The 288,358-nt window shown below is 45.0% G+C and overlaps 5 protein-coding genes and 1 long non-coding RNA gene across 14 annotated transcripts; 3 read left to right on the top strand and 3 right to left on the bottom strand.

Moving 5' to 3' along the window:
* The first annotated feature begins 469 nt into the window (after positions 1–469).
* On the top strand, positions 470–13,650 carry Slc25a51 (solute carrier family 25 member 51). Of its 5 annotated transcripts, none has more exons than XM_021160357.3 (3): positions 470–660; positions 4,663–4,771; positions 9,300–13,650. In XM_021160357.3, the coding sequence occupies exons 2-3, from the start codon at positions 4,715–4,717 to the stop codon at positions 10,236–10,238; spliced, it is 996 nt and encodes a 331-aa protein (XP_021016016.1). In that variant the 5' UTR covers positions 470–660; positions 4,663–4,714; the 3' UTR covers positions 10,239–13,650. The 5 variants fall into 5 exon arrangements, with proteins under 5 accessions (XP_021016016.1, XP_021016017.1, XP_085695448.1 ...); XM_085839322.1 differs by lacking the exon at positions 470–660 and adding an exon at positions 677–768; XM_029476693.2 differs by lacking the exon at positions 470–660 and adding an exon at positions 826–1,079.
* An 11,769-nt stretch (positions 13,651–25,419) lies between these two features.
* Dcaf10 (DDB1 and CUL4 associated factor 10) lies at positions 25,420–62,534 on the bottom strand. 2 transcript variants are annotated; one of them, XM_021159888.3, is made up of 7 exons: positions 61,819–62,530; positions 56,617–56,730; positions 43,643–43,840; positions 32,034–32,236; positions 30,314–30,424; positions 30,026–30,171; positions 25,420–29,203 (listed from the first exon to the last, which is right to left on the bottom strand). In XM_021159888.3, the coding sequence occupies exons 1-7, from the start codon at positions 62,370–62,372 to the stop codon at positions 28,835–28,837; spliced, it is 1,695 nt and encodes a 564-aa protein (XP_021015547.1). In that variant the 5' UTR covers positions 62,373–62,530; the 3' UTR covers positions 25,420–28,834. The 2 variants fall into 2 exon arrangements, with proteins under 2 accessions (XP_021015547.1, XP_085695450.1); XM_085839324.1 differs by lacking the exon at positions 43,643–43,840 and having other exon boundaries at positions 61,819–62,534.
* A 22,444-nt stretch (positions 62,535–84,978) lies between these two features.
* On the top strand, positions 84,979–89,034 carry Exosc3 (exosome component 3). Its single transcript, XM_021160760.3, has 4 exons — positions 84,979–85,344; positions 85,910–86,059; positions 87,829–87,980; positions 88,626–89,034. Exons 1-4 carry the CDS (start codon positions 85,009–85,011, stop codon positions 88,825–88,827), a joined length of 840 nt encoding a protein of 279 aa, XP_021016419.2. The 5' UTR covers positions 84,979–85,008; the 3' UTR covers positions 88,828–89,034.
* A 147-nt stretch (positions 89,035–89,181) lies between these two features.
* Trmt10b (tRNA methyltransferase 10B) lies at positions 89,182–106,701 on the bottom strand. Of its 3 annotated transcripts, none has more exons than XM_021160689.3 (9): positions 106,641–106,701; positions 103,484–103,694; positions 102,720–102,834; positions 99,704–99,828; positions 98,199–98,351; positions 96,281–96,359; positions 95,685–95,752; positions 91,175–91,298; positions 89,182–90,571 (listed from the first exon to the last, which is right to left on the bottom strand). In XM_021160689.3, the coding sequence occupies exons 2-9, from the start codon at positions 103,664–103,666 to the stop codon at positions 90,465–90,467; spliced, it is 954 nt and encodes a 317-aa protein (XP_021016348.1). In that variant the 5' UTR covers positions 103,667–103,694; positions 106,641–106,701; the 3' UTR covers positions 89,182–90,464. The 3 variants fall into 3 exon arrangements, with proteins under 3 accessions (XP_021016348.1, XP_021016346.1, XP_021016347.1); XM_021160687.3 differs by having other exon boundaries at positions 103,463–103,694; XM_021160688.3 differs by lacking the exon at positions 106,641–106,701 and adding an exon at positions 106,381–106,630 and having other exon boundaries at positions 103,463–103,694.
* Positions 106,702–111,370: 4,669 nt separating this feature from the next.
* On the bottom strand, positions 111,371–216,195 carry Frmpd1 (FERM and PDZ domain containing 1). 2 transcript variants are annotated; one of them, XM_085839325.1, is made up of 16 exons: positions 216,115–216,195; positions 170,747–170,851; positions 151,777–151,934; positions 150,911–151,013; positions 145,991–146,036; positions 138,495–138,602; positions 133,401–133,496; positions 128,525–128,650; positions 127,082–127,201; positions 125,909–126,045; positions 124,016–124,142; positions 123,770–123,865; positions 122,737–122,919; positions 121,820–121,967; positions 117,248–118,063; positions 111,371–113,758 (listed from the first exon to the last, which is right to left on the bottom strand). In XM_085839325.1, the coding sequence occupies exons 2-16, from the start codon at positions 170,845–170,847 to the stop codon at positions 111,468–111,470; spliced, it is 4,656 nt and encodes a 1,551-aa protein (XP_085695451.1). In that variant the 5' UTR covers positions 170,848–170,851; positions 216,115–216,195; the 3' UTR covers positions 111,371–111,467. The 2 variants fall into 2 exon arrangements, with proteins under 2 accessions (XP_085695451.1, XP_021016005.1); XM_021160346.2 differs by lacking the exon at positions 216,115–216,195 and adding an exon at positions 215,595–215,674.
* Positions 152,164–166,316, top strand: LOC110292775 (uncharacterized). The gene is made up of 3 exons (XR_002377744.3): positions 152,164–152,303; positions 160,466–160,555; positions 166,094–166,316. It is a non-coding gene; the product is annotated as an uncharacterized LOC110292775 (long non-coding RNA).
* Positions 216,196–288,358: the final 72,163 nt, after the last annotated feature.

The following is a 288,358-nucleotide window of genomic DNA, read 5'->3' on the forward strand; positions in this document are numbered from 1 at the left end:
ACTGACATTTGTCGCCCGTGGTTCTGCAAATCAGAACCATTGTTCGAATGTCACAACACGGAGGCACCCACTCACGGAAGAGACGAATAACTTGCCAAAAGTCACTCAAGGGGTGTCACGGCTATAATTCTGACCTGGCTCTCCTAACTCACAGCAGAGTGCTCCTTCCAAGACTCCACAAACTGTGTGTGCATCTAAGGAAAAAGAAGCTAGCTGTATGACCTCATGTACAACTCAGGTGTCCTGTGAAGTGCGGTGACAAAGAGCTCTCCACCAAGCTTTGAGATCGCCTCCTCAGAAGCTTTCGCGCCTTCACGCACGCGCTATCTACAGCCCTGGATCTCAACAGACTACACGCTAAATGACGCGCTTGCTGTTTTGTGGAACAACGAGGCCACCGTATAACCTCAGCTTAAGTCGGGGGCGGGGGGGAACTAGCGGCACCCCCACAGCCTGGCAAAAGGTGAGACAAGAGTCAGTACCGGACCGGACACAGTACAAGGCAGCTATAGCGCTACCCAGACCCTGAGCGAGGCGGGGCCCTGGTCACGTGGTTCGACGACGCCCCGCCCCGCCCCTGCCTGTGTCGGACCTGTCTGCGCCTGCGCGGGCGCGGGCTCGCTCGCCAGCCGTCCTGCGGGCGTGCGCCCCGGGCCGTGGGTGAGTCCTGGGTGGGGTGCGGTGGGGAGCGGAGGCCGGTGTGCTGCCCTAGCTTCGGGCCAGAGAGAAGGGAGGCTTGAAGCAGGGGCGCGGGCTGCCGAGCTCCAGGTCCTGCGCTCTCCACGCGTCCGGGCCCCGGTGGCTGCGGCCCGGCTCCGGCCGAGGGCCCTGTGGTGCTGCGGCGCGCTCCGGCAGGGAGGCGCCCACAGCTCGGGAGCTGCAGGCCCCGGGGAATCGCGGTGGCCCGTGGTCCCCTTTGTCTGCGCCCCGCGGGATCGCGGCGGCCCGTGGTATCCCGTGGTGCTGGCCATTCCGCCCAGAGACTCTCCGTCCTCCCCGAGTGGGCAGATGGAAGCCTGGAGAATGCCCGTTTCGAGGCACCATGTTTCATCGCGCAGGAACGAGTCTAAGGCGGGCGGGTGGGTGGAGGGGCGTCAATTGTTCCCTTCTGTGTGTGGATTGTTGTAGCTAGCTTAGGTAGAGGATGGCAGCGCCTCGGCCATGTTTACGACTTTTAGCTTAACCTTTAGTCTTGGCCCCTACAGGCTGCCCAGCTGGTCCTAGTGCCCACCTTCTAGTTGTCAGTTTTCACCTGTAGTCTATTGAGCAGAAGAATGAATTGTGTGTGGAGTTATCTACCAAAATGGACCTCCGGCGCCTTTGCTTTGAAAAGATTTGAAGACTCGGGTCCAGGGCACATGAGAAACCAGAGTCGTCACCCTTAGCGTTTCTTAGGGCGACATGACACTTCTGACAAGAATTGACTCTAGTCTCCTTTGTCAGAAGGAAGCTAAGATAGTGGGTTTTTTTGTCACAGCTGTTGCTTTGCATTTGCAGTGGTAAAATCCTGCTGTAACTAGCACTTGAACCCTGCCTGACCCTGGTTTTGTATGCTGACTCAGACCTGCTGACTAGTGGGAATTCACGTCTTTTAAGAATTACAGTCACCCTTTGCCCTGTTTTTGGTCAAAGACCTTTGTACTAAGGTCATATCTGGCTTTTGCATATCCCTGTGGGCTGAAAGTTACATTGAGTATTTAGAATTTACACTGTTGCTTACATCACAGAAGTTTGACCCTTATTGGATCAAGGTGGATTTTGCTCCCTTGTGTTAGGTTCGGTGCCTTACAGCAAACTAGAGCGGTCGTGGTAAATACATTGTATAGTAAGTTGCAAAAGATTATCATTTGAAGGTATTTAAATAGGAACCAGTTTATCAGAGTTAGTGATCTGAGTGTAGTTATAAAACATGCCATGTTTTAAAGTTGATATATATATATTTTGGGGGGGGGGTGTTGGGGGGCTCTAATGTGCCAAGGTGTTTGAGTGGAGGTCAGAGGACAACTTTTCAGAATTTTTCTTCCACCTCTCGATTGAGCTGATTGGCAGTAAGCTCCTTAATTGATGAGCCTTCTAAACTCTTATCAGAACACTGCACACTGTCTTTCCTTCTTGTTGCTGCATTAAGAAACTTGTTACAGGCTGCAGAGATGGCTCAGCTGTTAAAGGCTAAGCTCATAACAAAAAAAAAAAGAGAAAGACGCTAGTCACACCACCCTGGTGGGCAAGGGTGCAGCTGACCGGAATGCTTTAAGTTTGACATCTGGGAGGTTTGCAAAACATTACATTTTAGCTAAGCATAGTGGTGCACACCTTTAGTCCCAGCACTCTAGGGGGCAGAGGCAGGTGGGTCTCTTGAGTTCAAGGCCAGCCTGGTCTACACATCAAGTTCCAGGAGAGTAGCCAGGGCTACACAGAGAAACCCTGTCTCAAAAAAGGTACTTTTGGTTTTTTTTTCTGTATAAGACCCTTAATACCTAATAATGTAAGTGGTCAAAAATATTTCTAAAATTTCTTATGGTAGTTTGTAGAGGGGTCTGTAAATAACTGACTACCTGGGCTATTTTCTGTTTGCTGACCAACAAGGCCCATTATTTCAGCCGTAACAGATTGGATGGAGCAACTTTAATTTGCAAAATGTTAAGGAGCAGAAGAACTAGTTGGGTAGAAGGGAAAAGCAAGGGTGGCCTTTGTTTGTAGCGTTGGGGATTGGACACAAGCAGGGAAGCAGTCTTGCTGAGCAGGGTGCTTGCGAAAGGGCCCCAGTGACTTGAGTTTGTTCAGAACCACAGCTGTAAGTGGCTGTTAGATGCTGACTTTAGCTGGGTGTGCAGCCCATCCTCTGCCATCCAGGCCAGCCATAGCTAGATGATGAGACCCTGAGAATAGGTGATCTCTGTGGAGAGCTGAATAGTCTTTGAATTTGGAAATAGTTGGACTAGTGTGTGATTGTGTACATTTTTTTGTGAGGTTTTGGGGTAGGGAAAGGGAGGTAGAGCAGGTCTTTCTATGTAGTCCTGGCTGTCCTAGAACTCAATATGTAGACCAGGAGGATGTTCTTAAACTCAAGAGATCCTTCTGCCTCAGTGCTGAGTTAGAAGACCTGGGCAGCCATACTGGGGATTTTTGTTGATTTTAACATTAACTATGACAGTAAAAAAAAAAAAAAAAAAAAAAAAAGAACAAGATGTTACATAGTATCAGGCATTTCTGCCAAGGTTTTAGTTTTTAAAATCTTATTTAATGTAAGTTGGTAAACATTAATCTTCGCCGGGCGTGGTGGCGCACGCCTTTAATCCCAGCACTTGGGAGGCAGAGGCAGGCGGATTTCTGAGTTCGAGGCCAGCCTGGTCTACAAAGTGAGTTCCAGGACAGCCAGGACTATACAGAGAAACCCTGTCTCGAAAAACCAAAAAAAAAAAAAAAAAAAAATTAATCTTCTATTGTTAGGTGTAGTACTAATAAGAGTTCTTAGCTGGGTATGGCGGCACACCTTTAATCCCAGCACTTGGGAGGCACAGGCAGGTGGATCTCTGAGTTCCAGGATAGCCAGGGCTACACAGACAAACCCAGTCTCAAAACAACACAAAAAAATTAATTAATTAAAAAAATAAAACAAAAAACAAACCATTTTTTAGACAGGCCTGATAGTACCTATAATTATAGCATTTAGAGGCTGAGGCAGGAGACTTACGAGTTTATGGTCAGTCTGGGCCAAACTAAAGCAAGGCCTGGTCTCAAACTAACAAAAGTTTTTACCTCATGCCTGTCAGCTGGAGCAGTAGAAAGCATGGCTGTTGAAGGCTGGACAGTTAATCATTACCAGGCTCAGTATCTGGCAGAGCTCAGAGCCTGTGGAGCATCAATCGCCGTGTTCTTACAAGCCTCTAAGAAACGGAAAGGCTGCCGAGGACCTCAGGGGGTGGGAGGAGGGGGAAGAGCCAGAGGGCCCAACTGATGCACAGCACTGCCTCAGGCTGCTCACAACCCACACAGACACAGTTAACAAATAAAAAAAGATACTCTACAGAGGCTTGCAACCACATTAGAGCTTGTTGAGATTTTCTAGGGAATGGGAAGTAAGCGGGTAAGGGTGTGGGCAGTCATTGAAGAACTGGCACTCTGTTGGGCCTAGAGGGACATTAGACAGCTGGTACAGTGCTCAAGAGAAAGGGGCACATACATAGATGTGTCTGTTTTTAATGCTTTGTGTTATGTGTGTGAGTACACTGTAGCTGTCCTCAGACACACCAGAAGAGCGCATGGGATCCCATAATAGGTAGTTGTGAGCTACCTTGTGGTTGCTGGGAACTCAGCTCCTCTGGAAGAGCAGTCAGTGCTTTAATCTCTGAGCCATCTCTCTGGCCCCCACAAACATATCTGTTATTTATTTATTTATTTTTGGTTTTTCAAGACAGGGTTTCTCTGTGTAGCCCTGGCTGTCCTGGAACTTACTTTGTAGACCAGGCTGGCCTTGAACTCAGAAATCCACCTGCCTCTGCCTCCCGAGTGCTGGGATTAAAGGGTGCGCCACCACGCCTGGCTCAAACTTTTTTTTTTTTTTTTTTTCGAGACAGGGTTTCTCTGTATAGCCCTGGCTGTCCTGGAAAACAAAACTATAAGAATATAGAAATTAAACCCAACTTTTTTTTTTTTTTAAAGGAAATGCAGTTATCAAAACTGGCTTCAGAAGAGAGAAGGCTAACAATGGAAAATGCTGGGAAAGTTCCCAGAAAGCTGTCATCCTCAGTGCCAGGCTCAGATGTCACAGGTAAAGTCTTGTAAACTTTAAAGGAACAGATAATGCAGAAGCCTGGCTGTGGGGGCGCACGCCTTAAATCCCAGCATGCCGGAGGCAGAGGCAGGGGGAGTTCTGAGTTCGAGGCCAGCCTGGTCTACAGAGCGAGTTCCAGGACAGCCAGGGCTACACAGAGAAACCCTGTCTCGAAAAACCAAAATAAAGGACCAAATAGCATTGGCAGTATTGATGTTGCTCCACAGCATATAGAAAGAGACGCACAGATTTGCTCTTCTAAAGCCAGTTGAACAGACAATGGAACTTGATGTGAAAATCAGAAACTGGGGTCTCAGGAATAGTGGTGGGGGTGGACCATAGAATGCCACCAATGGAGGTGGGAAGGGTGGCTCAGTGGCTGGGCCCTGGCTTGTCGCGCACCAAAAGCCAAATGTTACTCAGATGAAACCAAGGTGCCACCCCCTGCTCTAAGGCCAGCCGGGTGGGCATTGACTTATGCCACTCGCGGTGCTGTGCCTGTCTCTGCTGTGCACGGAGAGTGACATCAGCCCTGTTTGACTCTCTTGTGCAGAAGTAAAGCGTTCAGTAGGAACTGCACCTTAAATAATTTTCACTGGCTAGTGACAAAAGGGACACTGTACTCTTTTGATGCGACGCAGCAGTGAGCCAAACCTTCTGTTAGCCACACAGTCACAGAGGTAAGCAGCCAGTGCCAGTGTCTTAACTCTCTCAGGGACACAGGCAGTCAGTGAATGAGATTACCATGCATGAAGCCCTGTGTTCAGTCCGCAGTACCAAACATAAATATGTGCATTTCTCACATGATATTTTTACACATAATGGATTTATCAGGCTGCCACCTAAAGGGCAGCACTTCCGAGGAGAACGGTAAGGATTCAGTCTCATTGAGCACCTCTGTACTCCACCCCACTCTCAAGGGCACTCTGTTCCCTCAGTGAACCGGCCAGCCTCTGAGATAGGGAACTTCCCTGTCTTCTAAACAACACAGCTCTGACTTGCCGAAGCTCACAGGTCCATGTGTGATAGAGCTGGGATATTCCTTCAGGTGACTCGTAGGTTCAAAGGCTCCTGTGTGTTCCTCAGCCTTGGGTTCCAGTATCTCTGACATTTCATAGCTACCTGAGAACACTTGACCAAAGTTTAAGATAAGTTCCAATTGTAGGTGCAGGAAGGGGAGCTAGAAATCAAGTTCCTGCTAGGGCAGGAGACTGAAGAATTCCCCTAAGCTGGTGTAGAGGGAAACTGGTTGTGGGTGCTGTATCCTGTTACAGATCTGCTGTTTCTGATTCTTCTCTGGGCCTGGGTTCTGCCTTCTTCCCTCTCTGCAACATTTTTTTGTCCTGACTGTAGCAGTGTTTAGCAGCCTAGTGTGGTAATGTAGGAAAATCATGAAGAATTTAACAGACTTTTGTTTTTGTTCAAATCGAAGACCTAGAGAGTTTGTCTGACCTGTTTTATTTACCATTTAAGCAATGTGGCTTAAATTGATAACTTCCCACCCATTGGGTGGTGCTGCTGTGAGCATGTCTAGTGGTGACTTTGGCTGTGTGCCCACATTTGACACCATTTGATATCATCGACAGTGGATTCGTTTACAGGGAGCACCTTGCTTCCCAGAGCACTGTACTATCTTATAGTCCTGCCAGTGCTTAGGCCTCCAGTCACGTCCCACCGATGCTTGTGTTTTGTGGTTGTTGGATCCTTGTTGCTTTTTCAAAAATATATTTGCATGTGTGTGTGTGTGTGTGTGCATGTGTGCTAGTGTGCCGTGGAGGTCAGAGGACCACTTTCTAGGACGCTGCCCATGTTTCTGAGGCATGCATCTGCTCTTCAGTGTTTCAGCATTGCTACTCCAGGCAGCGTGAACTCGTACAGCAAGGGTTCTCACCCTGTGGTTCTCCGTATCTTGGGGGTAGAACAGCCTTTTCATGGGGATCAAAAAGCACATGTCCTGCATATCAGATATTTACATTATAGTTCATAACAACACAGTTACAGTAAGGAAGTAGCAACAATAATGTTATGGTTGGAGGTCAGCACACATGAGGCGCTGTGTTAAGGGTTGCAGCAGAGGAAGGCTGAGAGCCACTGCTCCAGCAGGTTCCTCGGTCCCTGCCCGACAGCTCTTTATGTGGGTGCCAGGCACCGAGTTGGGGTCTTCAGGCTTGCAGGCAAAAGGTTCCCTGCTAAGACATCGCCCTGGCTCCTGGTTTATTTGTTGGTGTGTGTGTGGTGTGTGTGTGTGGTGTGTGTGTGTGTGTGTGTGTAGGTGTTTCATTGTTGATTTTGATATTAGATATTCAAATGGGTAGAAAGTGGTAATTTTGATTTGTATTTCTCATGATTTATAAAGTTGATCACCTTTCTTGTGCCTGTTGACCATTTTGTACAGTCCTTATTTTGACACATTCATTCAAGTCCTTTGCTCATTTTTAAATTGGGTTATTTACTATTTTGCTGCCGAGTTGTTAAATGTCTCTCACTATAGAAGAATTAGTCCATTTAAAAATACAAGGGCCTTGAGTTATAGCTCCATAGCTAAGAGGGCTTGTTGCCCTTTCAGAGAGCAGTTCCCAGCACCTGTACTGTCCACAACCACCTGTGCTGCCAGTTGCAGGGATGCTCCAACACCCTCACCCTCTCCTAGCCTGCACACGCCCCTGCCAGCAAGGGTGTGCAGCTGCACATACTGCACATAGGGAAACAACAAGATAGAGCACGTCCAAGCATCCTTTTAGTCCCAGCACTCAATCCCAGCAGTACACTAGGGAGGCAGAGGCAGGAGGATCTCTGTTAGTTTCAGGCCAACCTGGTCTACAGAGTGAGTTCTAGGACAGCCAGGGCTATACAGAGAAAAACTATTTTGTAAAACAAAACAAACAAACAGAATCACTTTATAGAAACTAAAAATCACTGGATGGTAATTGTGCACACCTTTAATCCCTGCAATGGAAGGCAAAGGCACGAGGATCTCTGTTGAGTTCAAGGCCACCCTGGTTTAGAGTGATTTCCAGGACAGCCAAGGCTACATTGAGCCTCTTAAAACAAACAAACAAACAAACAAACTAATTAATTAATTAATTAAAAAAAAAACAACTAAAAATCAAGCTGGGCAGAGGTGGCACATGTCTTTAATCCCAGCAATGGAAGGCAGAGGCCTGTGGATTTCTGAGTTCTGGGCCAGCCTGGACTACAGAGCAAGTTCCAGGGCAACATGGGCTACACAGAGAAACCTTGTCACAAAAAAACAAAAACACTTAAAAATCTAAAATATATTCAGATTACTCTTTTGTCCCTAAATAAAAGGTGGTTTATAGGGTGATCCTTGGGATGTTAGGATTGCTGGTGTATGTCTTAGGAGGACTTTGTCCTGTTTTTGTTTTGTTTTGAGATAGGGTTTCACTTGAAGCCCTAGCTGGCCAGGAGCTTGGCTGTGTAAACTGCAGGGTGACCTTTTAACTTTTTACATCTCCACTTCCCCAGCGCTGGGCTTCTGAGCCTGGTAGCTCCTGGGAGAACTGAGTCTTGTTTCAGTTAGATGATGGTTGGATGATGGCGCTCTCTGGTTCTGTAGAAGAACCAGTATTTAGAAACTGGGCCGGTGATCTTAGTGGCCCCTGTTTCAGTACTTTATAAATTCCTTTAAGAGGGACTGGAGAGATGGCTCAGTGGTCACTGCTCTTCCAGAGTTCCTGAGTTCAATTCCCAGCAACCACATGATGGCTCACAACCTTCTGTAATGAGATCTGATGTCGTCTTCTGGTGTGTCTGAAGACAGCTACAGTGTACTGTCTTTAAAGAAATAAATTTCTTTAAAGAAATAAATTCCTTTAAAATAAATAAATAAAATAAATAAATAAATAAATAAATAAATAAATTCCTTTAAGAATTATTGTGAACCTCAAAAAGCTTTCATTTACATGGATTGATATTCAAGTTTTAGGATTAAAACAAGTTTGAAATAGTAATTACTGTCAACAAAGCAGCGATGGACCTATGGCCTGTTAATATCACATTTTATGAAAAATAACCTGCATATTCTGTGCCTCCCATGTGCTTTCTAACTTTCCATACTTCCTTCCTGTCAGGCTAACACATAGATGGAGCGTCTGTTTCTTCAGTCTGTTGTAAACGTTTGAGTGAAAGTGATTGCAGAAGGGGAAGACCCAGGGTTCCTCTAGGACAACCAGTGATCTAAAGCTAGACATTGAACATTGTGAGTTGAAGGCTATCCTGGGCGATATAGATGTGTGTGTGTGTGTGTGTGTGTGTGTGTGTATGTGTGTATGCAAATATGTATGTATAGCAAGCCTATCATAAAACAAGAATGGCAACAACAAAACCCCACAGAAAACAAACTGCTGACCTGTATGTAGGAACAGCACACTGACGGAATCACGTTAATAGAGTGTTACTAATCCAGTTTTAAAGGGAAAATGCAGAGTGTGGGAACTGGAGAGGGGACTGGGCAGAGTTCCTGAGTTGCGCTCTCTCTAACACCTTGGCCGTTCATTACCTACAGGTTAAAGAAACTCTTCCCCAGAGAGGAAAGGCCGGAAGCACCATGATGGACTCCGAAGCGCATGAGAAGAGGCCCCCAATGCTGACCTCTTCGAACCAGGACTTGTCACCTCACATTGCGGGCGTGGGGGACATGAAGCATTACTTGTGTGGCTACTGCGCAGCCTTCAACAACGTGGCGATCACTTACCCGGTTCAGAAGATCCTCTTCCGGCAGCAGCTGTACGGCATCAAGACCCGGGATGCAGTCCTGCAGCTGAGGAAGGATGGGTTCCGCAACTTGTACCGCGGAATCCTGCCCCCGCTGATGCAGAAGACGACCACGCTGGCACTTATGTTTGGTCTGTATGAGGACCTGTCGCGCCTGCTCCACAAGCACGTGAGCAGCGCTCCCGAGTTTGCCACCCGAAGCTTGGCTGCGCTGCTGGCCGGGACAACGGAAGCCATTCTCACTCCATTCGAAAGGGTTCAGACGTTGCTTCAGGACCACAGACATCACGATAAGTTCACAAACACTTACCAGGCCTTCAAGGCGCTCAGATGCCACGGGATCGCAGAGTATTACCGAGGCATGGTGCCCATCCTTTTCCGAAATGGGTTTGGCAATGTCCTTTTTTTTGGCCTTCGAGGGCCCATTAAGGAGCGCCTGCCTACTGCCACTACATACAGCGCCCACCTGGTCAATGACTTTATCTGTGGAGGTGTACTCGGGGCCATGCTGGGCTTCTTAAGCTTCCCCATTAACGTTGTCAAAGCTCGAATACAGTCTCAGATTGGCGGGCCATTCCAGTCTCTCCCCATGGTGTTCAAGACTATCTGGATAGAGCGGGACAGGAAGCTGATCAATCTCTTCAGAGGTGCACATCTGAATTACCACCGCTCTCTCATCTCCTGGGGAATAATCAATGCCACTTACGAGTTTTTGTTAAAGATTGTATGATGAAGTCATTACGGGAGATGTTACTCTCATCTAACTAGACCTGAGGAAAATGCAATTTGGCTTTGATCCTAATTGGCTTAAGTACAGTTTGGTGTCCAAGACCAAGCCATAACTTGCAGACAGAGCATTGACAAGGACAGAGTCCAGGTCTCAGTGGGCAGGTGTCAGGGTTCGGGTGTGGTCATTACTCCAGAGCTTTAGGCTGTTGCCCGGGACCAGCCTGCACCCGATGAATCCCCTTCAGGGCAGCTGGCCGCTGGGAGAGTTCTTTTCCTCTGGGGCTGTGGCCTCCGCAGCCAGAGCACGTGCTCCGCCCCCAGCCGGGGCTTCTCAGGCTGTCTCACCTCATTCACTTTGTCTCTGCTCTTAAGAGGGTCATCGTCATTAGAGCCCAGCTCTGCACGGAGGACTGGAGCAGAGGTGCCACTCGGTGCCATGTAGCTCCATGATGAATGGTTGGGGTTAGCTTTGAAATAAGTGCTGTTGCGATAGCCGCGATCCAAACTTTCTGTTCACATTTGATAGAATTGAGCAGCTAACGAAAGCTTCCATTTTGCTGTTTGGCTTTGAACACTTTGTTTAATTCGGAGTCTGACTTTAAGCCCTTCCAGAATGTCCTTGTGCTGTTTTTACTGAATTCATTGCCAAAAGATAGGGTGCCCTAGTTAAATTCCGTTGTGTGCTTCATCATGGTAAGCTGGTCACTGCAGGCTCTGCTATTCTGCTTGCTTCTTTGTGCTACTGCTGTCGACAGCCAACCAGTGAGGACACTGTCCCTTGTGAATAGTAACTGTCATGTCTGTCCTGCTCTCTGGTACTGGACTTTAACAAATAAACACTTCCATAAAGTTTTATTTGGGGAGTTTTAATACAAGCCCAGGTCTTCTTTTTTTCGGTTTCTCAGTGCTACAGAGTGAGCTGAGAGTGGAGGATGCTTCCTTCCCCTCTGGCCTCCGTCTCTTTCTCTGGGAAGACAGATTTCAGGGTTCTGGTACTCAGGAGCCCGGATGCCACTGTGCAGCTTAGGAATGTCTGCTCTAAGTAGCAGCACTGACTTCTGGTCAGGTAGGATCCAACTGGCAGGAACCAGGCCAAGGAGTCACATAGTTATTTTCTGGGTAAATGCTGTAACGGAAATACCATCAGTCTAGGAAGTAGCTTAGAATTTTCAGGAAGCTGTCTGTGACCACCACTGGTCAGCTTGCTTTCCAGGAGTCGACATAAGCAAGTCAGTTTCTTTGTTTTTTGTTTTTTTAAATGGTGCTAGGGATTGAACCCAGGGCCTTGCACATCCTAGGCAAATGCTATCCCACTACACTCCAGCCTTCCCAGTTTTGGTTTTACTTGGTTTTATTTTATTTTGAGACAGATTCTCAACATGTAGCCCAGGCTGGTCTCGGACTCACCTGGCTCTGCCTTCTGAGTGTTGGGATTAAAGGCATGAGCTGCTGTACCTGGCATCCCCAGTCCTTAAGGATAGGTTTCTTCCTTCCTTCCTTCCTTCCTTCCTTCCTTCCTTCCTTCCTTCCTTCCCTCCTTCCCTCCTTCCCTCCTTCCCTCCCTCCCTCCCTGCCTCCCTCCCTCCCTCCCCGCCCTCCTTCCTTCCTTCCTTCCTTCCTTCCTTCCTTCCTTCCCTCCTTCCCTCCTTCCCTCCTTCCCTCCTTCCCTCCTTCCCTCCTTCCCTCCCTCCCCGCCCTCCTTCCTTCCTTCCTTCCTTCCTTCCTTCCTTCCTTCCTTCCTTTTCCAGAGCTGAGGACCTAACCCAGGGCCTTGCACTTGCTAGGCAAGAGCTCTACCACTGAGCTCAAGTCCCCAACCCCCAAAGATAGGTTTCTTACAGTTTTTCATTGGGTAATTGCATACAGGTGTGTGTGTGTGTGTGTGTGTGTGTGTGTGTACACCTATGTACCTATAAACTGAAATCAGACCCTCAGCTGCAGTTGGAGAGAAGGTGTCTGCGGAAGGTAATCCAAAGCAGCTCTTTAACTACACTGAAGCTGGCTACATAAAGCTACCATCATCCGGCTGTAACAGTTGGGAGCCTGGTAAGCATTGGGGTGGCAGTAACCTCCGCCAAACCCAGTGGCTTTGGAGCGACACTGGTGGAAGTGCAGTGCGGACATTAAGGGGCAAATGTGAGGACTCGGCAGACAAGAATTTGTCCGAGATACACCTGACTACTACTGCCTTCAGTTACAATTTGAAGGTAAGAAGTCTCAGAAGCGAGAGATGGCACCTTGGGTCCTGACCCCTGTGTCCACGTGCAGCATAGCCCAGATGCAGCACAGGGAGGGGTGTTAACCAGGGAGTATACTTTAATTTTTGTTTGTTTGTTTTTCAAGGCAGGATTTCTCTGTGTAGCCCTGGCTGTCCTGGAACTCACTATTGTAGACCAGGCTGGCCTTGAACTCAGAAATCCGCCTGCCTCTGCCTCCCAAGTGCTGGGATTAAAGGCGTGCGCTACCACTGCCCGGCCCGGGATTATACTTGGCCTTGTTTTCTTTACACTCCGTGCAGGTGGCGCTGGTGGCATAAGTGTCGGCTGTAAAGCGCTCCTGTGAGGGTCACCAGGCTGTTAAGGGCAAGGCTCTGGCTTTGCTGACTTAATTATGTGACATTTTAAAGCAAGATTAAACTTCCTAATGCTTTTTAACTTTTAAACACTTTGTCACCCTTAGAGCTCTTAAAGACTGGATTGCAGTATATTACAGAGGTGGCTCTGTCTCTGATAAATTTAAGTTTGACAAAAATAAAATCAGAGCTTGTAATCCACTTTGAACTTTTATGTCAGAATGTAGTTAATAGTCTTAACTAGTGCGGTGATATTTTTTTAAAGGCAAAAAAGACTAAAGAACTCTGAAAAGCTTTAAAGTGGCCTTTGTGTTACATGTGTGGCACGGGTGACTCATGAGTGCAGGACACGAGTGTCCCGTGTGTCCTGTCTGATGCCACCAGAAACCTACGAGTTTTGCGTTTAACACACCAGTGCTGTAAACCCTCAGGACTGGAGCAGAGTCAACACAGCCTTTGCATTGAGGCAAATTGGGGTTTTGCTTCTTTTGTGGTTAGAGACAGATGTTTGTGCCTATCAACGTTTACCTGTGGTTGGTCATATAATCACTTGCTATATATTGTGACCCTGTGCAATGAAGCAGAATTGTACATACATAGCTATATTTGAGTACCTGAAATTCCTAAGCTCAATGACAATATAGATAAACTTGTAAGGTTTAGAGGGCTGGCCTCGTGTAAGTGGTTAATAGAGAGTGAACCCTGGTTTGAGGGTGGTGAGAGCTGGGTGGATGTGGTCACAGCTGGGCCAGACTGTTGCCAGGAAAGCATTCATGCTTGGGTTCCCTATGTCAAATGTATTTTTTCTCCTATATAAATAAATGCATATCAAAAACTTGAATATGTGCTCTCTAGATTTAAAGATTTTTTACTTTTTTATGCTCTTTGTATAAATTTAATGCTCTTTGCTTGCCTAATTGCTGAGGAGGTGGGTCTGCATATATTTCCTCTTTTCGTTATTAAAAGTAGCTAAACACAAAGCTTCGGTTGCTCTTTGGAGTTGTGGCTGTGAGTTTGAGTAATGTTAAACTTTGGGGATGTTGGTATAGAACTTGTGTATTGTGGTTGGGTAGTCTCTTACCATTAGCAGTCGTGTGTGTGTGTGTGTGTGTGTGTGTGTGCGCGTGTGTGTGCGTGTGCGTGCGCGTGCGGTAGATTAGCCCACCAGTCTTTCTGGTACATTTAGTGTACTGGCCCAGCAATCCTGAAGACTCAACAAGGGCAACAGATCTAACCTTTACTGCAAAGCACTTGTTTCTTTTTTCTTTTTTTAAAAGATTTATTTATTTATTTATTATATGTAAGTACACTGTAGCTGTCTTCAGACACACCAGAAGAGGGCATCGGATCCCATTACAGATAGTGGTGAGCCACCACGTGGTTGGTGGGACTTGAACTCAGGACCTCTGGAAGAGCAGTCAGTGTTCTTACCCGCTGAGCCACCTCTCCAGCCCAGCACTTGTTTCTTAAGAGCTTCCTTCACTGTAGTGCACTGCCTCATAGCACACTGTGATTCAGTTTGTCAGTCATTTCTCTTTGCTGGCTCCCGTCTAGTCATGCTTCCTGGGGTGACTGGTCCGTATAGTTGTCCCTTTTCACTTCTTTGGTCTCCACTGAGGAACTGCTGCCGTCAGATATTGGCCTGTAGGCATGTCTGTCTATAGGGATGGTTCCTTTCCACTCTTTGAAACGGGCCTGAAAATCACTGTGTAGACCTTGTTTCCTTGGAACTCACAGATCTACTCGCCTTTACCTTTAAGAACAGGGACATTTTCTTGACTGCTAATTGCTCTAGGAGGAAAGGGCGGTGCCAAGTCGGCCTAGGCTATATAAGGGAGCCCATTTTCCACTTGGGGTTCCAGGATTGGGCTCCTACCCTGGAGGTCCTCCGTGGTGGACTGTAAGGTGAAGTAAGCCCTTCCCTCAGGTTGTTCAGTGCTGTATAACAGCAACCAGGAAGCAAGCATCAAATTTTAAGTTACTCCCATTTCAAGAAAAAAATAGAGGTCCTGTAAGGGATGGCTAGGCGAGGCAGGAGGCCCAATTCTAGCATTTCACTTTATGATTTTGTTTAGGAAAATTTCATATACCTGCCTAGTATTGTAAGATTGTCTTTTTAGAGCAAAGCATTTGAGCACTAAGAGTGGCCCTTAATACAGAACATTAATCGCCTTCTAACAAATCCTAAAGGGAATCAGAACCTCTTTCTATTGAATGCTGCTTCTGAGGCAGAATTAAGCTGTGTGCATCCTTGGCAGGGGTGACAGGGAGTGGATCTTAAACACGCATCCGTGTTCAGTAGGTGCGTTTAGAGCACATTAGTATCGCAGGTAAACAAGTGCCACTAGGCCACTTCCATGGCTGGCAGCCTCCACGGGCTTCAATGGGTTTTTGTTAAGTTTCTTTTAGGATTAAAAAGATATAATTTGGGCTGGACAGATGGCTCAGCAGTTAAGAGCACTGACTGCTCTTCCAAAGGTCCTAAATTCAAATCCCAGGAACCACATGGTGGCTCACAACCATCCATAATGAGATCTGATGCCCTCTTCTGGTGCGTCTGAGGACAGCTACAGTGTACTTACATATAATAAATAAATCTAGAAAAAAAAGTTATGATTTACCGTGGAACTAAACATGTGCCAGATAAAAGGAGGGGATCTTGAGAATGGGGAGTTTGAAGTGGAGCCTTGCTAGGTGAGCAGCCGATGTTCAAGGGACAGGAAAACGTAATTAGGATCATAAAAACCTCTGTTTCACTTGACCTGGATATGCCAGCCATTTTTCCTTTTTTCTAGGTTGACGTCTGACTTGGCAACATTGTCAAACTGCTCAGCACACTCTTGAGCCAGCAGTGCTCTTATGAAATGAGGATGCTGTCTCGAAGCATGAGGGCTGCACCCTTGAGCCATCCGTAGATCAGGAACTTAGGGGACAGGCTGTGTAAAAGGCCATTGGACCTACTAAGCTTCCCCCTGCCACAAGAGGCAGAATCTCATCCAAGATGTCTTTATCATAGTCCCCTCCTTCCTTCCTTCCTTCCTTCCTTCCTTCCTTCCTTCCTTCCTTCCTTCCTTCCTTTTTCTTTCTTTCTCTCTCTCTTTCTTTCTTTCTTTCTTTTCTTTTCTTTTCTTTTCTTTTCTTTTTCTTTTCTTTCTTTCTTTCTTTCTTTCTTTTTTTCTTTCTTTCTTTCTTTCTTTCTTTCTTTCTTTCTTTCTTTCTTTCTTTCTTCTTTCTCTTTTTTAAACATAAGTACACTGTAGCTGACTTCAGACACACCAGAAGAGAGCATCAGATCTCATTACAGGTGACTGAACCACCATGTGGTTGCTGGGATTTGAACTCAGGAATTTGGAAGAGCAGTCAATGTTCTTACCCGCTGAGCCATCTCGCCAGCCCAGTTCCTGTTTCAAAGGTGTTAATTGCTTAGGAATTTCTTCTAAAAATCAGAGATTTACATAATACACGGCCTCACTTAAACATGATTAGACTTAATATTTTATGTTACTCCCCTCAAAAGTCAAATATTTAACAGATTTACTTAAGCTCACAATCACATAACTGAAAAGTACAAGCAAAATTTTACGTCTAGCCGTGATGAATGACGAAAAGAGGAAATACATGAGAGCCGAGCCACCCCACCCACTCAGATCTATTGAGGGAACTCTGTGACCGGAGATTGGCGGCAGGGGCTGAGAAGGAGTCTGAGTACTTTATTTAAGGAGTCCGGGTTCACAGGCACATATATTTGTCTAAGCTAATGTGTAGTTAATATTTGTTATAGTTAATAGTTGTATTTCATATGTAAATTTTATTTTTAAATCGCACTAGTTGTATTGAGTTGTAGAAGGACAGGCAGCTCAGACTGTATCTAAATCAAGAGGGACGATGAATATCGGGTGACAGAAGCAGTTAACTGTTGGCAGAGAATCTTGGTTAGTGGATGGTCACTGTAGAAGCCTTTCAGCTTTACTGTGAGCATTTCAATAACAAAATGTTAGAATATGTCATTTACTTCCAAGTAGCGAATATCTGTAGTAGATCGGGAGAACATGCAGTTCTTCTGGCGTGCTGGCAAGACACCCGTGAGGTTAGAGGGGCATCAGGAATGCTAAGAGGAAAGGATCACTGGCCTAGAAACTTCTCCAGGAATGGCAAGCCAAGGTGCACACCCTCCACCAGAGCCCGGAGGGCTCCCCTAAGATTGTGACAGTTTTTCTAATTTTGTATGTTTGGTGTTGGGGATCAAATTTAGGATTCCTGCATGCAAGTCAGGGACTTTACCAGCTGCTTCTCAGTGGTGCTCTTTCTTTTTTTTTTTTAAGATTTATTTATTTATTATATGTAAGTACACTGTAGCTGTCTTCAGACACTCCAGAAGAGGGAGTCAGATCTTGTTACGGATGGTTGTGAGCCACCATGTGGTTGCTGGGATTTGAACTCCTGACCTTCGGAAGAGCAGTCGGGTGCTGGTGAGCCATCTCACCAGCTCAGTGGTGCTCTTTCAATTCATTCTTTCTTTAAGCTGCCACAATATGAGTGTCTGCCCACCCTGACCAGCAGGCACTAGAGGAAGAACCATGGTTTTCCTGTCAGGAACTGTAAGTTTTAAGAAATGCTAGGAACTCCTTCAATGAAATACATTTGTTTGTTTTGTTTTGCATTTTTAGGTTTATGGATGTTTGCCTGTGCATGCATGCATGCATGCATGCATACATGCAATGCCCACAGAGGCCAGAAGTGGGCATCAGACCCCCTCCTGGAACTGGCATTATATAGACGTGTGAGCCGCCACATGGAGTTGGGAATTGAATTCTGATCCTCTGGGAAAAGTCAGCCTTCTTAACTGCTGGGCTCGCTCTCTAGCTCCCCAATGCTATGTAAGAAAAGTGATTTGGGGCTGGGAGTAGTAGTTCATGGCCCACTGGGGGACAGACGCTGGAAGATGGCTACAAGTTGAAGACCAGTCTTTTGGTGGCTAGTTCAGGCCAGCCAGGACTACAGAACATGTCCATGTCCTGTCTCATAAAACAAAAACCACCCACCCAAGGAACAATGTATCAATGATTCATAAGAGCTGATATTTTGTATCTTTTCCTTTTTTCCCCCTTTGTTACTTAGTATTTAATGTTTCAAGCATATGCTGTTCACAGTGAGATTTGGATCGTTAACATTTTACTCTAACAAAACTAATTTTTATTGAGAGCTTATAGTTAATGTAAATACAGCAATTTATCATACTCAAAGTGTAAATGGCTTCCAAGGAAATGTTAAAGATATTAAACCAAAGCCAAGATTTCTCCGATTTAACATCTACATTACTGAGCAGTTACGCTGAGATCATCTTTCTAGGAACAGGGTTGGTACTGTATGGCTTTTCTAAGTTAAGATGAGGGCTGCTAGCCAGGCAGTGGTGGCGCATGCCTTTAATCCCAGCACTCGGGGGGTGGGGGGGGAGGGGGGGCAAAGGCAGGCAGATTTTTGAGTTCAAGACCAGCCTGATCTACAGAGTGAGTTCCAGGACAGCTAGGGCTATACAGAGAAACCCTGTCTCGAAAAAACAAAAAACAAACAAACAAACAAACAAACAAAAACCAAACCAAAGAGGAAGAGGATTTCTCGGATTTCTCAAACTGTGGTCCTTCAGCAGCAGCAGCAAACTGGGTAGAAAAGAAGGATGGGATTTTTAGACAAAGCAAAGGCAGATCATCAAGCTGTGGGCTAACACCCGTAGCCTACTGTGCATTAGAGCCCTCTCCTGTGGGAGGGACATGGAGAGAAGGCCGCTAGTTTACCTCAGTATTCAGAAGGATCAGAATTTTCCAGTGTGGGGGATGGGCCAAGAGTATGAAGCCTCTTCAAAGAGAGAATTACATGGATGAGAACGAAGTCAGATCGACACATCTCTAACAGACTTCTACTCCTGAGCGAGAGCAAGGAGTTGTTTGGGGGCCTGTGTAAGCGTCCCATTACTGAACAAAATAAACTGTGGAGAGGGAGCCATTGAGATGGTCAGCAGGTAACGGTGTTGATGCCCAAAGCCTGATGACTAGGGCTCATGTCCAGAAGAGGACTGTCACAACTGGCCCCTTCCCACACATGGCACAGCACACTCCCTACCCAACACAGTAAAGATCTGTAATAAAATACCTAGATTTTAAAGGGTGGGAGGGTTGGTTTGGTTCCGTTCGGGAGGTTCCAGTTCACAGTCTGGTGACTTTGATTTTTGGGACCTATGGAGCAGAATATCTGTGCTGTTGTGTCACATGGCAGAGCAGAATGCTTAGTGTGTGGCAGCCAGGAAGCCAAGTAGGGAAGGGGCCTGGGTCCCTGACTTGCCTTTGAAGCCACTCTCCAGATGCACCCCCACCCCCACCCCAGTAGGCTTAAAGGTTCTATCACCTCCCAAATGTGCCCCGGGTTAGGGAACATCACACACACACACACTGCCACAGGGCCAAGTGCTGCTGAGTGTTTTGAGCATTCTACAGGACTTGGAAGTCAAGGATGAGAACTTGTTTGGACCTAGGTGTGGTGGTGCTCACTTGTAATTCCAGTTCTCAGGAGGTTGAGGCAGAAGGATCACAAGTTTGAAGCCAACCTGTGCTACACAGAGATCATCTCAAACAAAAATTAAAAATGTGACGAGTGTGTGTAGGCACACACACACATATGCACATGGTTGGGAGCTAGAAGTCAATTTTGGGTATTGTTTAAGCTATCCACCTTATTTTTGAGGGTCTCTCACTGGGATCTGGGAGCTCCACGTTTAGGCTAGACTGGCTGGCCAGTGAGCCCCAGGGATCTGCCTGTCTTTTCAGGTCTGGGATTCACAAGCACAGACCAGCATACACGGAATTTTATGTGAATGCTGGAGATGAAACTCAGGTCCTCATGCTTGCATGGCAAGCCCTTTATCCACTGAGCCATCTCCCCAGCTCCAAAGCTGATGCTGCAGCTAAAAATGACCCAAGATATAAATACTACTGTGGAGTCTCTCTGTGTCCCCCACGCTCACCAAGAAACACTGCCGCCGAGTTGGAGTTCATACTCTCCATGTTAGCAACTACTGACTTCCCTTTGCCCTTGAATAACAACACCATGGCTGTTTTGTTTTGTTTTGAGCTCTGAGATGAGTCTCTGGGATGCAGAAATCAAGTACACATAGTGTCTCACAAATAAAGGAACACGGACATCTGGTCGGAGGGAACCCAGAAGTTACTAGTTTTAAAAGCAGAAACAGCTGTTCAATCTAAGTAGAAAAAGGAACGAAAGTGCTTTTCCAGGGGAAAGCACTTGACCAATTCTGAAAACATTGCTGAGCCTAAACAAATAGTCTGATCATCTTTCCACATTTTTGTCCTGATACTGGAAAAATTTTACTTAATTATATAGCAAAGCTGCAATGACGTTCTGTTACTGTATGAAAAACTGTAACAATGTTTTATGCAGATTGAACCCAGTGAACAGTACAGCCATTAGCTCATGAAGGCAGGAGATCTAAATCTAACTCACTAAAGATGTGACTTTGAGCCAGGCGTGGTGGCACTCGCCTTTACTCCCAGCACTTGGGAGGCAGAGGCAGGTGGATTTCTGAGTTCAAGGCCAGCCTGGGTTACAGAGTGAGTTCCAGGACAGCCAGCCAGGGCTACACAGAGAAACAAAAAACAAAACAAAAAGTTGTGACTTAGGTAAATGAAGCTTTAGGTAAGTGTGAAAGATATCGGTACCTGCTGCATAAGGATTGAGTATTGAGCCTAGTACATGATACCATGCTAACACTCAGCACACAGCAAGAATAATGATCTCCCACACATGCTGGTCATGATTATCAAAAATCTGTACCAAAGTGAGAACATACTATGTCACTGATCTGCAATTGCAGGGGGAGAGACAGTGCCCTAGAGAATACAAGGCATTCTCCCTGGAGTCCCTGAAGGGATCCAGCCCGCTGATGCCCTGCCTTTTACATAGGAACCCATTTTGGACCTGGACCTGTAATCGCATCTCTGTACTGCTTTAAACCACTGTCTTAGCCAGGGTTTCTATTCCTGCACAAACATCATGACCAAGAAACAAGTTGGGGAGGAAAGGGTTTACTCTGCTTACACTTCCATACTGCTGTTCATCACCAAGGAAGACAGGACTGGAACTCAAGCAGGTCAGGAAGCAGGAGCTGATGCAGAGGCCATGGAGGGATGTTCTTTACTGGCTTGCCTCCCCTGGCTTGCTCAGCCTGCTCTCTTATAGAACCCAAGACTACCAGCCCAGAGATGGTCCCACCCACAAGGGGCCTTTCCCCTTGATCACTAATTGAGAAAATGCCTTACAGCTGGATCTCATGGAGGCATTTCCTCAACTGAGGCTCCTTTCTCTGTGATAACTCCAGTTTTGTCAAGCTGACACACAACTAGCCAGTACAACCGCTAAGATCACGAGAGTATGCTACAGCACTAATAGGAAGCTAACATGTATCATTAATATTCATTGGATTAATATGCATTAGAATGCAGAATTCTTGCCTTTTTTCCCCCCTAACACTCTGACTGGCCTTCAACTTGTGATCGTCTTGCCTCAACCTCTCAAGGCTGGGATTGGAGGCGTGCACCACTGTGCCCAGCTAAAAGGTCCTATTTTTAAGTATCGTCAGCATGTCAGCAAGAGAGATAATGTGAACAGTAGAGCTACATTTGTTAAATCAGTTCATCTAGTGTGGCAAAATATTCTGAACTGAATGAAATCCATTCATTTTTAGTTGTGAGATGAGGTCACACAAGCTGGCCCCAGACTCCTAATGCCAAGGCTCAAGTGGTCTTTGCATCTCTGGGTACTTGGAAGTGCAGGCCCGGGCCACCGGTCAAATTATTCTCTTACCTCTAGGACAGGAAGAAATTTAGAACCTTGACTTTAAATCTTACATTTATTTGTCTGCATGTTTTTAAGTGATAGTAGATTAATATAACTGGTAAATAATCAAAATGTGGAGCCAGCACTGTACTGGTGGTAAATGCCTTTAATCTCAGTACTTAGAGAGTACTCAGAGGCAGGGGAACTTTTATGAGTTTGAGGTCAATCTGGTCAACATGGTGAGTTCCAGGCCGGTAAGATCTGCATTGTGAGACCCTTTCTCTCTCTCTCTCTCTCTCTCTCTCTCTCTCTCTCTCTCCCTCCCTCCCTCTCTCTCTTTAAAGATTTATTTATTATTATATGTAAGTACACTGTAGCTGTCTTCAGATACACCAGAAGAGGGAGTCAGATTTCATTACAGATGGTTGTGAGCCACCATGTGGTTGCTGGGAATTGAACTCAGGACCTTCAGAAGAGCAGTGCTCTTACCGGCTGAGCCATCTCTCCAGCTCCTGAGACCCTTTCTCAAACAAACAAACAAACAAATATGAAAAAAACACATTAACATAATTTGGCATGAATTAATAATTTCTGGAAGTTGTATGATCAGGAAAGTACCAAGTTATTCTCCTATTCCTTTATGCTCCAATCCTGGTCCAAAAATGCATACCCATGTGGTAAAATCAAACTATTTCAAGCCACTATAATGAAATGTTGATATTCTATCAATATTTCAAACATGTTATCACACACAAAAGTGTGTCAAATGTTTATAAGTAGCATTTATTTCTTAAATTACATTATGAGGTATATCTGTACCAAAACGCATTTCTAAAGGTTTAATAAAACCTGAAAATTTGTCGGGTGGTGGTGGCACATGCCTTCAATCCCAGCACTTGTGAGGCAGAGGCAGGCAGATTTCTGATTTCTGAGTTTGAGGCCAGCCTGGTCTAAAAAGTGAGTTCCAGGACAGCCAAGGCTACACAGAGAAACCCTGTCTCAAAAAGCCAAAAAAAAAAAAAAAACACCTGAAAATTTTATGTCGGTGTGTATAGTTGTCATATGTAATTCTGTTTGTCTACTCAAAGGCTGAAAACAATTCAATAGGAAAGAGAAAAGCCAATTACATTTTCAGAAAGCTTCTCTATTCTGAAATGAACATTTCACATACCAAAAACCTTCTGGAAGTAGCTTTAATTATAGGTTATGAACTAAGGTACAAACCGTGCACTCTGTAGCTGCCTTTGAATGGCTATCTTTACTTACAGATGGGTGACGATGTGTAACTCATGGTTACCTGGATGCTAAGAGCCACTTATATGTGAGCTCAGAGCCCCGTGAAAATGTAGAGCTGTGTTCGCAAGAGGGCATGATGCAAGTATCGAGCCTCGGTAACTCCACAGCCCAGGAACACCAGTCCCGACTTGATGTTTATTTCATATGTTTCTATAGAAACTTTAGCTTTACCTCTGTGCCCTAAGTACCTAAACTAGACCAGGCATACAGTAGGGATTCAAATCCATGTTCAATGAAAAGTGGGGTCCTAATTTAGTTTTCGAAACCACTAAGGAATACCCAGATGATGTTAGCCTGGTAATTATTTAAAAAAAAAAAAAAAAAAGTCAAAACAAGCCAAGGCCTAATCATTTTCCATTACATTCTGGATTCGTGTAAACTTGAGGCCACACGTAGTGAAGGTTTATTTAATTCATTCAACAGATATTTATTGAACAACTACTCTGTCAGATACTATCCCAGGCACCGTGGATACAATAATAAAGATAGCCCTGCCCTCAAGGAGCGCACAGTCTAGCAGAAGACCCAATAGCACCTTAGAACCTGCTAAGAGAGTGTTCTGGCTGACAGCATATTAACTAGAATATTCCAAGCTTGCCAAAAATACAAACCTAAAGTTTGGTGCCCCCCAATCCTCCCCCCACCCCCCAAAAAGAAGCAGAGTTCAGAAATGAAGGATGCAGCCAAATTTAAAAGAAAATTCAAATATCTATTCTTTGTATAGGGGAAAATACAGATTGGGACCAGATCTAAATCCTGAATGTTACTTTATTATTCTTAGGGGTAAGCGTCACTTACAGTGACATTTATATATACATACATTCAAAAGATGTCTGCATGAGATGTGCTCCTTGGGACTTCCTTTTTTTAATTAATTATGTATGAGTATACTGTACTGGTCCTCAGACACACCAGGAGCGGGCATTGGATCCCATTACAGATGGTTGTGAGTCACTATGTGGTTGCTGGGAATTGAACTCAGGACCTCTGGAAGAGCAGCCAGTGCTCTTAACCACTGGGACTTTTGATTAAACCTCTCTCAGGTTATTTACAACTCAAGACAGCAGCACACAGGCAAACTGGAGACTTTCCTCTTGGTGCTGATTTCCATTACCATTCGGAGGGGTGCAGTTCTCAGGATATTCACAGTCTCGAGTTCTCCAGAGGATGTACACATAGTGCAGCCTTACTCTACAGTGTCACTAAACTGACTTTAACATGGTAATCAAGAGTACATTTTAATGGTTATTCAGTGCCATCTCCCAGAGTCTTCGGCCTACCTGGATTTTCCTTTTCCTTCCTTTCTCTTCTGCACGCTTCTTTGTTGTTAAAAGCACGAAGGCCTGCCTCCCTGCAGAGGCAGAGCCCTTGTCATCACCACACTCCACTCCAGCAGCAGCAGTGCATGCTCATACTCCCTCCCCTTACTTGGTTAGAGTAGCCCCACCTTTAACTGGGAGCTTTGGTCCAGTTATTTTGTAGGCACCGACCAGAACTGGTCAGTTCATGTCACAGCCCAGAACTTGGAGACAGCACAGAAGAAAGTGGGAGCCTGTTAGAAACAGGCTCGCTGATAGAATGCATCACTCTGCAGACATCAAACACTTTTTAAAGCTAATACTGAGGGAAATAATTCCATCGTTGAGGGAATCACTTACTAGGGGACATTCCTGGAATCTGTTATAGCCCTTTGTGTTCTATGAGATGTTTTACTGTTTGCGTGGACCAGACCGTACTGGCCATTTGCAATAAAACATCATGAATATAACTTCATGATGAAGTGAATTAGGCTGAGCATGTTGTTTAAAAAGGCAGGGAGGTAGACTACCATCCCTAAGGAGACTTGCATCAAAAAAATAACTGAAAATTTAAAATTTTGGCACTTAAAAAGATATGCATTAGTTATCTAAACAGAAGTCATATATACGGATTCCTTCACGACCAACAGAAGGTGTTACTGAGTGGACCAAGACCACTGGTCACAGAATAAAGATGATTGTCATCAGGAAGTTATCAGGCCATGTCTCCTGCTTTCATAAAAGCCAAATGAAAGCCAGGTATGGTGGTACATGCCTTTAATCGCAGCATCTGGTAGGCAGAGGCAAGGGAAACTGAGTCGTGGGCCAGCCTGGGTAACAAAGTGAGTTCTAAGATAGCCAAGGCTATACAGAGAAATCTTGTCTCAAAAAATAAATAAAAATAAAAGCCAAGTGTAACAGACTCGTATGGACACTGCTGCATACTCCAGTATGAGAAACACCCGCCTTCTAAAAGATTCTTGATGTATTTCTTTATTCTCACCTTCTAGAGGGCACAGCCTTAAAAATGTGATTTGGTCCTCGATGCAGGAGTAGAGAATATGAAATTTATATTTTCCTTGTGTTGTTTTCTAAAATTTTTTGCTATGCTGCCTTCTTAGGAATACAATGGGGAGAAAAAACAAAATATACATATGTTTTGGGTTCTGAGGAAAAAAAAGACTTTTTTTTTTTTTTTTTTTAAATAAGCAGGGTCTTACTGTATAACTCTGGCTAGCCCAGAACCTTACTATGTAGACCCGCTGACCTCAAACTCACAGAAGATCCTCCTGCCTCTGCATCCCCACTTCTGGAATTAAAAGCGTATGTTCCCCTGGCCCCCGAACTGTGGTCACATTTTTTTTTAAAGTAGAAGTTTCTTACTTTAGCTCTTTATTTCATGATTGAAAATAAGCAACTACTGTATATTTGATACATCTGTAAGTCATCCAACATAGCATTCCCATTAATAGACTCTTCCAAAGGAAGCTTTACCAACAGTAATAACTTCATTATCAATTAAAATATATTTATACCAATTATAATAAAAATGGCTAAATAAAAACAGTAAAAAAACCTAACAGAGTTTTAGATTATTAAAGTGAGACCCTAAGGCCAGGCTGTGGTGGCACATGTCTTTAATCCCAACACTTGGAAGGCAGAGGCAGGTGGACATCTGTGAATTTGAAGGCAACCTGGTCTATACAAAGTAACCCTGTCTCAAAAAGCCAAAATCAAAAACAAAAAGGGACCTTAAGATATGTAACTTTTCCCAATAGATCAGGTTTTCTGAGACCGATCAATTCCTTGGTTAGTACTGTCTGATTTTATCTTGATCCTGACTGCTCTTCAGAGAGGGCAACGGATCCCTGCTCAGTTTGCTGGCTCTTGTCACTTCTCATCTGTGTGGCTTTGCTTCTTACAAGGCTGACTATCCACTTTTTCGCCACCATGGGGACTCATCTGCATAGTTTTTGTTAGAAATGGCCTGAGTTTATGCTCTCCAGTCTCATGGAAACATCAGTGCTTGAAATGTTCTTTTATGCAGTACTCAAGGGAATGAGGCCAACTGTGTGATAAAACTTTGCAGAAGATAGCAAACACATGGACTAGCAGACCAGTGTAACTCCTCCTCCATGAACTAAGGGGCAAAACGCAGAGGAGTCAGTGCAGTCTCAGCAATAAAATTGACAGCAAACCTCCGTCTGAATCCAGTGCTGCCACCTCTGCCATCTGTGGCTGCAGGCAAGTCACTTCATTTTTTAACACTCTGCTACTTTCAACATAATTTGACGCTCATTCCACCTACCTTACAATAAGGGTCTTTGTAGGGGCCCGTGGTAGATTAAAGCAGACACATTCCTCAACACAGAGTAGGTATTCAGCGACAGTGATTCGAAGGTCCCTGGCTTGCGTTAGGTGACACGTGGGTATAACATCTGACACAGAACTCTTTACAGACTGATGTCCTTTATGGAGTCTTCTTTTGAGTGTCGACTTGATCCTTATAGAACGTTTTTCACTGTGAAGGTATTAATTGCTATACTTTCCTCCCAAACTATTTTCTTTGGGGGGGAAAAAAAAAGACCCAAAAAGCAACCTTTTTCCAAAGCTACGGCAAGCAAGCCCATGATTTCCATTGTGCTTGGTTGTATTTTTCAATGACTACAACATTTCCAGCTTTTCCAGCATCTGTGATGAGAAGTGTTGACTCTTCGAGACTGTCACAGAGTTAGCACTGTTCTCAGTGAGACACAAGCTCTTCCGGATGTGTGAGCGGCTGTGTGATGGGTACAGAGAGAACTGCTGTGTTTACTCACACTTGGGCTGCTAATTTCTCAAGTACTAAAATACTTCTTTCCTATGGATAAAGCTCTCAGCATCTACTCCCATGTCCTCCTTTTCCAATCCTATCATCGTATTTACAATAATAAAGACAAGATGTCCACGATCACTGGTGTTTTTAAAAGCCCTGAGCAAGGAATTGACTTTGTATGACCACAGGCAAATCATGTGACTTCTTTCATTTGTCCAACAATGAATTGGATATCACTTCAAGTTATTTTCTACTCTAAAATTGCTACTATTGATTATTATTACTATTTAAATAGATGAAACATCTTGTGAGAATTATGTTAAGCACCAAATGGATAAAGAAGTATCGACTGCATTTCAAGTTGTGTTTTAAACTGTGGCCTAGAGGCCACCTGGATGCTGATTTGAGGTTCCGTTTACATAGAGTTCTGTTCTTTCCCTGCCTAAGTCAGCCTTAAGGTCCAGCCTGGATTCTTGCACTTTTTACCAGTCCTTCAGGGTACATTGTACTGCATCCCAATATTAAAGAAGCACTGGCCTAAAGGGCATGTGACCAAAGAGAACAAGGCTACTGCTGCATGGCTTAAATTATTCCAGCTTCTAACATATCTCGACACAGTATCAATCAATCAATCAGTCGGTCAATCAACAAACCAACCAACCAATGTAGCAGAGCCTGGCAGGACATCGCCCATTCAAGACTGGAGCAGCCTGGGCTTACACGTTGTCTCCCAGACTTTCCATAGCCAAACACAGGACAGCAGTGTTAGTCAGGTCACTGACTCTAGGTTTATGACAGCAGCTTAAAGAGGACTCTAGCTCCCTTCTGAGAACTGATCCCTGGTTGAAGGAACAAACACAATAAAATCTTTACTTGATTTCTATCCCACCTCATTACTATAAGCACATCATCTGTGTGATTAAAAGACTCACAGCCAATCTAAGTCACATTAATCTCCTCACTCGTTGGCCGGATACTGCGCCGACCTCCTGAATAAATAAGTCTTCTGTACAATGGAAATGACCAGGCTTATGACTCTTCCTTTCCCCTCCAATGCTGCTGACCGGAAGAGAATACCAAGTAAAGACACATGCTGGAGATCTTAAATTCATACAAGTAAAATAAATTACAAAGAGAGGTTAGAATATTTTTCTAGAATTTCACAACAAAATCCCACATGAGATATAAAGGTGTCATTTTAGCAGGACACTTTAAAAAGCTATCTTGTTGCAAGAGTTTCTGAAAGTCATGAGAATGCTATTACTGTGCTCAATATCTGACAGCAACTTTAAAGGCCAAGTATACTGATAAATGAAGATGAACTTTTTCAATCACCAGTGTGCCAACATCCAACTTCTGAGTTTTATTTAATACTAGTGCCATGGGTTTTCTCATCCCAACCAAGGCTCCTGCCAAATGTCCATAAAATTCATACCAAAATCAAAAAAGAGGACGGAGGCAGAGAGGAATGGTGGAGACAGGGATGAGGAGAACAAGAACCACATGCACAATGACCAGGAAACCCAAGCTCAGCGGCACAGACAGGAGCAAAGGAGTGCTGACAGAACAGGGTGAGTGGTTGACATGGAGATGCCCAGATGACGCTGGAAGGCCAAGTACTCAGGTCACACATATATATGTCCACTGACCCATAAGAACCAAGATCTTGATCCAAACTTATAAGATCTTCTAAAAAAGAAAATACTTCACCTAAATTGAAGTAATTTATAAGCCAAACACCAGAAGAGTTCCTCATTTGATGTAAGTTGTGCCTAAAACTTTGGCTGATACAAAGAGACCCGTCCACTAAGGCACCCTGAGGCGATCTGACAGTGTGTGGGAGAGAACTTTGTTGTCAGAACCACGTCATTATGAGAGTACAGAGAACGAATCACCCGCAGGGGACTGGCTTCCTTGGGTAAACAGTCAACAAGCTCACTGCACTGTTTGTCAAATCCCAACAAGCGAATCCCGTAACCGTGTGGGGAAGAAATCATTCGTCCATCAGGGCTGAAGCAAAGTTCTTTGATGTAGCCCCTGCCCACATTTGCTTCCTCAATGTAATGAGTCAACCGCAGGGAACAGCGAGGGGAGACAGGCCGCACTGGAGCTCCTTCCTGGAATTCATAGACACAGGTCCACTGGAGGAGAAAGGAGACAGAGTGAGGCTATAGCTTCCCATATAGTCAGTCCTGCAGGGGTAGTCCTTAGTTCTAAGCTCAACTGAGAGCCAAATGCACAGGAATGTAGCAGCACATCCTTTACTTGAGTACTATCCCTCTCTTAACTAACAAAACGTGTGCGCTTCATGCTTCGTCTTCATAAAGTAAGGCTACTGTGGACTATGAGGCTTTAAGACCTCTTGTTCCTGAGGCTAGCTATGACTACTAACATACAATCCAGGCCCTGGAGTATTATCTGCCCTCTGCACGTCAAAGGCCCTTCTCCCTTCCTTCAGTCTGCAGAGCCAGTGAGCTCCTTGCAGAGTCCTGCCTAGCACAGTGGTGACCCCTCAGGTTGTTTAACTCTTCCCCCAGGCATCAGTTCAGCCCCTTCCCTTCTCATTTTCCCCTGGCTTTTAAGGAGACAGTGGTGAGAACTGTCTTACTAAACGCCAAACCCCACCTTAGGTCAGCTCAGCTGGACAGCTAGCTCAGTGGAATGCTTACTACGGTTTTGTTGGTTTTCTTGGGTGATGGGCAAGAATGAAGCAGCTAGGCATACTATTAGCTGATGATGGTCTTTAGGGTACTTCCCAGGTCACAATACCAAGGCAAGAGAGGAAAAACAGACTGCAAAGGATAAAGCAGCAGCTGAAGGTACAGGAAGGAGTTGAGAAGCAGGGCTTTGGGTAGAATGCCCTGAGGGCGGGGACTGAGCCTGGTTACCAGCCTAAGGTCTGAACATGGACATCAGCAATTGTCCAGCGAGCCCTGCTGAATGTAAAGCCCTGTGGCCTGTACCTCCTGATCATCAGTGTTGCTTGAGCACCGAAGAAGGGTGGCCCAGCCCTTAGGATGCAGCTGTAAGGAAGTGATACAGTTTCCCCGATCTCTCTCACCAGGAACTTCAGGGGTTAACACTTCAAGACTATTTCGTGGTGAAACTCCTGAGATACAAAAAAAATGAAAGATTTCGGATTTCTGTTATCCAAGGACTAAGGAAGATGTTTTTATGGATTAAAACTAAACCAAAGAAAGCTATTTGGTAGAACTTACTGCTGTAAGACTGTAAACCCAGCTTTAACCTACCTTCTCGTTGAGAGGCTCGTGACATGTGTTTCTCAGTTGAATTTGAATCATTGTGATGACAAGGTGAACCAGAAACTCTAGAACCAGAAGAACTTGATGTAGTGGTCAAATCTTGAAAAGAAAATTGAAAAATAAACATAACACTTGTATCATCTTTTAATTTTTTAATTTTCTACTTAAACTTTTAAAACTTCTAAAGTGTACAGACAAAATCTCCATGTAAACTGGACTACAATGGAGATGAAGATAGGACAGCTCTTGGCTCTGTTTCTGGTCTACATTATTTTTGTTTGTTTGTTTTTTGAGACAGGGTTTCTATGTGTAGCCCTGGCTGTCCTGGAACTCACTCTGTAGACCAGGCTGGCCTCGAACTCAGAAATCCACCTGCCTCTGCCTCCCAAGTGCTGGGATTAAAGGTGTGCGCCACAACTGCCTGGCCCGTCTACATTCTTGTTAAAATCTTTCATAGTAAAGTCTTATGTGAAATAAGAGAAAAAAACAAATAAACACACAGATGCCTCTGCCTTTCTCTCACTTCTAAAATAGAAGGGAAAATTGAAGTCTGAGGAAAATGAGTATAGACACCCGAGTGTGCTGGGTTATTCACAGAGTCCACTTCACCCTGCATTTCTAGCAGCTATGCACTTCCATGGAAGTCTTTGGCAGCCTAACTTACACAGGGACCCTGGAAACCTGACCCCCTGTGACATCAGTTACAACTTGAGTCATCCTTAGGAGACAGAAGAGCTTTTTGGCTTTTTAGTCAAAAAATTAACAACTTGAGGGCTGTTATCCACACACTTCTGGTCCCAGCACTCAGGAGGCAGAGGAAGGAGGTAGATCTCTGAGTTGAGGTCAGTTTGGTCTACAGAATGAGTTCCAGGACAGTCAGGACTATACAGAGAATCCCTGTCTCAGAGGTGCTGCTGGGGGTGGGGGTGGGAGTAATCCCCCAAAAAACCAACCAACCAAAACCCCCAAACCAAACCTATAATTATTTATTTGTTGCATGAGTAGGGAGGTTAGAAGATGCGGAAGTTGGACGGTGTGGGATCCAGGGATGGAACTCAGGTTGTCACACTTGGTGCCAAGTGCCTTAATCCACTGAGCCATTACTTCAGCACCAAAAAGAATGTTCAGGAGTAGCCTGTGCACACAGGAGAAAGAATCTAACCACTTGAAGTTATTTTTTAACCAAAGGTCTTTTTTTCACTTTGGGTTCTTGTTTATAAACAATACTAATAATAAATATGTTTCTAGGCCAGTCTCTTCATTCCCAGATGCAATATGATGCCTATCAGCTAATATTAACATAGCTCCAACTTCACTTGCATTTAATGAAATCAGCAATGAAAAAACAAGGCTCCAGCAAGAGGATGCTCCAAGAAGGCATCAGCTTGTGAGTGGACATCGGAAGTTCAGTACTCTTGAAGTGACTAGAATGTAATACCCTAAGACAGGTATCATCTTGGGCCATCACTAAGTTTGAGGCAAGGATAATGATTCTCTTGGTAATGGCACTCTGAAAGAGCTAGGAGTTGTTCCAGAGGCACAAGTTAACACTATCAGAGGTACATGAAAGTCATCACACCTCCATGGAAGACTATGAGTCAGCTTTCTGAAGAATGGCTTTAATGTCCTTTCCCTTTTAGCATAGTTAGAGACACCTGCCTCTCTGTGGCTCAGATGCCTCAGAAAATTTTTAATCAGAAAATCTTACCTGAACTTGAAGTAGTTCTTCTTGCTCTCAAAATGGGATAGCTGCCTACTTCTAAAGACTTAGTTAAATCCAGCTCATGCAAGATCAGGAGATATCCAGAGGATGTTGAGATCAACATTTTGGAACAATCTGGTGTTAATCTCATTCTCATGAGAAAACGTGTATGAAAGAATTTCTTATGTGGACACCCATCTTCTGTGCACCTACAGAAGAAATTAGACCAACAACAAACCCAGTGTTACTACAAATATAATGACTCGCAGTACCAGTCAAACTGTTTTACTCACACAGCAGAACGGAGAGCCACACACGTATTTTACGATGCCTTTTAGCCCTGATTGTCCTGGAACTCTCTCTATAGACCAAGGATTAAATTTGGGTTGCAGGGTTGATGGCAAGTACCTTGATTCACTGAGTCAGCCCATAAAATATCTTTAGAATTTTTAAATGACGAGCTGTGACTCATTACCCAGAGGCTGAACAGTATTAGTCAATTAGAGGACCTTTCTACTATATCTTATTTTTGCTTCAAGCATTCAAGCTTCTATCTAAGGGAATATGGGTAGCTAGTTACTATGTTTTATTCTCCCTCTGTTGTCTCTCTATTCCACCACAGTTCCTATGTAATATGTTTCCTCTATTAGAAGTTTCTTCTCAATTGTCTGGTTATCACTGCATGCTTGCTCATTTACTTAAGAGCAAGGAATTCAAGCTGACTGGGAACTCTTGAGTCCAAGGTAGGGTGAAGCCATTTCTGAAAAAGCTCTTAGTGCTAATATCTTTGGGGCAACAACTTAAAGAAGCTAAAAAATGTCTGACTGCAACACTTAGTGTGCATTACTACTATTGCCACCTTGGTTTTGGCAGAGCAATGAGGCCTCCAACTGTTTCAGGCATCCTTCAATATGGCAGTAATTTCTATATTACCCTCTTTATAGAGCTAGAAACCTCTGGTACAATGATCCACTGGAAGAGGTGAAGAGTAGAGCTAAAGTTCTTAAGTATTTCTCATTCAAGTCTCTGCTTTAGCTACCCCTTTCAGTAAGGATTCTGGGTAAACTAACTGAAGTTTTAAACTTTTCCCTCTGCAACGTAGGATTTAGTTAGTTTGTTTTAATTTCTTGTGTTGACATGTATATCACATGTGAGCAGGTGCCTGGGGAGGCCAGAAGATGGCATCAGATCCCCTGAAGCTGTAGTTACAGGAGGCTGGGAACCATCTAATGTAGGCGCTGGGAATTGAACGTAGGCCCTCTGGAAGAGCAGTAAGGGCCCCTAAACTCTGAATCATCTCTCTAGCACCAGGAATTAGCTTTCTTGAAAGTGAAAGCTGTCCGAACTACAGCTGCTAAGTCAGTTGCAATTCATCTGCCTAGCTTCTAAAATTCTACTGCCAAGTTTCTTCTCTTTTCCTATCTTTATAAGTTTATGTCTGATCTCTGGTTCTTACCCCACTTTGGTTTTGAGACAGGGTCTCATTATGTAACCTTGACTGACCTGGAACGTCTTATTTAGACCAAGATAGAATAGAATTTACTGAGCTTCTACCGCTTCTGAGATTATTGTAGTTTTTGAGTCTCCTTTTCTATAGACTTTATTTAAATCTTATACTTAAATTCAGGTCTTACAATTACCATAAAGGTTATATATTTTCTGTAAAATTATATACTTCAGCTATATGTGGAGACACACCTGTAGTTCCAGCACTTAGGAGACTAAGGCAAGAGGACCTTGAATTAAAGACTAGCTTGATCTATATGGTTAAATTCCAGGCCAGTTTCAACGACTCAGTGAAATCCCATGTCAAGATAAATATAACAATCTGAGTGTGGTAGCACATGCCTCTAATCATAGCTCTTGGAAGGGTAAGGCTAGAAGATCAGTTCAAGGCCATCCTCAGTTACCCAGTAAGTTGGAGGCCAGTGTGGAAAACCCCAAACATCAAACAAAGAAAACCAAAAAGTATGTATTCATATTTGTGAGTACTGTAAGTATATATATGAACACACATACACACATTATTTCTAAAGTACCTGTCTATGCCTATAAGCTGACCTTTGGCAGGAAGATTGCAAGTTCAAGGATAAATTGGCTACCAAGTGAGATTTGCCTCACAATAAAAAACCTTTTAATTTATCGGTACACTCACACCAAAGTAAGACATGGCTGATTTGTACAGTATCTTATACCTAGTAACCTTTAGTTATTTTTAATTAAAACACTATTAAATTGTATGTGAAAATTGTGTGTATTTCTGATAGACAGTATTTTTCTTTTTTGTGGTGCTAGGAATCAAAGCTGGGGCTTGCATGTGCTAACCCTGTGCTGTACTACTAAGCTATATTCCTACCCTGAAGTATGTTTGAAATGCGTACATTTTTAGCTAGTTAAAATACACATTGAGTTACTTACCTTCAGGAAATTTCCTTTTTCCTTTTTTGGTTTTAAGACAGTCTCTCTACATAGCTCAGGCTGTTCTGGAACTTACTATGTAGACCAGGTTAGCCTTGAACTCACAGAGAGAACTCTGCCTCTCAAGTACTGGGATTAAGGCATGTGCCACCAAGGCCTTCTCCCAGGCTTTTTTCAAGCATACACTGTTATTAACTATGGCTACTATATTATATAATGTATACCTCTTCAATTTGTTTTCCCTAACTGAAACTGTATCCTCCAGCCAACCTCTCCCCTCTACAACAGTTTCCAGCCCCTTAGATAATAACTCACCACCCTCCCAATCTTTGCTTCTCCAGGTCTGCTTTTCTAGATTCTATATAAAGCAGAATTTTCATTCCATATTTGGCTTATTTCACTTAAGATGTGCCCCCAACCATCTGTTTTGCTGAAAAAAAATTCTTTAAGGGGCTAAATAGTATTATGTGTGTATGGACCACATTAAAAAAAAAAAAAGAATCCAGTCCTTTGCTGGATGCTGTACAATGAGTGAATGAAGACAGACCTTTAGCAGCTGACTTAAGCTGCTTTGGATGTGTACCTAGTAGAAAAACTGCTAGGTTATTACAAGAGTTCTAATTTTCTTTCTTTTCTTTTTAGGAAATTCCATACTTTTCCATAACTTATAACAATTTTGGTTAATCCTTACTAATTCTGTTTTTTTTCTCTGAAGACTTTCTAGGATTTTCTGTATTCATAAGATTTGGAAAACTATGACTATGGACCAAACCTGACTCACTGGCTGTTTTGACACAGTGTTCATGAACAGAGCCACATCAACTCATGTACTGTTCCTGTGTGGCTGCTCAGAAACCACATACCACCAAATGCTAAAATATTTACTACTTGGGTCTTATGCAGAAAGTTTGTCAATCCTTGAGAGAAATCTGTGAATGATATTAAGTTTCCAATCCATATACATATATAATGATTTTTCTTTTATTGCACCATCTCACCCATGATACCAACTAACAACAGTAGTAATGCTGGGCATATTCTTACCCAATTTTTATGGACAAACTTCTGGAGGTTCACCATTAATAACTGCTGAAAGCTGGGCGTGGTGGCGCACGCCTTTAATCCCGGCACTCGGGAGGCAGAGGCAGGTGGATTTCTGAGTTCGAGGCCAACCTGGTCTACAAAGTGAGTTCCAGGACAGCCAGGGCTATACAGAGAAACCCTGTCTTCGAAAAACCAAAACCAAACAACCAAACAACCAAACAGAAACTCTGCTGAAGTACTGAGCTATTGCTCAGTTAGTAGAGTGCTTGTCTAGCATGCACAGAACCTTGACCCCCCACAGCATGTAAACTGGCTATTGATGCACAAACCTGTGACCCTGAACTAAGAAGGTGGAGGGAGGTATTAGGATAAGAAAGACGTTCAAGGTCATTTTCAGTTACATGAGAGTTTCAGGCCAGCCTGAGCTAGAAAACTTGTCTCAAAAACAAAAGTACTTGGGCTAGAGAGATGGCTTAGTAATTAAAAGCACTGACTGCTCTTCCAGAGGTCCTGAGTTCAATTCCCAGCAACCACATGATGGCTCACAACCATCTGTAATGAGATACAACACCCTCTTCTGGTGTGTCTGAAGACAGCTACAGTAGTCATATAAATACAATAAATAAATATTTTTTAAAAATATGCTGAATACTCCGTATACTTTTGGTGAATTTCTACTTCTTTTGAATCATTTTGTTTTCATACAGTTTTATTAAGGAATAATTAACATATCATAAAACTCACTCATTTTAAGTGCATGTTCAATGACTTTTAGTAAATTTAGAATTGTTTGATCAATACAATACAGCTTTACAACATTTTCAGTATCATAATATTAATATTCTTCCTGGCCATCATCAGCAATCATCCCAACTCGCAGACCTAGGCAACCATGAAATTACTTTTCATCGCTATTATTTGCCTAGTTTATATACATAGTTATTGTGATGCAGAAGTGCTTTTTGTTTTTTAAATTTGGCTTCTTTTTCACTTAAAATATTTTGGAGTTCATCCCTGTTGTAACACACATCAATATTTGGTTCATTTTTATTATTAAATGATATATTTTTAAAAAATACATACACTACTTTTTGTTTTGTTTTGTTTTGTTTCTTGAGACAGGGTTGAGCATCAGGACAACCAGGACTATGTATGTAGAGAGATCCTGTCTCAACAAAACAACAAACACAAAAACAAGCTGGCAAACTATTAATTCCAAGGAAATGAATTCTAATAATGAGTTCTAGTTTCCCACTTTATTGTTGTTATTAATAATACTGGGTCTTTACATCCATAAGCATGTAGTGTCTCTCTATTCATTTCCTTCAGCAATGGTTTAGCTTTTACTACACCAACCACGCACATGTCACACATATGTGTACACATATATAAATAATATATTTTTTTCTGTGTTAGGGAACTAAACCCAAGGCATCATGAACAACAGGCAGTGCTCTCCTGCTGACCTATACTCTTGGCCCAAATCTTTTACTTTTGTTAAACTTATTCCCAAGTATCTTATTTTTTGATACCATTGTGAGATGGAAATTTTTTACTCATCTTTGGATTGTTTCTGCTCATATATAAAATATAATTAGTTTTTGTGTATTTGTCTTATGTATCTGCTCAAGGGTAGAAATTGGATTTTGTATATTAATTTTGTATATTTGCTCATCAGTAGAAATGTGACTGGATTTTGTATATTAATTACTCTTTTTTTTGTTTGTTTGTTTTTTTGTTTTTCGAGACAGGGTTTCTCTGTATAGCCCTGGCTGTCCTGGAACTCACTTTGTAGACCAGGCTGGCCTCGAACTCAGAAATCCGCCTGCCTCTGCCTCCCAAGTGCTGGGATTAAAGGTGTGTACCACCACGTCCAGCTTTAAATTTTTAAATGAACTTTTCTGACAATTCCATGCATGTATATAATGCATCCTCATTACTCTCCCTGCACTGCATCTTCCTCCTACCCTGGTAATGGCTGAGGGATGATCAGTCAGTAGCAGTTTATCTGTTTTTGGTGTTAGGGTAATACTAGACTGTGATGGCTAGTCTGAAAGGGCTTGTTATTTATTTTGAGAGCGTCATATAATCTATTTTTTTAAAGATTTATTTATTATTATATCTATATACACTACATATAGCAGAAACACCAGAAGAGGGTGTTAGATCTCATTACGGATGGATGTGAGCCACCATGTAGTTTCTGGGATTTGAACTCAGGACCTTCAGAAGAGCAGTCAGTGCTCTTACCAGCTGAGCCATCTCATCAACCCCATATAATCTATTTTGATTATATCTTCCCCTCTCCCAGCTCCTCCAAGGTTTGGTTTGGGAAGTGTTTTATTTTCTGGCTGGTAAAATTCATTAGTAAAGTTATTTGAGCCTTGTCTTTCAATTATGGAAAGATTTTTAAAATTATCAATTCAATTTCTTTACCTCTTAAAAGTCTGAATGTCTACATCTTAAAAGTTTATTGGTGAGTCGACTCTAGCAGCCTGTGCTCTTGGTATCTGCTAACCTGAAACTGTCTACTTGCCAAAAGATGTTCACACTACTCCCTTTGATCCTTTAGTTTCTAAGGAGCTTTTATTTAACCAGTTTTTGTTAGCTTTTCTGACAAGGCCTTGCTGGGTAGCACAGGCTAGCCTCTAACTTATGATTCTCCTGCTTCAGTTGACATATAGATGTCATTATTTCAATTTTTGTTAGGTTGTTGGTGCAATACTGTTTTGTTTTCACTGTGTAGCTCTGGTTGACCTGGAACTCACTCTGTAGACCAGGCTGGCCTCAAACTCAGAAATCCGCCTGCCTCTGCCTCCCAAGAGCTGGGATTAAAGGTATGTGCCACCATTGCTAGGCCTGTTTTGCTTTCAATTATGACTAAATATTAAATCTTATAAAACAGAATCATAAGCATATCTTGCTTATGTTAGTATAATTAATAGGATAACTATTCTTCTTTTAGATTAAATTCAACTTGATTTTAATATTTTTGAGTAATATCTTTTAGATTTAATTTTTTATTTGGAATATTTGTATCAGTATTCATATTGCATACTGGATTTTCTTTTTTCCTTCTAACATTATCTTTGTTATGGTTGGCTACCCAAGTCACACTTTAATAGCTTTTATACGTGAGGTACAAATCCCTTTTCTAGAACCTGACCAATTTTATCCAAATGTTATTTAGAATATTTGGTAAAAGTCATCTATAAAACCATCTGTGTTGCTTTTTTATTAGTAGATAAGTTTTAACTTATTTAAAACTTTAAGTAGGTAAGTTTTAACAATTTTTCTCATTTAGTTAAGATTTATTTTTTAAATTATACATATACAGGCCCCCTAATGAAGGAGCTAGAGAAAGTACCCAAGGAGCTAAAGAGGTCTGCAACCCTATAAGTGGAACAACAATATGAACTAATCAGTACCCCCAGAGCTGTGTCTCTAGCTGTATATGTAGCAGAGGATGGCCTAGTCAGCCATCAATGGGAGGAGAGGCCCTTGGTCTTGCGAAGATCATATGACCTAGTACAGGGGAATGCCAGGGCCAGGAAGTGGGAGTGGGTAGGTTGGGGAGCGGGGTGGGGGAGGGGGTAGGGTATAGGGGACTTTCGGGATAGCATTTGAAATGTAAATGAAGAAAATATCTAATAAAAAAAGAAAAAATTATACATATATATTATGCCCTGTACATGTATGCTGCTGTGAGTGCAGGTGCCAATGAAGGCCCAAAGGTCCCCCTCTGATCCCGCTGGCTCTGGACCCCCCTGAAGCTGCAGTTGTATGCCATTTAAGCTACCCATTGTAGGTGTTGGAAGTTCTTTGAAAGAGAGTAAAAGCTCTTAACCACTGAGCCATTTCTCAAGCCCCAATTTTTGTTTTGTAGTGGTCTTAGCAAAAATAATGTTCATTACTGTATAAACACTGGACAGTCAGAATAGATGTGAGTGGAGTAGGGTCTCTGGATGATACTACTGTATAAGGGGCTTCTGCTACTACATCATGGGATGATTGAGAGGAGGAACAGTGGGTAGCAGAAGGTGCAGAGTATGATTTAGAGCACCACTATTTATTAATTAGTATGGCAGAAGTTTACTATGTGTGTGTGCTGGGGATCAAACCTAGAACCCAGTACAGCTATGTATCTGAGGGCCGAGGAAGTTCAATTTTCTAACAGGGCATGTTGGTCAAATACTGGACTTGGTAAGAAGTGCTATTTTGTTGTTGATGTTATTGTTGGGGCTTTTTTGATTGTTTGTTTATTTTGATTTGATTTAGACAGGGTCTCACCATGTAGTTCATGCTGGTCTGAAATACTCTGTAATGCTGCTTCAATCTTCCAAACACCAGGACTATGGGAGAATGTGCCACATATGTGGCTTCTAATATATATTAAATGAGATGTCTATTTCATCAAAGTTTTAAAGTATACTGGTCTAAATGTGTTGTTGCTGACTTTTTTAGCTTGGAAATTATATTTATTTATTTATTTTATATGCATGTATGTGTGAGTACATGTGCACATGTGGCGGTCAGAGGACAGCTTTCAGAGGTAGGATCTCACTTTCTATAATGTGAGCCTGGGGGTGGAGATTCCCTCAGGTTGTCAGGTTTGGTGGGAAGAGCCTTTATTTACTGAGCCATTCCACTGACCAGAGTGGTGCTGTGTTGAGACACAGTCCCATTGTGTAGTTCAACCTAGCCCTGAACCTCTGATCTTCCTGCTTCAGGCTCAGTGTTGGGATAGCAGCTACATGTCACTACATCTAGCTCACAGTTTAATCGAGTCTCCTTCTTCATTGCGAGTTCTGTCTTCTCTTCTTCTTTCTTCCTTTGATGACTCTTGCCCTGTTTGATTAGCTTTTTCAAAGAATGGACTTTTAAAATTTTTATTATATTTTTGTTTTGTTTTCGAGACAGGCTCTCACTATGTAGCCCTGGCTGTCCTGGAACTCAGTATATAGACCAGGCTGGCCTTGAACTCAGAGATCCGCCTGCCTCTGCCTCCCGAGTGCTGAGTAAAGGTTGTGTATTATTGCGCCTGTCTGTATCACCATCTTCGTCTTCCTCCTCTTCCCCTTCCCGCCTTCTCCTTTTTAATGTGCACTGGTGTGTCTGTATGAGAGTGGCAGATTCCCCTGAGCTGCAGTTAAACAGTTGTGAGCTGACATGTGGGAGCTGGGAATTGAACCCTGGTCCTCTGGAAGAGCAGCCAATATTCTTAATCACTGAGTCATCTCTCTAGCCCTGTATTTTCATTTTCAATACTGATTTTGCATTTCTATTTTTTATTATTTCTATACATCTACTTTTACTAAGTTTCTCCCCCACTTCCTTCAATTTCTTTGAGTAAGTTCATAAACTTTCAGTCTTATAATTTCACTGCGCCTTGGACTGTCTGTGTCTGTATGTATCCCTTTCTTCCTCCCAGATGGAATCTCACAGTATGTAGCCAGTCCAGCATCATTCTCATCCTCCTCTTGCCTCAACCTATCAAATGCTAGAATTACACTGTGGAAACTTCTAACAACTGTGTTAACTAACTGGACTGAGTTCAGAGAAAATGGTTTGGGTGACAGCATTTCTTACCTACTGTGTTGTTTAATACACAATTACTGTTGTTTGCTTCTTTAATTGGTTCTAGGTCTGTTTGAAGTGAAATATTTACTGTTTGGGGGAACAGAATTATATATATATAAAAAGTCATACTTTTAAACCTTCCAAAGCCTTACTCAATTTTAAAGTCTTTTAAAAAAAACCATGGTGTGTGTGTGTGTGAGAGAGAGAGAGACAGAGACAGAGAGAAGGGGAGTGTATCACGGCATGTGTGTAAAGGTCAGAGGACTCTGTAGAGTTTGTTCTCTCCTCCATTTATGTGGGTTCTAGGGATGAACCTCAGGCCTCCAGCATGCAGAGCAAATGTCTTATCTACTAATCCATCTCCCTGGCCTTTTTAAAGGTATGCCTTATTTGTTAGAAAAAGGAAAGAATGGACCTGAATTTTCAACTAATTCCTTGCTTTTTTTTTTCCCCTTGTAATTCTTCCAAATTTTTTCTTGTAATTTTGTCAAGTTTTACTTCAATGGTGAGTTTTATTTTTAGGCACATATAAGAATTCATTTATACTCTAGTAAAACTAGCCTTTTAATACAGTACCTCTTCTTGCCTTATATTTCTTTTTGTCTACTATTTATGTGGCTATACCTGTTTTCTTCTGATGAATAGTTATCTGTGGGTTTTTTTTCCCTATTCTATTTACTGGCTTTGTATGTTTATGTAGCTCATCTAGAGAACAGGCAGTTTGAGTCACTGTTTAATCTACCACTATCTTTTAGCTGGCTACTTTAGTGTTAGAGACTGAACTTAAGACTTCATACATGCCAGGCAGCTATTTTGCCACTGAGCCACAGTTGTTGGCCCTTTTATTACAGTATTTTGAGACAAGGTCTTACCAAATTGCCTATTAGCCTTGAATTTACAGCTTTTTTTTTTTTTTGTCTAAAAATTCCAAGTAGTTAGGATTACAGACCCAGCTTGTTTTTGTTTTTCTGAGACAAAGGATCATGGCTAGCCTTCAATTCCTCCTGCCTCAGATTCCCAAGTACAGGGATCATACTTGCTTTTTAAATGACTCTATCTTCCCACTTTGATGCTTCTAATGGGCTGACTGTTTGATTAAGTTTTCACTCTTCTAACTTGGAAATTATTACTTACATTCCTGCTCAACTTTTCTTCCTAACTTAATACCCCACTCCACCCCACTTCACTCCCTTGCGTTTATGTCTACATTTTAAAAGATAGGTTGTTTCTATTTGCTGAAAGACAATAACTCTGCTCTTCATTCAAATTATTGGGTTTACCTAGAATTCTTTTTAAAACTACTAAGAATATCTCCTTTTGAACATAAGATCTGAAAGCTCTAATATGTCAACTATTTAGCAATTCACCACACCATAGTTAGCAAAAGGCACATTTTAAGTATTTCCCAAGCGTCAACTCTGCAAACAATTTCTCCATAAGGAAACATTTACTTGCAATGTTTCACAACTGAGGCACTAAATAAATTGTGCTGTGTACTACAGGACGCTGAGAAACTATGGTCCAGGCCAAATGGTGCCAGCAGCTATCCTCCTCCTTCCACAGACAATCCAAACCCACAGACAACCCAAAAGATCCCATGCATTATTTCTAAACTGCTTCTAGATTAGAATTATTCCAAGGGACACCTGATCTTTTTTTTTAAAATGCATGAAAATAAAATTTAAAAATTACAAAATAAGTACATTTGGAACCAAAGGATTGAAGAGTGAGAAATATTTTTGTTTCACATAAGAAATAAAAATATTTTCCCTACACTTAGGAAATTCATTTTTAAACCAGTTTTCTTTATTAGATAAATCCCTTGGTCTCCTGCTCATATAAATTCCATCTTCTTTACTTTCACAGTAGTGGACCCACACAACTTAGCAAAGCGCCCTGCCATTGAGCTATACATACTCTTAGCTCCAAAATCTCTAGTTCTAATACATCACTAAGTATAATGAAAGAAGGAACCATGGTTTGCTTGTTTGGATTTTTTTGTTCTGTTTCTTTTTCTTCTTAAAAAAAAAAAAAAAAAAAAAAAGACAGGGTTTTTCTATGTAGCCCTGATTGTCCTGGGACTCACTCTAGAGACCAGGATGCCCTCAAACTCACAGAGATCCACCTGCCTCTGCTTCCCTGAGTGCTGGGATAAAAGGCATCGACCACCACACCACCATCGCTTTTTTCTTTCTTTTTTCTGAGACAAGAACATCTCATTAAAGCCTAGCTCCCCTCCCAGTTGCTATGGAACCAAGAATGACCTTGAACTTTTGATCTTTCTGTGTGCATCTCAGGAGTGCTGGGATCGCATGCTTCCATCACCATGTCTAGCTTTATGCTGTACGGAGGAGCAAATGCCTGGCTTCATGCATGCTATGCAAGCGCTCAATCAGCTGAGCTGCATCTTCAGCCTAGGGATCACTTTTTGACTGTTTCCCCCCAAAAGCTAATTTTTTGACGCCCCACTCCCCAATTCTACAGCAGAACACTGAACTTGCTCCCCACCTTTTAAAGAGAAAATACAAAGTTTTACAGTATTATATTCCTAACATGGTCTCCTACTTACAAACCTGTTAGTGTCCCAAATAATGACATTTCCATCAAATCCTGATGTTACTAAGAGTCTTGTATTAGTGTCATATTCGATGTTCTTCACCCAGCTAGTGTGACCATGTAAAGTGCATACTTTGGTGTTCAATTTTCTCAGATCCCATAGTGCTATTGTGGTATCATCAGAGCAGGTAGCAAAGAGCCGGTTATCAAGAAATCTACAAAAGCAGAAAAGAAAAACTGGTTCATTTAATCTCTACTGAAAGAAAATATGACTTTAGAACAATCTCTATATTACTATCAGGGAACAAAACACTGCAACCTCCCGGTAGAACCCCAGCCACAACAGAGTGTGCCCCTGTCAATGTAGCCATACTGCCAGCTGCTGACGATAATTCAGAGAGATACTGTAACTGGCCTATGTCACTGTTAATTTTACTTGAAATTAGAAATTGTGAATAGCTGTTTAGAGCACAGTTGATAGAAAGGAAAAAGAACTCCAGAATCTGCCCTGGGAATGAAAAGGGAAAGCTGACTAGGCAACAGATTTTAAGGCCTTGACTGCTTAGGGGATGTTGTATTTAGATAAAGGATTCTAATAAAAGAGATCTGCTACATGTCATATCTCTTCCTACTTATAACAGATTTACGTATAAAACTTGCAATTCAAATCACCGTCATTTAAATCTATGCATTCAAAGGCATTCCCCAAGTAATCTCCCACAATAACATTTTATTAGTCACAACTGTAAGACAGACTTAGATTATAATATAAATTTTTACCATTTTTACTAATTTCCAATCCTTAGTAACAATCTATTTTATACAAACATTTATAACTGACCACTCACACTTTTGTTTCTGTCTAATTTAATAGTATCTTTGGCAAATATGGTTATACACATAACTTCCTAGTCTCCAGTGAAAGAAACTCTGGAGCCTCTACCAACATAAAATTATATATAATTCGTTCCAAAATAAACACCAGTGTCAACAAACAACATCATGACCTTCCTAAGATTTATCATTGCATTTTTTCCTTTTCTCTAAGCACATAGCACCTGGTATTCCAGGTTATCTCCCACCCAAGTAGCCAGGCCTGGCCTGTGCTCTGCAGCTCCACGTGTGAACTTGCCTAGCACATTCAGGGCAGTATGGTCAGAGCCTTATCATGGCTGTAATTCTAGATCCACCTTCTTCCTTAATTTTGTTTACTGTTTAATATTTAGCTGTCATTTCCTCCAGGAAGCCTTCACTCACTATCTAGTCTAGGGTAGCTTATAACTCTTCTAAAGCTCCCCCAAGCACTCTATAATTTGGGGTGCACGCGTACTGTATTTGTGTATGCACATGTTCTCGCCTGTGGGGTCAGGGGCTGTCTTCCTATGTTGTTCTTCACCTTATTTTTTCAGGTAGGACGGTCTCTTGACTGACCCTGAAGCTTCCCACACCTGCTAGAATGGGGTTCCACATGAGTGCTTCTGAGCCGGTTTTCTGTGGATGCTGAGATCTGAACTGAGAGTCTTATGTATGCACTTTATCTCTGACCTATTTTCCCAACACTAGTTCTATATATTCCTTCTTGGTTTTGTTTCTAGTTTTTGAGACAGGGTTTCCTGGCTGACCTCTGCTAAGGAGCAACTTTATAAGGCTATAAACTCCTTGAAGACAGGAGAAAGTACCTACTACCACATGATTAAAGCTGCAGTGCCAAGTACATGCACTTGCTTGCTTGCTTTATTCATTCATCCATCCATCCATCCATGTATTTATTTAACTTACTCAGAGACAAGGCATTCATAGAGACAAGGTATCATACAGCCCAGGTTGGCCTCAAACTTGAGATGTAAGCTGAAGACAACATTGAACTTATCTCGCCGCAGGAGAGGGCCACCATGCCCAGTTTGTATGGTGCTGAAGATCAAACCCAGGGCTTGATGCATGCAAAGGAAGCACTTTACCAACTAAGCTACATCTCCAGTTTCATCAGGAGCTATTTATTAAATGAATGAATTAAAGGAGTTCATTACCCAGAAGACAAAACCATATTGTTACATGAAATAATTATGTGAAATAAGCAGAGAGTGGTTAGGAAAGAGGACAGTGAGCGCTGACTGAAACCAACTAGGAACCCCCAGAGCTTAAAGAACACACAGCTATATAAGACTGTTATACTGGGCGAGGAGACAAAGGGGGCACTTATCACTGACTCATTCCAGTCATCCCCAATGGCTTTTCTTCTCTCTTCCTCCATCCCTGCCTCCTCTGAAGAGGCTCTCACGTCACTATGTAGCCCTAGTTGACTTCAAATTCATTATGCAGAGCATGCTGGCCTGGAATTCACCTAGATCCTCCTGCCAAACTGCCTCTTCTTCCCCAGTGCTAGGATTAAAGGTGTGTACCAGCTTCCCAGCCACCTGAAGGGCTGTAAGGAAGAGAGATGATTACATAGTGTTTTAGGAAGATCATTTAGGTGACTAGGTCCCCGAATTTGGGCGTTTTATTTTAAAAGTAAGATAAAGGAAATCAGCTTTTCAATATTTGTTAATAAAATAACTAAAAAGTAATTATTGCATAAAGGATATTTTAATATCCAAAATACACAAAGAATCTTGGAGTAGAAGCTAATAACTTTGAATGTAGTTTACTTTAATGAAAAATTCAATACTTTCACTTTATTTCATTCATTTATCATTAACTCATACATTTTTTATATTGGTAAAGAGAATAAACCATACAATAGTAAGAGTGGAGTGTGGAAGAAGATACCACCTATAGCAATTTTCATCTCAAAATATGAACATGTATAGAATGTAAAGTATTAGATAAGCCCTTGGATATGTGGCCCATTCTTCTCCAATTAAAACTTAGAATGGCCTAGAAAGGTGTAAACTGTTGGGCTAGCTCAGTTGGTAGAGTCATTTGCCCAGTACACACGAAGCCCTGGGTCTGGAATCCTAGCATGTGCGTGTGAAGTGGAAGTAGGAGAGTCAAAAGTTCAATGTCGTCTGTGACTGTACAGTAAGTTCTAAGCCAGCCAGGACTTCGAGGAGACACTGTCTTAGAAAAAGAATAGCTGTGAAATGTTTGTAACCCTATGTACTCTGACAAATAGGAGCTCCTCTTGCATAAACACTGGACTCTGTGCCTGAATCAGAGCCTCTCAGCTGTTTCCACATCTCTAAGCTGCTGTAAAAGCTCTGGGTGGACCTCTGTCTAGAGGAGCTAAGCTCTCTATTAGAGGAAAACTGGCAAAGGATAAAAGCAACTAAAAGTGAATTCTTTTACAACCTACATTTCACTGTCCAAGTCAAAACAGTGTTGTATAATTTTAAAGATTCAAACTAAAAAAACCACAAAAAGAATTTTTCTCCATTTATTTAGCTTTATGCAAATTCTTAGAATGGATTGATTTTTTTTTTTTTGGTTTTTCGAGTGGATTGAATCTTTTTGTTGTTGTTGTTGTTTTTGGTATAATTTTTGCAATGAAAGTATAACCGAATATGATATCCTTACTTTCTTTTGAGTTTTGTACTATAATAAAATCACTTTTCCATAAATTCTCAAATTTCATCAACTGTCTCACAAGAGCAAGTAAGATATTCACAAAATTCTAAGTGTCTCTTGTATCATTATTTCTATCACTTTGTTTTTCTGAGATTTTCTCTCTCAGATCCTCTATTGCCAATGATTTATATGTATCTTGACCAAGTCTCCAAAATCACTTTCAGGGTTTTGTGGAATTACACATGAAAAAAAATGTGTGTGTGTGTGTGTGTGTGTGTGTGTATGTGCCGGTTATGGGGAAATACTATATAAATGTAAAATACAAATACACACACACATATACAAATACATACATATATATATATACATACACACACACACACACACACACACACATATATATATATATATATATATATATATATATATATACACAAAATGCAAATATATACAGTATTCCCCATAACTGGCATATGCTGTATTTGTCTTATATTGTGTTAAATATACAAAATAACTCAGCACCGACAGGAGACATGTAGAGGAAGAAACAGACTTGGGATTGTGTAGGTACTACACTGGTTTTGTCACATCACCAAGTGCACACTCTTACTGTTGCCTTGGGGCTTTCTCTTTACAACCTTATAACTATAGGGACCTGGACTGTTACATGGATTCTTACATCTAAATATAAAGTTCTCATGAATAAGAAGTAAGCCTAGGGGCTGGAGAGATGGCTCAGTCGTTAAGAGGATTGGCTGCTCTTCCAGAGGACCCAGGTTCAATTTCCAGCATCCACGTGACAGCTCACAACTGTCTGTAGCTCCAATTCTAGGGGATTTGACACCATCACAGACTTACATATAGGCAAAACCACCAATGCACATAAAATAAAAATAAGTAAATCTTTAAAAATAAGCCTATATAACAGATGTATTTAAATTAAACATTTTTTCTTAAAGCATGAACAGAAAATATTTTCAGCTATCATTATTATTTCACAAGATTAACAATTCACAAAACTAAAACACAAACTAAAAGACATTACCAAGAATGTACAAAATGACCACCCAGAATGAAACCAGAAAATGTATGCCCCACCTCTGGATAGCTATGCCTGAGGCAGTCTCATGGGACCACGTATGATTCCATTTCTACTACTTCCTGAATATAAAGCCTTAGAAAATCTGTTTGTTAGCCTAACAGTTTCCATATTCTTTAAAACAGATCTATCTTATACAAAGACATAAACATTAAACATTGAGGCAGAAGGACAAGTTCAAGACCAGTCAGTATGATATAGTGAGTTTAAGACCAGCCTGGCCTATGAGTGGAAAGACCCTACCTCAAAAAACATATGTAAAAAATTTTACTCTGTGTGTGTGTGTGTGTGTGTATACATTCACTCTTGGATGCACATGTAAAGGTCAGAGTCAACTTTGTGGAATTGATTCTCTCCTTCTACCGTGTTGGTTCAAGGGTTTAAACTCAGGTTGTCAGGCTTGGCGCAAAAGCACCTTGTCCTCTACTCACCAAAAATTTAAAAACATCTTAAACAATTTATCATATGAAAAGTGTTTTACAGGTTTCTGACACACAGTAAGAACTCCAGAAATGGAAGTTAGTATTATCAAGCAATGCATACTTAAGTTCATGCACCCTGAGACCACAGATTCTTTTTTGTTGTTTTTGGTTTTGGTTTTTCGAGACAGGGTTTCTCTGTGTAGCCCTGGCTGTCCTGGAACTCACTCTGTAGACCAGCAGAGACCTCAGATTCTTAACCTCTTAAGTTACTTGTGCTTCTAAATAAACTTCAAAATCCATTTTCCTAGTCAACAAATGGGAAGGAATAGTTCAAGTTTGTAGGCATGGTGCTGTGGCAGCACACTGAGAGAGAGCTGCACATGAGAGCTGACATTGATAAAGAATTCAAACAGGTTAGTCAAAGGTCATTTTGAGAGGGGCAAACCAACTTGACACAAGTCTATTCTTTTTGAGATATAAAAAAATTTTAATTGTAAAATATTAGAAATAGAGACAATTAGAACAAATATAATGAACACCTGTGATACCCACCACCCAGCTTTATCAAATTTTAACATTTCGTTATCTTTCAGATTTGTCTGAAAATACAAACATATTTGAAGTATATCGTGAGCCCCTCCCCACGGCCCTTCCCCTCCCTCCCTCTCTCTCCAGAGGGAACCACTATCCAAAATTTGTCATTCCCCATGCACGTGTTTAATACCATAAAGTAATAATATGTATATCACCATTTTTCATACGGTTTGTATCCAATTTACTCCGAAAATATTTAGCAAGCACCCACCATGTACAAGGCACAGTTCCAGGTGCTAGGAGAAAACAGAGCAAATGCATGCCTTCATTAAGCTTATGTTTATGAAGTTAAATGTTTATATAAATGGTATCACACCATACAGCCATTCTACAAATTGCCTTTCTGTCTCATCCTTACACTTCTGGGATATTTTTGGCTCATTTAACTGATGTATAGTATTCCATTGAGACTAAGATTTATCTTTCCTCTTAACAGACATTCAAGTTCTCCTTTTTAGTACTCCAATGCTATAGTGAATCTTTCCTTCTTCATCTAATTCATGTGGTTATGGATTAAATTTTTGAATTGCAATGCTCTTTAATTTTACCAGGCATTGCTGGACTGTTTGAATACCGTGTTACCTATTAGACTCCATCGGTCTACCTCAGGGTCCCTACTTCTCAGTGCTGCCCACACTTGTGCTTCCTCACTGACAACTGATGGGCTCGTTTAATGCCCATGTGCTTCTGTTAGAAGGGTTAATGTATTCAAGGTCCTTCTGGTCCTGACTAGAAATGCCTCCTCTCAGCCTCTAGCTTCCCATATTGTTGGAGTTTCTAGAACGAAACTGCAATGACATTATGTTTTACTTGGTTGAGCTCACCAATCTTTAATGGTTTATGCTTTTAGTGTCTTAAAAATAATTTCTCACACTGAGATATAAATATTCTCTACTTTCCCCTGAAACTTGAAAGTGTTGCCTTCATAGTAAAATGGAAGTTATTCTCAGCCACCGTGTGAGAAGGATTGGCTTTGTTTTATTTTTCATGTATGTAATCAATTTCGCCTTTTCCATTTTCTTTCCTCGGATCTGCACTGCTTTTGCTGTTAGGTAAAGAGCTCCTATTTCCGAGGGCTGCTTCTGAGTGATGGACTCCCTCCCACTGTCACTTGCTCTAGTGCGGTATTTCATATCAGGAAGGTTGCTAGTTAGTACTCCTACACTTTAGTCTTCTCCAAAACAACTTCAGCTGTGAACGCCAGACTACTCAACACAAATGTTAAAGTTGTTTTATGAAAACCTCTGATGGTATGCATCTTAGTCAGAAGTTCCTGAATGAAAAGACTATTTGGGGTGAGTGTGGTACTGAGTTTATTTAAGGGAGGACTTACATGTTTGTGGGTATTTTGTTGTTTGTTTTCCTGAGTCAGGGCATCTCTGTGTATCCCTGGCTGTTCTGGAACCCACTTTGTAGCCTTGAACTCAGAGATGCCTTCCCAGCGCTGGGACTAAATAAAGGTGTACACTACCATGCCTGGTTTTGTTTTGTTTAAATGTGTAGCCAGGCTAGCCTCAAACTTCTAATCCTCCTGGCTCCACCTCCTTCAGCAAATCCTATCAGCATGTGCCACCTCAAATAGCATTTGCTTTTTTGTTTTGTTTTGAAGCCCCAGACAGCCTGGAACTCACTTTGTAGACCAGAATGACCTCCAACTCAGGGATCTTACTAACTCTGCCTCTGGAGTGCTGGGATTAAAAGTTGTATGCCACCACACCTGGCTGACTTACATATTTTTGTTTATAGTTAATTTGGAAAGTCCTTACAATCTGGATTTAACTTACAGTTGTTGGCTGGAGGTGTTGGTCTGTGTTAGCATGTATGAGGACTGGTTTATGGCTAACCATTTCTTGGATAGTAGTCTAGATTTAGAGAGGTTTATTTCTACGTCACCTTTATGCTGAAAGTGAGATCTTTTGGATTTTAGATTTCACAATCTTTTAAGAACCTTTATATGGAATGGACCATAAAATCAAGTCTCCTGTCTCCTGTACTCAAGTCTATCAAATCAAAGCTCGGGGTCACAAAGGTCACCAACATATCTTACATGGTAAAAGTTGAAACCTGTTACCTCTAATTGTTCATGCTTCTACTTCCTTTGCAGCCCCAAGTTCCTTTCTTTCCTGTTCATTATTCTCTGTATTAAAATGTCCGAACAGGTATATAATTACTTTATTCAGCATATATAATTGTTTTATTAGAAATGTTATTCAGGACATTTTAACTATGCAGTCTTAGTTCTTTAACAGCTTGGTTTACACTAACTAGTTTTGTACTCAGCCATCAAATGTCATCATCAGTGTGGACTTGGCCCTTTGCGTTTGCTTTGTGATGTCAGGGCTGAGTTTAAGGTACATACAAAGCTTGTGATTATTTTGAGTTTTCATTTTATGACAAATACTATTGCATTTTACTCTTAATGCCTTTGCTTTGCTCTTTTATCTATCTAAAATTGATAATCAATAATCTTAGCTTTCTCATTTATTTTCTTTGCCACTGTTAAAAATGTATACATATATACATACACATAAATATAAGTCATAATTCCTTTTCTCACTCAAACTGCAGATTGTCTTTTTTGTTGTTGTTTTGTGTTTTTGAGACAGAGTCTCGTTGTGTAGCCATGGCTGTCCTGGAACTTGTTATATAGACGAGGCTGGCCTCGAACTCTGAGATCGATCCTCCTGCCTCTGCCTCCCATGTGGTAGGATTAAAGGCACCATCATGCTCAGCTCCAGAATGTCCTTTCATTAATATCAATCTATGTATGTTTTCTGTGAACAACCTTTATTTGGGACTGCTATTTCTTATCCTTCCTTTGCTTTAAATTAAAATACAACAACAACCAAAAAAAAAAATTTAAGTTTTCCTACTTATACTGAACTGGCCACATATCCTTCCTTTCTGGTGATCTGAAAGTTATAAACTATATTTACTATTTACAAGACTTTAGTTATTATTCCTTTAAATTTTAAAAAATGTACACATTTAACTATGTACCAATCTAAAAAATGTCTGAAATTGCTTAATATTTCTACTTTCTTTCTTTTTTTTTTTGTTTTTTTAGTTTTTCGAGACAGGGTTTCTCTGTAGCCCTGGCTGTCCTGAAAGTCACTTTGTAGACCAGGCTGGCCTCAAACTCAGAAATCCGCCTGCCTCTGCCTCCCAAGTGCTGGGATTAAAGGTGTGCACCACCACCGCCCAGCATATTTCTACTTTCTAAACATGATGTGGGCTTTATTATACCAATCTATCCCATACTACAAAGTTTCCACACATAAACTACTATTGCCACTGTATAAAGCCAAATTGTCAAATGTGATATAAATAAGCCCCATTTGGCTTTCAAACACTTGCTTTGTGACCAGTTTTATACTTAGAACATCACAGTGTTCTAAGTATAACATTAGAAAGGCAACATTAGAAAATGAAAGTAAAATATCTCAAAATTTTTATACTGATTACATGCTAAAATTATAGTATTTTAGAAACACTGGGCTAAAAATATTAAAATTAATATTGCTTCTTTCTTTAGTAATACAAATTATGTTTGTGGATAGCATTTCTACGGGTCAGTGCTTATCCACGGGTCTTCCTGTCTTGTTCTTTTGTTGTTTTGGATGCAATGCTGACAGTAAAACCCAGAGCCTTCCACAGGCTAGGTGCTAGGCAAGCACTGACCACTAGGCAACATCTCTCAAGCACTGTTTCTGTCTGTAGATGAGGTCTGTAAAGTCCCTAGAACTTTGGGCTTCAAGTGATCTTTCCAACTTAGCTTCCTAAGTAGCTGAGTCTATAGCACACACCGCTGGACCTAGCTTACTGTTTTCAGTTTAGTTATGTTTTAAACATATCAAATGCAAACCTAAAACAAAAATCTTCAAAATTACATTTTCTGCACTATTAACAGTTACAGTGAACATTTCACCTAATTAAAAATCTTTAGTCTAGATTATATTTACTTGACATAAGGTAGATGGCCTTGTCTTTTCAACTATGCTCCATTTTATTCTCATATCAACTGAGAAGAAACCCTCTGCCAGTTTATCATATTTCCACATGTAACTGGCCTCTAACATTACTAGCTTTTTAACACTTTTTCTTTTCTTTTTTTTTTTGGTTTTTTGAGACAGGGTTTCTCTGTGTAGCCCTGGCTGTGCTGGAACTCACTCTGTAGACCAGGCTGGCCTCGAACTCAAAAATCCACCTGCCTCTGCCTCCCAAGTGCTGGGATTAAAGGCGTGCACCACCACTGCCCAGTGTTTTTAACACTTTTAATATTTTTAAATTGTCTGTGTATGGGTATTTTGCCTGCATGCATGTCTATGCACCACATGTGCCTGGTACCCACAGAGGCCAGAAGAGGGTGTAGGACTGACTAGCAGTGGAGTTACAGGGTTAAATCCCCATCGGGATGCTGGGAATTGAATCCAGGTCTTCTGGAAGAGCAGCTAGTGCTCTTAAACACTCAGCCATCTCTACAGCTTCCACTTTTTTTGTTTTTTAAAGATCTATCTATCTATCTATGTATACAATGTTCTGCCTGAACCAGCAGAAGAGGGCATCAGATCCTGTTAGAGATGGTTGTGAGCCACCATGTGGTTGCTGGGACTTGAATTCAGGACCTCTGGAAGAGCAAACCACTCTTAACCGCTGCGCCATCTCTCCAGCTCCAGCCTCTACTTCTTAAGATTTTAATCTCGAGTTTTACCACAACCTCCAGATAGAGATCCACCTTGAACCTGTTTCACACTCTGAATATAAGTAGCTATATAGTATGAACAATTATAAAGTTAATTTCCCAGAAATCTCTGTAATTTATATTTATAATTAATTAACTTCCTTTTGGAATAACATTCCACTTGAGGGACAGGCTGGTCTTAAACTTGAGATCTTCCAGTTTCCCAAGTGCTTGGGCTATAGATGTGCACCACAATATCGAGAAATTTGCAATTCTTTATATATTTTAGTTAACCCTATATTTTAACTATATACTCATACTGTTTAATTTTTTTTGTAATGTAATGGGCATATATTTTGATATTATTTTCCAACTTCCATTTCACTTATTAATGTTAAAAGAGTAAAGTTCATCTGATCAATTTAATTTTTTTGCCTATTTTTTAAAATTTGCATTATTATTATTATTATTTCTTTTTAACTGTTTTTAAGACGGGGTTTCACGTAGTCCAGGCTGACCTCCAACTCAGCATATAGCCAAAGATTATCTTGAATCCCTGCCAGTCTTCCTGTTTCCCTGCCAAGTGCTCAGATTACAGGCCTGAGTCGGCACATCCAGTTCTGGGTAGCATTAAATACAGGGCTTCACATATGCTAAGCAAGAACTCTCCCAACCAAGCTACATCCACAAATTAGAACTATACCCTTTTACGTGTCAGCCTTTTTTCTGTCTTCCCCAGCAATGTTGTAGGACCCAACCCAGGACCTTGCACATGCTAAGTAAGCCCTAGCCACCCCCTTTAAAATGCATTTTATATAGCAACATTTTTAATTTTCATATGTTCAAGTTAGTTCTTTACTATATAAACCTGTTTCTTTCACCTCCTTTAATTTATATTCTTTGTTCTTTTTAAAGGAGTATATCCTTTACCTCTTTAAGCATCCTAAAAATGTTTTAAAGTTTCTCCCAATCAATGGAATACTATGCAGCCATTAAAAAGAATAAGATCATCCCATGGATACTAATATGAAATGATCTCTGAATATGTTCAGTTAAAAAGGCCAGGCGTATAATAGTATGTGTAGAATGCTACCATTTATATAAAAGTATACGTGGGGTATGTGTGTGTATGTGTATATTTATATGCTTGTACATGCATAAACTATCTCAAAAAAGATAGCAAATTAATAATAGTGGTTGCCTCTGGGGAGAGAAACTGGGTGGCTAGGCGACAGAGGTGGAAATAGACTTACTTTTCACTGTTTACCCTTTTGTACCTTTGAATTTTGTACCACGTGCATGTATTACCTAGTCAAAAAAAAAAATAAATAATTTATTTTTAAAAATAAAGTCTTTGTTGGACTACTTACTCCATAAAGTTAATGTCATCCAGAGAGACCCCTGCTCTGGTGATTGGGATTTGTTGTATTAATATTAAATGTCTTCATGAATTTTGAAATTTTGGTGCTAGGCTTGAGTGGGAGAAGTAAACTTTTTTCTCTTCCTTCCTATTTAAGGGTTTTAAAATTGCCTCTACTTGGCCTTCCGAGCCCCTAGTCTAGAACGGGGTTTATAATGATATTTCAGGGCTCCAGTTTCATGATAATGTTGGAAATGACACACATCCACACTCAGTCACTGACCCAGCAAGTGTCTTCAATCAATTCCTGTCATGAGGCTGTGTCTTAATTACCTAAAACCTACAGCCCAGGGAGGAAAACAGCCTTTCTTTTTCCAAAAAGAAAAAAAAGCCTTTCAAAAATGAGACAATCGTTTCAACTAAAGCACTGGTTTTCTGTGGTGATCTGGGCTCTTTCTTTACACAAAACTCCTCAGTGCTCTATCTTTTTAACTAATAGGGCCATACCCACCAGGTGTCAGTGCTAGAGTGAAAGACCAGGAGCCCATGGTTTTGGCTCTGTCCAGATCTCAGTGTGCCCTCTCTGGACGCTTGCTTTGGATCCTGTCTGCAACTTAGTACTATTCATTCTCTGTTTCTGCATGTGTGGGTCAGTGAAGGTGCAAAACGTGCACCTAAACTACCTAAACAACAAGTAATTTTCACATGTCTTTTTTTAGGTAACACTGAAAGTAATAATTATAAAACTAATACAACTTCATGTTTTCATATTCATAATTTCATATATTAGAAAATGGTAAATTATCCACTCTAAACTGCTGTTAGGAGTTAAAAACAATTGTTTAATCTTTTCTTCTTTATCATTTTTACTTGTATAATTTGTATGACTTTAACTTACACAATCCTAAACACTTGTCTATGGTCTGATATAGTCTTTTTAGTCATCATTTTAAGGACTGCATATTAATCCACCAAACTGTTCAACTGTTCTTTACTTCCCAAATCATTCAATAGGAAGGAGCAAGTATCCAAGGATGTTCCAAGGATGCTCTGTATGCATCAATACTGTGGCTGTGCACGGGTGAGGTGTGATTGTGAGATGTGAAGCCAAGGCAGTGCTACAGTACATGGCTAAGGTTCATAATTGATCATCTTGACACACAGAGGAAAGAAAAAAATCACATGGAAGTAAACAACATATTGTAAAGAGATTCCAAAAATATTAACAGTAAAATTTATAATTATATGGTAAGTTTTATAACTGGATAATGCATGACATATTTTCACTTCTGAGTCACACTGAAGGCTCGCTTATTCACCAACACGCTCACCTGATATTATTCACACAATCTTCATGTGCTTCAGAAAGGGTTTTTATGTGCTTTGAAGATATAGGGTCAAAAAGCAGAACTTCAGTCTGTTCACAAGCAACTGTCAGCACTGACCTGAAAGGAAAGAACACATTTCTCTGGTTACTTCTCTAGCACTCTCTGGTTCACTTATTTATAATTACACATACTATGAACACTTTACCAGGTTTTTATGTCAGTAGCCCATATTAGACGGTTGGCACTATCCGAGTTGGCAGTCCTAGGGAGTGCAGCTCTCACATACACAAGTGTGTGAGCTGACACTGCTCATGGTCAAGCAGCACCTCTCAAGTGTCTACCAGAATTCTAAACATGTCAACTGGTTCACTCAGCAATATTTTCTGGGATTTAATAGAATGAAATAACTATTAATCAATACAGAAAACCATATAAAGATATGCTTCACTGCAAAAAGGCGGGAGCAACCTAAGTATACATGAGAGAATGAGAATGTCATAACTGTCCTCCTATTCATGAGGGAAATATCTCAAACCCCAGTAGATATCTGAAACTCCAAACACTAAGGGATCCTATACTGTCTCCCTCCTACAAATACTCAGAATAAAGTTTACCTACAAATTAGACTCAGTAAAGATTAACAAATATAATCAAATGTAACAGTTACAACAGTTACATTGTGGTGCAACTTACACAAGTGTGCTTGCTCTAAATACATCCCTCTGCAGATCTTAGCAGTTTACTGCTCTGGAAGAGGATCCAAGTTCAGTTCCCAGTACCAACATGGTAGATCCAGGGGATTCCACAGCTCTCATCTGGCCTTCTTCAGGCAGCTGAATCCATGTGGTGACCATCAGCACATACAGGCACACACATGGATCACAAAGGGAGCTGGATCCTCCTACATCACTTAGCAATTATATTCTATATCTAATCTGGGGCTGGGCAGCCAGCTCCATTAATCAGATGCTTGCCATGTAAGCATGAGGGCCTGAGCTCCGTCATTGTCCTAGCACAGAAGAAGCAGACAGGAATATCTTGGGGGCTTTCTCATCAGCCAATCTAGCTGAAATTGTGAGTTCCAGGTTAAGAGAAAAATAGGGTAAAAGAAATTGAAAAAAGAAACTCAGTGACTTCCGGACCCTACATACAAGCACATTTCCCCCAACATGAAAACACACATACATACACAAAAGATAATTTAAAGCACTTGATTATAGCAAGTGAATTCAATGAAAAAAATTCTGAGTTGGGTTTTTGTAACTCACTTTCTAACCTACAGCTCTGGACGCCCCCCCCCCCCCGCCCCCTTTAATTTTTGAGACAAAAGTTTCATTCTGTAGCCCATGCTGGTCTAGAATTTACTAGGCAAGGCTGGTCTTGAAGTCTCAGCTTCCCAGATGCCAGGATTACAGGAGTGAGCCAATACCTGGCTGTGAAGTTGTTGTTGTTGTTGTTCTTCTTCTTCTTTTTTTTAAGACAGGGTTTCTCTGTGTAGCCCTGTCTGTCCTGGAACTCACTCTGTAGACCAGGCTGGCCTCGGACTCAGAAATCCACCTGCCTCTGCCTCTGAAGTGCTGGGATTAAAGGCGTGCACCACCACTGCCCGGTTGCTGAGAACTTCTTAATCTACTAAGAAATGAGATGATTTGAAGTTGGCTTTACTGCTATGGAAACTGCCTCTGATCAAGCCTTTGTCCTAGAGTATATTCTTATACAGTTTCACCCAAGCCTATCTCCTTGTCTGATTTTAAACTGTAATGTATTTCATTCCATTCTCTCTGAGCCATGTGTCCATGTGTCCAAAACCTCTTAGTCTCTCTGCTGCTGCTCTTAAAATTTACAGATGCCTCTCAGAGAAAAGTAACTTCAAATGCAGAGCCCACCTCTCTAGATTTTGGGCCTGCAATTTCTTCATTATTCTGGTAATTTTACAATCCCTTCAAAAGTAAGCTTTTAATACTTCACATTAACTATTACATACTTTTCTATAATTTTTCTGATTATTCTGTTAGAAGGTTGTCAATGCACTTCATCTGCTATTTCTGGAAAGTTAAAACTTTTTACCTCTTGTATCTATCATACCTGGTTAATGATTATTGATAAATGTTCCCCTTTTCATCCTGAATGCTGTTTGTGTAGCCTCTTGATCAATGCCATATGTCTTCATTATTATAAATCATTTCAAAGATATACTTTATTCCATGTTAAGTATTTCTATTTTCAAATTTTATTTCTACATTTTAAAAACTTTATTTCTAAAACTTTAATCCCAGCATTTAGGAGGCAGAGGCAGGTGGATTTCTGAGTTGAAGGCCAGTGTAGTGGCTATTCCTGGTTGTCAACTTGACTATATCTGGAATGAACTACAATCCAGAATTGGAAAGCTCACCTGTGATCCTAATCTGGAGGCTGAGAGATACAAGTTTCTGACCTGGATCTTGGCATGGAGATCTTGAGTGGCTATGAATTCCAGAAGACAGGAAGATCTCTGAGTTCAAGGTCATCTGGGATTAAAGGTGTGGTGGCACACACCTTTAATCTGGGCCACACCTTCTGCTGGAGAATTTGGACATTGGAAGAAGGAAGATTTTATTCTCTCCTTCGCCTGCTTGCCTTGTGGGACTGAGCAACTGCTAGATCCTTGGACTTCCATTCACAGCTGCTGCTGACCATTGTTGGGGGTTGGACTGCAGACTGTAAGTAATCAACAAATTCCTTTACTATATAGAGACTACCCATAAGTTCTACAGCCAGCCTGGTCTACAATGAGTTCCAGGACAGCCAGGGCTACACAAAGAAACCCTGTCTGGAAAAATAAAAAAATCAAAACAAAATAAAGTAAAAACAACTTTATTTTCAGGTCAGTAAGATAGCTCAGTGGATAACAGTGATTGCAGCTGAGCCTAGAGACCTGAGTGTGATCCCCGGTGTAAGGAGAGAGAACTAACTTCTGCAAATTGCCCTCTGACCCTTCACACACACAAATAAATAAATGTAACCAAACCAAACCTTTACGCTGTATGTCCTACTGTTTCGCTTTCTTCAGACTTACTTTTATATTATTTGTAAATAATTTTAACTCTTTTTCCTTGTGATAGTTTGCTCATTAATTTCCCATTCCTTTCCACTTAGCTAGTTTAATAATTTTATATGTATTCTATCTACTTATGCATGCAATCATGTTTGTGGGCACACGTGTGCCACAGTGCACATGTGGAGGTCAGAAAACCATCAGAAGTTCTCTCTTTCCAGCATGTGGACTCTGGAGATCAATCTCAGGTTGTGAGGCTTAATTACAGCTAACCCACTGACCTATCTTGGTAACTCCATTTTAATAATTTAAAAGATGCAGAGTGAGATGCTAGCTTTAAAAACAAAATAGGTACTGGGAAGATGGTTCATCTGTCCAAGTATGAGTGCGTGAGCTTGGATGCCCACCATCCACATAAAAAGCTTGGTATTAGCTGTAGTTTGGACAGGTGACCTTGTGAGAATAATGGGAGAAATGTGCCTAAGAAAACTAGGCGGCCTGTACTGCTGGTTTTGTGTGTCAACTTGACAAAAACTAGAGTCAGCGAGAAAGGAGCCTCAGTTAAGGAAATGCCTCCATGATAGCCAGCTGCAAGGCATTTTCTCAATTAGTGACAGTGGGGGCGGGCCCAGCTCTGTGGGTGGTGTCATCCAGTGCTAATGGTCCTGGGTTCTATAAGAAAGCAGACTGAGCAAGCCAAGGGAAGCAAGCTGTAAACAGTACCCTCCAAGGCCTCTGCATCCGCTCCTGCCTCCAGGTTCCTGCCCTGCTTGGGTTCCTGTCCTCACCTCCTCCAATGATGGACTATGATCTGGAAGTGCAAGCCGAATAAACCTTTTCCTCCCAACTTGCTTTTTGGTGGTGTTGTTGGTACAGAAATCCTAAGACACAGCTCTACCCTCAGGCATATGGAGGGCCACACATGAGCACACTGTATGTGGGGGTAGAATCAATTAAATCAATGCAGGGTTATAATTCTCCAAATAGATCTTGTTAACAGCCTCTCACTTTGCTAGTTCTTAATTCTATAACTGCTAATATAATGAATGTCAAGGAATGTGTTGGAAGCATTGCAATGACAGATCTGGGGAACTCCAATCATTAGGAATGAACCATATTCTAATATACAGTATTCTTGTAGAGCTGATCAGTGTGCAATGGCTGAATGCCATGGCAGTACAGAGTGCTTGTCATGTACTTGCCCTTTAAAGATCGTAAGTGATACTGAAAAACAATGGTGACTTTGGCCTTATGTATTCTTCTGTCTAGGTCTATCTAATTAACAGAGCTATACTATGTATATTAATTTTTCCCTTATGGTGATAAATGTGCTGTTTTCTCCCAGAAGTGTCAAACACTGCTGTATTTTAAATCTAATACTTGTTTAATCTTTATGTAAATACCCATGCAAGATTCCAAGTAGAGCTGCGTCCTCATTACTATGATTTAACTTAGTCGCTTCCCCCCCTTCAAGCCTATTTTCTTCTCCTTTTAATATAGTTTACCAGTTGTTTTATAATGTTTTTAATATATATGTAGTCTAATAACATTCTTATCACAATATATCAAATTATGTCATCTTACAGTGGAGCTACAAGCAATATTTTCCTGTGACTGTTGTTAAACTTGTTCACTCACAAGACAGAGTACTAAATTTCCCTGGTTTGAAAATTCCCTATGGCTTGAAGTAAACCAAGAGCAATCATCTTAGCAGTCTAAACATGCAGTCTATCCCACAAATGGCCCAAACCCTGAGAAGAGGATTTCTGCAGTCTTAGTGTCTTTCTAAAGCCTTCATTTGTCTCCTCGTGGCATGATCTGGCATACGGTCCAAAAATTCTGCAAGTTTCTTTCTACCTTTCACATAAATTCAGATCAGAACAAAGCCAACTGAGGATCACAGGAAAACGACGAGCATTTCTTTAAAGCCTATATGTTTTGGTGTACCAGAACGCCCTAGTTGTGTACTGGCTCCGACAGACCTGAAGCGACGGCTTAAAAGTAGTTCTCTTTCCCCGAGCCTCCAGGACCCCCAAGGGAAGCACTGGGCCTGCCTATCCCAACAGGCCAGGCCAGGGCTCATAGGTGACAGACAAAGTACCGGGGGGCAAGAAGGCCAGCGGCTGCGGCCAGCCTGAGCGGAGGGAGCCCGCTGGGGTGTAGGAGCTTACCCGTCCGGAGAGTACTCGAGGTTGAAGACAGCACCGTGGGTGCGGGTGCTGAGGTACACCGAGTCTGCGGGATGGATGGACCCATACAGGTTAGTCATCGTGCGGAAATTGTCCCGAGCCGGGTCCACGAACAGCCCGCGACCGAGGCTTCGCTCTCTCAGCCATCCGAACAGTCTGGCCCCGGGGCCGCCCAGGCCTGCGCCGAGGCCCTGCCGGCTCCGCCCGCCCGCCCTCCAGTCCGGCCTCGAGCGTCTGCGCGGCGAGGAGGAGGGTGACAGCTTTGCCTGCGACGCCGACGCGGCGGACAACTCCAGAGCTCCGGGAGCCGCGAACTCTCCGGCGCGCTCGGCCGGGGACACCGCGGGGCCGCCCGGGAGGCGAGGGCTCCCGGCGACCGGCGGGGGAGAGGCCGCGTCAGCTCCTCGCTGCGGAGACGCCGGCCGCGGAGCTGGAGAGGGCGGTCTGGAAGCTGCCGCCGGCCCTCCGAGAGGTGGCGGCTCCTCCGCTCCAGCCGCCCCGTCCCCGCCCGGGCTGTGGGGCCCGAAGGGAAACATGACCAACGCCCCCGCCCCCTATTCCGGGCCGCTGTCCCGCCGCCCGACAACTCTACGCTCCCGCTCCAGCCGCCACTTCCGGGTGTCGCGCCCTAAAGCCGCCGGCTGGGAAACCCGCGCCGCCGCTAGGCTGCCCTCTGCCGGGGACGTAAAAACAGGGACACCACCGCCGGGTGCGCCACAACTTAGGAGGACTGTGAAGTCAGGAGCCACGAGCCCGCTGTGTGCAATGTAGGGCGCACAGGACCCGACTACAAGCGGCAGAGAGTCGGCCCTCAGCTGTCAGGGAGCACTGGCTGGGTCGGATTATCTGCTGTTGTCCTTACACTGAGATGGGGCAAGAGGGGCTGGGGGAGGGGAGGGTGATTACTGTATTATATGTAGGTCACACAGTAAAGCTCTTGGCACACTGCCTACTTACTCGGCCTAGAACTCTAAAGATTCAAGAGCAGTCGAATTTAAAAAGCATTGGACTGTACAGGGCCTAGACTAAAGGAATCTATTGGTGTCATACATATCTGCCCAAATCTTGGTTGCTGCACAGTAAGGGAAATCTTTATCAGGGTTAGAGCCTTCTTCTCTCCCGCAAAAAGAACATACGTGCAGCTAGGAGTAAATGAGGGGAGCTAGAGATCAATCAATTCAAATCCACAAAGCCAGAGCCCACTGTCCGTTGTACTCATACTACATCTGCCAAGCACTGTCCAGGCCCTGGCGATATTCCCCTGTCTCCGCTCCTGCTGCCCCTGCCGATATTCCTCTGTCTCCCTCCTGCTGACCCTGATGATATTCCTCTGTCTCTGCTCCTGCTGCCCCTGATGATATTTCTCTGTCTCTGCCCCTGATGATATTCCTCTCTGCTCCTGCTGCTGAGTACCTCTTTTCAGGGAACTCATTAACAGGGAATAGAGGTTTCTAGTGCAGGGAAGTTTAGTCCTCAAAAAGGATAGCCTGAGGTAAAAGGAAAGGCAGATAGATAAAAAACAAAGAAACAAAACAAAACAAACCCCAACCAATTCTGTAGGTCTGTAGCATTGTAGGGAGTTCACATTTAGTGTCTGTGATATAAACCTGGAGGATGTGCCAACCTGTGAAGATAGACCTGGAAGATGTCTGCAGACAGGGACTTAGATATTCAATGGTTGAACTTTAGACAGAAAATCAAGAAATCATCGTTCAGTCTGAATTGGCTCCACATAATCAGATTTCACAGTGCAGGGCATTCCCCATGAAAAGCATACCAAGGTCCCAAAGGCATTGAAGAGCTGTTCACTGGGCTGAGGATGTGCTTCAGCGGTGGAACATTTATCTAACGTGTGTGAAGCCCTAGCTTCAACCCCTAGTACTGTAGAAAAGAAGAAGAAAACTAACCACGTTCACTGACAATTTAGAGAATCTAAGGAAATAAAATTGGAATAAACAAGAGTTTATAAGTTTACGTGTTCTCAGCCGGGCGTGGTGGCGCACGCCTTTAGTCCCAGCACTCGGGAGGCAGAGGCAGGCGGATTTCTGAGTTCGAGGCCAGCCTGGTCTACAAAGTGAGTGCCAGGACAGCCAGGGCTACACAGAGAAACCCTGTCTCGAAAAAAACCAAAAAAAAAAAAAAAAGTTTACGTGTTCTCTGTTCATGTCATAATAACTCCCAAAAAGTTAAATTGTGAATAAGCTCAAGGCAATAGTGGTTATAGCACAGAATAAGTTAGTAATATGTGGTTTTAAAAATGCTTGTATTTAATATGTGAATATTCATTTATTCCAAATATTTTTACTGAAACCTAAAATAAGAGCATATTACATTAAGACTATGACCCTAGGGCTGGAGAGATGGCTCAGAGGTTAAGAGCACTGACTGCTCTTCCAGAGGACCAGGGTTCAATTTCCAACAACCACACGGTGGCTCACAACCATCTATAATGGGATCTGATGCTCTCTTCTGGTGAGTCTGAAGACAGCTACAATGTACTTGTATAAATAAAAATAAAACTTAAAAAAAAAAGACTAAGCTGGGCGTGGTGGCACACACCTTTAATCCCAGCACTTGGGAGGCAGAGGCAGGCGGATTTCTGAGTTCGAGGCCAGCCTGGTCTACAAAGTGAGTTCCAGGACAGCCAGGGCTATACAGAGAAACCCTGTCTCGAAACAAACAAACAAACAAACAAAAAGACAAAGAGAGTTTATACACAATCACGTTAGTAAGGAATTAACTTCAAGTCAATCTACACTGACCAATTTATATATACTAATACCATTTAGAAAGCTTAAGAATTTTCAACTTTAGTAACCAAAATTAAGTCACATTTAAAACATCATTGGAAGTCTTTGGCCTTATGGTCTTTTTGAATCACAAAGGAAGTAAATAATCAAAAAGGCTTTCCGAACTCTGTCCCCAAGCCTCAGGTATTATCACATGTCCCGGACATTCAAAACATACTTCATCAAGCAGGTGGGGAACATCTTTTTTCTCTCTACCCAATAACTAGATGTTTTGTGTTTTTTAATTGTTATGCAACTGATTTCTTCTAATGCAACACAGCTGAAATGATAATAAATACTGGCCTCTCCTGCCAGTCTCTTATGCTTTCGGAGCAGTAAGTTAGCTCTCAATCTGTTTAGTATCATTGTTTCTGGAGGACTAGAGAGATGTCTTGGTTAAGAGCACTTGCTCTTGCAGAAGATCTAGATTCAGTTCACAACCATCTGTAATTCCAGTTTCAGGGGGTCTGACACCCTCTTCTAACCTCCAAGGGTACCAAGTATACACATGCATGCAGACAAAGCACACACACACACACACACACACATATTTTAAAAAAGTCTTCTTGCTTATCCTAGCTTCAAAATCCTATTTATTTTCAGGCTGGAAAGGTGGCCCAATACTTAAGAGCATTTCCGGTTCTTACACAGGACCCCGGTTCAGTGTCCACAATCCACATGGTGGCCCACACCTGCAGTAACCCCAGTTCCAGAGTATCTAATGCCTTCTTCTAGCCTCGGAGGACTCCTGTATGCATGAAATGAGGGAGGGAGGGAGGGAGGGAGGGAGGGAGGGAGGGAGGGAGGGAGATGGATGGATAATCTCTCAGCCAAGAACAAAGATTTCCTTCCTGTCCTGGCCACCAGCGAAGAGCAGTAGCCATGGTCCCGAGCTACCCCATGGCTGTGGGCCATAAGGACAGGAAATGTCAGCAAGCTGGTGCCACAGGCGCCTCATCAAGTGCACAAGTTCGTGCAGGACATGCTCTGGGAGATATGGGGCTTCGCGACCTACGAGTGGCGCGCCAAGGAGTTGCTCAAAGTGTCCAAGGTCAAGCGTGCACTCAAGTGCATCAAGAAGAGGGTGGGCACGCACATCTGTGCCAAGAGAAAGCGGGAGGAGCTGAGCAACATGCTGGCAGCCATGAGGAAGGCGGCGGCCCAGAAGGATTGATGCACCTTCCCCCAATAAACAATCGTTCCGTAAAACAACGACAACAATAACAACAAAAACAGAAAACAGCATCATACTTGAAGAGCTTGCTTTCCAGGTGACAGTAACAGAGCTCACAGGCTACCCCTCTGTCCCCAGTGAAGCCCAAACAAGACACAGTATTTATGAAAGTAATAGTTTATGCAGGAGGTTCCCTGAGAGTTTGAGTCTGCCTAGGCTACACCATGAATTCCAAGCCATCCTGAGCTACACGGAGCGAGCAGAGGTCCTAAAAATTCAATTCCCAACAACCACATGAAGGCTCACAGCCATCTGTACAGCTACAGTGTACTCATATACATAAAATAAGTAAATAAATATTTTTTAAAAATCTTATTAAAACCAATGTACACTTTCTCTCTGGGTACCAGCAAGCCAAGCTGAATCCCAAGAAATAAGCCCTTGACTTTCAGGCTCACGATCTTATTCAGGGGTTATAAAGAACCACAGACAACGTTTATGCCCTAAGTAAGAAGATTTCTTAAAGACTTATTTTATTCATTTATTTTATGTACGTGAGTACACTGTAGCTGTATAGATTGTGAGCCTTCATGTGGTTGTTGGGAATTGAATTTTTAGGACCTCTGCTTGCTCTGGTCAACCCTGCTCACTCTGGTTGGCCCTGCTCACTCAGTCCCTGCTTGCTCCGGCCCAAAGATTGATTTATTATTATACATAAGCACACTGTAGCTGACTTCAGACACACTGGAAGAGGGCGTCAGATCTATCTCATTACAGGTGGTTGAGAGCCACCATGTGGTTACTGGAATTTGAACTCAGGACCTTTGGAAGAGCAGTCAGTGTTCTTACCTGCCGAGCCATCTCGCCAGCCCAGAAAAAAAAGCATTATGTCTTTACTTAAGTTCTATAACTACAGTCATAAAGCTGCATTCAGACATTGGCTTCAAAATCTAGAGTTACCACTGGATGTGGTAGTGTATGTTTGTAATCTCAGCACATGGCAAGCTGAGGTAGAAGGGAGGCTGTGAATTCAGGACCAGCCTGTGCTACACAGTGATTCCAGGCTATATAATTAGGCACTCCTATTCATTCCCATTCTCTGACTCATTTTCTCCCTACTTCGCCCTTCTTCCCACCACCCCCCACTCCCCGCCCACCACCATTAATAACAAAACAAACAAGAAAATGGGAACTAAGAGATGTCACAGAAGCTGAGCTGCTCCCTGACATAATGACCTGGGACCAGGGAAGACTTGCTAGCAGCAGAAGCCAAGCACCCGGGCTTCATCCAGGAATGTTGGGTGATTAACATCCTGAAATTTAGAGACTGCAACACAGATGGAACGGTTCTCCGGTGTAGGTCCTGCCGTTTAACAGAAGAGCTGGTGTGCTTTACTATTTTCTTAGAATTAAATTACTAGTCCTGGCCAAGTGTGGTAGTATATACCTACAGTCCCAGTACTTGGAAACCTGAGGAATGAGACTCGCTGTGAGTGTGTGAGGGTTTTACTGCTGTGAACAGACACCATGACCAAGGCAAGTCTCATAAGGACAATGTTTAATTGGGGCTGGCTTACAGGTTCAGAAGTTCAGTCCATTATCATCAAGGGCAGCATCCAGGCACACATGGTGCAGGAGGAGCTGCGAGCTCTACATCTTCATCTGAAGGTTGCTAGTGGAAGACCGACTTCCAGGCAGCTAGGATAGGGGTCTTAAAGCCCAATCCCGGGCTGGTGAGATGGCTCAGTGGGTAAGAGCACCCGACTGCTCTTCCGAAGGTCCAGAGTTCAAATCCCAGCAACCACATGGTGGCTCACAACCATCTGTAATGAGATCTGGCGCCCTCTTCTGGAGGGTCTGAAGACAGCTACAGTGTACTTACATATAATAAATAAATAAATCTTTTAAAAAAAAAAAGCCCAATCCCACAGTGACACACCTAGTCCAACAGGGCCACCCCTTCTAATAGTGCCACTCCCTGGGACAAGCATATTTAAACCATAACAGAGGATAAGGCTAGCTTGGGATATAAAATGAGTCTAAGACCAGCCTGGGATATTCAGTGAACCAATAAATAGCTCAACAACAACAACAAACCTGAAAAAAGTCAGTAACTCACCTTGGTAAGGCTGAAATGGTGAAATACTTGGTAAACTTTTTCTTTTTGTACATTTAGTCTCATCTACCTGTATCTATAAACCTATGAAGTAGCTAGAACAGGAAATACTGTTCCCCAGAAATAAGGAAATAGAGGTCCTGAGCCAGGTGAGTGACTAGCTCAAGGACATATTTTGAGGGGAAGAGCAGTCGAGAGGTTTTGGCATTAAGTTTTCCTGTATATATTCTAACCTGGTGGAATGCAGATAGCTCTCAGTTTCTCCCCTCCTCCCCTGACCACAGAACTTGGTTTCCAGAGACTCTAAACTGCTGTTGGAACTCTGGTGTATGAATCCTGGCTGGCCCAAGTGAATCATGGTAGATTCATTTGTCAGTGATGAACATGTGAAATGAGACTAACATGACTAATGAGAAATGAAAGGGAGCCTGTATTGCTCTCCAGCAGGGATATGCCAACAGCATGCCCTCCTGCCCCCGTGGCTGGCTCCATGAGGATGTGACCTTTGCTGCCACTGTGTTCATCCAGTGACTAAAGGCATATGTCTGAGCAGCCATCACAATGGAACGAAAGCAAACGAATCCCTGACAGTGTCACTGAGGCGCTGAACTAAGCAATCCAGACACCATTCTCCCACTGAAGCTGCAGGTAAGTGAGGCGCACCGTGATTCCGCTGTATAGCGGTGAACTGGATTTCCTGTGCAACCCATAGCTGATAGGAGCTAATACATTACATACCACATGGTCATGAGTGGTCCGCAAGACCTCCAGTAAAGACCCCTTCGCACTAGATGGGAGTACACCTTGGGAAGAGGAAATAGCTGGAATGGCTTTCCAACCAGAGCAGCCATGGTCTTATCTTTATATAACAGGTTTTATTAAGGCAATATTAGTTTGAAAAATAGAGTTTAGAACAAATGTCTATGTATAAGGAAGAACTTAGAATTTGGCCAAATAAATCACTGGCTACTAAAAACTACTATCAGAGCCTCACCACGCAAATGCTACAGAGCTATACTGTCAGACTCCAGTCATGTATATTCTGCTGTTCCTTGTTTGTGAGGACATACTGTGTTTCTACAGTCGAACATTAAAGCCCTGAATCTATCTTGGATATATGCAGAGTCAAAAGTCTTTAAGATAGACCTCAGACCATGAAACCCTTGATTGATACAGAAGATATTACATGGATACTTAGAGATACATTATTTTGGTTCACATATTAAAATATGCTTTTACAAAAATTTTAAGGAATTACTTTAAGCAATGCAGCTGATTTGATACTGTAGATTTTACAATGTTACTCTACAAATGGAAAAATTATAGTAGAAAAAAGTAACAACAATCAAAACTAAACTATAATCAAAGAGCAATTCATAGATGTACAAAGAGAAGCATCTATACACATACAAAGATACACACATGAGCAGTTTGTTATCCGCTCAAGTACAGTTCTGGTGGACTGCTGAGATAAATTACAGCATCTTTATACAAGTGGCCTCCACTTTATACAAGGCACCACTAAAAATAATTATGTTTTGACCTAGAAACATATTCAAATAACAATTTCTCCCCACTTCCCTTTCTCCCTCTTGCTCTGGCTCCCGCTCGCTCCAGCCCCTAGATTCTTTATTATTTGTTTCTCATTACAGATGGTTGTGAGCTACCATGTGGTTGCTGGGATTTGAACTCATGACTTCCAGAAGAGCAGTTGGTGCTCTTAAGTGCTGAGCCATCTCACCAGGCCTTCAAATAACAATTTCTTTTTCTTTTTCTTTTTCTTTTTTTTCTTTTTCTTTTTCTTCTTTTTCTTTTTCTTTCCCTTTTCCTTTTTTTTTTCTTTTTGTTTTTTTTTTGGTTTGCTTGTTTGTTTGTTTGTTTTTGTTTTTGAGACAGGGTTTCTCTGTGTATCCTTGGCTGTTCTGGAACTCACTCTGTAGACCAGGCTGGCCTCTAACTCAGAAATCTGCCTGCCTCTGCCTCCCAAGTGCTGGGATTAAAGGCATGTGCCACCACTGCCAGCTAAATAACAATTTCATTAAAGAAATTTACATGGATTTTTAAACAAAGAAAATAGGGAAGAAGGCATCAAAATATTAATACTGGAACATAATAGTATATATAGAAGTATACATTCTCACAGAATACAACAGAATCAGATAATTTTCACTTTTCTGCTTGATTTTTACAGGGAGAACAAGATACTTACCACTTATGCATCTGGCATGCATCCTCGATAAGGTATACACACACACACACACACACACACACACTACACTATAGTGCTAGACAGAAATACACAGTACACCTCAGTCACAGTAGTCAGAGGACTAGGGGACAGAGTAAAGCCACAGACGCCAGGAAGCTACACCTAAGAGGAAAAGCATCTGGACTAATGAGCTCAGGAAGGGTCCAGTCACAGTGGTGAGCCTACACAGACTGTGGCAAGCGCTTACATTGAGGCCAATGGCATTGACCCCCTGCAGCGGGGTGCATCTCACCTTTATTTCAATCTCCTCCATGAGCTCTACAATATCAAAGGTCAGGTCTCTCTTAAAAGGAACAGGGTAAGGACCAATGGGATTGAGATTCTCTTCTTGTTCGTCCTCAAAAGGGTAAGAATTTAGGGTCATCACCGGCAACTTTTTCCAAAGTTTACTTGTCAAAAGGCGAAGAAGAGACTAAAAGGAAATAAAGACAATTTTAGATGAGCTACTAAAGAAATTTTCTGGACAGCCAGTCTCTCTGGTCCTAAAGAATAAATGACACAGAGTTCCATCTCCTGTGTCAATTTCCACAGGTTAAAAGTCGCTGCTTGAGTAATCTGAGAAGTCTTCCAGGTCCAGCATGCAACAATACTTAACTAATCAGGCGTGTGTGCTGTAGGGAAGGTATGGTAGCTCATGGTACATTTGACTTAAAGGGTTAGGGAGGCAATAAAGCTTCTACTTAGCATTAATGAGGCCCTGGGATGGTCCTGGGATTGGGTGTGTGTGTGTGGTAAAAGAAAAATCAAAAGAGGACCATCCATGTGAGATATCATCCAATAGCAATAAAGAAACGTAAGTGTACCAAGTGACTGCCAGGCTATTATCCTCCTCTTTAATAACAGAACTTGTTACCAACAGAGCATCAGGGTTTTATATACACTTTCTGGTACTCCTAAAATCCTTGATTTTACCAATATCAAGGTTAGGGAACAGAAGGCTCCAGCGCTCACACAGAGATAACTATTTGAATCTGTATTCAAATCTAGAACTGTCAGATTCCAGAGTCTAGACTCTTCCCACTATATACTCCTGCCTCTTAAAAAAAAAGTCAGTCCACAGGAGTTGGAGAGATGGCTTGGTGATTAAGAGCACCCAGCTTTGATTCCTGGCAACTATTATGTGTGGCAGCTTACAATTATCTATAACTGCATGCATGTGCTACACAAACATGCATGCAGGCAAAACACCCAGATACATAAAATAAAAATCAAGGGGTTAAAAAAATGATTTAAAAGGCTTTAAAGTTTGCCAACAAAAGGCAACAATAACAAATGACAAAATGTTATTCAAGTTGAGAAGAGGGAAACAAAAATCTGAGTGTGTGCTTTTACCACAGAAAGTTACAGAAAGGCTGAAGAAAAACCAAGTTAAGCTTTTCCATAGAGCTGTCTTCTCAGGAGCTAGAAAAGTACAATGCAAGGCTGTCTAAACCAGGCTGCCTCAGTTAAATCCGTCTAGCCCTTTTAATAATAATAAAAAATTAGTTTGTTTGTGTTTAAGACAGGGCTCTCTGTATAGCCTTGCCTGTCCTGGAACTCACTCTGTAGACCAGGCTGGCTTCAAACTCAGAGATCTACCTGCCTCTGCCTCCTGAGTGCTGGGATTAAAGGCACGAGCTACCATACTAGGCAAAGATTTATTTTAAAACAAAACAAAACAAAACCTTTATGTGTCTATTCATGGCTCTGCGCACTTTGATGAGTTGCCCACAGAGGTCAGAAGAGGATGTTAGATCCCTTGAAGATGCTCCCGTCTTATAGACTGTTGTGAGCTGCCATTTGGTTGCTGGGAACTGAACTCGAATCTCTAGAAGAGAAGCAAGTGTGCTGCTGAGTCATCTCTCCAGTTCCTCACTGTGGTGTTTGACTAACAATGGCCCCCACAGGGTCATCATCTGAATGCTTAGTAACCAGGGGGTGGAACTTTTTGAAAGGATTAAAATGATTGGGAGGTGTGAGTTTGTTGGAGGAAGTGTATCACTGGGGGCTGGGCTTTGAGGGTCTCACTCTTCTCTGCCTACAGATCAGGATGTGGTGGTTCTCACGTCTCCTCCAGCACAATGTGTGTGCCCCATGCATCCTGCCATGATGAAAATGGACCCAACCTCTGAAACGCTAAGCAAGCCTTCTTATATAAGAGTTATGTTGGTCAGGTTTCTTCACAGCAATAAAACAGTAACTAAGACGCCTACCTATGCCCTCCTTACGATGGTACTGGACTGTCAGCAGGTACGTGATACCCAGATAGCTGTTGTATTAGTGAACTTTTTGTTGCTGTGATAAAATACAAGGTCTAGGGCAACGTATAGGAATAAGAGCTAATTTGGGCTTACAACTCCAGAGGGTTAGAGTCCATGATGTTGGAGCAGAGGCAAGCACGGTAGCACAAACAGCTGAGAGCTCACGTCTTATACTGCAAACATGAAGAACAAACTAGCTGTAGAGGAGGCTTTATATGTGAAAGCCTACCCTCAGTGATACACCTTCTCTAGCCACACTTCCTAAGCTTCCAACAGTGCCACCAACTGGAGAAGTTGCCTGCCCACTCAAGCTGATAGTCCAGTACCATCCCAAGGAGGGCATAGGTGGGTCTCTTAGTTACTGTTTTATTGCTGTGAAGTGTTCACATGCTTGAGACTCTGGGGGAACGTCTCATTCAAACCATTGGAGTTGTTACATCTGTTACTGGTTCTGAAAGACCCTGAGAGGAGCCCCTTGCTCAAGCCATGGGACAATAGCGGACCCCCAAGAACTCACGAGAGACCAAGCTTGATGCAAACCACATGAGGCTTTATTTGGGGAAAGCCAGAACTCTGGGGACGACTCATATCCCACGCAGTGGTAGAGGAGTCGACCTCGAGGGGAAAGGGGTTCCAGTTTTTATAGGCCCTCAGGGGGGAAAGGAGAAGGAGGGAGTAGGGGATTTCCAGATCTAAACAATGTCTATTCTCAAGAAATGGGTATGGGAGGGGTACAAGGAAAGAGTCTGGTGCAGGTGTAGCAACTTCGGATTGGCCTGGCTGTGGTTGCTGGGGAGATTTTCTGACTCTTCCCCAGCAACCAATATCACAAACACCTGGCAATGGGCTTCATCAGTGGGCACACACATAGGTTAAAGGAACGGTCAAAACATTGGCAGACACACGGGTTCAAGGAGTGGCCACAGCATTGTGCAGAGAGAGGGTCTCTGAGAGAAGAAATCAGAAGGGAATTCGCCAGCAGACTTGAGGTGGATGGATAGACCACAGTGGAGCAGAAACGTAGACTTGGCCATGTGCCAGGAAGTTGGCCAGAAGTAGTTGGGAGACTGCCCAGCTAAGGCCTAAGCTTTTAAATGTTAAAAGACTCCGTGTCATTATTTATGTATCTGGCAGGTCCAAAAAAGTCCCGTTACAAAGGTGTGCCCTTAAGACCAGAGGACTTACAATTTTAAGCACTTATTCATGTGCTTATTGGCCATCCGTATATCTCCTTTAGAAAAAAAGGGTCTATTTATATCCATTCCCATTTACATTAGTAAACAAGATTGTTTTATTTCTGTATATGTATGTGCGTTAGCAAGTGTGCAAGCATGAACACCCTGCAGGTGCAAGAGGATGCTGGATCTCCCAGAGCTGGAGTTACAATCAGTTGTGAACTACTCAAAATGTTCTTAACTACTGAGCCATGTCTTCAGCCCCTGTTTTATTTTATAAAATTATATTTTAAAATCACATTTATTTGTTTAGCAGGATTGGGAGGCAGGCATGCCACAGTACACATGTGACAGACAGAGGATAAGTCTTTGCTGAGTCGACCTTCTCCCTCCACTGCGTGGGTCCTGCTGAGTCGACTCTCACTATCAGGCTTGGCAGCAAGCACCTCCTTACCTGAGCCATCTCTCAAGCCCTCCTGCCCACTTTTAAATCAGAAAAACGGTCTCTTTATTGAAATGCAAACTTCAAGACATTTCTTTTATCAGATAATTTAACATTTTTGTTTGTGTAAAATAATGGGTTTCATCACGACATTTTCCCAGATACTTTATCCCAGATAACTTTGAAAGTATTCTCGGGCTGGTGAGATGGCTCAGTGGGTAAGAGCACCCGACTGCTCTTCCGAAGGTCCAGAGTTCAAATCCCAGCAACCACATGGTGGCTCACAACCATCCGCAACGAGATCTGGCGCCCTCTTCTGGAGTGTCTGAAGACAGCTACAGTGTACTTACATATAATAAATAAATCTTTGAAAAAAAAAAAAAAAAAAGAAAGTATTCTCCTGTGTGTTTTCTATATTAATTGTGATAAAGCCTACTTTTTAGCCTTTTTCTTCCTTTTAGTGTCTGTGGTTTTGATGATTTCCTATCTAGGAATCAACCATCAGATTATCTCTGTCTACTAGGAGTTTTAATTTAGTTCTGACATTAAGGTCTTTGATCTACCGAGAGAGGTTTGGATGTCATTTGAAACAGGTTCAACTTCATTTATTTGCTTGTATCGGGTGTCCTAACATGTGCCGGAAAAGACAATTTTTTTTCTACTGAATTGTTTTGGCATTTTTGTAAAAAAAAAAAAAAAAAAACCAACCAACCAAACAAACAAACAAAAAAACCAAGCTGAACTTTGGTCTGGGTACAGGTACACATGTCGATGATCCTGCACCTAGGAGCAGAGGCAGGCAGGTCTTTATGAGTTTGAAGCTATCTGATCTACTTAGGGAGTTCCAGGTAATCTGAGGGCTACACAGCAAGACTCTATCTCAAACAAACAAACAAAAACCTTAGTTGATCCTAAGCATAGGGTTTCTCTTTTTTTGAAACAATCTTTGTAGTGCAGGTTGACCTTGAACTCGTGATCCTTGTGCCTCCACTCCAGATGCTATGTTCCTACACAAGACTGTGCCTGGCTTTCTCGGGTTCTTAGTTTCTTTCTTGTGTTGGTCTGTTCTAATGATCTATGTCTAGTCACTAGCCCATGCTCCCTTGTCTTTATTAGTGAAGTCTCGCCCGAAGCACAACTCCTCCACTTTTACTGCTTTTACATTTTTAAGGGTAAAAGTTTAGGTTGGCTCAGTGTTTTGAGAGGATGTACAGTCCATAGTCACCTTGGAAGGGAAACCACAGCCCTGGCTCTGTGACAGCAAGAATGTGCCCCTTACATTTTGGCAGGAACAGCACAGCTGGCAGCTTATTCTGTGTCATTTGTTCTTCAGTATTTTGTTCCTTTGATGTTGCTCTTACTGGGATAATTTCCAAAGTTCATCTATGGGCCATTTTCTTTCTTTTTTTTTTTTTTCCCTAGACAGGGCCTCATATAGCCCAGGCTGACTTTGAAATCACCGTGTTGTGCTATTTGTTTCAAGTGTACAAAAATGCAATTGGTGTTGTCTGGAATCCTATCCGTCCCCCCATTGAACTTGTGTTTCATTTTGTGGGTTCCTTGGGGTGTTCTATAAGCTGGATCATGTCACCTGCACATATACACCTTTACTTCTATTGACAATTTTCATTACCTTTTTTTTTTTTTTTTGCTCTTGGTATAATTTCTTTTATAATGTTCAATAGAAACACTAAGAGCAGACGTCCTTGGAATTTGTCAAATGGCAAACATGCCATTTGAGCTGTGCATTGATTCTTCATATTTGGTATGAAGTCATATGGGCCTAGGCAGACTCTTCGTTGCTGTAACTGCTAAGTTGGGTCTTATAATCCCATGAGAGAGCTCCTGCTTTTATTTATCAATATTGTCTTAGTTAGGGTTTCCATTGTTGTGAAGAGACACCATGACCAAGGCAATTCTTATAAGAGAGTATATTTAATTGGAGCTGGCTTACAGTTTCAGAGGTTCAGTCTATTATCATCAAGGCAGAAAGCATGCAGCATCCAGGCAGACATGGAGCTGGAGGAACTGAAAATTCTCCATCTTGATCCAGAGACAGCCAGATGACACTTCCCACAATGGGCTGAGCTTGAATATAGGCCTTCAAAGCCCACCCCTATAGTGATGCACTTCTTCCAACAAGGCCACCCCTCATAACAGTGCCACTTCCCAAGGACCAAACATATTCAAACCACCACATTCCACTCTCTGACCCCCAAAGCCTTGTTTAAACACATGGGTCTATGGAGGCCATACCTAGCCATAGTATAATACAAAATACATTTAGTTCAACTTCAAAAGTCCCATAGTATATGACAGTGTTATAGTCTCAACAATGCTAAAAGTCTAAAGTTCCAAGTCGCTTCTGAGATTCATGAAATCTCTTAACTGTAACCCCCTATAAAATCTAAATAAAAAAGCAGATCCCATACTTCATATCATGGCACAGGATATACATTACTGTTCCAAACATCATAGTGAGTGAGGAAATACTGGACCAAAGCAAAATAAAAACCAGCTGGGCAAACTTCAAACTCTGCATCTCTATATATGATGTCCAACTCCTTTCAGCTTTGATGACTGCAACACATTTCTTTCTACTGGGGGTAGTTCCAATCCCTGTTAACAGCTTTCCTCAGCAAGTGTCCCAAGGCTCTAGCATCTCTGACATCTTTGGGTCTCCAAGGCAACTTCAACTTCACAGCTACTTGTTCTAGTGTCTGGGATCTGCACATGAGCTTCTGGGCTCCTCCAAAGGGCTTGTGTACTTTTCCAGTTCTGCCCTCTGTAGCACTCTAGGCTCTGGTTGACTCCACTCCACTGCTGCTGCATCCCATGGTGGGCATCCCTTGGTACTGGCATCTCCAATACAGTGGGGTCTTCTGCTGTAACTAGGCTTCACCAACGGCCTCTCATAGGCTCCCTCGATGGTGTCAAGCCTCAACTTCTTTTCATGACCCCTTAAGTCCTTGGCTGTCAACTGCAATTGAGGCTACACCTTCACTAATGGCCTTCCCTGGCTTCTCCCAGTGCCAAACCTCAACCGCTTTCCATGACTCCTTCACGCCTTCAAATCCAGTACCATCTGGGTGATTCTTATACATTATCAAGTTCAACTGAAGCATGAGGTACAACCTTTACTATCTCTGGAACATAGCTTCTTTGTGCTCCCAGGAAACACTTCCCAGAAGATTTCACCTCAGTGATTCTGGTATCTTTTTAATCACTGTGAATTTCTTAGTTCCAGCTAGCCAGCATCAATTGTCCCAATAGTCCCTTCAATTCTTGATTCTAAAGCCAGGTCCACATAGCCAAAGCTCTGAGTTCTGCTGCTTGCTGGGGCTGGAACATGGCCCTATTGTTCTATTACATTATCACCAGCTTTCTGTTTTCCAACTCCTTCACTGTCTAAACCTGGGTGTCCTGGAAGTTGCTCTGTAGATTGACCTTGAACTCAAAAGATCTGTATAGCTCTGTCTACTGAATGCTGGGATTAAAGGTGTGTACTACCATACCTGCACCTAAGCTTTTCATTATAGATTTTAAAATTTATAAATTTTTAAGTTAAAAATTGAGAATTGCTACCACAATCTATCCCCTGTCAATTCGACATATAATAATATCTCCTTATATCCAAATGAAAACAACAACAAAGTTATAACAACATGATATAACCCTCCCTCCAATTGCAAATGCATGAGTCTAGCTGGGTAGGATCTTGTCTCAAGGTCACTACTCCCTTAATTCCATTTAACAAGTCCCTAATCCTTGAACACAGCATTTAGTTTCATTGCACTTGTGCCCCTTTACTCTTTGAACCATACATTTTGTATTTTTCCTTTCTAAGCTTACTATGCTTGATCAAAATGTTCTTCATGAGAGTAAGCCAGAGGACAACATCTATGCTGGGCTTTTTAAGACTTCCTTTGTCAATGCAATTATTATAAATCTCTTTACCTTAGCTTTAGGCAGACTCTTCAGACAAGAGCATAAAGCAGCAACATTCTTCACCAAAACATCACAAGAACAATCTCCAGAGTTGAAATCACCCTCAGCACCAATGTATTCCATATTCATACTAGGATGATGGGCCATTAAGTCTCACTTAAAGTATTCCATGACTTTCCAAATTCAAAGTCCCCAAATCCACATTCCTCCAAACAAAAGTATGGTCAAACCTATCACAGCAATACCCTAGATAGTCCCTGCTACTTATTTCTGACTTAGGTTTTCCATTGCTGTAAAGAGACACCATGACCAAGACAATTCTTATAAGGGGCAACATTTAATTGTGGTTGGTTTACAGTTTCAGAGGTTCAGTGTGACAGGATTTTCTCCGTCCAATCACACTAAAATATTAGGCAGCCTAACTAGGAGGCTGTGATTGGACAAGGTAAAGGCAGAGCTATGAGTTGCAGAGTGAGAGAGCCTCTGAGGAGAGGGAAAGGAAGTCAAGATGGATGTGGACAGACAGGAAGAAGAACCTGAATAAGTGTGGCTTTAAATAGCCACAGGTAGTTATGATATCATAAAGGTTAGAATAATTGAGGTAATTTGTCGAATCTAGGTGGGTACTGTTTATCATTATCAATTAATTGGTTCAGAAATTATTGTATTGGCATCTTGTGAATTGAGAATTTATTGATATATAAATCTGACTTGTTAGTTATAAGCTTCTAGAGTTTTGATTTACTGGGTTATTGAAATATGGGATCGCCGACTACAGGGGTTTATGGCAGAGAGGGAACAAGCAGCTTCAGAGACAAACCAGAATACAGTGATTGGTCACTGTGGGTGCTAGATAGAGACAGAGCCAGTGGGACTGTGCCAGGGCAGAGAGTGGCCAGCAGCAGTGTGGGAAGCCTGCCTGTTGTTTTTAATATTTCCCATACCCATAACAGTTCAGTCCACTATCATGGCAGGAAGCATGGCAGCATCCAGGCAGACGTGGAGCTGGAATACCAGCTAGTTCTACATCTTGATCTAAAGGCAGCAGCAGTAGACTCTTCTGTAGGCAGCCAGGAGGGGTCTCTCTTCTGCACTGGAGTATTAGGAGACCTCAAAGCCTGCCTACACAGTGACACACTGCCTCTAACAAAGGCCACACCTCATTATAGTGCCTCTTCGAAAGGGCCAGGTATATTCAAACCAGCACAGAGGTTTACATCCTGGATCCTTAGCAGACACAGAGAGAGGTGGAGTGGGGAGGGACACACACACACACACACAGACACACACACACACTCTGCCTTGCACAGGCTTTTGAAACCTCAAAGCATACCCCCAGTAACATACATCCTCCAACAAGGTCTGCTAATCCTTCACCAACTGAGGACAAAGCATGCATATATGAGCCTACAGGGGCCATTCTCACTTGAATCACTGGAGTCTTCTTGGATTTAGAGTCTTGCTACTTTTTGCTATTGTCTTTGAAGGGACATGCTACGCATGCGTGGCATGTGATACATGTGTGTGACACAAAATGAGAGCATAAGCTGGAAAGATGTGTCCTTGTTAATGGCACATCTGTTGGAAACCAGAAAATCATGTAACTGGGGTGTTTAGTATTAGTTTTATATTGTAGTACAGGAGAACCCAACTTGAATGCCATTCCAAATAAGGATCTATTAATAGCTGATAACATAGATTCAAATTTGGGGGATGAAAAGGGAGAAGTCATATAATATTTTATGGAACTACAAACATATTTAATGTTTCTGTAAGCCTTATATTTGAGAAGTTAAGACTTTCTTTGTGATTAAAAAAAAATCTATGTAGCAACTAGTCTCTTTTGTGATTAACTGTGAGCAATCACAGATTAAATCCTGTACTTGAAATAAAAATATTAACAATACCTTCATGTGCTTTTTTTTTTTTTGCTGTTGTGTACTTTATTTTTAAATTTAGAAACCATTAAACTAAAACATCAAAGGTCCACTTACCTCCTGTAGGAAACATATCTTGTTTGATACGCGCCTCCCACCTTCCTTCCTGTACTAGGAAGGGATACCTTTTATCAGGCTGTTACTGAAAATACAATGCTGGGTATCGTCCCATGGAGTCAATGACTTCTCCTAGGACAGAGACCAAGGTTCAGCTTGCCTGCCTTAATAACCTGCTCAGAACAGGAGAGAGAAAAAGGTGGGGTGAAGAAGAGAAAGCCTGATTGCATAAGGAAGAAGATAAAGGAGGTGTGAGAAAGGAAAGCCTCTTGACTGTATTCTGTCACTCTCTAGATGACGCCCAAGAATCTGCAGTATGGCCGACCTGACAAGCTATAACCAGAGCTGTACTTTTTAGAGCCATCACAAATGAGATGGTTTAAAATGGCTAACGAGGGGCTAGAGGGATGGCTTAGCAGTAAAAAGAACTTGCAGCTCTTGCAAACGTCCTTCCTGAGTTGGATTCCCAGCACCTGCTCTGGCCAACTCACAACCTCCTGTGTAATTCCAGCTCCAGGGGATCCAGATACTCTCTCTGGCCTCCACAGGGCCCTGCACCCACATTAAAACACACACATTAAAAACATAAAAAGTAGGGCTGGTGAGATGGTTCAGTGGGTAAGAGCACCGATTGCTCTTCCAAAGGTACTGAGTTCAAATCCCAGCAACCACATGGTAGCTCACAACCACCCATAATGAGATCTAATACCCTCTTCTGGTGCGTTTGAAGACAGCTACAGTGAACTTATACTAGTAAATAAATCTTTGGCCGGAGCAAGTGGGGTTGGCTAGAGCAAGCAGAGGTCCTAAGTTCAATTCCCAACAATGACATGAAGGATCACAACCATCTGTACAACTAAAGTGTGTACTCATATACATAAAATAAATAAATCTTAAAAAAAAACGTAAAAAGTAGATCAAAGATGGCTCATAAACTGTGTCCTATGTGATCTATGTGTAAGAGTTTGAATAGGAATGTCCCCAAGATACTAGTGTCTGAATGCTTGGTCCACAGGGAGTGGCACTATTAAGAGGTGTGGCCTTATTGGAGGAAGTGTGTCACCGTGGAGGAGGGCTTTGAAATCTTATACATGGTCAAGCTATGCTCAGTGTGACACAGTCTCTTGCTCCCTGCAGATCCAGGTGTATAATTCCTGGCTCCTCCAGCACCAAGTCTGCCTGGAAGCTGCCATGCTGCCCTGCCATGATGATAATGAACCAAACCTCTGAAACCGTAAGCCAACCCCTGTTAAATATTTGCCTTTATAAAGAGCTGCCTTAGTCATGGAGTCTCTTCACAGCAAAGGAAAAAAAAAAAAAACCCAGACAAACAAACAAACAACCCAACCCTAATTAAGACAGTAAGTAAAAATAGTTTTCATTAACATTTTATCCCTAATACTTCTCCAGCCACAATCCTGAAGAGTATATCTAAAAAAGTATCGTCTTTGAAGGCAGAAAAAGGAATATGCCAGCACATACGTTTCCTAACATCTAAACTTACAGTCTAAGTGGCTTCAACCACTCTGAAATCGGGTCTGTAGCTACTATTCTCACAAGATGCCAGCACATTGTCTGGTTAATATAATTAACTTACGACTTGTTCTGAGATTTTTTTTTTTTTGTGGTGCTGTAACAGATATGTGGGAGTCCCCTTGAGAGGATAACTGTCCCCAGTGTTGAGCTGTGGTTCCTTTTGCCTAAAACATTAGAAGTAAGCAATGAAAAGGAAGCCAGGGGCTCCAACAGTCCAACTTCCGCTTTGTGGCCACACCTGAAAACCTGAATTCTACCCAAGGAACTAATGTGGTAGACGCGCAAAATGACAATTGCAAGTAGCCCTCTACCTTTCCACAAAACATATGTAAAAAAACAAACCGAGAGACAGAGAGAGAGACAGAGAGAGAGAAAAAGAGAGAGAGAGAGAGAGAGACAGAGAGAGACACACAGAGGGAGACAGAGACAGAGAGAGACACGGGGGATAGCAGGAGGAAGGGACGGAGATGGAGGGAGACAGAGACAGAGAAACTAAGACATCTAGAAAAAGTTTGAAAAGCTTCGGTTGAGATCCAGCTTTTCAGGGTGGTAACACTCGGCTGCCTAAGCAGGGATGAAGGCCTGTGGTACTCAAACTCCCAAATGGCTTCCACTGCAAACTCTCAATACAGAAGCAGCTGAGTCTACCTGGGCAATTCAGGGAAAAGTTGCACATGCTAGACGGAGAAAGAGGTACCCACATGGCCTACACTGTCTTTTAGTGTTCTTTATTCTCCAATGGCCATAGCCATTTACACCACCATTAAAAAGGACCTCCTGTCGTTTCGAGACTTCATTGACTATCACCACTCCCGAATCCAGAGTATCCCTCATGTTGCTGAATTCCGAAGAGGTTATAAGCCAGGCTGCTTTAAGACCGACTCTTAACTGCACGCAGGTGCGCAACTGCAGGAACCTGAGGATTCGAAGTACAGACTTGGCAGGGCACAGGGGATAAGCCTTCCAGCTCGAGGCCCTCGCGGCCGGTGGGTGGTGCTTGCAAGGGCCCGCCTTTTCTGGCCTTGAGTCTCCAATGATTTAGCCTCCTTTGTTTTCTGAATCCATGAGGTGGGCTACCTCCTGTCCCTTTGCTAAGAGAAGTGCACCGGGTATGGCTCCTGCCCTAGATTTTGTATTCTATTTCCTTGAGAAACCCCAAACTACCTAAGGTAGGTGCTGAGGACCAGTCCTGAGAATGAACCACGTTCACTCTCCTTCTCCGCCTTTCAGAGGCCTGAAGTCACTGAATACACCAAAAGGCATACCATTGAGCCAATGAATTAAAATGGGCTTGGTTGTTTAGTCACAGAATACCTATCGTCTTTTGAGACCTGAGTTATAAAGGAAGAAAGAAGCATAATTTACCTCCGTCCAGAGAACATCCATCTCTGGGTAGACTAACCAAGTGGTACAGTCTAGGGGGCTTGAAAGGAAAAAAAAATATGGCGCTCAACAGGTGGAAGCAGAAACATCTCAAATGCAGACGACATAATCAGCTGTTGAAGAAAGCTGTTTATGAGGAGTGAAGAAAAACACAAACTGGACACCAAGAAAAAGACCCTTTTCAAAATACATAGGGGATTCAGCCCCCCCAAATCCAATCTTTTCTGAAGAACTGGCGTTTTTAAAGTCTTTGAAGAGTCTGCCCTCCACCCACCATGCAGGGTTGGTCGATTTGAATAAAGAGTGGATGGTGGATTAGGCCAGAACTGTTGTGTGACATGTCCTGTGCAGGCCTTGAACTTGTTCAACCAGCCCATCAGCAAGGGGCTTGCGGTTGTTGCAGGTGAGAGTCAAAAGTGTGAGGGGTCCCTGCAAGCTCTGCTGCCAGCGGAGATCCCCAGAAAGTAAGAAGTAAACGTGGTTCAGCATGACTTAGCCGGCTGGTACAAACTTTGAGAGTGTGACTCCAGTTTATTTTTATTTTTATTTATTTATTTATTACTTATTTAAACAGTAAAACTTTCAAAGAAAAAAAAAAAGGTTTCCTTGTGACAACTATTACCACAAAGCTTAGGACACGGTTATATCTAAACTCCCTTGCAAAGTGCATGTTTTTTGAAAAGCACCATGACCTCTTCCACAAGAGTGGGTTCTATTGACTGAGAAACAATGCTCAGGAAAAGAGCCTAGGGAGGGAAGGTTTTATAATCATAACAGCAAACTCTTTTGCAAAGTACATGAGATCTCTCTTATAAGGATGGAGTCTATGGACTGGAAACGCCCAGGAAAAGGGGGATTCAGGTGAGAGCTGGCTCCACAGAATAGGAAAATTACCTGGTATTAAACAACCTCCATTCCAGCCTTCCACATGAACAGCTGTCAATTTCTTCCATTGAAGAAAAAGATCTGCATGTTTAACACTTCTGGTTTCTATAGTACCACCTGGAAGCACATGGCCTCCTACCCTCTACACAGAAGCCTACGCAGCCTTTATCTGAGGCTGCTAAGCTTGTATTGAGTTAGGAGGTTGAGGAAGAAGTTAGCCAACTTGACAATTCATCACCTGTTACCTAGCCGTGGCTCCTCTCCTTATCTGCCTACCACGGAGTCTTACTCTCAGTCTTTCAATAGCACTAATTAACAACCTGGCTGGAGCACTTGTATTTCAGTTGTCCCTACTATATCCAGGGATTAAATGGCTTGCCAGCATTTTACCAAATTTGGAGGAATTGTGATGCCCCATTCCCTAAAAAAATCTAAAAACTCGAGTTGGCAGCAAAGCATCAAACCTCAGTCAATGCCAAGGCCTTCAGTGCTGTTGGCGAATTGAATCAATTACTCACTGAAGATGCTGACAGAGAAAAGCTGGTTTCACAGATAACCCCAAAGTCAGAAAACTGCAAGTTCCTAAGTTCTTGCATTGTGGGTTTTGGATTTAACAGTTTCTCACATAGCTGTTAGTGTGCTCCCAAAGAAGTAGCTGCGAGAATTCCTGAGTTACCGATGTTCCCAAGCCACTGTAGGGATGAACTCAAGTAGGTGGAAAAAGTGTGATGTGTGTGGGAGGAGGTGGGAGATTGTTACATTAGGTACCGTGAGCTACGGCACAGTCACTAGTCTTTGTTCTTTTGTTCTTTGTATTTTACACAATGTAAATTGGTAGCAACAACCAAACAAGTTATATTTTGAAAAAAAAATTGGTTTTTCCTGGTCAAAAGCTGAGCCACCTTTCTGCGGGCAGAGTAGAAAGGTAAGGCCCCCAAACTAGCCCCAGTTCAATTCCCAGTGGCCCTCAATTCCAGCACCCCTTGATAGTAAGCCAAAAGACTAGACTCGGGGAGTGAGGGCTCCCAGATGGACTCCACCCGCGGGGAGACTACGGGATGGGTGGACCGCCAGCTACATACACCGGGCAGGGAGGAGCACCCATGGGATGAAGCGAGTATCTCCCAAGCTAAAGTCCAACTCAGAAAGCCCGCAACCTCCGGAAAGAGATGCTCCTGGTGGGCGGGTAGCGGAAGCGGAAGTAGACCACCGGAAGCCGCGATGGTGACGCCTGCCATGGCAGAAGGGCTCTCCGCTGGACCCGAGTCGGTGGCGGGCTGCCGAGCACGGGCCGTGCACAAGGTGCTGAATCAGGTGGTTCTCCCCGGGGAGGAGCTGGTGCTGCCGGACCACGAGGACGTAGACGGCCTTGGCGGCGCCGGGGAGCAGCCGTTACGCCTGAACGCCGGTGCGCGCCCGAAGCTGCGCGTAGTGTGTGGCCCAGGTTTGCGACGCTGCGGGGACCGTCTGCTGGTCACCAAGTGTGGCCGCCTGCGTCACAAGGAGCCCAGCGGAGGCGGCGGCGGCGTTTACTGGGTGGACTCGCAGCAGAAGCGGGTGAGCGGAGGTCGGAGAGGCGGCGCTGCCGCGAAAGTGGGCTTCCTGCAAGCGATCATAGGTTAAGGCGAATCTAGAGCCGCGGTGGCTTCTAGCCCTCTCTCTGCATCTTCTTTAGAGGAATCACAATAGGAACACATCCTGAGAAAGGCGAAAGGAGAGAAAGGTTCCGTGAGATCTTGTCTTGAAAAACCCAGAGCCTCGGGGTTGCCATTTGGTGTCCCAGTTGCAATGAGTCCAAATCACAGGGAATTAAATTTCCCATAGAATAATTAAGAGCGTTCACTTAGGAATAATGTCAAATGGAATGGGTTTCCTTGAATGTAAAGATTCTTGTGCCACCAGACTTGTAAAGGATGCTGAGAAAACTTGAAACTTGATCAAGTGTGGATTAGACGTCTACAAAGTTGGACTGGTGCAGGCCGATTTTGTAGTTCCAGTTACGTGGGGACTATGAGTCGGCTGGATGGGTTGAGACCCACCCTGAGCAACCTAGATGAAAGTTTCAGAAGCTATTTTGTAATGGTATTTGTATCATTTATGGTTGTTTTTATTCTGCTTTTAGTATGTACCTGTGAAAGGGGACCACGTGATTGGCATAGTGATCGCTAAAGCTGGAGATATATTCAAAGTTGATGTTGGAGGGAGTGAGCCAGCGTCTTTGTCTTACCTGGCATTTGAAGGGGCAACTAAAAGAAACAGACCCAATGTACAGGTAATGATGGGAATCTTTGGTTTCAACAAGAAAAAAATAGCCACTCCCCAGAAAGTTAACCATCCAGAGGGCTACTTGAATTGTCTTCAAAGCATAAATGTCCCTCCTGTTCTCCACGATAGTTTATAAGAGTTTCTTAGGCGCTGTGGCTCCAGAAGCATTGCTGTGTGTCCTGTTTGCAGCCTTGGTTCTTCCCTACCTGGTTGAAGAGTTTCATCTGCTATCCCCCTCCTTACCTGTCATGTCTGAATCCACCCCACAAGGAAAATGGCCCTAGTCTAAGGGCCATGGGCACTATTGGCCATCTGTTCATCGAGGCTCTAAATCCTTGGAGCTGGAGCTGACAGAAGAGTGGTCTTGTTTCTGTAGGTTTTCAGGTTGGGCTTTCTGGGTAGCTTAGCCATGTTCTTCCTGAACACCCGAGCCAGAAATGTGCTGGCCTCTCTGCTGCTTTTTCTTCAACTCTCAAGGGTCTTTAGTCACTCAATCTTATTCGTTCCTTCTCTTATCTTTTGTATGCCAATCCCTTTGTCTCACTTTTGACAGGAGCGGGCAACAATCTTATGAACTCATTAAAAAAAAAATCTCATTAAGAAAAGTATTATTCAAATCCTACAGAGAGCATTGTACTCAGGGGTCTTTGCTCGCGGTTTCTGTTACTTCATGGAACCATATTTAAGCTTCACAGTGTAACTGGGCTTTGATTCCTTCCCTTGGGTCTTTATTAATGGTGTTCCTGTTTGGAGCTGTGTCCTCAGCCTAGGAGACATCACCTTTGAGGTCCAGGCTGACTGAGTATGACTGTCTATAAGGTCCTCATCATCACTTGTCCTGCATATTCACCACACACTGGGTTCATTCTCCATCTGGCTCGTGTTCAGTCATTCTCATTGCCCTGTGCAAGACCACATGCCCAGGAAGCCGGAAAGGGTGTAATGATTCCCGCTAGGTTTTGTAATCACCCACAACAGTGGGGACTTTAAGGCATTTTTAAAGTATGCACAGGAAAGTGTGCCTACATGTATGTTTTTGCACGCTGTGTGACAGCTTCTTGTGGAGGTCAGACAGGAAGGTCAGGTCCCCTGAAACTTGACTTATGACAGGTTGTGAGCTGCTACACGGGCGCTAGAAGCCAAAGCTGGGTCCCCCACAAGAGCAGTAAGTACTCTTAGCCCATGAGCCATCCCCAGCTCAACAGTGGGTATTTTTAATGTTGAAGAGAACAAATTTATTGTTTCCTTAGCTTCATTTTAAAGTTCAGTTTTGTAATATTTTAAAGCAAAATTTCCATGAAGTAGTATCTGAATTACCATTGTCCTGTTTTCTTTTGAATATGGATATAATGGGTTTTTCCTTCCTCTAGACAAATAATGTAATTTCCTTGTTAGTACTGATAGAACATTCTCCGGTGATGCTGTTTGTTTTTATATCCGCACTGACTGGTGCGGTTACTGCTAGTTACGTGTGGCTGCTGAGCAGCTGAACTGTTGAAGAATGGAATTTTATATATGTTAAGTAGATACAAGGCTAAATTAAACTACATGTAAGTTGGACAGTACAGTCTTGAAGATTGTTCTTAGGCCTTGGAATGGCTCCTGGTTGGAGGGTTTCATGGTGTGTGAAGGGATGACTGAATTCTGAGGACCATCAGTCCCTTAGTGTCACAGCTGTGGGTCCCTGGCATTCGTGCCCATGGATCAGAACCAGCAGCAGCAGCAGCTGTAGGATGTCTGGATGAAGGGAACTGAACTTTGGTTTTAATCTTACAGGTTGGAGATCTCATCTATGGCCAGTGTGTGGTTGCTAATAAAGACATGGAACCAGAGATGGTCTGCATTGACAGCTGTGGCCGCGCCAATGGGATGGGTGTGATTGGGCAGGATGGCCTGCTCTTCAAAGTGACGTTGGGCTTAATTAGAAAGTAAGTTATGCTGCTTATTAACCGCCCTGCCTTCTTTAATGACCTGTTTACTCTGAGAATTTCATAATGGTATTTTGTTGGTTATACTTGCTCCCCATTCTTCTCTGTAACTCCTTCCAGGTTCCTTCCCCACTTTCCTCCCCTCTCCACCCTATCTCCTACGTTTGTGTGCCCTTTTAAAAAACAAGCCACTGAGTCAAATCTGTGCTGCATGTTTATTTGTAAAAAATGGGGCCTGCTACCAAAGTGTGACCAGCCCACCGTGAAAGGGGCACTAAGCTGGGCGCGGTGGCACATTCCTTCAGTCCCAGCTACTTGGGAAGGCAAGGGAGTTCTCACACCTACAAATCTGAGACTTAGTTTACATGAGCTAGGTAGACTTCCTCTCCAAATACAGAAGCATTGGGTGTGTGTGTGTGTGTGTGTGTGTGTGTGTGTGTGTGTGTGTGTGTGGCATTTGAAGGGGCAACTAAAAGAACAGGGGCAGAGACATCAAGTTTTGTTTTGGGAATGATGCTGAGCGGACTTTGAATAGTCACAGAGAACTACTCAGAAAGAAATTCCAGAAAAGGAATTTTGTTTAGGAGACCCAGAACATACACTACCACTTTATTAAATTTCATTTTCTTTCATTTTTCCTAACAGGCTATTAGCTCCAGATTGTGAAATTGTGCAAGAACTGGGAAAACTCTATCCGTTGGAGATTGTGTTTGGAATGAATGGGAGAATATGGGTCAAAGCTAAGACCATTCAGCAGACGTTAATTTTGGCAAATGTCTTAGAAGCTTGTGAACACATGACAACAGAGCAAAGAAAACAGATCTTTGCCAGACTGGCAGAGAGCTGACATATAAATTTTCTTAATGGATATTTTAGTCAAGACTGAGTTTCCTGGGGAAATCTTTTTTTTTTCTTCCTGGCAGATCTTTAGAAGAAGCATATTATTTTACTAGAATTGAATAAAATATTTTTGTAAGAGATACTGGTTGTCAATCATGTATAGATGAGAAAATTATAAAAACTTTTATATAATAAACTTTGTTGGTAGTGTCTATATTTGTAGTTCTACAGTACAGCTTCTATAGTGAGCTGGACTGCAACACTAAACCTGTTTTCTGGTTATAATCGTTAAGCCTTCCTTGCCAGAGGGAATGTTGAACACATTAATGAAAGCAAAGAACAAAGCCGTCTGTAATCCCAGAAGCCAGTGGAAGAGTACACAGTAGCTCATACTGAAGCACTTACTGTGTGAGAAGTATTGTCCCAAGTGTTTCACACAATTACCAGGAATTCTCATTCCACTCAAAGATACTGAGGCACAGACTGTAACATGGCCTGAGGCTTAACCACTGTATGTGTATTTGTGTTTTTCAAATTGGAGTTAAAAGATGCTGTAACTTATACTCTGTCTAGTTCAAACAGGATATATTTCTTTCATGGCTATTATAAAAAACTTTAGTAATTACAAATATTTCACTTCATAATTAGTATTTTTTATATACAGTTTTTTTTTCCTTAGATATAATAGTATGAAGATCTTTAATCCACGTCTGGCTAAACATCATTTAACACAATTCCCACAATCTTAAAAAACTATGTGCTCAGGTTTTGGATAAAGAGGAGTGTTTTAGAGTTGGAGGAAGATTCTGTGCTATTTATGTTATGGTAAAACCTCCATAGGGAAAAGTGTAGGCTGGCAGGTGGTAAGAGTTGAGTGGTTCTCAGTTCAGTCTGACCTCTGAGAATGAGTTATGGACCCCTGAAGCCTATGTGGCCCAGTCCCTTAAAGGGCTTCCCTGAGGCCTTGCCTGTATGCTTCTGTGTCAGAATGCAGCAACCTTTTTTGGCTGCTTTATGTTGGATTTATCAATAATTTTGTTTTTATTAACCTGGGGTATATATTTGTCCAGAGCACTTGGCTTGTTTGAGCTCAAGGCTACACAAAGCTATTTACAAAGACTAGAAGAGAGGTGCCCTCCATGACTATATATAATGAGAACAAGAACAGGGTGAGAGCCACAGGAAAGAACCAAGCACTCTAAACGTAAAGTAGTGCGGGCCAGGCGGGGCTAGGCCAGCAGAGCTGATTGCAGCAAATGTCTGAGCTGGTGAAAATCAGCACATTTCAGGTGACAAAAATAATTTTATGTAAGTTAAATGAAAAGTTCAGACAATCATTTAAACAACTTTAAAACCTTTCACAAACAGATGAATGTACAAAGCATGAATTAACACCCGGGAATGACATGTATTTTGGCAATTACTTAACACAAGCTTTTTTTTTTAACCATAATATGTTTTATCAGGGCATTTTCAGGCATTGTGGGTGACATAGCATAAAATGTGGTTCTTGCCACTAATGGCTTTCAAAGATCTGAGATAGCATGTAGAGGCAAGTGTGTGCCATTGCCACACTTTGCCTGGTCCTTTGGTCAAGACACCTCTGGCACTTCACCCCCCGCAGCTGGAATCTTAGGCTGCTCATCATTCCGCGGAATTCCGAAGAACGTAGCCTTTTCCTGGGGAAACTCCTTTCTTCAGTGCTTCAGGCCAGTTACGAGTTTCAAAGTAAGTAGACAGGACATCGAACACTGTCAGAAGGTAAACAGATGTTGGTGACCGTTCAGGAGAAGACTAGTTAGTAAGTGACTAATGTGGAACAGGGGTGCTGTGGAATGTCTTCACTGCCCAGCTGTCCTGAGTCACATGTGATGGTTGATCGTGGGAAGAGTGAGACAAGGACACAGCCCTACTTACAAGGCCTCATCTTACACTGAACACTTGGGAATGGACAACTGCAAGGGAGGAACACAGCACCATGGGAATACCAACAAGGGGCCTGACAGCCTGCAGTGGGAGGAAAGGCAGCTAAGATGCTCCTGAGCTGACGCCTAGAGAACAAAGATACTGGCCAATGAAGGTAGGTGACAAGGTGTTCTAGGCAAAGGGACACTTATCCAGGAAAGAAAACAAAAGGAGGGAACTCTCAATGGCCAGGCAGAATGGCTGCCAGCAAGTGCATGCAGGAGAGTCCAGGCGTCAGAGGAAACTGAGTCAAGGGCACTACACTTAAAGCAGAGCAGCAGAGTGAGCTATCAAATAGTCTGAGTAAACAGAGAACACAGAGCCCACCCAAGACAAAGCAACAGTAAAAGGCCTGTAAGGAGAAGCGGGGTGGGCTGGGCTGAGTGTACCTTGGTTGATGGCCAGTATTTCCGAATGGTAGTTTTTCTCATTCTGGCGCCTGATCATGTATTCCTGGATTGGCAAGCGGGCTGTCTTGACAGAGTATTCTCGGGCTTTTTGAAATGTCACCTTCTGTAAATCAAATTTTCTTATTATAAAAGTTACACGTATTATTTTCATTGTATTCATTGTAATAGGGACTGCCAGTCTCAAAAATCCCCACATGCTGCTACTTTGAGTTGGTAGAAACCTGAGAGGGCGTGACTCAATCTTACACTTGTCAGAACGGCTAAGATCAAGGACACAGATGACAGCTCATGCTGTTGAAGATGTGGAACAAGGGGAAAGAATGCTCCTCCATCACTGGGGGGAGTGCAAACAGCTGTGGCCACTTTGGAAATCAATATGGTGATTTCTTTCTTTTGCTTTTTAAAAAAGATTTATTTATTTATTATATGTAAGTACACTGTCGCTCTTTTAAGACACCGGAGAAGAGGGCATCAGATCTCATTATGGATGGTTGTGAGCCACCATGTGGTTGCTGGGATTTGAACTCAGGACCTTTGGAAGAGCAGTCAGTGCTCTTAACCGCTGAGCCATCTCTCCAGCTCTATATGGTGATGTCTTGGAAGACTGAGAATTGATCTACCTCAAGACCCAGCTATACCATTCCTGGGCACATACCCAAAGACACTGCTGCACCAAAAGGACACTTGCTCAATTATGTTCATAGAAACTTATAATAGCTCATAGTAGCTCATAGTGGTTATTTGGCTAGATACTGGAAACAACCTAGATGTCCCTCAGTTGAAGAATGGATAAAGACAATGTGACACATTTACACAATGGAGTATTACTCAGCTATTAAAAACAATGATGTCATGAAATTTTCAGGCCAGTGGATCGAACTAGAAAAGATCATGCTGGGTGAGGTAACCAAGCTCCAGAAAGACAGACATGGTATGTACTCACTTATAAGTGGCTATTAGCTGTAAAGTACAGGAAAACGATGCTACTACAATCCAGAGACCCAAAGTAGCTAAGTAACAAGGTGGGCTCAAGGGCAGACGAATGAATCTCACTGAGAAGGGGAAACAGAACAGACATTGCCAGTGGATGGGGAGAAGGGATTGAATGGGGTGAAGTGTGAGGATGGGAACAGGAGGGATCAGGTGTGGTGAGGGAGAGAGTACTGGGAGAGACAACTGGAATTTGGGAGGAGCATCTCTGGGAGGAGCCAGCAACCTAGGGCAATGGAAACTCCCAGGATACAAGGGTGACCCTAGCTAAGACTCCCACCAGTGGGAAAAACAGAGCCTGAACTGGCCATCTCCTGGAATGAGGCAAGATTTCCAGTGGAGGGACTGGGACACCAACCCAGCCACAAAACCTTCAACCTACAATTTGTCCTGCCTACAAGATATGCTGGGGTAAAGGCAGCACAGAAATTGTGGGAGTGGCCAGTCAATGCCTGATCCAGCTTGAGACCCATGCCATGGGAGGGGAGCCCACCTCTGACACTGCCCAGAGGGACAGGAGCCAGAGGCTGGATAGCACAGAGACCCATAACAGAACCAAACACAAATGGCAAATAAAAAAGAAAATCAACAAAATGATTCTCTGATATTCAGAATGATATTCTGCTATACTCATACACTGGTCATCTGAGAGGCTTCATCCAGCCACTGATGGAAACAGATGCAGAGACCCACAGCCCAACATTAGGCAGAGCTTGGAGAATCCCATGGAAGAGGGGAGGAATGACGGTAGGAGCCAGAGGGGTCAAGGACACTCCAAGAAACCCACATTATCAACTAACATGAACCCATAGGGGCTCACAGAGACTGAACCGCCAACCAGAAAACATGCACGGGACTGACCTAGGCCCTCTGCACATACATTACATTTGTATAGCTTGATCTTCTTGATCCCAACAGTAGGATCAAGGGCTGTCTCTGACTCTGTGCCCTGCTTTTGGGACCCTTTCCCCCTACCAGATGGCTCATCTAAGCTCAACAGAAGATATACCTAGACTTACTGCAACTAGATATGCCACGGCTGGTTGCTCTCCATGGGAGGCCTCCCTGTTTCTCAAGAGAAATGGAGCATGGGTGGATAGGGAGAGGGAGGAACTTGGGGTAGAGGAAGGAGGGCAAACTGTGGTCAGAATGTAAAATAGATAAATAAATAAATAAAATTTCACATCTAGACAGCACACTCTGCTGACATACCTTCTGGGCTTTACGGCCTCAAAGAGGCCATCTGCCGGTCGCAGGAGGCGTGGCAAGTCAGAGAGTAAGCCGATACCGACTCTGAGATAAAGCTCTCTTCCCCTCCCAACCATTTATTTCAAAATATCTCAAGTCTAAGAGATCTGAGAGAATCATTACATGAGTTCTCGTCCTGTCACCTACATTTCTGTGAGCTTCGGCCATTCTAACACTGCACCTCACACTGGCCTCTCGCTGGAGGACAACCAGCTCTCCCCCTTCAGCACAATCTTCACTTCTAAAAATCCTGAAGGGTTATTTAATACACAACCATTATTAAAGTCTCCCCCAGAGGTCTTTGGTAAAGTTTCCCTCCCATCCATAATACAATCAAGCCACACGTGACAGTTCCCTGTTTGTAGGAAGGGCTCAAAGGGGCCCAAATGATTCTGACGCAGCCTCCCAGGCAGACAGGACCACACACATGTCATTTAACTGTGTTTGATTTTGTTATGCTCCTTGAAAACAACCCTCCTCCCCCCTGGCTTGGTTTAGTTTCTATTACAGTGGATTTTTGAAAATTCTGTTGTCTTGCAGAAGTCCTGGACTTCTTGTTCCCTTGTGATTACATTTGAAAATTTCAAATCACGAGTAAGAATACTTGACAGGAAAGCCTGTCACACCAGGAGACCCAGAGTGTCACTCCTGGTGATGCTCAGCCTCATCAAGTCTGGAGATGATGGAAACCAAAACTGGCTTCAGTGTAATGGTGTGCTCTTGCCTTGGTAATGTGCCAGGGAACGCTCTGCATGTTTATTTATATAATAGGAATAGTCTATTATATATATGCATATATATAATATATTAAATATTTATATATTATTATATATATAATATATATAAATATGCATATATATTATTATAGAATATACAATATTTATATAATAGAAGCAGACAGCTGTTTATGTCTTCACGTAATCAGCTGCCTGAATCAGGAGTACACTGGGAACAACAACAGTGACTTTCTAATCCCTATTAGCAGGCTTCTGCAGGAGACCCCCAGCCACAAAGGATTACTGTTATGACGCCATGGAACACTTAGATCCACACATTTAATTGTACTAAAACTAAGCACATGTTTAACACCAATGGGAGCTCAATCTATCATTTAGTTGTTCTGAAACTACGATTAAATGATAGATTGAGCTGCCATTCATATTAAACATGTGCTTCATATATGTGTGTCTCACACATGAAATATTTCTAATACATTATAAACACATGTCAGAGACCAACAAACATGCCTGAGAAAATGGACCATGATACTTTGAGGATTGAGGGTACAGGGTGGGAAGGACACTTACTTCTGACTTCTACATTTCTTTTTGCAAGTGTAAACTACTGAATCACTATTCAACTTAAAACTATGCAATATATGTTAATTAGTGAATATAAGCAAAGAAAATTAATATTTATATAAGAGAAACAAAGTTTTAAGTATCAGCTTAATTATTCCAGTGAAACTTCAATTCAATAAAAGAATCATGAAGTTGAAAAGATGGTTCAGCAGCTAAGAGCACTTGTTGTTCTTTACAGAGGACCTGGGTTCTACTCCCAGTCCCCACAGGTGGCTAACAACCATCTATAACTCTAATTCCAGGGGCTCTGATGCCCTCTTCTGAACAGGCATGCACATGGTACACAGACATGCATGTGAGCAAAACAGTCCTATATGTAAAATATAAAGCAAATCTAAAATAGAAGCCTGGTCAACCCTACTGAATTTGAGGTCTTGGAATATGACTTACACCAGCAAGAAAGTTAGCCTACAAGAAGCCAACCAATCTCCCACAGAGAACACAGTGCTGGGATAAAATGCGGAGCCAAGAACAGAGTCGTCGTGGCAGAGAGAAGACGAGAGGCAGTGGAAGGAAGTTTGTGCCGAAATCACCAGGCCTGACCTACTGACTTCCGACTCAGCTCCTGTCAGTCAGGACTGCTGACCTCCAGGCAGGAGGGGCACCCATGGACGAGCTCTTCTTGTTCCCACACAGCGGCTAGGCCTGCTGGGGATATTAACAACAGGGCAAATGCCTCTACTATAAATGGTATAACACGGCTGGAAGTTTTTGGTGAACCCCTTTAAATCCAAGGCAGGAGGCAGAGGCAGGTGGATTTCTGTGAGTTTAAGGACTGCCTGGTTACAGAGCAAGTTCCAGGACAGCCAAGACTATGTAAAGAAACCCAGTCTAGAAAATTTTTAAAAAGGAGGGGGGGGGGGGGAGGTGAGGCTAAAATGTCCACTTACCTTCTGAATGCTCTCATCTACAAGTCCACCAATAATGTAAACTGTGCTCTGATCAATGTCTTCAAGGGCTAATGGGAAAATGAAAGCCACCGAGATCAACTTTGTTTTATAATTTCTAAATCCAGAGAAAGCAAAAGGAAAGAAATCACAATAGTAATACAACAAACACAACAACACGACTTAAAGCCTGCTGGCAGATCTGAACAAAATGCAGGTGCTGTGTCCAAAGCAGCACTGGGTTAGATGGGAAACAAAGCCAGACGTACGAGAAATGTGCGATGAGTCTGAGAGGAGCATGGCTGACCTAACACTAGGGAGAGCAACAGAGGATGGGCTGGGGAAAGGATCTATAGAACCAATACCCTGACCAAAGCTGCCCAGGAAACCGGCGGCCAGGCTGCATGCAGAGTCCACCCGAAGCTGGAGCCCATCTCTGCGGCACTGGCTATCTACCCACAGGAGAGGGCAGCTTATCCCCAGTGCTTCCTCCCACAGTCTCTTAGATGGAGTGAGAACAGATGTACCACAGGGAATAATGCAACACAAGACCAGGGACAAAGCTCTGGTGAACCCACAGGGGAAGGGCAGGGACTCACGGTGTTTGGAGTCAGGAGTCAGGTACACAAGGGTTTCCAGAGGAAAAAGGCTAAAGCAGTCTTCTTCTGTCACATCCAGCTGGAAACATAAAGATAATTGCACAGGCGAATGGGGTTAAAACTGCATCATGCACAATTCAGTACCAGTTGCCTACTACCCCACAGCACAGCGCTGGGCGCGGCTGCGCCGGGAAGCTGCCGGTCTGAGGGCTTCTTGAGAAGTGCTTAGTTGAGACAATCAGATAAGCGCAGGCATTTAAACCACAGAAGTGAGACAGAGAGTGGCAGAGGCCCCCGAGGGACAGGGAGCATACACCAGGACTAAGGTGAGGGAGCATGAGCAGGAGGGGTGGCTTTCTAGTGAGTCGGAAAGAAGAGAGGACACTGACACAGGTCAAACGGAAAGGAGATCGCCTCAGAACGGCACGGATAGGGCACATCGGGAGAGGCTGCTGAAGCAGTAACAGGAGACAGCTGGCTGTCCAGCGCCACACAGCACATCCCTCGCACCTACAGCCTCTGTGGCTTCCCCAGGGAAGGCTGCCGTAACTCAGTCCCAGCTATACAGCAGCACAGAGGGGCAGTTTTAGTGCCGTTTCTTGGAAACAGACCTGGATTCTCCCTTGCATACCTACTGTTACCTTTACAAGATCCCCAGCCAAGAGTGGAAAGTGGAGGACTTCTTCCCAAAAGACACTGTGAAGCCACACTGCTCCGAAAGTGTCCTTTCTCTAACAATCACGTTTCCCACCTCTCCACTGCTATATTCCAAAAATATTACTAGAGTATATGGTTTGGCACGAACTAGACAGGTTATGAAACGTGGTTCTAGACAATGGGAATATTAGTTTCACAATGAAGGGCAAGAATGAGAAAAAATGTAATTATAAGAACTAATGAAAGATTCTGAAACTTTATAGATTGCCACAGTGAAGACACCATTTCTATGCAGACATTAATTACAGTTACCCTGCAGCATGGGTGGGGCCTGGCTTCCAGTGGGCCCCATAGACACTAAAATCAGGGTTAGCATCTTCAAGTCCCTTATATAAAATACCAATGCTTACATTTAAGTTATATGTTCCTGAAGACTTAAAATGATCATTAAAGAAATCACTTCTAGATTATTATAATGCCTAGCAAATAGAACATAGATAGTTCTTATGCTGTAGTTTTGTTTCCTCTTGGTTTTGAGACAGATCTCACAATGGCTTAGGAATCACTATGTAATTCAGGCCAGCTTCAAACTTGTGACAGTCCTTCTGCCTCAGGCTCCCAATTTCTGAGATGACAGGCATGAGCTACCACACCCAGCTATAGTGTATTGCAGAAGGAATAAATGACAAGGAAAAAAGTGTCTATGTGTTCACTACAGGTGCAATTTGTTTTCAGGATATTTATTATGTATACAGCGTTCTGACTGAGTGTACACCTGCAGGCCAGAAGAGGGCACCAGATCCCAGTAGAGATGGTTGTGAGCCACCATGTGGTTGCTGGGAATTGAACTCAGGACCTTAGGAAGAGCAGTCAGTGCTCTTAACCGCTGAGCCATCTCTCCAGCCCCTGGACCCATCTCTTTAGTTCATCAAAATATTTAAAAAACTACAGAGGAGCCAGTGTGGAGATAGCTCAGTGGGTAAAGACAGCTGCTCCGAAGCCCGAGCTGAGTCTTCTCCCAGGACCCATGTGGTGGAGAGAACCAGCTCTCACTGTCCTCTGACCTCTGTGTTCATATCATGGGCGCACGTGTGCGTGTGCACACACACACACACACACACACAATAACAGAATAGATAGATGCGATAAGGATGTCATAGGTGGAGATCCAGCTGTATGCCAAAGAATGAAAAAGTAAAACCTTTCTGTTAGGACAGAAGCACACTTAGATAACTTAAGAAACATGCTAGAGGATTCTTACCAAGTAAGCAGAAAACCCGTCATTCATCCTCAGACACTCCTCATAGAGGGGGCTGGCGGTTGAGAATCCAGTGAGGCAGATCCAAAAGGGCCTGCTGGCTTTTTTGTTTGAACCATACAACCTTCGAATCTGTCCCGCCAACCTACTCAATTCCTGTAAAGCAACAAGGATAACTGAGCCTTTGGCATGGAAGCATGACAGCCCTAGCAGTGGACAGTCACACAGTGGTCACTCCCTGGGTCCTGCCCCACAAGACCCCCGTGGGCTAGCCTGGCTCCTTTCACTCAGGAGTGAGCATGCGCGAAAGTGCTATGCTCCTTGACATAAGACGATGACACTAGTCTGGAGATGCCCCTAAGAGTGAAAACTGAGAGTTCCTCCTCCCCTGAATCTGCCCATGATATCTGGAAGGATGTCCTCTGCTTTTACACCAGTTCTCCTGTCCGAAACTGCTCAGTATTTAAATTATTAAAGAGGTCAATAGGGCAGTGGCACTTCCGTGCCCATTTGGTACATCTGGCACCATCACCCTAACTTTAAGAGATATTACAATGTTGGAAGTGCTAACTTTCCTCCCTAGTCCTAGAAAGTTTTTTTCATAGCTTAGTTTGATTTGTGCTACACTGAAGAAAAGGTCTACAAGACTTTGGATTTGATTTAATCTGCTCTCGCTTAATATAAGGAGAGACTCCCTTGTTTACTCTTCGTTTTTTTATGGCTGCTGCCTCTGCCTCAGCAGTACTGGGATTAAAGGCATGCACCACCACCTCCTGCCTCCTTGTTCATTTTTTTAGAAGGCGTACTGGCTAATTTTGTCAACTTGACACAGGCTGGAGTTATCACAGAGAAAGGAGCTTCAGTTGGGGAAATGCCTCCACGAGATCCAGCTGTAAGGCATTTTCTCAATTAGTGATCAAGGGGGAAAGGCCCCTTGTGGGTGAGACCATCTCTGGGCTGGTAGTCTTGGGTTCTATAAGAGAGCAGGCTGAGCAAGCCAGGGGAAGCAAGCCAGTAAAGAACATCCCTCCATGGCCTCTACATCAGCTCCTGCTTCCTGACCTGCTTGAGTTCCAGTCCTGACTTCCTTGGTGATGAACAGCAACATGGAAGTGTAAGCTGAATAAAACCCTTTCTTCCCCAAGTGCTTCTTGGTCATGATGTTTGTACAGGAATAGAAACCCCGACTAAGACAAATAGGTACCAGAAGTGGGGTATTCCTGTGATAACCTGACCATGTTTTCGGGAGGACTATGGAAGGACTTTGGAACTTTGGGCTAGAAGATTGGCAAGGTTCCATCTAGACTGAGAACATCATAGCTTGAGTAGGAGGCTGGAAAGAGAAGGCAAACTGCAAACTAAATCAAAGAACCTGTGTTCCTTTCCAACCACCTGTGGAAGTCTGGAGACTAGAAAACCAGACACGTCTAGCCCATAGAAGCTGGCGATGGTCCCCGCCTGGCCAGCCTGCACCCTTCTGTGCCTCCCTTGGCCTCTGGATGCTCTACCTTCTTTGACATGTGCTGGGTCATGCTCAAGTCAACACATAGTCTTGGTCCTGAGTGTTTGGCTTCCAAAAGTTTCTCTTTGGTTAAGGCTTTCAAAAAACGTTTGCTGTGTTGTGGGCAGGTGCCTGCGACAGAAATACCAGAGAGGATTAAGAATGGGATAGCACAGGCACTGAGATCAACAACACAGGCACTGAGATCAACAACTAGTAAATGGGACTTCATGGCACTGAGAGGCTTCTGTGCAGCAAAGGACACCACATTTTTTTTGGACAAAGCTGCAGCAACTGCATGGGAAAAGATTTTTTACCAACTACACATCAGATAGAAAACTAATATCCAAAGTATATGAAAAAATTTAAAAACTAGGTATCAAAAAATCAAATAATCCAATTAAAATTGGGGCCCAGATCTAAACTGAGAATCCTCAATAGAGGAAACTTAAATGGCTGAGAAACAAAGAAATGATCAACATTCTTAGCCACGAGGGAAATGCAAACACTATGAGATTTCATCTTACATGCATCAGAGTCTAAGATCAATAGCACAAGGGACAGCTCAAGCTGGCAAGGATGTGGAGCACGGGGAACACTCTTCCATTGCTGGTGGGACTGCAAACTTATACAGCTACTATGTAAATCAGCATGGCAGTTTCCCAGGAAGATGGGAAACGATCTACCTCAAGATCCAGCTATACCACTTTTGGGCATACACCGAAAGGATGCTTCGTCCTATAACAGAGAAACTTGCTCACCCATGTTCACATTGCTGCTCTATTCATAATCCTAGAAACTGGAGACAACCTAACCTAATCAGAAGAATGGATAAAGAAATGTGATACATTTACACAATAGAGTAGTATTATCCAAACAAACAAAAAACAAAAACAAACCCAAAAAAACGACATCATGAAATTTTCAGATAAATGTTTAGTATTAGAAAAATAATCATCTTAAGTTAGGCATCCCAGACCCAGAAATACAAATATGTATTTGCTTATGATATGGATACTAGCTGTTAAGTCAATGATAACCAAGCTACAATGCACAGAACCACAGAGGTTATGTATAGAGTAAGAAACTAAGGTGTATAGATAGATCTTGTTAGGTAAGAGAAATGAACAGGTATGAATGGATGGGGGTTGCAGGAGCAGGAGGATCAAGTGGGGAGGAGAGAGAACTATGAAAGGGGGAAACGGGGAGACAGCTAGAATCAAGGCCATCGGAGGGGTAAGTACACAAACCTAATACAGTAGATGCTCCCTGAAATGTATACAGATATGAAGGGGAATCAAAATAATGGGGAGACAGAGTCCCAACTGTTCATCTCTTGTCACCAAATGAAGCCTTCAATACTGGGACTAGGTTACATCTAAGTTGTTGGCCAAAGAAGTCCCATAGGAATCTCCAAATAACCCAGGCTGTGACCAAGGCTATCGGTTGCTCTCCACAAACTGACAGCGAGGCCCCAATGCTGAAGACAAAACCTTCACAACTCACGGAAGCTGAAGAAGTTGAACTGGTGCCTACACGGAGTCTTTTATATTCCAATGCCTTTGGCACAGGAAAGTACTCTACACACTGCCAAAAGAGTAACATAAACTCCATGCCAGTCACAAACTGGGTATACAATGGTGTCCTGACTATAAGGTATGCTAGGGCAATGGAGGCACAAAGCTCACGGGAGTGACCAGCCAATAGCTGACTTAAGGCCCACTCCACAAGATGAAATCCATACCTGACACTGCTTGGATGACCAAAAGCCAGAGACTAGATAGCCCAAGGATCTAGGGTAAAATAGTACTGGTCTAAAACAAAAACAAAAGCTATATAGCAATAAAATTACTCCTAATGACATTCTGCTAGACTCATAGCTCAGTGTCTGACTCAGCCATCAGAGACCCCACAGCCAGACATGCAGAGAGTGAGAGACCTTGGAACACTCAGCCCTGAATGGGATGTGTCCACCAAATCCCTCCCCTCAGGGCTCCAGGGACCCTTCCAAAGAGGATGTGGAAGGAGTGTAAGAGCCAGAGGATGGCACCAAGAAAACAAGGCCTTCTGGATGGACGTGATCAACGCTCCTATGGAGTCGGAGGCAGCAGGCGCCGGGTCCTCTGCTTACACATTAGCGCTCCAGTCCAGCGTGTTTATGGGATTCCTGTGTGAGTCTCTGATTCTTGTGCCTTCTCTTGGGCTCTTCTCCTTCTGTTTGTTTCTCCTGTCCATTCCAATGTGACAGTTTTTGTTTTATCTTACTGTATTTTATTATTAGTGTCTCTTAGAAGCCTGTTTGTTTTCTAATGAGACAGACATGGGGTGAGTTTAGATGGGAGGGTAAGAGGAAGAGGGAGGGGAACGGTAATCAGTCTGTCTGTCTCTCTCTTTTTGTCTGTTTTTGTTTTTCTGAGACAGGGTTTCTCTGTGTAGGCCTGAGACTAGGCTGGCCTGAAACTCACAGACATCAGCCTGACTCTGAATCCTGAGTGATGTGACCAAAGGCATGTCCACCAGGCCTGGCCAAAGGCCAGCTTTCAAAATACTAATTTTTGAGTCCAGTGTCTTTTCTGGACTTACTAGAACTAATAGCTCTTTTTGTACAACCCAGGGGATTCTCTGTGCAGACGAATCTCTCTTTTACTTTTGGTAGGGAGCAGCATAGGCTCTGGCTTATTAGAGATTGTGCTAAACTGAGTTATTCTGAGCACATTATCTAATCTGAACCCATCTCTTCTACAAAAAGGGGATAATCTCAGTACGTAGCAGCCCCGAGGTACTCAATGCATGATTTTAAGCTAGCACAGAGCATGAATGAGCATGCATTACCGCCGGTGTCATCCCTTCCGTTTCTGAGTTTACAGCCGCACATGGTCACTTAGCTTCTACTTTAAAAGCAACCTCGAAGTTCGCACTGGTCCGCTGGTTTGCAGAGGAACTGAGTAATAGGCCCTACTCTCCCAGCAACATAAAAACAAGTTTGCCGAAAGCCATGACCTTTCACCGGCAACCACGCTCACCGTTTCCGGGCTCCTCTGCACGCTTGGCTTTCCTTCGTTCTCTTTCCTGCTTCCTTTTGCTCTTCTTTGAGGAGACTATCCTTTCCCAGTGTCTCTGTTTTCTTTGCACGTTTTTCTTCCATTATCCAGAAAACAAAATTGTTTGAGAACTTCATGAGCACCAGAAAGGAAAATGAACGCCTGCCACCTTTTTCATTTATATATAAAGTTAGAGAGGAAAAGGTTTTTGTCTTAAAAACAAGCCTGCTACTGGCTTGTGCTTATTTTTCATTTTACCGCTATGATGGTTTGCTATTTTATTTTCATTGGTGGATATTCACCGTGAACATTACAGAATTATTATAACTGAGTGCATTGCTCGGGATCGGACCCAGGGCCTTGAGTACGCAAGGCAAAAGTTCTCTCTGAATAATATCCCTCTCCAGGTTATAATTAGAGAGAACACCACCCTCACCCCACCATCCCAAAATTGCAGAAAACTCATTTGGGACAGAATCTTAAAAACAGAGTTTAGAGTCCCTCATCCTTTTTGAGCCATATCAAAATCTCTTTTAAATTTTTATTTACATTCTTATGACTCAAATGAAGATGAAACTGTAATCCAAGGGAATGAAATACATAGAATTCATTCTCAGCTCCTAGATCAACCCTTAGAGCAGAGATCTCCGAGACAGCCATCACGGCAAGCTCGCAGGACCCACCGAGCTCCACGTGGCACCTACTGAGCTCCAAGCGGCACCTACCGAGCTCCACGCGGCACCTACCGAGCTCCACACGGCACTGTTTGCAGGGCTGGTCTCTTCTGGGCGCTCGTACTCCACATCCACCTGCAGAAGCTGGAAGCTTTCAGAGAGTCCATCTTCACCTCCGGCCTCTGGGAGGCCTTCTGGTTCCTGAAAGGCCTGTGAGTCTGTTCTCTGGGCGCTCTCTCCCGACTTACAGTCCATGCGCAGATGTCACTTACACAGCTGATTCCTTACAACCAGAAGACAGATAGTGCTGGGGTGTTAGTGAGGAGCAGGGGTGCCATACTGACCCAGAACGACTGACCCACGGGGAACATGCTGAAGAGTATTCCAGAGAGACACTTCAGCAGGAAAGAAGCTGCACACTTCTCAGAGGACAGGGACCAGATACCTCCAAACGATCTGGACCCATAGAAGCCAAACTTTTATTGTGCTCTTTGGAAAGCAGTGTGTCAGTTTACTTTCAAATCAGTCCTTTAGCAAATATTTCTTAAGTATCTACTACATACAAGGTTCTGAGCCAGTAAAAAAAAGTGTGGTAGATTTCTGGGGTTCTGGTGACCGGTCAGAACCTCTTGTCAAGCCTCAAATCCCCCTATATCTGAGCGCCATTGCAAGAGAAAGCACTGAGGGTATGCACTGTCCCGTCTAGGCCTGAGGCTGAAAAAACGTGAGAAGCACTGTAATCATGGTGTTCAAAGACGCCAGTGGTGCGTGTGCAAGCTGGCCAAGAACTCACAGAGAGTCCTAAGTTTCGGGACTAAGTGTTCACCATCTTGCCCTGCTAGTTCAGGGCTTCTTAAACAATTTCTACTTGTAACCCCCTTTTCACTCTAGAACAAATTTTAATGTCCTAAATTATTTATTATTGTACGTGTACCATGAGGTGTGTGTATAGGTGGTGGGGTATAAATGTACAGAATGCGTGTGAAAATCAAAGAAAACCCGAGTAGAGTCAGCTCTCTCTTCCCTTTACATGGAATCTGAGGACAGAAATCAGGTTACCAGGCTTGGGCTGTAAGCAAGCACCTAGCCTTCCTGCGACATCTTGCTGGCTCTCACCCAGGAAATGTTATGCAAGTCTAGGTATATAGTATACACACACACACACACACCAAACAACTGATAATAAAACATAAAGACATTCATTCTAAAACAACGCTTTGGTATACAAATATCTTTACCATTTATGAAGATGAGAGCACATTTGCATTCTAATGAGAAGGGTAAGCTTGCTTATTTTCACAATAAAGAATTAAATCTTGGCTGAATCCTGGATACTGTCGGATAGAATGTTGCAGTGTTTTCAGGATAGAACGTTGCAGTGTTTTCAGAGTTGATGGGTATTTTAATACTGTAATTGTCAAAGCTGAGAATGCCACTTTGCATAAATGTGGTACAACGTGGCAGAAGTATGTATTTCAGGAATTGTCGGAAAGTCTGTCCTAATCCCAACCCAAAATTCAATTCGAGTTTTTAACATTAAATATTTTATTTTTAAAAATTGTCTGTATCTGTGTATACTGAGTGTAGGTTTCCGCATGTGTGTGCAGTGCATGCAGAGGCCGTGAGAGAGCACCGGATTCCCTGGGATTGGAGTTCCACTGGCTGTGAGCTGTCGTGGATTGGTTCTGATGCTGTTTGTATTAATTACAGGGAAACTGGCTCGTTGCCTGCCTGTAAGACACTGAGGCTCCCTGCCCCTAGATGGCTTTGACTGGTGAAATAAAGTTGCCAGCGGCCACTAGCACAACAAAAAAAGAAACAGGAGGGTCAGAAGTTCACTGCTGAAGTTCAAGTTCATCCTTGGCTACATAAAGACTTTGAGGTTAGTCTAAACTACCTGGGACCCTGTCTCAAAATAAATCTGTGAAATATATATATATATGTATATATATATATATATATTCACAAGTATGTAGCAACAGATATGTAAGAGCATCTAAATGTTTGAGAATTACACCACTCTTCTGGCCAGAGTCAGCAGCATTTTCTATTTCACTCACAGTAATCCAAAATCTACACACTATCTGCACAGATCACTAAGGGCTCTCTCCCTTCTGTCAACTTTCTGTTTTCTAGAGGATTTTATTTATTTATTTATATTTATTTATAGATAGGGTTTCACTATGTAGCCCTAGCTGGCCTTGAACTTGCTATATACTGGTTGGAGACCAGGCAGGCCTCCAACTCACAAATCTGCCCTGTCTCTGCCTCCCACATTCATCCATCCAACCATTCATGGATTCATTCATTCATTCGTTTGTTTGTTTGTTTGTTTTTTGAGACAAGGTTTCTCTGTACCCTGGTTATCCTGGAACTCCCTCTAGAGACCAGGGTGGCCTAAAACTCACGGAGATCTGCCCGCCTCTGCCTCCCAAATTAAAGGTTTGCACCACCACACCGGAGCCATTTTATTTTTAAAAATTATGGATGTAGCTATGTGTGCATCAGTTCAGTACAGGTGTCTGTAGATCGCCTGGAGCTTAAGTTACAGGCAGTCATGAGTCGCCCAGACATGGGTGCTGAGAACTAAACTCCGGTCCTCAGCAAGAGCCATCTTTCCTGCTAGTCCCTCCTCCATCATTTTCTTTTGTGCTCTGTGGTCTACCTATTCCCCAAACATACTAAATATCCCAATGTCTGCATAAACTGTGACCTACCTATTCCCCAAACATACTAAATATCCCAATGTCTGCATAAACTGTTAATCTCTGCCCACATGCTCTTCCCTTAGTCTCACACGTCCTCAGATCAGGCATATTTTCACTATCCAACATCGCCTACTTATTTTTTGTCTAATTTTCCCACACCGTTTCAATACAATTAAATGTTCCGTTTACTCAGACTCTCAATAAATACTTGGAGTTAACACCGCCATCTTCGCCTTAGACCTTTTCTAGCCCAAGTCCCACCTGATGAGCACAAACGCCGTCGCTAAGTGTCCAATCATCCTGTTTGCATAGGTCTCTCATTTTCTCATTCTGAGCCCAACCACCTTCAGCAGCAGAACACCTGCTTAGATCTCAGGCTGCAGGGAACGCGGGTCACACTGCCTCGCGTGCTGCGACCGAGGAAAGGCAAGACCCAGACGCCCCAGGGCTGTGGGGTGCCGCGGCGTCTCGGTGGGACCGCGCAATCTCTAGCCAACCCTCAGAACCAGATCTTGGCTTACCTAACACACCTTGTTCAGAAGAGACCTAACACAGTTGGCCCCGCCCCAGCGCCACTTCCGGTTCCTGATCAGCTTTGAGTGGCATTCTGGGAGTTGTAGTTTTCAGTCTAACAACGCACTAGATGATACCAGTAGATTGGCTGGGCTTCTATACTCTGGGTTATCTGTCTGTTAGTTGAAGATGGCAATTCCAAGTCCTTGTAAACTGTACATAGCTCAAACAGGTGACTAGTCGCTTTCTGGCGACTTTAAACCAAACTCTAAACCACCTACTTTGTCTTTTTGGTCAGCATGGAGCCCTTAAGATTCCCTGGGTTTCCCTTCAACCAGCAGGGACCATGAGCTAGCACAGCCCTTTCCTGAGCACACAGTGGTCCTTCTGCCGCCAGTCTGTCCAAGTTCCAAGCGCAGACAAGACTTAGCAGGTAAGGGGTCTAGTGGCTAGTTACATACCTTGTACATCTCCCTTCACATATCAACTCAGAAATAGGCTCAGATGCGTGAAGCGACTAGTCCAAGTCTTGTCTTTACTTTTTTTTTCTTTTTAAGATTTATTTTTGTTCATATGTATGGGTGTTTTGCCTGCATACACAAGTGCATTTCATGCATGCCTGGTACTTGGGAAAACCAGAAGAGGGTATTGGAATCCCACTCCCCCGCACCTCTCCAACCTGCCACCCCCATCGGAACTGGAGTTACAGAGAGTTATGAGCAGTCATGTGGGGGCTGGGAACCAAGCTTAGGTTCTCTGCAAGAGCAACCAATGCTCTTAACTGCCGAGCCATCTCTCCAGCGTTCGACCCACAGCCTTGTGCTGTATAGACTATCTGCCACTTTCCGATAACTCTGCACTGCTAGGCGTCGCGTTCTTTCAGAGAGACCCTATAATAAATGAGCCTGAATTTTTAAGAACCTGAAGTCTGGTTGCACTCCTTGGTGCACTATTTTCTCCTGTGGACTTTTCTTGGCACAACTCCTCCCAGTCCATATGTCAATCTAATTAAAAACAAAATAAAACAAACAACAATAAAAAAAAACCCAGGGTCTTATAATGCAACCCAGATTGACCTCAAATTCGCTATCCCTCCTCAGCCTTACAAGTGCTGGATTATAGTTGTGTGTTCCACCATGCCGAATGTTTTTTGTTTTGTTTTGTTGTGTGTGTGTGTGTGTGTGTGTGTGTGTGTTGATTTTTAAAGGCTAACACAAGCAGCCTTTTCTCTTACATGACCCATCTGGCCTCTGCGGGCATGCTTTGGGTGCAGCTTGCAAAGCGGGTCACATGGCCTTCGATGGTGCTTTTAGATGTCATCTCACAACCATCAGTCCCTTTGCCTCCTCTCCACCCTCACTCGGGTGTCATTCCGATCCGATTCTCCCACAAATGAAGACACCATCCTCAGCATGCTCGCTGGTCTTGCTGCCTTTCTGACTGCCTCCACTTCCATCAATGGCCCCGCCCACGCAACCCAAAGATGCTTCAGCAGTTTCCTGTGGTACCTCGGTGTAGTAAAACCCAACCCCATCCCCAAGGCCTTGCAGCATCCGGCCTTGTACCTTCTCAGTTCTAAATGCTCTGGTCTCTCGGTGCTTTAAGCACAGTCTATTTCCTCTCCTATTATTACAGCTGTTTTTTTTTTTAAATGATTGTTACCTTTTAAAACATTTATATGATTATGTGTGCCTGTTTTATCTGTGTACCAAGTGCATGCAGGCAGCCATGGAGATCAGAAGAGGGTGACCCATCCCCAAGAACTGGAATTACAGCTGGGGAGAGAATCCTGTTTCTCTGTGAGAGCAGCAAATGCGCTTAACCACCGGGCCATCTCTCCAGCCACGATTCTTACTCTCTAAGAATCAGCTTAAACAGTCTCCACTCAGAAAACCCTTTTCTGGTCACATCAGGTAAGGCTGGCTCGTTTTTTGGTCTTGGCATCTTTTTAAAAAGACGCTTCCATGTCCGTAATTTTTGTCTTCCCTACTAATTCATGTCCCTTGAGAGCTGTGTGTGGCACATGCCTTTAGTCCTCACCCTTGGGGGGCGGGGCAGAGGCAGGCAGATCTCTGTGAGTTCGAGGCCAGCCTGATCTACATAGTGAGTTCCAGGATAGCCAAAGCTACATGGTTAGATTCTGTCCAAAAAAGAGAGGGAGAAGTCCCTTAAGGAGCCCGTGCTTACTGTGCCCAGGGTTTTACCTGTTGTCACTGCGTAGAAGACTCTGGTTGACAGAATGATTTTTTTCTCTTTTGACATCTAAATCCTACCAGATCTCATGGCCTTACACACGGCATCCAACAAATGCTTTCTGACACCCAGTGCTGCCTCTTACAGAAACCTTCCTTGATTCCTTTCTCCTCACAAATCTCACCCTGCCTTTGTTGTGGTGACCCGGAGATTCGTCATTCTCCAACTCTGGTCGTCCAACCTCCATCAAGCACCCTTGAAAACAGGATGCTCACCTCGCCTGCGTCACAAACGGAATGTATCGATGAAAGTACCAGACAGAATGCCTTCCCTGCGCTTTAGCTTCTCAGTTAGCAATGTTCCTACCATTTCTGGACCTTCCTCTTCCTTACAGGAACCACAGAGAAAAAGAATAGCAACCGAAGGGAGGTGGAGCTGCTTTGCTGCCTGCTCAGCTGCAGGCCTGGCTCTTCTTCCTCCTGTCAGTATCTGTCTCTCACAAAAGTATTACACATGTGCAACAATGTAAACAGTTATATTTTACAAAGTATTCATGGGGCAGTGGTGGGCCTTTAATCCCAGCTCTGTGGAGGCAGAGGCAGGCAGATCTCTGAGCTCAAAGCCAGCCTGGTCTACAGATCATGTTCCAGGACAGCCAGGGCTACACAGAGAAACCTTGTCTCAAAAAACAAACAGAAGTATTTGAACTATCTGCATAAGGTTTCTGGCATACTGTAGGTTTTAGTTAATTGGACTCAAATATGGTTTGGACCAATTGGGACCCAGCCTTTAGTGAAGTCTCACTGGTGAAGGTTGAGACCCTGTCCATAGCAATAAGCAATTTGGATCTTCCTGGCAAAAGTTCCAAGTCCTCTTTCACACCATCCAACTTGCTTTTAGCCTGGTGTCCTGCTCCTTTTTAGCCGTGAAATCACTTCCAAGTTACATTCCAGAGCTTAATGGTTATTTGGAGCTTTATAACCAACACTATTCTGAGGAAACAAGTCCTCTCTGGCACAGGAACTGATTGCCGCCTTACTAGGTGACAAGTGGCTGGGGTGGGATGGGAGGGACATGTGTTCCTCTCATGGCTGGAGGTGGCCTCCCTTCCACCTGGAGGGAGCATAGGGAGTGGCTCCTCACGGATCCTGCTTTTGCTGGGCAAGGCGAGGCATTAGGGCGCCTTACAGAACAGAGCGTCAACCTCCCAACCTCTTTGATGACCTCTGACAGTCCAAAGTGAGCCACCACACCATGCCACGTTTGACCAGACAGGAGAAGCCAGAGCAAAAGGTGTCCCAAAGAAATCTTGAGACAAGTTTGTCTGGATGTGGAAAGGCAGTGTGTGTGTGTGTGTGTGTGTGTGTGTGTGTGTGTGTGTGTGTCAGGGGTGGGGACAGAGCTTTGTTACCAATACTCACTGACAATTTACCATTTCCTGGGTTTATACTTCTTTCAAGTGGACAATATGAGTCTTTTCAAGTACAAAGAGAAAACCCGAAACATGAGGAGTTTAAGCAGCTTGTTCACATCCATGGTGGGCAAGAAGTCCCTTGATCGGCTGGGGCCAGTATGAGGGAAGTATTATAGTATTTCTTCTGTTCTAATATTGTTCTAATAATGGCAACTTTGACTCCTGGACTTCATGCTTGCCTTATGATATTAAAAACGGAAACAGGGTGCAAGATTCTGGGGTGTAGTTTCTGACACAACACAGGATAACCCTCAACATGGGTGACCAGCTACAGCAGTGGTTCTCAACTTGTGGGTCACAAACAACTTCTCAGGGGTTGAATATCAGACATTTATATTAAGATTCAAGACAGTAGGAAAATTACAGCTATGAAGTAGCAACAAAATAATTTTATGGTTGGTGGTCACCCTAACAAGAAGAATTGTATTAAAGTGTGGCAGCAGTAAGAAGGTTGAGGACCATTGCCCTAGGGAATTTACTGCCCCCTAGTGGCAAGCTGTGCTTGCAGCAGAGAGGCAGTCAAGAACCAGATGCTGACTTGGAGGGTCACACACACACACACACACACACACACACACACAGTCACCTGTTTGCATAGGTTAGTGCCAAATTGATGTAACAGAGGAACCAAAACCAACAATTCCCGACTTCTTAGGACTTTTAATTTTTTTATTATTATTTTTTTCTGAGGCAGGGTTTCTCTGTGTAGCCTTGGCTGATCTGGAACTCACTCTGTAGACCAGGCTAGCCTCAAACTTAGAAATTCGCCTGCCTCTGCCTCCCAAGTGCTGGGATTAAAGGCATGTGCCACCACTGCCCGGTGACTTTTTTTATTTACTATTTATTTATTTATTGCCTGATACCTGTTGGCTGGCTGGCCACCCACTCGCCTATAGCCTAGCACATCTGATCTTGGAAAAAGGCTCATGTCAGACAGCCTGTTTTCTCAAGTTCCCAGTGCAGGCCTGGTGCAAAGGAAGTGAATGTCTGTTGACTTGAGTATGAGAGAGCATTTTTAAATCCAAATTTACCATCACTCAGAACTCGAAAGGCAGAACAAGACAAGATTAAGCAGCAGTTTATTTGAATACTCTATGTAGTAAACATTGGAAGGGGCAGGTGAAGAAGAAGAGGCTCCTTGGAGAGGGGCCTTGGGTCGGTGACCTGTTCACAGAGCCGTGGACGCCCGGAACTTCTGGGTCAAACAGAATACAGCGGCTGTGAGGGCTGTGCACTGGCGGGCCAAGAGTTTCACGCTGAGGTCATGGTAGCCTCTCTCACAGGTGAGTTTCGCAGCCTCCACAAATTGGTGGTAGGTGTATACCACGTCCCTCAGGTTCCCGGCCACTTCCCTGTGCCGGGTGGAGCAGCGGCTACAGTCTGTGAACTGGAAGCAGAGGCCGGCCAGCTGGACCAAGTGCTGGAAAGTGACCCGCACAGCATCCTGCATCTCCTCGGGGGATTGGTCCATTCTGATCACGTGTTGACAGCTGGCTAGGAGCTTCTGTGAGCCCATGCATAGGCGGCTCCGGCTTTCTGAAAAATGCCAGGTGCACTTGTCAGGGGGGTGTTTGTTTCCAACCCCCCAGGAAGCTTCTAAGATGTCCTGTAGCTCCAGCAGGCTCTCTGTGAGTTGGACAAAGCCCTCGGGGGCATTTGTGGGGGTAGTTTTCAGCTGTCTCAGAGCCCTGGAGCAGAACTCTGGCCAGATGTGGCTTTTCCTGGATAGGGGTGTGGTGCAGCTATAGGCACGGGCTGCCCTCCAGGGCAGGGTCACTTGGCTTCCTGCAGAGGGTGGGGAGGTAAGAGGGGCAGCAGGGTGTGTCTGAGGGTCCCCGTCTTCTTCCTCTGTCTCAGGCTGCAGGCCCCAGAAGCACGTGGCGTAGGAAAAGTGACATCTGCAGTGTTCTATGCCAATCTCTGCGGGCGCCACTTCGTTTATGCCAGCAAAACTGAAGGAGGTGACCCTGCTGAGACTGGTGGGGCCTTCGGGATGGCTCTCTGGGGCAAAGCACAGGAACGACCTCTCAGGCGGTAGGCAAATGATAGGACTGTCACCTTTGCTCTCTGCTGGTGAGCCATGGCCTGAATCTGCCGAGCGGGGCTCTTCTTGACAAGGTGAAAGCTTTGGCAGGGAAGGTACTGTATGGATACAGACCTGCTGAGAAGTGCTCGTGGGAACCGAGTCTTCCCTGATCACATGGTCAAGCTGCTCTGCCTTTATTGTCTCTTGAGGGAAGGCTGATGGAAGTAAGAAATCAGGGGCCAAGTCCAGCTCTGTCAACAACTCCTGTTCCTGGGCCTCTCTGTTTTCCCCTTCAGAGTCAGATGAGGTCTGCCCTCTCCCTGTTGCAGGAGGCTCTGAGCAGAGGGAGCTGTTTATTTCACCAGCTGGAGCTCTAACGTCAAGGGCCTGTGGGACATTATCTAACCCGTCACCCTTGGAATCACCCAGGTCCTCTCCAGATCCCTTCTGGAATAGGCTAGGGCCATTTCTGTGTATAACTTCCCTGTCACTGTCCAAGGACAGCTGTCCTTGTCGTACCTCATCTGCAGCCAAGGCTGTCTCTTCCGGATTCACTTCACATTCACCGCTGGCAGGACACGAGGGCCCTGTGATTTGGGGGATAACCTCTTGTACGTGATTTGTTAAAAAAGATTCTGAGCCTATTTCTGATCGCACCTCTTCCAGCTCTGATGTGTCTCCCTGAGAGACGTGGTGTGGCCCTGGGTTATCTGGATCAGGGTGATCACTAGAGAGAGGGAAGGTGCTGTCCTCAGGCTCTGCAGTGAGTTCTTTGGGGGTGGTGCCACCTGGGTCTTGATCTGGAGATACGATTTGAAAAGGCCTGACTTGAGCAGCCTGTGGGCTGGAAGAACCTGGGTTGGAGTGATGGGGGCTGTGAGGGATGCTGGCTGAGGAGCCATCCGTGGTGACAGCCAAGGGACTAGCCTCAGGATTCTCTGTGTTGCTGGGGTCAATTCGGAGGCGAATGGCAGAGATAGAAGACACTCGGGAATCAATGACTGACTTGGTTTCCATGGTCTCTGGCTCCATCTCCATGATCCTGGAGGCTGGATTTGTGCTCTTGGTCTCCCTCAAGGAAGCCAGCAACCCCAAGGCCTTGGTCTCCAGGAGGCCCGGCTCACCTTGCACGTCCTGCAGGGAGGACACAGTTGGGGAGGGGGCAGTGAGGGTCAGGTAGGGCTCTCGGTCATAGTAGCACACATCATCCGTGTTCTCTTGGGAGGCGGATGCCTCCAGGGGGAAGGAGACCTGGGAGGTGTGATCCGTCTGTAGGAAGGACCTTCTCTTCCTCAGGGACTTGGCATACTTCTTCACCCCTCCCTGCCTGCTTGGCTCTCCTCCCTCTGGGCCCGGATGCAGGCTTTCCTCAGAGCCACGGGTTCTAGACTGACTCTGAAATCTCATGGCACTAGGATCGGCAGCTCTGGGCCCTGCAAATCAAGACAAGGAAAATCACATTAAGCACGGACAGGCAGAGGGGTAAGAATGTTGGCTTGTGTAGACTCAAGTCCTAAACCTTGGGCAAGCTAAATGTTCTCTTCCCCAGTCTCCTCATCTGGCAGATGAAGATAATGATCATGATAAGCATTTGTGGTTGCTTGTCTAAGACCCACTTACACCCTTTTAGTTAGAGCACGCCAACGTTCTTTTCGGGGCGTGACACTTCCCAGTGGTTGAACTCTGGTGGTGATCAGTGGTGCTGGAGATCAAACTCAGAACCCTGTGCATGCTAGGTAGGAACTCTAACACATGGACTACCCTCAGACCATAGTGAATTTACAACAGTGAAGAGGTGAGATTCACAGTCCAGGCTACAAGTTCTCCAGAGTCTCAAAAACAAACAAACAAAGAAACAAAGAAATATATATATATATATATATATATATATATATATACACACACATACATACACACACATACACACACACACAATACACATACACACACATACACACACATACACACACACATACACACACATACACATACACACACACAGACACACACACACAATATACATACACACACAATACACATACACACATACACACACATACACACACACATACACACACACACATACACACACAGACACACACAGACACACACAGACACACACACACAGACACACACACACATATATATTTAAAGGTGTTAGAGAGATGGCTCAGCAGTTAAGAGCACTGGCTGCTCTCCCAGAGGACCAGGGTTCAATTCCCAGAAGTTCCATGGCACACAAAACCATCTATGAGCTCCGCTTCTAGGGGATCTGATGCCTTTTCCTCGCTCCCGTAGACACCGCACACACATAGAACACAGACATGTATACAGGGGAAACATCCACAGAAATAAAACTAATTTAAAATTAAAAAAATAAAAATAAATGTGATGGTGCCTTGCGCATGTCTCTAATTTCAGCATTGAGGAGGCCCAACAGGTTTAAGGCTAGCCTAGGCTATATATTTGAGTTTCTAGCCAACCTGGGCCACAAACATATCAAGACTGTGCAACTCAATAACTGTTAGTGATAATAATTAGATGTTATTGTTTACAGCCATAAGGCCCTGACAATACAGCCAAGGAGTTCTGCTGCAAAGACTTCCGGCTTGGCTGCCAGTTCTTCAGGCTTGCTGGCAGCCCACAGGCTTGGTGTCTGTCAAGCCTTTCTTCATGGTGATGTTAACTCACGCCCATAGCTGCTTCTGCTTCTGTTGATACTTTACATGTGAAGGGCATGAGGGTGCATTGCAGGGACCCTGTCCTGAGGGGTTTGTGCTCGATGGGATGATCTTTCTCAGGAGAAGCAGCGTGTGAAACAGTTTTAGGATATGGGCAGGAGGAATCGGGATAGGATGTTATCGAGAACTCGGAGGCTCCTGCACTCCGACCTGCTTGTGTGGGACTGAATAGCTTATCAGATTCTAGGCTACCCCTCAGACCTGCAATGTCAGTCAGAACTGCTGAAGTTAGCACTGAGGAATTGACAGACTTTAAACAAGGTTCCTCAGGTGACTCGGAGGTGCAGCAATGTTTGAAGGTGCTGCCTCGACTGATAGTGAGAATTTGTGGAGCTCTGCGTGACTCAGGAGTGGGCTGAAACCCAGGTACAAGAGTCCCACTTCTAGACTCTGTGCTTAGCACCGCACAGATCCCCTGCCTGTGAGAGGGTATCTCTTATAGGACTAAGTTCTGGACTGGGTCCCCATGTAAGAGTCACACCTGCCAGTTGTAACCACACCCCTCATCCTGCTCCTAGAATAAGGGCTAGCCTAGCAGGGGTCAGGGAGAGCCCAGGAGGTTAACTGGATTGTGCAGTGTAGGGCAGCATAACCCATTGCTGTTCCTTTTATTATTATTATTATTATTATATTTTCTTTATTTACATTTCAAATGTTATCCCCTTTCCTAGTTTCCCTTCCGAAGACCCCATATTCTTTTCCCCCTTTCTCCTGCTCACCAACCTACCCACTCCCACTTCCTGGCCCTGGCATTCCTCTATACTGAGACATACAGCCTTCACTGGACCAAGGGCCTCTCCTCCCATTTATGTCTGACTAGGCCATCCTCTGCTACATATGAAGCTAGAGCCATGAGTCCTACCATGTGTTTTCTTCGGTTGGTGGTTTAGTGCCAGGGAGCTCTGGTGGTGGTGGTGGGGGGTACTGGTTAGTTCATATTGTTGTTCCTCCCCCCATTGCTGGTCTGATCCCAAGGTCTACACAGAAAGTTCCAGGACAGCCAAGATCACATGGTGAGACAGCAAAGGGAAAACAAAGGCCAGTCCCCAAGGAACAACAACAACAACAAACCCATAATCAAGTGGTGAGTTCACTCATTCATTTAGTGAGGATGCCCAGGTGCTGTGTGCTGGGGACACCTTCCCTGCACACAAGGAGCCCTCTCATAATCATGAGGTGAATATGTAACTGCAGGCAGTACCAAGGTACAGGCAGAAAGCCACCACTGCTGGCAGAACCCATGACTGAGATGCACAGCTGGCCCTGGTCTGGTAAACTTGGAAAATATTCTCTGCAGATGGGAACCCTCGGCTGAGACTGGACAGCTGATGGGCAACCAGGTGAAGACAGGGCAGTCAGAGGAACAGGTGCAAAGGCCAGCTGAGATGAGGGAAAGGGGCAGAGAGCAGGAAGGGAGGCAAACAGGCAGAGGGCATCACACAGAGAGGGTGCCCTCAGGAGCTGAACTGGCTTTTCTGCCAACAGCAATGAGAACCACAAGAGGGCAGTATCAGAGAGGCACAGGAGAGGGCTGAGGCTCAGACCGCCATGTCTGTACTGCTGTCCAGGGTTTTTAACCTCAGAGAGTAGAAACCTTTTGTTACATATATGTGCCTTGCAAGGTTTTCTGGTTATCTCAGGAAATATTTCTGTGTGAAAAGACTTTACATTGGTGTCTGTTTGGGATCATGAATTATAGATTAAAAACCTCACAATCTTAGTTGGGAAACATATGAGGGACCCAGACAGCAGATCCCCAACCTTCTGAGGTCAGCGACCCTTGGACTTCCTAAGTCCAACAAACACCACTGATAGCTTGTCTCATTGCTCCAACAACCAATTTCACCCCAGGACCCATGGTGGTGCAGCTATTCTTTCTACTGGGCACTCCATTCCTTTCTTGTGAGTCCTGTCCACCTGACAAGGCCCAGCCCATTTAACACCTCTGCTGGGAAGCCTTCTCTGATTCCCACAGTGGAATGAGTTCCTCTCATTGCCCCCTGCCCACCATTCTCCAAACCTCCCTTGCGGCCCCGACTCAAGGCCTTGAGGCTTATAAGTTGGTCCATGGACTCAAGAGTAGAGGAGGCTGTCTCTTGCTCTCGAGCTGGCCCTGGGCTCTTAGAAGCCAGCTAAGGGGTAGAGATCTGCTGGGCTGGGGGAGGGGCACCAGGTGCTCACCTGAGAGTGTGTCTGGTGGCGTGAGTTTGTCAGCTGCATCATAGTATTCCTCATCTGAGCTGCCACCCTCAAAGGCCAGCGGGGGCAGTGCAGGCAGGCCCAGGGTTTCCAGCATGGAGCCAGGCTGAGCCTCCATCCAGCCCTGCTGGCACCACTGGGGAGGTGCAGCTCCCTGCCGGGAAGTTGTGCTCTCTGAGCCCGAGTCACTCAGGTGGCTGCCTGGGGAGATGCTGGAACACAGGTTATAGTAGTCAGTCCGGCTGCCCTCGTACAGCCTGGGATCTAGCCTGCCCATGCTCAGTTCTGGTCCCCAGCTGCAGGCTTCCGAAGCAAGGCCCTGGGGACCTTCTATCTTCTGGCACTGAGGGTTGGCATTCTGGCCCAGATCCAGCAAACACAGGAAGCCACTGGTCTCGACCCTGCTGTTTTCCTTTTGGCTGTCAGTCTCGAGGCCCTTTGAGAAGCCTGGTGGGCCAAAGTGGAAGAAGCTGGTCCCGCTGGAGGAGCACGCATCTAAGTCGTCCTCTTCCAGGGCATCCATGGACTCACTGGACCCGCTGGTCCTGCAGCCTCGGCTCTCCGTGTTGGCTGAGTCTGATGCCTCCGATTCAGCACTGTCCGTCATGCTGCTGGCCCCGCAGGTGCTTGGGCCTCTTCTGGTTGCCTCGGGTGTGGGGCTGTTGCCAGGGGGCTGCTCCTCTCTAGCAAATGGTCTGCAGAGGCTCAGCTTCACCAGGCATCGGTCAGAAAGGGGCTCCAGTACACAGTCCACTTCAGAGGACTCCTCCGAGTCACTGCAGGCCCTGGACTCGTAGCCTGTGATAGACGGGACACTGAGGGTTAACAAGTCAACATTCAGGTCTGACAGACACCTGCTTCCTGTTACCTTGCTGCAGGGGGAAATACAGAAAGCGACTGACATAAGTCATACTAGATTGACTAATGCCAAGACCCAAGGAGGACACACCACTGGGCTACCTGTCCTTCATCTGTCTGAGCACAGAGTGAGTCCATCTCTTCTCCCAGGGAGACCCCTCTGTCTGACAAAGAGTGGTGGATATCCACTTGTTTCTCCCTTGTACTTTCAGCATTTCCTCAAATACCTCCCCTGTGGTGTCAGAACATCAAAATCAGATGGGGCACCAAATGTGAAAATGCAAACTAGATGCTTAGCCTCTCCCTGATATGCTAGCCAGAGAGCAAGCGAGTGAGGCCTGAGGCTGCTAGGTGGCCTTGGAGACTCTGCTGCAGTGGGCCTTTGGGACAGCGGAGATGCATCTAGCTGTGAGTACCTGGGAAGACTATGTATGATGGAGAGAGGCAGCATCGGGCTAGGCTTCCTGTTTTTCTCCCAATGGCCTCTGGGATGATCTCCTAAGAACATCTCTCTGTGCACTGCTTGATCCTTCCTCCTGGCTTCTCCTCCCTACAGGGAAGAGCTGAAGTTCCCTCACTAGAGATGCTCGAAGTGTGGCCTTGTTGCTCCTATCACAGAGAGACCCTGGTCCCTCTCAGTGTGTCCTCATACTGTGGCTCTGACCCTTCCCTTGTTACAGCCCTGAACTGGCTGGTTGTGTCAACTTGACACAAGCTGGAGTTATCACAGAGAAAGGAGCTTCAGGTGAGGAAATGCCTCCATGAGATCCAGCTGTAAGGCATTTTCTCAATTAGTGATCAAGGGAGGGAGGGCCCATGGCGGGTGGTACCATCTCTGGGCTGGTAGTCCTGGATTCTATAAGAAAGCAAGCTGAGCAAGCCAGGGGAAGCAAGCCAGTAAGCAGCACCCTCCATGGCCTCTGCATCAGCTCCTGCTTCCTGACCTGCTTGAGTTTCAGTCCTGACTTCCTTGGTCATGATGTTTGTGCAGGAATAGAAACCCTGACTAAGAGCTGCCCTCATACTATGGCTAGTCCATACCCCACCAGACTGGCTGTCCTCTGCAGCCTTCCCCAACCTTGGTCTTGTGTCATGAACCACATTCCCTCTCCTCAAATGAGCTTCCCTTTATCATCTGCTTGGCTCCAGGGTGTTTTCAGGGACCAAGCCTCTGATGCTCTGTCTCTGCACTGTCTCTAGTGCACAGTCCTTCTCACCACACCCTCCAAACCAGCGTTACTCCCACTCTGTGCCGTTTCCCCGACCGGACCTTGAGCTATTCCTCACTCAGAAGTGCTTGGCGCCTGGGGAGATGGCTCAGTGGTTAGCAGAAGTGCTTGGCGCCTGGGGAGATGGCTCAGTGGTTAGCAGAAGTGCTTGGCAAAAGCAAAGAAGCGTAAGTACGCAAAGCCCATCAACTCCTAACAGCTGGCCCTTCAGATCCGTAGGCTTCATATGTGTGCATTTGTCGACCCATAGGCTCAAAATGGAATAAATCTATCCATGCTGAACATGTACAAGCCATTCTTTGTGTCATGGTGACTCCACAAACACAGTATGACAATGGCACACTAAAATATGAATTATGGGAGTATAACTCAGTGGCATAACATTTGACTGTAATATAAATTATTGTATTTATATATAATGTCATATTTTTTTTTCACGTGCTGTTAGCTGTTGTTAAGTGTTGACTCAGAAAGCAAGAGATGGCCCCTCCATGCAAATATGTTTATTTTGAATTTCCCCCAGAACTCTCTGTGCTGGATCAGGCTGGCCCCATGCTCGATCACAGGAGAAAGAACAGCAAACTGCTAAGGGCCTTAGAGAAACTGTGCTCCTGAGAACAGCCAGAAGGCAAACGGTTTCAAACCAAGATTACTATCGTTTATCTTATGGTATGAAAAACGTCTGCAGTGGGAACGAAAAACCAGACGCTTCTCCGTGGAGGAGACACTCTGCCTAGCACCTGCTTTATCCATCAGGGTTTCCAGATGACTGTCTTTACAGGGTTTCTCCGTTCATTCCTGTTGGATAACGGAAGTGCTGGACCTGATGCTCCCCTATGCATTTGCTGCTTGCTGTTTTGTTCTTTTACTTTTGGTTGCTACAGACTAATAAACTCACTCATTCAAAACTGAAAGCACTGCTCTCAGGACCAGCCTCTGTAGGAAACACATCCACGGCACTGACAACAGGATAGGTCGTCATCTAGAGTTTTACCTGAAGGATATGGAGGGACATGGGCAGTAACATTTTGGATTTTTGGAAATATAAGAATGTGTTCTCACTCTAACATCAGGCGTAGGGATGAGGGCTGCTTTGGACTGTCAGCAGTGGCTGACTTGCCTCGTTCTCTAGCAGAGGCACGGCTTTCCAGCTGCAGATAGTTTCCTCGACTGTGTGAAATTTGGAATTCTGGAAACTTTTCAGAGGGCACATAAATGCTAGAGCCCCAATAGGGGGTTGTTGGTCATTCAAGGGGGCTGGTTGTGGTTTATTAGTAGTTGTTTGTGCGCGCGCTCTCTCTCTGTCTCTGTCTCTGTCTCTCTCTCCTCTCTCTCTCTCTCCTTTATCCTTCTTTCTCTCCTATCTAGTGACAGAGGGTGAAACCAGGGGGATAAAGGGTGGGAAAGGAAGAACCCACAAAATAGCAGAGACTGGCTACAGACATGTATAGGTTATATATAAATTATGTACCATTTCATGGAAAGGATCGAACATGGATGATTTTAGTAAGCACCAAAGGTTGTGGAATCCCCTGTGGTTACCACAGATAGCACGGATGACTGCATCTCTCTCTCCAGTCATCTGTTCTGGGACGATCTATGACTATTTTGCCCATGTGGAGGAAATGCTATATATAAAATGGTGAGATCCTGAGCACAGCTGGCTATGTCCACATCAGCAAACCATGCTGGCAGCCGGCAATGGTGGTGCTGGTGGGAGTGTCGGGTATTTGTTTCAGGTCAGGGTTTCCCCCTACAGAGCAGCTGTTAAACATCATCAGGACTGCCTTGGAAAAGCCACATCGATACAACAGCTGAAGCAGAGGTCTGATGGCAGCTGAAGCTGTCTGGGGAACCTGTCTGTCTCCCCTGTCCTTTTATTTTTCTGTCCCCATCTGACTTCTTCATTCTTTTTTTTTTTTTTTTTTTTAAAGATTTATTTATTTATTACATGTAAGTACACTGTAGCTGTCCTCAGACATTCCAGAAGAGGGCGCCAGATCTCGTTGCGGATGGTTGTGAGCCACCATGTGGTTGCTGGGATTTGAACTCTGGACCTTCGGAAGAGCAGTCGGGTGCTCTTACCCACTGAGCCATCTCACCAGCCCTGACTTCTTCATTCTTTATGTGATATAAGGTCAAGTCTCTTTTGGCTCCAGGTATTCCCTTTCTTCTAAACATGTAAGGCTGAGAATTTCTATCACATCTCAAGAGAATGAGAAGAGAGCAAAGGCACAGCAAGAACCAAGTCTCCCACATTCTAAAAGTGACGTCTCCTTTTGCTGAGAAATAAGATAATCTTAGAGACTGTTTTGGGAAACTCTACAGGGAATCAGAGACCTAGCGCTTCTTGGCATTTAGGAGAATTCCAAATACCAAGAAAGTGCCTCTAATATTTAAGGAAGATTAACTGCTTGGATGGAAACAAACGGGCCTGTCCTGACCGGGGAAAGACTCAGCACCTCACCTTCTTCAGCGGACACGCGGTGCGTCGGCCGTCTGTTTCCAGACCAGAGGAAGACAGAGTTGGCCGGGTCCACAAACAGCCTGTAGTACCCAGCGATCAAGCAGGCCAGGTCTTTTGCACTGCTGGATTCCAGCAACAAAGTCAGAACCTGTGAAGGTGAACAGAAAGTTTCTGTTTGTAGAGGACCCAGGTACAACAGGGCCTTATGGGGCCAAAGAGAGAAACTAAGCCATGCCTGCAGACGGGCCCCTAGCGGCCCGCATTCCTATACATCGCCTCCTTTCTCTCTATCCTCTGTCCCACCCTACCCTACCTGCACCACACACACACACACACACACACACACACACACACACACAGCTAGCCCCTAAGACCGTACCTCTCAAAGGGGAGGGTGGAAGAATGACAGAGAATGAAGACATGGTGGTAAACACACAGTGCCTTTCTTGGGCACAGTGGATGAAATCAAGGGAGGGACCAGTGACCACAGGACTTTCCAGAAAGGCCCCAGGCTGGGTTCTGCCTTCTCCTGTGATAGCGAAGGTCTTTAAGGGTCTGGGTGGATGGGGTGTGTGGGGTGGAGTGGGGGTGGGATAGAGGATAGAACAAAAGGAGACACTGTGCATCAGGAGGCACCCTGAACTGTTTACCCATTTCAAAGAGTTCACCCAACAAACTCTGGGTACAGAGTTTTTCAATCATACATAGGACCTAACAAACAGAACCAACCCTTGTCAAGAGTGTCTTGGGATGATGCAGGCTCCATTGGCTGCTCTTCACTTGAGGCAGATCCTTTGAGCCAGATCAGCAGTGGGCTTCGCTACTGATCAAAGCTCGTGTAAACTACCCTCGAATACTTAACACCAAACTCCAGGAGCCAAACTGAGGCCCCTTTTCTTCCGCTGTGAGCCGATTACCTTAACGTCCTGAAGGTAGACCTTGACCATGCTCACTTTCTCAGACTCTTCTGTCAGCTCCACGCGGCTGATGTTGGCGAACTCTGCCAGCGTGGATATGATGTTGAGCTTGCTGTTGATGATCTGGCTAATCCCGTACTTGGCTCCAACCAGGAGGGCAATGTAGGATTCTCTATCCTGTAACTGCAGACGGGTGGAAGGGAAATCAGTTTCTATTCGCAAGCTTGTGAAAATACAAACACACTGTACATGACGACGTCTCTCTCTACAACTTTTTTTTTCTTTTTCCAGAAATGGTTTTGCTGTGTAGCCCAGGCTGGCCTCATGTTTACGGTCCTCCTGCTGCACTCTCCGGAGTTCTGGGCTTCCAGTGTGTGCCAGGCATTGCTTCTCTCTCTCTGCCAAGTCTGTTTCTTAAGTGCGGCCCTTGCCACCATTCCCTGAGATTACGCCTCACGGGGCCCACCCACAGCTAAATTAAAAATAAATGTATTTCCTGTAAACTCTTTATTTTTTTTACTATATTGAAATTATGCATCTAATAAGTGTTTCTATGTATTTGAGTCCAGTGCCACAGAAGCCAGAAACAGGGTGTTAGAGTCCCTGGAACTGTAGCTACAGTCCAAGGTAGGTGCTGGGAACTGAACTCGGGTTGTCAGCTAGAGCGGTACATGCTCTTAATCCCTGTAATCCCAGCACTTAGAAGACAGAGGCAGGAGGATGAGTTCCAGGTCAACCTCAGGTAGCAGGTTTGAGGCCAGCCTGGGCTGCATGAGACCCTGTTTCTTCTTCTTGGACCCAGACTAAGCTAGCAATAGTGGATCTTATCTTTCCACCCTTCTCTCCCAACAGTGACCATAGCCTGCATCATGGCGTTGTCTGTGGGTTAGCTTCATCCTTGAGGGCAGAAATTATAACTAATTCAGCTCTGCCTCCCCTAGCATCTTCCAGGCCAGGGCCCAATAAAGATCTGCCAATCTGCAAATATTCAAGGTCCTGGGCAAGCAAGAGTCTATGGTTGACTGGTACATACCATCAAAGTGGCATTGAAGACTTTCCCACCATATGTCTTGAGTTCCCCAAGGATCTGAAGATAATTTAAGCGTAGCTGAGCAGCAGAAATAAGTTGCTTTATGAGACAAAAAAAACAAAACAAAACTGAAATCAGAATTATTTACTTGCCTAAAATCTAGGCAATGGTGAAAATGATTCCCCCCGCCTCCCCAAGATTTTTCACAACAGAAAGCTGGGCGGGTCAGCAGAGGCTAGACTGCCTTACCTTTTGCCGGGGTTCCAACAGATTCTGGTTTCTTTTCATGTGGAAGCTAATGGCTTTCTTGATGTCTTTGCCTTTCATATTTCGGAGTAAAGTTGGAGATATAAAATTCTCTATTCCCCAGTCTTTCCTGCCGCAAGACATTGGAGACAAGGACTCATGTTCACATGTTTACATTGCTCTTGGTTCCAACAAAGAGCCAATGACACAGAATTCAGATACAGAGCTTTGACATACAGCAATTAGGAGTACCTTTCTCTAGTGGGAGGAATAGAGACAGGCAGAGGTGTAGATACAGAAAGAGAAAAAAGCAAGAGAAAGAAAGAGAAAGGGGATGTCTGTGATGTTTGAATATGTTTGGCCCCTGTAGACTCATGTGTTAGAATGCTTGGCCCATGGGGAGTGGGCACCATTAAGGAGGTGTAGGCTTGCTAGAGTAGGTGAGGCCTTGTTGGAGGAAGGCTATCACTGCGTGGGTGTGTGGGTGTGTGCTTTCGGGGGTATCTTCCAGTGCTCAAGCTCCGCCCAGTGTGGAATTAAAGCCTCCTCCTGGTTGCCTGAGGGAGACAGTCTCCTGCCTGTCTTTGGATCAAGATGTAGAACTCTCAGCTCCTCTTCTTTCACCATGTCTGCCTGTATGTTGCCATGCTTCCCACCATGATGATAATAATGGACTGAATCTCTGAATCTGTAAACCAGCCGCAATTAGATGTTTTCCTTTATAAGATTGTCTTGGTCATGTTGTCCCTTCACAGCAATGAAACCTGAACTAAGACAATGTCCGTATCTTCACTTATCTCTATATGTATATCTCTCTATTAAAGGAGAGAGAGACAGAGTGAGGGGCTTTCCCCATAAACACATATGATACACATTATACACATTCTGCATTTAGGACCTCCTGACTGGTCTGGAAACTGACTGGTCTTGGTGTGGGATATTTCATAAATCAAAGCAGAAGTTCTCAATCTTTCTTTCCATTTAAAATTCCATTCCATTCATATATTGTGTGTCTATACTAAGTTAAACTTCTAAAAAGGGGAGCCCAAACTGCTGTATTTTAGCAAGTGTGTACATGTGTAGTGATCAGAGATAACCTGTGGGCATCGGTTATCTCTCCCTACCACATGGGTCCTGAGGACTGAACTCAGACTCAGGCTTGGATGCCGGGGCCTTTACCGGCAAAGCCTTCCAATAGGGCTGTTCTCAGTCCTTTTAATGACAAAAATAAGTGGCGTGACCATCCACATATAAGAACAAGTCTCCTACCCTCTGCTAGGGAACAAACTCAGGGCCTTGTGTATGCTAGGCAAGCACTCTTGCCGCAGAGTGCACCTGCCAATCCCGAGGCTAAGCTTCAGAATGTTATTAGCCTGGAAGCCTCAGAAGCCTCCTAAAGTAGCACCTTGACTCATTATACCAGGGATCTCTTCTATTTTTAAAACCTGATTTCTCCATTTGATTTTGATACCCAGACAAGCTAGAGCAGAGACCCAGGGAGGGGCTTAGCATAACGGATGTTAGTTCTCTGAGCTAAGAATCAAGAGGAACATGGATCGTAGGACTTGAAGCATCCCCCATTTGGAGGAAGGCATAATGCCATAGCCAATTGGTTTGCACCTGTTGGGAAAATTAATTTCCAAGACATCCCTGCCCTCAGAAGTTGTCAGCTGATGGCCTCAGACATTCTTTCAGGGCCTGGAAATTTACAAGGAGACTCTGTGTTACTGCAAGAGGAAATGGCTTCTACCCAGACAGGGAGCCAGGCTGGGTAAAGGGAAATGGATGGAGAGACAAAGGCAGATGGGTGAGTATCGGCTTTCTCTGGAGTCTGGCCATCCTGGCTAGGAGCCAGCAGTCCCAAATGTGACACAGCTGCCACCCCCTGCCACTCACTCTATGTACTTCAAAGAGATCTTCTGTGGCTGGGCACAGGCATAGATCCGCTCCTGGATGTGCAGGGCTGCAAGCCGGAGGGCAGAGTTGCACTTCATCTCCACAGCAAAGCGCTCCTGGAGTACATCACTGCAGCTCTGCAAGAGATCACACAGAGCAGCTAGGCAACAAGAGCATACGCATCACACACACACACACACACACACACACACACACACACTTCTTTCCGGTCAGAGCAGCAGGATCAGCAGTCAGCTCTGAGGTCTTGGCTCTGTGACCTGAGTTACATTCAGACTAAGTATAGTGTTTTCCATTGTTAATCGCATACTGACTGTCTATGTGATCTGTATTATTTGATTTCTGGGATGCTTAGAAAACATTATATGCAGGAATGTGAGCATAAAGCACACAGTGCTATCTTAAGCAAGTATAATGCACTGGTGGTGTGGTGGCTGCTATTACGATTTTCTAGCCCCATTTCTGTAAGACTCAGGCCAGCCTTACACCCCAGTGGACTGTAAACTGGTGACATCTCCCAGACGACTCTTCCCATCCAAACAAAAATAACGAAAGTAATCTCACTCCAGGCAATAGAGGACAAGGCCTAGTTAGAAGTCAAGAAACCAGGTTTCTAGCTGGGCATGGTGGCAGATGCCTTTAATCCCAGGACTCAGAGGCAGAGGCAGGTGGATCTTCAAGGCCAGCCTGGTCTACAGAGCTAATTCTAGGACAGCCAGGGCTATACAGAAGAAATAATGCCTCAAAAAACAAAAGGAAGGAAGGAAGGAAGAAAAAAGAAACCAGGTTTGGCTCTACTGCTAAGTAGGGACATCAGACACATGCCCCTTCTAAGACCTGGTTACGTCATCTCTAACATGAGTTTCTGCTGCACTAAAGCCCCATCCTGCAATAAAAGTGGAAAGGATAAAGCGTTTAATAGTATTAGAAAAGTGTATCATCTACATTGAGGACTAAGCCTAAATTTGATTAGTCTACTGCAAATCTCCCATTACAGCAACTCGGAGCAGGAACAACGGGGAGGGATAATGAGACCCACTGTTCTCTAGAAAGAGACAATCCCTCGGGAGAGTTGTTTTAGCTGCCACCAACCCAGAATAACCCAACGGTGCGTCCTTGAGGACACTGGCACCCCAGAAAGCACAGCCTGGTCACCTGAAGGTAGAGATATTCAAATGCCACAGGGTCTTCTTTCAGCAGGTCCAGGGGATCCTTGGGCACAAAGCACACCCTGAAGAGGCAGCGGGAGTCCTGGGATTCTTCCCTTTCTACCACCTGCCCAAGGCAAAGACGATAAGGTGACCTCGCCGCTCTCTATAAAGCGGCTTCACAGGGAAGAGAGAAAGGGAGGCCGCTGTTCTATTTCAGTCTTCCCCCCAGACAGCACAGCCTTCTCTCTTAGCCTGATTTTCTTTCCCATGGTGTGGAATGTGAAAGATTCAAAGAGTGTTGTTTCTTCTGTCAGAGGAACCCCTGTCCACATTTCAATGTCCTCCCAAGGGACAGTCTAGGAACCCCTGTCCACATCTCAATGTTCTCCCAGGGACAGTCTAAGACAGTTTGCTTTGTGGTTTGAATGTGAAGGTCCCCTCTCCCCAGCACATGTTCCAACACGTGGTCTTGGGTGGGAAGGACTCTCTTGAGAGACTGTGGAGCTTAGGAGGTAGGGCCTGCTTGGAGAGAAAGTGTCTCTGAGGCGCAGGGGTATATCTTGGGTCCCTCTGTTTCCTATCTGCCACTATAATGCAACCAGCTGTGATAAGCTACCACCATCACGGACAAGGACTGTTCCTGCTGCCATGCCAACAACGATGCGTTGCAACTCCTAAACTCCAAGGCGAAATAAACTTCTCTCCTCTCCTAAGTTGCTCCTGATGGGGATTTGAGCACAGCCAGGAGGATGGAATGCAAATGAGTGTTGATTTCCACAAGTGAAGATGGAGTTTGTACACTTCTGCACTTTATTATCCTTTAAGAGTTTGCAGCAGTCGGTGAGTGGTGACTGGGTCATGCCTCACTTGCAATGAGGTAGCCTGAGTGACACCCCCACTCCCAAGGGTGAGGCTTCCCTGTTCCATTCCCCTGCTGAAGGAGCCCTCTCCTCTCCCAACTGTAGAATATGTCTACTGATCTCTTCAGAATACAACCTACAATGATTTGTTGAACTGACCCATGTTTGACTTTAAAGAGTCTGTGCTACAACTTCTTGCATGGCTGAAGGACTGGGTGGCACAGGACTGGCTGTTTGTCCTGTCCTATCATGACGGTTGCCTCTCAGTGGGGCAATGCCACAGAAAGAGTTTTGTACACAGCAACCAATGATCCCTAATAGTTCTGAGACAGCAGGGTGCCTGAAAAATGATCAAAGCTTGAATCAAAAGACTTTGTCAGATACGTGACCGGGGAAAACCACCTTACCCTGCTAAGCCTCCACACCTAGAAGACGGGCATCTTGGACTATGCCCTGCGTGCCTCATAGGAACAGATGCAAACCAGGCCTGAGTCTTGCCCTTCTTACTCAGGCAGAGTGGGTGTACTCGATCCAGCCCTGAAGTGGCTGAGAAGCCTGGCCTCCCAGAGTGCGGTAGGTCCTCCTACCTGCTGGACCAGCTCTTCCTCATGCAGAAGGTGTAGGCGGGAGATGCTGTACTGTTCCTCCAGGGCCAGCGCAAAGTACTCGATGCTTCGGATGGACAGCTTCTCCTTCACCGTGAGGATGATGTCCTAGCAGCAGAGGGGAAGAGGGGTCACTGATGAGTGGGGAGACTTCCCGGGCCTTCTTACAGCTTCCCCAATAGAAGAAGCTGGTGTTGCTGTGTCCGCCGCTAACAGAGGCAGGGCCCCGGCTCCCATGCTGGACCTTTTACAGCCCTGCACCGCTCAGGGCAGCAATCTATCTTGCTTTTCTTGGGAGGATACAGCCTCCATGGGGAGATACCAGTCTCCTGCCTCAGTGTCTGGATAGAAACTCTCTGAGAGTTACCAGTCTGCACCAACTGCTTTCTGGACAGAATCTTCCCAGTTCCTTCATGTGACTATGAGATGTTGGCTTTAGTTTCTTCCTCTGAAATGGAAGATAACAATGCCTACAGACTGCGGGGGAGGCTGTCAAGATGGAAAGGCAGATAATGCTGTGCAGAGGCTCCACAACCACCAGGCCACACCCGTCTTTCTCTCCAGTGGCCCCTGTCATGTCACATGCCTCAGGCCCTCACAGACATTCTTCCCTCTGACATATACACTTTTTTTCATCATTTTCCACAAGGCTGTTTCTGTCCTTTTAAGTTTGACTTACAACTCACCTCTTCAGAGAGCTCCCATCTGGCTACTGTATCTAAATGTCACCCTGCCTATTATTCTCAGTTGCAGGAAGCTCTTTGGTTGGAGATTGAACCTATGGCCTCACATATACTAGGCAAGAGCTCCCCCGCTGAGCTCCTGGGGTATGTTTAGTCCCCCATCATTAGTTACTGTCCATTTCTTTAATAAACAACGTTCTTTCTGTAAAAGACAGTATATCAGATACATGAAAGGGTTCTAGACTGGCACTGAGCCTCCACAGATCACTGTATCTGTGGACACACTGTTGTTCTCTGTGAGGCTTTTCTCTGTTTTGGTAGACACTAACACCTGCCATCTGGACTTCTGTATGCATTCATTTTCCTACAGAAGACACTTAGTGCAGTCCCTGGCAGGCGGTGTTCTACATACATTCGCTCACCTCTAACATTTGTTTTCTTGCTCATTTCCTTTTACCTTAATAGACAGCAACTTGCTGACAGTGTAGACCTCCCCAATGCTGGAGTCTTACACAGGGTCTCTACTGCTATGATTAACACCATGGCCAAAAGCAACTTGGGGGAGGAAAGGGTTAACTCAGCTTACACTTTCGCAACACTGTTCATCATTGGAGGAAGTCAGGACAGGGCAGGATCCTGGAGGCAGGAGCTGATCCAGAGACCATGGAGGTTTTCTGCTTGCTGGCTTGCTCCTCATGGCATGCTCAGCCTGCTTGCTTATGGAACCTAGGACCACCAGCCCAGGGAAGGCGCCACCCACAATGGGCTGGGCCCGCCCCATCAATAACTAATTAAGAAAATGCCCTACAGCCAGATCTTAGGGATGCATTTTCTCAGCTGAGGTTTCCTCCTTCCAGATGACTCTAGCCTACTCAAGCTGTAATAAAACTAGCCAGCACAGTTGGGGTCTGTTATACTCCAATGCTTGAGGCCTTAGAGATGCTCAAAAATATGTCACTTGATAAATGATCACTGTGGACGCACTACAGAACTCAGAACCTCAGATTTAGAAAGCAAAAAAACAAAAACAAAAACAAAACTTGGTTTTTTTGAGACAGGATTTCTCTGTATAGCCCCGGCTGTCCTGGAACTCACTCTGTAGACCAGGCTAGCCTCGAACTCAGAAATCTGCCTGCGTCTGCCTCCCAAGTGCTGGGACTAAAGGCACCTGGAAGCATCTTGATCCTACTCCCAATCCACTGCTATCAAAAGCTGTCCATCTCCCCATGTGTGCCACGGCCCATTGTTTCCTAGAAGCCGTGCATTAACACTCAGCTGGAAGATCTCTCTTCTGAGCCTGCACGACATTTCTGTGGCCCTTTCCTGGCCCTAAGCACACGGTACCTTGTCTCCATCTCCAATGCCAACCCAATACCCCAGGCTTCCCAACAGGATAACCCTAGCCATGGTTTCTGTATTAGCAACATCCAAGTGCCATAGAAATGTCTGACCCACACGTAACAGTAAGTCAGTCAATGCTAATGGGTCAAATGACATTTCCTTCCATCTAGAGGTATTTTTGTCTGTCTCTTGTTTCTTTCTGGGTAGGGGAGCAGAGTCTGGTGCCCCAGGATGGCCTCGACCTTGCTGTGTGGCTAAGGGATGATCTTGAACTCCAACCGCCACCTTTGGGTGCAGGGATTGTAGGCATGTGCCACCACACCCGGCCCATGCAGCTCCAGAGACTGAACCCGACCGAGGCTTCAGTCTGCTATTGCTCTGGTCTGAAGAACATTTATTTATTTATTTATTTATTTATTTATTTATTTATTTATTTATTTATTTAAAAATCTTCCCGTGGTGTGGGGAGGGAAGAAGTCCCAGGTGGGCTGAAGCAACTTTCCCTTTTTCCCTGACAGGATTTGTGTAGATCTACTGCTCTCCCTGTTATAAAGAGGGAGACGTTGGCCACTACAGATAAGATTAGCCAGCATTATCCTTGCTAAGCCTTCGTTCACAGACCAAACTCTGTCTTCTGAATTCCTCTGCAATATGAACCTTTATTGTAAATCCCTCAGGGTATTTCCGGCTGCCACTGAAGACTTGCTTGCCCTCTTCCATTCTACTTTGATCAAAGATGACAGAAGTAGAGCCCTGCCTGATTCACTCACACAGCTTCGAATCTGAAGCAGAGGTAAGCCCCAGCCCGGAGCTCGGCAATAGAGCAAGCTTGATTATAAACCAGCGGATCATAGCACACTGGGGATCTATTGGGCCTGTTCCTACCTACAAAGCGGAGATAATGCTAGTCAGTCACCTCCCAAGGTTATTGAGATGTTAAATTAGATAGTACGCAAGTTAGTGCCCAGCAGAGTGACTGGCATGAATTAACTGCAGCCAATTCTCCCTCTGGTTCCTCCAATGGCATTGGAGCATCTGGGTCCCTAAGGGTTTTCTCTAGCGTCTCCTAAATTATACTAAGGTAGAAACAGGCAGGGGATTTGGAGCAGCTTGGAAATTGCCAAAGGAAGATGCCAGAGAGAAGTATTAGATATATGCCTGTGCACATGTATGTGTGCATGCATGCACTTACCTTGTTAAGGTTTTGGTTTTTACTGTCTATTGTAATGCTAAGTGCTGGTCCCCAAGACCTGGAGTCAGCACATTGCCCCTGGGGCCCTGTCCCCGAGTTAACTCTGATTGGTGAATAAAGATGCTGACAGCCAATATCTGGGCAGAAGACACGTAGGTGGGGTTGAGGTCTCTAGGGCTTGCAAGGGAGGTCACCACAAGAAGGGAGAGAGGGGAAAGAAGCCTTGATGGAATAGGAGAGCCACCATGGCCCAAGGGCCAAGAAACATGGCTCAGAGGGAGGCCCAACTGGGTTAAGAGCAGTCCAGATGGAACATACTAAATAGTAAGTGATAACTCGGGGTTATCGAAAGTCGATTCTATCAGCATGGAGGGTACACAGCTGCCCCGATATTGTGCTGCCTAAGGCATATTTAAAAACATAAAGGCTGAGTGTGTCTTTCATTTGGGAAGTAAATGGTCTAAAGTGGGTAGAAACCCTTGCTGGGATTTTTAATATTTATTACTACATTATTGTATATAAGTATATATGTCTTCACTACTGTCTATAATGTACTACATCATTTCACCTCATATCTAGCCCCTAAAGAGTTAGGCTCCTTATTTGTCCAGTGTGTGTGTGTGTGTGTGTGTGTGTGTGTGTGTGTGTGTGTGTATGTTTTCATGTGCCTGAGAGCTGGGATGAAAGGACACCCAGCCCTTATACCTTTTATATCTTAGAAACAACAGTTTGCTTCCTCACAGCAGCCTCTCTGACACCTCTTCCTTCTCTGCTCAGGAACAGTTAGAGCCATCTCTCGTGCGTCTGGCATTGGAGGGCCTCCATGGCTATTCCCCCACAGAAGTCAGGCACATTTCCCTGCCTGGGCTGATGTGCTGGTGTGAGAAAGATGCATGTTTGTGGGGGCTGGAGACATGGCTCAGCGGTTAAAAGCACTGACTGCTCTTCCAGAGGTCCTGAGTTCAATTCTCAGCAACCACATGGTGGCTCACAACCATCTGTAATGGAATCCAATGCCCTCTTCGGGTGTGTCTGAAGACAGCTACAGTGTACTCATATATCTAAGATAAATAAATATATCTTTTTAAAAAAGATGCGTGTTTGTGGCACATTTTATTGTTGCTCTGTTGTCTAGAGCAGGAGTTTCTGGGATGCCCACCCTCTCTAAACATGGCTGAAGGCTCTGACAGTCCTTTACCAGGTTTGGTAACCCCTCTCTGAGACTCTCAAGTGAGGACTTGATTATGTATAAGAACATGCAGGGGCCTGGGCTTTTCTTCAAATCTTGCCTTGGTGTTTAGCTAAATTGGTGTTTAGGTAGCAGGTAGAGGCAGAGACAAGATGTTGGGAAGCCTGTGGTTAAGGACGAAGGCATAGGCGATGTAATATGACCTTGGACAAGCCACTTAGCCACTCTAGTCCTGAGTCTCTCCCCCGTAGGAAGTGACATAAACAAACACCTCAGAGTGCCCCCCCAAACCATCTTATTGGGTGGTTATATGACCAAAGAATATAGTACAGTACATATCTTGTCATGGCTGCAGTGGGTACGAGCCCACCAAGGCAGACAGAGGGCAAGCTGTCTGGTGGTCCGTTGAGCAACTTTCCTATAAAAAAAAAGGTTCCGGTTTATTTTTAATACCTTCACAGTTGTGTTTGCCTCAAACTTGAAAGCTTTGGTCTGTCCGTTCTCCAGGTACACCTTGAGCACGTTGGGCATACAAAGCAGAGAGTTCCCCTGGACAACACAAGAGCAGTGTTATTTTGCTGACATATTCTTCTGGCATACCAATCCCTAGCTGCCTGGCACACCAATCCCTAGATGCCTGGCACACCAGTCCCTAGCTGCCTGGCACACCAATCCCTAGCTGCCTGGCACACCAGTCCCTAGGTGCCTAGCACTGCCAGTTTTGGAGAGCTAATTGCTGCTTTTTAGCATTTGGGACTTTCTCCAGGGGGATAGAATTGATTTGTCCAGGAAAAGGCAGGAGAGCCACTCACTGTGGTAGGTAGCAGGGAAGGAAGGGTGTCTTGCCCTGTCAGAGCACCATAGGAGCCTCTCAGTGGCTCACAACTGCTCACTGGTGTAATCTACTGATGGGACACAATTTCAAAAATGATGTCTGGCTGGGCGGTGATGCATGCCATTAATGCCAGCACTTGGGAGCCAGAACCAGGTGGATCTCTGAGTTATAGGCCAGCCTGGTCTACATAGCAAGTTCCAGGATAGCCAGGGCTACACAGAGAAACCATGTTTTGAAAAACCTACAAACAAACAAATGGTGACTGGTATCTGTGCTCTTCACATGGGGCCTTTCCCTTCCTTGTGGGGCTGTCATGGAGTGAGGGTGGAGTAGAGCTGGAATGTGTCCTTAGAGCACCCCCACCCCCAACCCCACCCCCAATGCTATTGCTGTAGCTCTCTACAGTGATACACCAAGGGACAGAGAGGGATGCCCTGCACTCTCCTGACCCCACCCATCTCCTCTAAGGGACTCTGCCACTCTTCCAGGGCTTCAGGAGTCAGAGGAATAGAGCTAGTCTTTAGTAACTCCATGTCAGTCAGGATTCCTAGGAGCAGGGCAGCATTTGGGGGTGGGGGGCAGGTCCCTCCAGGGTCAGCTCCCATTTAAAAAAAAATAGCTTCTGAATTGAGCTGAAATTTAGAACTGGCATCCTGCAGAACTAGGGAGAAATTCTCCGGCTTCCTTACAGTCCTTTGAACCAGGACGGGCTTTATGTGTCTCAGTGGGCAGAAAGCCCAACTGGGCAAAGAAGTCCATTCCCTTCCGGTCTGCCTCCAACACACCTGATGGCATTCTCCCTGAGAATCTAGTCTTCTAAGTATATAATAGCAGTGCTTAGCTTAACGGTTTTGTTTTGGTTTGGATACAGTGCTTTTATTTATGGAGGTAAGGTTGGATACAGTGCTTTTATTTATGGAGGTAAGGGTCCTGGGTGCCTTTTTGTTACTTGACACAAGCTAAAATCATCTGAGAAGAGGAACCTCGATTGAGAAAACGCCTCCATCCAGGTTGCCTGTAGAGAAATCTCTAGGGCATTTTCTTGGTTAATGATCCTCATAGAAAGGATCAGTCCATTACACACACACACACACACACACACACACACACACACACACACATCACCCACCACCACCACAGGTGGTCCTCAGGTGTATAGGAACACAGGCTTGGCAAGCCTGCTGAAGGAACTTGACAGTAAGCAGTGCTCCTCCATGGCCTCTCTCCTGGCTCCAGGTTCCTGCCCTGGGTTCCTGCTCTGACTTCTCTCAGTGATGGAGTTATAAACGAAAATAAACTCTTTCCTCTCCTGGTTTTATGGTATTTAATCACAGCAACAGAAACCCTAAGATGCGCTCTGATTCCAAATCACACTCAGCCAGGAAGTGGGATGTTATTTCGAGTTTCTGGCTCTGGGTGTAAAAAAAAAAAAATCTCATTTTGAATTTCCCACTTGGGGCTTTTCTCCTTGGTACATTATAATTTGTGATTTACAAGGCTTAAAAAAAATACAGCCTAACATCATAGAGCTCCCACCATTTATTTTTCTTTAAAGCTTCTCTCAATGTTTGTCTAAATTTCAACATAAATTTTAGAGAGCTGAAAAAAAAAACAGACTATGCACAATTCTATATTCTTTTATTTTTACCCAACATTTTATATATGATTTTAATGTAGACTTACTATTCATCACTTGCAAAGCTTTAATGTATTCGAAGGAACTGAAATAACCAGATCTCTATTCTAGACACACAGCGTCTTTCTGGGTTTTGGATATTTAAAATACTGATACTACAGGCTATCTTTACTCTGTGTATTTCTTGCTTTTAAATCTCTCTATAGTCTATATTTATACTTGTGAGATGTCTGAGCCATATTTCACGGGAGATATCAGCTTGCGTCTGTTTTCATCTCCCCCATGAGCTTATGAACTCTTTTACAAAGCCACAGTGAATGCATGACCGGAACCCTTCTCAGCACCCAGGCCGACATTTTTTTATTTATTTATTTTTCTGATTTGTGCTCATTCACTAATGAGCTGGCAGCTCACCACTTCATCACTTAGTAACGGTTTTCCTCTGTGCCTCTTTAACTGTGAGCCAAGTCAGACGCATTTCCAAAGCTGGGTTTTACTAGAGTAATCTAAAGTGATGTGCACCCCCAGAGCTGTCTTCTTCTCATTTTTAAGGGAAGCTTAATCAGCTTTTAAGCACTTCTGAGGATGGAGCGGCAGGTCACGGCGAGGAGCACTCCCTGGCTTGGCTGCCTCTCCCTGGACGGCTGGTGCAGATGCCTATTCTTGGAGCCCCAGTCTGCAAGTTTCTCAGACACTATTGGGGCACACTGTCCCCTAAATTGCCCATCCCCACCAAAACTCTTAACCAGTTCAGTATAGCCTGTCTTTTTTTTTTAATTAGACATGTTCTTTATTTACATTTCAAATGTTACCCCCTCTTTCCTGGTTTCCCCTCCAAATACCCCCTATCTCCTTGCTCCTCCCCCTGTTCCCCAACACACCCACTCCCACTTCCTGGCCCTGGCATTCCCCTACACTGGGGCATAGAGCCTTCACAGGACCACGGGCCTCTCCTCCCATTTATGTCTGACTAGGCCATCCTCTGCTACATATGCAGCTAGAGCCATGAGTCCCGCCATGTCTATTCTTTGGTTGGTGGTTTAGTCCCTGGGAGCTCTGGGGGGGGGGGTACTGGTTAGTTCATATTGTTGTTCCTCCTATGGGGTTGCCAACCACTTCAGCTCCTTGGGTACATTCTCTAGCTCATTCATGGGGGACCCTGTGCTCCATCCAATGGATGGCTGTGAGCCTCCACTTCTGTATTTGTCAGGCACTGGCAGAGCCTCTCAGGAGGCAGCTATGTCAGGCTCCTGTCAGTAAGCACTTGTTGGCATGGCATCTACTGTTTGGGTTTTAAAACGTGTCCTCCTCTTGGGTTTTCAGAACAGATAGGAGGGGATGAGGGTGGGGGTCTTTTTTAAGGCGACAGAGCGGGTTACCTGGTCCATACCTGTTGGGGCTTATGCTTTCTGTCCCGAGCTGCTGCTTCTCCCCACTACTCAGCATGCACGCTACTCTGCAGTGTGCGAGCCTACTCAGCGTGTACGCTACTCTGCAGTGTGCGAGCCTCCTGCTTCTTAGCCTTTCGGCTAAGATTAAGTGAATGCACATGTCGGATCTAAATTTAATCTTCAGGGAGGTTCAATCCATTTTCACAAGTATGGACACCCAAGAGATTCAAATCATTGCTGACAGGCAGCGTCCCAGGTTTACCCTGATTGATTGATTAGGCCTCCGCGGGCCCCTTCCTGAACAAGCCTTTTTTCTTTCCGGTCTCACTGAAGATGTGCTCTGTCATGTAGCAGGGCAGAGAGAAAATAAGGCTTTTCTATGTGGACCTGCTGAACTGATTATACCCTTTGTTTAAGTGGCCATGGAGCCCAGTCCTTCAAGTTCTCTGGGTGACAGAAAGTTTTGACTTGAAAGTTTTAAGAATCTCATACTGATTGCTGGATGGCAAAAGTCTCCAGCCATCTTATAACTTATGAGTGAATGTGTCTTTTATCAATAAATCCTTATTTAAAACATCAGTCTCAAGATAGGAAATGGCTCTGTGGTTAAGAACACTTGTTGCGCCAGGGAGTGGTGGCGCACGCCTTTAATCCCAGCACTTGGAGGCAGAGGCAGGCGGATTCCTGAGTTCAAGGCCAGCCTGGACTACAGAATGAGTTCCAGGACAGCCAGGGATACACAGAGAAACCCCGTCTGGGAAAAAAAAAAAAAAAAGAAAGAAAAAAAAAAAAAAAAAAAAACACTTGTTGCTCTGAGTTCAGTTCTCTGTATCCAGAGGGTGCTTCTAACTGTTAACTCCAGCTTCAGGGGATCCAGTGCTCTCTTCTGGCTTCTCTCTCTCTCTCTCTGTCTCTCTGTCTCTCTGTCTCTCTCTCTCTCACACACACACACTGACACACACACATAAATGAAGGATAAAAATAAACTTTAAAGCAATCCATCTGAAGGCTCAGATTCCCCTTAACAAACATGTCCTTTCACAGCGTCCCCCGCCTTCTCCCGTCAACCCTGGATCTTTCTGTATCAAAAATGAGTAGAGAGCATAACCAGGAGAAACAAAAGAAGTGGCGTCAACAGAGATCCAGGCTCCTGCCTTTTCTTACTTTGTGGTTTAGCAGTTAATTCTCTTACTCTCTCTACGCCTCTGTTTCTTCCTGTGTTACAATTCCTCTGCAGGACAGAAGGACTAGGCACAGACAAGGTTTAAAATGGGTAACAGAGGTTCAGTAAGATGGTGGACTCTTATCAGCCGATGTTAAGTTAAAGAAAAAAAAGAAAGAAATCCCAGCTACTACCACCATCGTTTTAGCAACATATTAATATTTCCTTTCAAGGGACTAGTAAACCCATTCATAATAAGAACTGGAGTCTCCAGGCCTATCACAGCAGGCGCGTGGAGTTGGTGTGTAGCAGGCAGCCACATTTAGGACTTGTTCTTCACCACAGCCTTGGTCCGGGGCTCCCCCAGCTTCCCTTGTCCTTCAGAGAAGTACACTAAGCCTCCAGCAAATGTCTGTCGCTCCCACTACATCCTTTCTGAAGACTGCAGAGTTGTGGTGAGGTACACACTAGAACACAGCTTGCCCACTTCAGCAAGAACCACCATCTCTGGCTACTGACGCACCTGACTGTGCCCGCTGACCAGCACTTCCTCAGCAAAGTGCACCTTCACAGGGTTGCTCTTCAGCCGGGCCCGCTTCTCTTCAGTCAAGAAGGATGACTTGGGGACTCCCTGAAAAATAGTAACGTACTTTGGAACAGCACTTTCATGAAAGCATCTACATCTTCTTACTTCTTACACACACACACACACATACACACACACACCCTCACGGTTGCTATGGACTCAGTAAAATGCACACAGAAGGAGGGCACTCCATTTAAAGATTTCTTTTCCTAGGATCCAAGGAGTCCACTAGACAATGTTCTTGTGTCTTTCCGTTTGGAAATTGAACCAATGGTGACAAAGTGAGACAAAGAGGGCTGGAGAGGGAACCTAAGTCCTACTTCACAAGCTGTGAAAATGTCAAACACAAATTCCTATGAATGGAAGCATGTGTGTGTATGTGTGTGTACCCATGGGTGCATGCACACATACATGTATTAGGACTGGAGTTCAGGTCCTAGCTTCTGGGTATCAAAGCCTAATCCCAAGCCCTTTTGGTCTTTGTGCAACTGTACTTACACACACACACACATACACACACACACACACAACAGAAACACACAGACAGACACATGATCAGCCAGGCAGTGGTACTGCACACCTTTAATCTCAGCACTCGGAAGGTAGAGGCAGGCAAATCTCTGAGTTTGAAGACAACCTGGTCTACAGAGTGAGTTCCAGCACAGCCAGGGCTACACAGAGAAACCCTAACTGGAGAAAAACAAAGAATCAACCAACCTCACCCACCTGTTCCCCATCGACCCCCCAGAAACAAAACAAAACTCCTCCCTAAACTGTATAACTTTGGCTGTCTTTCAGCTTCTCTGAATTTCAAGGTTTTCATCCGTACACTAGATAGAGCTCCCAGAAGCTTTGGTCTGTGTGAATTGTGACTGGCCTCTCTTGACTGTTGTCTTCTGATATTCTCTTTCTCCAGAAGTAAAAAGACTCATATCAGCTGGTATGATTAGATAGTAAACAGTTACAGCTGGCATCAGGTCAAACTGTGACATTTGGGCAATTTCATATACCAACAAGACCAGCAGGGCATGGTCTTCCTGCCCAACAGACTATTTCCTGGCCAGCATCCCACATTCCCTTCATCACTCCAGCCAGGCTTTTAGGCCAGCCTTTAGGATGTCTGTATGTATAAGAGTCCCAAGATGGTGCTCCGGGCCATGTTCTATATAGCTGTGGGAAGAGATCTGTAACACCATTGGGGAACTTTCTGGAAGCCAAGTTCATGGACTTAGATATCAACACACCAATGCAATGCATGGCGTACATAAAATGAACAATGGCCCTGACATTTTAATAAGAAGAAACTGTGGTGTTACTTGGCACGACTGGGCATACAACTGTGATTCGCCAACTCAGAGACATAGCTCACTTTCAGGCCATGAGAAATACAAAGGCTTGAGCATGAGAGGGAAGCACAGCTCTGTTCCCATGCAGACACTCTAGGTTTTCCAATCTGAAAGAATAAGTGAAATAGGAAAAGAAGAAGTTATAATTAGGAAATCCGAAGTTATGAGCTCAAGGCTCCAATCCAGGTGAATCTAGGGGCTTAAGGAACTGGAATATGCCACAGTTGGCACTGCCCAAGATCAAAGAAGGAAAGACACACTTACAGATAGCCAACATCAAGTTCTCCGCAACAAACATGGACGATTCAAAAACCACACACTGGAAGAAAGCCTGTTGTTAACTCTTGGTAAAGAGATGAGCAGGGAGCTTCCAACATCGATCACTGACGACTAAAGAGTCAGCAAGGACAAGTCAGAGCCAAGCAAGTTCAGCTTTCTTTTGAAGACAGCATTCCAGAGACAGACCAGGGTCCTGTGGACATGTCAGAATTCCTTCCTTCTTGCAAAGCATTTAATAATCTCCCCCACAATCCCCCTGTGGAGAAAGCTACGTGCAGAGCCAGTAGGTGGATTCAGCAATGGTTTAATCTGCACTCGAAATAGTTCTGATTTCTTTTCTCTTTTTCTTTTCTTGTCCTTTCCCGTGCTGGGGATCAAACCCAGGGTCTCGTTCCTGTTAAGGCAAGGGAGCTGCCACTGAGCTAAGTAGCTTATGCTCCCTCTGGCTGAACCCTTCCGGTTGATATCTAACAATGCCTCAGATGAAGGCAGAGGAAGAAATTTATAAAGGCAGAACTGTAAGAGGCCATCAGGTGCCAAGCAACAGATATTGAACGAGATCCTTGAGAATCAGAAGCTCCGAGTCAAAGGCTGGGAAAACCAAGAGCAAGTCTAAGAGAGCACGGGGGCGGGGCTGTCAACACAGCACAGAGTGGAGAGTGAGAGTGTTCACAGCAATAGGCAACCAGTCACTCAGAGGATAGAGCAACCAAGGGCAGAGCAGAAGAGAGACACAAAGAGCAGGCATTTCCAGCAACCCATCCCTGTTTCTCATGCTAGGGAGGGCAATCCCCTGAGCGTTCGGCTAAGAGCTGAAACGTTAAAGAAAATTAGCTGGCTGAGAACTAGAAGGGAAGGAGCTCTGAGAAGAGGAGGCTCCTTGACAAGAAAGGAGGCTGATGATAGCTGGCATCTGTACAAATACGCCTTTCAGCCTCAGGACTATAAAAGCACAGCAGGCCAAAACACCGGGCCAAGCTACATGACCTGCCATGGATTAATAGGAAGAGTGACTCTGAGGATTTAAAAAAAAAAAAAAAATCAATTGGCCAAGCAAGGGATGGGGGACTCAGCCTGGAAGCTATTCATTTGAAAACCGGCTCAGTATTTCACTGACCACAAGTATCACCCAAGCCAACAGTGTGACTGGCCTTGCCAAGTGGGAATCCAACCCTGAGCTCCACCAGCATTTCTGGTGCACACCAGAAGCAACCCTTCATTCCCGGGGTACTCTTTGGGTGGAAGTGTGGACCTTTCTGGGTGCCACCATTTGCAAGGGTCACCGAAACTATGGTCCATCCAGAAACCCATTGGCAGAGTGGGAAGTATGAGGAATAACTGTTCCTGAGAATAACTGCTGGAAGTTGGGAGAGCCATGTTGTCAGATCTCAGAGTAGCTATCTCAGACAAGGGAGGCCATTATGAACTAGGACAGTCACTGGGAGTTACAAGGAAATAGGATCTGTCACCTTTGGAACCATGGAACTGGCTGCTTTGAGAACGAACACTCCATCATCTGTCATGGAAAAGCCCAACTCATGGGCCCCACGGCAGCCTCTTTGCTTTCACATCTGCACATTAGCACTGCAAACCAGGCAGCCCAGCATCTGTAACAGGCTGCAAGCCAGGATCCCCTGGATTTGTGACATGCTACAAACTACTTCCGCAAGTGCACTGATTTTTTTTTTTAAAGGAATAATTTGGAGGATATGAACTACCCTTTATCCTAGGACTTCTGAGCCCTTCCTGGGGTCACTGATAAAAATGTGTGTTTTTGCTGTAGAGTTAGCACTTGGAAGTATTAGGGTAAAAAAAAACTTTGCTGGTCAAGAGAATGGAATCTCTGGCCTGGGTAGACCCCTGAGTTCCAGTTGAGCTGGTGGTTCAATCTGTCTGGCTAAAAGACACCCAGGGAAGTAGGGGGTGGAAAGATTAGAGGGCTTGCCCCAAGCCACACTAATGAGGTAGGTGGAATAATTAGCTCTTTAATGAGATACAGTTCTTTTTCCCTCCCAGAATCCCCGCCCCTAGTGCGACAGCTCACTGGAGGCAACCTTGTGAGGTTGGAGATCTGCCCACTTTTCTGGATTATAAAGAACATGATGTTTTCTTTCCCCCTTTCCTAAGCATGCTTCTTTAACACCTTGGCCTTCCCTGGTTCTCGAAAGTCTCCCTCCCTGCCACGGCACTGGCTGCCTGCCTTGCATGTGAGTTCCATGCGGGCTTCGGTGGCACGGTGTCCCTTTCTTTCTCTCCTCCTTACTCCCCTCCTAGACAGGCTGAGCTTTAGAGCTTGCTTGCCCCAGGGCTCTGCTTTTAAACTCTAATAAAACTGTCCTTGGGCTTCCAACGGAGTCCATTCTTAAACTCTCGTATTAATGAAACGAAGAACTCCCAAGGGGACTCCCCTTTAGGAAAAGAATCTTAAAAAAAAAAAAAAAAGGCTAGTTGAAAAGTTATTTCATACTTCTGCAGTGCCCTTGCCAAGGGTGACTCAGTGTCACTTCAGGAAAACGGTGGGGTGCCTGAAGGTCAAACAGCATCATCTTAGAAAGTGTGGGCTCAGGAGTCTGATCCCTCGGAAATCAGCCCATCCCCCCTGAACCCGGTGCCTCACAGTGTGCTGTATGGCCACAGCATCCATGATCTGCAAAGGTGGGGATGGTGAATGAGTCTTTTCTGCTTTGCATGACTTCCTTCTGGTGAAAATTATGTAACATACTAATTGTCACTATAATATTAAAATAATTAATGTAATAGATACAAAAAATGCAGACTTGGGGCTGAGGCGATGGCTCAGTGGTTAAGAGTCTGTGCTGCCCGGGGGTCTCGGTGTTACACATCTTTAATCCCTCAGCGCTCAGAAGGCAGAGAGGCAGGAGGATTTCTTTTGAGTTTGAGGCCAGCCTGGTCTACAAAGTGAGTTCCAGGACAGCCAGGGCTACATAGTGGGACTTTGTCTCAGAAAAACAACAACAACAGAACAATCCATGCTACATTTCCAGAGAACCTGAGTTCGAGTCCCGGCACCCACCTCGGGTAGCTCAGTTGCCTGTGCCTCCCAAGAGGCCGGTGCCTTCCTCCAGCTCCCCTGGGCCCTGCACCCAGGTGTACAAACCCATGCACAGATGCATACATGCACATGAAATTTAAGAACAATATCAATTTTTAATGTGAAATTTAAGCCAGAATGTATTTTTCCATAAAACCTGCGTTCTAGAAAAATAGTCATGAATGTCTAAGCTTTAGATTTTATAATTCCCAATCTGTCTCAATTATATTCTAAGAATCTCCCATGACCGCAGCAACTCCAATCTTGCTTGGTACACACGGCTTGGTCATTTTTCACGCTGCCATGTCTGTAAAATGGTTTGGGACACTTCTGGAAGAGGCCCAGCCTATGGTCAGGGCATTTCTCAGGGGTCCGGGTGGGCTCCCCTGTGGGTCTTCCTGGTTATGGTGCTCACGTTTCTGCTGGGAAAGCTTGGTATGGGAACACAGACAATTTTTCCTCCCTTACTTTCCAATTTGTAAGCCGCACGGCTACGTGCCACTTTCTGCCTGACAGAACCAAGTGCTGTATTTTGTCCATTTCGTGGAACTGCTGCGGGGGAAACCCCCACCTAATTAAGATTAAGATGTTTCCCATTGAGATGATAATAAGCTAAATAAAAAGAAAGGCTTACCACCTGCACTGTTATTACACTGATTAGCCCTCTCCATCTTTATATCGGGTTCACATTATTTCATAGACAGACTCTGGCAGGAATAAAAAAGCCTCCACACAGCCTACATAGAACACTCAGCCCGACATATTTATAGCAAACATTTTAATTCTAATTGGGTGACTTTCTCCCCTATTGTTCCCAAGAAGTAAAAATAAAGCACTTGTTGAATGGGGAGAAGAGACTAGTTCTTTGTTTACGGAGTGTTGGGACCACAGAAATGTTATGTTTTCATGCGACTAAAGGGCCATTTCTTCCTCTGTCCTTCTTCCTATGGCTGTGTGCACAGGAAACCTCCAATAGCCAACAGTCAGTCATCTATATTGTTTGTATCTTATTTCAAACAGGCAAAGGGGAGGGGGGAGGGCAGATGTGGGAGGGGAGGGTGGTGGAGGGGTAACCAGGAAGTGGGATATCATTTAAGATGTAAACGAATGGAATGAGATTAATAAAAATAATTTTAATTACATTATTTTGTGTGCACTCACATGTGCATATGTGCCTGTGTATGTGTGTGTGCAGTGACAATCACATGTCACTAGGCCCACACGGCAGTCAGAAGACACCATGGAGGGACTGGCTCTTCCTTTTCACTATCGAGGTCCCAGGCACTGCACTCGGGCCATCGGGCATGCACCAATACCTACTCTATAACAGCGTATGGTAGGCGTAAGCGTGCCTGTGTCCCAACTACTTAAAACCGTTGAGGTCTTACATACATAACTACAGTACCAGCTCCCAGGAGCCTGAGGCAGAATTCACTATATATAAAAGGGAGATTTTGATTCTTATTATTCTCTTCAATCATTTTTGTTGATTGTTTTATTTTATTGAGACAGGATCTCATATAGCCCAGGCTGGCCTTCATCTGGCTAAGTAGCTGAGGCTAGCTTTGAACTTCTGCCCCTGCCTGACAGGATACATTCCATGCATCCCCATCTTCCTGGTTCTATTTTTTTCTAACTTTTCACCAAATACTTAATTGATTTCCTTTTTAACTAGTAGAAACAATTAAGATTATCAATTTTACTCTGATCACAGCTTCAACACGAAGTAATTTTGTTGTTCTTGTTGTTGTTCCCATGTGGCCCTGGCTATCCTAGAACCTACAATGTAGACCAGGCTCTCCTTCCTGTCCTTTCAAGTACTAGGGTTAAATGCCTGTGCTCTCACACACAGCTCAGTTTTTATTTAAAATTATATTCAGGGAAGGAAACCTTGATAGCTTTATGTATTTATTTTTCTTTGTGTATTTTTTAATAGGATCACATATAAAGTCTAAGATAGCCTTGGGCTTGCTCTGTAGCCCAGGTTGGCCTCAAATGTTTGATCCTCCTGAGATCAAATCTCAGCCTCCTGAGAGCTGGGATTTTAAGTGTAAGCCACCACACCTAGACCTATATGCTTTTTTTTTTTTTAATTTAAAAATGGTTTGCTGAACTTTCTTGGTAATCTAGTAGGTGGTCAATCAGGTTAGGTTATTAAATACATTATTAAAATTCTGTATGTTATTCCTACTTCCTTTTTTGATCTATTGGTTAGTCAAATTCTTAAAATGAGAATTTTTTTTGTCAACATCTCCTCCTTGGTCAGTTTGCTCTTACAACTTGATTCCACGAGCTTTCCTGTGTTTAGGTCATCACACTTACATCCTGCCTTGTGGTTGGCCTCGGATGATAAAACTGTCACTCCCGGCACCTCATTGGTGCTTTGGATGATCCATCAGACAGACAAGGCAGTTACTGTCACCAGTGAAAACTTGAAGAAGAGATTTGTCCAAAGTCGTTCCCCCAAGCCTGTCTTGGAGCTTCCAGTTTGATGTCCCTCCATTAGCACACTACGCATCACAGAGGGTCTCCTCCCCTGAGCAGCAGATCCCTAAGGCCTGGACCATATCTGTTTCCTCCACAGCACCTATGCCCAGGAGGGCTTCAGGCCATGTTAGCTGACTAGCCATCCACTGCCTGGCAGCTGCCACCCTCTGACCTCTGCCCTACTGAATACAGGATATCGTCCAAGAGCATTAGTGTCTTTGGATCAGGGAAGAGTGAAACTAACATATAGAACAAAAAGAGAGGTTTACCGATGTGCAGCGGACAACTGTAATTGAAAGAGCATCTTCAGTTTCCCTGAAAAACAGAAAAGGATAAAAGAAAAGGTTTCAGTCATTTGTGTGTGTGTATGTGTGTGCGTGTGTGTGCACACGCATCTGCGCTGCCTGTCTCCGTGTCTGTGTCTGTGTGTGTGTACACGCATCTGTGTGTCTGTCTCTGTGTGTGTCTGTGTATGTGTGTGCACCTGTGCTTCTGTGTCCCTCTGTGTGTGCCTCTCTGTGTATCTGTGTGTGTGCGTCTGTGTGTCTGTGTCTGTCTCCGTGTGCGTCTGTGTGTCTGGGTATGTGTGTGCACCTGTGCTTCTGTGTCCCTCTGTGTGTGCCTCTCTGTGTATCTGTGTCTGTGTGTCTGTGTGTCTGTTTGTGTGTCTGTGTGTCTGTTTGTGTCTGTCTCCGTGTGTGTCTGGGTATGTGTGTGCACCTGTGCTTCTGTGTCCCTCTGTGTGTGTCTCTATGTGTATCTGTGTGTGTGCGTCTGTCTGTGTGTCTGTCTGTGTGTCTGTGTGTCTGTGTGTCTGTTTGTGTCTGTCTCCGTGTGTGTCTGGGTATGTGTGTTCACCTGTGCTTCTGTGTCCCTCTGTGTGTGCCTCTCTGTGTATCTGTGTGTGCACGTCTGTGTGTCTGTCTGTGTGTCTGTGTGTCTGTCTCCGTGTGTGTCTGTGTGTCTGTGTATGTGTGTGCACCTGTGCTTCTGTGTCCCTCTGTGTGTGCCTCTCTGTGTATCTGTGTGTGTGCGTCTGTGTGTCTGTCTGTGTGTCTGTGTCTGTCTCCGTGTGCGTCTGTGTGTCTGGGTATGTGTGTGCACCTGTGCTTCTGTGTCCCTCTGTGTGTGCCTCTCTGTGTATCTGTGTGCGGCGTCTGTCTGTGTGTGTCTTTGTGTGTGTGTACGCACGCATGTGCGAGTATGTGTGTGTCTGTGAGGATCTGTGTGTGGTGACTGTGGTAAACCCTACTCTTCAGAAAGGCTTCTTTGGCTCATGCTCCTCCCCGAATGCCCCGTTCTTCCATCTGTCCGCTCTGCCCTCAGTGTCATATGGTAGAAAACTCATGCAGTGGATATTGGCCAGTTCATGTGTGTGCTTTGTTTTGTTTTGTTGTTTTAGCACGGTGACAACACAGGTAATCTAGTCTCCTGTTTCAAAACACACAGGCTAAACATTCCTCGGTAGATAGCACCTATCAGATAGGAGCCAACTAGTCTGTAGTGTGTGGGCTTCCAAGCCACTGCAGTGAGCCCAGGCATATAATCAAGAGACAGTTCTGTCTCAAATTAACGTGGAGACTTCAAAGGTGATCTGACAGGTAACTGCCACACCTCCACCAAGAAGGAGCACGAGTGGAACCCCACCCCCACCCGCCCCACTCACCCCACCCCCATCCCCACCCGCCCCACCCCCACCCCCTTGCCATGCCTACAAAAAGAAGCAGTTTGAAGTGTTCATTTGCGTTCTTCCAATACAAACGTTTAGGTCAATGGAAGGGGTCCATCATCCCCTCCCATGCTTAAGCTCAACCTGAGGGTTACCACTATCTAGGGGTTGCTTCTGCCCCAGTTCATGTGAGCACAGACCTTTTCAGAGGTAAGTCACAAAGAACCCAAGGTCCCAGTGCTACAAAGGATACTGGGCCTCAGAGATCTTTGGAGAAATTAGAGAAGGATTTTGTTGTTGTAACTGGCAGGTTATTCTGGATATTTTTGTCTATATATCTGTCTGTGTCTGTCTGTCTGTTTACCCTTTTCAACAAAAATGAGTGAAAAATATGCCTTGCTTTCAGACCCAGGACACCAAGCTACAAGAGCAGTCCATGCGGAGATCTCCACACGCACAGGAGCAGAGACACAGCACACCTCAGTCAGAAATCTATCCTTGCTTCCCTTCTCCGGGGAATGACACTGGGTCTTGCTGTATTGGCACCCAAGACCCTCCACAATTTGGGATTTATCTCTCAAAATGTTTCTTTTCTTTCTTTTTTTAAAAAAAATTATCTATTTAAAACTTAAAAATTGTCATATATATATATAAGACTATATATATATAAGTATATATATATATGTATATATATATATATATATATATATATACACACACTGTAGCTGTCTTCAGACACACCAGAAGAGGGCATCGGATCCCATTACAGATGGTTGTGAGTCACCATGTGGTTGCTGGGAATTGAACTCAGGATCTCTAGAAGAGCAGTCAGTGCTCTAAACTGCTGAGCCACCTCTCCAGCCCCCAGAATGTTCCTTAGGGCAAAGGGAAGCGTTCAGCGCACCTCTGCCCACATCCTACTGTCCAAGTTCATTCATTTACCCGGAGCATCACCCAAGTTCTACCTGGCAGGAAAGGTCCTGCCCCAGAGAAACAGAACCCAGATGCTTGCCTAGCATGCATAAAGTCCTGGATTTGGTCCCCAGTGTCACATGGTCTGGGTGTGGTGACACACACCTGCCTCCTAGTACTGCAGAGGTGGGGGCAGGAAGATATAAAGCTCAAGGCCATAGGAGTTTGAGGCCAGCCAGCCTGGATACAAGAGACACAGCCTCATGAATGCATGCATGCATGCATGAATGAATGAATGAATGAATGAATAGGGTACAACTGAAATACTTCTGAACTCTTCTTTGCTTCCTCCTAAGCTGGGAGTACCCTGTGTTTGTAGCCTGGCTTCTCGGCTCCACTTCCTGCTAAGCTCGAGCATCATCATCTGGGAAGGGTGTGCACAACGCTGATCTGCACAGGCTTGCAGGCGGCTGGCTGGGGAGTGGATTGCCTCTGCCTCCCAGGGTTCCTTGCCCAGACTCGATGCTCCGTGAGCAGACAGGGGCCAAGTGTTACCTAAACACCCAGTTCCAGACTGTAGCTTAAAGTTACAAGTTATAAATGCATTTGTTGATCCCTCCGAATTTAAGCCTGACAGAAGTATTAGTAGCACGCGCGCACCCACACACACACACACACCTGTTGGGAATGATCCTCTTTGGGAAAACAGCCCAATAACCTAGAAAGCAAACTTTGAGGTTGCTATACTCATTTTTAAATAAAATCATTGAATCCTTTCCTGCCCGCTTCACCGACTCAATTACGCCTCTGGCATCCCTGAAGCAACGTCGGGTTGGGCTTCATAGGTTCTCTGTGAGTCTTAACTGGAACTGTCTGTCTCCACAGTGAGACTGTGCTCCCTGAGGGCGAACATGGCGCTCTGCATCTTTAGTTCCTCCTTCTCCGGCTTTGTGGATGCTACCTATTCCTGCTGCCTCAGAGATGCTCACAGATGAGCGTACCAACCCGAAGCCAGGCCGGCCAGCTCTCGGGAAGCAGATGCTACACTCACCGAGCCCTGCTTCTCATCTCTATGACTATCCAAGTCACAAAGCAGTGCTGAGTGGACATTTAAAAGCCCAAGGCTGCAAACGTCCTGACATACGCTGTTAGCCTTTCCCTACCCCAGCACTGTCTTTTTTGCCCACCTTTAATGGGGAGTGGCCAATTCTCAGTGCTACATGTTCTCTTATCTTATGGAGTATCCTCTGCACTTATGGAGTGCCTTGCTCTTGCTTGGGAAGGTCCAGGCAGATAGGGAAGCATTTGTGTAAATCGCAACGACACCACAGAAAGCTGTAGGTGCCACGTCACCAAACCATGTGTATGCCGTCAGGCTGTAATAGAACACTCAAGAAGCCAGTGACAGGATTAAAGACAAACACTGGCATCTATTTACTTCAACCTTTGTCATATGCTACCATCACTCCTCCCAGGGTAGGGTCTATGCAGTATCCACCAGTACACTTACTCACTACAGTGCTTAGCATGGAGTTTTAGGCCTAGTGGAGGTTTGATAAATATGCATTCTATGCCTGCCTACAGGCAGGCAGAAGATAGCAAGCCATACTTGTAAAAGCAACTTTTATTCACCTAATGTAATTGTTGTCTCTGAGGCTTACTGCCTCAGTCTGCTGACCTAGGCTAAGTCCTGGAAGCTTCCGGCCTCCGTACAATCTACTCTAGGCCTAGACAGTTTCCAGCCTCTGTACAATCTCCTCTAGGCCTAGAATGTTCCCAGTCTCTGAGACTCGCTGCTGAATGAGTTCATCCTTTCTGGTTCTTTCAGCGCTCTGGCTGGAAGGTTCAAGTCAGCTGTCTGGCTCAAACTCCTCTCTAAGCTGACTGACTCAATCTGGCTTCTTTCAGATTTTGACTAACTTGCTCTGCTTGGCCTCATACTAACTTTGGCAGTCTGTTCTAATCTTCTGGCCCCTTCTCATTGTCTGGCTTGTTCTGTCGTCACCTGTGTCTAGCTTGTTCTATATCTCTGCAACCTGTCTCTGTACAACTCCTCCTTCTCCTCTCCCTCTCCCTCTGTACTGCTCCTTCCTCTCCCCCTTTTCCCTCTCTCTTCTCATGAGAGTTGGGCCTGTCCTGTTCTGTCAAATCTTGCTCTGATTCATCACTTTGTCTGCCACTCAATTAGACATCACTTTCAAATAGGGGTGCTTTCTTCTACAAACTAATTTTACCTTTGCTGTTTGGAATTAAAGGTGTGTACTAAGAGCGTGTCTGTATTCCAGCCAGAGGGAATAAAGGTGTGTGCTAAGGGCTGAGCCACACCACAACTAGAAACAGTTTTTGTTTTTGTTTTGTTTTGTTTTGTTTTGTTTTTTCAGTAACTAACACAATGTCTGGTGGGGTTCACAGTGTGATATTTATCCTACAACAGTGCCAGGTAGAAGACAGCAGATCATAATACTGTCATAGCCAAAATGCCACTGTCTGCGATGGAACTGCTCTGGTGCTTTAAAGGGGACAGGCCAGCCACAGCCTTCCTGAGGGTTCCCTTTGCTATCTGATCACCCGACTGACCGACTCTGGATTTGCACAGACAGGTGAGTACCTGAGAATATCAGCCGCTCGTTCACAGGAAAGGCCTTCAGCCAGTTCATTGTTCATTTGGAGAATCTGATCACCAGGGAAAAGCTTGCCGTGAGCAGAGCCGCCTGTTGGATAGAAAACAGGTAACTGCTCAGGCCCAGAGGGGGAGCCACCACCAGTCACAGTGTACCATGGTATGGCAGCCTAGGTCCCTTAGACACTGGCTCATATAGAGCATGGTTTTTCTCATTGTAGACCACAGGAAAGGCACCTACCTACTTCCCATCAGTTTCATGGTGGAGACTGGCCACAGAGAGAAAAGGAACAGAGCTGCTGTCCAATTGTCACAGCCGGCCAAGGAATTGAGTGTGTGTACATTTTACATAGATAAACGGAAGTTGATGCATTTTAACCATCATCAAACCTAACACCAAGCATGAAAACAAAGACTCTCCCCGCCGGCTCCTCTCCCCTCCGGCACAGCCTAGATTTCACAGAGACAGCGCGAAAACAAATCAATTGTTTCTATTATTCTCTCCGCAGAAACTTGCCAGCCAGGACATGCAGGAGTCAAGAGGAGGGCCAGCTTATCCAAATACCTTTCCTGCCTGATACAGGCCTGGAAGCCACAGAAGTGCAGGAGCCCTGGCCAAGGCCAGTGGGGGAGTCTTGGGCTCAGAGGAGCAAGTTCCTGGGGCCACTCCATCCTGCACCAAAGGAAAGTGGAAAGCCCTGGGAGGGGGTCAGAATTTTCCAGCTTCTCAGGTAGCACCTTCTGCCATTTTTACAGGTCATGGGGGCGGGGGGCGGGGTGGTGGTGGTGGAGAGAAGCCCAGCTACTCTCCCTAAGAGGCTAAGATCCTTTCCCAGTTCCCCATTAGCCCCTACCTGCTGTGACAGCCACCACTGTGAGGGGAAGAGTCTCAGAAATGTGGAATCCATAGTTCTGGAGGACGACATCTTTGTCTAGTGTTACTGTGTGCCTCACTGGCGTGAGTGCCTGGGCTGGGTTCCCGGGTGGCCCATCAGCGGCAGCGACTTTAGCTCTAGAAGAGAAGGAGTCAGAGGGTAAAACAGATACACAGAATTTCAAAAGGAGGCTACCATCCGGGTCAGCCCAAGGATAACAGAGAAAAGTCTGAGGTGAAGCCTTTTCTTTCAGTGCTGGGCTCAAACCAGGGTTTTGTTTGTGCCAGCAAGCTAAATCTGCAGCCCTTTGTGTTTGGAGATAAGGTACGGTTACGCAGCCCAGGCTGGCCTCGCTCAGCTTTCTGCCTCTGTGTTAAGTGCTGAGCGAGATAAGGCACAGTACTGAAGACAACGTCGAGTAGGACTGAGCACCATGCTCTGGAGATGCTGTGGACACCAGAAGGCAGAAGAACAGGGACGGGCACAGGAAATCCTGCCTGGAAGAGGTAGGGTTTGAGTTGGATTTAGACATAAATAGCTCAGGTTCTGAATACAGAGTCAATGACTAGAAGAGCAGATGGACTGACAGGTGTTCCAGTAGGACGGATGGACGGACGGCTTGAGTGGAGAAGGAAAGCCACAGAAAGAGCAGGGACGAAGGTTTACTGTTTAAACATGTCACTTTGAGTTTTTATTTGTGTCTGTGTATGTCCATGTGCGTCTCTCTCTCTCTCTCTCTCTCTCTCTCTCTCTCTCTCTCTGTGCGCGCGCACGTGCGCATGTGTGTGAGGACTCACAGAAGGCAGAAGAGGCTCCCCTGGAGCTAGAGAATTACAGGAGGATGTAAGCTACAAACATGGATGCTGGGAACTGAAGTCTGGTTCTCTACAAGAGCAGCCAGTGCTTTAACCCCTGAGCCATCTCTCCAGCCCTGGGGGTCGTCTGCTTAGATGTTTGCTGCTGGGCTTATTGTATAGATGGATGTGCCTTAGCTGGTTTATCTCTTTGCCTTTATAATGCATTCTTTTTAATTTGATAAGCTTTGAAACTGTGAGGATTTCTATATGAAATTCCAGACAGCAGGAACTGCCTCAGTATTAATCTCTAAAAACATACATATTCTCTCTACATCTGAAAGCAGGGAAATCGAAAGCTGTGTTTTCCCATCTCTTAAAACCATGAAGGAAATCACAAACTATTTTTCATCTGTCTGCCCCAGCAAATGGTTGTGTCTGCCCTAACACTCAGTGGTTGATTCTGAGGAAGGGCCAAGAGTGATGGGCTGATGGGCCTAGGCGTTGACTGTTATTATAAACAGGAGGGCTGTGGAGGAGTAACAGTTCTCTCAGGCCTCTGCAGCACGGTCTGTAACTGATTCTCATCTATTTACTAAACACTGTCAGGAACTCTGCCTGATGCAACAGGACCTAACCTATCAGGCACTGTCATTTATAATGACCTCAACAGCAAACAAAACCCAGGAAGTATTAAACAGTCTCCCAAAGCCAGTTTTCTGAGACTACAGAGATGATCGGAGTCCCACTGCTTAAAAGGAGGGACAGGGTGGTGGTGGGGGTCCTCTAGGAAGTGCAAATGCTAATACAAAAGGAAGGATCTGCAGAGGGACCTAACACAAGGCAGGAAATCATGAAAATGTCCATGACTTAAATCATAGTCCTGATTAAAAGTCAAACTTTAAGCCAAGCATAGTGAGTATACTTACAACCCAAGCTCTTGCCACATATAGTGTGTGTGTGTGTATTGTGTGTGTGTTTGTGTGTGTGTGTGTATGTATGTATGTATGTAAACCCTGTTCTCTCTTGTTCCAAAAGAGCAAGGCATAGCAGCCCATACTTGTAACACCAGCATTTGAAAGGCAGAGGCAGGAGGCTTAGGAGTTCAAAGCCACAATGAGCTACCTGAGACTGCCTCAGAAAAACAACGCAAAAAATATTAAATTTATGTGTATGTAAGTGCATATCTGTGTGTATGTACACACAACTTCAAGTACCCTTGGGGTCAGAAGAGGGCATTGGATCCTCTGGAGTTAGATTTGCAGGTAGTTGTGAGTCACCCAAATGTGGGTGCTGAGGACCGAACTCCAGATCACAGCAAGTGCTCTGGACCAGTAAGCCATCCCTCCAGACTGGAAACTTTACAGCTATAAAATGGCTGCCAGGCACATCGGTTGTTCTCTGCTGGAAGGCTGAGATAGGATGACGGGAGAACCTTTGCATTTAAGGCCAGCCTGAGCAACATAGGGAGACATCATTGCCTCTTTAAACACACACACACATTTGGAGCCACACTGATGGCTCAGCAGTCAAGAGTGCTTAGTGCTTTTGTAGAGGACTCAGGAGCAGCTCCTGCTGACAGCACAGGCAGCTGACAACTGTCTGCGACTTGAGATCCAGGGAATGTGATGCCCACGGTGGTCTCTGAACACCCCAGGGTCAAACACGCAGTGCACACATATACACACATGCAGGCAAGACATTCGTACACATAAAATAAGCCATGAGAAAACAATTATCCGTGCTTTTAAAACAACAAAGGATACTATGGCTATTTAATCTTACAGAAGAAAACTTTATTATTGAATCAGGGATGAAAATGATAGGAGAAATAAACACAGAAAGTGATCAGGAACCACCTTTCTCCGTATTAATTTAATTTTACTTAATGTGTATCATGTGTATGTACATGCATATGAGTGCAAGTGTGTGTGTGTGTGTGTGTGTGTGTGTGTGTGTGTGTTTGTGTGTGTGTGTGCGTTCTGTTCTTCTTCCACATTTACTTGGTTCTGAGGGTTGAACCCAGGCTGGAAGGCCTGCATGGCAGGCCCTTTTTTTTTGCACTGAAACATCCCTTTGACTGCCTCCTTTTTTCCAGGGCTATAAAAGAAATTGGTGGAATTGGAGGATAAAATAAAACAGTCACAGAAAGACTCCAGCAACTCATTAAAAACAGATTAGGTGAAGGTATATTCGATGCCAGGCGTTTTTAATGAGCTAATGTTAGGCAGCTAAGAAGCACCATCAGAAATTCAGCTAACAAAATTAGTGGTGTGTATTCGTTAACTCAGGGTCCGAGAGATTTATCTAAGGGGGATGATGAAACTGTCACTGAGGCCCTAAAGGAAGACAAATCCAGTACTAGTCAGACTGGGTTGCTGGGGCAGGGAAAGGATTAAAGCAGAACAATAAAAGCGCTCCGTTAAAACACAAATTTAAATGTCATATGGATTAGAAATTCTCTCAGATTAAAAAATACATTTAGAAAAATAAGTCCAGGCATGGTGGCACATGCCTGTAATTCTAGCACTTGGGAGGCAGAGGAAGACAGACCAGGAGTTCAAGGTTATCCTGGCTTCACAGTGAATTAGGCTGGCTCAGGCTACCTGAGACTGTCTCCAAAATCCAAAAAAAGAAAACAAATTTTATTAGTTAATGGGAACAATAATATCAGCGGTAGCAACAGCAGGGTATAGCCACCACTGAGGAATGCTGGGATACGTAACTTATCAGATTATGTTAGCCCCTCATAATAAACACAGGAGGAATTTTAGCTTTTTTAAAAAAGTTATTAATTTTTTTATTTATATGAGTACACTGCAGCTGTCTTCAGACACACACAAAAGAGGGCATCAGATCCCATTTCAGACGGTTGTGAGCCATGTGGTTGCTGGGATTTGAACTCAGGACCTCTGGTAGAACAGTCAGTGCTCTTACCTGCTGAGCCATCTCTCTAGCCTAATTTTGGCTTTTATAAAGAGACTGGATCTTGATTTCTGTTTTATTGTTGCTAGTTTTCAGTTTTTATTTTAAATTTATTATTTCATGTGTATGAGTGTTTGTCTGTATGCATGTATGTGCACCACATACATGCCTGGTACCCTTGGTGACCATAATAGGGCATTGGATCCCCTGAAATTGGAGTTACAGGGGATTGTGAGCCACCATATGGGTGCTGGGATCCAACATACACACGCTTACACACACACACACACACACACACACACACACTCATCTGCATTCTCATTCTCAACATATCCAGCCCGTCCAACTCCTCCGCAGTCTTATGATTTTGGCAGTAGTATCTCCATTTGTTGAATGTGCCCACAGAACCATATCGACCCACTTCCCGCCCCACATACAGGCCACAGGATGACCTTTACGGAGTCAGTTCTTGCTGTCTACACTTGGATGGGGCAGGGCTTTTTTGTTTTGGTTTGTTTTTGTAAGTTTTTTGAGACAGGGTTTCTCTGTGTAACCCTGGCTGCCCTGAAACTTGTTCTGTAGATCAAGTTGGCCTTGAACTCACAGAGATCCGAGGCCTCCCGAGTGCTGGGATTAGAGGTGTGAGCTACTATCGTCCAGCAGGTTCTCTCTCGTTTCTGTGACCATGCTCCGTGCTCCAGGATAGCTGGCCCTCAAGCTTCCAGCCGACTCTCCTGCCTCTGTGTCCCTTCTCACAATAAAGGTTCTGGGATGAGAAGCACACGCCACGCCCTGAGCTTAGAGCTTCCAGGGTTGGAGCTCAGGTCGTCGGGTTGTACGGCAGGCACTTTTACCCACGGAGTCGTCATCTCCCTGGCTCCTCCCTTTGCTTTTCTGAGCATGTCTTATGCTCTTGTGAGATCCAGCTTGGCTTCAGACTCTCTATGCAACTGAGGATTTTCCTGCCTCTGCCACCTGAGCAGAGAGAGGCAGGAGCAGAGGCTGGGATTACAGGTCCTTGCCTTCATTCCCCACTAGTATCCTTATTTCAAACAGACCTCACATTTAGAATGGCCAATGCAAACTCTGCTGTCCTCTCTAGGTTGTAGTTCGAATTTTGAGAGTTGAACCTTTCTTAATCCGTGTGAAGAACTCAGAGCCAGCCAGGGTCTCAGTAACCAGATGTACGATTATTCACTGACTCATGGGCTGTAGCCAATGGATTGGCTGGATGGTCAGGGACTTGGAAAGATCACAATTGGAAAATTGGTGAAAAAGACATCTGGGGAAGAAGTATGTGGATAGATCTCTCCAAATGGGCAAAGGATGTGAAGATATTTGTGTCCCATGTAAATGCTCACCAAAAGATGACTTCAGCCGAGGAGGAGTTTAACAATCAAGTGGATAAGATGACCCGTTCTGTGGACAGTCAGCCTCTCTCCCCAGCTATCCCTGTCATTGCTCAATGGGCACATGAACAAAGTGGCCATGGTGGTCAAGATGGAGGTTATGCTTGGGCTCAGCAACACGGGCTTCCACTCACCAAGGCTGACCTGGCTACAGCTGCTGCTGATTGCCAGATCTGCCAACAGCAGAAACCAACACTGAGCCCCAGATATGGCACCATTCCTCGAGGTGACCAGCCAGCAACCTGGTGGCAGGTTGACTACATTGGACCACTTCCTTCATGGAAAGGACAGCGTTTTGTTCTTACTGGAGTAGATACTTATTCTGGTTATGGATTTGCCTTTCCTGCACGCAAGGCCTCTGCTAAAACCACCATTCATGGACTGACAGAATGCCTTATCTATCGTCATGGTATTCCACACAGTATTGCTTCTGACCAAGGAACTCATTTCACAGCCAGAGAAGTACGACAGTGGGCCCACGATCATGGAATTCACTGGTCTTACCACGTTCCCCATCATCCTGAAGCAGCTGGCCTGATAGAAAGATGGAATGGCCTTTTGAAGACACAGTTACAGCGCCAATTAGGTGGTAACAGCTTGGAAGGCTGGGGTAGAGTTCTTCAGAAGGCAGTATATGCTTTGAATCAGCGCTCCATATATGGTACAGTTTCACCCATAGCCAGGATTCATGGGTCCAGGAATCAAGGGGTGGAAAAAGGAATAGTTCCACTTACTATCACTCCTAGTGACCCTCTAGGAAAATTTTTGCTTCCTGTCCCCATAACTCTAGGTTCTGCTGGCCTAGAAGTTTTGGCTCCAGAGAGGGGAGTGCTCCTACCAGGAGCTACAACAAACATTCCATTGAACTGGAAGCTCAGACTTCCCCCTGGTCATTTTGGGCTTCTAATGCCCTTAAACCAACAGGCTGAAAAAGGAATAACAGTGTTAGGAGGAGTGATAGATCCAGATTACCATGGGGAAATTGGATTACCTCTTCAAAATGGAGGTAAGCAAGATTATGTCTGGAGTGTAGGAGATCCCTTAGGGCGTCTCCTAGTACTACCATGTCCTGTGATTAAAGTCAATGGGAAACTACAACAGCCTAATCCAAGCAGGATGACAAAGGACGCAGACCCATCAGGAATGAAGGTATGGGTCAATCCTCCAGGAAAAGAGCCAAGACCTGCTGAGGTGCTGGCCGAAGGTGAAGGAAATACAGAATGGGTAGTAAAGGAAGGTAGTTATAAATACCAATTAAGGCCACGTAACCAGTTGCAGAAACGAGGATTATAAAGTAATATGAATGCCCCATTGTAAATTTACAAATGCGTTTGCGATTGTACGAGGGATAGTTATATCATGTTAGGTGTATTCACAACCTTGTTATTGTTTCATGTGAACATGAGATATTATTTGTGTCAAGTTGACAAGGGGTGGATTGTAGTGGCTATTCTTGGTTGTCAACTTGACTATATTTGGAATGAACTACAATCCAGAATTGGAAGGCTCACCAGTGACCCTTATCTGGAGGCTTGGAGATCCTTATCTGGATCTTGGTATGGAGATCTTGAGACATAGTGGCTATGGATTCCAGAAGATTAAATCTCCGAGTTTAAGGAGATTTAATCTGGGCTACACCTTTCATCTGGGATTAAAGGTGTGGTGGAACACACCTTTAATCTGGGCTACACCTTCTGATGGAGACAATATAAGGACATTGGAAGAAGGGAGTCGAGTTCTTGCTCCTTCGCCTGCTTGCTGTGTGAGACTGAGTAACTGCTAGATCCTTGAACTTCCATTCACAGCTGCGACTGAACCATTGTTGGGAATTGGGCTGCCGACTGTAAGTCATCAATAAATTCTTTTACTATATAGAGACTATCCATAAGTTCTGTGACTCTAGAGAACCCTGACTAATACAGTAACTGTTTGGAGAATAAACGAAAGAGCACACCCTCTTACCATGGGGTTTAGACTGACTCTGTCTCTGTGCTTTCCAGGTGAGTGGGCTTCACTTATCTGACACTTTTCCTTAAAGGGTGTACTCTTTAACAGTGGAAGACAAACAAGGCCCCATTGTGTTTTAATCCCTGGATAGCATTTGTGACTTTGGCTCAAAGACTGGAGTTGACATTTTCCCCAAAGGCCACGTCTAGCTTTTGGCTTGGAAAGGGATTATGTAAGTATATGAACAGACTGGTCTCTCTGGAAGAGAACATTTAATATTTGACAGTAGCTGGAAGAAATGGTTTCTATAATGAAATGTCCTCTTCTGAGACATGTTTTAAATAGAAAACTAAATGGTGATCCAAAACCACATCTGTGTACCTCTATGTCAATGCTTGGTGCCCCCCCTCCCCCAACCATCTGTCTACCACTGTGGCAATGCCTGGTGCCCTCCAACCATCTGTCTACCACTGTGGCAATGCCTGGTGCCCCCCAACCATCTGTCTACCACTGTGGCAATGTCTGGTGCGCTCCAATCATAAGTTGGAGGCCACTTCTCTGAGCTTACAACCAAATAGCAGAAGACTCGTCATTACGCTAATGGAGTGCCCATTAGGTAACTGGATTTACCCCAAGGTAGGAGCAGAGAAAACATGGTCAATTCATCTAAATAGTTTGTAGAGGTTAATGCTAAATCATATAAGGTCATAAGTTCATGCTGACCTGATCAATAACACTGAAAAAGAAAATAATGCCAGGTGGAAATAGATTATGCTTCCAATATCCTCTGACCTCTCCTCTGTTCACTGAGACTCTGGGAAGTGCATCTTACCTCTACGCAGAATCAGTCTCGTGTTCCAGCGGCTTGCGGAGAAGCAGTTTTGAATCTATGTTTAAACACCTTATTATGTTTAGCTTCAGTGATTTTTTAGAAGCTGACTCTGGTATAAACCAGATTTTATACCTTGAAATGTATTCAGAAAAAGCTGGGATAGCGGCGGGTCTGTATCGAAAAGGGAGTTAGCCTGTTGTCACAGTCAGAGGAATGTTCTGGTGTTGGGACAGTATCTAGGCAGGCAGTCAATGTAGATGTTGTGAGTGTAGCACCCCCACACTTGAGGGGATATTTTCCATCCTTACTATTTATTATTTTGTGATTTGAGGGATGGAACCCAGGGCCTTACAAACACCGGGAAAGTGATGTTACTATATTGTATCCCCAGACCTGTTACTACTTTAAACATGATTTGGAGGTAAACACAGTAGTACAAGAATGTAATCCCGGACTGGTGAGATGGCTCAGTGGGTAAGAGCACCCGACTGCTCTTCCAGAGGTCCAGAGTTCAAATCCCAGCAACCACATGGTGGCTCACAACCATCCGTAACGAGATCTGGCGCCCTCTTCTGGAGTGTCTGAGGACAGCTACAGTGTACTTACATATAATAAATAAATAAATCTTAAAAAAAAAAAAAGAATGTAATCCCAACATTTGGGAAGCTGGGGCAGCCAGCCTGGACCACACAACGAGTTCAAGGCCAGCATAAGAGCTTGTCTTCCAGACTATGCTCAAATCTTTCTACTTTTGCTCACAGGTCAAGAAGCATTAGAAAAATCTGGTACCTGAAAGGATATTTATCATTAGGAATATTGGAAAAGACAGAAAAGGCCACCTCTACTTCATGGTAAGTAGGCTATGGATGCTGGGGCTGGACAAATAAGTCTGGGATGTGTGTAAAGCCAGTTGGAGGAGCTTGTGACACTGAGATGCCATATGTACATATGTACACATGTGTGTGTACATACGTGAACTACATTCAGTTCTGAGAGTCAAGCTAGATTGAAAGAAATCTTTCCTGAGCTTAAGGATAAAACTAATTAATCTTGCTATGTAGAGCTCCCATCTCTAAAGTTTGGAAAATTCAGTGTCATGCTTGCACTAATAACCAGGTGAAATTATTCACTATGGCAGAAATGGCAAGCAGGAGCAAAAGCTCTGGAAACGAAGCCTGGTTTAACAGGAAATGAGGTGAATGATACAATTAATACAAGTGGTTTTAACATAGCCATATAAAGCAGTCAGTAAGTTCAATGGCCCAGGAACAGTTCTTTTTTTTTTTTTTTTTGGTTTTTTCGAGACAGGGTTTCTCTGTGTAGCCCTGGATGTCCTGGAACTAACTCTGTAGACCAGGCTGGCCTCGAACTCAGAAGTCTGCCTGCCTCTGCCTCCCAAGTGCTGGGATTAAAGGCATGCACCACAACTGCCTGGCTCCAGGAACGGTTCTTATCACCTGAGTCAGGATGAAGCAAGAAACCTGTGAATTACAAAGGCAAAGTGACTCACAACTGCTTAATATCCTAGAAAAAAAAAATCAAGCTATATCTTTATGTCCTAGATTATATTAAAATAAATTCAACATTGAAGAACATTAAGAATATCTTAAACTATGCTCAATTAAAAAGTAAAACTTCCATTAGGTTAAGATTTTTTAAAAAAAAAATGTGTGTGTGTGTGTAGGCCAGAGGTTGATGCTGGATGCCTTTCCTGGTCATGCTTCACCTTATTTTTTCCTTTTGAAATAAAATTTTGCATATATAGGACACATAACTGTACATATTTATGGGGTATCAATATACCTATACACATCACGTGATGTTCAAATCAACGTTATTTATCATTTCTTTTCTGGGAGAATATTGAAAATCCCTTTGTTTCCCTTTTTTGAGACAGAGTCTTTTGTAATTTATTTATTTATTTTTGGAATGGGAGTTCTCACTGAACCTGGAGCTCGCCATCTGGGTGAACTGGCTTGCCAATGAGCTGTAGGGACCCACTATTGCTGGAGTTCCAGACATATCCTGCTCTACACAGCTTTGACATGAACGCTAAGGACCTGAGCACACTTTTTAGTGACTGAGCAATCCCTGCAGCCCCAGGTCAAGATTATTTTTTTTTATTTTGTTTTTTTGTTTTTCGAGACAGGGTTTCTCTGTATAGCTCTGGCTGTCCTGGAACTCACTTTGTAGACCAGGCTGGCCTCGAACTCAGAAATCTACCTGCCTCTGCCTCCCAAGTGCTGGGATTAAAGGCGTGCGCCACCACCGCCCGGCTTCAAGATTATTTTAAATTTAGATGTAATAAAGAAATGCATCGAGGAAAAGAAGTGCTTTAACTATATAGAAACAATAACTTCTGTCAGAGAAAGGACACGTGGAATATCAGCTTCTAAGCCAGTATAGCCTCATTTCTATAGTCCTAAAAAGATTTAAAAAGAAAACTAGGCTGGGTGAGTGGCACACATCTTTAATCCTAGCACTTGGGAGGCAGAGGCAGGCAAATCTGTGAGCCTGGTCTACAGAATTGAGTTCCAGGCCAAACAGGGCTACACAGAGAAACCCTGTGTCAGAAAAACCCAGCAATTCCTGGGAGGCAGGAACAGATAGGTAGGTCTCTTTGAGTCTCAGACAGATCAGCCAAGGCTACATAGTGAAACTTTGTCTCAAAACAAACAAACGACAAATGAACCAAAAACCCCTCATTTATTTGTAAGGGAAATGACAAGTTAAGGTTTTTAGGTTACAATTTCCCTGTGATGCTGTGATGCAGCTCTTCTAAACAGTCTGTACTGTCTAGAAAATTACCCATTTCCTTAAGCTTTTCCACCTTTTGGAGTCCAGGCTTTTGAAGATCAAATGATTCTTTGAATTTCTTAGGTGTCTGTTGTTATATTTCCCTTTTCATTTCTGATTTTGTTTATTTGGATACTGTCTGTCTGTCTGTCTGTCTTTTAGTTTGGTTAAGGGTTTGTCTATTTTATTGATTTTCTCAAAGAACCATTTCTTGGTTTCATTGATTCTTTGTATTGTTTTCTTTGTTTCTAATTGATATCAGCCCTGAGTGTGATTTTTTTTTCTTGCCTCTACTCCTCTTGCAGTGTGTTTGCTTCTTTTTTTTTTTTTTTTTTCCTAGAGCTTTCAGATATACTTTAAAATTGCTGGTATAAGAACTTTCTCATTTCTTTATGGAGGTCTTTAGTTCTATGAACTTTCCTCTTAGTGCTGCTTTCATTGTGTCCCATAAATTGGGATATGCTCTGCCTTCATTTCATTGGATTCTAGAAAGTCTTTAATTTTTTTTATCTCTTCACTGGGAAGAGAGTTGTTCAGTTTCATATCTATTACCTTGTACAAAATTCAGTCCAAATAGATCAAAAAAACCTCAGCATAGAGCTGGAGAGATGGCTCAGAGGTTATGAGCACTGACTGCTCTTCCAAAGGTCCTGAGTTCAAATCCCAGCAACCACATGGTGGCTCACAACCACCTGTAATGAGACCTGATGCCTCTTCTGGTGTGTCTAAAGACAGCTACAGTGTACTTAGATATAATAAATAAATAAATCTTAAAAAAAAAACCTCAGCATAAAATCAGATACACTAAACATTATAGACCAGAAAGTAGGGAATAGCCTTGAACTCATTGGTAAGGAGACAACTTCCTAAACAGAACACCAGTGACTCAGTCTCTAAGATCAACAATTAATCAATGGGACCTCATGAGACTGAAAAGCTTCTGTAAGGCAAAGGACATCATCAATAGGACAAAATGGCAGCCTACAGATTGGGGAAGGATCTTCACCAACCTTATATCTGACAGAGGGCTAATGTCTAAAAGAACTAAAAAATTAGATACCAACACTCTAAACAATCCAATTAAAAATGGGGTACAAGCTAAATGGAGAATTCGCAACGGAAGAATCTCAAATGGCTAAGCAACACTTAAAAGAAAGTTTCAACATCCTTAGTCATCAAGGAAATGACCCTGTAATGCCACCTTACACCAATCAGAATGGCTAAGACCAAAAGCTCAAATGACAGCACATGCTGGCAAGGATGTGGAGCAAGGGGAACACTCCTCCATTGTTGGTGGGACTGCAAACTTGTACAACCACTCTGGAAACCAATTTAGTGATTTCTCAGAAAACTGGGAATAGTTCTACCTCAGACCAGCTACACCATTCCTCAGCATATACCCAAAAGGTGCCCCAGTATACCACAGGGACACTTGCTCAACTATGTTCATAGCAGCTTTATATATAATAGCCAGAAACTGAAGACAACCCAGATGTCCCTCAACTGAAGAATAGACACAGAAAATGTGGTTCATTTACACAATGGAATACTATTCAGCTCTTAAAACAAAGACATCATGAGTTTTGCAGGCAAATGGATGGGACTTTTGAATAACATCCTGAGCAAAGTAACCCAGACCCAAAAGGACATACATGGTATATACTCACTTATAAATGGACATTAGCCATGAAGTGCAGGGCAACCATGCTACAACCACAGACACAAAGGACCTGGATAATAAGGAGAGCCCAATGGAGGATGTATGACTCTCACTCAGAAGGGGAAACTAAACAGTCATCAGAGGTGGATGGAGAGAGGGGACTGGGAAGGAGAGGAGGTGAGGAGGGGGCAAGAGACGGCTAGAAGTGAGAATAGAAATTGGAAGGGCAACATCTCTGGTGAGTAGCTGAGGCCTGGGACAGAAGAGGATATGGGGAGTTTATAGGGGTGACCCCAGCTGAGATTCCTACCAGAGGGGGATATAGAGACTGAAGTGGCTACTTCCTGTAGCCAGGCAAGACTTCCAGGGGAGGAAGGGGGCATCAAACCACTCACAAAATCTTCAACCCAAAAATTTGTCCTGCCAACAAGATGTTTTGGGATAAAGATAGAGAAGAGACTGAGGGAACAGCCAACCAGTGACTGCACCAATTTGAGACCCATCTCATTTGTGAAAGCCAAACGCTGACACTATTAATGATACTCCGCTATGCTTGCAGACGGAAACTTAGCATGACTGTCTCCCGAGAGGCTTCATCCAGCAGTGGATGGAGGCAGATGCAGAGACCCACAGCCAGACATCAGGCAGAGCCTGGGAAGTCTTGTGGAAGAGTAGGGGGTAAAAGTGAGCAGGTCAGAGGGATCAAGGTCACCACAAGAAGTCAGATAGAACCAACTAACGTGGGACCACGGGGCCTCACAAAGCTTAGGCCACCAACCAGGGAGCAACCAGGGGCTGGACCTAGGCTCCTCCCTACACATTTGTAGCAGACATGAAGCTTGGTCTCCATGTGGTTCCCCTAACAAGTGAAGCTGGGCTGTCTCAGCCTCTACTCCCTGCCACTGGATCCCCTGCCTCTGTACTTGGACTGACTAGATGCCCCAGGGTGGGGTCTTCCCAAGGGGAGGGGGCAGTGAGGGGAGGGATTTTTTTTTTTTAAGGGTAAGACTGGGAAGAGAGGAGGGAGTGGGGCTATGATCGGGAAGTAAATAAAAAAATAAAAATGAATTGCAAACTGTCAAAGCAGTGTTTCTATTGCTCTGGTAAAGTACCATGAAGGAAAGCAACGTGGGAAGAAAAGGGCTTATATTTCAGCCTACAGTGTCACAATATAGTCCATCATCCAAGGAAGTTGGGGGTGGGTCCGGGAGGGGGAACTAAAGGCAGGGACCTAGAGGCAGGAACTGAAGCAGAGACCATGGTGGAACTTGGTTTCCTGGCGTGTTCCTCATGACTCATTCAGTTTGTTGTCTGCAGCCAGGAGGGCACATCCACAGCAGGATGGGCCGTGCCACATCAATTTTTTTTAAAGAAGATTTATTTATTTTATGTATATGAGCACACTGTTGCTGTCTTCACACACACCAGAAGAAGGCATCAGATCCCATTACAGATGGTTGTGAGCCACCATATGGTTGTTGGGAATTGAACTCAGGATCTCTGGAAGAGCAGTCAGTGCTCTTAACCACTGGGCCATCTCTCCAGCCCCCACCATATCAATTATTAATCAACTAAATGCCCAAAGGGTTTGTACAGATGGTCCCTCTTCTCAAATGACTCTCGCCCGTATCACCCCTACTACGTAATATACTTCAAGCCAAACATAAAATTTAAATATTATGGAGAAATAGCTATGTAAGTAAAGTAAGAACAAGACTGAAGTTATTTCAAGTCTTTGAAAAAACTAGAATATGAATGCAGAACGGTCTAACCTGCTTCCTGGACCACAGATAACCCTTCAAGGAACTTTCTTCACTGCTGGCCCTAGCTAATGAGCCAACACTACTGAGACTCAAATAATGAGATGTGAAGTCCTGGTCTTGTATCTGTAATGTATTTTTAATATCCCTATTCCTTTTTTCAATTTCTCTAGTGTCTTAAAACTGTGTGCTACCAAGATGTACTCTTGGAAGAAGGAGGGACAGAGAAAAATCCATGGCTTATCATTTAAGAGAGCTGTCTGCTCTTCCTGAAGGACTCGGGTTCCATTCCCAGCACCATGTAGTAGCTCACAACCATCTATAACTCCAGCTCTAAGGGACCCCATGCCCTTTTCTGGCCTCTGCAGGTACCAGACATGTACATGTCACACAATATGCAGACACACACACATAATAAAGTTAAAATAAAAATATTTTTGATTCGTTATGAGTGTGTATATATGTATGTGTGTATGTTTATGTATATGTATGTGTTTTTATTTGTGTGTTTATGTGTGTATGTATGTGTGTGTGTGAGAGAGAGACAGAGACAGAGAGACAGAATGAGTGTGTGTGTATGTGTGTGTGTATGTGAGTGAGTTACTCTGTACATGTGACCCAAAGGGAACTCTCTCGAGTCAGTGCTCTCCTTTCAGCTTCTGAAGGATTCTAGGAATGGAATTCAGGTTTCCATTCATGTGGCAAAACCACGAAATCATCCCACAACTTTGGAAATTTTAAATATATGCTGGGTGTTGGTAGTTCATGCCTTTAATACTAGCACTCAGGGGCATAAACAGGTATATGTCTCTTAGTTTGAGGCCAGCCTGGTCTACAGAGTTAATTCTAGGACAGCCAGGGCTACACACACAAAAAGCCTGTCTCAAAAAACAAAAACAAAAAAACAAAACAAAACAAAAAAACAGCTCCCCACCAATCCTTAAATGTACTTAAGTCAGGGATGGTGACACATGACACATGCCTTGAATCCTAGCCCTCAGGGTGCCTCTGTGAGTTCAAAGCCAGTCTAGTTTATTCACATAGCAAGTTCCAGGCCAGCCAAAACTACAGAGTAAAAGACCCTTTCTCAAAATAAATCAATCAAGTTTATTGAGCATGTATCACACAGTACACACTCTGCTATGGCTGGAGTTACACTGTAAAACAAGACACTTGGTCCTAGTCTCATACATGACAGGAGGGGAGAAGGGCCAAGTGATAATTGGGTAGGGATAGTGGCAACAAACAAGCACAGAAGGTTCTAGGTCACCCGGCAGTGTGGGGAGTGGGTGAGCAATGGGAGGTGGCTACACTACAGGTGGAGCTTCGTGCATTCTGGAACATCCACACGGGCAGAGAGTTGACTGGGGTAATAAAAAATGACCAGAGTGTTCCAGGGACAGCGGAGGCAGCTGGACCTGAGGTATGGCTGAAGGTAGGAGGTGCTGATGGACAGAGTGCGGGGGCTCTCAGGAGGATGTGGTGGCAGATGGTAGGTACCACGGACTTTTCTCCTGAAGGGTGCAGGGTTAGAGGTGAGAAGCAGTTTGAAGACTGTGTGAATTGTTCTGGAGACAGAGACACAGAAATGGTGTCTTCAGTAGCTGAGAATGGGGGCCTCTCTCTTCCTTCTTTTTAACTTCCCTTCAGTAAAGAGAAAAGATGAGAGATGGAGAGAGACACAGAGACAGAGACGGATGGGCTCTCTAGATGCACAGAAACCTGTTCAATATCATTTTGTCTAATTGGGAAAATGCAGACCAAAACCACAAGACAGAGTTGGGGATGATGGCTGCAAAGGTTGAATCCAGTTGTCATCTCAGCAGGACACTCAAGAGGACATGGAAGGTCCCCCACCCCACCCCCCGCCGCTTTGTTTTGTTTTTGAGACTCAGTTTCATCCCAGGCTGGCCTGTAGACCAGGCTGGCCTCACACTCAGAGAGCTTCTCCCACTTCTGCTTCCTGACTGTTGGGATTAAAGGTGGGCAATTGTACCATGCCTACTAGGGATTTTCATGACTAGGTTGCCTGAGGTGACATCGTTTTATAGGATGGCTCCTGGATATGAGAGAGAGAGAGAGAGACAGAGACAGAGACAGAGACAGAGAGAGACAGAGAAGAGAGCTCTGAGCACCACCCTTCTCTGACTGAGGAAGCAGTATGAATAGCTACTTCAAATTCCTGCTTGCCCCTCCTCTTCCACACAATGGGCTGTGCCTGAACTGTGAACTAAAATAACCTTTTTGTTTTTTCCCTTGAGGTGTGTTTTGTCCGGGTATTTTTTATCATAGCAACGAAACCAGAACTAAGTCAGGGGCACATGCCTGTAATTCCAGCTCTCAAGAGTCAGATTTAGGAAGGTGAGGAATTTAAGGCCATCTGAAGCTACAGGAGCCCAAGGGAGCTCCAGTGAGCCCAAGGCTATGGGCTACACGAGGCCCTGTCTGAAAAGAAAAGCAACCAAAATGAACGAACAAATTTAAAAAGTAAATGAACACAAAAGACAACTTCACACTTACCATGAAGGCCACTATCAAAAAGATGACTAACAACAAGTCTTGGCAAAGAACTGAAACCCTCACACCACCCTGGTAGAAATGCAAACAGTATAGTCACTTCAGACACTTTAGCCGCGTTCTTCCAAAGAGTAAACAAAGTCACCACATGACCTGGCTACTACCCTCCAAAATGCTTTATGCAAATGTTCACATAATTCATAATAGTCACAAAAGGAAGGCCACCCAAATGCTTATATCACACAGTATCAGCCGACAAAATATTCAACGGTGGGAGATTATTCGGAGGTGGAAGGGTAGGACGGACATACGGACTCCTGCTATCATGCCGTGGGTTTGAATGGATGTTAAGTGGAAGGCACCATGCGCAGGGCTCCTCAAATGAGTGGCTCCATTTATGAGAACTATCTGAAGGAGCATTTCTTGTTCAGGCAGCAAGCAGCTGGGACTAGTGAGGAACAGCAGCAAAGTGAATGCTGGAGGGGGAGGAGGGGAGGGGAGGGGGAGGGAAGGGGAAGGGCCCTTGGTAGAGTACTGCCAGCATTCCAAAAGTGGAGTTATGGTGACTGTCACACAATCCTGGGTCTATGCAAATATATATTAAAATTTCCTGAAGTGTCTGCTTTGAATGGTAGAGTTTCATTGTAGGTGATGAAGAGGGATTTGAGGAGAGAACTTTCTAGAGGTTGGTTGCCTCCATGCACACTTATGAAAGAAGTAGGAGGCCATGAGCTCCAAATGAAAGACTCAGGCAGCGCCAAGTTAAATGGGTCTCTCTTCTACAGGTATTGACAGTCTTACTGCACATAAGGAGTGAACAAGGTAGGTGGGAAGGACAGTGTCATTAGCGCAGTGATGTAACATCCAAAGCAAATTCGGGAGGCAAGGTTTATTTGATTATGCTTTCATATCACTGTTCTTATAGAACCCGGGACCACCAGCCCAGCCCAAGCCAGAACCCACGTACCACCCGCTGGGCCCTCCTCCATCAATCACTAATTTAAAAAGTGCCCTACAGGCTTGCCCACAGCCCCATCCTATGGAGGCGGTTTTTTAACTGTGGTTCTCTCCTCTTTAGCTGACTAGCTGGTGTCACATTGACTTAAAGCACAGAGTGGGATACAGAGAAAGCCTGTATCTCACCACAGAACCTGTGGAGTGGAATCTCACAGAGTTGGGAAACAATCGTCTCATTCCTGAATCAAGCACTCCCTGGCTACCTGCAAGGCTCCTGTGACTCAGCCATCTCTAGGCTAGCAGTTTCGCTGCTCTCACAGGAGGCTGAGCCAGAAGGACTTCCACATCAGGTGGAACACAATATCCATGGTGCGCTTTATTCTCTGGGGGCCTCTGAGACGTTGATTCTCACAGAGGACTGGTGCTTCTTCACAGAAGTCCCAGCGCTTCAGCCAAGCTCCTGGGCTGGGGTTAAAACCATGTGCCACCACGTTTAGCTTTTTTTTTTTTTTTTTTTTTTTTTTAATATGACTCCAGTTCCAAAGGACCTGATTAGGCTCCTTTCTGGCCTCTGGGGGCATTGCAAGCACATGATACAGGCACACATACAGGTAAAACGCCCACACATTTACAAAATGGAGGCTGCCAAAAGTCTTTGAATAGGGGAGAGAGTGGTCTTAAACGAGTCATTCTGAAGTCCCTCTCTGAGCCTCATGTTTTGTCTGTAAAATGGGGCTGATTCTATGGGTCTTCTCACACCCCTGTAGTGGGGCTCAGAGAATCTGAAATCAGGCAGCACAGCCCAGATCAAGTTTGCCAGTTGGCAGCAGAACAGCTGTCCTGGCTCCGTCAGGGGGATGCGTGCATCTCAGTAGCACCTGACTCCTGCCAGTTCAGCTCCGTGGCAGGACCAGATCAGAAGATCCCAGGCGAAAACAAAGGCTTTGAAATTTTATTTTAAAGTTGTCTTGTGTAGCCACATCAGATATCATCTTTGTTTAGAAAGAAACAGGGACTATGGGAAAGAAGGACAGCTCCAGGAAACAAGGACACAGAAAGAACTTATGACATGTGTAAGCCTGGGGATGTCTATGTGAACGTGTGCGTGCATGTGTGTGTGTGTGTTGTATATTAGTGTGGGTTTGGGGTGAGTGTGACTGTGGATGTGTTGGTGGGGGGTCTAAGAAAAGACATTCCATTCAGTCTGCTGACAGAGTCATCTCTTTGCATAGGGCAGTGGATCAAAGCCAGCCAGGGACAGGAAGTCCCAGGTCCTTCCAGGACAGACACTTCCTCCCGCAGGGACACCAAACCCCTACCAATAGGACCCCCTGCCAGCGCAGGAGCCTTACCGGGCTGAGCTGTCCCGGGAGCGCCGAAGCCACCTTGCCACCATCTGTTCTATTCTGTGTGCTTTCCGAGTCTGGGATAAGCTGCCGTCCAGCTCTTCCATTTACCTAAGTGGAATGGAGGAGAGAAGAATGTTCTTAGACGAACCCAAGCCTGTAATGAGGACTCTGCCGCATCCACGCCGGCTCATCCAAAGACCCACCGAGCAAATAACTAGTTCCCCTCCGAGCTGAGCTCTTCACACTCCACAGAACAAACACTCCAGCATCCCCTGCCTGAAGAGTCCAGGCTTGTGGTAAACAGAATGCTTTTGTGTCTCACACAGAAGGCTGAGGGAATTTACAAAAGGTAAGGTTTCACAATTGAGTTGCCACCAGGACCTGCTAGCATGTGCCAGCATTTTTGTCTGGATTTTTTTGCTTGTTTTTGTTACTTTGAGATAAGGTTTTGCTATGTACCCAAGCTGGTCTTGAACTCACGAACCTCCTGCCTCGGCCTCCAAGTACTGGATTTACAAGTATGCACCATCACACCTGACATGAATTCCTGTTTTTTTGTTTTTTTTGTTTTGTTTTGTTTTTTAACATTTATTTGTTTCATCGTATCTATAGGAGTATTTTGTGTTCCTGTGTGGACATGGGAAGACTGTTAGATTCACTGAACTGGAGTTAGAGAAGCCTGTGAGCTGCCATGTGGGTGTTGGGAATCAGACCCAGGTCTTCTGGACGAGCAGCAGTGCTTCCCTGAGTCACCTCTCTGCCCACTCCCACGATGGGCTAATTCTTCTGAATACTGCTGCTGTTCAGTGATTTATGTTTAACTTTTAAATAGATAATTTGCCTGCATAATTCCATGCTGGCCTATAAAAGAAGAGATACAGGCATTGCACTGTGAGCTAAGAGTTGTGCGATGACGTGGGGCGAGACGGAGCTCACCTTGGTAGACTGTTTGCTTAGCATTCAAGAAGCCCTGGGTTTAACTCCCAGCCCCTCATTAACGGGGCATGATGGAACAATCCTGCAATCTCAGGAAGCAGGAGGTGGAGGCAGGAGGACCAGAAACAGAAGGGTGTCTTCAACCATATGGCAAGTTTCAGGCCAACCTGGACACAAGACCCTGTCTTGGAAAAAAATTATGAAGATGGTAACCCTAAGTATTTTTACTATGGTAAAATCAAAAACCTATTCAGAGAGTGGTCCCTTCGCCCAGATCTCAGCCCATGTCGTTCTCTCTCCTGAGCTTCCCAGATCTCAGCCCATGCCATCCTCTCTCCTGAGCTTCCCAGACCTCAGCCCATGCCATCCTCTCTCCTGAGCTTCTTCACGGCTGTTTGAGTAAATACAAAGATGCTATAGTCCTTTTTCCTGCAAAGGGTAACACACCACACACACTGTTCTGTCCGCACCAGGCTTTTTTCTTCTCCTTGAGTATGTACTCTTGCTATCTTTCTACATCAGGACATAGAGTCATTCATCACTCTTTTTGACAACTGATTGTTTCACTGTGTGGACTGGACCGTAATCTAAAAGGTAGTCCCCTGCTGATAAACATTTTGGTTATTGCCAGTCTTTTGCTATTATAAACAGTACTCATGGGGGCTGGAGAGATGGCTCAGTGGTTAAGAGCACTAACTGCTCTTCCAGAGGTCCTGAGTTCAAATCCCAGCAACCACATGGTGGCTCACAACCACCTGTAATGAGATTGGATGCCCTCTTCTGGAGTGTCTGAAGACAGCTACAGTGTACTTATATATAATAAATAAATAAGTCTTAAAAAAAAAACAGTACTCAGTGGGTTTAACTGTACATACATCATTTCTGCATGTTTGCAGTTATATATCTGGATAAGATTCCCTATTGATAGGTCAAAGGTCACACACATTTGTGCTTTGATAACTGTTGCCAGGTCACCAAGAAAAGAGATATGTGCTTGACGATTAATGCTTCGTAAATCAATGTGTATTGACATTTCTATTGTCTAATCTATTTCACTTCTTAAAAACGCCGGTCTCAATTCACCAAAGTGATTTCACGGTAACCCAATGAATAACCACACAAAGTAAAAGTCCAACAGTGGGAAGTAAGTGAGATACAAAGCAAATAGAAACGTTTCATAAAAGATTACGCCATGCCGGGCGTGGTGGCGCGCACCTTTAATCCCAGCACTCGGGAGGCAGAGGCAGGCAGATTTCTGAGTTCAAGGCCAGCCTGGTCTACAAAGTGAGTTCCAGGACAGCCAGGGCTACACAGAGAACCCTGTCTCAAAAAAGAACTCTACTGCCCCCTCCATTCCCCCAAACAGACAGTTCAAAGGTGAGTTTTTACCATCTGTAGTATGAGGTTCATCCTAGTGAATTACTTCAGTCTTGTTTTAGGTTAACTTCCTGCTTTGAGAATCAAGGATGTAGCACAATCAGTAGAGGGCTGGCCCAGCAGGCACAAGGCCTTGGGTTCAATCCCACATAACCCAGGGATGGCGGCACATGCCTAGAATCCTAAATTCAAGTTCAAAACCAGCCTCCCCAACGCAGTGAGTTTAAGGCCAAGCATGGCTACGTGATACCCTGTCTCAAAATGCATGTACTACTGTGGGGGTGCAGAACACACACACACATACACACACACACCCCAAACAGAAACCTCTTTAGGAGTAATTCGGGATATATACAACATTGCAAAGATAACACAGAATTGCCATCTGTCCTGCACTCAGTGTTCTGAAAATAACATCTTACATAACCTTTAATATTTTTTTTTCAAAATTAAGACATTAACATCAGCACAATACTATTAACCAAACGGCAAATTGCAGGCGATATTAAAATCTCATCAGTTTCTCCGACGCTCCTTTTCTATGCCAGAATCCACTGCAGGGTATGGTTTGCATTTAGCCATTTTGATTTTCCCCAATGCTATTTCTGCTGTTTATAGAGCATAAAGAAGGGAATTTTCTGCTCAGTAGGGCCAGCATAATACAAACAGGAGTTCTGACAAAGATGGTTCAGTGAGGTGAAAGTGCAGCCTTTCCTGTGACTAATGAGAAATGAGTACTCTTAAAAACAATGATCAGCCAGGCAGTGGTGGCGTACAACTTTAATCCCAGCACTTGGGAGGCAGAGGCAGGCGGGTCTCTGTGAGTTCACAGGCAGCCTGGTCTATAGATCAAGTTCTAGGACAGCAAGGGCTACACAGAGAAACCCTGTCTCAAACAACAACAACAACAACAGCAGCAGCAGCAGCAACATTGAAGCATCTCCATTAGGTGCAGGGAGAAAGGATTGCCAAGGCACATCCAAATGAGCACAGGATATCCAAACCAAATGAGCACAGGATATCCAAACCAAATGAGCACAGGATATCCAAACCAAATGAGCACAGGATATCCAAACCAAATGAGCACAGGATATCCAAACCAAATGAGCACAGGATATCCAAACCAAATGAGCACAGCATATCCAAATCAAATGAGCACAGGATATCCAAACCAAATGAGCACAGCATATCCAAACCAAATGAGCACAGGATATCCAAACCAAATGAGCACAGGATATCCAAACCAAATGAGCACAGGATATCCAAATCAAATGAGCACAGGATATCCAAACCAAATGAGCATAGGATATCCAAACCAAATGAGCATAGGATATCCAAACCAAATGAGCACAGGATATCCAAACCAAATGAGCACAGGATATCCAAACCAAATGAGCACAGGATATCCAAACCAAATGAGCACAGCATATCCAAATCAAATGAGCACAGGATATCCAAACCAAATGAGCACAGGATATCCAAACCAAATGAGCACAGGATATCCAAACCAAATGAGCACAGGATATCCAAACCAAATGAGCACAGGATATCCAAATCAAATGAGCACAGGATATCCAAACCAAATGAGCACAGGATATCCAAACCAAATGAGCACAGGATATCCAAACCAAATGAGCACAGCATATCCAAACCAAATGAGCACAGGATATCCAAACCAAATGAGCACAGGATATCCAAACCAAATGAGCACAGGATATCCAAACCAAATGAGCACAGGATATCCAAATCAAATGAGCACAGGATATCCAAACCAAATGAGCACAGGATATCCAAACCAAATGAGCACAGGATATCCAAACCAAATGAGCACAGGATATCCAAACCAAATGAGCACAGGATATCCAAACCAAATGAGCACAGGATATCCAAACCAAATGAGCACAGGATATCCAAACCAAATGAGCACAGCATATCCAAATCAAATGAGCACAGGATATCCAAACCAAATGAGCACAGGATATCCAAACCAAATGAGCACAGGATATCCAAACCAAATGAGCACAGGATATCCAAACCAAATGAGCACAGGATATCCAAATCAAATGAGCACAGGATATCCAAACCAAATGAGCACAGGATATCCAAACCAAATGAGCACAGGATATCCAAACCAAATGAGCACAGCATATCCAAATCAAATGAGCACAGGATATCCAAACCAAATGAGCACAGGATATCCAAACCAAATGAGCACAGGATATCCAAACCAAATGAGCACAGGATATCCAAACCAAATGAGCACAGGATATCCAAATCAAATGAGCACAGGATATCCAAACCAAATGAGCATAGGATATCCAAACCAAATGAGCACAGGATATCCAAACCAAATGAGCACAGGATATCCAAATCAAATGAGCACAGGATATCCAAATCAAATGAGCACAGCATATCCAATCCAAATGAGCACAAGATATCCAAACCGAATAGCTGAAAACCTGGAGGCATATCCTTTTAATAAATGGAGCAAATAACAAACTAATGACAAAGCTGAGCATGGACACAGACTACCATAAAACCTAAATTTTAGGTTCAGTGAACCTACACAGCCCTGGCTTCCCGTGACATGCCAGCTGAGATGTGATAGCGGAAATGAACAGACTGGGCACCTGATCACCACAGCTGCCTTCCACTTTGCCAAAGTGGATATGGTTGCTATCCCCTATACACACCCACACCCCTAAGCAACCCTACACACTCACACACTATACACCCCCACATGTACCCCTACACACACCCTTACACAGACAATTACAAAAAATAACAATGGACAAAAGAGAAAGTGACCAAATACCACAGGCCAAGAAACAAAACTAGATGGACCACGTCGAGTGCAGTATTCACATAGAAAGGTTCTGAAGGCCAGAAACAGCCTGTGGAGTTTGAACGAGAATGGCCTCTGTGGACTCATATTTGAATGCTTTGTTCATCAGGGAGTGGCACTGCTTGAGAAGAGCTAGGAGGTGTGGCCTTCCTGGAGGAAGTGTGTCATTGTGGTTGGGCTTTGAGGTTTTAGAAGCTCAAGCCAGGCCCAGTGTCTCTCTGACTCTTCCCTCTGCCTGTGAAGATGTAGAACTCTCAGTTACAGCTCCCCACCACGTCTGTCTGTGTGCCATGGTACTTCCCCTCCATGATGACAGTGGACTAAACCAAGCCAGTCCCAGCTAAACACTCTCTTTTATAAGCGTTGCCTTGTCATGGAGCCTCTACCAAATAAGACACTACCAAATTAATTCAATAAAGTTTTTCCCAAAGAACCAAAATTTCCAGATTGTGGCTATCTGGAAGGGTACTGATCACGCCTGTGATCTCAGCTAATGAACAAGCAGAGGCAAGAGGGTCACGGGTTGTGGGCCAGCCTCATCTATACAGTGAGAACCTCTTCCCTACCTCACCCACAAACCAATCAATCCTGTACAATGAATGAAAAACAACAACAACAACAACGAACAACACTATATATTCTATTTTATATTTTACTTCATTTTAGCTCGATGTGTCCCTGGCTGGCCTGGAACTCACTATGTAGATCAGGCTGACCCCAAAACTCAGAGACCCATCTGCCTGTGCCTTCAAGTGCTATGCCAGGCAAACCCCCCAAAAAAACTAGAAACAGAAAAGAGCTTCTAAATATTTTTTTAGGAAAAATAGATCAAATATAAAACGCTGAGAATAAAAACAGCATCAGACCTAAAGCTTGCATGTTCCGATGCTCGCTGCCCTTGCAGAGGACCTGAGTTCAGTTTCTAGCATGCACACAGGGAGGCTCACAACCACTTGTAACTCCAGCTCCAAGAATCTAATGCCCTCTTCTGGCCTCCAAGGGCACCTGCACACATGTGCTCACACATACAAAAGTAAAGCATAGCTCACAATTTAGCCAGCCCTGGAGAATATTTATATCTTTATAATCATGTAAACACTGAAGTGATTTCCCAAGATAAAAATATGACCCAGAAAGATATAGTGAAGGAAACTCAGAGTATGTAAGAGTTAATCCTCGTTTACCATCATGGTTAGTTACCACAACTAATAAGTTATGTAATAGCAACATAAGAATATTTCCCATTGGCTGAGATTATGGCTCAGTGGGTACAGGAGTGGCCTGGCATGCAGTGCCAAGTTTCACCTTCAGCACCACGTAACTGAGCAAGGAAGTCACACCTGTAACCCTAACTCTCATGAGGGTAGGAAGGCCATTCACATGTCACATAGAGGGTTCAAGGCCTTGACTAGACTGTCTCGAAAAGGAAAACTAGGTTCAAAAACAATGTAGGGAAACAGCAGAGGAAACAAGAAGAGCTTAAGGAGTGTGTTTCTAGGGAACGTAGGACGCCCATGTCTCCTAGACGGTTTTCTTTTTAAATTTAAAATTAATTTTACTCATTTTTTTTAGGCTGAAATAATATGGGCTTAGAGTAAAGCAGTAGAAAGAACAATGAAAGTAAAATCATCTAATATTTCTATTCTCCAATGTTAGTTTTATTTATCATCCTTTTTTTCCACATGTACTTATTTGTTAAACTAAAATGAGGTTTTATTCGTTTCCCCCGTACAGTTCCATGAGCATCATTGTATATCATTTACAAGTATTTATACTATCAGTTCAAATGGGTTTGTAATATATTTTCTCTGATTGCAATTTATTCAGTAAATCTATCATTATACCAGTGGTGGTTTGAATACGTATGGCCCCACAGACTCATTTGTTTGAATGCATGGCCCATAGGCAGTGACATTATTGGAGGTGTGGTCTTGTCAGAGTAGGTGTGACCTTATTGAAGGAATGTGTCACTGTGGGGGTGGCTTTGAGATCTTCTATGCTCAAGCTACGTCCAGTGTAACACACAGTCTCCTTCTGCAGCCTGAGGATCGAGATGTAGAACTCTCAGCTCCCTCTACCATGATAATAATAGACTAAACCTCTGAAATTGCAAGCCAGTCTCAATTAAATGGTGTCTCTTCACAGCAATAAAACTCTAAGGCAATACATTTGTGTTGTTTCCAATTTTCACTTTAACAAAATCTTTGCAAAACTATGGAGATGGGTCTTTTGGTAATGTGCTTGCCATAAAAGCTGAGTACCCACGTAAAGGGCTGAGTGTAGAGGCAGACAGAGACAGGAGAATTCATGGACTTACTGGCTGGCCAGCCAGCCTACATGTTGGTGAGCTCCAAGTTCAATGACAAAACCTTGTCTCAAAAAATAACGTGGAGAAAGACAAAGTATAACATAAACATTGACTTCAGCCCTCTGCATGCATAATTATGTACATATGTGTATACACACGCAGAGAGAGAAAGAGAGACAGAGAGACAGAGAGAGACAGAGAGAGGGCTTTGCAAAGAAAATCCTATTCATGATAAATGATCACTCATAAGGTATTTTTCTTAAGATAAATTCATTGCAGTGAAATTCTTTAAGCATACTCTCTTAAAAAGGTTTATTTATTTTCTGTATGTATATCAGTACACTGTAGCTGTACAGAGGGTTATGAGCCATTATGTGGTTGCTGGGAATTGAAGCCAGGACCTCTGCTCACTCTGGCCCTGCTTGCTCCGGCCCCACCCAAAAATTTATTTATTGTTATATGTAAGGACAGTGTAGCTGTCTTCAGACACACCAGAAGAGGGTGTCAGATCTCATCACAGATGATTGTGAGCCACCATGTGGTTGCTGGGATTTGAAATCAGGACCTTCGGAAGAGCAGTCAGTGCTCTTAACCACTGAGCCACCTCTCCAGTCCAAGCATACATTCTTTATGTTTGGTTATTGTTTTGAGACAAGATCTCTTTATATAGCCCTGGCTGTCCTAGAACTATGTCCATAGGACTGGCCTCTGCGTACCCCCCCCCCCATCACTGCGTACCCCAGTGCTGGGATTGCAGGCATGTGTCACCACGCCCTGCTGACATATCCTCATTAGAAAAAAATCTCAAGCCTATGTTGCTTCCAAGAAAGCAACAATACACGTTCCTTGTCAGAAAGGGCTTTAGAAACATGAATTTTAAAAAATGTCAGCATGGTGAAAACAGCACCTAATTCTTAAATATTTATATTCTTGGGGGCTAGACAGATGGCTCAGTTGCTAAGAGCACTAGCTGCTCCTCCTGAGGACACAGGGTTGGTTCTCATACCCACATGGCATCTTAGAACTGTCTCTAACTCCAGTTCCAGGGGATCTGACACCCTCTCCTGGCCTCTGTGAGCACTGCACACATGTAGTGCATAGATACACAAGCAGGCAAAACATACCCAAATATACACAAAATAAAAATAAACAACTGGAACATCTTAAATGAAGGTAAAAAGTAACTATTCATACTCTCACAAACACTCGACTTATCACTTAAGAACATGTCCTAATGCAATGGAGAAAAGTATGCTTGGCTATTGGTTCAGATGTATCTGGAAAAAAAATAAAACAAGCGAAAACATCACCCCATCACATTAAAATAACCTAAAATATCCATCCTACATCAAGCACTAACTCAGAGGCCCATATGAATAACATTTGTTAGCAGTATGCTAATTCCCACCTAGGTTTATAGAAATCCATTATATATATATTACATATATATATGTATTTGTTTTTTTTGTTTTTCGAGACAGGGTTTCTCTGTATAGCCCTGGCTGTCCTGGAACTCACTGTAGACCAGGCTGGCCTCGAACTCAGAAATCCGCCTGCCTCTGCCTCCTGAGGGCTGGGATTAAAGGCATGTGCCACCATGCCCGGCTTCATATTTTATATATTAAAATATGTTTTCCACAAAATAGAATCATGTTGTATGACTGCACTCCATTTTTTTAAAGACAGGGTCTCACTATGCAGCCCTAGCTAGCCTCCAGCTCACAGAGATCTGCACTCTTTTTTTTTTTTGTTTGTTTGGTTGGTTTTTGTTTTGTTTTGTTTTGTTTTTCAAGACAGGGTTTCTCTGTATAGCCCTGGCTGTCCTGGAACTCACTTTGTAGACTGGCCTCAAACTCAGAAATCCGCCTGCCTCTACCTCCTGAGGGCTGGGATCATAGCATGTGCCACCACGCCCGGCTGCAGTCTTAAGCTGTAAATGCATCTTGGGCATCTTCCCCTACACAGGCTCACTGCAGTGTAACTTAAGTGCCTTCGTGATTAGCTCACCTGATGATTTCTCTTGGTCACCTTTGTTTACTCACTGTTATTTTGTTGCAGTTTCTGCTTCCTCTCCCCCAACCCCTCCCTGTTTTTTGTTTTGTTTTGTTTTGTTTTGTTTTTTACTGGAACATCTGTCTTCCTTCCTTCCTTTCAGGCACTCTTTTATTATAAAGGTTATTTAACGTTCCCCTGCCACAGACACGAAAATCACACTGGATTTCTGTGACACTTACAATAGAAGAAAAGGAATGAAGTCTTAGACTTCCAACGATGCAGAGGCAGCAAAACAAATGTGCAGTCAAGTCGCTGGGATATTGTTTCCAAAGGCAATAGCCTGTGAGTTCGTCTAGGGGATCAAGTTAGCGGGCAAGTTATAGGATATGGATATAACTGGGTCTGTCTTTTTTGGTGGGGGATCACATTTTCAAGGAACTAGGATGGGTAAGGAGGCTTAAAATCAAGCCACGTGGGGGACAGGGATTGGGGTGGCTGACTCTGTTGCCTGTGTGTGGATTACACTCCCCTGACTGGGCAGCCCTGTCTGGCCTTAGTGGGAAACGATGTGCCTAGTCCTGCAGGGACTTGATGTGCTGAGGGTGGGGGTGGGGTGGGGTAGTTACCTAGGGGGGCAGCTCCAACCTCTCAGAGGAGATGGGGAGAGGGTTGGAGGAGGGACTGTGTGAGTGGTGACTGGGAAGGGGGACAGCAATAAGGATGTAAAGTGCAAAATAAATCAGGTCACGTGATTAACTCCCAGAGAATCAGAGAAAGCTGGGCTAGGATAAACGCCTAATACAGACAAGACTCTGGATTCCATTCCCAGCACGGGAAGAGGGGAAGGCATGCGGTCTGAAAATGCTTATTAGACAAACATGGAGGTGACCTGTATCATCATGGTCCACAAATTGCCATAAGGCTACTATCCGGACAGTATGCATTCCCCATGACTGAAGGATGGGGAGCCAGGATTAACAGAGAAACAACATGGGGGCGGGGGAGGGCAGGGGAGGAGACTGGTTCACACTGTGAAGAGCTTTATAGCACTCCAAGGATGGAATAGGTTTTCTTAAAAATTAATATTCTGGCCCATGAAAGGACTTAAGGAGAAGCTGCGTAATTGCATGACTGTAAAAGGGATTCTGTAATGGAGTGAAGAAAAACTTCCAAGAACAGGGTCAGAGGCTTCTGCAGTTCCTTCCGGCCATGCAGTTGGAGCCTCCATTAGATCTAGGAGCTAGGAGGCTGGACACTTGTTACCTCCTGTCTTAGATTTAAATCCCTACACCTTGAGAAGCTGAAAGTTTTGAAGAAGCCAGGCAACACAGACGTGAAATCTCTCACCTGGTTCTAGTCTCTGAGGACTGCAGAATTCTCTGAACGCTCACATATACCCACAAAAACTGAAGACCAAGCACGCACGCTTTCGCTTCCCCTTGAAGGTCATCCAGTTGCAGCAGTTACTCACAAAGTCTGTTAAACCGCTGCCAGATACAGTTTAGCTAACTGATTTCTATAAATGTATATGACTCTAATTAAAATAATTAATTTGCATTATATATCTGGACTGTGGGTACGCCCGTGCCTTCATCTAGGGATCTCCAAAGACCAGACAGATGGCTACATCAATGGAGCCATTAAAAGTGCCCCAAGTCAGCAGGGTCCAAGTAGGTCCATTTAAAGTCAAGAGAATGACCTGCTAATGGCTTTAATATCTGCCTGTGATGCTGGGCTAATGGAACAAAGGAAGATGCAGATAATCCTCAAACATTTAGAATCTCTGCTACAATCCCAGTGCCAAGAGTCATCTAGCCTCTAATGGTTCTATCCTTCGCTCTTGGCCCCGACTCCTTGCTAGAAAGTGCCTTTGCCTACAGCTAAATGCCACACCTCTCTAGCTTTGGCCTCCTGCAGTCGTATTGCCCTTTGACACATCCTCTCTCCACACGCACATCCATCCCTCTTCTATATATAGCCTTCTGGATCCAACCCTAGACATCTTGTCTTTGGGTCTCCTCTGCCCCAGCCTGAGCAGCCTTAGTTCCTCCAGCAGATCTTCGCAGCCCAGGGTTGCTTTAGATCAGTCCTCTCTGACTACAACCCATTCTTGCACATACACCCTTTAAATGCCCAAATTCCCAAACAGAACCCATTCCTGGCTATATGGAATAGACAGAGTATTAAAATATTTTCCAAATGGATGTGGGGGTGGGGGGAGGAAGCAAAGGAAGAGAAGGAAACTGAAGGACAAAAACCACTTCTGTGACATACTTTAAAACTGGATAGCAATTCAAGTGGGCTGCCGGATAAGGAGGGGGGAGGGTGCTCAGCTTGCAAACACACGGGGATTAGAAGAGAGAGAGAGAAAAAAAAAACAGCAAAGAAATGCAAAAACCATAATAAGCAAATTTCTTGAGCTGAAAAAATACATTTCAAATATAAAGGACACACAAAACAATCCTCAGAGGTTCTTCAATGATGGCTTCTCACACACTAAGTTCTTGAGTTGCAAAGAAGTTACCTCTAAATCTATTTTTAAAAAGCAAAAAGAGAATAATCATTTGAAAGAGATTGGGCTTGTATTTTCTGTTTGTTACTATTATTATTATTATTTGTGTGCGTGCGTGTGCACATGTGCATGATAATGAGTGGGGATGTGTGGGTGTGCACACCATGGCATTCCCATAAAGGTCAGAGGACAGTTTTGTGGAGTCAGTGCTCTTCTTCCACCTTTATGTGGGTTGCAGGGGTCAGAGTCAGGTTGCCAGGCTTACACAGCAAACACCTTCACCTCTGAGTCTCCGTACCAGCGCCCTGGGCTTCTCTTACAGCGTAATAGAGATAGAACGCCATCATTCTTCCCTTTACGGGACATAAAACTTTTACAAATGATATTTAAGACTTTAAACTGTAAAGACACACCTAGGTTATTCTGTGACTTTTCTCTTCCTTCCTTTCTTTCTTTCTTTCTTTCTTTCTTTCTTTCTTAAAAAAAAAAAAAAAAAAAAAAAAAGTTTTATTGGGGCTGGAGAGATGGCCCAGTGGTTAAGAGCACTGACTGCTCTTCCACAGATCCTGAGTTCAATTCCCAACAACCACATGGTGGCTCCCAACCATCTGTAATGGGATCTGATGCCCTCTTCTGGTGTGTCTGAAGACAGCTACAGTGAACTCATATACATAAAATAAATAAATAAATCTTTTTTTAAAAAGTTTTTATTTCATTTTGTGTCTGTGTATATGAGTGTTTTGCCTGCGTGTATGTCTTAGTATCACATAGGTGCCTGCTGCCTACATAGGCCAGAAGAGGCATTGAATCCCCTGGAACTTAAGCTAACAAACAGTTGTGAACAGCCATGTGGGTGCTGGGAATTGAACCTGAATCCTCTGAAAGAGCAGTCATTGCTTTTAACCATTGAGAGGCATCTCTCCATCCCCATTCTGCGACTTGTCAACCTACTAAGTGAGATACTATACTACCTTAGTTTCTTGCCCTCATCATTTATTCTTCCTTCCTATCATTGATTTGAGCCTAAGACCCACGACCTCTCTGTTTTCTCTCAGGATGTGTCATCATAATAAATGCTGGTTGAACAAGTGATTGTCAGTCCCTGAGTGAACAGAACTAAAATAAAAGCAGAAAAAAAAGGTAGAGAATTAAAATATCACTTGAGACCACACTCATGGTTTTGTGTGAGATCAAGAAAACCCCACAAACCTGTGTTATAAGTCATTCTTATGAAATGAGTAATGACGAATGTATACCATTCCTAGGTATGCTGCAGCAGGCTCCCTAATAGCAATGCATCGTTCTGGTTGGCCCTGAATTCCAGGCAAGCCTATTCCTGCGTAACAATGTCAGTTTCATAAAATGGTGTCTTCCAAGGTGTCCCTACCAACCTCTGACATGTAAATGGATTCTGGTAAGAGCTTCCCTCCATCCTGGAAGACACCTTCCAAGTAGGGTAATTCAGGGACAATGTAAGCAAGAGATGCGGGACACTGAGAAACTGATTCTGCTCTTTCCTGGATGTGCGCAGCATGGTGCTTGTAGCATAAAAGACCCCCTTCAGTGAGAACACTGTTCACAGGGGGGTCAGGGTGGGGGACACTGGGGCTGGAGAGAGCGCTCAGCAATTAAGAGCTCTTCCTGCCCTTGCAGAGGACCTGGGTAGGTTTCCGGAACCCACATCAGGTTCTAGAACCCACCAGAACCACCTGTAACCTCAGTTCCAGGAGATCAAATACCTTCTGCCCTCCGTGGGCACCTGTATATCCATGGTCTACACACACACACACACCTCCATGCAGGCCACCAAGAGAGAGAGGAGAAAGGAAGATAAGAGTCCTAGGTCAGGAGACGGAGGGCATCTCTCAAACTGTGCTCTGCGCCATGGCAAAGGGGCCCAGCAAGACAGTCAATGCCTTGGCTCATTTATTCTATGGTTTCCACAAACTTCTTTAATCTTTAGCTCCACAAAGACTGATTCCTTGTGCAAAGAACTAGAAATAACAACAAAATGAAAACTGTAAGGAACTCTGTCCTCAGAATTGGAAAAAGTTCTTCAACAGAGAAAACTCGAGCATATAACCAGGCTATCTTACTGAGCCAAAGATAACCCTGAGTTTAAAATCAAACCAAGAGCATAATTTAAAAAGGATATAGAGATCAATTTTTCTCATGAATCACTCACACAATTCTGAAGTAAGATCCAAGTAAGAAAATTAATAATTCCTCAGATTGAAAAATGCTAGAGTTCATTTTATTACTCTCTGCTTCCATGTACATTTAAAATTATTATTCTTTTTAAATTACTATGCATTTTTAACCTTTACATTTTTATTATACATGGTTACCAAAAGCCATTTTCATGCAAGTTTATCATGTGCTTTGAGCCTATTCCTTTCCTTTATAAAATTGCTCTTATGGTTTTAAAATCAGTTACAATTGCTAACAAACTCCAATAACAGTACATTATAAGAAGTATATAGAATAATTAAGTTGGATTTATCTTAAGAAATAAAAGTTTAATTTAAGGAAAACTGTCAATATATCTTATCATGTAAATAGAAACAAGAGAATAATATAAATGGTTACATTGTAAACTGTAGGTCATTTGTTACATGTAACCCGATTTCCTTGTTTTAAATCTCAACATAGAAACAGCATGTCATTCTATGTCATTTTAAAAAGAAAAATAGAAATATTTTTGGTTAAAAGAGAAAACAAAATTACAATGTTTACTGCAATGTTTGAGTTGTTGGGGGGAATAAACACAACAAGACAAGAAAGGAGACAGGGATGGAGAAAGGGGGGATGGAGAGAGGGAGAATGGAGAGAGGAGGTAGAGAGATGAGGGATGGAGAAAAAATGGATGAAGAAAGGGAGTGACGAGAAGGTGATGGAGAGGGAGGATGGAGGGGATAGAGGTGGGGGTGGACAGAGGGGAACAGAGTGAGGGGAGACAGAGAAAGGGGTGATAGAAGGGGAGGGATGAAGAGGGGGGGAAGGGGGGAGAGGGAGGGGAGGTGGGATGGAGAGATGGCTCAACAGTTAATAGTTCTTCCTGCTCTTCCAAAAGACCCAGGTTTGGTTTCAGGCATTCACATCTCTGTACAACCATCTCTAACTCCAGCCACCTCCACAAGCATCAGGTACACACATGGCGCAGAACGTGCACACGGGCAAAACACCCATACGTATGAGGTTTTGGGGTTTTGTTTTGTTTAAGTCAGTTTTAAAAGAGCAAAATTAAGAGAACTACAGTCTAGGAAGAACTGATTCAGCAGGTGATAGGTGGGGCCTGAAAATGCTCATTTTAATGTGGTTCTTAGATAGAACTTAAGGATTCCAAGGAAAGTGATGGGCCCAGCCCTGGGTAACCAGACTTGCTCTCTGTTCAGAAGTCACAAAGCCTGACTTACCTCTGCTAATATCACCAAAAACTTCTCTACAGACCTAAAATGCTACCATCCTGCTATTATCCATACATTCCAAGCTTTTGCATATATATCACACTATCTTCTACCAAAACACTGTACTTGTGACAAATTTGGGGGAAGGGGGTGTACAGTTTTCTGTGACTCTGGTAAATCACCCAAGAATACAGCTTAAGAGAGGAATGGTTTGGCTCAGTTTCTGGTCCATGGTTGTCAGGCTCCATTGCTATGGCCTGTGATAACACAGCTCACGGCCATAGCAGAGGACGTGGCGGTTGCTTTCCTCATTGAGGACAAAGTCCAGCTTTCCAGAGCACTCCTCCAGTGACTACTTAGCCCAAATAACTCCCACCTTCCAATAATGCCAATGCATGAATCCATCAAGGGATTAATTCATTGATTAGGTTGGAGCCCTTGCAACCCAAGCACTTGAAAAAAATACCATCAGCCATCAATGAAGGGTTCAATGCACAAGCCTGTTAGGGGGGGGCGTTTCTCCCAGTGAGGAGAGAAACTAACATTTTTACCTACAGATTCATGAAGTTCAAGTGGCTGGGGGATGCTGAGGCCTTCCACTTTTATCACACAACCGTCTGTCCTTTTTATTCCCTCCACAGCCCCTCTGCTCCGCCTCCCGCTCCTTGGAAACTAGTTCTCATTAGACTTGACCTTCAGCACATAGCTTGAGCCTTGCCACAGTCAGGACAGTTTCCTAGCTGCTGGCCTAGCCTGCCACACCGGATACCTAATTGTGGTGGATTGCCTAGGAATGATCCCCACAGACTCCTCCTCCTGGAGGCTCCCCATACAGCCTCCTCCCGGCTGCCAGCAGGAGACAGTTCTGCTGCCACCTGTGGATTGAGGTCTGGAACTCTCAGCTCCTCCAGCACCACGTCTGCCTGCACAGGGCCATGTTTCCCACTATGATGATAATGGACTGAACCTGTGAAACTGTAAGCCAGCCCCCATTAAATGCTTTTCTTTATAAGAGTTGCCTTGGTCATGGTGTCCCTTCACCACAATGAAACCCTAAGACACTAATCACAGTCGAGTGTCCTGCCCCTCCATCCAGCTGGGACCAAACCACCTGCACTTTGTTGTTGGTGGTGGTTTTGTTTTGTTTTTGGAGACAGGGTTTCTCTGTATAGCTCTGGCTGTCCTGGAACTCACTCTGTAGATCAGGCTGGCCTCGAACTCAGAAATCTGCCTGTCTCTGCCTCCCAAGTGCTGGGATTAAAGGCGTGCACTACCACCGCTCGGCTCTTGCCTGTACTTTCTAACCTCATGTGGATCTGGTCTTGTTTTCTGCACCCCCTCGACCTCGCATTCCCTGAAAGGAAGAAGGAGCGCATGACCCATGCATAGCCTCGCAGAGCTATGCCCACCAAGCAGTGTTTGTTGAATGAATAATGACATGGACATGGATGCCTAAAATGCACTGGTTAGATCAGAGTAAAAATAATTTAAATTTAGACTTCTGAAGACAAAGACAAAGTTATTAGTAAATATTTTAGAGACGCTCATATTAACTTTCTGCTTTTACTGTCATTTTAAAAATGTTTTTAATTACACTGTTTGTGTGTGTCAGAGAACAACTTTTAAGCATCAGTTCTCTCCTTCTACCATCTGAGTTCCAGCGGTCAAATCTGGGTGGCCGGGTGTGCACCACCATTCCCGGCTTCACATACACATCCCTAATACGGATCAGCTGATGCTCTGATTCATTATGGTGATCATGGCTTGGTGAAAGATAATGAGCTTCCGTGTCATAGTAGTCGGCTGAACTTCTTAGACTGGTAAGTCACTTTATCAGGAGAATGTCATTCTGAGAAAGGAAGGGGCAGCCGTCCTAGGCCACGTGACACATGGTACACCTAGTACCATGTGTACCGTGATGTACAGCTCTAGTACAGCCGCCACCAGGACCCCATGAAAGCATTTGCTAGCTCTTCCCTTCAAGAATCAAGACAACGCAGGTCTGATACAGAATCCATTCACGAGTCACGTGGTCTGTGGCTATAGGAACAGTCCAGGAGAGCCAGACGGCAGCTTCACTTCTCACGTGTCTGTACCTCCTCCGCCTTCCTTTCTTAGCCTGTGTTTCCATGAGCCATCTTACCCAACACCTTCTGTTTTACAGGAAAGGGCTTCAGAGGCCTTGCCAGGAGTGTTGCCGTGGACCAAAGAGAAACCTGTGGCTCCCAGCTGGTTCTCCAGGTCTCCTTGGCCTATGGGAGCATGAGTGTTGGACACATGTAGTCCTTCCCTACATCCTTTCCAGGGCGCATTTCCCATCTGGCGGATGATAAGCCATGTGACTGACTTCCCATCTTACACTTGGAGTGTCCTAGGCCCTGGTGATTAGCATCCTCAGCCAGCTCATCCTGACAGCACACTGTGCACGTGGAAATGACACTTTGATATGGTGCATCCCACAGTGGTGGCACACTAAACGGTAATGTTCACATAACCACAGGTTTGGTCTGGCTAGCTGGCTTTTCCCTCGGGCACATAAAAATACTCATGCAACAGTTTAAACAGAAAACATCCATTCCATTATCACCCAAACCATCCTCAGTGCCGCAGGTGCTAACACAAGGGTTTGTGGGTCCAGGGTCTCTTGGGACCGCATGTCCTCAGATTTCACATCTGCCTGACAAGTTGGGCATCTCAGAAAGAGCCGAGCTTCTTATCTAACTCGCTGCAGATGGCCTCTGTGTGGTCCTCTGGGAGCTTCAGGGAGGCAGCAGCCAGCATTGATGGGAATGTAGGACGTGTCTTTCTCCTGACAGCAATTTGGGGGCATGGGGCCCAGGCCACTCCAAGAGGACGATGGGAAGTTGGTCACACAATTCATCTGCCTTATCAGATGGACAGTGAGCCCTGGAAAGGATGTGGGGAAGGGCTGACTTGAATACCAGCGAGGCCCGCACTTTACCTCAGCTGTCCTGAGGTCCCTGAGGCGACCCTTGGAGACAAAGGCAAATGTCATCGTGGAGTTACATGCAGCTGCCAAGCCCCTTGTCCTCCAAGATCTGTAACCAGGCTCCTGCTATGACCAGCTGCTAGACACAGGACCCAAGACACACCCTTTTACAGACAAACCCCAGTTTTCCTATCTGTAAAGGGCTTGTGTGAACAGAACCTAGGAAACATGATTGTATTACAGGGTTGTGCATCTTCATCTCCCTATGCTGGGGTTACAGGCACACTCAGCTATCCACAGCTTTTTATATGGGTGCTGGGATTTGAACTTGGGTCTTCATGCTTACACCACAAGCCTCTGACTTATGAGCCATCCTCTCAGCCCTACTTACAATTTTTTTTTTGTACGAAAATCCAGACTATAGAACCTTTTTGTACCAGGTATGGTTCTAGGCCTTGGGATGCATTGGGAACAAAACCCCCAACCCTCATATATCCTGATGGGGGATCCAACTACGGTAAGCATAATTAAAGATGTAGAAACGTTAGAAAGCACAGGTACTGGGGGACAGGGAAGGGATCCATACCAACACGGTCACGCTGGATATCACTTACTCTGAGATATCACCATGGGTTCTCCCATGTACATCTCTGAGAGCCCTGAGTACTACCTGTCTGTCTAATTCTCTGAGTCAGCTCTGTACTCAGTCAGCTCTGTACTCAGGGACTTAGCCACCATACACCTGAACAAACATGGCTGCTTCGCTTTCATCCTCTGTGAGTCAGTCTAAGTTCTACTTTCTACAGGTTCCTTTAAGAAACACTGATCAAGCCAGGCAGTGGAGGCATAAGCCTTTATATTCCCAGCACTTGGGAGGCAGAGGCAGGCAGATCTTTTAAGTTTGAGGTCAGTATGGTCTACTGCGTTCCAGGACAGCCGTAGCTCCACAGAGAAACCCTGTGTCAAACACAAAACAAAACAACAAACACTGCTGAGCGACAGGATGCCAGGGAGAGACACGGTGGGGCGACTGAGTCCCTGCAAACAGAATTCTCACAGTCCCTGGAGTCAGAGAAACATGGCACCTAACTCAGAGCAGATCAGAAGGGCTGCTGGCTGGAGACCTACACTTTCCAAGCAGCTTCAAGAGCACAGACGCTCTCATCATAACCACTTTTCTCCCATGTGGCCTCAGGTCTTCCCCAGTGACCCCTCATGTCACTAGCAGAGGCTTTGACATATCCTGGTTCGACCTCAACTCTCACTGACCATGCTACCTGAAAGTTATGTTAGACTTTCCTCAGCCTGTCAGTGAAACAGGAAGTCTCTTCCACGCCACAGTACATTAGATACTAGACAGAGTGGTGGACATATGCTGTTAAAGGAACCCTGGGGACTGCAATGCATAGCTAGTACTGAGCACAGCAGGGTAGACTGCACAGAGCCAGGGGGACTGGTGGGGGGACTATCACTTCAGGAGCTGCAGAGCCACAAATGAAGGGAAGAGAGAAGAGAAGGCCAGAGAGACTGGAGAGCAACCAGAGAAGCATGAGGTTCAAAGACTATGGCAACGGTTTGGAGCGTTCTCCAGAAGTTACTTACTAAAACAATACTGATTCGGAGAGTCCCCTCCTCAAAGAACTGAAAACCAATGTTCAAATGAAAGCCTGTACGCTAATGTCCAAGGAGCAATGTTTATGATTATTTATGATAGCCAAATGGCAGAAGTAGCCCCAAAGGGCCTCAGTGATCGAACGGAAAAACTGATCATGGCATGGCCATACAACGGTATGATAGGATTCAGCCGCTAAACAGGATGAAGTAATGCTGCCGGCTTACAACGTGGATACATCTTAAAGACACATGGATTGAAAGAAGCTAGGCACAAAGACAAAATACCATAGGTTCCCATTTATATTTAATGTCCAGAGTTGGCAAGGCTGCGTAGAGACAGGAAGCAAACTGGTGGCTGCCAGGGCCTGGCAGGAAGGAGGGACTGAAAAGTGCTATTTAATGGGATTATGTGGGGATGATGAACACTTTAAAGTAGACAGCAGTAATGATTATATAACAGTGCGAATCTATCTAAACGCCACCAACTGTATACACTGAAATGGCTAGGGCTGGAGATGGCTCAGCAGCTAACGGCACCTGCCACCAAACCAGAAGCCCGAGTTTGACCCTTGGGATTCACATGGTGGGAGGAGAGAACTGACTCCCAAAAATAAAAAGTAGATTTTATGTTGAGCATTTTACTATTAGGTCAGATGTATGTACAAGGGCGGGAACAAAACCCATCCTGTATGGACTCTACAGATGGACTGTCGGTTAGCACCGCCACTGGGGATGCTCAATGCTATGCGGGTGCACAAGTGCCCAGGAGCAGGGCTGAAAGTCTGCAGGGACCATCTCAGCACAGAGATCTTTAGAACCTGTGGTGTCTGGTGTCCCCCAGGCACTCAGTAGAAAGATTCTTTTCCTTTTCCACAGACACACTGGTTATTATGAATATCTTCATTCTCATTAGTAGAAAAACTATTGACCACCACCTGGGAATAATCTGACCATATTGTAGCATGTGGACTAAGATCTACTATGAAATGACTTACCATGTCACTGGGCACCAGCAAATTTCCAAAACCCTCTGGGCACATCTGATACCATGAGCGCCAAAACCAAAATCCACAACTGCTTGGGAAATTTAGACTGAGTCCCAGAGCAGGGGCTCACCACTCTAGTGGACTGAGCTGTGACTCCAGGGGTCTGTCTAGGAAGTGAGGTGGGCTCCCAGTCCTACCAGATCAAAGCCAGCCACAATCACAGCCCAGTATATCAACAATGGCTTCCAGAGCCAGGCCCAAAGCATGCTTCTCAGGCCTGTGACCCATGGCCTGTGACACCAAGGTTTTGTTCTATCCTGAGGTCCCTTGTCTGAAGTCCATACCTTCCCACAGATGAGGTACTGGCCACAGCTTTAACTCTTTACTTTTGAGTCCACACCCTGGGGTTCAGACTCTAATTTTCAGCCATCTCTAGCTGAAGGGGGCGGGGCTCTAAGCCAGTGTGACCGTCCCACCAATGTCTAGCCACTCTTTCACCTATGCTGGGTATGATAGTGGGGACCCAGGTTACCCAGTCATGGCCCCTGCCTTAGAAGTCCTTCTGTCCTGGAGAAGGTGAAACACACTCTTAGCCAATACAGTTTGGAGTGTGGGGTCCTTAAGAAAAAGGGTGCAGCAGAACACGTTCTGACGAGGAGCCTAAGAAGCACCTCCTCCAGGGCCAGCGTGGGCTCATTTCTGCTTGAGGCCTGATTGCTGTCAGACAGCCAAGAGTGCCAGGTGCCATCTGCCAATCAGGACCCTGTGCAAGTTTCAGGTCAAAGGGTTACTCCAGTTGTCTTAATTAAGCCCCAATTAAGTATTCTGCCCGGAAACCTCCCTCTTGTAGAGCTGCACAGTTTACAAGGACCAATTCAGGGAATCGGGTCAGCTGTTGGGTATCGGCAGCCGTTAGGAGCAGCACCGTCAGCTGTAGAGAGATGCTAGTGGGGTTTCATGGACTCCCCCACCACCACCACAAGGCTCAGAAATACAGAATGCCAGCCCTTGTGAAGCACTTGGCCCTGCCCCTAGCCTCAGCGGTGCCCAGCTTTGCCCATGGGGAGAAGGGAAAGGGTGTGTAACTAAAGGCCTGCCAGGCACTGTAGGAAGGAAAACCAGAATGACTGGCAGACGGTAGCCGAGTAACCAAGCCTCTGCACCCCTTGTTGCTGAACTGTTAAATACTACTAACCAGAAATCACGGAGCATTCCAGAAACTGCTGTCAATACCAGCACTTTGATTTAATGTGGGCTGTAAACTATAGGCTATATACCTATATAACTATAATCTGCAAAACCATTGCCTTATAGAGGAACCAAACCCTCCGTTACACTGGGCATAGACAGGCAGGAAACACAAATTTGATCTAACGAGTAAGGTGTTTCCGGTTTGGGCGGTAAATCCTTGGAGTGTGTACTTTAATGTCTGGTCTGTTTGTGCCACAAGGAGACCTCGTCTAAGGATGGGAGAGGTCTCTGGGGAGGGACGGAGCAAAGATTCCCTGGAGAGTCCGAATGTGCGGAATGAAGACACACTGGTCTGAGCAGCCGCAGGTACACACCCCAGGGTACCCCAATTCTACCCCTGCAGGAGCTTCTTCTTCCCATAACCACATCTCTTGGGTCTATTCACATCCCAGAGCCCTGCCACCTCCATGAAGATTCTGACGGGAAGTAAAGTCAGAAGTTGGATTTATCCTGTCCTAAGTAGCCACTAGCAGTGCACATAGGGACAGGGCCCTGGCACCTGCAATCAACAGCAACAAAAGTCCCTGCCCGCTCTACTTCCCAAGCCCAGAACCCAGGTTTAGGGGCATCTATCTGAGTTTGGGGACCATAGGTATATCTCAGTGGTTAGTGCCGGCTTAGCATGCATGAGGCCCTGGTATGAGCTCCGGTCTCGCTTAAACAAACAGAAAAAAAAAAAAAAAAAAACCAACAGCAAAGTCCAGCCACTCCCTGGCTCCTGTGAAGGGGCCTCCAACCTCTCCTTCTTCCCAGACCACCACTGTACAGGATCGAGCTGGCATGGCCTGGGAGGTGGGCCACTGCACCTGGCCCCCGACCTTGGTGTTCCTCTCTCTCATCTATACCCCCATGTCCTGGAATGATCGTCTTAAGATGTAAATCTGACTGTCACTCTCCTGCATAAAACTCTCTGTCACCCCATAACTTTTAGAGTGATTTGTGAGGTTCTCCCTGTGAGCCCTGGGCTTCTGTCTCAGCTCTGCTACTTCATTAGATGGCTGACTGTGAGCAGATTAACTCCCCATTGATAAAGTGCTGATAAGAACAGCACCTGTCGCAGCGTGAAGGAAGCTGTCGTGAGCGTGAAGGAAGGAATGCGTGGAACTGCTCAGAACATGCTGTCCCTGGCCCAGAAGCACAGCACAAATGGTAGCTGCTATAATCATTTCTAGGCTGTCAAGGCCCTAGCTGGTCAGGCTCTGTGTCTCTTCTCTCTCTTGTCTGTCTGTCTATCTGTTTTTCTCTCTCTCTTCGTCCCTCCCTCCCTCTCTCCCTCTTTTTCTCCAGCCTCCTTCCTTCCTTCCTTCCTTCCTTCCTTCCTTTCTTTCTTTCTTTTTTTTTTTTTTTTTTGTTTTTTTGAGACAGGGTTTCTCTGTATAGCCCACTGTCCTGGAACTCACACTTTGTAGACCAGGCTGGCCTCAAACTCAGAAATCTGCCTGCCTTACCTCCCAAGTGCTGGGATTCAAGGCATGCGCCACCACACCCAGCTTCTCCTTGCTTTCTTGTCTCTCAATACTCTCACATTCCAGGTTCCAGCTCCTCTGTGCTCTTGCTCATGGATCCGAATCTTTCATTATCGCCAAGTCTAGTCTTCCCACGGCTGCTGACCTGTAGGGTTCATTATCATCTTGCTACTGTTCTGTTTGTGTTTCTGTAGGGCAGGGGTTCAGACCCAGGGCCTCACACATACTAGGCAGCTACTCTACCCCTGAGTTACATCCACAGTCCCAGTCACTGCTTTTCAGCACAGCCTCGGAGTTGAGCATCTGCCATCGCAATCAACCTCAGAGCATTTCATGGCTCCCCGTCCGTCAACCCCAGGACTCAAAGTTAGGCAGCAGCAGCCCAGTTGAGTTTTAGGTTTCTCTTAAACCTCCAACTCTTAGCGAGGTGCTCCCGAGTACGCAGTACCTTCCCTCCATCAGCATTGACCATGTACTCGATAGACAATAAGGCTCGCACCCTAGTTTTCTGGTTCACAGGAATCTTCAGTGTGAGATAGGTGCTCAGTAAATACTAGCTGAGTGACTAAAGCCAACGGTGCAAACTGACCAATGCCCAGGGAAGAAAAATCAGCAGTAACAGTCTACCACACACATGACCATTGAGGACGCACATGACATTCTGCCCTAAGCTCTCATAGCCACCGCCAGTGTGCATCAGATCCTTGGAAGGTGAGCTTCATCCAGGAGCTTTAACAAGGTCGGTCTTGAGTGAGAAGGACGGCAGATGAGAGTTGGAAAAAGTAAACAAAAGCCCTGTTTTAGGACTCACTAGTGGTTGGTTTTAAGGGATCTGGCACTTCCCAGATCATTACTGAGTGAAGTCAATACAAACATCTAAAAGAAAACATCTAAAAGGAAAGAGGGAAGGAAGGAAGCAGCTTGTTAGAAGTTTCTAGAAGTTCCTTACAAAGCCTTTCTGTTAAGCAGTGTCTGTTTTCCTGCACATTCCCAATTATAAAATTAGATCCGCCTCCCCTAGACAGTAATCGTGCCCTTTCAGAATCCAGTGACCATCATAAGAAAAGCAATTACCTCCTAATTAAACATTAAGACAATGTTCAATCCATCAACACCCTGAGGCAAACGTTACAGAGCCAGACTAACAAGAGTCTCCCCTCACGCTCCTGTCCCACCCTGCTGGCTAACCCCGCTGGAAACTGTTCTGCTCAGGCCTCGCTTATGAGAAACCATTCAATGGCTCCCTACTGCCTCCAGGATGAAGAATGGCTCCTGGTTGGGTACAAGAAGAGCCTCCTGCTTTGGGTACTGACCTACTTACCCAGCCTCATTTTCTTCTAATCACCTTCAAATAACCTCCATCCAAGCCTACCCACAGCATCCCTGCCTCTACCCTTTTCTCTCTAGGATGCACTCGACTTAGCTCCAAGTTTCCCATGTCAAAAATTCTACTGCCAACCCGGGCATGATGGCACACACCTTTAGCCCTCGCACTTGGGAAGCAGAGACAGGCAGATATCAGTGACTTGGAGGTCTGCCTGGTTTACAGAGTTATTTCTAGGACAGCCAGGAAGACATGGAGATCCTGTCTCAGAAAACAAAACAAACAAACAAACAAAAAACACCAAAACTTGTCAGTGGTCCCCCACATCAGTGGTGCTAATCATGCCTTCTGCAAAGTCGGCCCCATTTCTCAGTCTCCCTCCCTCCTAACCCTGCTGGTATTTTTTGTTTTTTGTTGTTGTTGTTTGTTTGTTTGCTTGCTTGCTTGCTTCTGATACAGTCCATGTAGCCCAGGCTGGCTCTGAAATCACTATGCAGCTGATAATGTCCTTGAACTCCTGCTCCTCCCCCTCCCAGCTCACGACCACAGGTGTGCGACCCTAAAGGGAACCACACTTCAAGGACCCACAGAGCACACTGTCAGGTCAATCGGGAACTCGAGGTGAAGGGATCAGCCATGGTACTGCAGGGGCATTTTTCTAAGACTAGGAATTTCATTTTAATTAGATAAAAGTGTAAGGCCAAGTTCAATCAAACTGTGGGTTCCCCCCTCCCCCATCTTATGTGTCATTCAGAGGTGAAAGTCTACACTGTCTAGAAGGGTGCAGGCACAGGGTGGGGAGGTCTGAACCTGAAAGAGGGTCGGTAAAAACTATTCCAATCCTATTGCTCAGTAGTCACTGTGCAACCCAAGCCCACTCCTTACCCGACTAGGACACCACTGTGCTACATGAGATCTGGAGGTAGAGCCGGAGAAAGGTGCGTTCTGGGGCTGGCGAGATGGCTCAGTGGTTAAGAGCGCCAACTGCTCTTCTGAAGGTTCTGAGTTCAAATCCCAGCAACCACATGGTGGCTCACAACCATCCGTAATGAAATCTGATGCCCTCTTCTGGAGTGTCTGAAGACAGCTACAGTGTAATTACATATAATAAATAAATCTTTAAAAAAAAAAAAAAAAGGTGAGTTCTGAGTTTGATCCCAGGAGCCCACATCATGGAAGGATAAAACCCACTCCCCAAGTTGCCCTTTGACCTTCACAATTGCCCCATGGCATCCACGCCCCATTCCCACAACAAACACAGAAACAAAGGAACCCTGGAGAGAAGCTGAAGAGCTTTCTTGGTGTTTACATCCTACAATCCTATAATTTTGAAAACCTGTGAGCAATTTAATGCCAGAAGTATTTGCTAATTATGCCTTTTACCTACAAATGATTAACGATACAAGTGCTTGCCAGCACACCCATAAGAGAGATTTGCCAGATACACTGGAGAAAAAACTTTGGTAACTGTATTGTCATTAAGACTAAAAGGGGGGCTTTGCTCAGATTTTATACGGAATGCTTGAGAACGAACCTGCTATGGAAATGAATATTTAAAATATACACGTTTTTAAATCTATTTCCATAGTATGTTTATTGCTGTCAATACACACGAACAGAGTAGATACTACAACTGAATGGCAGTACAGTTCCCTTTCTGAGTGCAGTCTAGAGAAAACAGGACTTGTTTCAAAGTGAGAGATGACCACTCACCAGTCAGTCTGAGCTGAAAGGACTCCTCCGAGACATGAATCCCTCACCTCTTCTCCATACCGACACCACTCCTTCATCCCAGGACACTGTGCCCAGGCTATCCTTAGAGATGAAAGGCCAACATTCCCAGGATTGCAGCCACAGGAATGTGAGTATCCAATGACAGACTGTTCCGAAGCTCATCAATAAGTGGGGTGGAAAGCCTGGTGAGGCCATGTGGGCACAGTCGCACGGTCCCTGGGCCAGGCCCCACTGCTCCCAGGGCTGGACCCTCCTATCTGCTGATGCTGGGCTGGCTTCTCTCCTTTCAGTGCATTGAGCCCGGAAGTCCTCTGGGTGCCATTGTCATCCCCAAGACCTCAGCCGATTGAGCCAGCGAGAGGAGGAAACCTTAGAGCCTCTTGATTGGCACATGGGCTTCCTCTGTGCCAAGGGCAACACAGACAGTAACACCCAAGGTCTTAGGATGCAGCCATTCTGTGGGGACCCAGCACCTAGTCCCCAGCTGACGTTAATAGCAAGAGCATTAGCCCACTAAGCCTCACGGGAGCCCAGAGGGGCAGGTCACCCCCAAGCATATTATCCTCCCTTAACAGATGGGGAAATGACGACACAGGATGATTAAATAACCTGCCCAGCCTCGTGCAGGCTGCCCCAGGTGGAGCACAAAGTGATCAGAGCCCTCATTCTCAGGAATGGAGAAGGCTTCGAATAAAGATCTTTGCAATTTTAGGATACTGTGCATCATGGATCTCTACCCAGCACAGGAGGTGGAAAAAGAATAGGAAAATAAGAAAAAGTAAGATAACCTTAAAACAGCTCTTATTGTCTCTGCTCACCTGCGCTAAAACTCTGGTGAAAGAAGAAAGATATTTACTACACAATGAAACAATGAAGAACGATACAATGAAACAATGAAGAAGAAAGGCGTGGGCATGCACATAACAGGCAGGTAGGCAGCAAGGGTTGCAGTGAGTGGGATCAAAGGAGGGAGGTCAGGCCAAGTGGGATTCCTTCGGTGACCTCTGTCCTTCATACCCCTTGGGACTTGGCATAGACTACAGACATCTAGCCTAAAACTGTGACCATTTCCTGTGTAAGTGCTCCTTTACACAATGAGCACTTACGTAAGTATACAATGTGTCCAAGGCACTAAGAGAGACATAAAGACAATCAACCTGCCTCTGCAGTAAAAACCAGCTGCGAATGTCATCAAGGAGCACACATGAGCCACTACTACACAAAGGAAGGGCAGCTGGTGGGAAGCCCAGGAGTCTGTGAGAGAACTCACAGTACAGGGAGATACGAGGGAGGTCCTGTGCGGGAGGGGACCTACCTCTGCAGCATAGGAGAGGGAGTCCTGCAAAGGTGGGCAGAAAGACATTAGCACAGAGAAAGTACATAGGAGATAGCACTGGGCTATCCTCAAGACCCAAAGTTCCCGGCAGTAAGGAACAAAAGATATAGCTGGATGTATTGGTGCATGCCCTTATTCCCAGCACTCGGACCAGCCTGGTCTTCATGTGAATTCCAGGACAGACAAGGCTATGTAAAGACCCTGTCTCAACAAAACACAGACAGAGAGGGAGAGGGAGAGGGAGAGGGGGACAGAGAGAAAGAGGAAAAGAGGGAAAGAGGGGAAGAGGGAGAGGACAGGCAGGCAGGCAGGCAAAGCGTATGTATGTGAAGTGAAATAAGGTTGAGGCATAAGGGTAGGGAGAAAGTGGAGGAAGGCCATTTTACTCTTGTTTTGTCTTGTTTTGTTTTGTTTTGAGACAGGGTTTCTCTGTGTAGCCCTGGCTGTCCTGGAACTCACTCTGTAGACCAGGCTGGCCAGATCTGCCTGCCTCTGCCTCCCAAGTGCTGGGATTAAAGGCGTGCCCCACCACTGCCCGGCTGCCATTTTACTCTTGAGGAATGCAGAACAACTTTGAGGGAGACATACCAACCCAACCCAAGCCCACCTAGGCTTCCCTTTATCAACTGTTATCCAGTCTTGACCACACCTAAGTGTAACAATTCAAAACATGTTAGGGACGCTAGATGCTGTAACATAACTTGGGAGGCTGAGTCAGGGGGATTGTGAGTTCCAGGACATCCAAGGCTACATAGTAAGAAGATCCTGTTTCAAAGGAGAGGTAGGGGCAGGGCCCTAGAGACGGGGTTCAGTCGGAAGAACACTTGCCTAATACTCCGGACTCCCAGCACTGTATAAGTTGGGAGGTGGTGATGTATACATGCGGTCCCAACACCTAGGTGGTGGACACAGGTGGATCAGAATTCAAAGTCATTCTCTTGGATACACAACAATGAGTTCAAGGCCTGCCTAGGTGACAGGAGACCCTGTTTCAAAATAGACTGGGCTACTGAGATGGCTCAGCAAGTAAGCGTGCTTGCCAGGCATGTATGCTGACCTGCGTTTGATCCCCAGATCCCAAGATGAGAGGGGAGAAGTTACCCTCTGACCTCCACATGGTGTGCCCATGCACACAAACACAGACACACACACACACACAATTATAAAATAAAATCTAAATTAGAAATACACTGAAATGTCTGGAAGGGCAATTAGCAACTTGAATATAAAGTAATACAATATTTATTATGCCGTGCCTGCACAGAGACCATAACCCTTACTGTCGACTTCTCACCCAATAACGCTGTGAGGATGAACGATGAGGTAATGTCTGTGAATGCTCAGCGCTCTCTGAAGATGCGTGGCAAGAGGCATCACTATAATTAATATTTAACGAGATGCTCCCCGGCTCTGATCTCTTTTTCTGCAGACTAATGTTACGTCTACAGGATAAGGTGATGCCAGAATGGCCCCCGCGTCAACCTCTTCAGCAGACAGGACCCAGTCCTGCTACACCCCACCCCCCAACTCCCGCCCAGGTCACTTCCTTTTATAGTTGATGGGGTCCATTATCCAACCACTCTGGAGTGGTCTCCAGTATGGGAGTCTAAGGATGCTAGACAGAGAAGGTCAAGACACATCAAACAGAAGGGCAAAATAAATGTCAGGGGGTAGCCTTCTTTGCAAATCTCATTTTGAAGCATCCGAGGACCCCATGAAGACTTCAAGGGGAATTATTTTAGCAAAACCCACATCCTAAGCCAGTTAATATTTTTAGGCCTAACGTGGTACTCAAGAAAGGAAGAAATAAGAATAGCTACGTAGGTTCAATTACAAATGGAGTGGAGAAAATAATTTCAAAAGTTCAAGGGGAAAAAAAATCAATTTATTTCCTCCCCCTCCTTGCTTTCACTTCTATAAATACTCCCACAAATGGACCCAGGACCACGCTGCCTTCGAAAATGCTGCCTGTCTGGGAATCTGCAAGCTAGATGATGCGCCAGGCTAGCTTTCGATGCACCTGCGCTCCAACAGGGCTAGAGCGTCTCCGTTCTGAAATAACATAAGCCTTCCCCCTCAGATTGTAAGAGCAATACATGCGCCTGGCAAACATTTTTTGTCTTTTAGGAATAAGAAAATAGTCTCTAAAATCTCCAAGGTACTAATTAGCCTTCCTTTTGTATGAAAACACACATTTTTTTTTTTCAACATACCTTGAGAACCTATCTTTTAGATGAGTTACAACCTAGTTTCCCTTGTGCTTTTATTATTCTGCTACAGTTAAGAACGTCCTCTAGGTAGGAACAGTCTTTATAATACCCTACTGCTGGACATCTGGTTCTCTCTCAATGTCTTACAAACCATGCTGAGGTAGACATCTTGTCTCATACATCTCTGGCTGTTCTCTTAGCACTGGCCTAGTCATACAGAGAGATGCTTGGCTTGGTTTGGTTTGGTTTGGTTTGTTCTGGGAGACAGCCTGTAGCCCAGGCTGGCTTTGAATTTGCTAGTTAACCAAAGATGGAATTAAAGTCCCAAACCCACAGGCCCATGCATATCTCCTCCCACTGCTTGTATTACAAGTATGTAGCAATCCCAGCTGAGTTTTGAAAGCGGATATAGTCAAAGGCCCACCAGAGGTTCTCAATCCTACTCCCTCCATCTGTGGAAGCACCATGTCCACCAAATATTCATCGCCCCTTAATTTGATAGACATCTAAAGAAACTATTGCAGCAGGGGAATGTAGCCCAGTTGGTAGAATGCTTGTCCAGCATGACCAAAGTCGTGGGTTTGATTCCAAGCACTGGACACAACCAGGTATGTTGGCATGCACTTGTAATCCCAACACCTGAGAAGGGAAGGCAGGAGGATTGGAAAGCCAAGGACATCCTTAGCTATAGAGTTTGGGGTCAGCCTGGGCTACATAAGACATTCTCTCAAAAAAAAGAAAAGAATGAGGTGTTGCCTTTATTTGCAGCTCTTTGATTTGCAGATTCCCCAAAGCATGTCAATAGTCAAGAGTAACTTTACAGTATGCTTCTGAGCGTCAGAAAGTTAGCAGCCCATTTTTCTAAAGTTTTTTTTTTCTCCCTCTCTCTCTCTGATCTCTGAGGACACCTCAGTGGTCTCCCTGCTCTGGGCCTGGCACCCCATTTTCATCCCCGTGTCCGCTATTCCTCTCCCAGCTAACATTTCAGTTACAGCAGGTGAGCCAGACAAGTGACACACCAGTCACTTTATTTAGCCTTTCTTTATCCCTCTGCTATCTCTTGGGATGAGGTGGGGTGTCTGTGCTGCCGCTGGCCCCATGCTAAGTGGGGAAGGACAGCCAGAGTCCTAAGAGAAGCCAGGGCAGTGTCAGGACTAATCGGAATGGTGGGGGAGGGGGTCACAGGAGCAAAGTCTAGAAGCTTGCTAGATAGAGCACCAGGCACAGAAGGCCTATTTTCATCACCAAGGCATGGGGAGGGAGGCTAAAGACAAGATCAAAGTTAGCTCAGGCCAAATCAACACGCTGAGCTACCTCAACCCAAGAGAGCTCCTCCATTCTCTTCTCCAAATCTCCATTCAGATTGTGATCCCTGCCTGCAGATTCATCTAAGAGTCTTCCTGGAGAGCCCTCCTCAGCATCTATCCATGCAGACTCCAGTGCCTGGGGCAGGAATTCTGGCTCACAAACCAATCTACTCAGCAGTTCCCAGTGAGCCGAGGACTGTTCCATGACTCTTGGGCATTAAATCTAGAGAGCCTGGCTAGAAAAGAAACTTCTAATTCTAGGTGCTATACTCCCTCATACCCCGAGGCTCTCAACATCAGACTAAACTTATATAATAGGCAACAATAAAAGTGTATAGAATCTAACCAAATTAAGTTGAGCAGAATAAATACAAGAGAGTGATGCTCGGACACAAGCTATATGGATCTGCCACCCAGGCAGCTGGGAAAATGGAAAGTGTCTTTGTAGCCGGGCGGTGGTGGCGCACGCCTTTAATTCCAGCACTTGGGAGGCAGAGGCAGGTGGATTTCTGAGTTTGAGACCAGCCTGGTCTACAAAGTAAGTTCCAGGACAGCCAGAGCTATACAGAGAAACCCTGTCTCGAAAAACAAAAACAAAAAACAAAACAAAACAAAACAAAAAAAGTGTCTTTTAAAATTAGTTTCTGAATACAACCATATTAAAAAGTGGGGTAACTTTCTTCAGGTGTGAATTTTGCATCTATATACCTGGTTCTCAGGAACTGAATGGTGCTTGTTCAGCCAAGGACCCCAAGAACCTCTGTGCACAAAGGCCAATCGATCCTCAAGATTTTGATTTTTCACTGTAGGAAGTCAGAAGAAGGAAAGCCCCTAACACAGCCATCTCCGAGGAGATGTTCCACACTGACAACTCCAGTTCAGGGCAAAAATTCAACCTTCCCCATTCTTGTTCTTATTCAGGCAGCAAACAGATCTAGATTAGATACTTCTTCCCAAGGGCCAAAAGGATGAACATTCCCCAAATTCATCAGATTCATTCCCAACTATAGAGAGCCTCAGGCTAAGTTGCTGGGTTTTTGTTTGCTTGTTTGTTTCCTCCTAGTGACCTTTACCCCCAACCACACAGTTCCAGCCCAAACGAGGCTCTCCAGGGGAGGAGACCAGCAATCTAAGTGGAGGCAGTAGAGGCAGTGTCAACGGAACAAGGAAGGACCTTTAGAAATAACCTGGGGGCAAGGGGGGGGGGGAAACGGGAAGGCAGAGCCAGGAGGTTCTGTGAATTCAATACCTATAGAGAGAGTTTCTGGGCAGGCAGGGCTACACAGAGAACTACAGGACACTCCCAGGATTGCTTGGTCACAGGGGTCTTCTATATAGCCTGTCCCTTTTTTCTGGGACCTTCTCCCAGGTAGGCCCTGAGCCTTCCTAGCTGATTCTGGAAGCCAGAAGCTGAGCACTCTGGGGCACAGACTTAGCCAACCATGTTGACTGAAGAAATGAATGAACAATGATAATGGTAGGCATGAAGACCAGGGCTACTGCCTCGAAAAACAAAACAAACAAACGGAAAGAATAAAACACGAAAATATCACCAATGCTTTGGCCTTGAAAAATCAGGAAACTCAGGCTAGAGGGATGGCTTATCAGTTAAGAGAGCATAAGATCCTGCAGAGGGCCTGAGTTTGAATCCCCAGCTCCCACATGCCTGTAACTCCAGCTCCAGGGAGACCAATGTCCTTAGCCTTCACAGGCGCTTGCGCTCACATGAAACACAAAGGAATGTGTAATTTAGGAGGTTTTTAAATCAGGAGGCTGGAGACTTGATGGAGTTTGAAATGAATGGCAATCGAGGGGGAAATTAAGCTTGGCTCTGTACAGTCTCTAACACAAAACAAGCCCCCTCCCCTCCCCCAGGCAGGTTCTTAACTATGTAGCCTTGGCTGGCCTGGAACCTGCTCTGTAGACCCGGCTGGCATCACATTCACAGAGTCTCACCTGCTTCTGCCTCTGGGATTAAAGGCATGTGCCCCCACACCCAGCCAACCAAACGAATCTTCTCTCTCCTCTACAGCAGCTCTTCAGCTAATAGAAAAGGGAGATGAGCACTTACTGACTCTTCTTTTCCACTGTTTTAACAGGCCCTGGTCATCACATGAATAAGCAACTGAATACTGGGCCCCACTTTACAAAGCCAGAAAACCTGGCCTGATGGAGCCACAAGTCCAGAAACGTTTCCCTGTATCACACAACCCTTCAGCCTCTGGTGTTAAGGCTAAGGGGACTAAAAAGAGTTGGACCACATGGCCTGCTCAGGACAGTGAAGTGTAGTTCAGAAGGCTGCAAGCCTCTCCATTCTCAGAGAGTCTCGAGCAGTAAGCCCAGTCTCTGAGTTCTTGCTAGCACTTCTTGCTTCACAGAGCAAACTGACTCCAGGAGCAGGTATACCTCACAAAACCCAGAGGCCTACCTTCGAGGCATACCTTGCAACATACCATAAAAAGAGCAACAGGATAGCAGGAAGCCAGACTCTAGAAGCAACAACGCCAGCAAGCACAACCATCATCGTTCATTCATTCGCTGAGCCTGTGCTGGACTGCTCAGTTTCTAGCCTTCAGAATGAGCTAGCAGGGCTCAGGGCCTATGTGGGAGAAGGTCCGAGAAAAATGGTATGGACTATATAGAAATCCCCTGTGAGGAAGCAATCCCGGGGGGTCATCTTGAACTGTGAAGAGGCAGGAGACACTCCCTCAGCCCAATAAAGGTTTCTCATCCCAGACAGAGGCAAGATGAAGATGTCTCAAAGCAGCTACAACAACAGGTTTGTGGAAATGAAAGTCACCGTCCTGAGAGCTACCCAGCAAAACCAGAACAGAAATCTCCGCCCTGCTTCTACCTACCAAGCCCTTTAGGCTCCGGGTGAACATCTTCCTTACCACCGGAGCCTAAGGTCTCTTTCAAACCTCAGATTCTTATAGTCCTGCCCTGGCCCAGCATCCTGGATCCTAGACATCACCTTGGCCTCTGGACATCACCCTGTGTCCCTGGTGAGGTTATAGTTCTATGTTCCTGGTGAGGCTGTAGCTCTACATTCCTTTGAATGCACAGGTCTGCTGTTTCCTCCTCCAAATCTCTTACCCATCGAAGCTCCATTCAAATGCCAGTCCCTTCTGGAAGCCTTATTCTAGGCATCCCCCCAAGGCATGTCCAAGGGTCTTGTAAGGTATAGCACCTTGCCCAGAGCCCAATGACTGTCAGTTGCAGGTGACGCGGGGACGTGAGTGACTCACCTGTCTCCTCCCTCCTCACCTCCCTGGCTTCCTGCCCTGCGCAGACCTCCTTTGGCAAAGCAAAGACTGAAAGAGGAGCAGAGGCCAAGAGAGTGTGCTCTGGGCAGATGTGAGGCTGGGACCTTGAGACAATGGGGACAGCACCGAGCAGAATCTGGAGCTGCTGAGCCTGTAGGCCCTGTGAGGCCACCATCCTCTCCCTCAGCTCTGCCGCCTGCCTAGCAAAGCCACCACCCACCTCGCTCCAAGGCTTTTCCTTGCTCTAGCCTGCCCCATGTTAGTGTGAGTTTCAGTTAGAGAGCCCAGAAGCCAGTAGCAGGCTGCAGATCATGTTTAAAAGACCATGGGACTTTGCATAAGGGGAAAGGAGCTCACACAACAGCCTTCCCAGGGCTGCCAACAAGTATCTCCTGATTTTTTTTTTTTTAATAGAAAGAGATGTAAGGGCATAAGACTCCCCTGGCCCGTCTCCTCTGTCCAGAGCACACTCACTGGGGGACTGTCTGCAAGTCTAACACCGGCTGATGAATATTTTAACAGCAGTGGCTTCTTCCCATTGATAAAACCCTACGTATAAGTCTGAGCATGTTGGTGAAACGAGGGTGTGTACCAGAAAAACCTGCACTTCCCCGGGCTGCCTAATCCTCAGAGCACCCACCCCCCTAAAGTGGAGAGCGATGATCAGAACAGCACAAGCACCCAGCAGAACGGCAGACAGGATGTTAAAGGAGAATGAAAACATGGAGGCAAGGAAGCAGAGGCCAGGGTTGGTGTGCTGGGGCACTGCTATAAGCTCAGCGCCAGGACGCCGAGGCAGGAGAGGAGGGTCACAGCTTGGAGGTTAGTCCTTAAAAATACTTAGAAGGAGAGAGAGAGATTGAGAGAGATCCACCCAGTAGGGGCTGGAGGGTTGACTCTGTGATTATCTTGCACTGGAGGCTCTTCCAGAGGACCTGGGTTCAATCCCAAGCACCCCCAGAGCAGCTTACAGAGTGTTCCAGGGATGACATGCAAGTGGTATAGACACATGCAGACAAAACACACACACACACACACACAATATGTAATAAAAAATAAAAATGTTTCCCAGCTGGGTGGTGGTGGTGCACATCTTTAATCCTAGCTCTTGAGAAGTGGAGCCAGGTGGATTCCTGAGTTCGAGGCCAGCCTGGTCTACAGAACAAAATCCAGGGCAGCCAGGGCTGTACAGAGAAACCTTGTCTCCAAAACCCAAAACCAACAACATAAAAGATTTTTCCAAACAAACAAAATAGTGTAAGGAACATAGAGAGCCCTAGAAGAAACCTGTTCAAATCTCAAATCAAGGACCCTGTAAATATGCTCTCATGTGGGAACCAAAAGCTCTTATGCATAGAACCTGTCACTGGGCCTTAGACGGGTTACAGAGTGTTCCAGGGATGACATCCAAGTGGTACAGACACATGCAGCAAAAGACACACACACACATACACACACAAGCACACACACACACATACAATGTAATAAAAAATAAAAAAAAATTGTGTGATGAATGTCCATCTAGGAACAAAGCTGAGAGGGAGTTGACAAAGAAAGCTGAAGAGAAAGAAGTAGAGAGGGCAGAGACTGGAGCAATGAAGCCACTGGTCAAGAAAACCCAACAGCCACCAGAGATTGAAAAAGACAAAGAAAGGACACTCCTCCCATGCCCACCCCCACTTCTGCCCAGACCTCCATGTAAAAGACAGCAAAGTCAAAACCTTGATTTTATATTTGGGACTTCCTGTGGATCTCTACAGCTTTAAAAGAAAGGTATGACGGTTTGTTACAACATCCACAAGGAATTAACACAGCAGCACCTAAGAAGCTGCAGTCAGACAGCGAAGGATCTGACTTACAGAGCTACTCACGGGGCCGCACAGTAACACCACCAATTCAAATCCCGCTGGGCTCCAACGATGTACTTAGCCTCCCAACCCAGGGCCTAGAAGAGCCCATGGAGGACACACCAGGCCAGGAGGACCCATAGAGGTCATACCAATCCAGAAGGACCCATGGAAGGACACAGTGAGCCTAGGCAGCACTGATGAGACATGTACTAAAAAGCACAGACGCCTCAGTTGAGTTCACAAGATAACTAAAAGCTGGATAAAGGCCTTTATTTTGTGCCCATCTCCTTTACTGTGGGTCACTTGCTTGCCTGGCAAGGTCTGCGAGTTAATCACTCAAGCGCTGTCCCTTTTCAGGGTTAAGAGGTTGGAGATACATCACCATCCCTATTTCTTCTTGAGTTGCTTTGGATTATGAGAATGGGAGAACGTCAAGGAACAGTCCACCTCTCATTTGAGGGACACGATTCATGAGGGTGGGGCCATACCATGGAGCACCCAACTTGTCCTGTCAATCAAACTTGTCGTATGAAGCTCTTTGAATCCTCTTGCAAGACCAAAGCTATAACCGTGGAAACCACACCTAACCCGGATTATTTAACTATGCTTCCCTCTTGCCCCTTGCTCCTCTGTTTAAACCTAACTCCATGTCAGTGCTCCAATGATGGACCTGAGGGGTCACTGGACCAATGTGTCATATTGAACAAACCTGTTTTTCACAGTCCCTTGTCTCTGTAACTAGGGTCTTGGGACAGACGGCTGAGTCTTGCTTGCTGGGGCTGCCGGAGGGGAGGCAGGCTCTGACTCTAACTGTAGTTACACTAACACAAATATAGACCCTGGAGTGAGGTGACAGAGGCCGTGCTACTTCTGGGCTGAGCACAGAGCCCCTGCATAGCTGTGTCCTATCTTAGTCCTTCTCATGGCCCTGGATAACAATGAGATACTGACATACCGGAAGAGGTGAAGCCATGGGGGCCTGGTCCCAGACTCCGAATGTCTAAATAGCCTATAAGGCCAGAGTAGGGAAGAAGAAATGGATATTTTTGGGGGTGGGGGCAGGGGCCTCAAGAGCAGAATCAAGACGACAGGGCAACCACTGCCCAAAGACGATTTCTGGCTCAGCATAAGGATGGGCTTTCTAATAATGAGTCTGCAGAGAGTGGGATCACACTGTGGTGGCTGGGCGTGAGGGGAATTCCTGTGCCACACAAAGGATGTGCTTGACCGGCTCCCAGCTGGCAGGCCTTGAGGGTCTGTGACTGGTGGCTCAAATATCCTTTAAGTATGTGTGAATTTAGGTTTTTGGCATAAGACAAGGTGTCTTAGTCAGGGTTTCTATTCCTGCACAAACATCATGACCAAGAAACAAGTTGGGGAGGAAAGGGTTTATTCGGCTTACACTTCCATGCTGCTGTTCATCACCAAGGAAGTCAGGACTGGAACTCAAGCAGGTCGGGAAGCAGGATGCAGGGCTGATGCAGAGGCCATGGAGGGATGTTCCTTACTGGCTTGCTCAGCCTGCTCTCTTATAGAACCCAAGACTACCAGCCTAGAGATGGTCCGACCCACAAGGGGCCTTTCTCCCTTGATCACTAATTGAGAAAATGCCTTACAGCCGGATCTCATGGAGGCATTTCCTCAACTGAAGCTCCTTTCTCTGTGATAACTCCAGCTGTGTCAAGTTGACACAAACTAGCCAGTACACAAGGCATGTTCATACTTTTATTATTACCCAGCTTTTGTGAGAAACTAAGGCAGAAACCCCTCCAAAAATGAGCCTCTGAAAGGAACAACCAATTTCTTTCTACCCCACATACAAAACAAAACAAAAAACAAGCAAACAAACAAAAAACCGCGTCCTGATCCCAGAGAGGAAGAAGGTGAAACGAAGCTCCAGGCAGGCATGGCTTTCCCACCTGACCAGCAGCCAACAAACAGCACTCGCCCGGCACAGGGGCCAGAGAGCCTGGCACAGCCTGAGTTTGATGTTCTTTTCCCAGGAAAACCGGAGAAAGCAAACACTCAGTTATTTTAAGAGGAAATAAAACGCATCCCTCTTCTTTTTAATAATTGTTTTTTTTTTTCTTTTTGCATCTTTCTGAATTCTCCCTTCCTACTTCTAATCAGATCTGACCCTGTTTAGCGTTTAAGATGAGTTCATGTGCATTCAAGGTGGTTTGGCTACAGATTATTCTTCTGAATTCTCTATTTACAACTAAGAACGCAGCAAAGAAGTAACCTGGAAACAACATATTAATCTATAAATTGGCCGTGGGATGGGTGTTTCAGTGGGAGATGGGCTGTAGGGAAGATTAAGAGGCTGTAGCCCACACCTGGTCCATATTCTGGATTCTCTGGACAGGAAGTACAGCATTTCTCATCCACCTGCACATCTGTCTTCTCTTAAGTCAAAATCTCAGAGAAAGGAGCGCTGCGACATCCGGATGGATTCCTCTGAAGCTCCTTCCGTTCAGGATTTTGAAAATTTGCCATGTTGATCTTTTACAGGATCTGCTGGGTCCTCAGATCATTCCTCAAGAGAGGTCAAAAGAATACAAAATCTTAAGATTTTCTGCCACCACCTCTTGTCTAGCCTGTGAAGTGTGTGTGTGTGTGTGTGTGTGTGTGTGTGTTAAGCAGCAGTAAGGGTGTGCATCACTCAGCAGCTGGCTCAGGGAATGATTGGAAGCCTGAACCATCTTTAATCACTGCAAGTATCAGATGAGTCTGTGAAAACATCATGTCCCATCAGTGAAAATAACAGCTACTGCCTCACATCGACTGGCAAAGCACCAAACAGGGCTTCTCGCTGTCCCTCAGGCAGAGAGTTAATCTAAAAACAAAGCAAAACAAACGGTCCTGTTTGCAGAGCTGCAGAGAGGGATCCATACTCACCCAAACAAACGTAAGCTGCTGTTTCTGCTCCGTGAGCACGAGACTGCTCTGTATGCATTAGATTATAGCAACAATACAACAGCACGCAGATATCAAAACTGTGTGCCCTGGATGGCACTGAGCACACAGGCATAGATGATATTTGAAAGCTTACTGGATCAGACCTTTTGGTACAGTAAAGACTGCTTTTTCCGGGTGGGCATTCCGGTTCAGTGGGTAAAGGTGCTCGCTGGGAAAACTTCGTAATTCGAGTCCCCTCCCCAATAATCATTTTTTGAAAGCATGTTCTTTATAACATTATCGCCCAAAGCTCGAAGGTGCAAACACACACAGCGTGTGTTTATTTAAAATAGGTCACATTGAAAAGCTAAATTCAAAATGCCTCAAATTTGAGTCAGCATCAGCTCTTCACTGAATGAGGCCCTGATTTAGAGTGAGTTCAGCTGAGGACCACACACAGCCCGGATGCAGCGGCAAGTGTGCTTCTGGCTTCCTCATGCCACCTCTGATATCACTCTTGAGCAGAACTGTGGAAGTAGGCACTGTGGAAGGAGGGTGTGGTGAGTGGGGAGGAGCGGAGTGCCGCACCTGCCACCCCGGGGGTTCCTTCTGGCTTGTCTCTGTGCACAGGCAGCTACACACCCAGAAATCTTCCAAACAACTGCTTCTCCATGAGCAGCAGCAAGGGCAGTAGGCGATCAGGCGTTGATGAGCACCCTAGACTCAGCGATTAGAAAGACGGCTTCCTAGGGGAGGGAGGACTTGAGTTTGGTCTTCACCAAGAATAGGCAAGAGCTCTCAGGTTAGGCACATGCCAGCCAGAGATGAGATAAGAGGGCCAAAGCCTAGCTGGGGGGGGGGGGCTAAGAATGGAGAACGGGGGTGAAGGAGGAGGGTGTGTGTCATGTCTATGAGGCTGAGGACTCTCAACTTCCAACACAAGACCACATGAAGTCAATGAGAAAGGACAGGATGTGATGAGAGCCACGCTTTAGTAAGAAATGGCAGAAGCCTGACATTCAAGGTGAGCCTGCCAAGATGGGAGTTGGAGAGAGTTTGGGAGTTAAATGTCAGGGCATGGGGACAGGTGACCACAATAAAGAAGGAACAGTCAAAAGGACAAGGTCATAGGTGAATAGCCTCAATGTGCTAGATGACTATCCCCCTGCCCTCTGCTGTGGAGTCTCCAGCCTGGGACAAACGGGGAGTAAGGACCAGGACGCAGGGCCACTGATTTGGTATCAAGGTTGGTACGGCCAGGTACTCAGCCCCACCCAAGCTTTCTCTTCATATATCATGGTTCGAAACTAAGGGGCACCGAAACTAAGGGGCACGACTTTGCCCCTTCATTAGAAAGGGGAAGATATATAGGGAAGAGAGGAAGGTGACAGAGGGTGGGGCACTAAGAGAAAAGGAAGTGGGGAGCAAGAGAAAGGAAAGGCAGTGGAGGGAGAGAGGACAAGACATCCTGAGTGTCAACTGAGCGTGCCATTCTCCAAGCAGAGCAGCAGCAGCTTCGAGCGAGTGCTACAACCTGCTGATCCCTCTCCAAACTCCTGACATGGTTCTCCGTGGTTCTCTCCTGCAAACACGGAGAGCTTAAGCCAGAATGTGTCCAGTAACTACTGAGGGACTAGCATCTGTGCAGGCAGGCCCCCTCAGTCCTGAACACATTGAGACCCTCAGGCCTCAGGATTTGCTGTTCCTTCTACCTGAGATACTCCTTAGCGTCTTTTATTTGGAGTTTATCAATACAGGATTCTCAGAGTGAGCACTCTTTCATTTGTTTGTTGTTTTTCAAATTAGGGCGTATGGAGATGGCTCAGTGGTTAAGAGCACCTGCTACTCTTGCAGAGAACCCGAGTTCAATTCTCAGAATCCACATGGTGGCTCACGCCATTCATAACTCCAGTTCCAGGGGGACTCAATGCCCTCTTCTGACCTCTGAGGCCACCAGGCACACACATGATACACAGACAGACAGACAGACATGCAAGAAAAATGCTCATACACATAAAGTAAATCCAATACATTCATAATTTATCCTACTTGCATGTGTGTAAGTGCACTGTGCACACACGTGTGTACGCATGCACACATCACATGGACACACGTGTGTGAATGCATCGTGGCATGCACATGACAGTCAGAGACAACTTTTGGGAACCGGTTCTCTTGGGAACTGAACTAAGGTCATCAGTCTTGGCAGCGTGTGGCTTTACCTACGGAGCCACCTTCCCAGCCCCCTCTTCTATGTACCTTATATGTATCAACATCTAACTCTCACAACAACCTTATAATCCTCTAGTAAGCAAATAAAGAATTCCCCAGAAGATCAAATAACCTGGAGCTGCTGAGATGGGCCAGACTAAAAATGCCCCTTGCTACCAAGTCCTACAGCCTGAGTTCAAGTCCCAGAATCCACACAATGGAAGGAGAAAACTAACTCTCACAAGTTGTCTTGTCCTCTGACCTCCATATATGCACTCTGGCACATGTGCACATACATACATGCTTCACACACACACACTTTTTTAAAGTACTAGATAACCTAAAGGAAGAATACATAGAGGATAAGGGCTAATAAGCTAATCTAGGCAGTATGGCCCAAATCTGTACTCTCTTCCAGGAAGCTTCAACACAGCCCCTTTCCAAGCTCCTGTGGGGACCTAGACAAGTATCCCTAATGTCCCCACACTTCATCACCTTCTCTTATACTGCCCTGAGTATCTCCTTCCCAGCATAACCTGCAATTGCCTTATTTATGTATGTAGTTGTTTTCGTCTGTTTCTCTAGCCAGAATATAAACCTCAACAAGACAGAGACCTTGCTTGACTCTTGTATTCCTAGAATAACCCTCTGGCTCCCGGTAGCCATCCTGTGAATAACTGCTGAGTGCACAGGGAGGGAGTGCACAGAAGCTGTGTTGTGCTAAGCAGAGACATAAAGTGGTGAGTGCTATTTCTCACTGTTTGTCCTGTTCTTCTCTGACCACTGTGAACGTTCAGCATCCTACACAAAAGCAGAAGGGAGCCACGGCCCAGTTCCCAGTGTATATGGACAAAGTTGACATGTTTATAACTGGCTGTCAAATCCTTCTGCCTGGGTCCTTGAGCACACAGTGATAAGCTTGTGGGAGGCAGGGATCGAGGCTTCTGATTTAACCCATCTGCAACCTCCACCACGTTTAGTATTTACAGGACACTGGAAGCTGTTCATGTCCGTATCAGATTGGAGCCCCCTCCAGATAACAAGTGCCCATCTCTGGGACCAGGAGGTTCCCTGAGAATGAACATGCTGTCACAGCCCTGGTAGGAAGGTTCTAAGTCAAGGCAGAAACTAAGACAAAGACACCATTTTTATATTCCATGAGTGCACAGCAACACACCGAACTCGTTGTCCATGAACACACACTACAGAGGGATCCAATTCTGACCAAATGCCTATTATATACAAACACCACGCTAGACGCTTCTACCTAGGATCTATCTTGTGCGTTGACAGTTATCTTTAATTTCCTTTGATAAATGAGAAGAGTGAAACTCAGAGGACCCAAATCCCAAGCCAGCGGAGACCAAGGCACTTCTGCCTATCTTCTGCTCTCAGAGGGAACCCTGCAATAGTTTCTCTCATCTTTTTCCATGAGAACCAAGCACTAGATGATGAAGAGAGTCACGCTTGTGTTTGAATGCCTCTGGGGGCAGGGCCAAGTGAGCCTCCAATTCCAAGTGGCACTTGGGAAAGGCAAATGCAGGTATCACCACCCCACCCTGTCACAAAACTCCCTCTCCCCAGCCTTCTGACTTCCGAAAGCCTGAAACCGAAAACCAACATGTCTAGGAAGGAAATCAAACAAAAGTGCTTCCACGAGATGTCTCTCACTGGGGCGCACTAATTGCAGCACAAGATACTGGGCAGTGGGACAAATCTCACCTTCTTTCACACACGCTCAGGTATCTCGTTCTCAACTTCCCTCCGGCTACACCAGAATTCACCGATCCCCGTAGTCAAGACACATATTTTCTGAACTGTGGGCCTCTGCAGCCCCATGGACATGGACACGCAACACCCACCAGAGGACTCCTGATTTAGAGCGAGTCTCCATAACCAGAACTGTAAAACAGCTCAACCTCCCCTTAGACTGGAATTAAGCATCCACTAGCCTCCTTCAGGGCCCTACAACAGAGCATTATCTTCCTCCCTCAATTTTGAGAGGTTTTGGCAAAAAATAAATAAATAAATAACCACCTCACAAACAGAAACGTTTCCTGATCTGTAAGCCACTTTGAAAACAAATCATTATGTCGTTGAATATTTTATGACGGGCCAATGCACCGGAGTAAGCAAAGCGCGCTCTCACCAACCCTTGCCATGTCTATTTTGAGACTCCTAGAGCAAACCCCAAATGCTTCCTTTATTTTTTCCAAACACCAATTTGTAAGTGCTGGATAGATTCTTGATGGATTAATGGCTCCACCCAAACTGACCCTGCAAGGCAGAGCTCAGAGACTCCCCTTCAGTAGAGTTTATAGTAACCGACCTCAAAGAACACCTCACTACTTTCACCCTACCTTAGAGGCACCAAAACCAGCCTCAAAATGTGGACTTGCCCAAGGTCACACAGCCAGGATGGCCCTGGGACACCTAGCCCTTGCAGCTACTCTATTTCCTGAGGCCATTGCCACACCCATCCTTAAGCTCAGTCAAGGCTGCTGCGGGTTAGGGACGCGACCTGTCCCTCCCCACCAATACAGACTTCTGTGGGTCTTCAACATTCCTCTCCACTCCCCATGAGCTCTGGAGCTGACACACTCTCCGGGCACCCCTCCACTCAAAACAGAGCAATACAAGCGTGACGCTTCAGCCGATCGTCCCGGCGAACCGCTCAACCCACTCTGGTGCAGGTATGGCAGTGGAGACCGGACAGGCAGGGCTCATCTGAGGTCACTCAGAAAGTTGGCGCTGGCTGCGGCCGCACCTGAACCCAGGTCTGCCTCGCGGCTGGTCGCTCCTCCCACAACTACACCGTGCAGACCTCGGAAACTTAAGGCACACGGATCCCATGCACAGAGTTAACCGTTGCAGGTCCCAAGCAAGCTGGCGGCCACGCCACGGACGCCGAGAGAGGGGATACGAGGAGTGGTGCGGGTCACCCGGGAGCGCAGCGTGGAGGGCGGCGCGGAAGAAGCCAAGGAGCAGCTCCCAGAGACGCAGGCCTGGGCTGTGGGGACCCAGGTATCCCCAAAACTTTGCGGCGGCGCGGGGGACCTCGCCCTTACCTGAGGAGGAGGCGCCGCCCGCGTGCACGCGGAGCCGGCGGGAGCAGTAGCTGGGGCGCCCCGCCCAGCGGCGGCCACGGTAGCGGGCCGGGCTCGGGCAGCGGCTCGGCTTGGGCTCGGGCTCGGCTCCGGCTCCGCCTCCCGCGCCGCGGCTGCAGCCCGAGGGGGGGAGAGGCCGGGCCCGGCTGCGCCCGCGCCGTCTGGCGGCGGCAGGTGCTGAGGCTGCAGCTGCGGGGCCACCAGCTGCCGGCGCCGCGACCCCCGCCCCGGGGGAGGAGCCCCACGCACCGCCCACGCGGGCTCCTGAGGTCCTGGGCCGTCGCAGTGGGCGGTCCTGCTTCCACCCAGGCCCTGCCTCAGCTGGCCTTCCCCAACTCACCCGCCGGGGGATACGCGGCGTCCCCACGGGAACACTGAGGCTGGGAGGGGAAAGGGACACCCCAAGGTCACCCAGGCCAGCAGCCTAAGCTGGAACCCGGAATGACCCCCCTTCTAAGCTCTGGCTTCCCAGCTTTCTTACCCCGCGGTAGGAGACCGTGGAGAACACAGAGGATCTTTATACTTCCCTTGTCTCCCAGTCCTTGCCTCCCTAGTCTCTCCTGCTGAGGGCAGTGGAAGAGGGTGGGCTCACTTTAGGCACTGTTGCCCACTACCCCTGTCTCTGCCCTGAGTAGCCATAGTTCCCCAATCCTTCTATTCTGGGGGAGGGGACTCGGAAGATCTAGAAGCCTTAAACTACTGAGATACCCTGGGGCTCTGCACGCATGCCCCTTCTGATCCTCACCCCCACCCTACCCCCCAAGCCGAGTAACCCAGTTCCCATGTTACAATTCTACCACCTCTTTCCTCATGCAAGTCTCTTAAGATGGAATAGCTACACCTCCAGGCTTAAGCTGTGCTAGACACTGGAGAAGTGGCCTCCAGAAAAACCTGGTGTTGTTTCCTAGGACAGTCTAGCCGACTGAATAAAGTGCTGATTCGGTGCCGGTAGCACCATCCTGCCTACTGAAGGGGTGCCCTCTGAACAACAACTGGAGTTGGCCAACTGGAGTGTGGGAAAGCATTCCAGACAGAGGACCAGAACAAAGCTCTCAGGATATCGCAGCTTTCACTGAAACAGGAGCAGAAAGGGAGCTGAATTGAAGAGTTAGAGGAGGCCGTTCCTGGTCAGTATACCGTGCTATCCCTAGCTATCATGGGAAGAGGAGTTTTAAGGATAGAAGGTGGCAATCTTGTTGCCACCAGATTATCAAATTAGACCACTCTAGGAATCAAATGAGCACAGACAAATCCTTAATCCAGTGACAAGTGGGCAAAGCAACAGGTCAGCCCTTGGCCCGATGGAGATAGAAACTCCAGCACCCACCAGGTCCCTAGCCTCCAGTACTATGTACGACCCAAGGTTAGCACCACTGGGGGAAGTGGGAAGAAATGGAAGATACAGAAGCATGGTGGGTATAAAGTCAGCTTTAAGAAAATTAAATATATTTCGCAATAGCCTATGAACTGACGATTTACAGTAAAGTAAACTGAAAGACTGTACCATGGATGGAGATTATGTGCACAATCCAGATTAAACACCAACGGGGCACTTGTCACACAGGAAAATAAGAACCCAGCCCTGTTGTCAACAAGAACAAAAATTTCCCATCAGGTCAGATCCTGTCCCTCACAGTTTCCTAGCCATCGGCTTCAGAGGCCCTGCTCTGTGTGGGATGCCCCCCTGCGCCCTCATCCCTGACAGCCTGCTGCACTGTTTCTCCCTACATCTGCCGTCCTGGTGGGTCCCACAGTGCCAGGCACTCTTTGCCTGAAGGCTGTTTTCCTCCTTTCACCCTTGTGGAGCAATTCTTTTCCTTAATTTTATTAGAACATATTCAGTGTGCCAGGCTTCATGGATGCCATCAAGGACATCGTGTCCTCTGACCATATTCACTAGCCATCACTATCCCGATCTCCTTTCAGGTCTGTTCTTTTTCTCTTTGCCAATCATCTTGAATTCTCACGTGTACAGGATTTCTCCATATAGCTCTGGCTGTCCAGGAACTCACTTTGTAGACCAGGCTGGCCTCGAACTCAGAAATCCGCCTGCCTCTGCCTCCCGAGTGCTGGGATTAAAGGTGTGCGCCACCATGCCCGGCTAAGTGTACACTTTTTACACACAAGTATGGAATCTACCCTTTACATAAGAGAAGGCATTATTTGTCTTTCTGAGTCTGACTCCTATGGGCTGTGTGACTCAAGTCAGGTGGTTCTTCTGTGCTCCAAACCAGGACACACAAACACCTGCTGAATTCCCAAATGGTCCTACAGAGCCCCAGGCTCAAACTCACATCTTTCCCCTAAATTCTGTTTCTCCGTCTCTACTTATGGTGGTACCATCTTCCTAGAGTCATCAAACCAGGAAACCCAATAGCCAATTTACTCTTCCTGTACCTCACACGTAGTGGTCACTAAATCTAGTCCACACTGTCTCCTTAACATCCCTTACACTCAGTTGATAGCCTAATTTTAATGATTATTTGTGAGTGAGTGAGTATGTGTGTGTGTGTGCGTGCGTGCCCATGCATGGACATGCAGAGGCCTATGGAGCCCAGAAGCATCAGACCCCTGGAGGTGGAGTAACAGGCTATTTCAAGTCACCTGACATGGGTACTGGGAACTGAACTCAGTCCTCTGCAAGAGCAGTACATACTCTTAGCCACTGAGCTGGCTCTCTCCAGCTCAGTCTCTCGGCTTCTCACAAAGGCTATAGTAATACCTCTTGTCTCATCAATTTCTCCTTCCTCCTTCCAATGCTGTTACAGTCTCTAAACGCAAGTCAGGACTCCTGAAGATTCACCTGCTGATTAAGTCTTATGGCATCTCTCTACATAGTCTTGACTGTCCTGGAACTCACTCTGTAGACCAGGTTGGCCTTGAACTCAGAGACCCACCTGCCTCTGCCTCCCAAGTGCTGGGATTAAAGGTGTGTGTCACCACACCCGACAATTTATGCTCTCCTATGGCTGCAGTCCCATTTCTACTCACTGCACACTTGACCACCAAGTCAAGTATAATTTGGGAGAAAGTTCTAGAACCCCACTTCTGAGTTTCTTCCTCTAGAAAAGAAGCATAACAGCAATGCTTACAACCCACAGCGATCTAAATTCAGCTTTGGGACGGGGGTGGGGTGGGGTAGCCTGTTAGCCAGTGCTGTCAATTTTAACCGCTTATAATCGTGTGGCTTGCTCTGTTTACAGAGAAGGAATCTGATAGTCCAATGAGTAAGTACCTTACTTACGATTAAAGCAGCTGCTCTGACATTCATACAGGATTCAGAATTTCTCATAACCAAAGACTTTACACAAGTGCTTTCCTCCCTGTAGGAGGCCTCCTTAGTTCCCCACTGGATAGACAAACTCTTCATCTTTAGCTTAAGGCTTTCCTCAAGCCCCCTAGTCTCCCTCTGCACATCTGGTACACTTGTACATCCGTCAGACTTGGTCACATGTGTGTGGTTTGATAACAAGTCTGTCTTATTGAGACCTCTTGAAAAAGGTAATGCCTTATTAGGTTTTGTGTTTTCAGTATGCCATAAGTGTTTTTGAGTGAATGAATAACTCAGCAAATATTATAAACATACATATACACACATATATACATAGATATAGATATCATATAGATATACATAGTCCTCAAGGCTTGACCCTAAGAGCTGTCATTTCAGTATCAATCCCTCCCAGCATCCTCCTCTGTCACCGAGAAGAGTCATTTCTGATGAGAGGACAGCATTGGATAATGCTGTATTCTCCCAGAATGAGACAGCAAGACTGATATTTGCCTGTGCCTTGCCCCTATCGGATGCCGTGCCTTTTTTAGTGACACCATGTAATAACCCATAATGAGACTCCGTGTTGCATCCTAATGAGACTTCCTGACTAAAACATCTGAGGCTTTAATTTATTTCCTTTAAGTACCATTTCAACTCAAAGTTTGCTCTCTCTGTAGTGGTGAGGGTTCCATTTGTCATCAGCTAAGTGCCCATACCTTCCCTTTATCTCTATTAATCTTCTTTGCATTCAAATACTCCTAAGAGTGGACTTACTAGTGAGCATTTCTATACAATTGCCTTCTTAGAATGCCCAGCTCTTCCTGACTGCACATCTATTGTTCCCAAAATAGAACCGTTTACTGCTTCACATTTCAGCTTTACTGTCTGCAGAGACTTAGGATGAGGAGTACCCTTCATAATGACCACATTTCATAGGGTTTTAAAAAAAAAAAACCCACGACCCCGCCATTCTGTATGAAGTAGTGTTTTGTTTAATTTGTGTGGCAGAATGTAAGTATACCGGCAATGTTAAATACCTTCCCATCAAAATAATGAGAAGCAGGATAGGTGGAAGGAACCACAGTGGCTTGAAGTAGGACCAAAAGAGAGGTGTGTCATAGTAGTAGTCTTCTATTTGCATACATCCACTCATGCTTGGAGGCTCAGCACAACGACATAGAGTCCAGTGATCTTCTAGGTCTCTTTCAGATCTGCAGAGTGAGCTTCCTTAGTGGGTTTCCAAGCTGGCATTCATTCACTCCTCCAGCCTTGCTGAGTGCCCGTCATGTACTTAAGCCCTTTGAAGTGGATAATTTTAATATAGAGACACACTTGATGAGGAATACGGTAGTTTGGCTACTACTCAAACTTTTCTTAATGAAGAACTATAATAAAGGCCGGTGCATCAAAGAACTAAGACCCATGAACTATTAAGAGTATTGCAGGAGACCATTAGAAGAGAGAGCGGGCTCTCAAGTGGTCAGAGTAGAGCACAGCTGTATTTGCACTCTCGAGGCCGAGGGAGCAGGATCCTCGGTTCTAGGCCAGCCTGGGCTACATAGCAAGATTAAGTGGCAACAAGCAAAAGAAACACCTGTGTATGAGATCTACACCAGAGCTCTACGCCCTGGCCTGGCTCTCCCTTCCTTGCCATGCAGCAAGCCACTGCTCTGAGTCACAGCTTTTCCTCCATAAAAAGAAAGAAAGGTATCCGATGACAGCGCAGCCCCTGGGAACCCTCTGTTGACTGATTCTTTGAGATTAAGGGAGCCAGAGTAAATGCTATCTAGTCACAAAGAGAGGTGCTCGCAACGAACGAGCTGGTTGTCATGAAGACTGCGTGATGGCCTGAGGAGAGGAATTATTGCTCTACAGGGAGAGATGCTGGTGTTAAAAACAACAGCTCTTACTCCCCAGATTCTAGAATGAAGACATAGACATCCCTGCTCCCTTCTCGAGAATGAATCATCTAGTCATAATATCCGGGGAACAGAGACGGACCGGAAAGTCCATGTTATAGCTTGAATGGGAAGGGTCCCCCACGGGCTCCTGTTCTGAATGCTGATTTCCCCCTGATGGTGCTTGCTGTCTGAGGGAACCAAGGAACCTTTAGAAAGTGGGTCCCTCAGGGTGGCCTTTGGATGCTGTAGGCTGGCTCCTGGTTCCAACATGCTCTCTGCTTTCTGATTCACTGAGATATGAACAGCTGTCCTCTACCACACACTGCTACAACCATATTGTTCTCCAAGCAGTGAGCCAGGCCACCATGGGCTGAATCTTAAGAAACCATGAGTTAAAACCAACATTTCCTTCCTTAGATTGATTCTGTCAGGCATTTAGGTCATAGTGATACAAAAGTAATTACTCTACTATCTTTTGGGGTTTGGTTTGGTTTGGTTTGGTTTTGTCTTCCAAGATAGGTTTTCTCTGTGTATCCCTGCCTATTCTGGAAGTAGCTGTATAGATCAGGCTGGCTTCAAATTCAGAGATCCACTTGCCTCTGCCTCCCAGTGCTGGAATTAAAGGTGTGTGCTGCCTGCCGTACCTGCCCACTATGTCCTTCTTAACAGACTGTTCGGTCTTCTGTACTGTCCAAGCCTCCCTAATAACCTACTGTAGGCACTCACAAAAGACAACCCCCTTCTGTCTTCTTTTTGTTAGCAGGTCTGGAGCACACATTTCCTTTCTGGATTGCTTCCTTAGCACTCACACAAGCCTACTTATATTTCTCCCCTTGATGTTTCCTGCTAACACTGGAATTCTAATCGATTTATTGCTAATGCAATGGACTAAATAACTCCAAACCAGAGGGAGACATCGGGACATTTGCAAAGAGCTGAGAATAATTCGCACAACTTGAGAAAATATTCAAGGTCTTTATGGCTTTCACCAGATGCGTTTCGATTCCATTCCTTTGGTCATAGATTCTTCAGTGTTGAGTGTGAAGGAATGGGTTCAGCATTTCCTACGCTGTCTCTTTTAAACTCAGTAAGATTCCCTTTACTCTCCTTGTTCAGTGCTTGGGAGACCAGCTCCCAGGAAAGTGTGCCCTAGAGATTGTGGCTACTCTCTTGTGTTCCTAATGGGATCTTGCCCACTACCCATAGTCCCTTTTCTACAGGGAATTCTGCTCTGTGGTGGCTAATCCACACCACCGGCTTCCTCCCTGTAAACCCCAGTGACAGACGCTGCCACCTCCCAGCATTACATTCTTCTATTTATTTATTTAATTTATATTTATATTTATTTTTTGGTTTTTCGAGACAGGGTTTCTCTGTATAGCCCTGGCTGTCCTGGAACTCACTTTGTAGACCAGGCTGGCCTCGAACTCAGAAATCCACCTGCCTCTGCCTCCCGAGTGCTGGGATTAAAGGCATGCGCCACCACGTCCAGCTCCCAGCATTACATTCTTAACCACTTGTGCCTCCCAAGGGACTGTATTGTTAACACCCCAAGACAGAGGGGTCCTCTCCTGACACCCTCTCCTTACATTCTCTCACCAGCTCCTTGAGTTATGCAGGACAAGTACCTGGATCCCCATCTTACAGATGAAAGTAAGCTTAAGATCAGAGAGGTCAAATGTCTGCATGAAGTTGCAGGGCTTGGTATGGGATTCAAATCCAAGTTTTTGTGGGTAATAGCATTCTATCTTCTGCAGGAAAAAGATGACTGCAGCCAAATCTCATTATGGAGACATTTCTTGGGTCACCTTAGGATGACATTCTCTTCAGATAGGAGCTTGCTTCTTACAGCTGAGCTCACTGCTGAGGTGACTAGAGGACACAGGATACTAGAACCTGTAGCTGAGAACTACAGCAGATCTCTGGGAGGTGCACCCAGGGAGACAATCACCATAGGATCACAGAATGTGCTACTCTGCCATAATGTATAACATTGTTTGATTTATGGTCCAAGACCCTAAGAGATGGCTGTGGTAGTTTGAATGAGAATGGCACCCAAAGGCTCATATATTTGAATGTTTGTTCCCCTGTGGTGGAACTATTTGGGAAGGATTAGGAGGAGGTGTGGCCTTGTTGGAGAAGGTATGTCACTAGAGGTAGGCTTTGAGCTTTGAGGTTTCAAAAGCCCATGATGCCATTCCCCAATGAACTGTCTCTGTTCATGCTTGTGGATCTAGATGAGAGCTCTCAGCTACTGCTCTAGCACCATTCCTCCCTGCCTGATGCACTACTCCCCACCGTGACAGTCATAGACTTTAACTCTATGTGACCATGAGCCCCAAATTAAGTGCTTCCTTTTATACATTGCCTTGGTCACGGTGTTTTATTCTAGCAGTAGACAAGTAAGATGGTGGACGACCTCACTAGTAAGGCAGCAGTGAGAGCTGTCAATCTTAGAGCAACCCAAGGCCCATCCCATCCCAAATGAGATGGACTATTAACAAGGAAAGAGAAATAGTTTTGCCCTCTTTTGAGCAAGCATCACAATTCTACTGAGACCTGCCTCTCAAGAAGGAAATGTTCCAGTTGGGCCAAACATTTTCCAGAGCCACTACCAACTCACACAGCATCTTTATGTATCCAGGGGCTGACTCAGTAGTTAAGAGTTCTTGCTGCTCTTCTAGAGGACCTGAGTTTGCTTCAGGCACCTACAATGAGTAGCTCACAATCACTTGTATTTCCAGCTCCATGGGATCCAATCCCTTCTTCTGGCCTCCATAGACCTTTAAAGACACCCACAACCACAGTTGGTATACACACACACACACACACACAGGTACACATATACACATGAATGGGGGGGAGGGAGTCATTCACTATCAGATGCCTTTGTGAAAGTAAGCTAAGGTCTCGTTCCTTTGGGTCAATGTTGCTCCACACCAGGGCACCCAGCTTAACAAGTAGCCTTTAGCCCCTGCTTATCCTCGTGGCCAGGTGCCTTTCTGAAGCAGAGAGTGCAGCAGGCTCACTGCAAGGTATGGATAGGAGGAGGAGTCAAGGCAGATCAGAGGTCACTGAGGGAGGTAAGCCCTTGATGGGGTAACATCAAGCTGTGTAACCAGGAAGGCAATAGCCAGGACCATGTGGAGATAGATATTCTGTCTAAAGAAGAGAGAACACCTTGGTGCCCTTTTGCTCTTGAGATGGTGCCCCGTACAGCCCTTTTGTTCTTGAGATGGTGCCCCGTACAGCCCAAGCTAGCCTGGAACTTCCTCTATAATCGAGGCTCACACTGAATTTGGGTGATTTTCCTGCTTCTGCCTCTCAAGAGCTGGGATTATAGACAGGCATCACCATGGCTGGCAAAAGAATGCATTAATTTTTTTTTTTAAGAGACTCAAGTAGAGGGCTGGCGAGATGGCTCAGTGGTTAAGAGCATGGACCGCTCTTTCAAAGGTCCTGAGTTCAATTCCCAGCAACCACATGGTGGCTCACAACCATCTGTAATGGAATCTGATGCTTTCCTCTTGTGTGTATGAAGACAGTGACACTGTACTCATAAAAATAAATAAATCTTTTACAAAAAATAAAAAGAGACTCAAGTAGAGATGGAAAAGAAATGATCAGAGTAAGGGTTCTGGGGAATGAACTTGAGTTCTCTGCAAGAGCAGCAGATAACTAACTGCTGAGCTATCTATCTTTCCAGCCCCTAACAGGTCATTTGTAAATATAAACATTCCATCCATTCATGGTGACACAGATCTATAATTCAAATACTCAGGACGCCAAGGTAATAGGATCGTTAGTTGGTGTTCAATTTGATCCACAAAAAAAGAAAGAAAGAAAGGGACTGGAGGGAGGGAGGGAGGGAGAGAGAGTTGGGGAAGGAAAGGAAAGGAAAGGAAAGGAAAGGAAAGGAAAGGAAAGGAAAGGAAAGGAAAGGAAAGGAAAGGAAAGGAAAGGAAAGAAGAACTCACCACTTCAAACGTGGAAGTGAAAATCAGAGTAAACACCACTGGAGACTGATGCAGTGATCTGCAAGGAGGGCGGAGGAGTGCCCCATGGTGCTGGGCAAGGCACAAAGACAAGGCAAGAGCAAACACTAACAATTGCTGTAGCCAGAAGATCCGCTAATGATGAGAGTCTCAAATGGAGCAAAACTAAGAAGGACACAGAGCTGTCGCAAATAAATAGATAGATAGATAGATAGATAGATAGATAGATAGATAGATAGATAGATAAATCAAAGAAGACTGTAAGCACTTAAGAAGCTCAAGTTACCAAATAAAAATTCACCAATTCAAAAAAAAAAAAAACCACTTATTTGCTGTGTTGTATTAATTGAAAAACACAACCCTGGAGTGTCTAGTCCCAGATAAAATACGATACCCTTTTCCTTGTAAATACAGATAAAATCTCTACGTGTGATCTATACACAGCACATGGAGATCCTGAATACTACAGAGAGCAAACTCGCAAAGGCCTTCAGGACTCAAGGTGAGAAGACACACAGTATTTCCTAAGCAGTCCAGATGAAGCACCAAAGAAACCAAACAGGAAGTACAAGAGAAAGAGACACACAGAGACTGAGAGACAGAAAGACAGGTCCTGATCTCTGTAGCCAAAGAGATAGGAGAGGAAGCCTAACCGGACAGAATGGCTGCTGACGATACCTCCATTCCAGCCAAGTACTGTGGGAAAAGTGGCCCACAACCCTCCGCCGTCAGGTGTTTTCTAAGCAATTTGTATTATTTCACTTAATAACCCCAAGGATTATATGAAATTAGCATTTCCCTTTATTTAATCTTTGTTTTTATTTTATGTATGTGTTCTGTGTACCTGTTCATGAGGGCATAGACACAGATGTGTATGGCCTCTCGTGTTCATGGAGGCCAGGGGACAATGCTGGGTTTCTCCTTCCTTCCTTCCTTCCTTCCTTCCTTCCTCTTCCTCTCATCCTCCTCCTCCTCTTCCTCCTCCTCTTTCTTTACGTGAGTTTTTGATACGGAATCTCATTCTGTATCTATAGCTGTCCTGAAACTCACTATATAGACCAGGGTGATCTCAAATGCAAAGAGATTTGCCTGTCTCTGCTTCTTGAGTACTTGGCTTAAAGAGGTGGCCACTATACCCTGCCCATTCACCGTCTTTCTTTCTCTTTCTTTCTCTCTCTCTCTCTCTTTCTCTCTCTCTCTCTCTCCCTCCCTCCCTCCCTCCCTCCCTCCCTTCCTTCCTTCCTTCCTTCCCCCTTTTTTTTTTTTTTTTTTTTTTTTTTTTTAAGAGACAGGGTCTCACTATGTAGTCCAAACTAGCCTGAAACTCACTATGTAGACCAGACTGGCCTCAAACTCATAGAAATCCACCTGCTTCTGCCTCTGATGTTGGGATTAAAAGCGTGTCTCTGGGAGTTTGCCCATGCTCCAGAAACATATGGACAACACAAATTAGGCTTGGTATATATTTTTTCTTCTTTTTGGGGGGAGAAGGTCACACAGGTTGGGGCTGGACATGGGAAGAATGGGACATGCATGCAATTTGGGTTTATTATATTTAACTCTAAAGTTATCAATAAAAATGCTATTTAAAAAAAAAAAAGCATGTGGGCTGGAGAGAGGACTCAGTGGTTAAGAGCACTGATTGCTCTCCTGAAGGTTCTGGGTTCAAATCCCAGCAACCACATGGTGGCTCACAACCATCTATAATGGGGATTCAATGCCCTCTTCTGGTGTGTCTGAAGACAGTGACAGTGTACTCACATACATACATATAATAAATAAATGCACTTCCAGGTTCTATTAAAAAAAAAAAAAAGCATGCACCACCACATTCAGTTCATTCACTTTGTTTGTTTGTTTGTTTGTTTGTTTGTTTTGAGGCTGAGGCTGGGTCTCTGACCTAACCTGGAGCTCACTGAAGCAGCAAGGTTCGGGGACCAATGAGCTCTCTGAAACTCTTTATCTGAAACTCCCTTATCCCCTTCTCCCACTCTGGGGTTACAGATCTGAGCCACCACATCTGGCTTTTCCCATGGGTCCTGGGAATCCAAACTCTGGACCTGATGCTTGGTGAGCAGGTGCCTTACCAACTGAGCCATCTCTCCATCTTACAGATGTGGCTAATGCCAGTATCACCAAAGCCACTCAACTAGTAAGCTCCTCTGGCTATCCACTGGAGGATACCACAGAACAAATCCAGGGACCCATCTAAGGGGAGGGCAGAGGTGCACCTTCTAGGCAGAGGGCAGACAGCCTCTTGGAGCCCTATTGGTGGACAGGAGGAAACCCCAGCTGTGTGGTGTGTATTTCCAATATGCTATTAGTTATCACGAAACTACAACAAACAGGCATTGTGGTGTCTAGCTTGCAGATGAAGAGACTCAGCACAATTAAGCAATTTAATCAAGATCACCCAGCCAGCAGGCAATTGGGGTCACAATTTAAACTGGTTCTCACATGGCACCCTGATAGATCAACAGGCTTGGATGGCCTTGGAGAGTATTCCAACAGTATTGTCTCTGTCATATTAGCTGCCCTGTAGTGACCCAGAAAGCAAGACCTTTAAGAAGAGGTTGGAGAAATGACTCAGTGGTTAAGAGCACGTACACTGCTCTTCCAGAAGACTGGAGGTTTGTTCCCAGCATCCATGTCACAGGGCTCACAAGCACCTGTAACTCTAGCTCCGGGGGCTCTGACGTGCACATGTAATCACATAAATAAAAACAAACAAATAAATCTTTTTTTTTTTTTTTTTTTTTTTTTGGTTTTTCGAGACAGGGTTTCTCTGTGTAGCCCTGGCTGGCCTGGAACTCACTTTGTAGACCAGGCTGGCCTCGAACTCAGAAATCTGCCTGCCTCTGCCTCCCGAGTGCTGGGATTAAAGGCGTGCACCACCACGCCCAGCTAAAGATTTATTTATTTATTATATGTAAGTACACTGTAGCTGTCTTCAGACACTCCAGAAGAGGGCATTAGATTTCGTTACGGATGGTTGTGAGCCACCATGTGGTTGCTGGGATTTGAACTCGGGACCTTCAGAAGAGCAGTCGGCACTCTTAACCACTGAGCCATCTTGCCAGCCCCCAAATAAATCTTAAAAGGGAAAAGAAAGAGGAAGGGAGGGAGGGAGGGAGGGAGGGAGGGAGGGAGAGAGAGAGAGAGAGAGAGAGAGAGAGAGAGAGAGAGAGAGAGAGAGAGAGAGAGAGAAAGGAAGCCCTTAGAGAAAAGGCCCTGTCCTGCTCTCTGGATTTGTCAGCCCAGCCTGCCCACCCACATCTGAGTGTCTCCATTATCAAAGAGAACAGGGCCACAGCCGAATTTCTCTAACTCTGGTATGGAGGAGACAAGTACAAACCTGAATGGAGAGAAATTCAAGTGTGGGCTGGTACTCTCCCTTAACCCTATATTCTGAGAGCTGGGCCCCCGGGAAAGACACCACCCCCACCCCTGCCCCCGCACCCTCCCCCATCAAAGACAGAAACAAGCAGGGTGAGCTGAATGGGGGAGCAGGCGGGGGGGGGGGGCTGATGTCTCTCCTTAACCCTAAGTTCTGAGAGCTGGGCCCAGGGAGTCCCCAGCCCAGGGACCATTTTCCCAGTGTCCTCTCCTATCTCCTGTATATGGCAGAAGAAAGGAGACTGACCTAGATTTTCTTAAAAAAACAAGACTTTGTTCATGTTTTGCCACGATGTACTGTGACAGTGTTTCATCCTGTTCTTTGAATCAGAGGAATGTTCTGGAAAGAATCTGGGCTGCTGGGTCAGACATGGCTTGAATGTTAACTTGAGCCCTTTCTAGTGTTGGGTCCTTGGATAGATGTAGGCTCAGTCATTTCCATCATAACACAGATAATACAGATCTCCATGGTGCTCTGAGGATTCAGGAGCGTGAAACACACACCCGGTGTGCACAGGGCTTTCACTAAGTGACAGCTTTTATTTTGCTTTCGTCCAAACTCCTGGGTGCTCAGGACGCTCATCTTCCGTGCACAGTCTGTAGAGCTTGGGTCTTTCCCTTTCGCTTCTCTGGTTCTTTTCGTATGCATACTTACTGGTATTAAAAGAGATGCTACTTCTCTTTTGTTTGTTTGTTTGTTTGTTTTTCGAGACAGGGTTTCTCTGTATATCTCTGGCTGTCCTGGAACTCAACTTTGTAGACCAGGCTGGCCTCGAACTCAGAAATCCACCTGCCTCTGCCTCCCGAGTGCTGGGATCAAAGGTGTGTGCCACTACGCCCCAAGAGATGATACTTCTTGCAAGTCAAATATTAATGGCTCCCTAGTAGAACTGTGGGTTTATGAAAGACCACACATTTATCAACAACAATGAAAGCATGTTTTTAAAATGTCAGTACTGCCCAATCAATATTTCATATGCTGATTAGCTTGAGAACAAATAGCGGTGCTCACCGAGTTGACAAAATCACATATGCTCTGACTGTTCAGCTTCACTAAAACCATCTTTTTTCTCTTCTCTCCAAAGAATAAGAGTGTTTTTATGAGCTTTGTGTTGATAGACAAAGACAATTTTCCTTTACAGACTTTGAGTTTTAAGAACCTGTAGCTAGGGGACTAGAGAGTTGGCTTGGTAGCTAAGAACACTGACTGGCTGCTCTTCCAGAGGACCTGAGTTCAATTCCCAGCAACCACATGGCAGCTTCCAACGGTCTTTAACTCCTGTTCTAGAGGATCTGACACCCTCACACAAACATACATGCAGTCAAAACACCGATGCACATCAAATAAAAAATAAATTTAATAATCTCCCTCCCCGCCCCCGCAAAGAACCTATAGCTGGATAGGTCATAGTTGCTAGAGCAAATCTACTATTGCTACTCTGTCAAGTGGAGATAGTGTGAAACTGATTCCTACTGAGTTATCACTGTACCCATGGCTAGAGCATCTCTCAACCCTCACCAGAGAAGCTTTTTCTTGCAATAGATGGCAACTAACATAAAGAATAAGAGATCGCAAAGTGCTCAGCCCTAAGTAGGATATCTAGAACATTCCCCCTCCTCCAACGCTCAGGGGTAATTACCATGGAAGAGGCGACAGAAAGACTGTGAAATCCAGAGGCAGTGGATGACCATGATGAACAGTGTTTTCCAGATACCAACAGGTCAGCTGCACAAAGGAGCTCACCCTTGTTGGGACAGCAGGAAGAACATCTGCACAAGTCCAAGCTGTACAAATCCCAGCATGGCCTAAAGTTCTACCACGAGGAAAGGAGCTGCTGGCAGTGGATAGCTTGGGCAAGAGGGTGAGTCGGTTTTCTTTAAGGGTGTGACCCCTGACAGGCCGACCGCACTCCGGGAGAGATGGCCCCACACCCAGACATGTTTGGGCACTCACTGGACTTTTCCAAAAGGAAGAAAAGGACATGAAGTCAGGTTGGTGGGGACGGATCTGGGAGGAGTTGGGTTGGGAGGAGGAATACGATCAAAGTGCATTGTGTGAAATTTTAAAGAATTAAAATACCTAGTTAAAAATTAGCGATGCTTTGTGTGTCATCCTGGAGTTGGAGTTACCACCTGACTTTCCAGAGCCTAGGAAATGTGGGCTATGCTTTCCTGAAGGCTAAAGTTGTGGCAGACTTCCTATAATGGACCAGGTTTTTCTTGCTATTTCTCATGAAGCTTAATGGGAGAACATTTCAGAGCATATGCTAATGTGTCAACAGATACTAATTTCTCCATTAGTGTAGCTCCTGGGGAATTTCAGCCTAAGCCTAACGCGTGGTCATTTGGGAATCAGAAATAGCTACTTGTAGCCCCACCCCTGCCCATGAGTCTGTTCTGTTTAGTCTTCCCCTCCTCCAACAATCCAACCAAGGCGAGTCATCGATTGTGAGTCTGCAGCTGAACTGTAATCCTTGAAGGCACACCACTTGGATGTCCTTCAGAGCCCTTGTGCGGGCAGCTCTCCTTTGGCTTTCATGGCACTCCTGTGCACTGTCACCACACTTTGAAGATGAGGGATTACTAAACTGATCGTTTGAGTGCAGATGCAAGGAAGGAGCCATGCCTGGCATGCCGAGTCTGACCTCACGCTGGATGTATAGAGGCATCTACTTGGCCTGACTGGGGCTATGAATTGCTTAGCTTTGTTGATGGGAATCAAGGTTTGGACCAAAGTAAGGAAGAGCAAGCTTATTCATTTATTTAAGCAAAAATTGCCTACGTGCTTCTGAAATAGCAAGGTATTGTGCTAGCTCCTCACTGAGGTAGGTAGAGCTGAGTCCTGGGAGGAGAATGGGGTTTGGACTCATGTGGCCTGTGTGGACACGTAGCCTCTGGTAAAGGTCACTAAGTGCTCGCTGCTGTCACTGGGAGGTGAGACGGAGAACACAGAGACCAATTAGACCAATTAGACATCGCTCTGACCTTTCAAATGCTGGGATGAGAACTACAATGTGTGTTTTCAGGTAGCTGTCACAGAAGGCAGAATACAGCCATTGTTATCAGTGGAACAGCGAAACTGTGGCCAAACCACAAACGAGGCTACCAGATTGTTGGAGCTAACTCACCCTGTCACTATGGGACATGCTCAATTTTCAAAGGCAGCATGTCAATACTGAAAACCTATGGGACATGTGTGTGCTAACAGCTCCGGGGACTTCACCATTTCAACACTGGATCATGCCCCTCTGTCCTGTGTCTCTGCCAAGCTGGGTTTTCATTGATTCCTATGATAGAATGGAACAGGACATAAAAGCAACAGCCAGCCGGGCGTGGTGGCGCACGCCTTTAATCCCAGCACTCGGGAGGCAGAGACAGGCGGATTTCTGAGTTCGAGGCCAGCCTGGTCTACAAAGTGAGTTCCAGGCCAGCCAGGGCTATACAGAGAAACCCTGTCTCGAAAAACCAAAAAAAAAAAAAAAAAAAAAAAAAAAAAAAAAAAAAAAAAAAAAAAGCAACAGCCAACCAAGCTCTGGGGCTTAAGAAGGTCTGGTTCTCTGACAGACACACAATCCCATTAGCCAATGGCTGGGGTGGCTTTAAAATGAGATAAAACAGGCCAGAGAGATTGTTCAGTAGTTAAGAGCAGGTTGGAGAGGTCTCTGGCTCCATTCCGAACAACCTGTACAACCTGTAACTCCAGCCCTGAAAGATGCTTGCATTCACATGCACACATCACCTGCCACATACACTCATAATTTTTAAATAAGTAAAAAGTAAGATAAAACAATGTTTTTGATGTATTGCATTATTTTCCCTAATAGTTACTAGGACTTAAATACTAAGTTATTATTAAATTGTTTGGGCCAAACTGTTTAATATATGAAAGTACTCGTCATTCAATTTTACTTGGAGATTCTGCAACTTACTCTTGGGATTTCAAAGAATGGAGAGACCCCATGTGAGATGGGATGCCCAGGATTCAGAAGATAGGATGCTTTGAAGAGGAAGGAAATGAACATTTGAGGCAGCTGGATGTGGTGACACACACACTTGGAATCCCAGTACATGGGACGTGGAGGTAGGAAGGCAACCTCAGCCCCTTTTGAGCATCTGTGGGCAACACTTTATAATCAGACTGCTTCCTTGGAACAAGCTCCCACTGTCACAGATGAGTCACCAGTTACCATGCCTTCCCACCACAGTGGACTGTATCCCCTGAACCATAAGCCTGAAGAAATCTTACATCCCTCTATCTGATTTTGTCAGGTACTGGCCACAGCCTCGAGGAATCCCAACTAATACACCCAACAGTGATGCCAGTTGGTATAGCCCACTAGAGGTCTTTGGCCTGTCTTTGGCTATGTTCCCAGCCATGATGGCATGAACTCACCCTCTGAAACTATAAGCAAGCCCCAATGCTTTCTTTTATAACTTGCCTTGGTCATGGTGTCTCTTCGCAGCAGTAGAACAGTAACTAAATCAAAAGAGCATAGTAAAGAGCATAGAAAAGAATGCATGAAGGTCTCGAAGTATTTTGTTTCCTGCAGCGCATAGAACATTAGCCAGTTTCCGGAAGTGTGAAGAGTCACAGAAGATAGTTTTCCTGTGGCAAATTTTCCCAACCCACAGACTCTCCTAATGTGACTTGACATTCTTCATGAGCTGAAGAGGTGTGTCCACCTCTCCCCCATCATCCATGGCTACGCTAAGAATGGACCTGTGTGACTTCCATGCCCAGGCCAGCCACCTTCTGACTGGTGTCCCAAGGGTCTGTCACTCTAGGAGCCTAACCAGTGCTGAGAGGTACAGGCTAGCCTCTCCAGAGAGCTTGCATGGGGAGCCACCCTTCAACTCAGCTCAAGTCCCACCCCCACACCACCTCCATTAGTATGTGAGGGAACACACTTCCTCATCGGTTATAGAGCTGCCTTTTTAAAGAGTTTTGATTGACAGTGTTTGCCGTGTTTCATGCTGTTTGGAACTGACTGGTTCCAGGTCTTAAAGTTCCCACCAAGAGGAATTTGGGATAGAGCACACACGGGCTCTCTAAGGGCAGTGAGAGCCAGGTTCCCCACCAGGTATCTGATTAGAGCTTCCAGATATCAAGTTGCCTCTGAGCTGAGTCCTCCAGGCCGAGGACCTAGATACTGCATAATGGGATCAAACCTCCTCCCACTGCACTCTGCCCAAATTACAGGCCCTTGGGATGGTTATTTCATGATGGTTTGGAGACTATCATTAAACTAGTCAGTGGAGCTGCAGCGGGTCAAAGGTCAGAGGGCACTCTATATGTTCTCTGCTTTGTGGACAGGAGTTTAAGAGCAGCTTAATGAAGTTGCTATACTCGTTAGTCAATTGGTTTCCGATAGCCAAAATGAAAGGATCAATAACCAATCCATAGAAAAACAATCGGGGCCAGCAAGATCACTCTACCAGTAAAGGTGCCTGCCGCTTAGCCTGACAACCTGAGTTTAGTCCCCAGGACAAGCCCCACGTGTGTGCAATGTTGTTTTTCAAACAGATGATTGTAATATTTCAAAATGTCCTTTCATGGAGATATGTTATAGATTTAACCATTCAACTATTTTTGACGTGTTATTTTCCACTTTCCCCTAAACAACACTGTGATGAGCATCTTTGTGCGTAAGTCAACACCTGCTTTCCTGATTGTTTTGGAATAGATTTTAAAGGGGAAATTCCAGAATCAAAAGGCCTGTCAGCTGGGTTCACACCTGTGGTCTACAGCGCAAGTTCCAGGACAGCCAGGGGTACACAGAGAAACCCTGTCTCCAAGAAAGAAGGAAAAAAAAGAGGACCTGTTAATTTAAAGTCTGTCCGGGTAGGGATCTATAAATGTATTCTTCAGGTATAAATTCCCATTTCACCTCATCGTGGACAAGCAGAGCATTATAGTTTAGAAAGTGTTGTTAATTAAATAGGGAAAAATGCTTACTCATCAATTTAATTTTTTATTTATACATGTTTGATTACCAGTGAAGCTGCATGTGTTCTTATGTGTTTATTAGATATTTGCAATTCTTTTTAAACTTTATTTTGTATGTCATTTGTGTTTGGTGTTTGCCTGCACGTGTGTGTGTGTGTGTGTGTGTGTGTGTGTGTGTGTGTGTAGGAACTCCTGACACACTGTGAGTGCAGAGGCCAGAAGAGAACTTCTGTAGAAGCCAGCTCTCCACAGTGGGATCAGGGGATCAAATGCAGGTTCTGCGGCTCTCACAGCTGGTGCTTTTAGCAGCTGAGCCATTTCCAGCCCAATAGCTGAAATTCTTATTATATGAATTATCTGTATGTGTAGTCTGTCTGGGAAGCTGAAGGCAATAAAAGAAGCAGCCAGGAGTAATGGTAGTACTGTATCACCGACAGTTGACTGTTAGGGAGGAGGTATTATATTACTGACAGTTAGGTAGTGACAGATCACTGACAGATCCCTGTTAGGCAGGTGGTACTATGTCACTGACAGCTGACTGTTAGGTAGTGACAGATCACTGACAGCTGACTGTTAGGCAGTCTTCAGAAATCTGCGGATAAGTTACTTCCTGTTGCTGAATAACACCAGAACCAAGGTGACTTATAGAAGGGAGGATTTATTTGATGACGTGCCATTCCAGAGGGGTCAATAATGGCAGGGAATTATGGCAGGAAGCAAGCGTGGCCACCAGAGCTGAAAGCTGAGGGCTCACATCCTGACCCACAAGCAGGAATCAGAAAGAGTAAACTTCAAGTGGTGCCAGTCTCCAGTGACACACTTCCTCCAGCAAGGCCATATCTCCTAAACTCCAAACAGCACCGCCATCTGCAGAACAGTGTTCAAATGCCCCAGACTATGGGGACATTTCTCATTCAAGTCACCTCAATGGATAACAGAGTGGCCTGTGTAATATTACTGCTGTCATGTCTTAGGTTACTCAGGAAACCCCCTCACATTTGTTATGGTGGTTGTCTATAAGTATCTAGCATTGTTTTCTCCACAGAGCAACAGGGAGAAACAACCAAAAGGTGGCTGAGCGATTTCTTGCAGGCTAGAACTGGCTTGCTTCCGTTGCTTTTCAGGCTCCTTCAGGAGCTGGAAAGGGTCCTGAGATGAAATGATTACAGAAGATGAATCATCACGTTTAATATTAAGTGCTCTCTGGTAGTTAGACAATTAGACCATTCAGAAGCGGCCTAGAAGGACACTCTCCACTTCATTCTGTGTGAGACCCGGCCAAGGGGCCAGGAATGCTATGGTTTGAATATGCAAAGCCTCTACCCTATGGGCTCAGGATCTCAGTGCTTGGTCCCTAGCTGGCAGGGCTATTCTCCAAGGTTATACAAACTCTTTCATGTAGGGGCGTGGTGGCCCATGCCTTTAATCCCAACATTTGGGAGGCAGAGGCAGGTGGATCTCTGTGAGTTCAAGGCCAGCCTGGTCTATGATAGCAAGTCCAGGACATCCAGGGCTTGTTACCCAGAGAAACCCTGTCTTACTGAACCAGAAGAAGGAGGAGGAGGAGGAGGACGAGGACGAGGACGAGGGCGAGGAGGAGGAAGGAAGGAAGGAAGGAAGGAAGGAAGGAAGGAAGGAAGGAAGGAAAGGAGGGGAAGAAAGAAAGTTCTTCAGATGAGACCTGACTGGAGGAATTAAGTGGCTGGAGACAGGTATATTACTTTTGTCCCTGGTAGTAAATACAATTTCTCCCCTCTGTCACACGCTTCTACTACCATGAATCCTGAGTGCATGGGACAGAAAGGCTATGCCTAAAGTTTTTTAACTGAACCACAGTAAATCCCTGCTCCTGTAACCTGCCCATATCAGATACTGTGATTAGGGACACAACAAAGTAACTGCTACAAGGGGCATCCGCTTAGCTTTGGGCTGGAGTTGGAAAGCCAGCATGCTGCTGTTACTTTCTCCATCTCTGACTGCTGGCTCACTTGTTCTGGAATCTGGACCAGCCTTGAATATCTCAAAGATTTCCGCATCACTTTACAAACAGGGTAACTGAAAATCTCAGGGCAGAAGGTACTTAGATAAAGTTACTTTTGTGTTTCCAGGGGAAACAATTTTATTCAGGGAGGGGTAAATTATGGCTATTAGTCTGCAACGGCCACTTAAGAATAGATAGTACCCAAACAACAACAGGTGTAACCGTGGCCCTTATCCAAGGAGATCCACTCTGTCACTGCTGAGGTCAGTTCTAAGCTCTGACACCTTGTGGTCATTTCTGGGAAGTTCATCTGTACATTCTAGGCAAAGACTGAGTCCCAGTCTAGAACAACTGATTCCTCAGACCATAGTCTCTGGAGAATCTAGCTTGTGGGTAGCTGAACATAGCTGCTGCCAATAACCAGGAAACAAGCCCTGCTTCCCTGATGGCATATGAGTGGCTCCACTTTTGTGGTGCATGGCATACAGTTTTGGTTTGCTCACAGATTGCCTTGAAACTTTAAAATATGGGCCCAAGTAGCAAAAGTAGCTAACCCTGAAAAGAACTGTGGAGGTTGGGCGGGGCATGGGGGCGGGCTCATGGGGGCGAACATCATAGCTGAGGTTTCACTGTGTTATGGGATAGTTTCCTCTGTTAACCATCTTGTTTCAGACAGAGGGGATCAATGAGACACAAGAGAAGGAAATGGTTGTTCTTGGCTCTCTGGAAGCTCATGTGACATAAGGCACTTTAGGATTGTTCTATAGAAAAGTTATAGGGGAGACGCTGAGAGTGATGTCATTTGGGGGAGGCTCATGAATACAAGACAGATTGGACACATCACAAGCTGAGAGCGGCACCTGCTTTCTTTACCATTATAGTCCAAGTGGTAACAATGTAGCTGACAATCCGTTTTTTTTTGTTTGTTTGTTTGTTTGTTTTTTGGTTTTTTGTTTTTTTTTTCGAGACAGGGTTTCTCTGTATAGTTCTGGCTGTCCTGGAACTCACTTTGTAGACCAGGCTGGCCTCAAACTCAGAAATCCGCCTGCCTCTGCCTCCCGAGTGCTGGGATTAAAGGTGTGCGCCACCACGCCTGGCTTCTTTTTTTTTTAAAATTAATTTATTTATTATATATACAATGTTCTGCCTGCATGTATGCCTGCATACCAGAAGAAGGCACCAGATCTCATTATTGATGGTTATAAACCACCATGTGGTTGCTGGGAATTGAACTCAGGACCCCTAGGAAGAACAACCAGTGCTCTTAACCTCTGAGCCATCTCTCCAGTCCACAATCGGTTTTCTTAATGGATGAATGAACAAATGAATGAGTGAATGAATGAATGAATCCCCAAAGGTTTTCACAGATGGAAGACAGAGTTAGAGCTGTGCTTTTATCAGGCATTCTGGCATTAGCACACATGCCTCGGGGAGATGGGGTGTGAACAGTGGGAGGAAGTGGCTGGGAAACAGATCTGGAGTGAGTGGAGAGGAGACCACTAGGTATTTAGCCAGGCTTTCATGTTTTCAAGTGACGATGCCTTTGATGAGGCACAGAAAGTCTTAGCTTTCCTCCTGCCTATTTATCCTACGGTTCCCGTGTGGCCTAGCCCCGGTTGTGTGCTGCTGTTTAACAATTGGCTTTCTTGGGGAAGAAGGCTAGGCTGTGTTATTTGTCCATTTCTATGATGCAAACACCACTGCTGTGACCAAATTTATCAAGCTCAGACATCTAACATCGAGGCCCCCTCTCCTAGGCAAGCAGAGGTCGGAAAGGGGCTCTGTCATGTTGCCTCCTCTCCTACACGAGCAGCAGTGGCGGTGCCTGGCCTTATACCACTGACAGCAAGACTGGCCCCAATCAAACCATGTTGTATTCAGCTCTACTCAAATTTGGGTACCCAGGACTCCTCGACTGCCTCGTCTCCTTACCTGATACAGTCAGTCAGGAATTATCATCAGTTACAGCACTGAACTATGATTTATGGTCAGTCTTTCAGACCCTACTACCCTGCTATAGAGCTTTAATGCTTGGCTGAAGAGAGCTACCTTGTTGTGTACACTGTGGGATAAACACTCCCTTTCACATATGTAGTAACAACAACAATAGTAATAGTAAAATTTAAAAGTCTAAAAGATGAAAAATAATTTATTGGGCCAAAATAAGACAAGAAGACTTTAAAACAGGTGTGACATGGGACTGGAGAGTTGGCTCATTTGGTAAAGTGCCTGATGTAAACCTAGATAAAAAGCCAAGGATGCTGATGTATATATGTAATCCCAGTGCTGGGGAGGTAGAGACAGGGGGATCCTGGAGTTCATGGGCAGCCAATCTTGCCCAATCAGTGCACTCTTAGAGAAAGACCCAGTCTCAAAAGTAATGGAAGAAGCAGATGACGTCAACCTCTGGCCTCTGCTGGTTTGCACAAACATATGGAGGCACGCACATGATCACTTACACACTTACGTAACACGCATGCAGAAGAAAAAGGAAAAACTCAAGAAGAATTAAAGATAAGATGTAAGACAGTGACTATAAATTCAAATTAATCACAAACCCAGAGAAGTCTCCAAAGCTGCAGATACCAGACCCACACATTGGCCAAAGACGAGACTGTCAGATCCACAACAGAGACAAGGAGAGACCAGGAGTGACATGCTCCTGGTATGTTTAGATATGAGAATTCACGATGACATAAGGAAAATCCTGCGCCATCGCCTTGCAGGACCCTAGGGAACAACTCCATCACCTTGAGAGGATTTGTAGAGGAAAAGAATGAGTCTTATCCTGCTGTTCCCGTGTGGCCTAGCCCTGGTTGTGTGTTGCTGTTTAACAACTGGCTTTCTTGGGGGAAGAAGGCTAGGCTGTGTTATTCGTCCATTTCTATGGAGCAAACACTACTGCCGTGACCAATTTTAAGCAACAATGCGGGTGCTGGTAGTGTAGCTTGGCAGAAATTAGGAGAGTTCTTTGTGCCTAGCATGTCCCAAGCCTTGGGTGTCCCCTGGCTGAGGGAGGAGCTTCACACTGTGATATCACTGAACGTGTGGATGGAAAGTGCCCCGTGTATTCAGCCCTTGTCAGCTGGTAGAATGTAGTCCTAGTGTCCCATTGGCCTCATCTGACAAAGCAAAATAATAAGAGAGGGAACTATGTCCTGACCCAAGTGTCCCAGCTAGTAACGGAAAGGAAATGTCCCACCAGACCAGCGCCATTCTGTAACTGATACTGAGCTAAAGACCTGATACTGAGAGCTAGCAGCAGCTGTTGACATCATGGGGAAAGGCAGCCGAACTTTATCTGTCTTCCACTGTGAGACCTCCACTGAGCTTAGGATGACACCATCAGACTAAACCCAAGTCCAACAAAGCTTCTGGGTCCAGCTGCCAATTTTGCAGGAAACAGAGTGGGAGAGGGGGTGCCTTTAACTGGGTCATGGGAGTGAAACCAGGAAAGCCAGGAGATTGGAAAACCACGGTTCAAATGGTTCAACTTTTCCAACAAATTAAGAGAAAGAGAAAGGAACGGAGGGAGAACTGACTCAGTGGCTAAGTGAGTGGCTCCCTGCTGCTCTTGCGCAAGCTGAGTTTGGGTCATAGTGCCCACCCCATGGACCAACTTTAACTAACTGCCTGTAACTCTAGCTCCAGGGGATCCCTTCCAACCTCTACAGGTGCCACAGAGAGACACGCACATCCTTAAAAGAAAGGAGTGAGGAGAAACGATTGGAATGACATCATCAACATTTTCAATGTCGGGTGAATTTCAAACATGAATACTATATATCATTTCCAGCCTTCCCTCTACCTCTAACTTCTCTTGTGTTGTCCCCCCATTACCTCTCAAATGTATTACCTCTTTTTAAATTTTATTTATACACATACTACATACAATAGAGTGTATGTATATACATATATACACATGCAATTTATATATATGTGTGTGTGTGTGTGTATACACACACACACTCACACACTCTAGGGATATAGAATTGGGTAATAAAATTATAAAGAAACACAAGGAATAATCTCTAAAATGAGAGGAGCCAGTCAATAGTGGCTTATGCCCAGAGCCTAGAATGCAACAGGCTAAAGCAGGAGAGTTACCATGAGTTAGAGACAAGCTTAGGGCATACAGTGGATTCTAAACTATTCTGACCTACAGAATGAGAACCTGCCTCAAAAAACCAAAACCAAAAACAAATAAACAAAAAAAATATTCCACAAAGAGAAAAGAACTCAGTAGAATACTTTTAAAGAAATGAAGTTGAGGGCTGGAGAGATGGCTCAGTGGTTAAGAGCACAGGCTACTCTTCCAGAGGACCCAGGTTCAATTCCCAGCACCCACATGGAAACACACAACTGCAACTCTGATTCTAGGGATTTGATACCCTCTGCGGCCTCCACAGGCACCAAACACACATTATACAAGCATACATGCGGGCAAAACACCCATACATGGCAGGGGGGGGGGGAAGAGGAGGAGAAGAAGGAGGAAGACTGGAGTGGAGGTGACAGCAGGGTGGGGGAGGGGCTTCTGAGTTGGCTTAATGCATTCTATTTCTAAGCCCAGGTAAATACTCTCATAGAACTCATTAACCTCTTATGTGCCGGTAGTTCTCTATATGGTGTATAAGTTCACAATAAAAGGTTAAACAAAAATAAAAAATATGGCAATGGCAATGTATTTGTTAATTGTTTTAATATTTAAGAATAGGGAAGTGTTAACTACACCTATTTTCTCATTATAGACTGTATCCATACACTGAATTATACTGTACCCTTTAATTATGTGCATCAAGATCCTACTACTACTAATAATGACAGTAGTAGTAGTGATAATAATAAAACAATACAAAGTGCATGTCTTACCCCGCTTTTCTGTTGATATCTATGATCAACACCATTCCTGGAAGAGAGAGATTGTTTAGCTCACAGGTTACATGGGATCAATCAGGAAAGGAAGCCAGGGGTGGAACTCATGAAGGAACCTAGAGGCAGAAGCCGAGTGCTGCTCTCTGGCCTGCTCTTCCTGGCTCTCTCGGCTGCTTTCTGACAGAACCCAGGACCACCTGTCCAGGGGTAGATGGCACTGAACACAGTGGACTGGGTTCTTCTACATCAATAAACAACCAAGAAAACGCTCACAGACCGATCTGATCTGATGGAGGCGTTCCCTCAATGGCGGCTCCCTATTTCCTGAGAACTCAAGTTTGTTGACAACAACTAACCAGCAGAGAGCACATGGTTATTTCATTCAGCAAAGTTCAAAACCAGACAGAACTACATCTGCTCTAGGTAAAGACACCACCTACATTTCACCAGGTCAGGAGCCAGGAAGGAAGCAAAGAGCTCTCTTCTCACACTGCTGGCCACGTGGTGAATTCACTGTGTGAACACAGGTGAGAGGAAAATCGGTCTGCTGAGATTCGATGCCACCACGACCTGGATCATCTGCAGTCTCCCTGAATCTAAAGTTTCCTGATGAATTGCCTGTGCTGCAGGCATTGGTCCTAAGTGGCACATGGACACCTATTGCTGTGGGTTGGACCAGTGTCTTCTCCAGGAAGCCCAAGAGTACTGAGCAGCAAGGCTCCTGTCCCGGAGTCCTTCTGCCCTTCCATCAGCACACACTGATCGGGGGTTGGGGAATTATCGGGAAAGGTTCCAGAGATGCCAAGCTCTGGCCTCGGAACCCAGTGGCAGAGTCCTAAGGGGCAGGAGCAGGACATATAAAGAATGCTCCCTGTGATGGTTTCTGTATGCTTTGTCCAGGGGGTAGGACTATTAGGAGGTGTGGCCCTATTGGAGTAGGTGTGTCACTGTGGGCATTGGCTTTAAGACCCTCATCCTGGCTGTCTAGAAGCCAGTCTTCCACTAGTAGCCTTCATATGAAGATATAGAACCCTCAGCTCAACCTATACCATGCCTGCCTGGATGCTGCCATGCTCCTGCCTTGATAATGGACTGAACCTCTGAACCTGTAAGCCAGCCCCAATTAAATGTTGTCCTTTATAAAACTTGCACTGGTCATGGTGTCTGTTCACAGCAGTAAAACCCTAAGACACTTCCTTAGCAACAGCAGAAACTTCAGCAGGGTGAGCCTCCCTCACCAGAGCCAGCGAGGCCAAGCTTTGGTCTGTTCTTGGGTCTCAGGTGGGTCCCTCCCCTCTGTGTTCTGAGCTGCCATGTTGGTCCTGTCTGCTCTGACTCCCAGGCTTTTCCCTACCACCAGCTCTTTCTTGCCTCTGAGCTCTTCTCGGATCTGGCGTTTCCAATCTGGGATTTGTAGTCCCATCTGCACAGGCCTCAGGCCTAGCTTGGCTCACCCCTGTGATATTTGCACTAGCTTTAGATGTTCCTGAGAGCACTCCTGGATCCTTAGAGGGTTGTGAACAGCTAAAGCCATCTGGTAAAGTCTCTTTTCAAACCCAGACTGTCAGGACCTATAAGATAGCTCAGCAAGTAAAGGCTTGCTGCCAAGCCTGACAACCTACCTGTGTGTGGCATGGTATGTAGGCACCCCCCACACACACCACACACACCACAATAATAATAATAAACAAATTTTAAAGAGATTAAGACTATCTCAAACAACCACAAAGATCAGTGCATATCTGAGAACAAAAATGTAAGTGTTGCCAAGACCTCATCCTCAGATCCCCTAAGCTTTCTCTGCACCATGTTCAGGCCACAGAGGAGCTGCCTTGTCTTGCTGCTCCATAGAAATAATTTCATAGCGATTTGATTTAATCAAGAGCTCTTATAAATAAATAAGAATCAGATAACTATCCAACAAAATAGATAAATAATTCACAATAAGACCTCTAAATGAATAAAAAGCCTGTATCTCCCTTCATCTCCGTTCTAAGCAGGCCCATTCTGGTTTCCGGGCCCTTTAGTTTGTGAGGGGTAGGATAGATATGAACAGCATGCTTTGAGGAGCCAGAATGAAGCTCATTTTCTTACACAGAGATGAGGAAAATTGGAGGAGATCCCAAAGCATAGAAAGCCAGAGATAGTGAAATAAGTACTGCATAGGGGAGAGGGAAGGGGAACTGGACTGGAAATATAACAATAGAAAAAGCTGATTCAGGTTAAGCGTGGTTTGTGACACCAGAGCTCTAACAGATGAGAAAGAGCAGTGAGTTCAAGCCCAGCCTGGACTACATAGCATGGTGGTCTGGAGTTGGCCGAGAGCTTACGAGCACGTCTCCTGCAGAGGATGTGAGTTGGTCGCCAATACCCATGTCAGGTGGCTCACACCCGTAACTCTGGCTCCAGGGATTCTGATGCCCTCTGCTGGCCTCTGAGAACATCGACACTCGTGTGTTTATGCCCCCACACGGACAGACACAGACACAACTAAAGATGGAATAGATTTTTATAAATAGTAAGGGGCTGGAGAGATCTCAGCAGCAAAGAGCACTGGCTGTTCTTCCAAAGGATCCAGGCTCGATTCCCAGCAACCACATGGCACTCAAACCATCTGACAGCCTCTTCTGTCTTCCACAGTCACCAGGTCACCAGGCACACACATACATACAAGAAGGCAAATACTCATACACAAAAATAATAACATTTTAAAAATGTAAATAGTAATAATAATAATAATTCATGATTCAGTCAGGCTTACTTTGGGCATACAAGACTGGTACAACATTTGGAAATCAATAAATATAGCTTATCAGCAAGCTAAAAAAAGAAGAAAAAAACATATGCTTATCTAGACACAGAAAGGGAATTTGGTAAAATTTAACATCTGATATAGTTTGGATCTGAAATGTTCCCCAAAGGCTGTGTGTTAGAGATTTGGTCCCCAGCTTGGCATTAGTAAGTAGCAGGTATTGGATACCTTGAGTGATGGGAGCCAGTAGGCATTTGGGCACTGGAAATTGCCTTCTAAAGGGATTTTTGAAAGGACAGGAGTCTCCCCCACTTTTCCCTTTCACTCCATGCATTAGTCAGGGTTCTCTAGAGTCAGAGAACTTATGGAATGTCTCTCTATACTGAATTTATTGTAATGATTTATAGTCTGTAGTCCAACTAACCCAACAATGGTCAGCTGTGAGTGGGAAGTCCAAGAATCTAGTAGTTGCTCAGTCCCACCAGGCTAGTTGTTTCAGCTGGTCTTCTGTAGAAGTAGGTTCCAATAGATACGCTGGCAAGCAAGCGCATGCAGGTGAAGACGAGCGAATCTTCCTTCTTCAATGTCCTTATGTAGGCCTCCAGCAGAAGATGTGGCCCAGATTAGAGGTGTCTGTCTTTGGGACTTCTCTTTTTCCCCAGGCTGACCTTGAACTCAGAGATCTCCTGGCCTCAGTCTTCTGGGATTAAAGGCGTGTACTACCTTGCCTGTACCTAAATTTTTATGGCCATTATTCCTCAAGATCTCCATGCCAAGATCCAGGTCAGAAACTTGTGTCTTCCAGCCTCAAGATCTGGAGCCCAGGTGAGGCCTCCGGTTCTGGATTGTAGTTCATTCCAGATGTAGTCAAGTTGACAACCAGGAATAAGCATGACGCTCCATGTCATGAAGTAAGCTCTACCAGTCTTACCAGACATGTCACAGGCATAAAGCATCAAAGTGGATCAGCACAGAGTGAAACCTCCACAAGTCTGGCCAAAATAAACCTTTTCTTTCTATACATTGATTTCTCTGATGCACTTGTTACAGTAACCAAAAGCTGACTAAAACATCTATTCATGACAAGCATTATCATTGACTAAGCATACGGCACCTACCATAAACCTACTGCTAATATCATTGGAGATGTTGAAATACACACTTTCTTAGTAAAGTCAGGAACAAGGGAAAATGTTTTTTACTACTTGATTCAAAATCCTACTAGTTCTTGAAATTAGCTAAGAAAAAGAGAAAAGGTAACATCAGGGACCAGGATATGGCGTAGCAGGTAAAGGCACTTGACACAAACTCATGGCCTGAACTTGGATTCCCTTGGAGCCCACAGAAAGCCCTGTGTGGTGTTTGCAATCCCAAGACTCCAGCAACAAGATGGGAGCAGGAGCTAGAGTCCTTGAGAAGCTCATAGCCTGCTCGCCTGGAGCACAGAGAACAGCAAGAAAAACGAAAGACCCAGCCTCAATCAAGCTGAAGAGACAGGACAGACACCTGGGTTGTCCTCTGAATTTCACGTGGTATTTGCATCCTCATGTATGAATTTGCACACACACACCCATATATACATATATACGAAATAAATACATATTTTTTTAAAGCTGGATGTTGGACAGGGTGTTGTACCGCTACGATGCCACCAGCCTTGTCAGGTGGAGCAAGAAGATCAAGAGTTCAGGGTTAGTTTTAGCTACATAGTGAGATCAAGGACAGCCTGGGTAATGAGATCCTGTTCCCAGACAACAACAACAACAAACGTTGGAGGATTGGTACTGGCTTATAGACTTACTACAAAACTGAAGTAATCAGGAGAAGAAACTACCAGGGAAAGGTTAAACATTTAGATAAAGGGACAGAACCGAGTCCAGACACAGACCTACACATGTGTGGTCAATTGTTTTTCTTAAAGACAATGGGGGAAAAGATAACCGTTTTAGCAAATGGCACTAAACCAATTGCAAAAGCTAAAACAGCAACAGCTCACGCATCCCTCGTAGCACATTACAAACGTTAACTCAAAACGGAGCATAGCCCAGGTCGGAGGAGATTGCTCAGTGGTTAGGAACACTGGCTGCTCTGGCAGAGGACCTGGGTTCCACTCACAGCACCCACATGCTCACAATTAACTATAAGTCTAGCTTCAGGAGATCTGACACCTTCTTCTGCCCCCACTTCCATGCCAGACACTATATGGTGCACATCCATACATGCAGGCAAAACATCCATTCACATAAAATAAAAATATATAACTCAAAAGTTTTTTTAAATAGTTCTAATTTTAAAACTGAAGATGGTAAAACTTTTCAAAAACAACAGAAAATGTTGTGAACTTAGATGAAGTGAAGATTTCTTAGAGAATGAAAACACAGCTATAGTTTAAAATAAGAGGTTTTCAACTTAAAACCCTAATACAGGACCCGTATCCAGAATGCACCAAGAACTTTCCAGGCTCAGTGATAAGGAAACAATACATTTCAAAAAATAGACAACCAGGCTGGAGAGATGACTCAGTGGTTAAGAGCACTGACTGTTCTTCTAGAGGTCCTGAGTTCAATTCCCAGCGCCCACATGGTGGCTCACAACCATCTATAGTGGACATAGATTAAATAAATAAATCTTTAAAAATTAGACATCAGATTTGACTAGGCAGAGAGACATTAGAGAGAGAAAACAAACACATAAGATTCTCCAGTCATTCAAAATAAAACTGTAAACACCACGAGATACCATGTCTACAGCAACAGCTAGAATTTTTTTTTTTTAAGGAAAAAAAAATCACCAAAAGTGACCATGCCATACTGTTGAAGATGGGGGCAATAGGGCTTTAGCTGGTTTTGTGGGTGAGAAAGCAAAATGCAGCCACTTTGGGAAGAGTTTGAAAGTTTCTTCTAAAATTGAAAATAGAAGTTAGGCTGGATCGGAGGGCCACGCCTCAAGACCTGATTGATCCTCAGGTCCCAGGAGATAGAATCTAGAGAGCACCAACTCCAGGACCTTGTCTTTCGACCTCCACGCATTCGGGACGCACCCACCCACTCTTTGAAGCTGTATAATTGGGGGTTTTGTTTGTTTGGTTGGTTGGTTGGTTTGGTTTGGTTTGGTTTTTGGTTTTTGGTTTTTGGTTTTTGGAGGCAAGATTTCTGGGAATTCACTCTGTAGACTGGGCTGGTCTCGAACTCAGAGATCTGCCTGCCTCTGCCTCCTGAGAGCTGGAGTTAAAGTCGAGTGTCACCACCTCCCAGATATCTGTGTTGCTGTTTTAAGACAAGATTTCTCCGTGGTCTCAAAGTTTCCAGGCCTCAGCCTCCCAATGACTGACAATACCAGGTGTGTCATCATGATCGGCTATGAGTGATTTTTATATGCAATTTTACTTTTATTTTTTACAATGAAAAAAAAAAAAAAGACCAACCAACCAATCCAAAAAAGAGTTTGTAAGTTAACAGAAATATCTAACAAGGAATTGGGTTTTATGTCAAATACAGGACAGTGTGACCTGCCACCTCTGTCTTCCCTGGACAACACACAAACTCCACTTTGAACATTAAATATTTATAATGTGGTTTCACTTTAGAGAGGACAGGTAGAGAAATCTTGAGTGCTTTCTTTAAAGTTGGTCAAAAAAGCAGAGGCTGGCCACAGGGGACAGCCAGAATATGGATCGTGGAGTTCATATAAAGTGCAAATTAAAATGAGCTGTCATTTGTCCCTGGTCACACTGGCAATTCCAGTAGTGTCTGAAGAATCAGGATGACAGACTGGTGTTTTCACTATTCTGGGGAAGCTGTTTGTCACCCGCTTTGCTGCAGCCAAATTATCAGCCATGCAGGAAAAAAAAAGATAAATATATTTTCATATTTAAAAATGTTTCAAATGGGGTCAATGAGATGCATGTCTGGCACCCTCAGAGGTCAGAGAAAGCATCAGATTCCCTGAGACTGGAGTCACAGATGGTGGTGGGCCACCATGGGGTGCTATCACAGCTATGTTAAACACCATGTCCAAAAGTAACTTGCAGAAGAAAAGGTTTATTTCATCTTACAATTTTCAGTCCCTCACTGTGGGAAGTCAGGGCAGGGACCCTGAGACAGGAACAGGAGCAGAGACCATGGAGGACTGCTCTTTACTGGCTTCATCTCCCTGGCTTACTTGGTTTGATATCTTTTATACCCCAATCCTTGCCCAGAGATGGCACTGCCCTTAGTGGGCTGGGCCCTCCCACATCAATTATTAATCAAGAAAATCTGCCTCCATAGACTTGCCTATGGACCAGTTTGATGTAGTCTCCTTTCTCAATTAAGATTTCCGTTTCCCAGATATGTCTAGGTTTGTATCAAGTTGACAAGGAAAAGAAAGAGAGAAAGGAAAGGAAAGGAAAGGAAAGGAAAGGAAAGGAAAGGAAAGGAAAGGAAAGGAAAGGAAAGGAAAGGAAAGGAAAGGAAAGGAAGAGGGGAAAGAAGGAGGAAGGCAGATCAAGCCAGCACATGGTTCCCAGGATGAACCCAGGCTTGGTGGCAATTGTCTTTGTCTTGGGAGCCATCTCACTGGCTGTTGGAACACTTCAGGGTATACCGCTCCTCTTTCTCAGTTAACACAAGCTCTCTAGCTCATCTGGTATCTTTTTCCCCCTCAGCTGTCAATAAAATATGATTTACTTTTCGTGGTAGGTGACAGCCACTCTTTCTACCAGTAACAAGCTCCATGGCTTCATCACCTTCCCCCTCCTCCACACCTCCACCATGGCTTTCCCTTCTCTGAAATGTCTTCCCCATTAAATTCACAATGACATAGGAAACTGCATCACCTCGTTACAGCCATCCTCACCATTCACACATGAACTATCCTGCTGTGGGCAAAGACTTTCATGCTGCTTCTCAATGCCTGAGAGCTTTCCTTTATTTTTTTTTTTAATTGTCTGTTATTGAAGTATACTATACTTACCATAAGTCTATCCTAAATGCTTTAAAACAAACAAACAATAAAACCAACAACCAGGCCCTGGCCTCGGACTTGCTATGCAGCAAAGTATGAACACACACACATACACACACACACTCACACACACATACACACACACACACACACACACACACGCACGCGCGCTCCTCTTGCCTCTCAAATGCTGGCATTACAGGCAAGCACACAGTATCATACTTAGTTACAGGATGCGCAGGGATCAAACACAGGGATCTCATGCAAGCATGCTTTCAACTGAGCAACATCCCCAGACTCCTTGTTAGTGTGTTTGTAAATGATGCACTGTCTCTTATTTTTCATGCAGTAATCTCTTCTGCCTCTTTTATTTCTCCCTCCCTCCCTTCTCCCTCTTCCCCCTCTCCCTCCATCCCTTCCTTTCTCCTTCCCTCCCTTCTTCCATTCATGTCCTCTTTCCTCCCCACTCCTTTCTCCTTCTTCTTATCTCACTATGGATCCCTGGCTGGCCTAGAACTCAATAGATGACAGACCAGGTTGGCCTTAACTCACAGAGATCCACTTGCCTCTGCCTCCTGAGAGCTGGGATTAAAGGTGAGTATCGCCACCCTCAGCAGCCAGCCTTCTCTGCTTTATAAAGAGCCAGCCTGTGTTATCTCCTCCATGAAGCCACACCCATTAAACCCAGGCAGACTTAATTTATCTTTCCCATTAGAGTTTCTATTTGCCTCTGTTACAGCACTGAGCATGTTGCATTGCAATTGTTGGCATTTGTGTTATGTCTGCTAGAATGTGACCACCTTGGGGTCAGGATGTGAGTCTGAGGAGTTTCCAGCCCACTTCACTGGCCTCCAGAGTGTGACTCACTGGCTTAGAGGCAGCCGAGCTGCCCAGAGGACACTGCTTCTCCCAGAGTTAATAACACCAGGGCCCCCATAAAGGACCGACTAGTTCCTTCTTGCTTGAACGCTTCAGATTGCCGGGCCTGTGATGTACACTTGTGAAGAAAATGAAGGGGAACCACAAAGCACAGCCAAGGCAGAGATCGGCCACCCCTTGGAAGACAGACCCCAGGCTGCAGGAGGAAATTGTTATGTCTAAAGATGTGCTGGTGGCTGCAGAGATGGCTCAGAAGTTGAGTGTTGCTCTTCCAGAGGTCCCCAATTCAGCTCCCAGCACCCATGTTGGGTGGCCCACAACCACGAATTAACTCTAGCTCCAGGGGATCTGACACTCTCTTCTAGCCGCTGCAACACATGCACAGAAGTGTGTGTGTGTGTGTGTGTGTGTGTGTGTGTGTGCACTATTTAAGTTAGGGTTTTATTGCTGTGAATAGATGCCATGACTAAGGCAACTCTTATACAAGGAACATTTAATTGGGGCTAGCTTACAGTTCACAGGCTTAATCCATTATCATCACGGTGGGAAGCATGGCAGCATGCAGGCAGGCATGGTGCTGGAGAAAGAGATGACAGTTCTACATCTGCAGGCAACAGGAAGAAAGTGACACTGGGCTTGGCTTGAGCATTTGAAGTCTCAAAGCCCACCCCCCAGTGACATACTTCCTCCAACAAGGCTTAACCTCCTAATAGTGCCACTCCCTGTGAGCCTATGGGAGTCATTTTCACTGAAACTTTCACAAATACATACATAAAACTTAAATGTTTATTTAAATTAATATATAATAAATATGACTATATTACATATTAAGTATTATATGACTATTATATAATACATGTAATATGTTATATAATATAATAAATATAATACATAAATATCTATACATCTATATAGATATAAGTATCTATATAGATAGATAGAGATGACTCGGCAATGAGGAGCACTCACTGTTCTTCCAGAGTGCCAGAGTTTGGTTCCTGGTACCCTGAAGAAACCACAGGAAGAGCAAATGAAGTAGAAAGGCTTAAAGAAGAGAGAAGAGCAAGAAACAGGTTTGTGTACCAGAAGCAGAGGCATCTTGCAGCTGTCTACACTCTGGCTTCTGCCTGGGACCTGCTCTGATATGGAAATCCGGCACTGTCCTCTTCCATGAGCGTTTCCTGGTGTATCTTCACCTTTGTCATCTTAATTTCCCAGAAATGCTTATTTTAGGTTCTTTCACTGGCCCCAGCATCTCTCTGGAGTGTGACCCTTTTTCAGGCTCATTGTTCACTCTGAAAGTTCCACACACATGCATGGAAATAGGTTCATTCCATGTCATGCAGTAAAGTACAAAGTTTGTACACACAAAGTACAAAGTAGCCCTCACACATAGGGAAAAGAATAGTTAATTGTGCACATGCAGGTGTGTGATCTCCAAATGTTGTTTTTGTGTGATGGGTTTTCTCTAGGTTTTGATATTTGCTTATGTATATTTTTTAATGAACATGCATTTCACACACACAAAGAACTGAGGGTGTTTGTAATAAGATAAAGACAGTCCAAAAATAATCCTCAGGCTGGACATGGTGGCACACATATCCAGGCCCAGCACTCTGGAAGCAGAGGCAGAAGCCTCTGAGAATTAGGCCAACCTGATCTTTATAGTGAGTTACAGACCACCCAGAACTACCTAATGAGACTCTGTCTCAAAATGGTAGTAGTAGTAGCAACAATACTATTTGCCACCAGCAACTAAGGGCAATGAGGCCTCAAAATGCTTGGTGAAATAACTATAAGAAAGAAATGAAGGTCTTGAATTACCTCTGGGTTTATTTAGCCAGAGGGATAAGACTGGCCATCCTTACAGAAAAAGGAGTGCTAAGCTGAGCGGACAACATAGCACATGCCTGTGATCCCAGTACTCGAGAGGCTGCAGCAGGTGGATTACCAAATCTGAGGCCAGCCTAGTCTACTCAGTAAGACATTGGTGTGTGTTGTTTTTTAAAGCACAAAACTTTAAACTAGATAAAAAGTTTAAGTTTTCCTGTGAGACTTTATTGTTTTTTGAAAAGCATGAGGTGTCAAATGTTTTCTGATCAAATTTACAAGCAGGCAGGGAGTGTGCCTACTGAGAAAAGGAGCCTACCTTCTCCCTGTGAAGCAGCCCCAGGTCTGCCCAGTTCCAGCAGCTGGAATTGGTGGCTCAGAGTCCCAACGTCTGCCTTGGTTCTCTACACCTGCTTTGGAGAGGCTTAATTCACAGAAAACACAATGACTAGTTCCCTGTGTCTCAAACTTGGGTGAGCTTTGGAATTGCCTGGAACTGGGATCTTCTTAGAAGGCAAATTGTCAGGCCCTACCCCAAAGTTTCTGACGGAAGTCTACATGATAACGTGGTCCACATTTCTGTCAAGTCGCTACTGGATGCTGATGCTGGCCGGGGGAACCACACATCCACACTCTGGGATCTGGTTCAAACTTTGCATCTTGCAAAAGAACCTGGCGAGCTAAAGGGGGAAGGAGCTTGAAAAGTCCACTCGGGGAGACTGTGAGCAAGCTGGCGAGCCTACACCTCTTCACCTATATCAAATCGCCTCCCCAAAGAAGCAAACCCCACAAGGAGCAAGAGACGTCTCATATGCACTTTGAACCTATGAGGTTTGTTTTTATACTTAAAATTCAAACCCAGTTGCTATTGAACAAGAGAATTCTTAGACCACGAGGCTAATTAATGAAACAAGCTCTCTAAGCCAATTATTTGTTTACTTTCAATTTTTCATTTCTCCTCCCACCCCTTCTCTCCTTCTCCCTCTCTATGTCTACATCCTTCAGAGCAATTTGCAGAAAGATTTCCCCAAAGACTAAGATATGTTTACGAGTTCTTTTTTGTCCCGAGTCCAAGTGTCTTCACATTTTCCGGTAAAACATCCCGCCACAGCTGCCCCATCCATTACCACAGAGGCAGAGGGAGAGGATGGGGGCCTGGGTGGATCCAAGCGAACGCACCATCCCAACCAAGGCTCAGTAAACTTTCTGTGTGATCCAGTTCGCAGCAAGTAGATGGTAGGGTGCACGAGAGAAGGTTTGCTAGTTTGGAAATTCTTGTTTTTGTTTACTCAGTTTTCCAGAAGTCTCTTGTATGCAGCTGAATCTGCCTCATTAGTGCTCTCAATCCTAGCTTTTGTAGGTGTCTTGCTTTGTTTTTTGCTTTTATTGTTGTTGTTGTCATCGTCATAGTCATTCTCGCCATCGTCGTAGTGGTCGTCATCGTAGTTGTTTTGTCTGAGGCTCCTTCTTTTGTCACTCAGTATTCTCTGGGCACCTGGTACTCATCCTATATGTTGCTTAGGCATTCAGCTAATGTTAGTCTAATTGAGCTGAGTTTAGGGTGGCTTGGATTGCTGGAGACTCTGGATCTTTAGTGGTTACTTTGTAGCCATCATAGGCTGTAGATTTTCCCAGTCAAAGCTTGGCAACTTTGTCACAACACTAGAGTACCTATTCTTAGTCACTCAGCATTCCCAAGTGAAAGAGATTAGGAGTAACCCACTAGGCAAAATATATTTTAGTTATTTAAAATGAAAAATAATTCAACAAAGACATCGAAGTCAGAGGACTGAGCTGGTAAGATAGCTCAGTGGTTAAGAGCCCCGACTTCTCTTCCGAAGGTCCTGAGTTCAAATCCCAGCAACCACATGATGGCTCACAACCACCTGTAATGAGATCTGACGCCCTCTTCTGGTGCATCTGAAGACAGATGCAGTGCACTTATGTATAATACTAAATAAATCTTTGGGCCAGAGCAAGCAGGGACTGAGCGATCAGAGTTGACCAGAGGGAGCAGAGCCATCCAGAGGGAATTGGGCCCTGGGGTTGACCAGAGTGAGCAGAGGTCCTAAAAGTTTCAATTCCTAACAACCACATGAAGGCTCACAATCATCTATACAGCTAACAGTGTACTCACATAATAAAATAAATAAATAAATATTAAAAAAGAAAGAAGGAAGGAAGGAAGGAAGGAAGGGAGAGAGGGAGGGAGGGAGGGAGGAAGGAAGGAAGGAAGGAAGGAAGGAAGGAAGGAAGGAAGAGAGAGAGAGAAAGAAAGCTCTAACTACTCCCTCCAGTCCCAAACGGAATCTTGCTATGTAATCCGGGACGGCCTTATATTCACAATCCTCCTGCCTCTGCTCCTTAGTGCTGTGCCTATAGATATGTGCTCCTGTGCCCAGCTAACCCTAACTCTTAAGACTCATTTAATGATATGGGATGGTGCCAGAAATAAAAAGAACAAAACCTATCATTTTGTTGAGAGAACTATTTCAGAATTTGAAAAAGAAAAGGCCTTTAATCCCAGCACTCGGGAGGCAGAGGTAGGTGGATTTCTGAGTTCGAGGCCAGCCTGGTCTACAGAGTGAGCGCCAGGACAGCCAGGGCTACATAGAGAAACCCTGTCTCGAAAAACCAAAAAAAAGAAAAAGAAAAAGAAAAGGAAGCAAGGAAGTATGTTTACTCTAAACACGGCCTTTGAACCAAGAAAGTGGAAGGCAAGAAAAATTGGGCTGTGCAAGAGATCAGGCCAAGGGCTTAGGCTAGACGGCCAGCATCTCCTATAGCGCACGCACACACACACACACACTCACACACACACACACACACAGAGAGAGAGAGAGAGAGAGAGAGAGAGAGAGAGAGAGAGAGATGAAAGAAATTAATTATCTAGGTAAATACAGAAAAGGTGGCCTGGAAGGTGGAGGGCATGGCAGTAACTACAGAAGTCTATGTGTGGCTCTCTATTACGTGAGAGAGAAGGAAGACCAAGCCATGGAGACCTGAACCAGTGCTTCTCAAACTCAGTGTGCATGGGACTCTGGGATCTTGGAGGCCCTGGAGATTCCATTAGAGCAGGTGAGCAGCAGGCCCATCCTTTGCATTTGCAGCAATTGGGCGGTTGCGATGCAGCGGCTGAGTTGAGGATCAACTACACAGCACACCATGCTCCGAACTCCCTGTCTGGAGGAATCGCCCCGACCCCAGTCTCGGAAATGGCTGCATAGGGGAAACGGACATCACACTAACACTTGAGTTTCTTTCCTCTGTGCCTTACACCTTCACTGTCTTCAGTTCCTTATACGATGTCCCCAGTCCTAAGGCTCTGGTGCCGTGGTCCTCAACCGTCCTAATGCTATGATCCTTTAACACAGTTCCCCATGTTGTGTTGACCTCTAGCCATAAAATTATTTGTGTTGCTACTTCACAACTGTAATTTTGCTACCGTTATGAATGGTAATATAAATACCTGTGTTTTCCAACAGGCATGGGTGACCCCAAGGGGTCCCGACTCAGGATGAGAACGACTGATTTAGAAACCACCTACAGCTCATGGGCTCACCTCATTTATTTATGCTTATGTCTAAGACCAAAGAGATAGGAGCATGCCTGAAGGTGCCAAATATTCTCTATGGCTCAAAGCAAGCAAGATACCGGCTTTCCCTCATAGGACTTCCCAGCAGGGAGTTCTCTGCCTGCATCCCACCCACCAAACATCTCTGCATCAAAGAAACAAAATCCCTGGTATTAGAGACAGAATCAGCCTGTCCCTGAGGATCAGACCAAGAAAAGCAATTACAGTCGGAGAGCTGAGTCGTTCCTCACATGGGATTTAGATTCTTCCAACTGCTGTGAAGGGCTTGTCATCTCCTCCAAATCAGTGTGTGTTGGTGTTCTAGGCTCTGAAAGGAAACCGGAAAGTTTCCCTGCAAGGAACCTCAAGTTCAGACCTTGAATATCGGTCAAAGTTACTAACCAGGTGTCACTCCAGAATATGAAGTTCTCCCATGAGTCACATTAAAGACTTCCCCAACTATTCTGATCCAGAGGACTGCCATACCCCACTTTTACATGAGTGCTGGAGATCTGAACTCCTCACGTACCTCTCAAGCTTGCGTGGCCAGCACTTTGCTGACTGAGATGTCTCCAAGCCCCTGGGTGTTTCTCTTTTCTTACAAGGCACCTGTCGCTCGTCATCATCGTTGTTCTTTCTATGGCACCTTCCATGTTGACCTTCACAGTACAGTGTTCTGCGTTCAGCCTGTACCACACCCATCCTAAGCATCTTTCCCAGCTGTCTAGTCGATAGAGTTGCCTCCAATGGTGCACGCACAGGACACAGTGCAGAGTCAGTCTCAGCTTGTGTATCCTGGTGAATGCATGCATGAATGCATCTAATTTAAGAGCCTCTCGGCACCTACCGCAGTGTCTGCCATGTGCACAGGCTTTAAAATACCCAAATCATCTACTGAATGAGCAAGATAATGAATACTAAGTGAACTACATAGGATCTGTGTTTGTGCTTATTTCACATGACTATTTGACTACCTTACATGGATCTATATATTATAATTTCCATCATTGGGATGGAAACAGTCTCTTTGGGAAAAAGAGTACCACGTACATAAGCATTTTTAAACTAGATGTGTCAAGCTGAACAAAGGCCTGGAAGAGGTTACTGAAGGGCAAGTAAATGCTCAGCTTGGAAAGATCCTGCTTCTCTCTCATTTCCTATCAGCCGGTCCCATCCTCTCCTTGCATCCAATTTTGCTTAATGAGGCTACTGCGATGTATTTATTTTTGAGTGATTGGATTTAGAAAGACATCCATCTACCGCACAGCGGCTGCCGCAAGCTGAATGGCTGAATCATGGCAGGGAGGATGGCAGTGAGCTAAGGACAGCTGCTTCTTATCATCTCTTGGACAGAAAAAGCTCAGGCCAGGCTGGAGTTCCTGCCTCAGGTGTTGGATAGGACTGACAGGATCTGAAGCGGCAGAAGCTGGACGGGGAGGGAGGCTGCCTGCCTGAGATCCTGGCACTTGGGAGGTAGAGGCAGGAGGATCAGGAACTCCAGGTCTGCCTGGCTCCATAGTGCGTGGTAGGCCAGCCTGGGTGGGATCCAGGGGACCCTGTCAGGACAGCAGCAATAATGAAACAAATGTTCTGGGCAGGTGGCAGTTGACCAAGGCTCCCTGAGAGCCTAAACTTCAGTTTTCAGAGAGCTCTGTGATGTATGTGTGAGGGTTGTTACTGACAGGGATGCTTGAGATAATCTAATTATGAGCAAGCTTGATAAAGACATCACAAGCATTTGGGCAGGCCGCTTAACCTTCTGATGCGTCTCCGAGTCTTCCGTCATTGTTTGCAGCTATTAAAGAACAATGTGGGCAACACTGGTGCACATTTGCTTGGCACCTTATGGCTAACCACAAGCTTCCCCGATCTCCATCTCAAGATAATTAAGCAGCCACCCACACGCCCAGAACTCACAGCCTGTTATGGTTTGCCTCCGTCCCCTACCTCGTGCTTTTGAAACTTAATCTCCAGGGCCAGACTGTTGCAAGGCGGAACCCTCCGGAACGGATGAATGTCCTTATTTTGAGCTAACGTTGTTGAGAGCAGACCCAGGCTGCTATGACTGTGGGTTCCCCATGGGCTTTTTCTTGCACATGGCCCTCCCCTCCCCTCCCCTCCCCCTGCTGCCACTGTGTGCTGACCCTCATGATGCAGAAGCCTGCAGATCCTCACCAGAGGCAAGCCTTCAACCTTGCATTTCTCAACTTCCGGGACTATAAGAAATAAATTAATTTTCTTTATAAATAACCAAGTCTATGATATCCTAGCACAGCAACACAAAACACACTAAGATGGTCAAACTGAGTATGGCTCCGAAGTCATTGAAGATCCCCTATCTTTGACATCTTTGGCAGGAGCTTCCTTCCTGGGCTTAGAAATCCCTATAGCCCGTACCCAGTCTCTCTTCTGTTCTTTCCCTGTTTGACAGCTTGAAGTTGCTGCCCTCATGAACCCCCAACAGGACCTAGAGCTGTTCCTTGGAGCATTTTCCCCCCTAAATGAGTTCTGGGAGTGTCAGCTGATCCTCTCACTGGCTGGTTTGCAGAAACATTAGCCAGCCCTGCTCTTTCTTGGTAAGTTTCCAAAGCAAGAGTCAGACCAGTCCCCGGGCCTCAGCTGCAGGCCACACGGCTCAGACTCAGTGCTCCTGCTTGTATAATGTGGGCTTATGTATGTCTCTTGTTTGCTGGGACCAGGATGGCCCTTGGCACACAGCATATTTGTATAAACATAAAATTTATATATTTTATCTTGTTTATGTACTTATGTATGTGTGTGTGTTACAGTACACTTGCCCATGTGCATGCATAAGAAGACCAGAATGAGCCGGGCATGGTGGCGCATGCCTTTAATCCCAGCACTCAGGAGGCAGAGGCAGGTGGATTTCTGAGTTCAAGGCCAGCCTACAGAGTGAGTTCCACGACAGCCAGGGCTACACAGAGAAACCCTGTCTCAAAAAACAAACAAACAAACAAACAAACAAAAGGCCAGAATGGGATGCTGGGAGTTTTTCTGTATCACTCTCCACCTACTGAATGGAGACAGGGCCTCTCATAGAATCAGAACCTCACACTTTCAACTAGGCTGGCTGGCCAGTGAGTTCTTAGATCTGCCTGCCTTTGCCCTCCAATGCTGGGGTAATAGGCACATGCAACCATGTTTGCCTTTTTACACTGGTGCTGGGGATTTGAACTCAGGTCCTCACGAGTGCACAGCTCATGCTCTCATCTATTGAGTCATGCTTCTAGTCCTATCTTTAATTATGAGACAGTCTTACTTTGTATCTCTAGCTGGCCTGATACAGCAATTCTCCTGCCTTGGCCTCTCACTTGCTGTAACTACAGATATACAGGCTGGTATCTGGATTAAAATCCAATCAATATGGAAAGGATACGATAAAACCAGAGGTTGAAAGGACTAACAAATGCTCTGAGACTGCTCCACCAGACAACTGGAACATCTAACAGGCTTTCTCAAGTATCATGTAACAGCTGTTTACTTACAGAGCCCTTAAATAATTACCCCAGGAAGTTTTTAAATAATCATGATAATCAATAGCTATCATTTACATAGGGTATTCTTTATGTCCAGCATTGGATTGAAGTATTTATGGAGCATGTTATTTAACTCTCACTGCAGTCCCCTTGAAGAATGTACTCTCTTGTTCACCTTTGCATATGAGAGAATGAGCCTCCTTGACAGACCCTTGCCTTCACCTGTGCACCTAGCAGGTGCACCCTTGCCTTCACCTGTGCACCTAGCAGGTGCACCTGCTAGCACGCTTGGCTCCTGGTGATGCCAGTGCTACGGCTGCTTCCACGGAGTTGCAGGCTCTGACCTGGAAGCAGAGTGACTGTCCTACTTCCATCCTGCCACTCTGTGCAGAAGGGGAGGAAGGCAGAATTGCGGTCTCATCTGGAAGCCTTTGGGGTCTTTTTTGCCAAGCACTCCCTTTGCTTAAGCAGCATTTGCCTGGTCTTAAGGGAAGCCACTCACAATCGCAATGGCCCTCCTTTCCAGCTGCCCAGCTGCCTTCCCATCCTCTCCTTATTGAGGAATATGTCACAGAGCCCGTTCTTGGAGGTGGGGAATGAAAGTGACAAGTGGATCTAGGAGCACTGGCTTTCCCCCTCCCTGCTGGGTAGCCAACAAACACATTCAGTCTTGTAAGCTAACCCATGAGACAGTATGGCAGGGCCCCATGTGACTGCACCTGCCATCCCTGAAGAAACACATCTCTCCTTCCTTCCTCTCCCACAAACATTTCCTGGGAAGCTGTTGCATCCCCTGCACCAGACCAGATCTAGGGACATAACAGGAACAAAGGCCTAATCCTCCCCCCAGGGATCCTCTAGTCTGGTAGATAAATCAGTAAAATAAATATATAATCAGCTTTCTCCTGGAATTCTAGCTACTTAGATGGCTAAGGCAGGAAGATCAGTTGATCCCAGGAGTTCAAGGCTGACCTGACAACATATTGATACCTCATTTATAAATACATGCACGCATGCATACATAAGCATTTGATTGCAATACTGGGCTATGAACAGCACAGTAGCTACAAGTGAAGGAGCTACAAGGGACAGAAGATGAGGTGCAGAAAACATTTCCCCAAGGGAAAAATGAAGCCTTTCCTAGTCTTTTCTGATTGGAATAAAATTTATCCCCACTCCGACCTGAATTATAATTTATTCTGGATCTCTGCTGGAGAACCCTGGTGGCATTGTAGCCCGTATTAGTCACCTTGGGCTGGGCTTATCGTCTCCATTCCATTCAGTATAATTCACTTCACGTAAGTACTGTGCTAGGCTGAGCTGTGTGAAAGGCCAACGACAAAACAAAGCCAGTTCCAGGACCAGTTCCTTGGGGGAAGCAGACAGCAAGCTGTGGCCCAGAAGGCATGATTGGATGGTCAGGGCAGGATGCTGTGGGCACAGGTACAGCCCTCAGAGGAGGCAGAGAGGAAGAGTGGTATCCCAGATGAGCACTGAACAAGGTTCCTGTAGTCAGAGACTAAATAAAACTTCACTAGGCTTCCTAGCCGACTCGAGAAGGCAAGAAGATAGGGAAGGAGTAGACTGATGATGGAGAGAGCTTGCTATGGTAGAGCATCAGGGCTGGCGTATGGGATCCATGATATGACAGACCACGAGGAAGCCCCACATAGACTCATTCTGGTGGATAATGGGGGTTTTGATGCTGGTAGTATATCTGCATTTACTGTGTGGGCTGTGGGAGCAGCAAGTGGGTGTCTTACAAGCCCAACTCTGTTCTGCATGGATTGTGACTTGGAACACAACAGGGAGACTATCGAGGGACCATCTCAATTATCCAGGTGGAGGTGACTGTCCTCAGCTGTGAAAAACAGCAGTAGGGACCAACTGTTGTTTCCCATAATACACAGTGCTGTTTCCTGCCTGGGTTTCATAAATGCTTGTGAAAAAGAAACCACATTAAGGAACCACTTTTAAAGTATGAATTTATGCTTTGCAGGTGTTTGATTCTTGCTGGTTGACCCCTGTCACCTAAGTCATCCAAGTTCAAGTCACAGGCCAACCCTGCCCAAGCCTGTCATTATCCACCATTATGTGGCTACTTAGAAGAGGCCTGAGTTGCCTCATGTGCCATTTTAATTGGGCTGCAGCTGTCGTTGCAGACAGACTTGGTTTCCTTCCTGGAGATGGCTGGGACGGCCCCACCCTGTCCTGCCAGTTCAACCATCTGGAGCATCACCCACAGGCTGAGAAGATTTCAGAACACGCCAAGCTCCAAGGCATGCAAAGAATGGGCCCTCCTGGGGAGTTCTAAAGTCAGAGGTCTTCTGGAACCCATCACAGAGCAACTGCCCAGTGACCTTCGGTCTCTCCAGGCAAGCACTTCTAGGAAGGACTGGAGGAGCGCATAAAGTGTAGGGGCTGCCCAAGTGTGACCAAGGGTTCTGGGTGAGGTCTGATCTTTATATAAGGAAGGATCTTTATTAAATTTTATTTACTTGTGCTCATGAACACTGCCCCCACCCCAGTATATGTGTGTTGAGTGTGTCTGTCTGTCTGTCTGTCTCTGTGTGTGTGTGTGTGTGTGTAGGTTAGAGGGACAACTTTCAGGAGTCTTTCCTTCCACTATGTAGGCTTCCAAAAGTTGAAATCAGGTAGGATCGTTGGCAGGCACCTATACCTACTGAGATATCTTGCTGATCAGGATGGAATCTTTTGGTCAAGACGGCACTGGCAAGATGAACTCAGTGGGGAAAAAGGCTTGGCATGCAAGCCTTGTGAGCTGCGTGCAGTCTTCAGAATCAGAGTGGAAGGAGAGATCCACCTCCTGAAGTTGCCCTTTCACACACACACACACACACACACACACACACACACACACACACGCAAGCACACACATGCATGCACACACCAGCACCTGTACTCACACAGACATCAAACATACACACCGACGCACACAATAATAATAAATAAAACGAGTGTTTAAAAAGTGGTTAGGATGATGTGTTTGGCAAGTGACCCACCTCAGAAACGAAACTTAGAATTATGGAGTTAGTGAAGACTTGATGCCTCCTGAATCCAATCAAGCGCTTGGATTAGACTGACAACATGACTTCAATTTAATCAAGAAAATGGCTCATTTCTCTGAGCATTTCCTACGTGCAGACCGCACTGCCCCCACACTGATTAGCATATTTTCTAAGCACCGTTCTTACTAGTTAGCAGGTTTGATCGTCACAGTAACCCAGTAAAGCAAGTTCCATCATTATCCCCATTTACAAGCAAGACTTAGCCCCCACCTCACAGCAGACGGTGTCTGAATTTGAACCTAGGCGGTTCGCTAGCACATCTGCTGCCTCCTAAGTTCAGAGTGCCTTGTGTTCTCATGCTGACCATCAGGATTGGATGGTTTGACTTCTTCCTGTAAGTGGCCCGGGGTGGCTATGGAAAGGTCTCTGCTCTCTTGAAGTAGAAAAACCCTCTAACGTCATAAAAGTGTGCAAATGAAGAAGTTCAGATCTTCACGTTTCTTTTAAGGATGCCTGTGAAACTGCCTAGGCTATCAAGAGTATGCACATATGAAAAGCCACCAAGTATCTGAATGATGTCACCTTAAAAATTCACATTGAGCTGCTCCTGAGGCATAATGGTGGAGTTAGTAGGAATGCCGGGGCCCAACAGCGGGGCTGGACACAGGGTTGGTGGCCCCCAAGGAGTGCTGAATTTTTGCGGACCATGCTTTAAAGCACAGAGGGTGATGCTGACTCTTGGGTCACTGAACACCTTTGGGTGAGGTTCAAAAAAAAAAGTTCAAATTGCGATATCTTGTTTTTTCCCTCGTAGTCACTGAGTTACCGAGGATGAGCCCAGCACAACAGCAATGTCTTGAGGTTTCTTTCGCTAAACCCTCCTACCTCAAAAACCCAACCCCATCCCTCATGGGTGGCAGAGTTATATTACTAGCATCTAAGAGTTCTGGTTAGAGGTAGGTAATCCCCAAGCTTGTTGCAGGAAAAATAAGGTTTGTAGCCCTGCATTGGTGCAGTGTGGGTGTTCGGCAATGGCCTACTTCTCTGTTGTTTGAGGACAGCAATATAAGACGCTCCTACCTCCCCAGGTGCTGTTATTATACCAAATGCCACCTCGCATGACAATACCCTTCCCATGGTCTCACAGATAGAATAGATACAGATGGAATAGACGCTCCCTCTGATGCACTTCCCGACTGGCTCAGCTGCCCTCTGAAGACCTAGAGACAGGGGTAGGACTGTGCCCTGCTAATCAAGTCCAGGCCTCTGGAATAGTCTCCATGCCAAGTTTCAACACACTGAACCCGGTCTACATAGAGTTCTAGGCCTGTCTCACAAGAGGGAGGAGGAAGAGGAGGAGGAGACAGGATAAAATAACAGATATGAGTGCTTTAATTACAAAAATACAAATGAACAGAGTGGGATATGATCAGCAAAGTTTATAAAATTCTCATAGTGTTAAGTAAGATTGTCCTAAGCCACTTGGGGCTCAGAGGGCCCCAGAATCTCCAGACGGTAAAGTGTTAGCAGTTAGCTTCAGTGAGTGATTCTGAAAGAATCAGAAATGAGATTGTCCTCTGAGAGTTAAACTAGGGCATCACCACGTAATGGATTAGAGCAGAGATCAGCTAAATCTCCTTAAAGAAACAGTAGTCCTTAGACTGGGAAGCCAATGAAATCTGAAGGCAGGCTCATTTAGAAGGAAGCCGACTAACCATGAGAGCGTGAGGTAGTCAGACAAGCCATGCTCAGCAGATCCCATGGCAGAGCGGCTGAGTCCCTAAGGCACTGAAGGTGGAAGCTGAGGAGATGCTGAGGTATCTTCCTGTTATAGAGATGTAAGCCAGACACCTCAAAACATTCTTTCAATATTTCCCCCTCGTCTTAATCCAAATTTACCAAACAAACTAATTATAGTTCTAATTCTCAAACTATGGCTTTAGATCCACCTACAGGACATGAATGCATGAGCCACTGGGGGTGGGAGTCCTCCCTCAGTTGTAGTTTCTTGCTGTGACTTGGCAAGCTGACCACTGGTTAGGGGAGGAGCTTTCACGTGGCCTGCCTAACACAGGAGCATCTGACATCTTCAGCAATCAAATTTTCCTTTGCCTTTGGGAAGCTGCTGTCCAGGTTATGGACAGCAGGAAGCCTAGACTGCTGGGTACTGATGGATGGCATTCCTGCGCTTCCAGGGCAAAAGGCCAGCATCTGGATCCTGTGAGGCTGCTGAAGTGATAGCCACTGGGAGGCCTTTGGGAGGCCATTCCGACCAGCCTTTTCCTGGGGTCATTCGGCCCTTGCCATCACCCACACTATTCTGTGGGGGGACATGACAGAAGTGAACCTTCCCTTCCCCATAAAATTCAGGGATTTCCTCCATAGTGAACCAGAGCCTAGAAATCTCAGCATACCTTCCCCAACATGGTCTGCCAATAGCTCATCTGCACACTAAGTTCTGGACTTGGATTCTTTGTTCTTTCGTTCATCCATGCCTAGAACTCCTTCCCCCTCCCTCCTCAGCCCTGCACGGCAGCCATGTTCAATTCAAGGCTTAGGGTGGGTGCCTGCTCAGCCATTTCCATAATTGTTCCATCTCCAAAATCCCTCAGCTCCTGTTCAGTCGCTGTCCTAGTTTTCAGGGACCAAAAGCATCTTGAGGAGGAAAGGGTTTATTTCACCTTATATCCCGCAGTCCTTATATCCCGCAGTCCTTATAGCCCACAGTCCTTATAGCCCACAGTCCTTATAGCCCACAGTCCTTGTAGCCCACAGTCCTTGTAGCCCACAGTCCTTATATCCCGCAGTCCTTATAGCCCACAGTCCTTATAGCCCACAGTCCTTATATCCCACAGTCCTTATATCCCACAGTCCTTGTAGCCCACAGTCCTTGTAGCCCACAGTCCTTGTAGCCCACAGTCCTTGTAGCCCACAGTCCTTGTAGCCCACAGTCCTTGTAGCCCACAGTCCTTGTAGCCCACAGTCCTTATAGCCCACAGTCCTTGTAGCCCACAGTCCTTGTAGCCCACAGTCCTTGTAGCCCACAGTCCTTGTAGCCCACAGTCCTTGTAGCCCACAGTCCTTGTAGCCCACAGTCCTTATAGCCCACAGTACAGTCTGTCAGTCACCGACGGAAGCCAGGGCAGGTGCTCAAGGCAGGATCTTGGAGGCAGGCGCTGAAGCAAAGGCCACAGAGGTGCCCTGGCTTGCTCCCCTAGACTTGCTCAGCCTGCTGTTTTGTACAACCTAGGACCACCCACCTGGGGATGGCACAACCCAAAATGGGATAGGTTCTCTTCCATCAACTAGAAATGAAGAAAATGCCCTACAGACTGGCCTATAGGCCAATGTGATGGGGACATTTTCTCAATTAAAGTCCTATCCTGTCAGATGACTCTAGCTTGTATCAAGTTGAAAAACAACAAACAACCAAACAAAAACAGCCAACCAGCACTTTGTATTTTCTTTGTGTTCAAGTGCTGCTGTGAAGATGTAGTCCCTAAGAGCTTCAGAAATGAAAGCCCCTGTTCTGTTCAGAACATTCTTTTATAGGGAAATCTTCCTGGAAAGTCAGGCTCACTGGGCCTTTGGTTTACTCATTCACTCATTCAACAGTTATTTCCTGAACGCCTGTACGTACCAGGAAATGAGACCCAAAGGCAGAAAAGACAGGCAGAGGAGGGAAGTCAGACACCGAAGAGTCAATAAGCCCCAGCTGTGACAGTGTCATGACACATAGTGTGCACAGTACTGTGAGCTGACAGAAGAGGCTTTCCCAGGACCATTGGGACAAATCCCCGGGGGAGTCAGCCCAGAGAGAGAGCGGGAGCTGAATGCTCCCAGTGGCCTGTGTCAGTGAGCTCACTCAGTGCCTGCTGTCCTTCATCTGATAAATACCAGGAACACATCTACAGTCTCTTCCCTCCGACTGTTTTCTAGTCCAGGCAGGATACCCCCCACACTCTAACAGCTCTCAACGTAGAATACAGTTTGCTGTATTTCTGCTTTCTTAGTCATAGCCACACCCCTATTTGACAATATCGTTTATTTGTTTCAAGCTAATGTCCTAACTTCATTCTCAAAGAAAACTTTAACATCATGGTTAGGACGTCTCACTGCTAATATTATCTGCCTCTGTTTATTTTATGTATATGAATCTACTGTCCCCGTCTTCAGACACACCAGAAGAGGGAAAGGATCTCATTACTGATGGCTGTGAGCCACCATGTGGTTGCTGGGATTGAACTCGGGACCTCTGGAAGAGCAGCCAGTGCTCTTAACCACTGAGCCATCTCACCAGCCCCAAATCTTTGTCTTTTCAATTGCTGTATCCCTGGTGCTATGTGGATGCCACATAATAGATGCTTAGTGTGTATCTGTTTATGAGAGCAGTGACACTCATTGGACGGATGCAGGATGGATATTTGTAGGATGAATGGATGGAGGATGGATTGGTGTAGGATGAATGAATGGATGCAGGATGGATGAATGTGGGATGGATCTCATCTTCTCAAACAGAATCACTGTAAAGCTCAGAACTTGCCTAGGTCATATTTAGGGTCTTCTATCCTTTAGGGCAATGCCTTACATGTAGTAAATAATCAATAATCAAACAGTCAGTGTTACAGGATTTTCCCTGTCCAATTACATTAGGGCAGCAGGAGGCCTGTGATTGGACAGGGAAAAGGGAGGCAGAGCTAAGAGTTGCAGGGACAGGGAACATCAGAGAGAGAAAGAGGGAGAAAAAAAGGAAGATGGTGGCAGATGTGAAACAGTGTGGCTTTAAAGATTTATTTATTTTATTTTATGTACATGAGCACACTGTAGCTGCCCAGATGGTTGTGAGCCTTCATGTGGTTGTTGGGAATTGAATTTTTAGGACCTCTGCTTGCTCCATCCCCACTTGCTCAGTCCCTGCTCACTCTGGCCCAAAGATTGATTTATTATTATAATTAAGTACACTGCAGCTGTCTTCAGACACACTAGAAGAGGGTGTCAGATCTCATTACGGGTGGTTGTGAGCCACCATGTGATTGCTGGGACCTGAACTCAGGACCTTTAGTAGAGTAGTCATTGCTCTTACCCACTGAGCCATCTTACCAGACTCTAGTGTGGCTTTAGCCAGCCACAAGTAGTTATGATCATAAGGTTGGAATAATTGGGATAAAGCTTTTATCATTATCAGTTGGCTCTGAAATTATTGTATTGGCATCTTGTAAATTGAGAATTTATTGATATATAAATCTGATCGGTTAATTATAAGCTTTAAGAGTTTTGATTCTACCGGGTAAATGGGTGTTTTGGTGGCTGACCGTGGGATAGACAGAGTCCTCTGGGAGAGAGGTCAGCCAGACACTGCAGAGGCTAGCTGGAGAGAGTCACTGGTGGCAGGAGTGTGGGAGCGAGATCTAGCCCAGCTGGGGAGTTGGCGGGAGTGCAGAGTTACCCTCAGCAGAGCAGTGCAGTGACTGCTTTACCTTCACGAATCCTTCCTGTTCTTGGGCTAATTACTGCCTCCTTCAGGTCCTGGTTCCTCCCTCTGGACCCAGAAAGAAATGCCACAACCTCTATCACATGCAAGTCCTCTGACACTGGTGACAGTGACTAGGTTTCCTGAGGCCACTTATACACAAACAACACTCCTGTGTGGACTTGAGAATTTTGAAATGCTTTGAAGTACTCCTCACATTACTTCAGTGGAGGACACGCCCCATGGAACTTTGTAGAGTATTATAAACCCCTTCTGAGGTCACTGTAGAACAAGTAGGTTCTCTCTCTCTGTGTCTGTCTCTGTCTGTCTCTGTCTCTATCTCTTGCTCTCCCTCCCTTTCTCTCCCTCCCTCTCCCTCTCTCCCTCCCTCCGTCCCTCCCTTTCCTCCCTCCCTCTCTCTCTCTCTCTCTCTCTCTCTTTCTCTCTGCCTGTCTCCCTGTCTGTCTGTCTCTCTGTCTGTCTGTCTCTCTGTCTCTCTCTCTCTCTCTCTCTGTCTCTGTCTGTCTCTCTCTCTGCCTGTCTCCCTGTCTGTCTGTCTCTCTCTGTCTGTCTCTCTGTCTGTCTGTCTGTCTCTGTCTCTGATTTTCTCTCTCTCTCTGTCTCTGATTCTGTCTGTCTGTCTGTCTCTCTCTCTCTCTCTCTCTGTGTGTGTGTGTGTGAGTGTGTGTGTGTGTGTGTGTGTGTGTGTGTGTGTGTGTGTGTCAGGAACCCAGGCTGCAGCTGACAGTGATAACAATAAAACAATAATTAATGTTTGCTTCACAATTAATCACACTCTGCTTGCTGACCCACATGATGCCACTGGGATGTAGTTGAGGGTTTTCTGGCCTTTAAATGGTCAAAGGAAGGAGAGAGAAGATCATAAAGGTCTATTTATATCTCGCACAAATGTGTGGCCCAAGTTGAGGGGAGAAGTAGATTGCTGAGGTCACATTTACAGTCGCCACTGGTCCTTCTTGGCTGAGGGAGTCACTTTGGGTCCAACCTTATAATCTCCAAGTGCATGAAATGCTGCATCTTCTAGGTCATGGGAGAGATGCATGCAGCTCGGACATGGAGGATGCACAGGGTTCCTCCCCTGCAGAAAGCTCTTATGTATTGAGCTAAGTTAAAAAAAAAAAAAATCCCAAGACAGAAACCAGTGTTAGCTGAAGATAACTGTTTGTTACACACAGATTTCACTGCAGTGGGATTCACCCCAGCTTTTTTTTTTTTTTTTTTTTTTTTTTTTAGAACGGATGCACTTGGCTAATAAAACAGTCTACTAAAGTGAGTGCATGGATTTGGTCTTATGGATTCCATTCTATTGTAAATACACAAGACATTTCTAGTGTTTTTCTTGCAAACCTTTTCTTTATATTGGATTTCCAAGTGTAAGGCTTGCTCCAAGTATTGATTTTGGTCTGTATTCTCTCCCTCTCCCACACCCTATATATGTGTTGGAGGGTGTCTGTGGATGCATATCCTTGAGACGGAGTTTATGTAGCTCAGGCTGACCTACTACTATTACGTAGTCAGCCTGGCATCAAACTTCTCCTGCCTTAACCTCCCTGGCACTGGGACTATTGACTTGAGCCTCCAGGCCCGGACAAGCAGGGATTGATTCTGGTATTTTGATAATCTGGTGGTATTTACATATGTACTTCTCCCAGAAGAGAACAGAGTCAAGCCAGAGACGATGAAGCCTGACAACCTGAATTTGGTATCTGAGATCCACATGGTGGAAGGAGAGAATCAACCCCAGCAAGTTACCCTCTGACCTCCACCCACATTCATTCTAAATGAAAACAAATTCATATATGAGCAAAAGATTGCATACAACCCGGGGTCTGTGGACCCAACGCCAGGAACATCTAACTTCTCACACACATCGTTATGGGAATGAAAACTACTGCCAAGGATACAGGGGAGAATTTGTCATTATCTGTTAATGTCACAAACATACACACCCTTTGACACAGTGCCTCTACATCTTGAACATTATCCTACAAATATATTTTCACATTGGAAAATAGATTTGCCATGAAGATAATGACTGCAACATTGTCCATTATAGAAAAAAGATGTGAAACAAAAGTCTCACAATAGAGGACTGGTAGGATAAGTTTAGTATGCACACAGATTGAATACAATAAATGATTTTTTAAAATTATTTTTTAAATATTTATTTATTTTTATTTATGTGAGTCCACTGTAGCTGTCTTCAGACACACACCAGAAGAGAACATCAGATCCCATTACAGATAGTTGTGAGCCACCATGTGGTTGCTGGGAATTGAACTCAAAACCTCTGGAAGAGCAGTCAGTGCTCTTAACTGTTGAGCCATCTCTCCAGCCCCCAAATCATTCTTTTTTAAAATGAATTTTCAAGTGTGTGTATGTGTGTATGTTTGCACTCGCCCCCCTTGAAGTTCAGAAGTGTCAATCAACTATATCTAGAATTACAGGTAATAGGAGCCTCCCAATATAGGTGCCAATAAATCAATTGATTGGCTGGTAGTCAGGACCCGGGACGCAAACTATAGATGCTATGGAAAGTAGATACCTCAAGTTGGGTTTGGATTATTTTTTAGAACTTCGTATACAAGCACACTGTATTTACCTCATTTCAACCCCTTCTCCTACTCCCTCCATTCCCTCTCAGATTCATGGGCTTTTCTTCAGTAACTATTATTACACACACACACACACACACACACACCACGCCCGTGCAGTAGGAGCTAGATGAGTGGACAGACAGACAGAACCCACTGAGTCCACTTGGTGTTACTTGCATGTATATGAGCTTAGGGCTGACTGCTTGGGACTGGGTAACCTGATTCTCCCTCCACCATCAACTCCTGACTCCCTGTTGTTCTTCATCTGGGAGCTTTGTAAACTTCTCTCTGTCCAGTTCCAGGGGATTCAGTGCCCTTCTCTGACCCCCAAGGGCACCAAATACACATAGATACAGGCAGAACACTTATACACATAAAATACATTAAAGTTTTTTGTTTGTTTGTTTGTTTGTTTGTTTGTTTGTTTGTTTGTTTGTTTTTGAGTCAGGGTTTCTCTATGTAACCTTGGCTCTCCTGGAACTCGCTTTATAGACCAGGCTGGTCTCAATTCACAGAGATCCACCTGCCTTTGTCTCCCCAGTGCAGCAATTAAAGGCATGTATCAACACTGCCCAGGTAAATTAATAAGGATTTTTTAAAAAGAAATAAATTGTTAGTACTAGTTGATTCCAAAAAGGAATTAGTGGACAGGATTGAAGGAAAACTCCTTTTAATTTTTTAATTATAAACCATATTCCGTATGTGAAATTGTATATAAAATATCTGTTCACAGTTAAAACAAACAAACAAACAAAAAAAACAAAAACAAAAACAAAAAACAAGCAATCACCTCCGTGCCTGCCCTTTAGGTTAAGAAATGGTGTCCTTGCCTCAGAACTGCCCATGAGTCTCTTCCATCATCAGTCAGTCGCATCCTTGAAGGGACACTCTCCACACCCTGCCCATTAAATTAGAATCTCTTAGTATAAGAAACATAATGAAAATGCTTCCCCTGCACCCCCCCATCCCAAGTGTGTGTGTGTGTGTGTGTGTGTGTGTGTGTAAGGTCAATGTTAGGTTTCTCATTTTCTCACCATTTTATTTTTAAGAAGGTATCCCAGTGGGTTGGGGGTGGGGATGTCTTTTCACTAAACCCAAGGCTCTCTGATTGGCTAGACTGGCTGGCCATTGTGCTCCCTTGACCCTCCGGGCTCCACCTCCCAGCACTGGAACTCAGTGCTTTTTTTCCTTGAGTACTCTGGGTGTGAGCTCAGGCCCTCTTGTGTGTGCAGCACACGCTTTATCACTAAACCGTCTTCCAGCCCTAAAAACGAGAATGCAAAAGCCCCTGCATTCCGTGACACCAGACAGTAACTAAAATGTACAGAAAACATGACGCACTAAAAAAAATACGGACTTCGTGTAAGATCCACAAATGCGGATATCCCGAATGGAAAGAAATGGGCATGATATCATCCCATATGCGAGTGTATCCATGCTACAATCATGTATGTCCTACATATGTGTATATCTGATATAGAGGAAACGTGAAATAATAGAGTGGATGTTATACAGGTCTTCCTTACAGATTTGCTTAGTAGGCACTAAGCCACACATAGTAGAACCCTGCCTCCAAAGGACCCCAAAGATAAGTAGTGTGCTAACCAGGCCTGCTAGAGATGGCAGAGATTTCAGATCCAGATGTGTAAGTTTACTCACCAGGATTGAGCAGACATTAGGGGTCATTTCCATAACAAAGGACAGAGCCCCTTACTTACAACCAGCCACTAGAGCTGGGGGAGGGGACTACTTCAAACCCCGTGGCTATGGAAGTAGAGATGGAGATCCAAAATTCTGGTGACAGAGGGACAATAGAGGTGACAGTTCTCTTGGCTTTCCCAAGGGAAAGTGTGACCAGGCTGCTGGAGCTGGTAAGTGAGGGTGAGGTCAGAGAAGACTGGCCTCTGCAGAGGCTCTGCAGCCATGGGAGACTCTCCCCTGTGTCAGATGAAAGCCCTAGAGGGTCCTGAGGTTGCATTTTAGCAAGAATTCCCTGTTACCATGACGACGAGGGCACGAGGTAGGAGGAGGTGACCCAACTTTCCGGTGAGAGAAGATGGGAGCTGTGGGGAGCGAGAAGCTGTCACAGTCTGGAGATAGTGTGACAAGATCTGCTGACCAGATTGGAGAGGGGGCATAAGGGAAAATGCTGAGTCAAAGGTGACTCCGAGGAGTTTAGCCTCAGTAGCTTGAAGGCACGAATTGCCATTACCTTGGATAAGGGGGCCCTGGGGGTTATATAGGTTTGTTGGAGGCAGGAGACAAAATACTGGGAGTCAAGTTTGGGGCAATTTGGGTATTTATTTATTTAGTGTGTGTGTGTGTGTGTTCATATACAAACAGGTCCACATGCCAGGGCACTCATGTATACTTCAGAGCCATCCCTTCTGTCCCTCCACTGAGTGAGTGCTGGGGAGTAAACCCAGGTCATCATCAACTTGGCCGCAAGCCCCTTTATCTGAGGAGCCATCTCACTGACCCAAGTCTGGGAAACTTTAAACTTGTAACATCCAAATGAATGCCCAAACAGGGACATTAAGTAGACAACTGGATATTTGGCCAGAAACTCCGGTGTAAGGCTGAGGTGTAATAATAGCCATCTATAAAACTGGGGTAATAATACATAATACCCATGCCGTAAGAATTATGGGAGAATTAAACAAGATAATGCCTTAAAAGCTCTCAGGGCAGGCAAGGCCTAGAATACAAGCTGCCTAAAGTGCATTTTAGTCATTTTTATTAGAATTTAAATACTCTCCATGTTCCTGTCATTACTATAAGGTTATGAATCGACTGGCCCTTGGATTTAGCGAGATCGTTGTTTGTTTTCCATCTGTCAGTTCCCAGGAATGACTTTTTAAAGAAAGCAAGAGTCTCTGGGGTCCTAGCAGCATATCCAGAACTGGTTTCCAGACAGGGTTCCAGTGTGGAAGGGCTTGTATGCATCTGCAGTCCTCATACAAAAGGTACACCAAGTTTCTTAAACAGCCAGTGTGTAACTTCATCAACCCAGACATTACCCCACATTTTGAAGAGTGGTGGAGATGGGAAATGAGACAGTTTGCTAAGAGAGAAAACTGAACACCAGCAAGGACCCTGAGGGAAGACATTCCCGTGCACTCCCGTGGCCTTTGCGACCCAGGAGGTGGAAAAGGCATGAAGCCTGGGAACCTGCTATCCTGTCTAGACAGCAGTCACTAGAGATGTTATCGCAGACCACAGGTTTATCAGGCTCCTTTTAAAGTTGATTTACAAAAGCCGTGACCCGGGCTGTCCTGAGGTGGCCAGCTTCTCAGAGGACCTCTCCTTGAAGACGCACGTCCTCGCTCTCTCCTATTAATTTATTGACTGCTCTTTAGCTGTTTCATGTTGGGAAGACAGAGACCGAAGCTGGGGTCTTAATTTATTTTTTTGTAATTTAAGATCTTTGAAGCAAACGAGTGTCTTAACATCCCAGCCCAAACCATGAGGCTTGGTATCTTCACATCTCTCTGAGTTTAGACTATAAATCCACGACTGTGTAATTCCCTGCTATACCTGCAACAGGCCTGATGTTAAGAAAGCACATATTAATAATCCTATTGTCTGCATCTGTAGCTGAAGGAAAGGGAGGCTGAGGTGGTTCAAAGCATCCAAAATGCTTCTGCAACAAACAGGCGACCATGTCGCATAAAATCACAGGCCCTGGTGAATCAGCACACAGCACAGACATGGATGGTCTACTAGTGAGGGGACAGACAGTGACAGTACTCCTGTCTCCTTCCCAGAATCCTTGTTGTCTTCCTCTTTAAAGGAGGCCTGGTAAACAGGCCTGACTGCTGCTACCGAGAAGACCTCTGCTCAACACCACAGGAGCCAGGCTCAGTCCTCCTCCCTGATTCTTTTGTCTTCGGAGTTTTCTACATTTGTCACTGGGCTTTCATGCTGGTTCCCTTTCCTCTCTTTCCCCAGGAGGCAGAAAAGAAGGATACCTTAAGTAGTAACACGGGGGTGGGGGGGGGCTATAGCAAGCAGAATATGAGAGAATTTAGGGTCCCCCAGATCTATGGTCCCCTACAGGACCCTACTCCAGCTTCTCCCTGATTGTGTGTCTCAACTCAAGTTTGAGGAAGACTAAAATAGCCCAGAGCAGATCACTGTAAGCCAGTGGTTCTCAACCTATGAGTGGAAACCCCTCTGGGGGCAAAAGGCCATTCACAGGGGCCACCTAAGATGATCAGAAAAATACCGAAGTTTACTATACAGTTCATGACAGTGGCAAATTGTTATGGAGTAGCAATAAAAATAATTTTATGGTGGAGGTCACCACAACATGAAGAACTGTATTAAAGGGTCAGGGTCGGAGCCAGCTGATGACAGATACTTATGAATTTGTACCCTGTTTCTGTTTACTTAGTTTTAAGTACGTTTTTGTTCTGTATGTTTCTGTACACGCCGAGGAAGGAAAGGAAAGGGTTCTGTTTGTATGCAGGCGTGGTGGCAACAGGGGGAGAGGCTAGCAGGAAGCACTCAGACCCCAGCACCTCTTTACCTTTATGTTTTAGGACTCAGACCTGCCAGAAAAAAAGACAAGTGTTTTTGTGGTTACTCATTGGCAATATTACAAGCATTCTTGTTCCAGAACGTTCATCAGTGGTCCTGAAGATTATCCAAGCCATCTCTAGCTTTCAATTAGTGGTCAGTGAAATAAACACTTAAAGGTCCACTGAAGGCAATAATGGGGCCTAAAATTAGTCTTGTCCGCCCATGCAAACCAGGAGAGAGGTCCTAAGGAGAACTGCAGAGACCTAAGGCTTAGGTGGCGCATCTTATATCACCATGGGGAGTAGGACTCAGAATAGGCTATGCCTAATTCTGCACTTGTGCCTACTGGTGTTAGTGAATTCCTAGAATGTGCACTATAATGACCGCTGCTTCCTTGATTCCCTGGGCTCTGGGTTCTAAGTATCCATGGTTTTCCTCTCCCATCTAGTGCCCTGAAGGGACTCTCTACCAGTATGCCAAACTGGGTTTCTGCTGCCAGCCCTTAGGAACTGGCTAGCAATCTTTATCTCCTTAGTGCCTTGCTGAACCCAGTGGAGCCTACCATAAACTGAAGGTATTAGGTCAAGCCCCAAGTTGAATTTGCTGGATTCTGTTCAGTTTGGGAACATTCAATGAGACATCTTACCTTCCAGCCTCGGGCTGTGTGCTAGAGACACAGAATTTAAAAGTTTAAGAATGCATCACGGTATAGAGATGGAGCACAATAGCTCTTCTATTGAACCCTAGGCCTCTACAAGTTGCCCCTGACTGCCCTTGGGTGAACATTTAACTTGTCTATCCCTGAGTGAATATTTCCAGAGTATTATTGTGATCGCCATAGTCAGTGATTTTGAACCATACCTGACATAGAGAAAAGTTCTCAGTAATGTTAACTATTAGTACTTCTGTGTCCTGTCTCCTCTCTCTGTGACCTCGAGCTTAGTCTGTTTTCTTTCACTCTCCGTTCTGACTGTTTCCTTCTTTCCCCAGCAGGGAATTTTTATTTTGCTCCTGACCCACTCAGTGTTGGTCTCTAAGAAGGACACACAGCCACCCTAACATTGGACTGGAGTCTTTTCTACTAGGATTCACATTCAAGACTTTCAAGACCGTAGGCAAGTGGCCCACATGAGTCCATCGTGTAACTATTTTTCTAAGGGACACCAGATCCGAAAGGCGTCACCGTCAGCCTCGGTTCCTGAGGAAACCTTCGTGATTTCAGTTCTTCCGAAGACATAAAAGCTCTGATGCCAGGGAGCAGAAAGAAGCCTCCCAGAGTTGTTAGACCATGATTCGGTCCATGGTGGCCCTTCCATGTTATCTCCCAGGTCCTAACTAGCTGCTTACGACAAAGTCACACAGCTAGAAGATCTTCTTTCATTTCTTTTCCTCGTGAGACAGAGTATCACTGTGTAGCCCAGCCTGGAGGAAAACTCACTGTATAACCTAACTTAGCTTCAAGCTCGACATTTTCCTGACTTAGCCTTTAGCTAAGATTATAGTCCTGTGTTCATGCTGGGCTAAATGTTTGCTCTTCCTTGTACTTCCCAAGTACATTAATGTACTTGTCAAAGCCATTAACAACACCACTCTTTTTTAAAAGCTTATAACAACCATAGACTGCAGCTGTTCCAGTTCTGGGTCAAAAGGTGAGAAAGTCAGCGCTCAACAGAGGCGCCTGAACAATCCTGTTTATCACGGCACCATCCACCATAGCCAAGCTATGGATCCGCTTACTTGCCTGTTATTGGGTTAAAAAGTATAGCATATGCCAGTTGATAGTGGTGCACGCCTTTGATCCCAGCACTCAGGAAGCAGAGGCAGGCAGATCTCTGTGAGTTCAAGGCCAGCCTGCTATACCCCCCAGGACAGCCAGGGATATACAGAAAAACCTTGTTTCAAAAAAAAAGGTGGGGGGTAAATATATATACAAAGTAGAATTTTAGGTAGCTATGAAAAGGAATGACATTATCTTTGAGAAAAATAGACAGAACTGAAAAACATGATGTTAAGTGAAAAAAGCCAACCTTAGGAAGACAACCCCCTCATGTTTTCTCTCATTAGACAGAAGTAAATACTCTGAAGGAGAAGATGCACTGCTAGCAAAGAAAGCCAGGAGGAGGCAGGAGACACCACTAGCATGTAGCGGGGTTGGATATGGCCAAAATAGTAAATGAAAAAAATAAAAATGAAACCCATAATTTTGCACAATCAATACACACAAATAAAATTATTATCTTAAAAATATTAAAATCAGTTTTTAAAAAGTTACTGGTAATCAATAAACAGGCAAACTTCAAAATAAATGACCTTTTTAAAAAACCTGAACAAATTCTACATTTCTATAACTTGGTCGCTCATAGCCTCAAGCTACAGCTAACCACAGTTCATGATCTCAGTAGTTCAACTGAAGAACACCTGGCTAAGCTCCAGGAGACACACTGCGTCAGCTTCAGTACGTAACTGGACAATTTCATCGTTCAAAGTTAATGCCTAAAACTCTCAGCTAATTCACATAAAAGCTCTCCCCCCACCAACACGTTAAATTTATTAAGTGCCACACATCTGCTGACTCTAATCCCTGTAAAAGTTTCTTCCTGATAGACTCCAGTTAGATCCGTAAGACACTACTGTGAGCGGCTGTCCCCGGAGCTTCCCATGTTCAGAATGCCTAGCATGGATTCTTGTCTCTGAATATGTCTGCTAACCTGGAGCGAATGGTCTAGTTGCCAAAAGTTCCCAAGACACACTTACTTGCTTCCTCCTACAGCTGTCCACAGACTTCACGATGATAGCCAAGCTTAAATCCTGGAAGGAACTTCAAAGACCGTCCAATCCAAACCTTCATTTTACGTCCACGAACACTGGAACCCACAGGCGGTAGTTACTCAGCCGAGGTCGTGCAGCTCATTGATTCAAGGGCTGAGGGTAGGATTGCTCAACTGGAGACTCACCTCCTGTGTGTCATTCTTCTTCCAACCCGTTCCTCTGCTCTCCGCCCTCGTTGTCTTTCAAACACTTGACACACAGTCCACACCCTCCTGGGATGTGCAAGCAGCCTGCCAGGCTCACCTGGAGTGAACACCCCAGTTGACCTGGGGCTCTTTACCCACAAAAGAATGAGTGAGGAAATGTAAACATTGCGTGGGGTTACAGGAGATGTTGTAGTCTGTCCTCATGGTGTGGCTGCCAAGTCTGTCATGTTGATTATGACCTCTGAGAGGTTTCCGTTCTTCTTGCTTATAATTTCCAGTTAGCTTACAATGAACACTGGCCCCCATCCCATCATTTTATTTACCAGTGAACATTTACTTAGGAGACACTGAGCACTTACCATTTGCTAAGCACTGTGCTGGCTTTGGGAGTTCAAGAATAAGAAGACATGCTGGGCATGGTGGCACATGCCTTTAATCCCAGCACTTGGGAGACACGGGCAGGCAGATCTTTGAGTTCGAGGTCAGCCTGGTCTACAGAGTGAGTTTCCAGGACATCCAGGGCTACACAGAGAAACCCTGTCTCGAAAAAAGGAAAGGAAAGGAGAGGAGAGGAGAGGAGAGGAGAGGAGAGGAGAGGAGAGGAGAGGAGAGGAGAGGAGAGGAGAGGAGAGGAGAGAAGAGAAGAGAAGAGAAGAGAAGAGAAGAGAAGAGAAGAGAAGAGAAGAGAAGAGAAGAGAAGAGAAGAGAAGAGAAGAGAAGAGAGGAAAAGATAAAAGAAAAGAAATGAAAAGAAAAGAAAAGAAAAGAAAAGAAAAGAAAAGAAAAGAAAAGAAAAGAAAAGAAAAGAAAAGAGAATAAGAAGACATTATGCTGTGATAATAGGTCTTACAGACACACAGAAGCCGCCACAGGGGAGCTAATGAGAATGCCACTGGTCCTTCCTCCCCTACCCCTTTCTCTCCCCCTTTCCCTCTTCTTCCTACCCCACCATCACCCCTCCCCCCTTCTGTTTCTTGTGCTTCTCCTTTGTAAGATACCTTTTTAAGACAGGGTCTCACTCTGTAGCCCTGGCTGGCCTTGAACTCACAGAGCTCAGGTTGCTTCTGTTTTCCAAGTACTGTGATTAAAGGAGTATGCCACCATGCCAGGCCTTGAAAATAAAACTTAGAATGTTCTAAGATGTATGGCAAGTCCATGAAAGTGGTCCAGAGAAGCCTATATACCCCTCAACTCAGTTTTCTCTACTATAAATATATTATACAGAGGTTCAATTTTGCTTTTTTTTCCTCATTCTTATAACATTTGCATATTTTATTCTCTCTCTCTCTCTCTCTCTCTCTGTGTGAGTGTGAGTGTGAGTGTGTGTGTGTGTGTGTGTGTGTGTGTGTGTGTATGTGAAAGGAGGTCAGAGGACAACTTACTCGACTGTTCTCTCCTTCTCTCATCAGGGTCCCAGGGATTTCACTCAAGCCATCCAGTTTATCAGCCAAGGTCATGGCTTGTTGCACCATCTTGCCAGTTCTGACGTATTTTATACAGGACACTACATTAGAAGAATTGTATTTAGAAATATCAAGATGGTCCCAAGATGGGAAAATGCACTACCCTGGATAACGTAGAAGACTGAGAAGACAGAGTGGCAGATTGATTCAGCAAAACCCACAGAGGACAGAAGAACATAATGACCTCTAGACATGCTAAGGGGATATAATTGGTAGAAATTGGAGGTTAATTCCAGAGTTTGAAGGTGAGGGATGACTGCAGAAGCGATTGTAGGCTGTATGGTGCAGTTTGAGTGTGCCCCCCGCCCCTTCGTACGCTAAGAAATTAATCCCTGCCTGAAGCAACAGTGGGATGTGGTGTTCTAAGAGGAGGTGCTGAGGGCTTGATAGCTCTGCCCTTGTGAACGAGGGAATGGCATTACAAGCAGGACTTTCAGGAGTGACCTCTCTGTCTCCTGCTCCCTTTATTTGAGTATACAGCAAGAAGATCCAGTGGCCAGCCATATTCCAGTGCTTTGATTGTGAACTTCTGTCCAAGATAGAATGAACACCTGTTCTTCATAAATTATGTAGTTTCAGATAATTTGGAGTAATGGCCCTAAATGGGCTAAGATGGGAAGGTAAATGTTTCCACATTGAGAAAGTGATGTGTGAGGATCGCTTGGGCTAGCGGACAAGACAGTGGAGCCATCAGATGAGCCAGGTGTGATGATACAGCCATACAATTCCAACACTGGGGAGGGAGAGGCAGAAGGAACAGGAGTTCAAGGCTAGCCTCAGCTACATGAGATCCTCATCCAAAATAAACCAACAAACAAAGACGTTGGTAGTAGATGCTGGTCCTTGTTTCTGAAAAGAAATGAGCTAGAGTCATGGGGCAAGCCACTATCCTAAGGATGGCAGTTGAAGCCAGACTAGATTATGTACTCGTTTTGTGGGTTTTTTTTTTTTTCTTTTTTCAAGACAGGGTTTCTCTGTGTAGCCCTGACTGTCCTGGAACTCACTTTGTAGACCAGGCTGGCCTCGAACTCAGAAATCCACCTGCCTCTGCTTCCCGAGTGCTGGGATTAAAGACTTGCGCCACCACTGCCTGGCTTAAATTATGTACTCGTAAAGAGAGGAGGACCCAGGAAAGAACCTACAAGAATGCTGTCACTGATGAGATAGTGGGAAGGACGGGGTGGAGGAAGAGGCTTCGGAGCCTCTGGAAAGCTCAAAAGGACAGAGAAAGTGGCAGCCCTCATACTAAGAGAGTGCTTTGTGGAAAGCACTATGTAGCCAGTGGTGTCGAAAACCAAAGACAAGCGAGACCCTCAAAGCCCCTCGGATTCCGCAGGACTTCCCTCAAAATAAGCGGTTTCAGAGACCGGATGGAGCCACAAACCCAAACTGCCCAGACTGCGGCTATTGGCATCTGCTGCTCCTTTAAACTTTCTGTGACCTAAAGGCCAGGGGAAAAATTAACTGGGATTGGAAAACAGTAATTGATATTGTTGTGGTAAAAAAAAAAAAAATATATATATATATATATATATATATATATAATTTCACTTTGAGTGCAACTGAGGCAGGATTTCCTACCAAAAAATTATTATTATTATTATTATTATTATCTATCATTTATTAAGTGTCTGCCATAAGTCAAGCATTTTAAAGGCATTATTTTATTGAGCCCTCTACACTGCACTTGGAATGGAGACTACCTTCCTTTACTATAGATGAAGAAGGAGGAGCACAGAGAGAAGCATGTCTGGCACCAGCTTTCAGTCTCACAAAGGAGGAGCCTGAAGGGAGACCTGGCCTTCCCTCTAAGCTCCTGCCTTCCTTCCCTCCGCAGGGACACTGTCTCCACTAAATATTCAACACTGCCTGCAGCTGGCCTGCAGTTCACTGTGTGAAGATCAAGATGAAAACGGATGGCCATGGGATTCCATCTATCTTCGGAAGGATCGTGGATTGAAGAGATGGATTCCCAGGCACACACTTCTAGTTCCAGGACAACTGCTGAGAACAAATGAAGAGTTTCTGGCTTTGAATCCCAGAGTCTCCAGTACGTCTGTTCCCTTTGAGGTGTATGGTGTGTGAGCATGCAGGTGTGTGAATACGGGTGATGCACGTGAGGATGCAGAGCCATAGAGCTCAAAGTAACTCTATCATTAAGTAGAGAAGATAAGTTTGTAGGTTAGAGAGATGACTCTGTGCTTAAGAGCAGTGGTTGCTCTTCCAGAGAACCCTGATTTGATTCTCAGCACCAGCAGAGTGGCTCACAATTATCTGGAACTCCATTCCAGGGCATCTGATGCCCTCTTTTGGCCTCAACGGGAATCAGGCACATAAGTGGTGCACCAACATACATGCAAACAAGCACACACACATATAAAAATAAAAAGGTTTAAAAGGAAAAGTTAAGCTTACACATAAAGGAAAATGACAAAATTGTACGAGAATTTTACAAAGCAGACTTTATTCTGGAGACCGCACATCTTAAGGAAGACGCCAGTCACCTTCCCCATGAGGGAAGATGAGGCAGTTTATGTTAGATGGCTAGGAAGCTACAACTCGGGCTGTTGGATACATGGTATGGAGAGACAGACGGATCTGTCCTGGAGAGCTGGGGAGTCTCCAGAGCTGGAGGTGCTCACACAGAGGCAGGGGTGCTGAAGTCAGTAGCCAAGCCCCAAGGACAGCTCTCCCTCAAGTCTGGGAGAGACCTCTGAGGACATGGTTAAGATATGACGTCACATGTTTGAGTCTAGTCTTTTTTCTCCCCTGATGGATTCCAAATATTATAAAATGGAATGACCTGCGTGCCCCTCCCTTTGCTGTCTGTATAATATGGAGCAACTGAACTCTGGTGTGCCAGGCGAAAGAAGCATTCTTACTTTTCAGAAGACTTGTCATTTCTAAGCTGAGACCAGTGATATCTGCCATTCATCAAACATGCCTGTCATGCTTGAAACATCAGAGGTGGGGTATGGAAAATGGAAACTTGGAGAAACGCTGAAAGGATTAGCATCAATACAACAATAGTTGCTTTGGGAGCATAGGAGATTGTTTTCTTCCTTCATTAATTCTGTATTATAATAAAATAAATATGTGGGGTTGGAGAGGTGGCTCAGTGGTTAGGAGCAGTTCTGGAACTGACTCTGTAGACTAGGAACTCACAGAGATCTATCTGTCTCTGCCTCTAGAGTGTTGGGATTAAAGGTGTGAGCCACAACACCTGGCCACTAGCTGTTCTTACAGAGAACCCAGGTTCGGTTCCTAGCTCCTACATTTAGTTTCCCAGCCATCCAAAACTTCATTTTCAGGGGACCAGAACCCTCTCTGGTATCTGAGAACACCAGACACGGATTTGATGCACATAATGCATAGAAATTTGCCAAACACAAATACACATAAAAAAATAAATAAATCTTGCTGGGCATGGTGGCACACGCCTTTAATCCCAGCACTCCAGAGGCAGAGGCAGTGAGTTCCACGACAGCCAGAGCTATACAGAGAAATCCTGTCTCGAAAAACAAAAACCAAACAAAACAAAAAATCTTAAAAACAAATAAATAAATATATACTTTTGATTAGAAAAGAATAATATGGGGCTGGAGAGATGGCTCAGTGGTTAAGAGCACTGACTGCTCTTCCAGAGGTCCTGAGTTTAATTCCCAGCAACCACATGGTGGCTCACAACCATCTGTGATGGGAACCACTGCCCTCTTCTGGTGTGTTTGAAGACAGCTACAGTGTACTCATATACATAAAATAAATAAATACATCTTTTAAAAAAATAATCATATGGGATTTATATAATTATATTGTCATAGATAAATAAAAGCAATGAAATTTAAAGGTCATAGTTTAAATTGTTTTTATTTTATTTTTATGTGTATAGGTGTTTGGCCTGCATGCATGTCTGTGTACCAGATGCATTCAGTGCCTATGGAGACAATATGAAGGAACTGAATCCCCTAAAACTGGAGTTACAGATGGTTGCTGGGAGTTAAACCAGGAGTTCTCTGGAAGAGCAGCCAGTGCTCTTAGCCACTGAGCCATCTCTCTGGCCCCTGTAATACTGTTTTGTAGTGTATATGTGTGTTTTGTGCTGTATGTATGTGTGTATATGTGGCTGTGTTCATATGGAGACCAGATGTCAACATTAATGTCTTTTTAAAAAGATTTATTTATTTATTTAATTAATTCATATGTGTACACTGTAGCTGTCTTCAAGCACACCGGAAGAGGGCATCAGATCCCATTACAGATGGTTGTGAGCCACCATGTGGTTGCTGGAATTTTTACTCAGGACCTCTGGAAGAGCAGTCAGTGTTCTTTTTTTTTTTTTTTTTTTTTTTTTGGTTTTTCGTTTCGAGACAGGGTTTCTCTGTATAGCCCTGGCTGTCCTGGAACTCACTTTGTAGACCAGGCTGGCCTCGAACTCAGAAATCTGCCTACTTCTGCCTCCCAAGTGCTGGGATTAAAGGCATGTGCCACCACTGCCCTGCTCATTCAGTGCTCTTAACCACTGAGACCACTGAGCCAGTCTTACTGCACTCTTTTTTATATATTGTTTTTATTTTCAGAAAACAGCTTGCAGGAGTTGGTTCTCTTCCACCGTGTGGCTCCTGGGGATCAAACCCAGGTCATGAGGCTTAGATGTAAGAGCCCTTACTCACCAGCCACCTGCTGGCCCCCTCCACCTTATTTTTTGAGACAGGATCTAACACAGAACCTGGAGTTAATTGTTTCGGCAAGACTGGGTGGTCACCCCAGGAATCATCCTCCCAGCTTCAACAGATGTTTAGATAAAGCAAATGTAAACTACACACACACATACACACACAGTGGGGTTTTGTTCAGCATGAAGAAGAAGGGTGTCTTTTCTGGAGCATGGATGGAACCACAGACCATCTGGTTAAGTAAAAAACAAACAAATAGACTCAGAAGGACAAATGTGAACTTCTCTCTAGATAAAAATAGACAGAAACATGTCTACATACACACATACATACATACATTGATACATAGATATGGCATGAAAGTAGAAAGAGACTATTTATTTAGGCAAGGGAGCTAATTTGAATGTGGGGACAGGAGAGGGTAACAGGGGAAAGTATTTGTGATGGTTTGTATATGCTTGCCCGGGGGAATAGCACTATTAGAAGGGGTGGCCCTAGCCAAGCGTGGTGGTGCACGCCTTTAATCCCAGCACTTGGGAGGCAGAGGCAGGCAGATTTTTGAGTTTGAGGCCAGCCTCGTCTATAGAGTGAGTTCCAGGACAGCCAGGGCTATACAGAGAAACCCTGTCTGGAAGAAGAAGAAGAAGAAGAAGAAGAAGAAGAAGAAGAAGAAGAAGAAGAAGAAGAAGAAGAAGAAGAAGAAGAAGAAGAAGGTGGAGGAGGAGGAGGAGGAGGAGTGGCCCTGTTGGACTAGGTGTGTCACTGTAGAAGTGGGCTTTAAGACCCTCATCCTAGCTGTCTGGAAGTTAGTCTTCCACTAGCAACCTTCAAATGAAGATGTAGAGCTCTCAGCTCCTCTTGTACCATGTCTGCCTGGATGCTGCCATGTTCTTACCTTGATGATAATGGACTGAACCTCTGAACCTGTAAGCCAGCCCCAATTAAATGTCCTTATGAGAGCTGCCTTAGTCATGGTGTCTGTTCAGAGTAATAAAACCCAACCAAGACTGTACTGTAATCAGTATGTTTGAATGAAAGTGTCATTATGAAGCCCATTACTTTGTATGATGAGCATGCACTAAGGCCTTTTAAATTCAAAAAATGCTGAGCAGATCTCTATGAGTTCAAGGCTAGTCTGGTCCACTTAACAAGTTCCAGTCCAGCCTGGAACTGTATAGTGAGACCTTGTCTCAAACAAGCAATAAATAAAATGGACTGGCAGATATGGCTCAGTGGGTAAAGCCCCCTGCTGTCAAGCTGATGACATTGATCCCCAGGACCCTCAGGCTTGGCAGCAATAACACTTACCCATTGGGTTATTTCAGTGGGCTTCTACCTTCCTTAATTTTCTTTAACCAAACAAAATCAAGTTTATCAAAGCTATAAGAAACAAATCCTTATGTAGAAATATAATAAATACAATTGGGGGGGGGGTAAACTTGGAGGTAAACTTTCCTGGTCATTCATTCATTCATTCCTTTTCTCAATGGACGGTGAGTTTTATCACATATGAACACATGCCCTCAATAGCTGGATGGCTCAGAATGACCAGTGTTATACTTCTTATACTAGAGGTGCTTCCAGGCTTCTTGGAAGGAGACCATAGACTTATAGATGATGAAGGCCTAACTATCAAAGTGAGAGCAGAGTGTTCTGTAACGAAGATGCCAGTGAGGTGAAGTTTATCAAAATTCTCTTCATTCTTTAAGGTTCAAAAGGGTCCCTGCCTGGAAATGCAAGTCTCTCACCGGAGTAAGATTTGTTATCTGTTAGGTGAGGGTTATGCGCCTCTATCACAGAGCAACTTCTGGTTGCTCTTGTTGGATACAGGACTCATTATACAGTCCCAGCTGGCCTGGAACTCACTATGTCAGATTCACCGGCCTCTGCCTCCTGAGCACTTGGATCAAACATGTGCAGTATCATACCTGAGCAGAATCTATCTATCTACTTACCTATTGTATCTGTCTATCCATCATCTATCTATCTATCTATCTATCTATCTATCTATCATTGAAGGTAGTAGTATGGAGGACAGAGAACAACTTGCTCTAATCGTCTTTTTATCATGTGGGTCCCAGGTCATTAGTCTTGGCAGTAAGCACCTTTACTTGGTGAGCCATCTCTCCAACCCAACACAGCAGGCTTCCAAAGTCCAAGGCTCACTGGGTGGTGGTGATGGTGCACGCCTTTAATCTCAGCACTGGGGAGGCAGAAACCAGCTGATCTCTGAGTCTGAGGGTAGCCTGTCTCAACTTGAGAGACTTCTCTCAACTGCCAAACTTGAGGAGAGAGTTCCAAGACATCCAGGACTACACAGAGAAACCCTGTTTCAAATAAACAACAACAGAGAGACAGAGAGACAGAGAGAGAGACAGAGAGACAGAGAGACAGAGAGACAGAGAGACAGAGAGAGAGCAATTTTCTCTTCCTTGTCCTGACTTTATTTTGTTTCATTTATTGAGTCCTGAGTGGACTTCTAAGTCAAGTTTACTTTTAGTGCTTTTATTTCTGTCTTGGCTTTCTTTGGTATGAAGGTATCATGTAGCCCAGGATAGGATGGACTTGATCTCCTAGCCTTCTTCCCTGCAGCTCCTGAATACTAGGAGTAAAGAAACTTCCACCACACCCAGCCAATGGCAAAGGAGGCTGGGATGTGCTCTCCCTAAGGAATGAGGAAGGACAGGATTGGAGTCCAGGTCGGCTGCCGTCATGGGTGTGGGAATGTGGAAACAGCTGCCCTGGGCCCCTGGTGGGTAAGCTCTGTCTCTCTGAAGATGGAAGAGCCCCCATTCTCTCTGTCCTTGTCTCTTGGGCAAGAACTGTCAATGTACAACCATACAGCAGGATATGATGGGAAGAAAAGCCAAGCCTGCCATCAGAGACCCACCCAGGAAACTCCTCCTCCTGACTAGCTCCTCTCTGAGCCTCAGTTTCTCTGTATGCTAAACAAAGATGCTGAACTATTCATTGGTATTTTATATTGTGTTAATCCCTCAATCAAGGATCATCAGTGAATCTCTGGCCATGCACATATAAATTCCTCGCCAGTGATGGAGCTTAAAACACTTAATTCTCTTATAGTTTGGATGTACACCCTGAACACTTACATGAGGGCTGTCTGGGAAATTGAGGAAATTGTCAAAGGAAATGGCTCCTAAATTCCTCCTGGGATCTAAATGGAAAGCAAGACAGGCTATGACATCAGCCGCTATTTCCTCTGTGATCAGACTAAAGAACACAAGCATCAATATTAAATTATGTATGCATACTCTTTATTTTTGCCTCTCAGTGCACATCACAGTAAATCCTTTGCTCTTAGGTTTAGATCATTAGGTAGAAAGGACAGGAAACACAATAAGCTTGGAAATATAGCACTTTAGAGTTACAAGTGACTTCAAAGATGAGACCTAAAGCACTAGCATCCAGATGAGGAGTCTAAAATATGAAATGGCTCCATCCAGTGCTGACTTCTGGAGGTTTCTTTCTTAATTTGCCTCACCTAAATTCACTGTGATTGGATGACATCAGCTCCTTTATGCTAAATAAATAGATATATAAATAAGCACTATTTAAAAGCCTAAAATGGGAAGCCCATTCTTATGAGTGTCCTCCAAGACAATGAGAGGGGCCATGCAAGAGGAAGAAGGCCAAGTTCACCAGGATGAGTGAACATTTCTGACACAGAAACAATAGACTAGATCCAGACCAGTAAGGCAGGGCTGCACCACAAGTCAATTAACTCCCTCTCTGTCGCTCAAGGCGGGCAAGCACCAGACCTTCCTAAGGAATTTTCCTAAGAATTACATGGCGGGGGGGGTGGGGGGGTTGGAGAGATGGCTCAATGGTTAATAACACTGACTCCTCTTCCAAAGGTCCTGAGTTCAAATCCCAGCAACCACATGGTGGCTCACAACCATCCATAACAAGATCTGACTCCCTCTTCTGGAGTGTCTAAAGACAGCTACAGTGTACTTACATATAATAAATAAATAAGTACATAAATAAATAAAATAATAAAAAATTATTATATTGGGGATGAAGAGATAACTCCAAAGTGAAGAACACTTGCTACTTTTGCAAGAGGACCCCAGTTCCATTTCCAGCACCCACAAGGAGGCTTACAACCATCTGGAACTGTAGTTCCAAAAGATTCAACATTCTGTTTTGACCTTCTTGGGCACCAGGCATGATACACAGACATCCATATAGGCAAAACATTCGTACACGTGAAATAAAAACAAATAAATCTAAGAATCATATTGTCTTTTAGCCAATCAGCCATTTTTTTTAACCTGGACACAATGCCTCTTTAATTGAGCATTTGATAAACACAGTTCAAGTGTCAGAAATTGGTTTTTTAATCAAGAAGCACGGGCTTTGGCTAATTTAATACCGTCTTTGATGTTCAGTGAATCCAAGCTACTCAAAAGCATCTCAGTAGATGGGGGAAAAGTATTTCCATATCTAAACCAGGTCGGAGTTTGGAGCCTGAGTTATTGGAATTACGTAATTGACAATTATTTCCTTCCCAGTCTGGGTTGCCTCACTTTTCAGATGCAAATCTGCCTAGTGGGTTCTTTGCCGGGTTGGTTTTTGTTTTTTTCATGACAGGGTTTCTCTGTATAGCCCTGGCTGTCCTGGAGCTCACTCTGTAGACCAGGTTGGCCTCCAACTCAGAGTTCTGCCTCTTTCTGCCTAGATTAAAGCCTCTGCTGAGAATAAACCATCTCTTGTAGCAAGATCAGTTCATTGTTACATTATTTTCTACCTTGAGCAGTGCACATACTGGCTATTTTGTTTATCTGTTTTAGTTTGGTTTTGTTGACATGATAACTGAAAGCAACTAGGGAAGGAAATGGTTTATTTCTGCAGATAGGTGCAATCCATCACAAAGGGAAGCCAAGGGCAGGAAGTCCAGGCAGGAGCCTGGAGGCAGGGTCTGAAGGAAGTGGAGGCTGTGGAGGAATGCTGCTTACTTACCCAGCCAGCTCTCTCAAACAATCCAGGCTCACGTGTCTAGGAATGGTACTGCTCTTATTGCGCTGGGCCCTCCCACATCGATCATCAATCAAGGAAGTGCCTCCCAGGCTCGCCCTCAGGACGACCTGATGGGGACCTCACCTAA

Source organism: Mus caroli, unplaced genomic scaffold (genome assembly GCF_978045245.1).
Source record: "Mus caroli unplaced genomic scaffold, Mus_caroli_1 scaffold_6, whole genome shotgun sequence".
In the NCBI taxonomy this organism is placed as follows: Eukaryota; Metazoa; Chordata; class Mammalia; order Rodentia; family Muridae; genus Mus; species Mus caroli.

Coding starts and splice junctions, on each gene's coding strand:
- Slc25a51 (XM_021160357.3), top strand. CDS start 4,715: ATGCTGGGAAAGTTCCCAGAAAGCTGTCATCCTCAGTGCCAGGCTCAG. Junction 4,772..9,299: donor GCCAGGCTCAGATGTCACAG/GTAAAGTCTTGT, acceptor CATTACCTACAG/GTTAAAGAAACTCTTCCCCA.
- Dcaf10 (XM_021159888.3), bottom strand. CDS start 62,372: ATGTTTCCCTTCGGGCCCCACAGCCCGGGCGGGGACGGGGCGGCTGGA. Junction 56,731..61,818: donor CTCGAGTACTCTCCGGACGG/GTAAGCTCCTAC, acceptor CTTTCCTTTCAG/GTCAGTGCTGACAGTTGCTT. Junction 29,204..30,025: donor GCAACACTGATGATCAGGAG/GTACAGGCCACA, acceptor TTTCTCCTCCAG/TGGACCTGTGTCTATGAATT.
- Exosc3 (XM_021160760.3), top strand. CDS start 85,009: ATGGTGACGCCTGCCATGGCAGAAGGGCTCTCCGCTGGACCCGAGTCG. Junction 86,060..87,828: donor GAAACAGACCCAATGTACAG/GTAATGATGGGA, acceptor TTAATCTTACAG/GTTGGAGATCTCATCTATGG. Junction 87,981..88,625: donor ACGTTGGGCTTAATTAGAAA/GTAAGTTATGCT, acceptor TTTTCCTAACAG/GCTATTAGCTCCAGATTGTG.
- Trmt10b (XM_021160687.3), bottom strand. CDS start 103,666: ATGGACTGTAAGTCGGGAGAGAGCGCCCAGAGAACAGACTCACAGGCC. Junction 98,352..99,703: donor CCCAGCACATGTCAAAGAAG/GTAGAGCATCCA, acceptor GTTGCTTTACAG/GAATTGAGTAGGTTGGCGGG. Junction 91,299..95,684: donor TAGATGAGAGCATTCAGAAG/GTAAGTGGACAT, acceptor TTTGATTTACAG/AAGGTGACATTTCAAAAAGC.
- Frmpd1 (XM_085839325.1), bottom strand. CDS start 170,847: ATGGAAGAGCTGGACGGCAGCTTATCCCAGACTCGGAAAGCACACAGA. Junction 151,935..170,746: donor TCCCGGGACAGCTCAGCCCG/GTAAGGCTCCTG, acceptor CTTCTCTTCTAG/AGCTAAAGTCGCTGCCGCTG. Junction 133,497..138,494: donor TGGTCAGCGGGCACAGTCAG/GTGCGTCAGTAG, acceptor TGTGTTGTCCAG/GGGAACTCTCTGCTTTGTAT.